A 271,066-nucleotide genomic window follows, 5' to 3' on the forward strand; every position below is an offset into this window, starting at 1 on the left:
TGCCAACAGACGAAGCACTATGAATGTATCAGTGATTTACCAATCAGGACCTTGATTGGCTCAACAACAGTAACAAGACGTGATGTTTAATGAAAACATTTGTTGACACATAAATGTTCTTGCAACTACAACTGTTAGCTGGGCCAGTACCAGCAAGGTCAAAGGTCTGAGTAATTAATTCATGCATTAAAGGATTGCAGAGATAAGACGGTCAAATGTCGGTTGACCGTGGATAGAGAGGGAGAGAGGCAGACTTTGGACCCACTTCACTCACTCACTCTCCTGGGTGTCCCAGTCATAAGCCTCCCGTCTGCCTGCACTGCCTGGCTCTCCAGTCCCCACCATGAAGATCCAGTTTGCCCCTACCAACCTGCCCTTAAGCAGAAGACTGCAGACAGCCTCCGTTCTACAGTGGGTCTTCTCCTTTCTGGGCCTAGGTGAGTGTCTGTCTGCCACTGTTCTGTGCTGTCTATGTGTGTCTGTGTGTGCTGTGCAGCCGTGTTAGCTAGCCTTTCTTCCTCCTTACTTAACAAGTGGGGAGATTTGTGTCCCGTTCTGTTTGCTTAACGGGTTGCTCGGTGTGGAGAAGTTTAAATGGAATTCTATGAGAGTTTCCACTTGCGAGGCAGGCTCACTGCTGGCTGACTTCCATGTGCCAATGGAGTTGTGCCTGAAACAGAGAAAGGAACATGCATACAGTAATACATGCATACAGAAGAAACTCACGTATCTAACTCTTAAGTAACTCTTACATAACATGTGTTGGACAGTGGAGAGACTCCAAGTGTGTCGCAATAGATTTGTCCATTAGGCCTTCCACACTTTTTATTCTCCCAGAGATGGATTGGATACTGTGCATCAGTGGTACCTAGAGGACAAGAGGAAACACACTTCCTGGTGTTAGCTTTTTATGACCACATGACCTGACAAGGAAAAACTCTGGGTCCTAGTTATTGGTCAATCTGTTCAGGTCACGTGGTCAGGAAAAACTAATGGCTTGAGTTGTAGTACACTTCTCGGTTTGCTTAGGTCTCTTTCTCTACCCCTTTCTCTCTCTCTCTATCCCTGTCCCTCTCCTGCTCACTGCTGCTCAGTATGTCAGCAGGTTAAGAGATGCAACCTAATAGTGCTGTGTGTGTGTGTGTGTGTGTGTGTGTGTGTGTGTGTGTGTGTGTGTGTGTGTGTGTGTGTGTGTGTGTGTGTGTGTGTGTGTGTGTGTGTGTGTGTGTGTGTGTGTGTGTGTGTGTGTGTGTGTGTGTGTGTGTGTGTGTGTGTGTGTGTGTGTGTGTGTGTGTGTGTGTGTGTGTGTGTGTGTGTGTGTGTGTGTGTGTGTGTGTGTGTGTGTGTGTGTGTGTGTGTGTGTGTGCCAGTGTGCCATCTCCCGAGTGGCGCAGTGGTCTAAGGTTGTGCTAGCTGTGCCACTAGAGATCCTGGTTCGAATCCAGGCTCTGTCATAGCCGGCCGCGACCGGAGACCTATGGGGCGGCGCACAATTGGCCAAGCGTCGTCCAGGGTAGGGAGGGAATGGCCGGCAGGGATGTAGCTCAGTTGGTAGAGCATGGCGTTTGCAACGGCAGGGTTGTGGGTTCGATTCCCACGGGGGGCCAGTATGAAAAAATTATAATGTATGCACTCACTAACTGTAAGTCGCTCTGGATAAGAGCGTCTGCTAAATGACTAAAATGTAAATGTATTGGTTGTCTTCCTCCAGCTCCATGCTGCATCATGCTGTTCTTTGTGTTGATGTTCACTCGGTTCTGGCTGATCAGCGTGCTGTACGCCTGCTGGTGGTTCGTCGACTGGGAAACACCGTCTAAGGGAGGCAACAGGGTTCACTTCCTGTCCAACCTACGTGTCTGGGACTACATGAGGGACTACTTCCCTGTAAAGGTGGGATAGCTTTACTGTGTTTACTGCAAGCTGCTGTTGATAATTCTTCAGAACTGTAGTGTAGAATTGCCCTTTTCTATGTTCAATTGAGAATACGTTTCATATAATCACAGACAATTCTCAATTCTGTATGCATATAATACTGCATCTCTGTGTGGAAATTCATATACTATGGAAATGGTAAAGACATTTACCTGACCTTTGGTTAGAGGTTAGGCAGTATCTCCAATATATTTTGCTGCTAGTGAACTCTCCTCATTCCAAATCCCTCCTGTGTTATTTTGACTGGAGGCTGGAGCCCTCTGCAGAGGATGAGTCCAGTGATCTGGCAGTGGCTCCTCAGTCTGTATCTATATACAGGAGCATCCAGTCAGGACCACTGATAAAGCCAATTATGCCATGTTTCTCATTGTGTGGAGGTATGTATGCTCTCTCCGCATGACAACCACATCCTCCTGCTGCTCATTCTGATCCTACTGTAATTGGCTCATTAGCTGTCAGATTTAATTCTTTGTCAGATCTCAGTTTAGGTGTGATGGCAGATGTTTTTTTGTGAGTGTTTTTTTGGGGCTTCAATAAAAGAGCAGTGCACAGTCCGGTGCATGTTTTTTCACATGAGGGATGCATAGGCCCTATCTACAGCTGTTGCTGGTTGATGTCGCCATCTAGTGGTAAAATATGGATTGTGTGTAGAGACATACAAGTTCAGCTAAGAAATGTGAGTTGGTATTTGTTGGAATTTGATCATCATTAGTCTTATCCTAACAACTCAGTCTCTCAACATCATACCAATGCCTATATGCTGTGTTATTGGATAGTGCAGTAAGAAATCCTGTTTAAAAGGATATACAAATCTTTGATTCTATTCTATGGAGCTTGGAGGCCTGTGAGCCTGCAATATCCTTCCACTGTGATGGGTCCACACTCTTGCTCTTGGTCAGAATGTACACTTTGGTCTGTACTGATAAGCATGTGAACATCAACAACAAAATGTCTCAGCGGTGTATTTTTCCTTTCAGTTGCTATGCAGAGCTTTGTTATCTATAGTTTGTCTATTTGAAAGTCTCAATGGGGTCACATGAATTAGCATAAATTATCTTTGACATTGTTAAATCCATAATTGTTATTCTAATGATATAGCCAGACCTATTTCTTCATTTGATGTGAATTGTAGTGTTTCTTTTTTTTAAGCTTCTATTGGTCATTGTAATCAATTGGTATTTTCAGATGAAATCAGCCTCAGATAATCATAAATGTAGTGTTTACATTATTCAGTGATGTGTTTGGATGTCCAACAACAGCTTAAGTGGGGCATACCAATGTAAACCTTCATTGTAAACATAGAATGACCTTTGATAAAACAATGCTCAAATAGTTCATTTCAGAAAGAAAACACCATGTAGAAATATGTTTAACCATTTATTAAGCAATGAAAAATGCAAGTCTTGCCGAGATTGGCTCTGCTCCTTCAGGGTAGCAAAGAGTCAATATTAAATAGCCTACAGGCAGTGAGCACGGTAAACTATACCAATCCCCCAAAACAGCAGGACCTTACACCAGCCGACTATGTGTAGCTAAGGCAGAGTGCCGTTTAGATATGATCAAATAGACCAGCTAAAGTAAACCTACCAGCTTAAGGATGAATACCATGTGAGAATGTTAACCATGTGTGGCATAAACTGAGCGACTTATGACTTCTATCCCTCATGACATACTGCCGGGTACCCTCGCTTGAGGCAAGATGAGCTTCATCTGCCTATCTTGACAACATTACAGTGTGAACCCAGCCGCCCTAGAGACGCACCGCCAGGTGCTCTCACTGAACTATACAAGTAGCTTGATCATCTGTGGGCCTACATTAAATATCTACCATCTAACAAGCAACCTAAGCAATATGCACCCAGCCAACCACCTGTAGCTAATATACACCGAACTTTATCATGATACGTGCCAAAGCAATGCTCCCGAGTTGTGCAGTGGTCTAAGGCACTGCATCTCAGTTCTTGAGGCGTCACTACAGACCCCCTGGTTCGATTCCAGGCTGTATCACAACCGGTCGTGATTGGGAGTCCCATAGGGCGGCGCACAATTGGCCCAGCGTTGTCCGGGTTTGGCCGATGTAGGCCGTCATTGTAAATAAGAATTTCCCCCGTGATCTTCAGTGTGGATGCAGGGACAGATAGAGAAGCCGTTTAAGCAGCACCAATGCGAAATGATAGAGCTGCGCACAGCTCAGGAGATAGATATCCCACAACGTTGGCAGAGGAGATGGAACCGTGATGTGCTACTGACAGAGTAGAGATACTCTTAGATATGCATGTTCATTCCTTCTCCATAAGCCATGAAGAGTAGGTAGACATGGATCCCTGAGCAGACTGTACGCTGAAGGGTCCTGACGCCCAATATGAACTGAATCCCTGCTATCAGAGCATGATAAGGCTGCATTTGCCTGACTGAATTTGGAATAGAAAAGGCATACATTATATAACAGAAGACATTGTACAGAGAGAAGAGCATAAAGTAGACTGCTGCAGAGCGCACAGCTCAGCCATGACATACCATCACATAGCATAAAACATACGCATTACTAAAAAACTCCCAAAACCGCAACTAAACGTTAGTACAGGTGGTTTCGTAGCTACCTAAATAGCCTAATGTGCTACTGAAATTGCTCAGCTGTAGCTGATGTATCTGCAGCATGCACAGTGAGAGTGATCTGATAATCAACCTAGACCTATAGCCTACCTGAGCTGAAGGCTAATGTCTAACAGTGTATGACGGTGAGCCATGAGAGAAGAATGAATGACCTAATGAAGAGAGAATAGACCCCATAGATTACTAGAATAAGCCTGCACATAAGAGTGTCTGAAATAAGATCTAACAGACGTTCCACTGAGAGGCAATGAAGGCTTGATCACCAACACTGATCGCCAGGTGTGTGTTAAGCAAGCCCGCCGCATGCTAGGTAATGCTAGTATCAACACCCATCCAACACAGCTGAAACTATAGCAAGCCTTGATTAGTCATCGCACAGTGTCAGATTCCCCACTAAGGTCCAAGGTGATAACCCTTCATCCTCAGATTTCAAGTTATGGTTAGGCAGTAGTATCAATTTAAAATGAGGCTGCAAGCAGAATATTAATTAATAACAGCACTAATACATGACTAGAATGAAGTGATCGCTACAATAGCGCACAATACAATAGCGTATGATAGAATAAGAACAGTCACTAGAATAATACTACTAGAACGCAAGATTAACTGACAGGGAGGACCACCTAGGTAAAATGCATGACATGATTAGAACATGGCTAATAAATCAGTGCCTGAACCTACTGCTGCAAGAAGAATTATGTATAACTGCGTTGACTGAAATTATACCATAAAATGTATGCTAATAGTGCAACAGTAGGCTATACACTAATAAGCTAGCAGATTTATGATTTCTCTGAGCAGAAGAGCAGCAAAAGTGTAGCTATACGAGAAGCGCACTATCCAGACCAGTCTGCAAGTTAAATTGAATATGTTCTAGCTTAAACTGTGTAAGGGAATAGGGTTCCAAAGATACAAACCATAACCAGATAATTTGTGAAACATTTGAAGTGTGACTGCTCTCGCGCAAGTCACATTAACTAATGAAACTGTGATGACTCATAAAATGTAGGCCATCTCTGATGTATGCATTGATTGCAGCGGTCTCATGAGTTGCGCAACACGCAGTGATAGTTACTATCCATATTGATGCTGCACTAAACAAATTAACGTCCGCAGAGACTTCAATACTATCAAATCACCGTGATAAGCACCATCTCCTGCCAGTGGCATGTATTCATGGATGCCAAGGGAAGCCAGGCTTCCCGCAAAAAAAGACCAAAATAAAAAAACATAAAATAATGTCTCTTTTGTCTCTGTATTTCATCATTTTCCTTCAGTTCGCAAGAGGCTGAATGTATCTCACAGGAGAAAGCATCAGAGCGAGCGGAACAGCGCCCCTCTGTCTCTCTACATGTAGGCCATCTATCTGATGCTGTCTGGGCCAAACGAGTATGACATTTTTCCTGCCAGTAGCATTGAAGGCATGGGAAGCCAGCAAGCATCTGGCCTCCCTTGACAAAAATAAAGTATTAAATGTTTTGCCAATCAGCGTTGAGCTAAACTTAGCGAGCTCAACTGTGAATGGTCCTGGCACATCAGAAAAAAGTGTCAAGGGAAGCCAGCTTGGATTTGGCTTCACTCCTATCAAATCCCATTGAGAGCATACGTCATTGACAGGAAAACTTGAATTGTTGCATCTCGTTGTGTTGTTGTCCTCCGGTGGCTAGCTAGCCAGCTAGCTAAAACTGGCCCTTTCCTAAATTAGCCATGGATGGAGATAGGGATTTGGACTTGTGGTTTTACTTAATTCTCCGTACTGGCCAATGATTATAACGCAGATTCTGATCCAACAATTAATTAATACATTGTTGTTCCCCTGGCCTGAGATGTAGAAAGCGAATGTTAACTATCTAACGTTGCCCATGAATGGAAGTTAGGCTAGCGAGCAAGCATTTTGGCCAGGGAGCCTAGGTCAACAAAAAATAAAAGGGTGTACTGTATGACAGAGTGATAGACTGTTTCATCACCATGAAAGAGAGGATGGCATTGGTGTTTCTCTACAAGTAGGGTGAGTCAACATGTTTTTCTACTTGCACGAATGTGCACACATACACTTGTCACTTGGCTTCCCCAGTGATTTTACCCACGCACCACTACTGTCTCCTGCTCATAATCAGAAAACATTGCTACTCACTCACTGTATATAAACGCATAGCCTGTATGCATAACCACGGGAAGTAGGGGTGCTGAGGGTGCTGCAGCACTCCCTGAAAATAAAAAAATATGAGTCTAAAAAAAGTAGTGCACTGGGCCTTTACTTGTCCTGTATTAGCAGACCAATATAGCAGTCTGCAGCAGTCAAAAGTTTTCCAGCATCCCCCCACGTCAACAAAAGAATCGCATCACCTCCACACTACTTCACGCGGCTATGCCTGTATGCTACCCTAGCATAGGTTACTTCCTCATTGTATGGCGAGGGATGATTCTCCATGAATGGTGTGTGTTTACAGAGCGCACCGACTCTGCCCGAATGCTGGTATTGTGAAAAAACAAGTAGTCTACAGTGAGGGAAAAAAGTATTTGATCCCCTGCTGATTTTGTACGTTTGCCCACTGACAAAGACATGATCAGTCTATACTTTTAATGGTAGGTTTATTTGAACAGTGAGAGACAGAATAACAACAAAAAAATCCTGAAAAACGCATGTCAAAAATGTTATAAAATGATTTGCATTTTAATGAGGGAAATAAGTATTTGACCCCTCTGCAAAACATAACTTAGTACTTGGTGGCAAAACCCTTGTTGGCAATCACAGAGGTCAGACGTTTCTTGTAGTTGGCCACCAGGTTTACACACATCTCAGGAGGGATTTTGTCCCACTCCTCTTTGCAGATCTTCTCCAAGTCATTATGGTTTCGAGGCTGACGTTTGGCAACTCGAACCTTCAGCTCCCTCCACAGATTTTCTATGGGATTAAGGTCTGGAGACTGGCTAGGCCACTCCAGGACCTTAATCTGCTTCTTCTTGAACCACTCCTTTGTTGCCTTGGCCGTGTGTTTTGGGTCATTGTCATGCTGGAATACCCATCCACGGCCCATTTTCAATGCCTTGGCTGAGGGAAGGAGGTTCTCACCCAAGATTTGACGGTACATGGCCCCGTCCATCGTCCCTTTGATGCAGTGAAGTTGTCCTGTCCCCTTAGCAGAAAAACACCCCAAAGCATAATGTTTCCACCTCCATGTTTGACGGTGGGGATGGTGTTCTTGGGGTCATAGACAGCATTCCTCCTCCTCCAAACACGGCGAGTTGAGTTGATGCCAAAGTGCTCGATTTTGGTCTCATCTGACCACAACACTTTCACCCAGTTCTCCTCTGAATCATTCAGATGTTCATTGGCAAACTTCAGACGGGCCTGTATATGTGCTTTCTTGAGCAGGGGGACCTTGCGGGCGCTGCAGGATTTCAGTCCTTCACGGCGTAGTGTGTTACCAATTGTTTTCTTGGTGACTATGGTCCCAGCTGCCTTGAGATCATTGACAAGATCCTCCCGTGTAGTTCTGGGCTGATTCCTCACCGTTCTCATGATCATTGCAACTCCACGAGGTGAGATCTTGCATGGAGCCCCAGGCCGAGGGAGATTGACAGTTCTTTTGTGTTTCTTCCATTTGCGAATAATCGCACCAACTGTTGTCACCTTCTCACCAAGCTGCTTGGCCATGGTCATGTAGCCCATTCCAGCCTTGTGTAGGTCTACAATCTTGTCACTGACATCATTGGAGAGCTCTTTGGTCTTGGCCATGGTGGAGAGTTTGGAATCTGATTGATTGATTGCTTCTGTGGACAGGTGTCTTTTATACAGGTAACAAGCTGAGATTAGGAGCACTCCCTTTAAGAGTGTGCTCCTAATCTCAGCTCGTTACCTGTATAAAAGACACCTGGGAGCCAGAAATCTTTCTGATTGAGAGGGGGTCAAATACTTATTTCCCTCATTAAAAGGCAAATCAATTTATAACATTTTTGACATGCATTTTTCTGGATTTTGTTGTTGTTATTCTGTCTCTCACTGTTCAAATAAACCTACCATTAAAATTATAGACTGATAATTTCTTCGTCAGTGGGCAAACGTACAAAATCAGAAGGGGATCAAATACTTTTTTCCCTCACTGTATATGATAGGCTACTCCCGAGGCTAATTCTACTTGGCTAACTAGTTTGTAGCCGGCTATTGACTGACAACAGTAGCACAACATGCTGATCCTTGCAATCAATGACATCCCTGCAGCAGCCAAACATTGCAACATGAGCATATCAGAAAGCAGCAGCATAAAGATAAATGGCTAGTTACAGCAACAGCATCAATGTAGAAAAAGAAGCCAGCGCTTGGTAGCAGCAAGTGGCAGAAGGATGAGTGAGCAGACCCGGTCAGCTTAAATTGACTGCCAAACAAGGTAGGCGTGATTGTTACTAGCCTCTAATTGATGCCATCTCAGCTGATGCGTTAGCCTGAGGCGGGGCACTCGGGTGTCCTTTCTGCACTGGCTCCGCTTCATTTTGATGTCAACATCCTATCATCTCTTCTATTAGTTATTATAGTTCTCTGCTTTTACCATTACATGAAATAGTACAGCAAATGTAGTTCTTCAGAAAAGTTATTATAGGCTAAAACTGTGAAAAAACAGGTAAAGAGAGACTTGCTATGAATGATACTTGGTGTTATCAGTCAGTCTGATATCTTCTTTGATAGCATGCTTATCTGTTGTACTTAGCACAGAGTGTGTCCTTAATGTCACTTCTCCAGTGTGTCCAATGTTTTCCCAAGGTAGAAGCCCCACCTCAAGACTCTGCTCCTTTGAGTGGGGGCAAATGTCCCTGATTGTTCCATACTGTATACTGAGAAGATAACATATCAAAACCAACTGATTAGTGAACACAGTCAATACCAAAATGTACTGTATGTAAAGTGTTCTGTGTGTATTGAGTATTGAGTCAACAGTCAGAGTATACAGACAGAGCTGTATTGAGGCAAATACATTTTATTAGAGAGAATAATGTCTCATTCAAGCAAAACATAAATTGGTTCTGAATGCCACACGCACACATGGGGAATTTACATCGTTAGGTCTTATGGACTTTCCTTCATTTCTCAAGGAAAGATACAGTACATTGAACACAACCAGATACCAAGTTCCCAACAAAGAGGACTTCTTCAAACAAACACATTTTAATGTCATTTCCCCTGTATTATCCCCTGGCAAGTGCCGATCGAGCATTTGACTTCATGCATTATTAAGGCTGGAATAAAGAGTCAATGTTAGACTGAACAGAGCAGTGTCCTTCAGAGGGTGTCATCGGTTACACTGAGGTCTGGTTCTCCACCACCGTCCCTAATGACAGTGTCACTGCCTCCGACTGTAAGCCAACCACCTGATTTGAAAACGTGTTCTGCTCTCTGCAGAAATGAACACTAACTAGACACTGACTCCTCTCATGACTTTACATTTGTAGAATGTATACATTTTAGTCTCGTTTGAACCCTACTCTAAGCCAAAATGCAACAACATGCATATGCCTAAAACCTCTGCTGAGTTCACATATATGGTAGACTTGAGTATAGGTTACTGTATGTCAAGCCTGAGGGGAAAATAATGTGAACAATTGGCCAGTGTTCTCTCACTATGGCAATCCACGCCTAGAGCTCCATTCTCACTCATACAGGCATCTGTGTTGACCACTAGTACAAAATCTGACAAAGCTCCATTCCCCAATAGACAAACAGTACAGTGGTCTTAGAGCTTGACTTATTCTGTCATCTGTTTTTGGAAACAGCTAAATCTCATGATCAGATAGAGGACTACAGGAAATGAGAGAAGGACAAATGGGTTGTTTACAATCACAAAACCCGAAATGAAAAGTGGTGGTTCCCAGCTAACAATTCTATGACAGAGTACGTTTTTGTAATGTTGCCCGTAATGTTCCCCTAATGTTTGAGTGTCCAGTTTTCCACTAATTCTGGGAACATTCTATCTATCTTAGCTAGCAAAAAAACATTCTGAGAACCTTTTTAGCATAAACTGGTGTTCAATTTAGAACATTCCCGTAATGTCAAACAGAATTTATTTAGAACGTGGTTACAATGTTCTCAGAATATACAACATTAATGTTCTTGACACGTTTTATGGGATGTTGCAAGAACATTCGTGTCCAGTTGTCTGAGGGCTAATTAGGAGAATATTCCATCAACGTTCCACGAAATATACACAGGACATGGTTGCCATGTTCTCAGAATATACAATATTAATGTTCTAGACACGTTTCATGAGAACGTTGCAGGAACATTTTTGTGTATCAGTTGTGAGGAAGTTGCCTGATGGTCCCAAAGAAACGTTCTCTCCTCAAAAAGTGTTTCATTACACATGCCTTGTTGCTTTTGCCAAGCCCATCAAGGCCCTGATTGGTGAACCAGTGATCCATTCACAGCTATTTTTGTCTGTTGGCAAGGGATACTCACACACAGTGCTATTAACTTACATATTTGACACACTTTGACATACATGATTACATTGTACAGTGCATTCGGAAAGTATTCAGACCCCTTTACTTTTTCCACATTTTGTTACTTTACAACCTTATTCTAAAATGGACTACATTTTAAAAAAATCCTCATCAATCTACACACAGTACCCCATAATGACGAAGCGAAAACAGGTTTTTAGAAAATGTTTATAAATGTATTAAAAATAAAAAACTGAAATACCTTATTTACATAAATAATAGTGAAGACATCAAAACTATGAAATAACATTTTTACATTTACATTTTAGTCATTTAGCAGACGCTCTTATCCAGAGCGACTTACAGTTAGTGAACACATATATATTGTTTTTATACTGGCCCCCCGTGGGAATCGAACCCACAACCCTGGCGTTGCAAACGCCATGCTCTATCAACTGAGCTACATCCCTGCCGGCCATTCCCTCCCCTACCCTGGACGACGCTGGGCCAATTGTGCGCCGCCCATGAGTCTCCCGGTCACGGCCGGCTGCGACAGAGCCTGGATTCGAACCAGGATCTCTAGTGGCACAGTTAGCACTGCGATGCAGTCAAATAGCCGTTACACAGCCTGGAGGTGTGTTGGGTCATTGTCCTGTTGAAAAACAAATGATAGTCCCACTAAGCACAAACCAGATTGGATGGCGTATCGCTGCAGAATGCTGTGGTAGCCATGCTGGTTAAGTGTGCCTTGAATTCTAAATAAATCACAGACCGTGTCACCAGCAAAGCACCGCCACATCATCACACCTCCTCCTCCATGCTTCACGGTGGGAACCACACATGCGGAGATAATCCGTTCACCTATTCTGCGTCTCACAAAGACACTGCGGTTGGAACCAAAAATCTCCCATTTGGACTCATCAGACCAAAGGACAGATTTCCACCGGTCTAATGTCCATTGCTCATGTTTCTTGGCCCAAGCAAGTCTATTTTTCTTATTGGTGTCCTTTAGTAGTGGTTTCTTTGCAGCAATTCGACCATGAAGGCCTGAATCACGCAGTCCCCTCTCAACAGTTGATGTTGAGAGGTGTCTGTTACTTGGACTCTGTGAAGCATTTATTTAGGCTGCAATTTCTGAGGCTGGTAACTCTAATGAACCTATCCTCTGCAGCAGAGGTGACTCTGGGTCTTCCTTTCCTGTGGCGGTCCTCATGAGAGCCAGTTTCATCATAGCGCTTGATGGTTTTTGCGACTGCACTTGAAGAAACTTTCAAAGTTCTTGAAATTTTACGGATTGACTGACCTTAATGTCTTAAAGTAATGATGGACTGTCGTTTCTCTTTGCTTATTTGAGCTGTTGTTGTCATAATATGGACTTGGTCTTTTACCAAATAGAGCTACCTTCTATATACCAACCCTACCTTGTCACAACACAACTGATTGGCTCAAACACATTAAGAAGGAAAGAAATTCCACAAATTAACTTTTAACAAGGCACACCTGTTAATTGAAATGCATTCCAGGTGACTACCTCATGAAACTGGTTGAGAGAATTCCAAGAGTGTGCAAAGCTGTCATCAAGGCAAAGTGTGGCTACTTTGAAGAATCTCAAATATTACATGTATTTTGATTTGTTTAACACTTTTTGGTTACTACATGATTCCATATGTGTTATTCCATGGTTTGATGTCTTCACTATTATTCTACAATGTAGAAAATAGTAAACATAAAGAAAAACCCTTGAATGAGTAGGTGTGTCCAAACTTTTGACTGGTACTGTATATATACATTTGTTGGCCTTTACTACTACAGCCCATAGAAACACATTGAGTAACACATTCATAAATGGCAAAAAAGACAGTCAAAAAGTAAATCATAAGGAATAAGGTTTTGAAGTGTCTGTCCTATGTCTAGGAGTTTGGACACATATTTAACCCCTTATTTTTGTTGGCACAAAACTAGCTCCATACTTCTATTCATTTGTATGGATTACTTTCAGACAAGTCCTGTGACACTTGTGTGTGTCATAGAACAAAACGGATAACACCATCGTGTTCGTTAGTCTCCCCTTTCCCCAGTGTGCCAAACCGTTCTGACGCTACAGATGTTTTTGTGAGGAGACCGATTTTCATGGTCTGACAAACAACGATGTAGCACAACCACCTTTCTCCGCAGATGCAGAAGGTCGACATACTGTAGGCGGATGTGGTGGATTGAGTTTAAACTGACATGTTTTTATGGGATTTTTTAAATTATGTTACTTAGATTGACGCACAGGTGCGTCAAAAGACTTTTAAGGATTAACAGAGCTGAGATTGACTTCAAACTGCATTCACCCTATTGCTTACACCTATCAAGTTGTTTCAGATCTACCTAGGGAGGAGGGGTCAGGGTTTCTTCTGGACAGGGCTTAACTATACTGGTCCAATAAGCACATGCCCTAGAGATATCACTTATTGGGACAGTGGTTAGGGTGTTCATCATTGGTGCTGGTGGGTTTGAGAGCCGCTAGGGGATTCACCCTACTCTCACATTCTTAGCAATATACACTCCATGACCAAAAGTATGTGGACACCTACTCATCGATCATCTCATTCCAAAATCAATAGCATTAATATGGAGTTGGTCTCCCCTTTGCTGCTATAACAGCCTCCACTCTTCTGGGAAGGCTTTCCACTAGATGTTGGAACATTGCTACGGGGACTTTCTTCCATTCAGCCACAAGAGCATTAGTGAGGTCGGACACTGATGTTGGGCGATTAGACCTGGCTCGCAGTCTGCGTTCCAATTCACTCCATAGGTGTTCGATGGGGTTGAGGTCAGGGCTCTGTGCAGGCCAGTCAAGTTCTTCCACAACGATCTCGACAAACCATTTCTGTATGGATCGCACTTTGAGCACAGGGTCATTGTGTGGCCTCACATTCTGTGAGCTTGTGTGGCCTAACACTTCGCGGCTGGGCCTTTGTTGCTCCTAGACATTTCCACTTCACAATAACAGCACATACAGTTGACCGGGGCAGCTCTAGCAGGGCAGGAATTTGACAACCTGACTTGTTGGAAAGGTGGCATCCTATGACGGTGCCACGTTGAAAGTCACTGAGCTCTTCAGTAAGGCCATTCTACTGCTAATGTTTGTCTATGGAGATTGCATGGCTGTGTGCTCGATTTAATACACCTGTCAGCAAAGGGTGTGGCTCAAATAGCCGAATCCACTAATTTGAAGGGATGTCCACATACTTTTGTATATATAGTGGATGTTAATGTCATTATTTGGCAACAGTTACAACACACCTATCTGATCTACTTAAAATGAGTTTCTCATTGAAAGATAGAAATCTGTAGGATTCATCCTTTAATTAATCATCTCAATCCATAAAGTCAATAAATCCCACCATGCTTGCTCGTGAGAGGTTAGCGTAACCCTAGCTAGTAGTGGCGGGCCTTGATTCTTGGAGCTCATTGACCTTGAACTGCTAATCTCAAACACTGACTGTGTTTGTTAGCAGCTTTGTTTTGACATGACTGAGCGATGCTGAGCGTGAGCATAACATGACCAGCACCTGACTACCCTTCTGAAAAAAACGACATAGACCAGCAGCTGCTGGTGACTAATGCAGTTTTTTCTGGTGACCAGCATATGTTGTGTTTTGGACACTTTGATGCTGGTATGCTGGTGATACTGGAATGCTTGTGACCAGGAGGCATGGCTTATTAGGGGTATGGCTTTCAGATAGTTATTTTTGGCGAGTAAATATGATTCTTGTTAAGTTCGTACACCACAAATGTAAATGTTCCTTGAATATTTTTGAACATAACTTATTCTATTATAATATTAATAACATTATTATTTACATATTGTAACAAAGTGGTAACTATCCCAACATTGGGATTTTCATAGTGTCTTAATTAAGGAACTCATACACTTGTGTAAGACTCATTAAAGCTATGAAACTGTCAGTGTCGTCAACCTTAACATGTGATAACAATACAATAGAACAGATGAACCGGAATTAAATTTACTCTCACAGGTGGCCAAAAAGAACTACCTGAAAGCCACACCCTTACCTGCTGTCTCGACCTCTGAATGCTCTGCTATGAAAAGCCAACTGACATTTACTCCTGAGGTACTGACCTGTTGCACCGCCTACAACCACTGTGGTTATTATTTGACCCTGCTGGTCATCAATGAACATTTGAACATCTTGACGAACAGTCTGGCCTTAATGGCCATGTACTCTTATAATCTCCAACCGGCACAGCCAGAAGAGCACTGGCCACCCCTCAGAGCCTGGTTCCTCTCTAGGTTTCTTCCTAGGTTCCTGCCTTTTCTAGGGAGTTTTTCCTAGCCACCATGCTTCTACATCTGCATTGCTTGCGGTTTGGGGTTTTAGGCTGGGTTTCTGTATAGCACTTTGTGACATCTGCTGATGTAAAAAGGGCTTTATAAATACATTTGATTGATCGATTGATTGATAAGCCACGCCTGCAGTCTTCTGATATGACCCGCTGGGTGTAATATCTCTATAAACCAGCATCAACATCCCAACTACGTGGCCCAATGCGTGCAACCCAGCAGTTGGGTCAGGATACAAACAACCCAGCATTTTTTAGAGTGTAAGGGTAGCCTATTAGTGCAACCTTTTTAATTAATTATTGTGCATGTTGATCTTACATGCTGTTAGAACAAATGTTATACATGTTAATGTTCCCTTTTTAAATTGGGTGGACTGAGACTAAAAAACATTGCCATAGCCTGTAGTAAAATCAAATGTATTTATAGAATCAGAGATTCTCTAAAGCATCTGAGATTCTCAAGTCCAAGTCAATGCAGAGTCCTCCGGGTCTCAAACAGAATAGGCCTGAGTCCACCTTGTTCACTGAGCAGCTAGACCAGCTAGACCATGCTGGTTGGCCAGCATAACCAGCTAGACTATGCTGGTCAGACAAGCCTGACCAGCATCAGACCAGCACTGAAATTGAAATTTATGCTGGTCTATGCTTTTTTTTCAGCAGGATAGCTAACAAGAACCTTTGACCCCATCCTGTGAATTCTGGCATGCTCCTCCATCCTGTTTATCTCCCATCTGCCTGTGCACAGAGACAGGCGAACTCTGGTCAATACTGGTTAGATAGTCTCTTCTCACAGCCGCTGTGGAGGCAGACAAACAACAGCTAGAACTCACACAGGCGACATGTGATAAAGATACACATGACATGAAGATATAGGCCAAATACCTGGAAGTCAATTCATAGGCTTCCTAGAGAGTATGGTTTTCAACTAAACTTTCAAATGGTTTGAAAGTCTCTAATAAAGATTCAGATTTAGAAATGTATTTGATGCATCCTGTATACTGTGTTGTACATAACTATTTTGAGTATTGAAGTCCTTAGAAGTGAATCCGCTCTGTGTTGTATTGCAGCTGGTGAAGACAGCAGACTTGGACCCCAGGCAGAACTACATCTTTGGTTTCCATCCCCATGGGATCCTGGTGGCTGGAGCCTTCACTAACTTCTGCACGTACGCTACAGGCTTCAGGAAACTGTTCCCTGGCCTGGACAGCTTCCTGCTGATGCTACCTCTCTGGTTCAGAGTCCCCTTCTTCAGAGACTACATCATGATGGCAGGTTAGTGGGGTTGGGGTTAGAGGTCAAGGCAGGGTTACTGTAAAACACTTTGTGACAGATGTTGCTGAAAAGACCAAGATGGCGTCTGATTAATTGATTGGTTGATTTATTGATAGATTGATGATAGCATGATACAAACATGTTTGAGTTTGATCATCGTTCGACAGTGAAGAATAGTGTACTAAACCTTTCCCCCACTGTAACCAACACCTGACCTGAGTGTCTACTGTGTGTCCCAGGTCTGATTCCCTCGGACAAGGGGAGTGCCAGCTATCTGTTACGTCGACAGGGAGGTGGGAATGCCGTTGTTATAGCAGTGGGAGGAGCCCCCGAGGCCCTGGACGCACGCCCTGGCGCCTTCACCATTCTCTTAGCCAATAAGAAGGGCTTCGTCAAACTGGCAATGGAACATGGGTAAGACCAGGGCCAGAGGTGGCAGAGTACATTTTACTGCCTGTGTCTCTGATGAAATCTTATATCTACTCTCATGGTTGCACAAGTGACTTCAACTGTGTCAATCACGTCATCATAGTTTGATATTAATGTTCACAGTGTGCACTTGTGGATGGCTTCCTGAAATAGTAACTTGTGTAAGCCCTTTGGGAATTTCAATTGGGAGCATGCAAGCACTGTATGACATACAGAGGGACAAGTCAAGTAACACCATTGATTGATTGATTGATTGAATTTATAAGACCATTTTTTAAATACATACACCAGCCGGTGACACCTCCACATACAATCTAAGAAAATCATCAAGGATATCAGAATAAAGCTTAAAAGCTTATTTCCATTGTGTACCTTTTGGAGGGGGAAGGGGGGGGGGGGGGGGTGTCACAATGTCCAAGCTAAGATTTCGAGTTTTGGTCTTTAGTCTGTTACTGTAACCTAACAGCTTCAGACACCTCCATAATTTACTCGGATTGTTCCTGTTCTCAATAATTTTGTCATTAAAATAATATTTATTGGCCTTCTCTATCATCCCATTAACCTAATTTCTTAATTTCTTATAGTCAATAAAAACATAATCTGCCCTGGATTTCCTGAACTCCAGAAAGCATTCATTTCTTCGCTTAATTGCCTTTAAAATGTTATCGCTTATCCATGGTTCTGTTCTTTGCTTAATTCAACCACAAACAAAACAATTCTGGCGCCAGCTTGTCAACAGCATCTAAAAACAAAATTGCTCAAATAAGCAAAGAGAAACGACATTACTTTAAAGACATGAAGGTCAGTCAATCCGGAAAATTTCAAGAATTTTGAACATTTCTTCAAGTGCAGTCGCAAAAACAATCAAGTGCTATGATAAAACTGGCTCTCTGTCACGACTTCCTCCGAAGCTGCCTCCCCTCCTTGTTCGGGCAGGCTTCGGCGTTCGTCGTCACCGGCCTTCTAGCCACTGCCGCTCCATATCTCATCATTCCATTTGTCTTGTCTTGTCAATTACACACACCTGGTTCATATTCCCCTCATTAGTATGTGTTTAATTGTTCCCTCTGCCCCCTTGTCCTTGTGGGTGATTGTTGCATGTGAGATGAGTGTAGCTCGGTGGAGCTACCTGTACTTTGTATTGCCAGGGTATATTTTCCCCGTGTGCCTGTATTTGTTCCAGTGCGCCTGTTTTGCGCACTGGACTGTTGACACTATCCAGTGTAACCATGTACTACGGAATAAACTCTGTATTCTGTGATTTACCCTCCTGCGCCTGACTCCTTCAAATCACACTCTCATGAGGACCGCCACAGGAAAGGAAGACTCAGAGTTACATGTGCTGCAGAGGATAAGTTCATTAGAGTTACCAGCCTCAGAAATTGCAGCCCAAATAAATGCTTCACAGAGTTCAAGTAACAGACACATCTCAACATCAACTGTTCAGAGGAGACTGCGTGAATCAGGCCTTCATGGTCGAATTGCTGCAAAGAAACCACTACTAAAGGACACCACTAAGAAGAAGAGACTTGCTTGGACCAAGAAACACGAGCAATGAATATTAGACCGGTGGAAATCTGTCCTTTGGTCTGATGAGTCCAAATTTGAGATTTTTGGTTCCAACCGCCGTGTCTTTGTGAGACGCAGAGTAGGTGAACGGATAATCTCTGCATGTGTGGTTCCCACCGTGAAGCATGGAGGAGGAGGTGTTATGGTGTGGGGGTGCTTTGCTGGTGACACTGTCTGTGATTTATTTAGAATTCAAGGCACACTTAACCAGCATGGCTACCACAGCATTCTGCAGTGATACGCCATCCCATCTGGTTTGCGCTTAGTTGGACTATCATTTGTTTTTCAACAGGACAATGTCCCAACACACCTCCAGGCTGTATAAGGGCTATTTGACCAAGAAGGAGAGTGATGGAGTGCTGCATCAGATGACCTGGCCTCCACAATCACCCGAACTCAACCCAATTGAGATGGTTTGGGATGAGTTGGACCACAGAGTGAAGGAAAAGCAGCCAACAAGTGCTCAGCATATGTGGGAACTCCTTCAAGACTGTTGGAAAAGCATTCAAGTTGAAACTGGTTGAGAGAATGCCCAGAGCGTGCAAAGCTGTCATCAAGGCAAAGGGTGGCTACTTTGAATAACCTAAAATCTAAAATATATTTTGATTTGTTGAACACTTTTTTGGTTACTACATGATTCCAAATGTGTTATTTCATAGTTTTGATGTCTTCACTATTATTCTACAATGTAGAAAATAGTAAAAATAAAGAAAAATCCTTGAATGAGTAGGTGTGTCCAAACTTTTGACTGGTACTGTAAATACAAACTCCTCCGCCTTTGCGATTGTGGTCTCTTCTAATTCATAAATAACTTTCTACTTCAATCTCATCGTTTTTTATCTAACCATCTAGCCATGTTTCGGTAAAGCAAAGCACTCCCGCCTTACAGTTATTGGAGAGTAGGCAAATTTCCTCGAACTGGGGAAGAAGGCTTCAAATGTTGAGATGAAGGATGTGTAGTCGTCTCGTAGAAAACCCCTTTTCTAGAGTAAAATTCTCCTCATCTGCTGGAACTGTCAGCCAAAATTGTTAACTTGAAACAAGTATTGACTCCCTGCCATCCAATCACAGCAGTTAAGCTCCATCCAGGGTTCACGCTGGCATCTGACCCCATTGTTACCCAATTCAGTTTTCCCTTGATTTTGCTGGTGATACAGCGAGTTCAGCTACAGCAGCTCAAGTCTTATTTAGTGGTATACACAAAGCTTGCTCAAATCAAGCGTTTACATGACTCCTTATGAATTACATCAATAGTGGAATCATGATAAGACAGCGCCGGAGAAGATGGCTGCCGTTTTACAGCCCTCTAACCAATTGTACTATTATGTGTGTTTTTCCGCGTTATTTGTAATTTATTTTGTACATAATGTTTCTGCCATCGTCTCTTATAGCCAAAAAGAGCTTCTGGATATCAGGACAGCGATTACTCACCTCGTATTGGACGAATATTTTTTCTTCAACGAGGCGGCCGCGAAGGATATCATACAGACACCCGACAAGGCCCAAATCCCCGTCATTCGCGTGAGGAAGAGACGGAGATATCGTGGACGTAGATCGGGGTGCCTTGTAAGGATCCGACGGCGAGCGAGTAAACTGCCTCTTCCATCAATCCTATTAGCCAACGTTCAATCATTTGAAAATAAATTGGACGACTTAAGATTACAGTTATCCTACCAACGGGACATTAAAAACTGTAATATCTTATGTTTCACCGAGTCGTGGCTGAACGACGACAATGATAACATTCAGCTAGCAGGCTATACGCTACATCGGCAGGACAGAACGGCTGACTCCGGTAAGACAAGGGGTGGTGGTCTGTGTATATTTGTAAACAACAGCTGGTGCACAAAATCAAATACTAAGGAAGTCTCGAGGTTTTGCTCGCCTGAGGTAGAGTATCTTATGATAAGCTGTAGACCACACTATTTACCAAGAGAGTTTTCATCTATATTTTTCATAGCTGTCTATTTACCACCACAAACCAATGCTGGCATTAAGATTGCACTGAATGAGTTGTACAAGGCCATTAATCAACAGGAAAACGCTCATCCAGATGCAGCGCTCCTAGTGGCCGGGGACTTTAATGCAGGGAAACTTAAATCCGTTCTACCTAATTTCTACCAGCATGTTAAATGTGCAACCAGAGGAAAAAAAACTCTAGACCACCTTTACTCCACACACAGAGACACATACAAAGCTCTCCCTCGCCCTCCATTTGGCAAATCTGACCATAACTCTATCCTCCTGATTCCTGCTTATAAGCAAAAACTAAAGCAGGAAGCACCAGTGACTCGGTTAATAAAAAAGTGGTCAGATGAAGCAGATGCTAAGCTACAGGACTGTTTTGCTAGCACAGACTGGAACATGTTCCGGGATTCTTCAGACAGCATTGAGGAGTACACCACATCAGTCACTGGCTTCATCAATAAGTGCATCGATGATGTCGTCCCCATAGTGACCGTGCGTACATACCCCAACCAGAAGCCATGGATTACAGGAAACATCCGCACTGAGCTAAAGGGTAGAGCTGCCGCTTTCAAGGAACGGGACTCTAACCCGGACGCTTATAAGAAATCCCGCTATGACCTCCGACGAACCATCAAACAGGCAAAGAGTCAATACAGGACTAAGATTTAATCGTACTACACTGGCTCTGACGCTCGTCGGATGTGGCAGGGCTTGAAAACTATTACAGACTACAAAGGGAAGCACAGCCGCGAGCTGCCCAGTGACACAAGCCTACCAGACGAGCTAAACCACTTCTATGCTCGCTTCGAGGCAAGCAACACTGAAGCATGCATGAGAGCACCAGCTGTTCCGGATGACTATGTGATCACGCTCTCCGTAGCCGATGTGAGTAAGACTTTTAAGCAGGTCAACATTCACAAGGCCGCAGGGCCAGACGGATTACCAGGACGTGTACTCCGAGCATGTGCTGACCAACTGGCAAGTGTCTTCACTGACATTTTCAACATGTCCCTGACTGAGTCTGTAATACCAACATGTTTCAAGCAGACCACCATAGTCCCCGTGCCCAAGGACTCTAAGATAACCTGCCTAAATGACTACCGACCCGTAGCACTGACGTCTGTAGCCATGAAGTGCTTTGAAAGGCTGGTCATGGCTCACATCAACAGCATTATCCCAGAAACCCTAGACCCACTCCAATTTGCATACCGCCGCAACAGATCCACAGATGATGCAATCTCTATTGCACTCCACACTGCCCTTTCCCACCTGGACAAGAGGAACACCTACGTGAGAATGCTATTCATTGACTACAGCTCAGCATTCAACACCATAGTGCCCTCTAAGCTCATCACTAAGCTAAGGATCCTGGGACTAAACACCTCCCTCTGCAACTGGATCCTGGACTTCCTGACGGGCCGCCCCCAGGTGGTAAGGGTAGGTAACAACACATCTGCCACACTGATCCTCAACACGGGGGCCCCTCAGGGGTGCGTGCTCAGTCCCCTCCTGTACTCTCTGTTCACCCATGACTGCATGGCCAGGCACGACTCCAACACCATCATTAAGTTTGCCGACGACACAACAGTGGTAGGCCTGATCACCGACAACGATGAGACAGCCTATAGGGAGGAGGTCAGAGATCTGGCCGTGTGGTGCCAGGACAACAACCTCTCCCTCAACGTGACCAAGACAAAGGAGATGATTGTGGACTACAGGAAAAAAAAGAGGACTGAGCACGCCCCCATTCTCATCGACGGGGCTGTAGTGGAACAGGTTGAGAGCTTCAAGTTCCTTGGTGTCCACATCACCAACGAACTATCATGGTCCAAACACACCAAGACAGTCGTGAAGAGGGCACGACAAAGCCTATTCCCCCTCAGGAGACTGAAAAGATTTGGCATGGGTCCTCAGATCCTCAAAAAATTCTACAGCTGCACCATCGAGAGCATCCTGACTGGTTGCATCATCGCCTGGTATGGCAACTGCTTGGCCTCCGACCGCAAGGCACTACAGAGGGTAGTGCGTACGGCCCAGTACATCACTGGGGCAAAGCTTCCTGCCATCCAGGACCTCTATACCAGGCGGTGTCAGAGGAAGGCCCTCAAAATTGTCAAAGACTCCAGCCACCCTAGTCATAGACTGTTCTCTCTGCTACCGCACGGCAAGCGGTACCGGAGTGCCAAGTCTAGGTCCAAAAGACTTCTCAACAGCTTATACCCCCAAGCCATAAGACTCCTGAACAGCTAATCATGGCTACCCGGACTATTTGCACTGCCTCCCCCCACCCCATCCTTCTACGCTGCTGCTACTCTGTTAAGTATTTATGCATAGTCACTTTAACTCTACCCACATGTACATATTACCTCAACTACCTCAACTAGCCAGTGCCCCCGCACATTGACTCTGCAACGGTACCCCCCTGTATATATAGCCTCCCTACTGTCACTTTATTTTACTTCTGCTCTTTTTTTTCTCAACACTTTTTTTTGTTGTTGTTTTATTTTTACTTTTTTTGTTTAAAATAAATGCACTGTTGGTTAAGGGCTGTAAGTAAGCATTTCACTGTAATGTCTGCACCTGTTGTATTCGGCGCATGTGACCAATAAAATTTGATTTGATTTGATTTAGGATAAACTTCAACACACCTAGGAGTATAATGGAAACTGGGTCTGTGTTCTACAAATATACTGTACTTTACAAACACATAGAGATGATCGTAACAAAGCTGAAGGCCAAACTCCTGTCTCAACTCACTTCACCTCTCCTCCACCCCTGTCCTCTCCACCCCTCTCCTTCACCCCACTCCTCTCCTCCTCTCCTCTACCCATTCGCTCCCTAGTGCCCATCTGGTGCCGGTCTTCTCCTTCGGGGAGAATGAGTTGTTCGACCAGGTGGAGAACCCTCGAGGCACCTGGCTCCGCTCGATTCAGGACAAGCTGCAAAGCATCATGGGTATCTCTCTGCCCCTCTTCCATGCGCGGGGCGTTTTCCAGTACAGCTTTGGTATCATGCCCTACAGGAAGCCCATCAACACTGTGGGTGAGTAACATTCAATGTCACTCTGAATTTCTGCCTCAGACATTGGTTCCATCTCATAGTCAAGTAGACCAGATAACTAAGCAATGTTTAAGAAATGTTAGGCCTTGCCAGTTGGTCTACAGTTGAAGCCAGTGGTTATCAGTAGCTGTCCACTATATCTGCCAAATATTTTTTGCCTAATTCTCAAGCTTTCTCCTATTTCTATGTTGCAAAGGCAATTGTTGTTTTTGGCAGAGGTTTCATATCAGTAAACTAACTGGCAGAGGTGGCTATCTGTCATTAAACATGAGGAACATTGATGAGAGAGGGACAGATTTGCCCTTGGAAATATTTGACTTACCAGAATGTTACTAGATAGTTTGATTGCGTCAGTTTGCCGCAACCTCTCAGCAACAGTGGCTGGCACACGGTTAGTTAGCTGTTTGTGTACATCTATTGGCAAGGCCCAACAATGGCATTTTTATTTGGCCATCCACACTTGTCATGAGTAGAAGCATATCCAAAAAGCAAATACATTTTTGCCCATTATGCACTACTACCAGTGGCATACCGCAGTTTCACAAGGCCCGTTTTTGGTTTGGGAGCTCATGAGCCCTCCAGAGCTCATGGGCCGCCCTGCACTGTGTGGTACGCAGGGTTGTGTGGTACGCCAGTGACTACTACAGTAACCTATATATGAACGTAATGTCATCATGCATACCCTTGGACCTCTCCACAGTGGGTCGGCCAATCAGAGTGGAGAAGAATGAGAAGGCCACAGTGGAGGAGCTGGACGCCCTCCATCAGCTCTACACAGAAGAACTCAGCCAGCTGTTTGAGGAGCACAAGGGCAAGTATGGAGTGCCAGAGGACCAACACCTCAGCTTTGTCTGAAGAGAGAGAGAGAGAGAGAGAGAGAGAGAGAGAGAGAGAGAGAGAGATTGTGAGGGAGGGAGGGAGAGATGGCTGTGAGGGGGAGACTGTGAAGCGAACACAACTGACAATTCCACACGAAGGATCCAGACCAAACTACAGGAGACAAGTAACACATTGAATTGATATGGACATTCTTTTTCAAGATATGGAACAATCTTCATAAAAACCATTGTATTATGTATGTGCCCATCCCACACTTATTTATCATCTTTATAAAAACGTAATGTCTGCAGATATTGTGCCAAATTATGTATTTTTTGAACTGTAGCTCAGTTGGTAGAGCATGGCGCTTGCAACGCCAGGGTTGTGGGTTCGTTTCCCACGGGGGGCCAGTATGAAAAATGTATGCACTCACTAACTGTAAGTCGCTCTGGATAAGAGCGTCTGCTAAATGACTTAAATGTAAATATATAAATACACTGTTTAAATGCTCCATATGTCCAATTCCTTCAAATTGTAGCCTATATCATGTGCATGCTAGTCCATTACTCAGGACAAGGTAATGGGGGACACTGGGGACTGTAATGATCCTAGAGCAGGAATCATCAACTAGATTCAGCTACGGACCTATTGTTTCTTGAGCGGATGGACGGGCGGCCGGAACATAATTGCAAATAATTTGGAGACTGCAAATTGACCGCAAGAAGCCCAAACAGATATAATGTTTGACTAAAACATAAACATTTCAAACCTTGCTTAAATTTGTATACGATCACGTGTCTCTCTATTATGTGTGGCAATACTTGGGAACAGATCTCTCAAATTAAAATCACTTGGAGCTGATTTCCTGGTGTTTTTACAGTCTATTATGTACAACAATGAAACATTTTTGGGGGGCCACATAAAACCACCTTGGCCCGCGGGCCGCCAGTTGGGGAACCCTGTCCTAGAGCCACATTTCTTCCCTTAATCCCCAGATGAAGTGACATCTGTCTGGGGGATCCTATCAAGTAAAGTCTGAGGTTGAATTTGTATGGAGATTTCATGTAATGGGGTGATGCACTGTATCCTCACTTAAGACACAATGGGAAAAACTGGGTATAATTCTCATTTCACTCACTGTTTGTACATAATAATACTATATCTGGTAAATAAGTTTCCATTTACAGTATATATATAAAATCCCAATTTATTAATTTTAAATGTCTCTGTCTTAATGTCTCTGTCATGTATACATTTTTCACAATATTGTAATATAAAATCTGTTAAAATAACTGATACTATTTTTCTCACTTACAGTACATTGTTTGTATTATAATACCAGTTAATTTATTGTAATAAAGGTGATTTCAGGTCTCATTCACTGAATCAAACTGTGCACATGGCTGCCCATCCAGTTCTGATGAATTAATCAAGGGTCAGTGACAGCTTGAAGTTGGATCTGTCACGATCGTTTACGGACGAGACGGACCAAGGCGCAGCGTGATAAGCGTACATATTTATTGAAGTACTGAACACGACAAAACAACAAACAAACGATACGTGAAGTCTTGAGGTTACACAAAACAAACCTATACGGAACAAGATCCCACACAGACTGGTGCCAAAAGGCTGCCTAAGTATGGTCCCCAATCAGAGACAACGAGCTACAGCTGCCTCTGATTGGGAACCACCCTGGCCAACATAGATCTACACGATCTAGAAACTCAACATAGAAAACTTAACATAGAAACTACACACCCTGGCTCAACATTTAAGAGTCCCCAGAGCCGGGGCGTGACAGGATCTGGTCCTTCAGCAATAAAACTGTCTGTGCACTTTCCCAACACTTTTTTTTATGACTGCGATGGCCAGAGTGACATATTTCCAAAGGGGCAGCAGACTGATACCTGGTCACATATTAGTGTGGAGTGGACAGTGTCCAGGCACTTTCAACAAAGACCGATGACCCACAGGCCATAAAAAAGAAAAGCACAGGGAGAGATAACCTATTCATAGCTAACATTAGCATATATTCATGATGGTATCTTCCGTTCGGGGGGAGGTTTTGTTAAGAGCCCCGACGCTCAGTCTGAACATTAACACGCATTGCTTTCGGTATGGTGTTAGAAAAATAAGGATCTTATCTTTCATATCAGCATGAAATAATTATATATATTTTGCATTTGTGAAATTATTTTGATATGACATGAAAGAACCGTATCACAATTAAGAATCAATTCACGTTTAGATGTATTTGGCTGTTTTGGCTGCCAGAGCCAGTCATCCTCTCAACATAACATACACTACATGACCAAAAGTATGTTGACACCTGCTCGTCGAACATCTCATTCCAAAATCATGGGCATTAATATGGAGTTGGTCACCCCTTTGCTGCAATAACAGCCTCCACTCTTCTGGGTAGGCTTTACAGTTGGCACTATGCATTCGGGCAGGTAGCGTTCTCCACTCGAGCCGACGTTTGGCATTGCGCATGATGATCTTAGGCTTGTGTGCAGCTGCTCAGCCATGGAAACCCATTTCATGAAACTCCCGGCGAACAGTTCTTGTGCAGAGGTCAATTTTATTTCACCTTTATTTAACCAGGTAAACCAGTTGAGAACAAGTTCTCATTTACATTTTACATTTACATTTTAGTCATTTAGCAGACGCTCTTATCCAGAGCGACTTACAGTCAGTGAATACATATTTTTTTATACTGGCCCCCCGTGGGAATCGAACCCACAACCCTGGCATTGCAAATGCCATGCTCTATCAACTGAGCTACATTTACAACTGCGACCTGGCCAAGATAAAGCAAAGCAGTGCGATAAAAACAACAACACAGAGTTACATATGGGGTAAAACAAAACAAAGTCAAAAATACAACAGAAATAAATATATATACAGTGTGTGCAAATGTAGCAAGTTATGGAGGTAAGGCAATAAATAGGCTATAGTGCAAAATAATTACAATTAGTATTAACACTGGAATGATAGATGTGCAAGAGATGATGTGCAAATAGAGATACTGGGGTACAAATGAGCAAAATAAATAACAATATAGGGATGAGGTAGTTGGGCGGGCTAATTTCAGATGGGCTGTGTACAGGTGCAGTGATCGGTAAGGTGCTCTGACAACTGATGCTTAAAGTTAGTGAGGGAGATAAGAGTCTCCAGCTTCAGAGATTTTTGCAATTTGTTCCAGTCATTAGCAGCAGAGAACTGGAAGGAATGGCGGCCAAAGGAAGTGTTGGCTTTGGGGATGACCAGTGAGATATACCTGCTGGAGCGCATACTACGGGTGGGTGTTGCTATGGTGACCAATGAGCTAAGATAAGGCGGGGATTTGCCTAGCAGTGATTTATAGATGGCCTGGAGCCAGTGGGTTTGGCGACGAATATGTAGTGAGGACCAGCCAACAAGAGCGTACAGGTCACAGTGGTGGGTAGTATATGGGGCTTTGGAGACAAAACGGTTGGCACTGTGATAGACTACATCCAATTTGCTGAGTAGAGTGTTGGAGGCTATTTTGTAAATGACATCGCCGAAGTCAAGGATCGGTAGGATAGTCAGTTTTACGAGGGCATGTTTGGCAGCATGAGTGAAGGAGGCTTTGTTGCGAAATAGGAAACCGATTCTAGATTTAACTTTGGATTGGAGATTCTTAATGTGAGTCTGGAAGGAGAGTTTACAGTCTAACCAGACACCTAGGTATTTGTAGTTGTCCACATACTCTAGGTCAGACCCGTCGAGAGTAGTGATTCTAGTCGGGTGGGCGGGTGCAAGCAGCGTTCGGTTGAAGAGCATGCATTTAGTTTTACTAGTGTTTAAGAGCAGTTGGAGGCTACTGAAGGAGTGTTGTATGGCATTGAAGCTCGTTTGGAGGTTTGTTAACACAGTGTCCAATGAAGGGCCAGATGTATACAAAATGGTGTCGTCTGCGTAGAGGTGGATCTGAGAGTCACCAGCAGCAAGAGCGACGTCATTGATATACACAGAGAAAAGAGTCGGCCCAAGAATTGAACCCTGTGGCACCCCCATAGAGACTGCCATAGGTCCAGACAACAGGCCCTCCAATTTGACACATTGAACTCTATCAGAGAAGTAGTTGGTGAACCAGGCGAGGCAGTCATTTGAGAAACCAAGGCTATTTAGTCTGCCAATAAGAATGCGGTGGTTGACAGAGTCGAAAGCCTTGGCCAGGTCAATGAAAACGGCTGCACAGTAATGTCTATTATCGATCGCGGTTATAATATCGTTTAGGACCTTGAGCGTGGCTGAAGTGCACCCATGACCAGCTCGGAAACTGGATTGCATAGCGGAGAAGTTACGGTGGGATTCGAAATGGTCGGTGATCTGTTTGTTAACTTGGCTTTCAAAAACTTTTGAAAGGCAGGGCAGGATGGATATGGGTCTGTAACAGTTTGGATCTAGAGTGTCACCCCCTTTGAAGAGGGGGATGACCGCGGCAGCTTTCCAATCTCTGGGGATCTCAGACGTTACGAAAGAGAGGTTGAACAGGCTAGTAATAGGGGTTGCGACAATTTCGGCGGCTAGTTTTAGAAAGAAAGGGTCCAGATTGTCTAGCCCAGATGATTTGTAGGGGTCCAGATTTTGCAGCTCTTTCAGAACATCAGCTGTCTGGATTTGTGTGAAGGAGAAGCGGGGGGGGCATGGGCAAGTTGCAGCGGAGGGTGCAGAGCTGGTGGCCGGGGTAGTGGTAGCCAGGTGGAAAGCATGGCCAGCCGTAGCAAAATGCTTGTTGAAATTCTCGATTATTGTAGATTTATCGGTGGTGATAGTGTTTCCTAGCCTCAGTGCAGTGGGCAGCTGGGAGGAAGTGCTCTAATTTTCCATGGACTTTACAGTGTCCCAAAACTTGTTGGAGTTAGTGCTACAGGATGCACATTTCTGTTTGAAAAAGTTAGCCTTTGCTTTCCTAACTGCTTGTGTATATTGGTTCCTAACTTCCCTGAAAAGTTGCATATCGGGGGGGCTATTTGATGCTAATGCAGTACGCCACAGGATGTTTTTGTGCTGGTCAAGGGCAGTCAAGTCTGAGGAGAACCAGGGGCTATATCTGTTCTTAGTTCTGTATTTTTTGAATGGGGCATGTTTATTTAAGATTGAGAGGAAATTACTTTTAAAGAACAACCAGGCATCCTCTACTGACGGAATGAGATCTATATCCATCCAGGATACCTGGGCCAGGTCAATTAGGAAGGCCTGCTCGCTGAAGTGTTTTTGGGAGCGTTTGACAGTGATGAGGGGTGGTCGTTTGACCGCGGACCCGTTACGGACGCAGGCAATAAGGCAGTGATCGCTGAGATCCTGGTTGAAGACAGCGGAGGTGTATTTAGAGGGTAAGTTAGTCAGGATGATATCTATGAGGGTACCCATGTTTACGGATTTAGGGTTGTACCTGGTAGGTTCGTTGATAATTTGTGTGAGATTGAGGGCATCTAGTTTAGATTGTAGGATGGCCGGGGTGTTAAGCATATCCCAATTTAGGTCACCAAGCAGTACGAACTCTGAGGATAGATGGGGGGCAATCAATTCACACATGGTGTCCAGGGCACAGCTGGGGGCTGAGGGGGGTCTGTAGCAAGCGGCAACAGTGAGAGATTTATTTCTGGAAAGGTGGATTTTTAGAAGTAGAAGCTCAAACTGTTTGGGCACAGACCTGGATAGTATGATAGAGCTCTGCAGGCTATCTCTACAGTAGATTGCAACTCCACCCCCTTTGGCAGTTCTATCTAGACGGAAAATGTTATAGTTGGGGATGGAAATTTCAGAATTTTTGGTGACCTTCCTAAGCCAGGATTCAGACACTGCTAGAACATCAGGGTTGGCGGAGTGTGCTAACGCAGTGAATAACTCAAACTTAGGAAGGAGGCTTCTGATATTTACGTGCAGAAAACCAAGACTTTTACGGTTACAGAAGTCAACAAATGATAGCTCCTGGGGAGTAGGAGTGATACTGGGGGCTGCAGGGCCTGGATTAGCCTCTACATCACCAGAGGAACAGAGGAGGACTAGAATAAGGATACGACTAAAGGCTTTAAGAACTGGTCTTCTAGTGCGTTGGGTACATAGAATAAAGGGGGCAGTTCTCCGGGCGTTGTAGAAAAGATTCAGGGCATTATGTACAGAAAAGGATATGGAACGATATGAGTACAGTTCAGGTAACCCTAAGCGTTGGGTAACAATGAAAGAGATAGCATCACTGGAGGCACCGATTGAGCCGGTCTCGGCGTGTATGGGGGGTGGAACAAAGGAACTATTTGAGGCAGTTTGAGAGGGACTAGGGGTTCTACAGTGAAATTGTATAATAAGAACTAACCCAAACAGCAATAGGCAAGGCATAATTGACATGGGAGAGAGGCATAAAGCAATCACAGGTGTTATTAGAGAGAGCTCAGACAACAACTGGTAATAGCGATAACGTTTGGGCTGAGGCTAAACAGAATAAACAGGACAGGGTACCGTGTAAAGGAACAGTCCAGCAGGCATCAGCTGTGCAGCTGAGTGATCATAAGGTCCAGTGAACAGCAATATGTGAGTCCGAGAGCAGTTCAAATTGGTGCTTCAGCACAGCTAGCAGGGAGCACAGTTGTAGTTTGCGTGTGCTAGCGGGCTGGGGCTGGCAGATGGATCTTCGTGGTCGTCGCAACGGGAAGCCTGTTGAAACCACATCAGACGATTTCGTCGGCAAACCAGTCGTGTTGGATCGGCGGGGCTCAGTGTCAACACTAGGAGGACCCGTCCGGTTGACAGAGAGGTAGATAGCCGGGAGATGGGCCTGAGGCTAGTTCAAGGCTAACTGGTGCTTGCTATAGGGCAATGGTAATTAGCCAACAACAGGTTGCAGCTAGCTAGCTGGTTGCGATGATCCGGCGCTAGGGTCCAGTGATTCCGGCAGAAAGTCCAATAAGCTCTGGGTCGATAGCACGCTGTGCAGACTGGCCGACGAATTGTCCAGGCTAGAGCTAGAGCTGGCTGGTGGATAGTGTAGGCCACGGACAATGGTGAAGACGCTAACGGTGACTAATAGCAAGTAGCCATTCAGTTGCAGCTACACTAGTTTCAGCTTAAGGTTCTTGATGAAAGTTATAAAGAAATAATAGAATCCTTTCCACGTTGGGTGAGGCGGGTTGCAGGAAAGTATATTTAGTTAAAGAATGAAAAGTAAAAATTGAGAAATATATACAAAATAGACAAAAAAACAAGAAACGGGATATTTACACAAGGACAATGAATAAAACCGCGACCGCACTGCTACGCCATCTTGGAAGTGTGTCAATGAAAATAGTCTGGGTAGCCATTTGATTAGCTGTTCAGGAGTCTTATGGCGTGGGGGTAGAAGCTGTTAAGAAGTATTTTGGACCTAGACTTGGCGCTCCGGTACCACTTGCCATGCGGTAGCAGAGAGAACAGTCTACGACTAGGGTGGCTGGAGTCTTTGGCAATTTGTAGGGCCTTCCTCTGACACCACCTGGTATAGAGGTCCTGGATGGCAGGAAGCTTGGCCCCAGTGATGTACTGGGCCGTACGCACTACCCTCTCTGAATGCCTTGCGGTCGGAGGCCGAGCAGTTGCCATACCAGGCGGTGATGCAACCAGTCAGGCCTACCACTATTGTGTCGTCGGCAAACTTAATGATGGTTTTGTAGTTGTGCTTGGCCATGCAGTCATGGGTGAACAGGGAGTACAGGAGGGCACTGAGCACGCACCCCTGAGGGGCCCCCATGTTGAGGATCAGCGTCGCAGATGTGTTGTTACCTACCCTTACCACCTGGGGGCGGCCCATCAGGAAGTCCAGGATCTAGTTGCAGAGGGAGGTGTTTAGTCCCAGGGTCCTTAGCTTGGTGATGAGCTTTGAGGGCACTATGGTGTTGAACGCTGAGCTATAGTCAATGAATAGCATTCTCACGTAGGTGTTCCTTTTGTCCAGGTGGGAAAGGGCAGTGTGGAGTGCAATAGGGATTGCGTCATCTGTGGATCTGTTGGGGCGGTATGCAAATTGGAGTGGGTCTAGGGTTTCTGGGATAATGGTGTTGATGTGAGCCATGACCAGCCTTTCAAAGCATAGCTACAGACATGAGTGCTACGGGTCGGTAGTCATTTAGGCAGGTTACCTTGGTGTTATTTGGCACAGGGACTATGGTGGTCTGCTTGAAACATGTTGGTATTACAGACTCGGTCAGGGAGAGGTTGAAAATGTCAGTGAAGACACTTGCCAGTTGGCCAGTGCACGCTCGGAGTACACGTCCTGGTAATCCGTCTGGCCCTGCGGCCTTGTGAATGTTGACCTGTTTAAAGGTCTTACTCACATCGGCTACGGAGAGCGTGATCCCATAGTTGTCCGGAACAGCTGGTGCTCTCATGCATGCTTCAGTGTTGCTTGCCTCGAAGCGTGCATAGAAGTCATTTAGCTCGTCTGGTAGGCTCGTGTCACTGAGCAGCTCGCGGCTGTGCTTCCCTTTGTAGTCTTTAATAGTTTGCAAGTCCTGCCACATCCGACAACCGTCGGAGCCGGTGTAGTAGGATTCAATTTTAGTCCTGTATTGACTCTTTGCCTGTTTGATGGTTCGTCGGAGGGCATAGCGGGATTTCTTATAACTGTCCGGGTTAGATTCCCGCTCCTTGAAAGCAGCAGCTCTACTCTTTAGCTCAGTGCGGATGTTGCCTGTAATCCATGGCTTCTGATTGGGGTATGTACGTACGGTCACTGTGGGGACGACGTCATCGATGCACTTATTGATGAAGCCAGTGACTGATGTGGTGTACTCCTCAATGCCATCGGAAGAATCCCGGAAGATATTCCAGTCTATGCTAGCAAAACAGTCCTGTAACTGCTTCATCTGACCACTTCCGTATTGAGCGAGTCACTGGTACTTCTGCTTTAGTTTTTGCTTGTAAGCAGGAATCAGGAGGATAGAGTTATGGTCATATTTGCCAAATGGAGGGAGAGCTTTGTACGCGTTTCTGTGTGTGGCGTAAAGGTGGTCTAGAGGCTTTATTCCTCTGGTTGCACATGTAACATGCTGGTAGAAATGAGGTAAAACGGATTTAAGTTTCCCTGCATTAAAGTCCCCGGCCAATACGAGCGCCGCCTCTGGATTAGCATTGTTTTGTTTGCTTATGGCCTTATACAGCTCGTTGAGTGTGGTCTTAGTGCCAGCATTGGTTTGTCGTGGTAAATAGACAGCTACGAAAAATATAGATGAAAACTCTTTTGGTAAATAGTGTGGTCTACAGTTTATCATGAGAAACTCTACCTCAGGCCAGCATAACCTTGAGACTTCCTTAAAATTGGATTTCGTGCACCAGCTGTTACTGACAAATAGCCACAGACTGCCACCCCTTGTCTTACCGGAGGCAGCTGTTCTATCTTGCCGATGCACGGAAAACCCAGCCAGCTGTATGTTATCCATGTCGTCGTTCAGCCACGACTCAGTGTCCCGTTGGTAGGATAGTCTTGATCGGAGCTCATCCAGTTTATTATCTAATGATTGCACGTTGGCTAATAGTACGTAAGGTAGAGGCGGGATACCCACACGCCGTTGGATTCTTACAAGGCACCCCGACCTACAATACCGGTCAAAAGCTTTAGAACACCTACTCATTCAAGGGTTTTTCTTTATTTTTTACTATTTTCTACATTGTAGAATAATTTACATAAGTATTCAGACCCTTTACTCAGTACTTTGTAGAAGCACCTTTGGCAGCCATTACAGCCTTGAGTCTTCTTGGGCATGACGCTACAAGCTTGGCACACCTGTATTTGGGGAGTCTCTCCCATTCTTCTCTGCAGATCCTCTCAAGCTCTGTCAGTTGGATGGGGAGCGTCGCTGCACAGCTATTTTCAGGTCTCTCCAGAGATGTTTGATCGGGTTCAAGTCCGGGCTCTTGCTGGGCCACTCAAGGACATTCAGAGACTTGTCACGAAGCCACTCTTACTTTGTTTTGGCTGTGTGATTAAGGGTTGTTGTCCTGTTGGAAGGTGAACCTTCGCCCCCAGTCTGAGGTCCTGAGCGCTCTGGAGGTTTTCATCAAGGATCTCTCAGTACTTTGCTCCGTTCATCTTTCCCTCGATCCTGACTAGTCTCCCAGTCCCTGCTGCTGAAAAACATCCCCACAACATGATCTGGACTGAGTCTTTTAGGTGACTTTTGGCAAACTCCAAGCGGGCTGTCATGTGCCTTTTATTGAGGAGTGGCTTCCGTCTGGTCACTCTACCATAAAGGCCTGATTGGTGGAATGCTGCAGAGATGGTTGTCCTTCTGGAAGTTTCTCCTATCTCCGCAGAGAAACTATGGAGCTCTGTCAAAGTGACCATCGGGTTCTTGGTCACCTCAATGACCAAGGCCCTTCGCCCTCGATTGCTCAGTTTGGCCAGGCAGCCAGCTCTAGGAAGAGTCTTGGTGGTTCCAAACTTCTTCCATTTAAGAATGGCCACTGTGTTCTTGGCGACCTTCAATGCTGCAGAAATGTTTGGTACCCTTCCCCAGATCGGTGCCTCGACACAATCCTGTCTCGGAGCTCTACGGACAATTCCTTCGACCTCATGGCTTGGTTTTTGCTCTGACATGCACTGTCAACTGTGGGACATTATATAGACAGGTGTGTGCCTTTCCAAATCATGTCCAATCAATTGAATTTACCACAGGTGGGAGAGAGAGAGTCCATGTGATAGGTACTTTGATCTTGTTAAGGACACCAATGTAGTCAAGACACCTATCAAGTCAATCTAGAAGAAAAATAATTGCATAATTTCCCTCAATTGAAGATAGCATGTCGGCAAACTTTTTGGCTCGAGGGCCACATAGAAATTGAACGGAGGGCCGCACAGATTTTTTTTGTTTACTGATTTGTTTGCCAAAATTAATTTGCGGGCCAGAAAAAGGGCAGTTATTGGAAAATGTATAGGTCCATTATAAATTCTACATTCTTTCTATCTAGTTTTAGATGTTCAAGTGTGGAGTGTTTTTTACCCCCACTCCCGGAAACCCCCATAGCAACTAGGGTTTCTCGTCAATCCAAACGAGCTTCAATGCCATACAACACTCCTTCCGTGGCCTCCAACTGCTCTTAAACGCTAGTAAAACTAAATGCATGCTCTTCAATCGAACGCTGCTTGCACCCGCCTGCCCGATTAGAATCACTACTCTCGGCGGCTCTGACTTAGAATATGTGGACAACTACAAATACCTAGGTGTCTGGTTAGACTGTAAACTCTCCTTCCAGACTCACATTAAGCATCTCCAATCCAAAGTTAAATCTAGAATCGGCTTCCTATTTCGCAACAAAGCCTCCTTCACTCATGCTGCTAAACATGCCCTCGTAAAACTGACTATCCTACCGATCCTTGACTTTGGCGATGTCATTTACAAAATAGCTTCCAACACTCTACTCAGCAAATTGGATGTAGTCTATCACAGTGCCATCCGTTTTGTCACCAAAGCCCCATATACTACCCACCATTGTGACCTGTACGCTCTCTTTGGCTGGCCCTCACTACATATTCGTCGCCAAACCCACTGGCTCCAGGTCATCTATAAATCCCTTCTAGGCTAATCCCCGCCTTATCTTAGCTCATTGGTCACCATAGCAACACCCACCCGTAGTATGCGTTCCAGCAGGTATATCTCACTGGTCATCCCCAAAGCCAACACCTCCTTTGGTCACCATTCCAGTTCTCTGCTGCAAATGACTGGAACGAACTGCAAAAAATCTCTGAAGCTGGAGACACTTATCTCCCTCACTATCTTTAAGCATCAGTTGTCAGAGCAGCTTACCGATCACTGCACCTGTACACAGCCCATCTGTAATTAGCCCACCCAACTACCTCATCCCCATATTGTTATTTACATTGTTATTTATTTTGCTCATTTGCACCCCAGTATCTCTATTTGCACATCTTCTTCTGCACATCTATCACTCCAGTGTTAATACTAAATTATAATTGTAATTATTTTGCACTATGGCCTATTTATTGCCTTACCTCCATAACTTACTACATTTGCACACACTGTATATAGATTTTCTATTGTGTTATTGACTGTACATTTTTGTTTATTCCATATGTAACTCTGTGTTGTTGTTGTTTTTTCCGCACTGCTTTGCTTCATCTTGGCCAGGTCGCAGTTGTAAATGAGAACTTGTTCTCAACTGGCTTACCTGGTTAAATAAAGGTGAAATAAAAAAATAAATAAAAATCACCCACCCCCCAACCTTCCGGGGACCAGAGAAAACCCTACCCATACCACCCCTTCCCTGTGGGCCTGAAAAAAAGAAAGTATTAATAATATTAAAATAGGTATACTGTATATAGTTTGTTTGTGTATGTTGGGCTTTATGGATTGTTTATTTGTATGTGTTGGCCTTTAGCTGAGATGATTCTTTACAGAGTCAAGTATACTTGTCCAGACCTCAATTGTTCCTTGATTAGCACCATTCATTCTCATTGTCAATAATTATGTTATAACTTATAATAGTAACTGTATCTACTGATACATTTTGAGTGAGGTGATTGCCATATAAGAGCCAACATATTTTTCCCAGCAGTGCTGCCTGCCAGCCAGCAGTAATTGTCTCTGATTGATTGAGGTGATGCAAAAGGCTGCCCTCCAGATCGCAAGGCGTTATTGTGAAATATTGGAGTATGGGCATGCCATTTTGATTCCCAGTTACATTGTTTTTCAATTTTGCGGCAAATAGAAATTGTGGGAGCAAAAATAGGACCGTAGCATAGTTTACATTGTTTAAGAGATGTGAGTGAAGACCACCTCGTCCAGGGCAATAGGAGACACCATATTTCTCTTTCTACTCAGCCAGGAGGTGGAAGAATCATGTCTAAACCAATTTAGGATGGGACAAAATGCTAGTGCCTGGAAATACAATTTCAAGTTTGGTATGGATAGTCCTCCTACGTCTTTCCCTCTTTTCAAGTTTGTTAATTTTATCCGGGCTCGCTTACCTTACCATATACATTTTGAAACCCCACTATGGATTTGATCCCAATAGCCAGAAGGGAGAGACAAGGAAAGCATTTGAACTACAGGAATTCAACCGTGGCAATATATTAATTTTGACAATAGATATTCTGCCGGTTAAAGCAACTGGGATATTAGGCCATCTACTGAGGTCGAATTGAATTGATTTGAGCGTTCTGTTAAAGTTTCTGCCAATGGTTTTATATAAGGAAGGAAATATATCTATTCCCAAATATTTAAAATGGGAAAAATGGGATTCAATAAGTAGAGATGGAGTCCTCCATCTTGGTCTTGAGAGGCAGTAGGGCATATTTGGTTTATAACTTGAGATAGACAAATTCACCTCTATGATTTCCAAAGCTTTTGGGAGGGATTGAGATACATTGTCTAGATAAAGTAAGATATCGTCAGCGTATAATGAGATGACGTGATCTGTAGAATTGAGAGATATTGGTGAAATGTATTTTGATTGTCAAATCGCCTGTGCCAGGGGCTCCATAGACAATAAAAATAGCAGAGGTGAGACGGGATCACCTTGCCTGCTACTTCTAGTTATTCTGAACGGAAACTAGCAGGTATTGCCTGTTAATACTATGGCTGAGTATTTTAATCACATATTAAAATTGGAGCTGTCCCATATGTTCCAAACCCGACCAAAGATATGACCATTCTAGTCTATCAAAAGCTTTTTCTGCATTGAGAGATAGAACTGCCCAAGGAGCTTTGGTTTCTGATGAAGCATGTAAAATATGTAATAGACAACGGATGTTTTCTGAGGATAATCGTTTTTTAACAAACCCGCTTTGGTCCAGATGTTCCAATTTGTGTAAGTACATTTTGAGATGGGATGACAGAATTTTAGAAAATAGTTTAATATATGTGTTTATCAAAGATAGAGGGCGATAGTGAGAGCACTGGGTGGCGTCCTTACCTTTTTTAAAATAAAAGCGAAATTAGGTCTGTATTTACATCCCTTCCAAATGAACCTTTGTGAACGGCTGTGTTAATAATTTTAAATAACAGTGGACTTACTTGGTTCCAAAATCTTAAACAGACCTCAGGAGGAATACGGTGACAACCAGGTGATTTGCCTTTATTCATGTTATTCAATGCCCTTTTGAGTTCACAGAGAGGGAGTTGGGCTCCCAGCAAGCCGGCTTCCTCAATTGAGAGGAGAGGAGTCCTTATATCTTTTTAAAAGGACTTGATCGGGCTTGGTATGGATTTACAATCAGAGCTGTACAATTCTTTATAGAAATGGGAGAATCTTTGGTTGATTAATTTGGGTTCTGATAGTAATTCACCTGATTCAGATTAAATAGTTGCAATATCCGTTAATTGATCATTACTGCGAAGCTTGTTAGCCAGTAGATGACTGGGTCGATTACCATGGAAGTAATGGTTGAGTCTAACTCGATGGATGACAAATTCTGCTCTCTGTTTTCTCAATATATTTAGTTCTGTCTTGACTTTGAAGAGAGTAGTCGCTACCTGGTCTGAAAAAGTGTTTGTTGAGAACATTCTAACATCTTTAACAACTTTTCCAATTCTGATATCTTTTTTAATTGTGATTTATTCAGCCCAGATGCAAATGCAGTTGCATTTTTTAAAATTAAACCTTTAATGGCGTCCCATAAAATCCGAGGATCATCGACTGAATTTTGGTTAATCATTATTAATTAATTCAGTTAAGTTTCAAATTGTTCACAGAAAGTAGAATTTTGTAGTAAGGACATTAAAGTGCCATCTTGTGGCTCTTTTAGCAGATTCTGACATTTGTATCTGGCAGTAATAAGCATGATGATCAGATAGGCTCATATGTCGAATTTCTATTTTCTTGATTAAAGAAAATAGAGGAGTAGATAATAGTACGAAATTGATTTGGGAGAATGTTTTGTGCCTGTTTGAACAGAAAGTTTACTCTTTTGCTTTAGGGTTATGAGTTCACCAGGCAATGAGGTTATAATCAGAGAGTATATGTTGGAGAGCCTTGGTTGCCTGTGGATTGTAGTTGGTCTTATTAGATTTTGTCTGTCCCAATAACTAGTTGGAATTCAGTTAATTCTAACAATATGCTGTTCAGAGAATTTAAAAAATGTAGGATCATATGAATTTGGAGCATACACATGGGTAAAGGCAATTTTCTTTCCATTATGGATACATTTAAGGAAAGTGATTCTGCCTTCTTGATCTTCGCCTTTACCAAGGATGGTGATTTTGAGTTTCTTATGTATCATTATGGTTACACCTTTGGTTTTGTTTGGGGCTGATGAAAAAGCGGACAGTTTGTACAAATGGTTCTCTATTTTATGTGTGTCCTTTTGGAGCAGGTGTGTTTCTTGGAGCATTGCTATATCAATATGGTTTCTTGCTAGAATATCAAGACCGCTGGAACGCTTGATAGGAATATTAAGCCCTTTCAAATTCCACAAGAGAATAGCTAGTGTTGCCATTATTTTCAAAAATGTAATTGTTACCTTTAGTGTTGATAAGCCCATGGATGTAAAACAAAAAGCACGGCCCACAGGGAAACCCACCCATTGGTCACTCCCTATCCAGAAGACCCTCTCTATAAATCGTTCCTCCTTCCCTGTCCACCCTTCCCTGCCCCCTTTCCCCAGCCCCCTTCCTCCCTAGCCCCCAGCCCTCCTTCCCCGGTTACTCCTGCCCTGCACTATAATTACAGGGTTGTAGCATAACGGTGAGTGGCAGCCTTACATATTAAATCTCTTAAGCAGCATATTTTGGGTCTTAAGGTATAATATATATATATATATATTTTAAAGTAACTAATTGAGACCTTTACAATTAAGTTAGCAGACTTGACGAGTAAGGGTGGGTAATGTAGAAAAAAGAATGAGTATGGAAACCAAAAGAAGATATGACAGATATGCAAGCCTTACATTTACATTTACATTTACGTCATTTAGCAGACGCTCTTATCCAGAGCGACTTACAAATAGGTGCATTCACCCTATAGCCAGTGGGATAACCACTTTACAATATCTTTTTTTTTTTTTTTTTTTTTAGGGGGGGGGGGGGTGCGTAGAAGGATTACTTTATCCTATCCCAGGTATTCCTTAAAGAGGTGGGGTTTCAAATGTCTCCGGAAGGTGGTGAGTGACTCCGCTGTCCTGGCGTCGTGAGGGAGCTTGTTCCACCATTGGGGTGCCAGAGCAGCGAACAGTTTTGACTGGGCTGAGCGGGAACTATGCTTCCGCAGAGGAAGGGGAGCCAGCAGGCCAGAGGTGGATGAACGCAATGCCCTCGTTTGGATGTAGGGACTGATCAGAGCCTGAAGGTACAGAGGTGCCGATCCCCTCACAGCTCCATAGGCAAGCACCATGGTCTTGTAACAGATGCGAGCTTCAACTGGAAGCCAATGGAGTGTGCGGAGGAGCGGGGTGACGTGAGAGAACTTGGGAAGGTTGAACACCAGACGGGCTGCGGCATTCTGGATGAGTTGTAGGGGTTTAATGGCACAGGCAGGGAGCCCAGCCAACAGCGAGTTGCAGTAATCCAGACGGGAGATGACAAGTGCCTGGATTAGGACCTGTGCCGCTTCCTGTGTAAGGCAGGGTCGTACTCTCCTTAACGCCTAAACAGTCAAGGATAGCTGTAGGATCCATGTATTGTCCATTGTTCATTAATTGGCATGGTGTCATCAATATGTAAATGTATGGACCATAGACAATATAATTATATCAAGTTCAATGCTCAGCAATAATAGTAACATTGTTCCTTGTACCCAAACATGAGAGGTGTCCTCATCATTGTCTTATGGTGAGGGCAGAATCATAGCCGTAGGCTAAGCTGCATGATTGTGCATGGATAGCATACCTGAATAATGAACCAGTCATGAGGTTCCATTTGTCGGCTTGTCCCCTTGTGTGTTTGATTTGATGTGCTTCTCGAAGAAATCTTGTGCTTCCTTGGCAGTGGAAAACGTGTGTGTTCTGGAAGGTCAATATGTGTTTTTCCGGGTGGATGAAGCCGTATCTCAGGTTTAGCTTGCATAGCTGGGATCTCACCTCGTTGTAGGTCTCCCTCTGTTTTAGCAGTTCGGCAATCAGGTCTGGGTAGATGCTGATCCCTTTCCTGCATAAGTCAGACCCCCGGATTCTGCTGCAAGAATTCGCCACTTGACGTCAAAGCTGTGGATCCGTACAATCATACAGCGAGAGCCGTTCCGGAGAGGACCTGTGCGGTGCACAATGTTAATCAGCGGCATGGGACCCAGCTTCTCCTGCCCAAACAGTTCATAGAAAAAATTGCTCATGAAAGAAGTTGGGTTGCCCACTTCCACACCAGTTTCTAGTCCTGTGACCCACACATTGAATTGACGGGAATGATTTTCGAGTGATTCCGTTTTCTCTTTTAGGAGTTTGATTATCTCTTCCAAATTAGCTCGCACTATTTACAGGTCATGGAGTCGCAACTCTGTCGCATTGGTTGTCTTCTCTGGACTTTCCAATTTGGTTGAATAGGTATCCACTTCAGCAGTGAGCACAGCCAATGACTCATTTACTGGTTTTAATTGTAAGTCGAGGGCAGAGCGGCGGGCGAACGTCTATTCCACCTCAGACAGGGGAAGAGGAGCGCGCAGGATTTTGCACTGGATTTCAGGACTCTGGCTGCCAGCGCAGGATGGAATGAGAGGGCCCTGATCGACCACTACCGATGCAGCCTAAGGGAGGACGTTCGTCGGGAACTGGCTTGCATGGACACCAACCTTAACCTGAACCAACTGGTGGATATGTCAATCAGGCTGGATAACCTGTAGGCAACCCGTGGACGTCCGGATCAGGGGCCGTCCATTCCATCCCCCAGCACCTCCGACCCTACCCCTATGGAGCTCGGAGGTGCTGCGCTTAGGGAGACCGGGAGAGGGGCCGTCCCCTGCACCAACTGTGGCCGCAGAGGACACACTGCTGGTCGGTGCTGGGGAGGGTCTTTAGGGAGTCGAGGCAGTAGGCAGAGCACTGGTGGACCGTCTCAGGTGAGTAGGCCCCCGACTCACCCAGAGCTCCCTGTTGCGCATATGTGTATTGATATTGTATTTCCAGAGTTTTCCCCTCATTCCCAGCATAAGGCGCTAGTAGATTTAGGCGCAGTTGGGAACTTTATTGATCGTCAGTTTTCACATAGTTTAGGGATTCCTATTGTGCCTGTTGATGTGCCCTTCCCTGTACATGCCTTAGATAGTCGCCCTTTAGGGTCAGGCCTGATTAGGGAGGTCACAGCTCCACTCTGGATGAGGACGCAGGAGGGTCATGAGGAGAAAATTAGTCTCTATCTGATTGATTCTCCTGCGTTTCCAGTGGTGTTGGGGCTTCCCTGGTTAACTTCTCATGACCCCACGATTTCATGGCAACAGAGGGCTCTCAAGGGATGGTCAAGTCAGTGCTCGGGGAGGTGTGTAGGGGTTTCCATAGGGGCAACTACGGTGGAAAGTCCAAACCAGGTCTCCACCATGCACATTCCCCCCGAATATGCCGATTTGGCCTTCTGTAAAAAGAGGGCGACTCAATTACCACCCCATCGACAGGGGGATTGTGCGATAAATCTCCAGGTAGGCGCTGCAATTCCCCGGAGTCACATGTATCCTCTGTCACAGGAAGAGACGGCGGCTATGGAAACATATGTCTCTGAATCTCTGGGGCAGGGATACATTCGGCCTTCCACTTCACCTGTCTCCTCAAGTTTATTTTTTGTGAAGAAGAAGGATGGTGGTTTACGCCCGTGCATTGACTACCGTGGTCTTAATCAGATCACAGTTAAGTACAGCTATCCACTACCTCTGATTGCTAGTATGACGGAGTCATTGCACGGGGCGCGCTTCTCCACTAAATTGGATCACAGGAGCGCGTACAACCTGGTGCGTATCTGCGAGGGAGATGAGTGGAAGACGGCATTCAGTACCACATCTGGGCACTATGAGTACCTCGTCATGCCGTACGGGTTGATGAATGCTCCATCAGTCTTCCAATCCTTTGTTGATGAGATTTTCAGGGACCTGCATGGACAGGGTGTAGCGGTGTATATTGATGACATTCTCATATACTCCGCTACACGGGCCGAGCATGTGTCCCTGGTGCGTATGGTGCTTGGTCGACTGTTGGAGCATGACCTGTATGTCAAGGCGGAGGAATGTCTGTTCTTTCAAGAGTCCATCTCCTTCCTAGGGCACCGCCTGTAAGCGTCAGGGGTGGAGATGGAGATTGACCACATTTCGGCCATGCGTAATTGGCCGACTCCAACCACGGTGAAGGAGGTGCAGCGATTCTTGGGGTTTGCCAACTACTACCGGAGGTTTATCCGGGGCTTTGGTCAGGTAGCGGCTCCCATTACCTCCTTGCTGAGGGGGGGACCGGTGCGACTGCAGTGGTCAGCTGAGGCGGACAGGGCTTTTGGTCACCTGAAGGACCTGTTTACCTCGGCTCCAGTGCTGGCTCATCCGGATCCCTCCTTAGCATTCACAGTTGAGGTGGACGCGTCCGAGGCTGGGATAGGAGCTGTACTGTCTCAGCGCTCGGGTACGCCACCAAAACTCCGCCCCTGTGCTTTCTTTTCGAAGAAGCTCAGCCCGGCGGAGTGCAACTCTGATGTGGGGGACCGGGAGCTGTTAGCTGTGGTTAAAGCTCTGAAAGTGTGGAGGCATTGGCTTGAGGGGGCTAAAACACCCTTTTCTCATTTTGACTGACCACCGCAATCTGGAGTACATCCGGGCGGCGAGGAGATTGAACCCTCGCCAGGCAAGGTGGGCCATGTTTTTCACACGTTTTGTTTTCACCCTTTCTTACAGGCCAGGTTCCCAGAACGCTAAGGCAGATGCTCTGTCCCGACTGTATGACACGGAGGAGAGGTCCATGGAGCCCACTCCCATACTTCCGGCGTCGTGTCTGGTCGCACTGGTGGTATGGGAGGTTGACGCGGACATCGAGCGGGCGTTACGTACGGATCCCACATTCCCCCCCCAGTGTCCAGAGGGTCGTATGTACATGTCGCTAGAGGTCCGCGATCGTTTGATCTATTGGGCTCACACGTCACCCTCAGTGGGAAGTACTGGTGGCCCACTTTAGCCAAGGACGTGAGGGTTTATGTTTCCTCCTGCTCGGTGTGCACCCAATGTAAGGCACCTAGACACCTGCCCAGAGGGAAATTACAACCTCTACCCGTTCCACAACGACCGTGGTCCCACCTATCGGTGGATTTCGTTACGGATCTTCCCCCCTCACAAGGGAACACCACGATCCTGGTCGTTGTGGATCGGTTTTCTAAGTCCTGCAGTCTCATTCCTCTGCCCGGTCTCCCTATGGCCCTACAGACTGCGGAGGCCCTATTTACACACGTCTTCCGGCACTACGGGGTACCTGAGGAAATAGTGTCTGATCGGGGTTCCCAGTTCACCTCAAGGGTCTGGAGGGCGTTCATGGAACGTCTGGGGATCTCGGTCAGCCTGACCTCAGGGTTTCACCCCAAGAGTAATGGGCAGGTGGAGAGAGTAAACCAGGATGTGGGTAGGTTTCTGCGGTCTTATTGCCAGGACCGGCCGGGGGAGTGGTCGGTGTTCATCCCTTGGGCAGAAATGGCCCAAAACTCCCTCCGCCACTCCTCCACTAACCTTTCTCCATTCCAGTGTGTATTAGGTTATCAGCCGGTCCTGGCACCATGGCATCAGAGCCAGATCGAGGCACCTGCGGTGGACGAATGGTTTCGGCGCTCGGAGGAGACCTGGAACGCTGCCCATGTACGCCTGCAGCGGGCCATCAGGCGACAAAAGGCGAGCACCGACCGCCACCGCAGTGAGGCCCCGGTGTATGCACCGGGGGACCGGGTCTGGCTCTCGACCCGAAACCTGCCCCTTCGCCTGCCCTGCCGGAAGCTGGGTCGGCGGTTTGTGGGGCCATTTAAAGTCCTGAGGAGATTGAACGAGGTATGTTATAGGTTACAGCTTCCTCCTGAGTATCGTATTAACCCCTCGTTCCATGTGTCTCTCCTCAGGCCGATGGTAGCTGGTCCACTCCAGGAGTCTGAGATACAGGAGGTTCCTCCGCCCCCACTGGACATCGAGGGGGCACCGGCGTACTCGGTCCGTTCCATCCTGGATTCGAGGCGTCGGGTGGGGGGCCTGCAGTATCTCGTGGAGTGGGAGGGGTACGGTCCGGAGGAACGGTGCTGGGTCCCTAGAAGGGACATCCTCGATCCCTCCATGTTGAGGGATTTCCACCGTAGTCATCCGACTCGCCCCGCACCGCGTCCTCCTGACCGTCCCTGAGGCCGGTGTCGGCGCACGGCTGGGGCCGCGCATCAAGGGGGGGGGGTACTGTCACGGATTCAGATGAGGCTGCTCCTCCTCCTTGCTCGGGCAGGCTTCGGCGTTCGTCGTCACCGGAGTACTAGCTGCTACCGATCTATGTTTCTATGTTCTACTTGTTTTGTCTTTATTGTTTCACACCTGTTTCCCATTATGTATTGATTTCTTCCCTATTTAACCCTCTGGCTCCCACTGTGTTTTGTGCGTGTTTGTTCATGTTTGGTTGTCGTCTGATGAGCGGGTTTGTTCCTCCCTGCGTGGAGGTTATGTTCATTAGGATACCTACGAGTAAAGTAGGTTTTCGATTAGCTCTGTGTCCTGCGTTTGACTTCGTCCTACGCACACTGACATCCTGACAATACTGTAGTAAAAGAAAACTGTAGTGCATACTATAGTAATTAATTTAGTGTTTTGCGGATTGCAGTATACTGTAGTATTTACTGTAGTGTTTTTTCAATCTGTAGTCTCCTGTAGCATTTACTGAAGTGTTTTTGCGGACAGTAATATACTGTAGTATTTACTGTAGTGTTTTTGCGGACATTACTGTAGTATTGACTATAGTGTTTTTGTTTTATTATCTTTGACATAGAAGTGGAGGCATTCTCCTTGAGGAAACCTACTGGAGAAATACTAAAAGAGCACATTTTCCATAAGCTGCAGGTCGGTAGGACTGCCTCTGCTATTTTCTGTGGAATAAAACATGGTCTATACTTTGCATGTAGGTTTTTCACTTATGGGTGGCACAAATTGGGATATGCAAATTAAATATTGTAATAAATAAGTGTAGTGTTTAGCGGACTGTAGTGTTTTTGCAGACATTACTGTAGTATTTACTACAGTGTTTTTTTTGCGAATAATACTGTAGTATTTACTATAGGCCTAGTATATTACAGTTTACTACAGAATTTTATCAAAAGTACTGTAGTATTCTATTGTAAACTGTAATATTTTTTCATGTGGGTAATGTAGAGAAAACGTCTGTGGGCTGTGTCAAAAGGTTATCTAGTGGTTCCTGTTCTAGGTGTTCTTTCTATGTGTTCTGTGTGTTTGCCAGGCTGGGCATCAGGGTAGTGGTTGAAGGACATTGCTGCTTGAGTCTGGGCCAGAAATGCCATGGGGAGGGCACTGACTAGGTTCTTGTACAATACTGTCAACAGTTGCCCATATGCACACTGACCAACCGAAAAGCCAGGGGGACATTCTCTATGCCAAGGCTCTTATGTTGCGGGAATAGAAACACAACCCGGTACAAAAGAAGTGACATCCATGATGTTCTGGGTCAATTTGACCTGCAATTTGACCCACAATTTGACCTTGATAACTCTTGATATGTGTCCTAGAACCAAGCTGCTTTCTGCACAAGAATGATGCAACCATGCCGATCACAGGGCTACACACTGAACAAAAATATAAACGCAACATGCAACAATTATAAAGATTTTACTGAGTTACAGTTCATATAAGGAAACCAGTCAATTGAAATAAATAAATTAGACTCTAATCTATGGATTTCACATGACTGGGAATACAGATATGCATCTGTTGGTCACAGATACCTTAAAAAAAAAAAGTAGGGGCGTGGATCAGAAAACCAGTCAGTATCTGGTGTGACCACCATTTGCCTTATGCAGCGAGAGACATTTCCTCGCATAGAGTTGATCAGGCTGTTGATTGTGGCATGTGGAATGTTGTCCCACTTCTCTTCAATGGCTGTGCGAAGTTGCTGGATATTGGCGGGAACTGGAACATGCTGTTGTACATGTCGATCCAGAGCATCCCAAACATGCTCAATGGGTGACATGTCTGGTGAGTATGCAAGCCATGGAAATTATTCTCTTTAGGAATGTAGTGAAGTAAAAGTTGTCAAAAATATAAATAGTAAAGTAAAGTACAGATACCCCAAAAAACTACTTAAGTAGTACTTGAAAGTATTTTTACTTAAGTACTTTACACCTTTGCTATGAATTCCCTATGATGCTCAGAAGCTGAGAAACACTGATCTGAAGTCAGTTTGACCCACCACTTGATCTTAACCTCTTATGACCTCTTGAACGGTTTGTCCTAGGGAGATTCTCAATTTGGCAAAGGTCTGTCCTCTCCTCGACTCCTCCATCCATCTCTCCTCCATGACCCGGAAACCAATAAGTGGTCACGTGGTCGAAAGGGAGTGTCAACTCTTTAGTAGGCAAAAAGAGAAGTGTCCTCCACTACTCAATAGCCTCCTCTCGCTGAGAATACTTGAGAGCAATGTTCCTCTAATTATTTTCGGCACTGAGCAAATTTCAGGTCCGCTGAGCGCACACTTGAACGTTGTGAAAATTCTGTGCAACTTCTGGCGCGCGTTTACTTTGAACACTGAGGCTGTACCCGCTTGAAGTTACAATTATAACAGTGGCCAATTAGGCTACTGTGGCTATTTGATCATATTGTAGGCCTATCAGAGTGGCCTACCATAAAAAAACAATGGAGAAAATGCATCCCATAACATTTTAACATGGAAATAGCTGTTCTATCATTCAACCTACAGTAGTAGCCAATGTGTGGTGTTCAATGTAGGCCTACATTCCGTGAGACTTTTGAAAGAAACATGTAGGGATTGACATTAATCTGTTTATCCACTTGTCCTTCAGACAAGGAGGTGACTGAAAATGTTGTGTTGCTTGATGCAAGAAACCACTTTACAAAATAAAATGCATTATTATTCCCATACCATTATTACAGAGAACCAGACAAATTATGCTACTTTTTCCCTATGAGGCTCAGAGGCTGAGCAACACTTATCTGAAGTTAAGCTAAAAATGAGTTTTGACAAATTATGATTCACAAAAATGTACCCATAACATTATCCGTGTATAGCATTTTCGAACATAAGGGAAGGGTTAAATCAAATTGAGCAACAGCTTGATGGATTCCTTGATTTTTTTCTGAATATGTTGATATGACCTTTTCAATACAGTAGGAAGAGTGAAAGGTTGTCTCTTACCAACATGTATCATTTCATTTCATTACATTTACATTTATATCATTTAGCAGACGCTCTGGATTCTATTCAGAAAAAAATCAAGGAATCCATCAAGCTGTTGCTCAATTTGATTTAACCCTTCCCTTATGTTCGAAAATGCTATACACGGATAATGTTATGGGTATGTCATCTTCTCTGTTCTTTAGGCCTACTGAAGGACCCACATTAAGTTTGCTGTTTAGCATAGCCGCGGGAAGTAGTTTGGGGGGTAGGGTGCTGCGATTATTTTGCCGACGGGGGGATGCAGAATTATTTATTGGGCTGAAGACCTCTATATCCACTAATACATGGCCCCAGTAACGGCCGAGTGCACTACTTTTGTGAAATGTTTTTAACTAAATGTATTTAAGTGTTTACCAGCATTTGTAACTTGAGTCTGATAATTATCCGTACAAAACAGTTAATCTGATAATACTTGTGGAATATAAAAAATAATTGCTTGTTATATGTTTTCTAGTTTCTTGAATACTTTGCAAATGCAACTTACAACTATGTGAAAACTGAAAAGATCTATTCATAGACGCTCTCCAGCAATGAGTGCATACATTTTCCCCCATGGGAAGGCCCTCAAAATTGTCAAAGACTCCAGCCACCCTAGTCATAGACTGTTCTCTCTGCTACCGCATGGCAAGCGGTACCGGAGTGCCAAGTCTAGGTCCAAAAGACTTCTCAACAGCTTCTACCCCCAAGCCATAAGACTCCTGAACAGCTAATCATGGCTACCCGGACTATTTGCACTGCCCCCCCACCCCATCCTTTTACGCTGCTGCTACTCTGTTAATTATTTATGCATAGTCACTTGAACTCTAACCACATGTACATATTACTTCAACTACCTCAACTAGCCGGTGCCCCCGCACATTGACTCTGCACTGGTACCCCCCTGTATATATAGCCTCCCTACTGTTATTTTATTTTACTTCTGCTCTTTTTTTCTCAACACTTTTTTTGTTGTTGTTTTATTTTTACTTTTTTGTTAAAAATAAATGCACTGTTGGTTAAGGGCTGTAAGTAAGCATTTCACTGTAATGTCTGCACCTGTTGTATTCGGCGCATGTGGCCAATAAAATTTGATTCGATTTGATTTTAATCGAACCCACAACCCTAGCATTGCAAGCGCCATGCTCTACCAACTGAGCCACATCATAGCATCACAAACCATTTGATGTCTCAATGTACTCAATTACTCTATTGCGCATAGTTTTTCTTCATGGTGATGGAAAGTCTACAGGTACAAACCTAGATGACCAGCCTATGTACAATACAGTAATTTAAGTGGTTTGTAAGGATGGTAAATTAATACTGCACAAAAAGTGGTTGTTTTCCATGTTGTTTGATCAAGACAAATATTTAATTTGATGTGGATGTTTTGTGTCTTTGTCCATAACTTTGCACCTTTTGATGTAAATGTTTGAGGACAGGCTTTTGTTCTTTCTGGATACCATTTGAATGACAATCACACAGAAAGGGACAGGGCAACAACTCTTACAATTCAAACTATTGTATCCTGCAAGATACTGTTCTTAATTATACAACTACTTTTTTTGCCATAGCAGAGAAGCAGAATTTGTTTTTCTTCCCCAAGCTACAGACATCTATATCAGTCCGCTAATACTAGTAAAGGCCCAGTGCACTACCTTGTGATTTAAACAAAAATCGATATATATTTGTATTCTGATTTTTCAGGGGTGTGCTGCAGCACCCTCAGCACCCGTACATCCCGCTGCTATGGTGCTTAGGCCTATATGTGTGAATTCTAACTTGCCTAACAAATATTTTCAAGTGATTGGAAACAGTTGCCATCAGGCCTCTTGTTTCCTTAGGCCAATTGTTTGACACCTCTGCTGATGTCAATTATTCTACCTTTACAGGTAAGCAACTAGTCTCACGTGGCCGTCCTTCCAAATCCCTGCTCTAGTAAACATCTAGGCCTGGGCTATACCATAGTGACCTGTTACGCATGTTTGACTTTAACCTGTTCAGCTTCATGGCGCTAAAAGTTAGAAATCCATAAGAATTGCATAGCAGTGCGGCCTGTCAGATAAAATGGAAATGGTCAAAACATGACCGTTGATCGCTGCCGACATCACGTGACTGCAGTACCTGCTAAATACATGGTTGACAGTGACAGTGCTTCCAGACCTCCGCAGTCTGTCGCGAGAAAAATAACGTTTTCGAGTAGCGCAATTTGCATTCTCTTACGGTTCTTCTGCAGGAGCGCATCGGGTTGGACCCAATACACCTCCCACCCTCTCACACGTACTGACTTTTGACTGGCTCCTCCCATACCGGTTAAATGGCGCTCAGTTATTAAATTTAATGCGGTCATGATAGAGGACCTGTAGAGTTTATCAACTTTATTGTAACAAATATTTCCAAGTATTGTAATCTGTTCATTCCCGGAGAAACAGTTATGAAGACAATACTTGCTGCCTACCCCGGTGTCCTAAAAGGTAAGAGATGTGCCTTAATGAAAAATGCACTGTTTGCATGCAGACTTCAAACATCATATCCAGCAAGCGTCTTTCGAAATGCGTCCACTTCATGATATTCCAAATCATATTGTGTTAACGTTTAATCCGTTTTCGTGAGCTATAGAAGCAGCTTGCAAGACATTCTGATGTGACAGAGGACTATGGCAGCCCAGACATAAACAGACGTTTGTTGTGGATGCTATAGTTTTGTGTTAGCAATAGTTTTCATTATTTCGTATTTCATAATTTCCATTTTCTAAATAGTGATTGAGCCCTTATTTGTTAGACAACTCTGTGTGATCAAATGGTAATGTAGGCTGCATCTATGTATGTAGGGAAATAGGCTCTTGTCTAGAAATCATTGTCATGTGAGCCATTTGTTCTGAAATACAACACATAGTCAACAAATAAGTGTGTATCTGGGCACAGTGGTTTTCATACATGTTGCTTGTATATTTTTGTGTGTTTATGGGTCTGATCTGTGAAAAAGAGTACACCAGGGGCATGTTCAGTAGGAAAACATACACGTTGAAGATAGAAATATCATGAATAGACCTGACAAGTTCCCTTATTCTACATGCCAGAGAGGCCAGTTTGTTCAACATAATCTATTTCTATCTGCAATGTTCCTCAACGTTGTGCCCTTCTGCTGCCCGGTAGTGGGCAGATGTGAGGTCGGTGACTGATTCACTGTGTAGTACTACTAGTCCACATCATGTCCCTGACTCTCTGAGACTGATCCTACCCAGTAGCCCTGACTGAAAGCATCATTGACTTAATGTGAGAGTGTGGGCCAGAGCGCAGAATGTTTGTTTTACAGCATGACAGTGTTATTTAGTCTTTCAAAATGGGATTATGTGGCTGTGTTGATCAGGCACTTTGAGCTTGAGTAGATTTAGCACAGTCCCCTCAGTGGCTCTCTCTCATGCTGTGGGCTCGTCTGTCACGGTCACTTCTACATGTAGCTGTCTGGACTGTGGCTCTGCTCTGGCCCTATTTCATGGGTAGTGATCAGACCATGGTGGTAAGTGGCTTTGTCTCTATAGCGACTGCAGTGGCGGAGGGAATTTGATGTGATATGTGGTGTTTATTGCTTGTGGTCTGTTTCAACACAGAGCTTTGTAAGGGATGAGCCTTTGTTCAGTGTCTCAAGTCTGTAATCTAATTTCCCTTGTTCATGTGTGTTTCTGTGTATTTGACAGACTTTGAGAGCCTGGGAAAAGGATGATGACAGTTTCATTATTTGTATCTCTTTTGTCTTCTTGCTGACTCCCTTGAGACTGTGACTTAATCCATTGATGTGGTTCTTATGTACTTTACAGTATGACTCATTTATGACCCTGTCAATCTCCTTTAGGCACCGGCTGCAGCATCCTCTCCGTCCTGCAGAATCTACCCTCCGCTCCTTGGCCTGCCCTCCGATCCAAGATGGAGAAACACCTGCAGGTCATCTCAGTTCTGCAGTGGGTCATCAGCTTCCTTGCCATGGGTGAGTGTGCGATTGTCTCTCAGTGTGGCTCTAACTAGTAGTGGCTGAAGGATATAGTGGCCCTTTGATTTATTCCATATTTTGTTGTGTTACAGCCTGAATTCAAAATGCATTAAATATGTAAAAAATCTCACCCATCTACACACCATACCCCATAATGACAAACTGAAAACATGTTTTTAGAAATTTTGGCAAATTCATTGAAAATGAAATACAAAAATATCTAATTAAATAAGTATTCACACCCCTGAGTCAATACTTTGTAGAATAACCTTTGGCAGCGATTACAGCTGTGAGTCTTTTTGGATAAGTATCTAAAGCCTTGTTCACACTGCAGGCCTTAATGCTCAAATCAGTTTTGTTTTTCAAATCCGTTTTGGACTACCGACTGTCCAAACAGCAAGTTACAAGTTACCAAATCAGATTTATTTGTGTGGGTTCAGACAGCAGTCATTTGCTGACACAGCTATGCTAGTTGTCATAGTAACGACGGGTGTGTGTGCAGGGGTGTAGGCTGATTGGTAGTGTTGCTCATGCTTCCTATCACTCAGAAGTTGTGTAGCAAGCGAAGGTGACAACAATGCCTGCCATGGACATTTCCCAGTTGCTTTGAATGTTCAAAATCATAGGGTAAGAACACTTTTAGAGCCTCAAAGGATAAGATGATCCAACATTCAAAACAAGTCCTAGCTAGGTAGCTGTTTAGCTTTCTAGCACGTTCACTAATTTGTTTGTAAACAATTAACAAGCTAGTTAGCTACCACGTTCTTGTCAAACTGTCAACAGTCTAAAAACCACTTGAGGGCCTACGAAGGTGGTTTGAAATGTGGCTTAAAATAAATAGGTCATTTAGCAGACGCTCTTATCCAGAGCGACTTACAGGAGCAATTAGGGTTAAGTGCCTTGCTCAAGGGCACATCAACAGATTTTTCACCTAGTCGGCTCGGGGATAAGAACCAGCGACCTTTCGGTTACTGGTACAACGCTCTTAACCACTAAGCTACCTGCCGCCATTGAAATATCCCATTCCATGTGCTTTTTGGCTGTTCAGACTGCAGGAAAAATAACAGATAAGAAAGCTCTTTTGCATATAAATAGGATGTGAGTCACTTCAAACTGCCAATGTGAACACGGCTTAAGAGTTTTCCACACCTGGATTGTGTAACATTTGCCTGTTATTTTTTTTTAAATTCTTCAAGCTCTGTGAAATTGCTTGTTGATCATTGCTAAACAACCATTTTCAGTTCTTGCCATAGATTTTAAAGTAGATTTCAGTCAAAACTAACTCGGCCACTCAGGAACATTCCTTGTCTTCTTGGTAAGCAACTCAAGTGTAGATTTGGCCTTCTGTTTTAGGTTATTGTCCTGCTGAAAGGTGAATTCATCTCCCAGTGTCTGGTGGAAAGCAGACTGAACCAGGTTTTACTCTAGGATTTTGCCTGTGTTTAGCTCCATTCCGTAAATGTAATGAAGTTTAAATTCAGGCTGTAACACAACAAAATGTGGAAAAAGTCAAGGGGTGTGAATACATTCTGAAGGTGCTTAAATGTAATGGCGTGCCTCATGGGAACCGCAACTTTGTCAGTAAACTTTCCAAATGTTGACAAAACAAAATACGCTAGACAAGGTGGGATCTTTTTGTGTCATTAAAATTAATGATGTGAGAAATGATGGTGGAAACACCTTTATTCGCAAATATTGATATAATAACCATCATATCGAAGTAAACTTGGAGTCACGCGATGACATGGTGTGTGCTCCTCCCACTACGACTCGGGAAACCATTTAGTTTATTAGGCTACAGAGGTCATGGCTAGAAGGGATCAAGCTTTTGTCAAATTAACGTCAAAACTAGATTTGTTTTGTGCATTTTAGCTTACCGTAACCCTTTTCCTAACCTAATTATCCTAACCTGCTACGTAAATTATCCTAACCTGCTACAAAACATAAAATCTGATGTTAATTTGACAAAAGCGGGATCCCTTCTAGCCATAACCGGCTACAGATTTAAATAAATTATGATGAACTTCACAGGGTGGTGAAAGTGCACGGTATGAGCTTGATGCTCCTTTCCAATAAATGTCAAGGGTCTTATTCTGATGACATTATGATCAATGCTTGACTAACATTTGAGAAATATAAATATTCTCGCTCTTATCCATAATAATCTCATCAAGTAGACTAACCTACCCGCAGAGCCTACCCGCACTTTATCTGTGAGCTGTTGGCTAGAGCGCATGTGCCAAGACCAGACTAGGCACATGTACTATTTAGCGCATCGGTAGAGTTGAAAATGCGATGGAAACACATAGAATATTAAATGTGTATTCGGTACATGAAAACTTTTTGTGTGCACTACGTCATCACGCACTAATTTGTATCTGCAACAAGTCAGTTTGGTGGAAACACCACTGGTGGGAAAATGCACATATTTACTTTATGCAGATTTTAGAATATTCACATGACTATCTTTCGCCAATTGGATGGAAACCTAGCTAGTAAAGTACTTGAATGTTACTCAGAAATGATTTGATATTGAGATAAAAACGGCTGCATTGGACCTTTAATGAAGTGTGGTGCAGGTGCTGAATGCCTGTTCCTCTGCTCTCTCCCCTATCCTATCCTACCCCATAGGCGCCGCTGGCACTGTGCTGTTAATCTACATGTTCTGCACAGATCTCTGGGTGATCGCTGCCATGTACACTGCCTGGCTCATCTTTGACTGGAACACCCCCAAACAAGGCAAGTACCACAGTCACTCAAACCCTCTCAACACTGGTCAGGTTAAGATAGTTTTTCCATGTCAGCCCTGGGATTTGAACTTCAAACCTTTTGGTTACTGGCTTAACCTCAAGGCTATCACTGCCCTATTGTAGTTAAACGTAGTGCCCTATATAGGAAACGGGTGTCATTTCAGACGCAGTGTTTTGTGTCTGTGACCATAGGGAGCTGTGCTGGGAAATTGGGTAATTGGCACCCTGTTACTGTTGATGTAAATTATTCAGGATGTGGGTTACATTATTCAGGATGTGGGTTATAGTCTGACTGGAGATCTCACCTCGGTCTTCTCAGGTGGCAGGAGGTCCTCTTGGGTGAGGAACTGGACCATGTGGACTTACTTCAGAGACTACTTCCCCATCAGGGTGAGTGGAAAGGTGTAGACTTAACATTTAAAGGAATACTGTGTGTGTGTGTGTGTGTGTGTGTGTGTGTGTGAACGTACGGGTCTCTCTGGGTCTGCGTGTGTGCGTGCAATGTGTGTTGGGGTGTGAGGCCAGATAATTAAGCTATGCTATGAACCTGGAAATGTGTGATGGAATACATGGATATGTTGTTGTGTTCAGCAGCACTGCCTATAGAGATGATACAATTAGCTTTTTCTGGTCAGATACAAAGTTAAAGATCATCAATATTGTTATGGATTATGGTGTATCCCAGTAACAGTATCCCAGTAGCACAGTCACGAAGATGGTGTTATCTGTGACTGTATCCAGTATCAGCTGGCGGTTCCATGCTGTTCCTTGTCCCTGGAGTTGACGTCGGTTGGAAGGATAGACTTTGCCCCACCTGATAGGAGAAAGCTCATCGATTAGCTTGTTTTCCATTTGTATTATTTTGCTACTCCGCACCTGGAGATTGTTGGAAGACACACACACACACACACACACACACACACACACACACACACACACACACACACACACACACACACTGAGGAGAGAGAGGAGGGGTATGCACTGGTTTATAGGTCATCAGCCTTGACAGAAATCACAGTGGGAGAAGTTAAGGTTAATCAATGAGAAATGCAGGTGATTTGACTATTAGTTTGTTCAAATGGAAATAAAATGTGATTCTCACAAAACTGGCACTTGACAAAAACAAAGAGGAACAAAAAGAAACACATTTTCCACCATAATTCCTCTTGGATCACTAAGATTACAATCTGTATTTATCTATTTCATAATTATTGTTATGTTTATTGATCAGATATTATGTATTTTACCACAATTTCCAGAACTACCAACACAAAAATTCTCAGTCCAAAAAAGTACTGAACAAATAAATTGCTAATATGTTTTGACATTGCTCACCTAATGAAAAGGCTCATGTTAAACAACACGGAAAACAAATATATTTAAAATTACATTATAAAAATGTATTTTGTAATTTCTCATTACAGCGAACAACATTTTCAGAATCTAGTTTTTTGTCATAATTACATGTTGTTTTTATGTACACATATCTGGTTAAAGAACAAAAGGCTTACTATCAGATTAAGCCAAAATTACTAAAGTCTGAGTTTTATTTTTCCTAATATTTCCTAAATATTAGTGCATTACGGTAATGATAACCAGGTTTTGGAGATGATAATACATTTTTCGGTAATTAAAAAACTGTACTGAGCTCCATCACTCTCCTTGATCAAGCGTTTCATGTCTGGATTTCACTGTTTTGCACTGTTTTTGTCCTGTCTCACACCTAGACTTTTGACATTCTTCTATGTATTACACTTACAAAAGTCTTGATCATTACAAAATATTTAATGCACCTGTTTAAAAAAAGAGTTAAATAAATGGAAACTATATACATATTAGATGTGCATAAGCCATTTTATACTTTTTTTTTTACACAAAATACAGTCGTCTCTAAGTATTGTTTTATTACCACCACCACAAGAAAATTATATGATAATAACCTTTTTTCAAAAGTTTGTGTACTTGGTTATCATGGAAATGAATAGTGACAGTGGAGCACATGGATGTCATGGAGGGGAATTCCAATTTTGATGCCAGGAAATGATAGAAAAATAAAGGTAAATATGATTTGAGAAGATCATATTTTTATTGTACGTCATTACCAAATAGGCTATAATTTCATCAAATTATGTTAGATTTTTCAAATTATGTTTTAATTATGTGTATTTAGGATACATTGTATGATAGCTGTTCAACTGGAGTTAGCATGCTAGAATCCCTTCTATTTATGACCAAATACTGTAAAAATGTAATTCCCACCACACGTCATTACCACCACATAATGAACTGTGATGTTAAGGACAGAATGTGGTGGTAATTACAAAATGTAATAGTTAATACATTTTTACTTACCTTAAGACCTGAAAAGACAAACAAATTACATATATGATCATGGGTAAGTTGAAATTGAACACTTATTTAATACCATTACATGTTGTATTATGTTAGGATGATTGAGTGATTTTGATGTCTATTTATGTGACTTACTATGGTTATTACTGACTTTAATTATTTATTTTAAATGTGTCTATAAGATGCCCCCTAAATCAACCAAGGAGAGGACAAGGACATACACTATATATACAGTACCAGTCGAAAGTTTGGACACACCTACTCATTCCAGGGTTTTTCTTAATTTTTACTATTTTCTACATTGTAGAATAATAGTGAAGACATCAAAACTATGAAATAACACATATGGAATCATGTAGTAACAAAAAAAGTTTTAAACAAATCAAAATATACTTTAGATTAGAGTTTCTTCAAAGTAGCCACCCTTTTCCTTGATGACAGCTTTGCACACTCAACCAGCTTCGTGAGGAATGCTTTTCAAACAGTCTGGAAGGAGTTCCCACACATGCTGAGCACTTGTTGGCTGCTTTTCCTTCACTCTGCGGTCCAACTCATCCCAAACCATCTCAGTTGGGTTGAGGTTGGGTGATTGTGGAGAGGGTAATCTGATGCAGCATTCCATAACGCTCCTTCTTGGTCAAACAGCCCTTACACAGCCTGGAGGTGTGTTTTGGGCCAATGTCCTGTTGAAAAACAAATGATAGTCCAACTAAGCTCAAACCAGATGGGATGGCGTATCGCTGCAGAATGCTGTGGTAGCCATGCTGGTTAAGTGTGCCTTGAATTCTAAATAAATCACAGACAGTGTCACCAGCAAAGCACCATCACACCTCCTCCTCCATGCTTCACGGTGGGAACCACACATGCGGAGATCATCCGTTCACCTACTCTGTGTCTCACAAAGACACTGCGGTTGGAACCAAAAATCTAAAATTTGGACTCATCAGACCAAAGGACAGATTTCCACCGGTCTAATGTCCATTGCTTGTGTTTCTTGGCCCAAGCAAGTCTCTTCTTATTATTGGTGTCCTTTAGTAGTGGTTTCTTTGTAGCAATTCGACCATGATGTTGAGATGTGTCTGTTACTTGAACTCTGTGAAGCATTTGTTTGGGCTGCAATTTCTGAGGCTGGTAACTCTAATGAACTTATCCTCTGCAGCAGAGGTAACTCTTGGTCTTCCTTTCCTGTGGCGGTCCTCATGAGAGCCAGTTTCATCATAGCACTTGTTGGTTTTTGCGACTGCACTTGAAGAAACGTTCAAAGTTATTGAAATTGTCCAGATTGACTGACCTTAATGTCTTAAAGTAATGATGGACTGTGGTTTCTCTTTGCTTATTTGAGCTGTTCTTGCCATAATATGGACTTGGTCTTTTACCAAATAGGGCTATCTTCTGTATACCACCCCTACCTTGTCACAACACAACTGATTGGCTCAAACGCATTAAGAAGGAAAGAAATTCCACAAATTAACTTTTAACAAGGCACACCTGTTAATTGAAATGCATTCCAGGTGACTACCTCATGAAACTGGTTGAGAGAATGCCAAGAGTGTGCAAAGCTGTCATCAAGGAAAAGTTTGTCTACTTTGAAGAATCTCAAATATAAAATATATTTTGATTTGTTTAACACTTTTTTGGTTACTACATGATTCCATATGTGTTATTTCATAGTTCTTGTGTCTTCACTATTATTCTACAATGTAGAACATAGTAAAAAATAAAGAAAAACCCTTGAATGAGTAGGTGTTTCCAAACTTTTGACTGGTACTGTACATAAGTATGTGGACACCCCTTCAAATTAGTGGATTCAGCTATTTCAGCCACACCCGTTGCAAAAACTAAAGCAGGAAGCACCAGTGACTCGGTTAATAAGGAAGTGGTCAGATGACACAGATGCTAAGCTACAGAACTGTTTTGCTAGCACAGACTGGAATATGTTCCGGGATTCTTCCGATATCATTGAGGAGTACACCACATCAGTCACTGGCTTCATCAATAACTGCATCGACGACGTCGTCCCCACAGTGAGCGTACGTACATACCCCAACCAGAAGCCATGGATTACAGGCAACATCCGCACTGAGCTAAAGGGTAGAGCTGCCGCTTTCAAGGAGCGGGACTCTAACCCGGACGCTTATAAGAAATCCCGCTATGCCCTCCGACGAACCATCAAACAGGCTAAGAGTCAATACAGGACTAAGATTGAATCGTATTACACCGGCTCTGATGCTTGTCGGATGTGGCAGGACTTGCAAACTATTACAGACTACAAAGGGAAGCACAGCTGCGAGCTGCCCAGTGGCACAAGTCTACCAGATGAGCTAAATCACTTCTATGTTCGCTTCGAGGCAAGTAACACTGAAGCATGTATGAGAGCATCAGCTGTTCCGGATGACTATATGATCAAGCTCTCTGTATCCGATGTGAGTAAGACTTTTAAGCAGGTCAACATTCACAAAACCGCAGGGCCAGACGGATTACCAGGACGTGTACTCCGAGCATGCGCTGACCAACTGGCAAGTGTCTTCACTGACATTTTCACCATGTCCCTGACTGAGTCTGTAATACCAACATGTTTCAAGCAGACCACCATAGTCCCTGTGCCCAAGAACACTAAGATAACCTGCCTAAATGACTACCGACCCGTAGCACTCACGTCTGTAGCCATGAAGTGCTTTGAAAGGCTGGTCATGGCTCACATCAACACCATTATCCCAGAAACCCTAGACCCACTCCAATTTGCATACCGCCCCAACAGATCCACTGATGATGCAATCTCTATTGCACTCCACACTGCCCTTTCCCACCTGGACAAGAGGAACACCTACGTGAGAATAGTATTCATTGACTACAGCTCAGCGTTCAACACCATAGTGCCCTCAAAGCTCACCACTAAGCTAAGGACCCTGGGACTAAACACCTCCCTCTGCAACTGGATCCTGGACTTCCTGACGGCCGTCCCCAGGTGGTAAGAGTAGGTAACAACACATCTGCCATGCTGATCCTCAACACGGGGGCCCCTCAGGGGTGCGTGCTCAGTCCCTTCCTGTACGACCTGTTCACCCATGACTGCATGGCCAGGCACGACTCCAACCCCATCATTAAGTTTGCCGACGACACAACAGTGGTAGGCCTGATCACTGACAATGATGAGAGACATGGCCGTGTGGTGCCAGGATAACAACCTCTCCCTCAACTTGATCAAGACAAAGGAGATGATTGTGGACTACAGGAAAAAGGACTGAGCATGCCCCCATTCTCATCGACGGGGCTGTAGTGGAACAGGTTGAGAGCTTCAAGTTCCTTGGTGTCCACATCACCAACACACTATCATAGTCCAAACACACCAAGACATTCGAGAAGAGGGCACGACAAAGCCTATTCCCCCTCAGAAGACTGAAAAGATTTGGCATGGGTCCTCAGATCCTCAATGTTCTACAGCTGCACCATCGAGAGCATCCTGACTGGTTACATCACCGCCTGGTATGGTAACTGCTCGGCCTCCGACCGCAAGGCACTATAGATGGGAGTGTGTATGGCCCAGTACATCACTGGGGCCAAGCTTCCTGCCATCCATGACCTCTATACCAGGTGGTGTCAGAGGAAGGCCCTCAAAATTGTCAAAGACTCCAGCCACCTTAGTCATAGACTGTTCTCTCTGCTACCGCACGGTACCGGAGTGCCAAGTCTAGTTCCAAAAGACTTCTCAATAGCTTCTACCCCCAAGCCATAAGACTACTGAACAGCTAATCATGGCTACCCAAACTATTTGCACTGCCCCCCCACCCCCACCCCCACCCCATCTTTTTACGCTGCTGCTACTCTGTTAATTATTTATGCATAGTCACTTTAACTCTACCCACATGTACATATTACTTCAACTAGCCGGTGCCCCCGCACATTGACTCTGCACCGGTACCCCCCTGTATATATAGCCTCCCTACTGTTATTTTATTTTACTTCAGCTCTTTTCTTCTCAACACTTTTTTGTTGTTGTTTTATTTTACTTTTTTTTATTAAAAAATAAATGCATTGTTGGTTAAGGGCTGTAAGTAAGCATTTCACTGTAATGTCTACACCTGTTGTATTCGGCGCATGTGGCCAATAAAATTTGATTTGATTTGATTTGACAATTATCAAAGACTACAGCCACCCTAGTCATAGACTGTTCTCTCCGCACGGCAAGCGGTACCGGAGTGCCAAGTCTTGGTCCAAAAGGCTTCTTAACAGCTTCTACCCCCAAGCCATAAGACTCCTGAACAGCTAATCACGCTGCTGCTACTCTGTTTATTATTTATACATAGTCACTTTAACTCTACCCACATGTACATATTACCTCAATTACCTCGACTAACCGGTGCCCCCGCACATTGACTCTGTACCAGTACCCCCTGTATATAACCTCCTTACTGTTATTTTATTTTACTGCTGCTCTTTCATTATTTGCTATTTTTATTTTTTCCTTAAACTGCATTGTTGGTTAAGGGCTTGTAAGTAAACATTTCACTGTAATGTCTACACCTGTTGTATTCGGCGCATGTGGCAAATAAAATTTGATTTGATTTTATATGAAAGGTGTATCAAATCTAGCACACAGCCATGCAATCTCTATAGACAAACATTGGCAGTAGAATGGTCCATACTGAAGAGCTCAGTCACTTTCAAAGTGGCACCGTCATAGGATGCCACCTTTCCAACAAGTCAGTTTGTCAAATTTCTGCCCTGCTAGAGCTGCCCTGGTAAGTGCTGTTATTGTGAAGTGGAAACGTCTAGGAGCAACAACGGCTCATCCGCGAAGTGGTAGGTCACACAACCTCACAGAACGGAATCGGCGAGTGCTAAAGCGCTGAGCGTGTAAAAATGTTCTGTCCTATGTTGTAACGCTCACTTCCGAGATCCAAACTGCCTCTGGAAGCAACGTGAGCAAAATAACTGTTAGTCGGGAGCTTCATGAAATGGGTTTGCATGGCCGAACAGCCGCACACAAGCATAAGATCACCATGCACAATGCCAAGCGTTGGCTGGAGTGGTGTAAAGCTAGCCGCCATTGGACTCTGGAACCTTGGAAACGCGTTCTCTGGAGTGTTGAATCACTCTTCACCATCTGGCAGTCCGACGGACGAATCTGGGTTTGGCGGATGCCAGGAGAACGCTACCTGCCCCAATGCAGAGTGGGGCTGTTTTTCATGGTTTGGGCTAGGCCCCTTAGTTCCAGTGAAGGGAAATCTTAATGCTACAGCATACAATTACATTCTAGATTATTCTGTGCTTCAAACTTTGTGGCAACAGTTTTGGGGAAGGCCCTTTCCTGTTTCAGCATGACAATGCCCCTGTGCTCAAAGCGAGGTCCATACAGAAATGGTTTGTTGAGATCGGTGTGGAAGAAATTGACTGGCCTGCACAGAGCCCTGACCTCAACCCCCTCGAACACCTTTGGGATGAATTGGAACGAATGGTCTGTTCTATATCTTCAATCAAATTAAACATGTACAACTGTGACATTAAAATGTTGAATGTAATTTTTCATAAGTTGTTTTATATGAAATGTAATTTCCACCACACTCTGTCATTACCACAATGCTAAGTCATTACCATTAGAGTACATCTTTTTTAGGCAAAAATCATCATATTGATGATTTTTGTGAACCTTATGCTTTTTCTTAAGATAATTTCAAAAGTAATGTAAAATATTAAGATATTGATGTGGGAAATACATGTTTCTGAGTATCATCAAGGCATATATGGACATTTAGACATGACAATGATGAATACATATAATAATATAATAATATGCCATTTAGCAGACGCTTTTATCCAAAGCGACTTACACTCATGTGGGCATACATTTTTACGTATGGGTGGTCCCGGGGATCGAACCCACTACCCTGGCGTTAAAAGCGCCATGCTCTACCAATTGAGCTACAGAGGACCAGAAGAAAACTTCCAAATAATAAAAAATAAAAAAATGAAAAAATACAATTCATGTGAAATGTTATATAAAATACCTTAGGTACAATTTCTGTCATTTCCTTTTCAACCAAAATAGCAAATTTTATGATGTGGTGGTAATAACATTTCCCTCGTGTATTTGGGGAAACCGATACAAATCTTTATATTCTTAAATAGTATGGTCTCAGCCACTATTAGGTCTTCTTTCCAGACAGAGTGAAGAAAATATTCAGATAGATAAAATACGTTTCATTTATCAAAACATTTAACATCCAAAAATGCCTGTATTTGCAAAATCAACCAAGTACTGTAATTACGTGCATGTATTTTCAAAAGGGGACTTAAGCATAAAGTGAAATTTTTTGAAAAAGTAATTTCTCCAAGGTCTTTACAGCTAATATTAGTGTATTAGGACCAGTGTTGGGGGTAACACGTTTATAGTAATAATATTACATTTACGGAGTACACCTCTGATCTTTGCCAGTGATCGCTTCTGTGATAGTAAAGCCCATAGAGGGCATCACAATCTAGTGGAAAGTGTGCCCTCTAGATATTCATTTCTATGCAACCAGCACTAGCGGCTGGAGAGAGAGATTTTGAATGAAAAGAAAGGACATCTGTACAGAGGTTGAGCTTATATTAGGCTGTGCAACATAATGTCCATTTCATAGGATGACACATATTGGCTAAAGGGATTTTCTATTAATACTTTCCCAGGGAACTTCTGACAGCTATTAGACCCTCTGAAAAGAATTTCCCCGGTCCAAATTATCCATGCATGCAGCTTTAGAAATGCGATTGATGCTCCCCGTCTAATTTGTGTTTAATTTTTTTATTTTTTACAATTTGAGTTATGATTTCTTTATTTTACAATACTAAACATCCACCACATCACCCCTGCCCAGACCCACCTGCTCATACCCCCATCTCCAGCACCATATCACTCTCCGCCACATGGTGTGATTTGGATAGGTGTAATATCCTAATATTTAAACATTAGAAACGTGTAACACTAAATTACCAACAGTTTTATCGTTTAACAAGCTGCCTTCCTCCGGCGAGCGAGCAGGACTAACCTGTCCAATGTGATAATGCTATAATTTCAGACAATAGAAAAGTTATTTGCATCAAATAGCTTTGTCTAATCCTAATTTTGTATGCCTATTCATATAGATTATACATTGTTATAACGCATTGTATAGAGACAGCAATCAATTTCATGATAATTGCGCTGGCACATATGGCTGCCGTGTTGTGGATTATCAATTTGGACATGTGCTGTCAAGCCAATGGAGGAGACATGGAATTATTGATTTTGATGGTTGACATTACATAAAGGTAGGTTGATATTTTATTGTCATGTAAAGGGATTGAAACAACAGTTCTTGTACAGCCTACATTTCACAAGTGCATAAAAAGTTGTCTTGTGTTGTGGAAGGGCCCCTTCCTCGACACTCTTTTATAGTCTCTTGTATAGTCTATACTCTTGTATAGTCTTTCCCGCAAATGTAGGCCTACTCCAAAATTCGGACATAAATACATCAATGAATACATCAGCCTACACCATTTAGGAAATAAAAGATGAGCTTGTGACCAAGATCTTTCTGATCGGGTTGAAGATTATTGAATTAATTAGATTACATATTAGTAGCCTACCTTTGGTAGAGAGCGCGTAGCTCGCTCCCTCCGACAGTTTAGATTTTTTCATGAAAGTAATGAAAAGTAATATAACGCGTTACTTTCCACGCAAAGTAATATTGTAACGTAACGTGTTACATGTAATGCAGTGGAGGCTGGTGGGAGGAGCTATAGGAGGATGGGCTCATTTTAATGGCTGGAATTGAATAATTGGAACGGAGTCAAATGTGGTTTCCATATGTTTGATTCCATTCCATCTATTCCATTCAAGCCATTACAATGAGGCCATCCTCCTATAGCTCCTCCCACCAGCCGCCACTGATGTAATGAGTTTTTCCCAATTTGACCTTTTTAGTCATTTCGGTAATGAGAAGGTCAAGTGTCATAAAGGCGATGTTTGAGAATAAGATCCTCATTCTGAAGGCGTATAAGTGAAGAAATTAAATCTTATCTAAGGACTACTCTAGGTGATGTATCATGGGTGAATAAAACTTATTGGAGTTTTTACAGCAACTTGAAATAGTGTTACGTAATGAGAAACATGTCCAATGACACTGTGTTTTTACGTAATAAATATAATAGTTTAATGTAAACTTCAACTAGTACAGTGGGGAAAAAAGGTATTTAGTCAGCCACCAATTGTGCAAGTTCTCCCACTTAAAAAGATGAGAGACGCCTGTAATTTTCATCATAGGTACACGTCAACTGTGACAGACAAATTGAGAAAAAAAATCCAGAAAATCACATTGTAGGATTTTTAATGAATTTATTTGCAAATTATGGTGGAAAATAAGTATTTGGTCACCTACAAACAAGCAAGATTTCTGGCTCTCACAGACCTGTAACTTCTTCTTTAAGAGGCTCCTCTGTCCTCCACTCGTTACCTGTATTAATGGCACCTGTTTGAACTTGTTATCAGTATAAAAGACACCTGTCCACAACCTCAAACAGTCACACTCCAAACTCCACTATGGCCAAGACCAAAGAGCTGTCAAAGGACACCAGAAACAAAATTGTAGACCTGCACCAGGCTGGGAAGACTGAATCTGCAATAGGTAAGCAGCTTGGTTTGAAGAAATCAACTGTGGGAGCAATTATTAGGAAATGGAAGGCATACAAGACCACTGATAATCTCCCTCGATCTGGGGCTCCACGCAAGATCTCACCCCGTGGGGTCAAAATGATCACAAGAACGGTGAGCAAAAATCCCAGAACCACACGGGGGGACCTAGTGAATGACCTGCAGAGAGCTGGGACCAAAGTAACAAAGCCTACCATCAGTAACACACTACGCCGCCAGGGACTCAAATCCTGCAGTACAAGACGTGTCCCCCTGCTTAAGCCAGTACATGTCCAGGCCCGTCTGAAGTTTGCTAGAGTGCATTTGGATGATCCAGAAGAGGATTGGGAGAATGTCATATGGTCAGATGAAACCAAAATATAATTTTTTGGTAAAAACTCAACTCGTCGTGTTTGGAGGACAAAGAATGCTGAGTTGCATCCAAAGAACACCATACCTACTGTGAAGCATGGGGGTGGAAACATCATGCTTTGGGGCTGTTTTCCTGCAAAGGGACCAGGACGACTGATCTGTGTAAAGGAAAGAATGAATGGGGCCATGTATCGTGAGATTTTGAGTGAAAACCTCCTTCCATCAGCAAGGGCATTGAAGATGAAACGTGGCTGGGTCTTTCAACATGACAATGATCCCAAACACACCGCCCGGGCAACGAAGGAGTGGCTTCGTAAGAAGCATTTCAATGTCCTGGAGTGGCCTAGCCAGTCTCCAGATCTTAACCCCATAGAAAATCTTTGGAGGGAGTTGAAAGTCCGTGTTGCCCAGTGACAGCCCCAAAACATCACTGCTCTAGAGGAGATCTGCATGGAGGAATGGGCCAAAATACCAGCAACAGTGTGTGAAAACCTTGTGAAGACTTACAGAAAACGTTTGACCTGTGTCATTGCCAACAAAGGGTATATAACAAAGTATTGAGAAACTTTTGTTATTGACCAAATACTTATTTTCCACCATAATTTGCAAATAAATTCATAAAAAATCCTACAATGTGATTTTCTGGAGAAAAAAAATCTCATTTGGTCTGTCATAGTTGACGTGTACCTATGATGAAAATTACAGGCCTCTCTCATCTTTTTAAGTGGGAGAACTTGCACAATTGGTGGCTGACTAAATACTTTTTTTCCCCACTGTATAACATTTTTATGATTTAGGTACAAACTACAGCAACATTTTGTTTTATTCAAATAAGTTAGGTTCTGCTAGTAAAATTTTATAAAATGACCCGAGAAATCCGGATGCATTTCGGTAATAAGAATTTGGGATGAAAATGTATAAAATTCTGGCGGAAAATGTATTTAAAATAAGACACTGTGCCATAAACTAGGCATCTTAGTCTTCAGAATGATAGTTGATTGTTGCAGACGCATTATGGTTTTCTAACTCAATTTGCTACTGCCATAATTAAAACTGGTTTCATGACAATCATAATACCCCCCCAATGGTGACAATAATTATTGGTATTTAACATATCCCAACGTAGTGGTCTTCTCTTTTAGATCACCAATATAATATGTAAACTCATAGTAACCAATGCCAAACTCTTAGATTGGTCTCTTGGTGTCCTGACAGAGCAAGCTATTTTTACCATTCATATTTTTTGGCAAGTTCCTCTTGTGCTTTCTCTCGCTGCCCTCCTGACCAAGGCTTGAATCAGCTGAGTTGTTTGTATGCCTTTACACTTCTCAGGAATATCAATGAACCAACGACATTCACATTACATCCGCAATGTTTAATCCTCCTTCTGTTCAATCTGTTCAGCTGACTGATTTAATGTTGAATGAGCATGACTGTTTTTAAAATGGAGCATTCTAGAAACATTAACCTTACAATCATTTTTTACCATACAATCCTTTTCTCTCATAAATAGAAAGTATAGTCAAAGGCTCTTAAGCGAAGCCAGAGCTTTGATACTGTTACAGTGTCACCTGTTAAGAATCAAGGTGAAAGGTTGTCTTAACTATCAATAATTGAGTCCTGATGATGACTAACAGCCAGGGGAAATCAAGAGTGTGTGTGTTGTCTCTGGAGCTTGAACTTTGGCCCTGCTCGTGAGCCATACTTTGAACTCCGTCTGTTTCTGTGAATCCTGTTACAGGCTTTGGTTTTTCCATTTATGTTTTGAGGTTGGACTTTAGCATGTATAGCTCGTTAGCACGTAGGGCACACCGATTGGTGCTACCTCGTTAGTCAGTATGTGTTACACCTGTGCTGGCTTGTCCATCTCGTTAGTAGGAAGGTGTTTCAGCTGTGCTGGCCCAGGTGCTATTTAAGAGTGACTGGCCCAGTGCTCCAGTTGTCTTGAGAGATGTGGAGGGTCAACACCTTTAGTTGGCGCTCCCGATTTGATTTCTAGAAAAACATGATTTTGTCTGATTTTCCTGATTTCATTTCGTTCCACCTTTTTGGTTTGCTTCCTGTCTTTAAGTTTGGTGTGGATTTTTCTTTTGTTTGCCTCTTAGTGGGCACATTTAGTGGGCGCTCATGATGGGTGTTAGATGTCCCAGTTGTTGTTGCTATGCAACTTTCAGTGGACACCTCCATAAAACCCCACCGGTTTTGTTTTGGTTGTTGTCAGTGACTCTTTGTTAGTTCCCCCTTCTGTTTGAGTGACATTTTTGATTTTCTTGCTTGGGAACGTAACAGTCCCAAACCAGCCCCTACCAACTCGCTCGGAGGGCCTCTGTTGTCATGTGTTGCTGACGAAACTTCAAGAGTGGCGAGGGGATCAATAAACCCATCAATTTCGGGACACACTAGTGACTAGAATGATGCAATTAATGTTCTACATTTAAATAATAAAACAAGCATGAAATTCCAATGAGAAATCTCAGTAACAGTTAAACATTTAATTTGTAGATATTTCGTATGTTATGAGTCGTGCCTCAAAATCAGACACAAACAAATACAGGTGGCTCATAATTGCACAAACTAAAAAATGGAATACCACTTCACTGTGAACCCTACAGCTTAGCTGGCTCGGTCAAAATGGTTATCGGCGGGTCTAATTAGCCCATACACCCACCATCATTTTCACGTTTTGGGACACTTGTGCATATGGTGTAGCTCTGATGCAGGCTGAATATGATGTATGTGTTTGATTATAACATGATTACAGTTTATATCTGATAACATGTCTCTGCATCGACTGGAGACTTACACTAAGCTCAGGGCCCTGGGTCTGAACCCCTCCCTGTGCAACTGGGTCCTGAAATTCTTGATGGACCGACCACCCATGACTGCGTGGCAACACGTCTCCAACTCAATCATAAATTTTGCTGATGACGCAACAGTGGTAGGCCTGATTACCAACAACAATGAAACAGCCTACAGGGAGGATGTGAGAGCCCTGGCGGAGTGGTGCCAGGAAAATAACCTCTTCCTCAACGTCTACAAAACTAAGGAGCTGATCGTGGACTACAGGAGACAGAGAAAGCACGCCCCCATCCACATCGACGGGGCCCCAGTGGAGAGAGTCAAAAGCTTCAAATTCCTCGGCGTGCACATCACTGACAAACTGAAATGGTCCCTTCACACAGACAGCGTGGTGAAGAAGGCGCAACAGCGCCTCTTCAACCTCAGGAGGCTGAAGAAATTCAGCTTGGCCCCTAGAAACTCAAGAACTTCTTGAAAGCATCCTATCGGGCTGTATCACTGCCTGGATTGGCAATTGCACCGTCCACAACCACAGGGCTCTCCAGAGGGTGGTGCGGTCAGCCCAACACATCACCGGGGGCATACTACCTGCCCTCCAGGACATCTACAGCACCCGGTGTCACAGGAAGGCCAAGAAGATCATCAAGGACCTCAGCCACCCGAGCCACGGCCTGTTCACCCCCATACCATCTACAAGGAGGAGACAGTACAGGTGCATCAAAGCTGGGACCGAGAGACTGAGAAACAGCTTCTATCTCCAGGCCATCACACTGTTAACAGTCACCACTAGTCGGCCTCCGCCCAGTACCCTGCCCTGAACCTTAGTCACTGTTCTAAATCAAATCAAATCAAATTTGATTGGTCACATACACATGTTTAGCAGCTGTTACTGCGGGTGTAGCGAAATACTTGTGTTTCTAGCTCCAACAGTGCAGTAATATCTAACAATTCACAACAATACACACATCTAAAAGTACAAAAATTGAATTAAGAATGCACCCTTGTGGGGCCCCTGTGTTGAGGATCAGCGAAGTGGAGGTGTTGTTTCCTATCTTCACCACCTGGGGGCGGCCCGTCAGCAAGTCCAGGACCCAGTTGCACAGGGCAGGGTTCAGACCCAGAGCCCCGAGTTTAATGATGAGCTTGGAGGGTACTATGGTGTTGAGTGCTAAGCTATAGTCACTGAACTTCATTCTTAAATAGGTATTCCTCTTGTCCAGATGGGATAGGGAAGTGTGCAGTGCGATGGCGATTGCATCATCTGTGGATCTATTGGGGTGGTAAGCAAATTGAAGTGGGTCTAAGGTGTCAGGTAAGGTAGAGGTGATATGATCCTTAACTAGCCTCTCAAAGGCTAGTTAAGGATGACAGAAGTGAGTGCTACGGGGCGATAGTCATTTAGTTCAGTTACCTTTGCTTTCTTGGGAACAGGCACAATGGTGGACATCTTGAAGCAAGTGGGGACAGCAGACTGGGATAGGGAGAGATTGAATATGTCCGTAAACACTCCAGCCAGCTGGTCTGCGCATGCTCTGAGGACGTGGCTAGGGATGCCGTCTGGGCCGGCAGCCTTGGAAGGGTTAACACGCTTAAATGTCTTACTCACGTCGGCCACGGAGAAGGAGAGCCCACAGTCCTTGGTAGCGGGCCGCGTCAGTGGCACTGTGTTATCCTCAAAGCGGGCAAAGAAGGTGTTTGGCTTGTCCGGAAGCAAGACATCGGTGTCTGCGACGTGGCTGGTTTTCCCTTTGTAGTCCGTGATTGTCTGTAGACCCGGCTACCACCCGGTACTCTACCCTGCACCTTAGAGACTGCTGCCCTATGTACAGTTGAAGTCGGAAGTTTACATATACTTAGGTTGGAGTCAATAAAACTCGTTTTTCAACCACTCCACAAATGTCTTGTTAACAAACTATAGTTTTGGCAAGTCGGTTAGGACATCTACTTTGTGCATGACACAAGTTATTTTTCCAACAATTGTTTACAGATAGATTATTTCACTTAGAATTCATTGTATCACAATTCCAGTGGGTCAGAAGTTTACGTACACTAAATTGACTGTGCCTTTAAACAGCTTGAAAAATTCCAGAAAATGATGTAATGGCTTTAGAAGCTTCTGATAGGCTAATTGACATCATTTGAGTCAATTGGTGTACCTGTGGATGTATTTGAAGGCCTACCTTCAAACTCAGTGCCTCTTTGCTTGACATCATGGGAAAATCAAAAGAAATCAGCCAATCAATTTATAACATTTTTGACATGCGTTTTTCTGGATTTCTTTGTTATTCTCTCACTGTTCAAATAAACCTACCATTAAAATTATAGACTGATAATTTCTTTGTCAGTGGGCAAACGTACAAAATCAGCAGGGGATCAAATACTTTTTTCCCTCACTGTACCTCCACAAGTCTGGTTCTTCCTTGGGAGCAATTTCCAATAGCCTGAAGGTACCGCGTTCATCTGTACAAACAATAGTACGCAAGTATAAACACCATGGGACCACGCAGCCGTCATATCGCTCAGGAAGGAGACGCGTTCTGTCTCCTAGAGATTAACCTACTTTTTGGTGTGATAAGTGCAAATCAATCCCAGAACAACAGCAAAGGACCTTGTGAAGATGCTGAAGGATACATGTACAAAAGTATCTATATCCACAGTAAAACGAGTCCTATATCGACATAACCTGAAAGGCCACTCAGCAAGGAAGAAGCCACTGCTCCAAAACTGCCATAAAAAAGCCAGACTACGGTTTGCAACTGCACATGGGGACAAAGATCGTACTTTTTGGAGAAATGTCCTCTGGTCTGATGAAACAAAAATAGAACTGTTTGGCCATAATGACTATCGTTATGTTTGGAGGAAAAAGGGGAACGCTTGCAAGCCGGAGAACACCATCCCAACCGTGAAGCACGGGGGTGGCAGCATCATGCTGTGGGGGTGCTTTGCTGCAGGAGAGACTGGTGCACTTCACAAAATAGATGGCATCATGAGGAAGGAAAATTATGTGGATAAATTGAAGCAACATCTCAAGACATCAGTCAGGAAGTTAAAGCTTGGTCGCAAATGGGTCTTCCAAATGGACAATGACCCCAAGCATACTTCCAAAGTTGTGGCAAAATGGCTTAAGGACAACAAAGTCAAGGTATTGGAGTGGCCATCACAAAGCCCTGACCTCAATCCTATAGAAAATTTGTGGGCAGAACTGAAAAAGCGTGTGCGAGCAAAGAGGCCTACAAACCGTTACACCAGCTCTGTCAGGAGGAATGGACCAAGATTCACACAACTTATTGTTATTGTTTGACCCAAGTTAAACAATTTAAAGGCAATGCTACCAAATACTAAATTAGTGTATTTAAACTTCTGACCCACTGGGAATGTGATTAAATAAATAAAATATGAAATAAATCATTTTTTCTACTATTATTCTGACATTTCACATTCTTAAAATAACGTGGTGATCCTAACTGACCTAAGACAGGGAATTTTTACTAGGATTAAATGTCAGGAATTGTGAAAAAGTGAGTTTAAATGTATTTGGCTAAGGTGTAGGTAAACTTCCGACTTCAACTGTACATAGTCATTGAACACTGGTCACTTTAATAAGGTTTACATAATGTTTACTCACTTCATATGTCAATACTGTATTCTAGTCATGGCTCATCACATATATATATTTTTTATTTTTTTATTTGATTATGTGTGTGGATTTTTTTTATTTCTAGGTAGGTATTGCTGCATTTCGCTGCACCTGCGATAACTCAACCATAAACTTTTATTTGATTTACAGTACAGTAATTCTTTGGGTTGGTACCAGTGCATGCAGGGACAGTGACTATTACATCTTGCAGGGTCAGCAAGGTCTCCTTCTCTCTTCCATTTCTCCTACTTACTGTATGCATGTTGTAAACGCCACCTGTTTTCGTCACCAAATGTTCATCTCGTTACATCTACCATGCTATCACTGTGGAAACCTTACAGTAGATGGTCTTTGATAATGTGGTTATGCAATGGGCCTTGTTTGACTAGAGTCCTGTGTACACATCTCTTTGGATCTGTGTGTTAATCCTCTGTGCCCTTTCAATGTCTTCCATAAGAGTGGGATTGGGCCACCCACTTCACTGAAGACACAATTCGTCCACCACCATTATGCAACCTACACTCTCCTTCTCATACTCGAAACTACTTTTAAGAATATTGAAGCTCTGTAATGGAACTGCTGTTCACAATAGGGGAAACATGTAGATAAACATCCCAAACACAGAACACTGTTTATTGCCTGTAATTATTGTATTACTTGACCGCCAAGATACATCATATCAGGGCTAAACTGATAAACTGTTCCAATTTCTGGGAAATATGCTAATACATATAGTACAATGAACAGTGAAATGGCCTTTAACCTCTTGAGACAAGTTCTAAAACGTATCTGAATGTTATCATAACTGCACGACTGAAATGGCTTAATTTTGTGCAGATTCTCTGACCTGTCAAATTGCTTAACAAACACTCTGTAGTTATGTTCTGCTTAGTGTGATAGTAACCACCATGTCTCTTTATCATCCTGTTTACCAGCTCATCAAGACACACAACCTGCTGCCCAGCCGAAACTACATCTTTGGCTACCACCCCCACGGGATCTTCTCTTTCGGAGCCTTCTGTAACTTCGGAACAGAGGCCACCGGCTTCTCTAAGAAGTTCCCGGGCATCAAACCTTCCCTGGCCACCCTGGCTGGAAACTTCCGGATGCCAGTCTTTAGAGACTATCTCATGTCTGGAGGTGAGATGGTTTCTCTGAGTTTTGCCCCTATGTACTCAGTAAACTGCTGATACCAGCCCTGTATCTACCGACTCTAATCTGGTAGAACTCTGAGCTTTGTCCTATTGCCCAGTCTAGACGAAACAGCCCCTGTGCCTGCCAAACTGTATTTGCTGATGTCACTATTGTAAGGAGCTGCTTCAGGTGAAACCTGCACTGTTAGCTTATTTATCTTCATTTCAAAGCATTATTTTGCCCAACATCCACTAAGAATGTGTTTCTGTGCTCAACCAGTATGGATTTCTCTTAAAATGTGTTCTCCAGTGCAAACACACTGACTTGTTTGGTCTTTGGGCCCCATGTGTGATTACTGAGCCTAACCCCATCCTCTTCCATGTGTCAGGTATCTGCCCAGTGAACCGTAACGCCATTGACTACCTCCTCTCTCAGAATGGAACTGGCAACGCGGTGGTCATCGTTGTCGGGGGAGCAGCTGAATCTTTGAACTGTACTCCAGGCATGAATTCTGTCACCCTGAATAACCGCAAGGGCTTTGTGAGGTTGGCACTCCAGCAAGGGTGAGATTAGGGTACAAACATCCCGGCTACACACAGGGCTGTGGCGGTCATGAAATTTCGTCAGCCAGTGATTGTCAAGCAAATAACTGTCGGTCTCATGGTAATTGACCGTTAATTAACATAAACACATTTAGCATCTCCTGACTTCCACACATAGCCTACAAGCCACTGATCCAGACCTTTGGAACATCTACATTTAAAAAAGTATAATAAATCCATGTAATATAGCCTACACCTTCACAATAAATCCTTTATTTATTTTAGACACGTCTAAAGAAGCATGATATGAAGAAAATGTAGTCTATTTCAGAAGAAAAGAATAGCATACTCTAAATTGTCCTTATGTTAGGTCCTGATGTGGCTATGCCAAATGGTTGTGGGCTACACTATTTCATTTAGCAGACAAGATTTGCTTAGAATTCCATGGCATTATTTTATATTATTTTATAGTATGAAGAATACAATTGAACTGTCACGACTTCCGCCGAGGCTGCCCCCCCTCCTGGTTTGGGCAGGCTTCGGCGTTCGTCGTCACCGGAGTACTAGCTACTGCCGATCCCATTCTCATCACCCCACTTGTCATGTCTTGTCAATCACACATACCTGGTGCTCATTCCCCTAATTAGTATGTGTATAAGTGTTCCCTCTGTTCCCCTTGTCTTACGAGAGCGTGTAGCTCGGTTGAGCTACATTTCACTGTGTTATTGCCAAGGTGGATGTTTTCCCTTGTACAGTTTCGTTTGACGCTTGGGGCGTTTGATTTATGCAAACGGATTAAACTCTGGACTTCAGTATTTTACCTCCTGCGCCTGACTCCTTCTTTCACACCTCATCACAGAATCACTCACCTGATCTGATATGGAGTCAGCAGGAGAAGACCGTATGCCTGGAGTTGTGGCAAGGGTCCAGGAGCATTCCTCGATGTTGGATCGGGTTCTTTAGGTGGTAGAACGCCTGGAGAGGAGAGGATCCGATCTATCGAGACCAGCTGGTCAACCGGATCCAGCCACCTACACCCCAGCCCCTGGAGGGATCCAGATTGATGGTCGTTTGATGGGACTGCAGCGCGATGTAAGGGATTCCTACTCCAACTGAAGTTGTATTTCTCCTGCATCAGGCCGGAGCCCTGGGAGCGGGAGAAGGTATCCGTCCTCGAGAGGTGGGCGAACGATTGGTTCATCTGAGGCAGGGGACGAGGACCGCTCAGGACTACGTGCTGGAGTTCTGGACGCTGGCAGCGGGGTCCGGGTGGAACGAGCGGGCCCTGATAGACCATTTCCAGTGCCACCTAAGGGAGTACGTCAGACGGGAGCTCGCCTGCCGGGATGCCATGCTATCGTTCTCCCAACTGGTGGACATGGCCATCCGGCTGGACAATCTGCTAGCAGCCAGAGGACGTCCTGGTAGGGGTCTGCCCGTTCCCACTCCGGATGACTCTGACCCCGAGCAGATGGAGCTGGGGGGAGCCGCCGGTCGAGAGAGCGCAGGAGGACAGCGACAGTGCCACTTGCACGAAGGGACAATCCACCTCACATCGCAGTCAACGTTCTTTTGGGTCTGGAGGCGGTAGGCAGGGTACTCACGCATCACCCCAGGTAATGAACACCCAAACGTGTTCAGAGCCCTTTGCGGCGCACTGTACTTTATCTATCTCCTTTCCCAATAATTTGGTAGGTTCCCAGTGTAAGGCGCTAGTCGATTCAGGCGCAGCTGGGAATTTTATGGACAGGGCATTTGCACACCGTCAAGGCATTTCATTGGTTCCCCTAACCATTCCACTACCCATCAGAGCACTAGATAGTCGACCATTAGGGTCCGGGTTGGTTAAGGAAGTTACGCTACCAGTCACCATGATTACGCAGGAGACACATGTTGAGCAGATCACCCTTATGATTATTGAGTCTCCTGCTTACCCTGTAGTCTTGGGTATCCCGTGGTTAGCGCTTCACAACCCCAATTTCTCATGGCCGCAGAGGGTTCTTACGGGTTGGTCGCGTGAGTGTCCGGGTAGGTGTCTAGGTGTTTCCGTTTTTGCGACCACGGTGAAAGTCCAGACGGTACCCCCACCGTGCGCATTCCCCCCGAATACCATGATCTGGCGCTCACGTTTTCCAAGACGCAAGCGACTAAATTACCACCTCATCAGGAGGGGGATTGCACGATAAACTTTTGGGTAGACGCTGTACCTCCCAGGAGTCATGTGTATCCCCTGTCGCAGGCTGAAACGGAGGCTATGGAAATATACGTCACTGAGTCCCTGCGCCAGGGGTATATACGTCCCTCCACTTCACCTGCCTCCTCAAGTTTCTTCTTTGTGAAGAAGAAAGATGGCGGTTTACGCCCGTGCATTGATTATCGACCACTGAATAATGTGACGGTACGATTTAGTTATCCTCTTCCCCTCATTCTTTCAGTGATCGAGTCAATGCATGGGGCCCGTTTTTTCACCAAATTAGACCTCAGGAGTGCCTACAACCTGGTGCGTATTCGGGAAGGGGATGAGTGGAAAACAGCATTTAGCACAACCTGGGGCATTATGAATACCTGGTGATGCCCTACGGTTTGATGAATGCTCCATCCGTTTTCCAGTCCTTTGTGAACGAGGTGTTTCGGGACATGCTTGGCCGCGGTGTGGTGGTCTACATCGATGACATCCTGGTGTATTCCGCTATGCGCGCCGAGCATGTGTCCCTGGTTCGCAAAGTACTGGTCCGACTGCTGGAAAATGATCTTTATGCAAAGGCAGAGAAGTGTGAGTTTTTCCAGCAGTCAATCTACATCCTCGGATATCGCATTACCACCACAGGTGTGGAGATGGAGGGAGACCGCATTGCAGCCATGCGTAATTGGCCGACTCCAACCACGGTAAAGGAGGTGCAGCGCTTCCTTGGCTTTGCCAACTACTATCGAAGGTTTATTCGGGGCTTTGGCAAGGTCGCAGCTCCCATTACCTCCTTGTTGAAGGGTGGGCCGTCCCGGCTCTGCTGGTCTGCTGAGGCTGATTTGGCATTCAGTAGATTGCGGGGTCTGTTCACCTCAGCCCCGGTACTGGCTCACCCCGATCCATCACTACCGTTCGTAGTGGAGGTGGATGCGTCCGAGGTAGGGAGCTTTCTTATCCCAACGCTCGGGCACGCCACCCAAGCTCCGCCCCTGTGCCTTCTTTTCTAAGAAGCTCAGAACTACGGCATTGGTGATCGGGAGCTGTTGGCTGTTGTCCGAGCTTTGACGGTGTGGAGACATTGGCTCGAAGGGGCGAAACACCCTTTCCTCATCTGGACAGACCACCGTAACCTGGAGTACATTCGGGCAGCGAGGAGGCTGAATCCTCGCCAGGCCAGGTGGGCCCTCTTCTTCACCCGGTTTGATTTCAAACTCTCATACATTCCGGGTACGAAGAGTCTCGGCTGTATGACACAGAGGAGAGGCCCAGAGACTACACCCCCATACTCCCGGCCTCATGCATTGTGGCGCCGGTAGTATGGGCGATGGACGCAGATATAGCGCAGGCATTACGCACAGATCCAACTCCACCGCAGTGTCCAGCTGGGCTGCAGTACGTGCCTGCGCTTATCCGTGATCGTCTGATCTACTGGGCACACATGTCACCCTCCTCTGGTCATCCAGGTATCGGTTGTACAATGTGCTGCCTGACCGAGAAGTACTGGTGGCCTACCTTGGCTAAGGACGTGAGGGTGTATTTCCTCATGCTCAGTGTGCGCCCAGAGTAAGGCACCTAGGCACCTCCCAGCGGGTAAGCTACAACCTTTACCAGTTCCACAACGACCATGTTCTCACCTGAGTATTGATTTTCTCACTGATCTTCCCCCCTCCCAAGGTAACACCACTATCCTGGTCGTTGTGGACTGCTTTTCAAAGTCCTGTCGCCTCCTTCCTCTGCCCGGTCTCCCCACAGCCCTACAAACTGTGGAGGCTCTGTTTACTCACGTCTTCCGGCACTACGGGGTACCAGAGGATATAGTGTCAGACCGAGGTCCCCAGTTCACGTCTAGAGTCTGGAAGAAGTTCATGGAACGTCTGGGGGTCTCGGTCAGCCTGACCTCTGGTTTTCACCCCGAGAGTAATGGGCAGGTGGAAAGGGTGACTGAAGATGTGGGTAAGTTCCTGCGGACCTACTGTCAGGACCTGCCGGGGTGTGCGGAGGAGACTTCAGACGCAGTTTCTTATGCTGGGTATCATTCACAAGTGATATTATATAATTCACAAGCGATAGGCTAATATTGTCACCCATCAGACTATTCTTGATTTCATCTTGTCTTTACATATACTAAATAATATACAGTGGGGAAAAAATGTATTTAGTCAGCCACCAATTGTGCAAGTTCTCCCACTTAAAAATATGAGAGAGGCCTGTAATGTTCATCAAAGGTACACGTCAACTATGACAGACAAATTGAGAAAAAAAAATCCAGAAAATCACTTTGTAGGATTTTTAATGAATTTATTTGCAAATTATGGTGGAAAATAAGTATTTGGTCACCTACAAACAAGCAAGATTTCTGGCTCTCACAGACCTGTAACTTCTTCTTTAAGAGGCTCCTCTGTCCTCCACTCGTTACCTGTATTAATGGCACCTGTTTGAACTTGTTATCAGTATAAAAGACACCTGTCCACAACCTCAAACAGCCACACTCCAAACTCCACTATGGCCAAGACCAAAGAGCTGTCAAAGGACACCAGAAACAAAATTGTAGACCTACACCAGGCTGGGAAGACTGAATCTGCAATAGGTAAGCAGCTTGGTTTGAAGAAATCAACTGTGGGAGCAATTATTAGGAAATGGAAGACATACAAGACCACTGATAATCTCCCTCGATCTGGGGCTCCACGCAAGATCTCACCCCGTGGGGTCAAAATGATCACAAGAACGGTGAGCAAAAATCCCAGAACCACACGGGCGGACCTAGTGAATGACCTGCAGAGAGCTGGGACCAAAGTAACAAAGCCTACCATCAGTAACACACTACGCCGCCAGGGACTCAAATCCTGCAGTGCCAGACGTGTCCCCCTGCTTAAGCCAGTACATGTCCAGGCCCGTCTGAAGTTTGCTAGAGTGCATTTGGATGATCCAGAAGAGGATTGGGAGAATGTCATATGGTCAGATGAAACCAAAATAGAACTTTTTGGTAAAAACTCAACTCGTCGTGTTTGGAGGACAAAGAATGCTGAGTTGCATCCAAAGAACACCATACCTACTGTGAAGCATGGGGGTGGAAACATCATGCTTTGGGGCTGTTTTTCTGCAAAGGGACCAGGACGACTGATCCGTGTAAAGGAAAGAATGAATGGGGCCATGTATCGTGAGATTTTGAGTGAAAACCTCCTTCCATCAGCAAGGGCATTGAAGATGAAACGTGGCTGGGTCTTTCAGCATGACAATGATCTCAAACACACCGCCCGGGCAACGAAGGAGTGGCTTTGTAAGAAGCATTTCAAGGTCCTGGAGTGGCCTAGCCAGTCTCCAGATCTCAACCCCATAGAAAATCTTTGGAGGGAGTTGAAAGTCTGTGTTGCCCAGAGACAGCCCCAAAACATCATTGCTCTAGAGGAGATCTACATGGAAGAATGGGCCAAAATACCAGCAACAGTGTGTGAAAACCTTGTGAAGACTTACAGAAAACGTTTGACCTGTGTCATTGCCAACAAAGGGTATATAACAAAGTATTGAGAAACTTTTGTTATTGACCAAATACTTATTTTCCACCATAATTTGCAAATAAATTCATAAAAAATCCTACTATGAGATTTTCTGGATTTTTTTTCCTCATTTTGTCTGTCATAGTTGACGTGTACCTATGATGAAAATTGCAGGCCTCTCTCATCTTTTTAAGTGGGAGAACTTGCACAATTGGTGGCTGACTAAATACTTTTTTTCCCCACTGTATGTGTGAAATTTGATTTAGAATGGACCATTATCATGCACCTGTCTCGAAACAGGGGCAGTGGGAAAAAATACATGTCATCTATGCACTTAAATAGCGAATGGAGGACGCTTTTCCTGTGATTAATTTTCATGCCAGCCAGGTAGGCTATACTCCTGTTGTAAAGCGAAGCAATACGCTTAATTTTAGGAAAGTTGATAAATAGCAGGCCTAGCCTATAGAAAGGTGATTGGATCCTCCTCTTTTTAATAGAGTCCATCAAAACTATAGAAATGTTGCGCAACATGAGCTCATGTGCTCTCATGAAGTGTTTGATCACATTTGCATTTATGTCAGAGTGATTAGAGGGACAATAGAGTGCTGAGTATCAGGCAGTTAGCAAGTTTGGTAGGCTACTAATGACCATCAGCAGCATCAGAGCTTGGAGAAGCCTAATTACCGTGACTAAATGGTCACGTGGAATTTGACTGCCTTCATGACTCGTGACCGCAACAGCCCTAGACACACATACACCATCCTGACACACGTACCTTCCGGTCACACACACCTCTCGGTTACACACATCAGCTGATCAGACTATATGTTTTGATGTGAGAGACCTTACTGAGTTAGCTCAACAATAGGTTTGATTGGCACATAAAACATACTTTCAGGTGTGGTAATTGGTCCTCAAGTTCTCAGAGCTCCTCCTGACATGCAGTACACAGACACTGGGTCAAGGCCAAAGGACAGGCTCCATCAGCTTGTGACTTAGAACAAGCTGAGAATTATATATAATATACACTGAACAAAAATATAATCGCAACATGTAAAGTGTTGGTCCCATGTTTCATGAGCTGAAATAAAAGATCCCAGAAATTTTCCATACACACAATTAGCTTATTTCTCTCAGATTTTGTGCACAAATTTGTTTACATCCCTGCTAGTGAGCATTTCTCCATTGCCAAGATTATCCATCCACCTGACAGGTATGGCATATCAAGAAGCTGATTAAACATCATTATCAATACACAGGTGCACCTTGTGCTGGGGACAATAAAAAGCCACTCTAAAATGTAAAGTTTTTATCACACAACACAATGCCACAGATGTCTCAAGTTTTGAGGGAGCGTGCAATTGGCATACTGACTGCAGGAATGTCCACCAGAGCTATTGCCAGAGAAATGATTGCTAATCTTTCTACCATAAGCCGCCTCCAACGTAATTTTAGAGAATTTGTCAGTACGTCCAACCGGCATCACAACTGCAGACCACGTGTATGATGTCGTGTGGGCGATCAGTTGGCTGATGTCAACGTTGTGAACAGAGTGCTCCATGGTGGCGTTATGGTATGGGCAGGCATAAGCTACAGACAACGAATACAGTTGCATTTTATCTATGGTAATTTGAATGCATAGAGATACCGTGACGAGATCCTGAGGCCCATTGTCATGCCATTCACCCACCGCTATGCAAAGGAGATGTGCCATGCTGCATGAGGTGGTTACACCAGATACTGAATAGTTTTCTGATCCACACCCCTACTTTTTTTTTAAGGTATCTGTGACCAACAGATGCATATCTGTATTCCCAGTCATGTAAAATCCATAGATTAGAGTCTAATGAATTTATTTCAATTGACTGATTTCCTTATATGAACTGTAACTCAGTAAAACCTTTGAAATTGTTGCATGTTGCGTTTGTATTTTTTTTCAGTATAATATATGCCATTTATCAGACGCTTTTATCCCAAGCGACTTACAGTCATGAATCGAACCCACTATCCTGGCGTTGCAAGCACCATGCTTTACCAACTGAGCTACTGAGAACAAAGTCTGGGTAAACTGGTGTAGCATAGACCACATGGTTTAGTAGCCCATCATTCAGCGATCAGATGATATCTGTTATGCCATATGAGTAACTTCAGGAGACTAATGTAAACCCCCTCTCTCTGTCAGGTCTGACCTGGTACCAGTCTACTCCTTTGGGGAGAACGATGTGTACAAGCAGGTGATCTTTGAGGAGAGAACCGCGTGGCGGCTGGCTCAGAAGCGGCTGCAGAAGATTCTGGGCTTTGCTCCCTGTCTGTTCCATGGCTGTGGCCTCTTCTCCTCCGACTCCTGGGGAATGGTGCCTTACAACAAACCCATCACCACCATCGGTAAGTAAAACCCTCTCCAAGACCCTACTGACAAAGCCTCACTAGGGTTGCAAAGCTACCGATAATTTAACAAATTTACCGGAATCTTTAGTAATTTTGGTAATTGCCATAGATTTTCTGTTAATCTATCATAACTTTGGTAATTTATACTTGAATAACTTTTGAAAAATGTATTCATATATAGTATTAATATATTATATCTGTGTCCATATTGTCCATGAGTTTCTAGTAGATAGACCATATGGTTCAATAGCCTAAATATCCACGTAAATATCAGAAGCCTCCTTCCTAAGTTTGAGTTATTCACTGCGTTAGCACACTCCGCCAACCCTGATGTTCTAGCAGTGTCTGAATCCTGGCTTAGGAAGGCCACCAAAAATTCTGAAATTTCCATCCCCAACTATAACATTTTCCGTCTAGATAGAACTGCCAAAGGGGGTGGAGTTGCAATCTACTGTAGAGATAGCCTGCAGAGCTCTATCATACTATCCAGGTCTGTGCCCAAACAGTTTGAGCTTCTACTTCTAAAAATCCACCTTTCCAGAAATACATCTCTCACTGTTGCTGCTTGCTACAGACCCCCCTCAGCCCCCAGCTGTGCCCTGGACACCATATGTGAATTGATTGACCCCATCTATCCTCAGAGTTCGTACTGCTTGGTGACCTACATTGGGATATGCTTAACACCCCGGCCATCCTACAATCTAAACTAGATGCCCTCAATCTCACACAAATTATCAACGAACCTACCAGGTACAACCCTAAATCCGTAAACATGGGTACCCTCATAGATATCATCCTGACTAACTTACCCTCTAAATACACCTCCGCTGTCTTCAACCAGGATCTCAGCGATCACTGCCTTATTGCCTGCGTCCGTAACGGGTCCGCTGTCAAACGACCACCCCTCATCACTGTCAAAAGCTCCCAAAAACACTTCAGCGAGCAGGCCTTCCTAATTGACCTGGCCCAGGTATCCTGGATGGATATAGATCTCATTCCGTCAGTAGAGGATGCCTGGTTGTTCTTTAAAAGTAATTTCCTTTCAATCTTAAATAAACATGCCCCATTCAAAAAATACAGAACTAAGAACAGATATAGCCCCTGGTTCTCCTCAGACTTGACTGCCCTTGACCAGCACAAAAACATCCTGTGGCGTACTGCATTAGCATCAAATAGCCCCCGCGATATGCAACTTTTCAGGGAAGTTAGGAACCAATATACACAAGCAGTTAGGAAAGCAAAGGCTAACTTTTTCAAACAGAAATGTGCATCCTGTAGCACTAACTCCAAAAAGTTTTGGGACACTGTAAAGTCCATGGAAAATAAGAGCACTTCCTCCCAGCTGCCCACTGCACTGAGGCTAGGAAACACTATCACCACCGATAAATCTACAATAATCGAGAATTTCAACAAGCATTTTGCTACGGCTGGCCATGCTTTCCACCTGGCTACCACTACCCCGGCCACCAGCTCTGCACCCTCCGCTGCAACTTGCCCATGCACCCCCCGCTTCTCCTTCACACAAATCCAGACAGCTGCAAAATCTGGACCCCTACAAATCATCTGGGCTAGACAATCTGGACCCTTTCTTTCTAAAACTAGCCGCCGAAATTGTCGCAACCCCTATTACTAGCCTGTTCAACCTCTCTTTCGTAACGTCTGAGATCCCCAGAGATTGGAAAGCTGCCGCGGTCATCCCCCTCTTCAAAGGGGGTGACACTCTAGATCCAAACTGTTACAGACCCATATCCATCCTGCCCTGCCTTTCAAAAGTTTTTGAAAGCCAAGTTAACAAACAGATCACCGACCATTTCGAATCCCACCGTACCTTCTCCGCTATGCAATCCGGTTTCCGAGCTGGTCATGGGTGCACTTCAGCCACGCTCAAGGTCCTAAACGATATTATAACCGCGATCGATAATAGACAGTACTGTGCAGCCGTTTTCATTGACCTGGCCAAGGCTTTCGACTCTGTCAACCACCGCATTCTTATTGGCAGACTAAATAGCCTTGGTTTCTCAAATGACTGCCTCGCCTGGTTCACCAACTACTTCTCTGATAGAGTTCAATGTGTCAAATCGGAGGGCCTGTTGTCTGGACCTATGGCAGTCTCTATGGGGGTGCCACAGGGTTCAATTCTTGGGCCGACTCTTTTCTCTGTGTATATCAATGACGTCGCTCTTGCTGCTGGTGACTCTCAGATCCACCTCTACGCAGACGACACCATTTTGTATACATCTGGCCCTTCATTGGACACTGTGTTAACAAACCTCCAAACGAGCTTCAATGCCATACAACACTCCTTCAGTAGCCTCCAACTGCTCTTAAACACTAGTAAAACTAAATGCATGCTCTTCAACCGAACGCTGCTTGCACCTGCCCACCCGACTAGAATCACCACTCTCGACGGGTCTGACCTAGAGTATGTGGACAACTACAAATACCTAGGTGTCTGGTTAGACTGTAAACTCTCCTTCCAGACTCACATTAAGAATCTCCAATCCAAAGTTAAATCTAGAATCGGTTTCCTATTTCGCAACAAAGCCTCCTTCACTCATGCTGCCAAACATGCCCTCGTAAAACTGACTATCCTACCGATCCTTGACTTCGGCGATGTCATTTACAAAATAGCCTCCAACACTCTACTCAGCAAATTGGATGTAGTCTATCACAGTGCCATCCGTTTTGTCTCCAAAGCCCCATATACTACCCACCACTGTGACCTGTATGCTCTTGTTGGCTGGTCCTCACTACATATTCGTCGCCAAACCCACTGGCTCCAGGCCATCTATAAATCACTGCTAGGCAAATCCCCGCCTTATCTTAGCTCATTGGTCACCATAGCAACACCCACCCGTAGTATGCGCTCCAGCAGGTATATCTCACTGGTCATCCCCAAAGCCAACACCTCCTTTGGCCGCCATTCCTTCCAGTTCTCTGCTGCCAATGACTGGAACAAATTGCAAAAATCTCTGAAGCTGGAGACACTTATCTCCCTCACTAACTTTAAGCATCAGTTGTCAGAGCACCTTACCGATCACTGCACCTGTACACAGCCCATCTGAAATTAGCCCGCCCAACTACCTCATCCCTATATTGTTATTTATTTTGCTCATTTGTACCCCAGTATCTCTATTTGCACATCATCTCTTGCACATCTATCATTCCAGTGTTAATACTAATTGTAATTATTTTGCACTATAGCCTATTTATTGCCTTACCTCCATAACTTGCTACATTTGCACACACTGTATATATATTTATTTCTGTTGTATTTTTTACTTTGTTTTGTTTTACCCCATATGTAACTCTGTGTTGTTATTTTTATCGCACTGCTTTGCTTTATCTTGGCCAGGTCGCAGTTGTAAATGAGAACTTGTTCTCAACTGGCTTACCTGGTTAAATAAAGGTGAAATAAAAAAATTAAATATAAAAATTGATGAAAAAAGCATTTAATTAACATTATTTTAAATTAACTCTGCAACTCTTCCAACTATTGACTGTGTTCACAACTGCCACCAGTTTGACACCAAAACATTGACAGCAAATTCATATTGACAGTGTGTAAAAAAATATATATTTAAAAGGATATTTCATGCTGAAATCCTCATATTAAAAACCAATGGTATTCTCTTAGTTGATGGGTTTATATTTAGGATAATGTTTTACGGCTATGTCATTCAAAATGTTGTATCATCTTATTTAGTATTTTTGACATGTTATTAGTCCACACAGAGGGCCAGAGATGATTACAGACGCCTGTGATAATCAGAAGTACCCGAAAGAGCCTCTAGATGTCTTGTGATAGATTAACATAAAATCCTTGTAGTTTACTGGTAAACTTAGAACGTTTCCAGTTATTTATCCTCCCTTTTCAATCCCATCTCTCACAGGCATTTAGTGCTGGTTGACTTAGTTTCTGTTAGGGATTCCGTTTTAGGATGGTCTGTGGCCTTCTATAATTTCAATGATCGGACTGTTATGGTTACTACCAAGCCGTTGAGCTACTCTAGTTCCTCTGTGTTAACAGAACCATCCACACAGTCAATATTTACTCTCCCCTGCATCAAGGCTGTATTAATGTTTAACACTACAGCTCATCAAACTACAACATTTCCAATAGGTTAAATGTTTTTAAAAGTTGATTTTGGGGATATTGATTTTTACATGTTTATTTGTCTTAGTGGGTGAACCGATCACAGTGCCAAAGATTGAGCAGCCTCCTCAGGATATGGTGGACCTGTACCATGCCATGTACATCAATTCCCTCAGGAGCCTCTTTGACAAGTATAAGACCCGCTTCAGCCTGAAGGAGAGTGACATCCTGCACATCCAATGAGAAAAGAGAGAAAGGGGCAGCTGTGGCAGCTGTCTGTTCAGCCCCGCCCCCTCCATTCACGTGCCTGGCTCTGATTGATTGTCTCTGGAATTCAATCGATATACATAAAGTTGTGTGTATATATAAACCCACCACGCTCTCAGCATCACTCACGTCCCTCCTCCACTCAGGATGAAAATGGCAGGTTTTAGGTCACCTTACTATTCTCTCTGACCTAGTCACTGTCAATGGCAAAGTTGACTAACTTCCATTTATTGAATGTTTTATTGAGCATATGACACATCTATAGATGTGTTCCGTGACATAAAAGATTAGTATAGTTTGATAAGGTTCGATCCCTTGCTTTAATGTGCAGTGGAACTCCCACTAGGTGGCACTAGAAGGTTACACGAGACACACACACAAGCACCATCTTTGTTTCCTCAATGCATCCATGTAATTGTCCCTTAGAATAGGCCTGTACAAAGAATGTGTTAAGTGCCCTAAAAGCTAAATATAGGATGACGTTTTGAGCCCTTCATAAAAATGTTTTGCTAAATGCACAAACAATGCAATTGTAAGGGTATTACCTCACTAAGACGTTGATATAGTGTGGTTTATTGAGCCAAAGAGCTGATGGGTGTCCCCTCCCCACACACATCATTGAAACTTGAAGGTGAAGGAATTCTATTGAATGGTTTAGATTGTGCGATGGCACTAAGTATTAATTGTATTTTGTAAATAAGAAAAAGCTATTTTTTTTTCTCATTGAAAATTAATATATAGATGCACTTTTTGTATTTGTGACAACCCTCTGAGGTATTTCTCTAAAACGTGCCTTTGAAAGATTCCTATGTCAAATTAGCTTTTTTCAACATAATTGCCAATTTCAAAGAGAATCACTGTGGTGCTTTTGTCATTTAACCTTGACCTTTGTTTTTGTTTTCTCTTACATTTCTCCACATGTGAGTGTATTGACTGGACTTCAGAGTGTTATCTAGAGCCTTGAGGCCCCATGTACTGTAGTATTTGAAGGTTGAAGATGTTGGTGATGTAAGAACAATTTCAGGGTGAAGACAAATGATTCCTCTATACAGAGGGCAGATAACTGATGAATGAAATGAAAAGGAAGGGATTGCAAAGCATATGCTCATAAAAAAAAAAAAAACTACAATGCAAACTTCTTAGGGGGGTTCCACTAATTTCAGTAAAATGGCAAAAGGGTTGCTATCACAGATTTGAATATAGAGTATACAAGTCACAAACTCCCCTGGTAATTACCAAGAAGTGTTTGAGATAAATACTTTTTTAATATTGGGCATATCAAGCACAGAATCAAGTCTACCATCCTGCCAATGATCCTAGATGCAGAAATGTATGTATGTTGTATATTATGCAAGATAAAAAGACTACAATTATTTTGCCATGTGGTGAAATCTTGAGGTTGGTGATAAATAGAAGTGTCATTCAAAATGTAATTTCTTCTAGCTTCACCGGTGACTTTTTGCAAAGAGCAGTGAACATGGGGCTCTCCTAATTCATGTGCAATAAATATAGCAATAAATAGCAGCCAATGCCTTTTATGTTGTGAATGAATGGCTTCATCACAATCAGTCTATTGAAATGAAACGTTTGTATGTTTTCAGAATAAAACTTGTACATGTCTGTGTTAACTATTTTTCAGTCCCACGGCGACATCACAATGCCAGAATGTAATTTTGCTCAAGCGATAAAATAAGGCATTTGTAGACATTATCCTAAACACACCAAATGTCCTAGGGTTGGGGGAACTATGCATTGATGCATGCACACAACTCCTCAAATGATAGAGAACATCAAAATGGTCTCTTAAAACACATTCCATGGCTTTTTTACGGACTCTGGTTAGTACAAAAGACACCTAATTCCAGATTAAGATCATCCAATGATACTTGATTTACTGGGTGATAATCCCCTACTGTCTCTCTACATCACAACATAAGAGTTGAGTAGGTCCATTTCTTGTACATGAGCGATGTTCATGAAAACACCTTGAATATTTTGTGAGATCAAAAATGTAAGTAGATGCACAAACAATGAGTGATTAATTAATGACAAATAGGCTACTGCTCAACTGTCATTTTGTCATGTGTCATTTAGCTATCTACCTCTTATTACTTGAAAAGGAAACAGTAGGCCTATGCAAAATGTATTGCAAAAGAGATGCCATGCTGTTCAAAGACCAGGGGGTTATCTCGTTTGTGCAAAAGACTGTCCTCGGTCCACTCTCCTCCGTGACCCGGAAACCGATAAGTGGTTGAGTGGTCAAGGAGTGTGTCAATTCGTTATTAGGCGTGTCCTCCCCTCCTCAATAGCCACCTTTCATTGAGGATACTCGTGTATCCTACCACAGAAGAGTTTTGAAATCTACCACACTCCCCCTTCTTCGGGATTGTGTTGGCGGATCGCATCCAATTTAAGGCGCATACACTGTTACCTACTGTACTGGAGTGTGAGGCCATTCACGGCCTACCTACATTAAAATGTTTGTGATACAGTACTATAAAATTGGGGAAAAGGAAAAATTACCCTGCCAACTATTAGCCCTCTCTAAAAAAACAAAAAACAAACACACTACCCCATTCCACTATTTACCCTATCTAATCATACTCCAGACCAACTGAACACTAACACTCAACACCCCCTGCAACTGTTCTGCAGTAAAACCTCGCAATCCCATGCATTTCTCTGCCGCTGCCACCACAACCTCTATTTTCTATGACTTTCGATCCATTTCTGCAGTACAATTGACAACCATAGCTATGAATGCCAAGAAACCTACCTTACTGAAGCACATATTCTTCCCATCACTCTCTATTAGTCTCTGCCTACTCACAGGAATCCTCTCAGGATCCCTCACCCTGGACCCATCTTCCTCTCCCACTCTCTTCACTACTTCAGCATAAGACACTTTCGGTACTACTCTGACCCTTGCAACCTCAACCTGCCTTTCTCTCGCCGTACACCGCCGAGCTCCATGGGCACCCCCACAACTTTCTCCACCGAAACTACACATTCCTTCATGTCATGCCCTCCTGCACACTTCTCACATCTAGGACTCTCCCTCCTACATACTGCTGCAACATGCCCATAAACTTGACACCTAAAACACCTAAGTATTTTAGGAACAAACGCTCTCACGGGATAACTTAACCTTATCTGGAAAATACTTCTTCAAAACTCAGCAGGACAGACAACGCTCTTTATTTCCCCACGCTCTCAACCAGATCTGCGTTGCACCAAACAGTGAACGTCACAGACACCGGGAATCTGATCAATCAACTGATCTTCCTCAACATTTAATGCCACCCCCGTTCACTCCTTTCAATGGTGCCCTGCTCGGGAGAGCAAAGCAAGTCACATTTATTTTCCCTAATCGCGTGATCCGGAGCGCCCGCTCCCTCTGGGTTGAAGAAACACAATAAATCATCACTAGTCCACTGCTAGTTACTTTCACCAACTCAACAGTCCCCAACCTCTTCTCCACCCAACCTACTACCACATATGGATCAGACAAAATGCAAGGATCCATTCTCTCCACAAAACTTACTCCCACTGGGACAGAATCATCCTTTACATCCTCGGACTGAGGCCCGACCTTGGCGGTCTTCATTGCAGGAACTTCATCCACACTCTCATCAGGTTCCATCTCTGAGCTACTGGATCACATACCCCTCTTGTTGCACTTGATGCTAACCTTCCTCTCCACACTGCTTCCCTCTACATTCAACTTCTTCTCAAAAGTCATCACTGCACATGCCACCATATCTAATTCATCCTCACTCTCATCCCTCTCCATTTCCTCAAGTTCTTCCAAAAGATCAGTGAAATCCCTCATTCCATATTCCCTCATAACCATTTCCACTGTTCTCCTTTCATTCTTGTCCATCATCTTCTCCTTCACCAGATCTTTCAGAAGGCCTGTGTAATCCCCCACGCCATGTTTATTCATAATATGCTCCACTTTCTTCCTTATTTCCTTTTCCGCCATCTTCTCCAATCACTCCCGTTCTCCAAACATTTCTCCCTGTGCAACCTCTCCAAAGCCATCCCAGTTAGTGTCTATGAATGGGCATAATACTCACTCCCGACTCCACTCGCCATTTCTTTTTTTTTTTTTGGACAGGGCCTCCCATCACCGACCTTCTCACTCGCTTCGGCAGCCTGCCACAGAGGAGAAACATATTGCTAGTTTAAAAACAATATGCTACTTATTGTTTTATCTATAAAATGTCTTGCAAAACTAACTTAATTGGTTTTGAACACTTTACACATTTATTTTGGGATCCTCCCCAGAAAACGGAATTTGCCTAATGGCGCACGAGTGGAGAAGGACCATCTAATTTCAGCCAAGCTCATTTCCATCCACGTTCACTCTCCTCGCCGACTCCTCCTTGACTGAGGAGAGAGGACACAGGAGGTGAGCAAATCTAATTGATAAAAGGTTGTTGATTGTTGAATTGATACTGTTTCTAGTCATGTGATTCTGCCACCTTGTGCAAGTTTGAAGGCTAGGTTGATTGGTGCTTTATTTTGTGATTGCTGGAGGTCCATACAATAGAGTCCCACAGTATGAGTCATAATACACATAAAACCTAGCAGTCAGAAATGGTTCCAATTGTTTTTCTACCATACATTTTTGAAACACTTAAAATAAGGGCTGTGTTTCATGTAGGTTTACCCTGGCCTGAGGTTTTGATAACTGTGTAAATCTCTCTTGGACAAGGTGACTTTTATCAATATATTTGCCTGTATTTACCCCCAACAATTGAAATGCTAATTAACTGCTAATGTGGCTATCATAAAGAACTACAAATGCCATGAGGATCTGGAGGAGACTGCCGAATCAAGGCAAAGGTAAGAATCTCTGGATTAACTATCTAATGTTAGCTAAATGTAGTAATTAATAAATTGGCAACATTTCTTTAAATTGACCTGTTAGCAAAGGTACCAGCTAGAGATGTTATTTATTTTTTAGTCATTTAGCAGACGCTCTTATCCAGAGCGATTTACAGGAGCAATTAGGATTAAGTGCCTTGCTCAAGGGCACATCCACAGATTTTTCACCTAGTTGGCTCGGGGATTAGAACCAGCAACCTTTCGGTTACTGGCACAACGCTCTTAACCACTAAGCTACCTGCTAATTACATTTTCGAATATGAGCCTAAATAGAGGCTCCACTCCACTTTTTTTGTGTGGTCTATGAGCGTGTCGGATTTGGTCAATAAAAAATGTGATTGTTAAGTGAGGCTTATTTCATTTAATAGAAGTTAAATCATGTTTAGTTTGTACTGATATAATTGGACGCACGTGGCATCTAGGCAACTTTGAGAAAAACTATTTTATATCAGTTGTTTACATGCGTATCTACCCTCTCATTGGGCTAGAATGTTCCCACCTGATCTCGCCTGCCCCTGTTTGCCTTTCCGCCTTTGTGACAACCAGCTTGTTCGACATTGCAGGCGACTGCCGACTGACTAATCTACAAATCATTTTGCACCATAAATAACTACTCATTATTATTTGTAGATCAGTCAGTCACATTTATCCACAATGCATCATGGATTTTATGCTCTTGAACACGGCCAACGACTCCCAATGTTAGATAACACCATCTCGTCATTATATAGAGTATCTCTGGTTGAGTGCATTGTCACCACAGATAAAACAATGAGACAGATATTTCACCGGATATATAAATGTGAAGCATCCGCTTGGCGTTTCTGATCACTACCATATATGGTAGTGAGAAAAAGCCCACTGGTCGGCAGTGGGAGAAGATGGAATTTGGCCTACACTCTGCAAAAATTTGATTTCAAAACAGTTTTCTGTTCCCAAAACTATAATTTGTTATGAACAGAGTGGACTAGGTTTTGTAAACTTTACCCATTGCAAAAGTTTTTAAAAATCGCGTTGTTTAGATGGAGTGCAAAGGCGAATTGAGTTATAGGCCCTTTTCACGATGACGTCATCTAACTTCCGCCTTTCCGCGTAGCAGGTTAACTTCACTTCCGTTAGCCCGTAACCTGAGACTTCTCAACGAAAATACAACTGTTGACCACTAACTAGCAAGCTAGCTACTTGAAGAAATTCCAAAAGGTACGTTTAAGTTAAATTAGTAAAGTTAAGAGTAATAATGTTTACGTATATGCAATGGTTTGTAACTTGCTAACGTTATTGTTAATTCATAATTGTTCACTGCCTTAGTTACTTAAAAGTGGGCTAACGTTAGCTAACAACAACTTAGTACCAGATACCGATAACGTTAAAAGGTAGCGTTACATTGCTGCCTGGCTGTAATGTAACAAGTTTACTTAGCTAGCTATCTAACCCTTTGTTAGGCAGTTAGTTTATTCATGAATTTACACACCGCCATATCATTGGTGGCCTCTGGTACAATTCCCTGTGATATAATAATGATGAACAATACATTGTCAAAAGTCAATACAAACTGCAAAGTTCTGCATCAGTGTAACAAATAATGTCTGACCTGTGTCCTAGGCCGGTGCCAGGTCTGCAGTGCGCTGGTGCATGACAGAGGCAATGGCACTGTCTTAAAGCCCATGGTAACATAGTGAGCACTTTGAAAAAGAAGTGCTACTATGTGATTACATAGTGCTTTCCCAGCAGAGCAGGAACATGACATGTGATTGAGTACCACAGGAACCTCTGCAGAGTCTAGTGTAACCTGTTCATAGAGACATAACAATTAGTGCTGTACTTACAAAACATTTTTTCTGCGTTTCATTATAAACTACTGTACACAATTTTCAAAACCCAATTTCTTTTTTTAATTAAGAAAAATTGGCTGTTCTGAAACCTTTGACAAGTAGTGCCAACACTTATCGAAAATTTGAACATTTTGAGTTATCACAGAATCTTTCCCAGTCTTTATTGCCGTCAACAACCCACATCGGTTTGTAAGAATTTCGTTGTGTATTAAGTTTAATGATACAAAATCAGAGCTCAGACTGAGAAACAAACTGATCCACAGTGGAACTTTGTGGAATCATTCTTATTAAATCTGCAACCGCAGCAAAACACAACAAAAAGAAAACTTATCTATCTTAACCTATCTTATCATAATGTTAGAGAACTGTTTATCTGAGAAACCTGAAGCCGATGAGCCTCCTCATTTTTCTTCATGGACCTGTAACATCGCCCTCTCACTGTCACCTCACCGTTAACTACACTTGAGACTGTTTCAATACAGTGATTGGGAGAAAGGGCGCAGCATTAGCCATTAATACATTACTGACTCTTATCTTACGGTCGATACAAACAGCAGTAATATTAAAAAGAGGCTGCAAAACAGAAACTCGTCAGCTCATAACCTTCGCTAGCATAGGGCTAATTTAAGCTAAATAAAGATAAACACGTACCTTCATAATCAAACAGGTAACCTTCAACGAAGAACTTGTAGCCTTTATCAAGCTTCGATCTTGAAGTAAGGGACCACTTGTCAGCAAGTCGTTCTACGTCGTTAAGTCGTATTGGTGGCAGATGTGAAAGGGACTGGGTGAACTCCATAATGATGTGCTACTAGCTAAGCGTTCCTAAGCGACACCGGATGTAAACATAACCTGCATCGCGGCAGAACGGACGTTGTCTGACGTCACGTGAAAAGGGCCTATTGCACACGCGCACTTCACTGAGTAGGCGTTCCCTAACGGAAATATGCAGATGATGCTAAAACGCGCCAATAGGATCTCGCTAGCTCGTGCTTGGCTCTGCCCACCTCCGTGCTTGATCTGCCCACTATGACTCATTTGTTCCCTTTGGAAACGACAGGCTGTTGAATATCTTGTTTTAGTTATAAAAATCTTTGTTGTCACCATCAGCGATGTATACGTCATTGGTCACCATACATAAACACCCACTTCCTCCTACTGCAGCTCTAGAGGTCGGCCGCTCCGCCCCTTTCTTTGTGATTTACATTATATTCGACAAATAGAATGGATAAATCCAACGGCGAGTAACCCATTCATTTGACAGACACAGCCGTGGACCAATCAGTGATCTACTGGTGCTCCCCTCTAACAGACCGATAGCTACCTGAGTAGTTCCTACATTGTTTATGTCACGTAGCTAGCTAGCTAGCTTGCTAACTGACAGCTTCAAGAGTGCTGTTTTCGTACTAACGTTAGCAACACCAATGCATACATTTCTGTCGTAGAAGGTCAATCTAGATGTACAGGATCTGGGATTGATCGGTGGCAGGGATGAGATGTTTTGTTGAATGAACGCCTCTGGTGCCGATAGGAGAATGAACTCCATCAACGGTCGGGATCACCCTGTCCCCGCCGTCTCTGTCAACTCTGGAGCCTCATCTTCTCGATCCTTGCACGTTGAGCTCACATCTCAGCAGGTAAGGACAAGCAACCGTAGCTTGGTGTTATTGATTATATGCGTTTTGTCCTGTATTGTTACGTTGCTGTGTGTCAGCTGCAAGATGAATACAACAGGCCTGCAGAGCGAGCTAAGCTAACTAGCTAGCTAACGTTAGCTCAGCTGACTTTTACAGCTCTCTTGGGTAGCCAGACAGCTATAGCTTCTAAGCCTTACTCCGCTACATACAAAGTCTTATTTAATAATAGTATACATGTGCAAACGTAAGATACAATTGTTAGCTATCTAGTTTGCAAGCTACATACAGAGACGATGATAACTAGCCAGTTTAGTAAGACCTGGCCTGACACCCAGGCACCACTACAGTCATTTGGTCACCTGATTTATGAACCAGCTACAGTACATACCCTTCATTCTGATGCTCAAGGTCTTTGCACAAGTTATTATTAATAAGTCCTCATAGCAACAAGCTTGACCCTAATAGGACTGAACCACATCAGACATAGCTATACGTCTTCAGCTCTCTAAATGCACCTTTACCTGCAAGCCTTGCACTTGATATGACCACAGTGGTGTTCTTTTGCCTACTGTCAGTAATCTATAATCTTTGAAGGTGCCTTCACTGTCTGCTGAGATATACACTCATTGGCCAGTTTATAGAAATGGTTAGCGCCTACAGACAGTGAGTCATGTGGCATAAAGCAGGCAGACAGGCATTGAGGTATTCAGTTACTGTTTGGTTGAACGTTAGGATGGGCAAAATGAGTGACATAAGCGACTTTGAATGTGGTATGATCATCGGTGCCAGGCGCGCCGGTTCCAGTATCTCTGAAACGGCCGGTCTCCTGGGCTTTTCACGCACGACAGTGTCTAGGGTTGACCAAGAATGGTAAGACAAACAAAAAAACATCCAGTCAGCGGCAGTTCTGTGGGCGAAAACGGCTCGTTGATGAGAGGTCGAAGGAGAATGGCAAGAAACGTGCAAGCTAACAGGCGGGCTACAAACAGGCAAATAATGGCGCAGTACAACCAGAAGCGGCTCAAGTGGGCACTCGATCACCAACACTGGACAATTGAGGAGTGTAAAAACATTGCAGATGCAAAGTTTGGTAACATAATTACTGTGCACAGCACAAACCGTCATTCTGACTGTACACAGCACAAACCGTCATTATGTTACCAATCTTTGCATCTGCACTGTTACACCTGGACGGAGTCAACCATTTACCTTCACAGTACAATGACTAGGGCCGGGACAATACCACTATCGCGATACTCGTTAGTATCGTGGCAAGGAAACAAAACACGAAGCGGATTTAACTTCTTTAGGAAAACAGCCCTAATGGTGGAAACAAACATCAGTATGTTGTCATCCAGAGTCACATGTATTTATTTCCCAAGCTAAAGCACACAATAGTTTATATACAGCAGGTTTTTAAAGGACCAAAGAGTTTGGTCTGCTTGGTGTTTTCATTTTTGATACTGGCATTGTCCTGTCCTGGCGCTAAAGATCACCAGTAGGCCTAGGTTTATACAGTAGCTAGATTATATGCTCTGCTGGAGACCCTCTTTGCTCTCATAGCTACAAATTAGCCCGTTCAGAGAAACGTCTTCTGACATTTTTGAGAGGGGGAAAAAAAGCCTTTGCTGAACAAGCTGTGTTTTTGTTTCGAGGGCTGTAATCTTATAGGGAATCCCATGACTTAGATTTATCCCTAATGCCTGTGGTGGTGGAAGCTCAGTGTGAGTTGCTGGTGATTGAAGAATGCAGATCAGGTGAAGGCCGGCCATTGACGTAAAGTCCTGCTGCTTCTCTGATGCTGCTGCCCTGAGGGGGGACCTTGTTCAATGGCCCCTCTTTTCACGGGTGTCGTGTCATGTCCCATGGTCATTCTCTTGACTTAACCACTCTCAATGATTAATTTTTTTATTTGGAGCCATTATTTTTTATAGATGCAGTCCTACGTGAAAAAATGTATTATTTAGTTAGGCTATTCAGTTAGCCTATCTTTTTTTTGATTGGACATAACTGAGCCATTCTCTTCAAGCCGGTTCCTTTTATTTTAGGCTCAGCAGGTTTTTGAAGGGTGGATTTTTGACTGATATCCAACCATGGTGATGCCATGTTCTGTCAGTGCATTGAAACATTTTTAATGAGCCGAGGCATTATGGGTTTTCTACTCTGAGACCATACTGTACAAATAGCTTTTGTGCATCAATGGTATGCTGGCTTGAGCTTTAGTTGACGAAACTGTGACACTCTTGTGTGTGCAAGGCTTCTGTAAGGGAAACACACAGTGAAGTCAAAACATGAACTCTGCTTTGAAATGGAACTCTTGTCTGCATCTATGGTCAGTTATTCCCAGACGTGAATCATTCCATAAAATGTTTATTTTTTTTGGCAAATGTTGATAGCCTACCTGTGACGGTTTAACCAGATACTTCAAGTTATCTCCAACTGACCCACCGTATTCTAAAATTACAGTTTATTTTTAACGTGAGGATGTACAGCAGGGTTCCACAATAGGTGGGCCAAATTCATCCCTCAGGTGATTTTATTTGCACCCCCCCATGTTTTTGTAGTAAAAAAATATTTTTTTTATATACATACTACCGTTCAAAAGTTTGTGGTCACTTAGAAATGTTCTTGTTTTCGAAAGAAAATAATTTTTTTTGTCCAGTAAAATAACATCAAATTGATCAGAAATACAGTGTAGACATTGTTAATGTTGTAAATGGGTATTGTAGCTGGAAATGGGTGATTATTTTATGGAATATCTACATAGGCGTACAGAGGCCCATTATCAGCAACCATCAGTCCTGTGTTCCAATGGCACATTGTGTTTGCTAATCCAAGTTTATCATTTTAAAAGGCTAATTGATCATTAGAAAACCCTTTTGCAATTATGTTAGCACAGCTGAAAACTGTTGTGCAGATTTAAAGAAGCAATAAAACTGGCCTTCTTGAGACTAGTTGAGTATCTGGAGCATCAGCAATTGTGGGTTCGATTACAGGCTCAAAATGGCCAGAAACAAATAACTTTCTTCTGAAACTCGTCAGTCTATTCTTGGAGAAATGAAGGCTATTCCATGCGACATTTTTCAGCTGTGCTAACATAATTGCAAAAGTGTTTTCTAATGATCAATTAGCCTTTTAAAATGATAAACTTGGATTAGCAAACGCAACGTGCCGTTTGAACACAGGACTGATGGTTGCTGATAATGGGCCTCTGTACGCCTATGTAGATATTCCATTAAAAACCAGCCGTTTCCAGCTACAATAGCCATTTACAACATTAACAATGTCTACACTGTATTTCTGATCAATTTGATGTTATTTTAATGGACAAAACATTTGCTTTTCTTTAGAAAACAAGGACATTTCTAAGTGACCCCAAACTTTTGCACGGTAGTATATACACACACACACACACACACACACTTTCTGGTGGGGGTGGGGGCATAAAAGACTGTAAAATCATGAGGAAATCAGCTCAAATGTATTCTAATTTAGGAAATCTGTTCCCAAGTATTCCCATGCATAAATAGAGAGGTACAGTATATGTGATCGTATCGCAATGTAATCAAGGTTTGAAATTATTCTGTTTTGGTCAAATACTATATCTGTTTGGGATTCTTGTGGACAATTTGCAGTGTACAAATGATTTATAACTATGTTCCGCATCCCCGACCATCCGCTCCAGGAATAATAGGTCCACGGCTGAATGTAATTGGGGACCCCTGATGAACAGTAATGACTTTGCTATATGACATTGTGTCTTCTGGTTGGCTGCTACAGTATGTTTATCCTGTGTGAATTAGGCTAGTTCATAGGGTAACAGTTTTGTAAGTTGATATGCATCAATTTGGATTGTGTAACGAGAAGAGACTCTTGAAGGTGATAATAAAATTGTAAAGGCATTGAAACGGACTCATTAGGCTTACAAACTGCCCCCTTGTTTTGGGCAGACCATTAAAATGTTCTCTCTCCTGCTCCCTTTCCCTGACTCTCCAGCTCTGCCTCTCTGCCTCTTCTATTTCTCATCTATTTTTCCTGACTATCTCACCGTCTGCCTCTCTCTCCCTAACAGAGGCGGTTACGTCATCTCAGAAGCATTGCAGCCCGCAACATCGTCAACAAGAATGGCTCTCCACTACTGGACACATATTTTACCCTTCATCTCTGCTTACAGGACCGGATATCCAGAGGTCAGTACTGTCTCCGCTGTCTCTGTAAGACAGTGTACTAGGCCACTGCACTAATACCACTTTCACACTACTGAGACCAGTCAGTCCACACTACAAATAGACTTAACATGTCTTTGGCCTTGAATCCTAACTTGAGTTCTGTGCACATAGGTCCCGTGTAGCTCAGTTGGTAGAGCATGGCGTTTGCAACGCCTGGGTTGTGGGTTCGATTCCCACGGGGGGCCAGTATGAAAATAAATAAATGTATGTGCTCACTAACTGTAAGTCGCTCTGGATAAGAGCATCTGCTAAATGAAAAAAAAATAAAAAAAATAACTCACGTTTTCGAGAAACTTCCATTGACATGATTGCATAATTTAACCCAAAAGCCATGTTAGTATGCGGACATCTCAAGTTAGACTTCAGCTCTTGGTGCCAGAGCACCTTTTAGGTCTAAATGTTCAGCATTAAGGTGGACTGCATTACTCTCATAAGTGGATGAAAGGTCAGAGTCTCATTACGCTGTGTAGTTAAATGCACACGGGTTTGGTTCGTTAGGGGATGCTGATGCTCCAGTAAATGTGGTCTTTCACTTTTACTTTAAGGGAAAATCATTTCATTAGAAGTCAATGACCAACAATGACCCAGATCGAGGCTAAACCTCAGGGCTTACTGTTGTCAGGTAATCCTAGAAACGTTTGCTGTGCAAACACTTTAATAGGACTCCTCCCAACATTGTAGTCCTGACAGGAGTTGCATCCTCACAAATATTGTTTGAGCTTTTGTGTGTTTATTCAGTCTCTGCTTGAGAAAGCTTTAAAATAAATCTAACCTGGCTTTTCTCCTTCCCTTGCAGACTTTTACAAGAGTGAGGTCATCCGAGATTCATTGGTGAGTGTCATTGTTTGAAAAAAGAACTAACACGTGTTGGCCAGAGCCTCAGGGCCTCCCAAATAATGACCATAGCACCAGTTATGGAATGTCATAATCAGTTCTGTTGTATGCTTTGTCTGCTCACATCTGTGGAGGCACACTACCGGTTATAGGCCTAGTTACATTCCGAGGGCCCAAGAATATAAACAAGTCCTAGGCCTACCCAGTGCTTATAAAACGGGAGGTGCCGGAACAAAAAGTGAGCGCGAGAGGGGGGTGACCTGGGAAGTCACCTTTATAATAAAGCAGTGCATGCCTATCATCACATTTGTGTAGTGACATAGAGTATTAGAGTAGAGGCGCTACAGAAGTAGCTTTTTTTTTGTACTTGGGTCCGGGAAGAATTTTGCCTTTTTATAAACACATTTCATGCAATTCTACCTAATTTTATATGACTGGAGGCTTTAGCATAATCTTTTTTAATACCGCACAAATGATCGAAATGACAGGCTACTTTGACATTGAAAAACTGATAATCTGAGATCAATAAAAACGACCTCATCTTAAATCCATCAATAGCCTAGGCGTGTGGAGACATATTGTACAAGAGGAAATTATAGTCCTAGAAAAGCTTTCCACTTTCACTCACCTGACCCAATGTTGCGCAGCTCACTAGCCGGTAATGGCGAATACTCTTGTGCCAAAAGCCTCTTTCTCTTGTTTTACTTTGTAAAACAATGTTCGCTCAATAGGCCTATTTGGAAGTTGATAAAATATTTGGATAGCCTATAGACAGATTAGAGTAGTAATGAATAATTATCGCCCCATTTCAAGGCTTCTGTGGTCCTCTGTAGCTCAGCTGGTAGAGCACGGCGCTTGTAACGCCAAGGTAGTGGGTTCGATCCCTGGGACCACCCATACACAAAAAAAAAACAAAAAAAAAATATGTATGCACGCATGACTGTAAGTCGCTTTGGATAAAAGCGTCTGCTAAATGGAATATTATATATTATTATATTATTAAGGCTTCCTTGTCTAGCTAAGATTCTTGAATCCCTGGTAAATGTACAACTGCTCTTTTTTTATCTGAGAAATGTATTTTGAATGTAAACCAATCAGGGTTCAGGCCTGGGCATAGCAGTATTACAGCAACCACTTTAATTCATAATGATCTTGTCAATGCTTTAGAAACTAAAATGAAATGTGCTGCTTTGTTTGTGGACCTGTCAAAAGCTTTTGATACTGTAGATCATGCTATTTTATTGAATGTTGTCCTCGATAGGCCTGAGCTCTGATGCCTGTTCATGTTATCTTAGTGACAGAACTCAGGCCATCGTGATTGATGGGGTTAAGTTTGAATTTCTTGTAGTACATAAAGTTGTACCACAGGGGTCGATTTTGGGACCTGTTCTCTTCACAATTTATATAAACACCATTGGTCAATTGTTAAAAATTGTAAGCTTAATCTATATGCGGATGATACTATTATGTATGCTATTGCCCCGACTGTTGATCTGGCTGTGTCAAAACTACAGTCAGATTTTATAGCTATGCAGGAGTTTAGTTTTAATGCACCGTATTGCTAGAACAAAATTCAAAATACATTTCATCTTAATATATTGGTGCCGTTTGGGCAATTTAAAGTATTGATTGGGGACTTATTTGTGGAGGAATGTAACTGTTTTTCTGGGTGATTTGTGATGTTTTATTTGTGCTTCCCATTAGTGTTTTTATTCATTTTTGATGTAGAGGTACCGGATCCGGCCAAGTAGATTCCGGAATGAAACAGTCCAAAACGGAGTGGTGCCAGATTCTGTTCCGGCAGTATCCAGCTCGAATTAAGCACTGGGCCTACCCCTGTCCTAGCTTACTTGCGCCCACAGCGTGTGTGTGGTGCATGCGAGAGTGTAAACAGTGGTCACTTTCTCCAGTGCTGCTGTGTGGAAAGAGGGTATACTTCCTCCATTTCCCCATTGTGGCGGAGTAGTGCGTGACAGCCAACACATGGACTCAGGCCAGCTGCCTTGGTGTTTGCCTCTAACAGAATCAAGTCAAGTAGCCTACCTTTCACTTTCTCTCCGTCAAAACATCAACTGATGAAAGACCACTAATGTTACTTAAAGTAACCTGACAGAAAGGGAGGTTTTGATTGACGCTCTTTGAGCAGTCATAGACAGGTGTCATATTACATGTTTGGTTGGATGTATTAATGATGCAAAAATCAGCCACACCAGGATTGTGGAGCTCTCTTCTTCTTGTATCCTCAGCTTCACAGAGGGCACAGCACAGGGGTTTACTGTACGGTCTCTTATTGACAGCTGGGATAGGATGCGTGTGTGCAACAAGACCAAGACAACAGGAAACAGTCAACGTCACTGTTCCTGGCATGCACTAATAATCTCTTTCTTTGTGTTGTACTCCAGTCATATAAACAAACAACAGGAAGGTGGAAAGCAGTCTTGAAGCAACACACTGTATGAGAGAAGGGGAAACAAACTGGCTTACATCAACATGATTGAAATATGACCACAAGCTTCCATTGTACTCTGTCTCTCTCTCTCTGTAAACATGTTCAGAGCAGGGCTGTCATTGTGTTCTGCAAGACATCATTCAGCAAAATCAGATACTGCTGATGGCTTACTCAGCAATAGCACTATTAACGCAACTTCAGATGGTAGTTTCCATATTTGGTTTCCACGTTAGCGGGAAAACGATTGTCCTCACTGACTGTTGTTAGATTTGGTCAAACACCCAATGTGCAACAACAGCTGCTCCTCGCTCCCATCTCTGCATGGAGTCTATTCAGTCTATGATGAATGCAGCGAAGTATAGCAGATCATTACTAACAGGCCAAATGCAGAGTCATTTTCCAAGCCTACCTTTCCTTTACTCTCTCAGGCCCTAGCCTGTAATGCACTGCAGATGAAGCTCATGATCGTGTCTGGCAGAGATCAGAAATCAGCTTTTGTGTTAAAAACGTCAGCATTCCTCTTTGTGACCTTTGCTCTCTAGTGTTCTGGTCTGTTTCCCCTTTGTGGTTACTCGTCTGTCAAAGGAGCCTGCTCCTTTCCGCCTGCTCTTCCTGTTATTATGTAGAGGAACATTGCACACGGCACACTACCCCCCCCCCTCCTCATCTCTAGGCCTTTTTCCCCCCATTTTTTTTCTCTCTTTCCTCCCTTTCTCCACTTGTGGCTTTGTCAATCCTCCATTTTACAAACAGTTTAAGATGATAGTTATATATCGTTCTGCAGGTGGGAATGGGCTTCTTTGTACAGTAGTTTATGACACAGGATAGACCAACAAACCTCAGGGAGTCCAGGGACCTTGTCTTCCCAGCAGGCAAAATGTGCCATGTGATGTCATAATGATGATGACATTGCAACCAGTTTTGCCAGCTGGTTTGGAGTAGCTCAGAAATTGGTCTGAAACCTAGTTACCTATAGTGTTTTGTTGGACAAGCCAAGCCTTAGTGATGACAAATGGCCTCGGGATATTAAAGTTGGATTTGTAAATATTTGGTCAGGTATTTGTAATTGGGACGACAGTTACATGACAGTTAAATTAACATCCTGGTTCAGCACCATTTTGTGTGCTCGAGTCACTTTCACACACCCTACTGACACACATTATGATTTGTCATTTGAATCTTTAAAATGTGCCTCTCACCCTGTCACAAAATCTGAAACAAATTAAACACATGGTTGTTTTAAGACGCAATATTAGTTGAACTAATCAAAACTTTGCAACCCAGTGAGATCATTCAAATCAAATGTATTGGTCACATACACATGGTTAGCAGATGTTATTGCGAGTGTAGCGAAATGCTTGTGCTTCTAGTTCCGACAGTGTAGCAAGATCTAGCAAGTAATATCTAACAGTTCTACAACAAAAACCTAATACACACAAATCTAAGTAAAGGAATGGAATAAGAATATATACATATATGGATGAGCAATATCATTATCAGAGTGGCATAGTCTAAGATGCAATAGATAGTATAGAATACAGTATATACATATAAGATGGGTAATGCAAGATATGTAAACATTAAAATTGAATTTTTAAAGTGACTAGTGTTCCATTTAGTAAAGTGGCCAGTGATGTTCAAGTCTGTATGTAGGCAGCAGCCTCTCTGTTAACAGTCTGGCCTTGAGATAGAAGCTGCTTTTCAGTCTCTCTGTCCCAGCTTTGATGCACCTGTACTGTCCTCGCCTTCTGGATGATAGCGGGGTGAACAGGCAGTGTCTCGAGTGGTAGTTGTCCTTGATTATCTTTTTGGCCTTCCTGTGACATCGGGTGCTGTAGGTGTCCTGGAGGGCAGGTAGTTTGCCCCCGGTGATGCGTTGTGCAGACCGCACCACCCTCTGGAGAGCCCTGAGGTTGTGGGCTGTGCAGTTGCCATACCAGGCGGTGATACAGCCCGACAGGATGCTCTCAATTGTGCATCTGTAAAAGTTTATGAGGATTTTAGGTGACAGGCCAACTTTCTTCAGCCTCCTGAGGTTGAAGAGACGCTGTTGCACCTACTTCACCACACTGTCTGTGTGGGTGGACCATTTCAGTTTGTCAGTGATACAGTTGAAGTCGGAAGTTTACATACACTTTGGTTAGTCATTAAAACTAGTTTTTCAACCACTCCACACATTTCTTGTTAACAAACTATAGTTTTGGCAAGTCGGTTTATGCATGACACGTCATTTTTCCAACAATTGTTTACAGACAGATTATTTCAGTTATAATTAACTGTATCACAATTCCAGTGGGCCGGAAGTTGACATACACAAAGTTGACTGTGCCTTTAAACAGCTTGGAAAATTCCAGAAAATGATGTAATGACTTTAGAAGTTTCTGATAGGCTGATTGACATCATTTGAGTCAATGGAGGCGTTACTGTGGATGTATTTCAAGGCCTACCTTCAAACTCGGTGCCTCTTTGCTCGACATCATGGGAAAATCAAAAGAAATCAGCCAAGACCTCAGAAAAAAAAATTGTAGACCCCCACAAGTCTGGTTCATCCTTGGGAGCAATTTCCAAATGCCTGAAGGTACCACCTTCATCTGTACAAACAATAGTATGCAAGTATAAACACCATGGGACCACGCAGCTGTCATACCGCTCAGGAAGGAGACGCGTTCTGTCTCCTAGAGATGAACGTACTTTGGTGTGAAAAGTGCAAATAAATCCCAGAACAACAGCAAAGGACCTTATGAAGATGCTGGAGGAAACCGGTACAAAAGTATCTATATCCACAGTAAAATGAGTCCTATATCGACATAACCTGAAAGGCCGCTCAGCAAGGAAGAAGCCACTGCTCCAAAACCGCCATAAAAAAGCCAGACTACGGTTTGCAACAGCGCATGGGGACAAAGATCGTACTTTTTGGAGAAATGTCCTCTGGTCTGATGAAACAAAAATAGAACTGTTTGGCCATAATGACCATCATTATGTTTGGAGGAAAAAGGGGAACGTTTGCAAGCCGAAGAACACCATCCCAACTGTGAAGCACGGGGGTGGCAGTATCATGCTGTGGGGGTGCTTTGCTGCAGGAGAGACTGGTGCACTTCACAAAATAGATGGCATCATGAGGAAGGAAAATTATGTGGATATATTGAAGCAACATCTCAAGACATCAGTCGGGAAGTTAAAGCTTGGTCGCAAATGGGTCTTCCAAATGGACAATGACCCCAAGCATACTTCCAAAGTTGTGGCAAAATGGCTTAAGGACAACAAAGTCAAGGTATTGGATTGGCCTTCACAAAGCCCTGACCTCAACCCTATAGAAAATGTGTGGGCAGAACTGAAAAAGCGTGTGCGAGCAAGGAGGCCTACAAACCTGACTCAGTTACACCAGCTCTGTCAGGGCCGGCAGCCTTGCGAGGGTTAACACGCTTATATGTCTTACTCACATCGGCCACCGGAGAAGGAGAACCCACTGTCCTTGGTAGCTGGCCGCGTCGGTGGCACTGTGTTATCCTCAAAGCGGGCAAAGAACTTGTTTAGCTTGTCTGGCAGCAAGACGTCGGTGTCCGTGACGTGGCTGGTTTTCCTATTGTAGTCCGTGATTGTCTGTAAACCCTGCCACATACGTCTCGTGTCTGAGCCGTTGAATTGCGACTCCACTTTGTCTCGATATTGACGTTTTGCCTGTTTGATTGCCTTGCGGAGGGAACGACCACTCTGTTTGTATTCTGCCATATTCCCCGTCACCTTGCCATGGTTCAATGCAGTGGTTTGTGCTTTCAGTTTTTTGTGAATGCTGCCATCTATCCACTGTTTCTGGTTAGGGTAGGTTTTAATAGTCACAGTGGGTACGACATCTCCTATACACTTCCTTATAAACCCACTCACCTAATCAAAACTTTGCAACTTAGTGGGATCATTCATTCAGCTGTCTCATCAATTCTCTTGGCCTGTCTTTTTCAGAATCCAACATGGCGGAGCCTGGACTTTGGCATGCTGCCGGACCTCCTGGACACGTCTGTGTCCTGCTTCGTGGTGAAGATATGGGGCAGTCGGGAGGAACAGTTCACACTACTCATAGAGTGGAAGGTCAACCTGGACGGGCTTAGATATACAGGGCAACAGGTCAGTGGAAACAACATACACTCATATAATATAGGCTGCTCTTGGATGTATGCTGACTAGCATACACTACCAGTCAAAAGTTTGGACACACCTACTCATTCATTTTTACTATTTTCTACATTGTAGAATAATAGTGAAGACATCAACTATTTAATAACACATATGGAATCATGTAGTAACCAAAACAGTGTTAAACAAATCAAAATATATCTTATATTTGAGATTCTTCAAATAGCCACCCTTTGCCTTCATGACAGCTTTGCACATTCTTGGCATTCTCTCAACCAGCTTCATGAGGTAGTCACCTGGAATGCATTTCAATTAACAGGTGTGCCTTTTTAAAAGTTAATTTGTGGAATATATTTCCTGAATGCGTTTGAGCCAATCAGTTGTTTTGTGACAAGGTAGGGGGGGTATACAGAAGATTGCCCTATTTGGTAGAAGTCCAAGTCCATATTATGCAAGAACAGCTCAAATAAGCAAAGAGAAACGACAGTCTATCATTACTTTAAGACATGAAGGTCAGTCAATATGGAACTTTGAAAGTGTCTAAGTGCAGTCGCAAAAACCATCAAGCGCTATGGTTAAACTGGCTCTCATGAGGACCGCCACAGGAATGGAAGACCCAGAGTTACCTCTGCTGCAGAGGATAAGTTCATTAGAGTTACCAGCCTCAGAAATTGCAGCCCAAATAAATTATTCACAGAGTTCAAGTCACATACACATCAACATCAACTGTTCAGAGGGGACTGTGTGAATCAGGCCTTCATGGTCGAATTGCTGCAAAGAAACCACTACTAAAGGACACCAATAAGAAGAAGAGACCTGCTTGGGCCAAGAAACATGAGCAATGGACATTAGACCGGTGGAAATGTGTCCTTTGGTCTGGAGTCCAAATTGGAGATGTTTGGTTCCAACCGCCGTGTCTTTGTGAGACGCAGAGTAGGTGAAAGGATGATCTCTGCACGTGTAGTTCCCACCGTAAAGGATGGAGGAGGAGGTGTTATGGTGTGGGGGTGCTTTGCTGGTGACACTGTCTGTGATTTATTTAGAATTCAAGGCACACTTAACCAGCATGGCTACCGCAGCATTCTACAGCGATACGCCATCCCATCTGGTTTGCGCTTAGTGGGACTATCATTTGTTTTTCAACAGGACAATGACCCAACATACCTCCAGGCTGTGTAAGGGCTATTTTACCAAGAAGGAGAGTGTTGGAGTTCTGCATCAGATGACCTGGCCTCCACAATCCCCCGACCTCAACCCAACTGAGATGGTTTGGGATGAGTCGGACGGCAGAGTGAAGGAAAAGCAGCCAACAAGTGCTCAGCATATGTGGGAACTCCTTCAAGACAGTTGGAAAATCATTCCAGGTGAAGCTGGTTGAGAGAATGCCAAGAGTGTGCAAAACTATCATCAAGGCAAAGGGTGGCTATGTAGAAAATAGTAAAAAAATAAAGAAAAACCCTTGAATGAGTAGGTGTGTCCAAACCTTTGACTGGTACTGTACATGCATGCTTTCCTCTGATCAGAATACAGTACAGTCTGCAGTCATCTAGACAATAACAGCCTCTCTCTTGTTTTAATACAGACAGACTAAATACCACTGCATTGTTCCTCCACAGATCCGCTCCAGGTATCCAAATGAGATCATATTTGGATTGAATGATGGCTACTATGCAGCTGACTTTGATCATAAGGTACTGCTTTGTTCCAGGAATTATGTCCCTAAAAGAGACCATAGACATTCTGTTGTATTATTTGTTTTTCTGTGTTTGGTTTGTTATTGTAAATTTGTAATGTGCTTATTTCAGGACCACTCTGAGAGGAAGAAGAACAGTTTACTCCAGGTGGACCAGAGTTCAGTGAGGAACTCCTACAGTGTCTTCTCTCTGTTGAGGTGAGACAGACTGCACCCACCAAACACTCCCACACATACGACACTGGACAGTAAGTATCTCCATTATGACAATATGTCCCGCTAGCTTTTTGGCTAGTACTTTTCTTTGATTGCCCTTCTCATTACACAACTTCCTTTAGCTACCAGAGAAGATTGGAAACGCAAAATATACTTGTGGGAAACATTCTCTACTACTGTATACGTCACAGACTCTTCCCCACATTGTCCACAAGATGGTGCCAGGAAACTGCCTCAAATGCCTATATTACCATGGAGGCTGTTTTTGCTCCCTAGTCAATGAGAGCTGCCAAAAATACAGTCTGTAGTGTGTTTCTTGGAAATGCATATAGAAAGCTTGAATTAAGTTAGACAAATAAAGGCATAATGTCATTGTTGGCTAGCTCTAATAATGTAACAGATGGAGAATTCCATTCGAATGATCAGGGTGAGTGAAAACGCGCTTTGGTGATTTTAATTTCACTTCCTTATGTTATAAAATACATTTTACCAAGACAAATGATTCTTCATGTTCTGAATCGTTCAGTGGGGTCTTTCTCTAACATATCATTAATCTTCGAAAAATAAGTTATTTCGCATTAATATGAAAAGCGTATACTAAAATATGAAATTACTACATGTTATGTCTCAAAATCGAAATGTATCTTACCACCACCTATGTTGTTTAATGTCCTCCGAGTTCGAGAACAATGATGATGAGTTCAACGGTGAGTCTGTCAGTTAGCCACAGTTCTTGCACAGCATCCAGCCTAGCTGACACAATGTTATTTTTCTGATTTTTTTTTTTTACCCCAAAAAATTATCTGGCCTACATTGAATTATTCACCCTAATTTTAGCCATCTTACAACTCCATTAACTTTTGAACGGATTATGATAGAGACATTAGGTTTGGACCATAGGTTTTCTTAGAGGATTATCTACACAATTAACATATTTTTTACCCAATGGACCAAAGATACGTTTTTGATTGGACACCCTTAGATATTAGTGATTAATGGTCTTTCATAGCTCTTTATTCACAAGGGGGCAGCAAATTATCATTTTCTAAAACCATTGGCACTTTAGCAGGGAGGCATGTTTCCAAGTGCGGTTTGCTCTATGTTGACAAACCACAGCTCTGTTGTTCTATATTTGAATGTGGCGTAATATAAACACTACCTACAGGGTTTGTGCAGAGCTTGCTTGGGGAACACCACAGTTAATTAGAAGTTGGCTCAAGCTACATTTTATGACCCTTTTGGACTACAGTGTACAAGGGGGCACAATGTTTTGAACTGTTAATAACAGGAAAATAACAAGTTCCTGTAGTAAGGCTACATTCATCATAAGTGGAGGATCCATCCTCCTCCTCAAGTCTTTACTGTTACTGTCGAATCAGAGGATTCAAGAATCAAAGATAAACATTCCTAGTGTTATGAATCACTCCTCGCCCCAGCTTGAGATGAGGTGTACAGAGTCGGGGTGAAGATTCCTCCAGCCCTAAGGGCTTCCTCTGGCCGATGACTGTTCTGTGTCTTCGCCTTACGTGGGAAGAGAAAATGGCCTCCAAGGTGCGTGAGTGATCTACACCTCCCAAAGTTTCACACCAACAACACACCATGAATAAATAAATAAATCACTCACGCAGCATATGCTCCTCTCCAGTGCATTCATTCAACCTGTATCACCATAACACATAGACCTACGTGTCCTGACCAGTCTACCACAGCCAAAACCTGCTCTCTGCTGCCTGCCTTGTGATGTGTATGCTGTGCACAGGCCTGAGAAAATGGTGTTAACTAGAGATCAGAGAGGGTTGAGTCCTATTGCTCTATGGGCTCTGCTCAGTGCTGTTGAGTCCTACGTAACTAAACCTCCCTCCTCTTGCTCTCTCCATCTCTCTATCCTGGTGAGGTTCTGAGGAATTTAAAACAGCTCCATTGACCCCCTCCCTCTCCTACCTGGGCCTGAGGCTGAGGATCCTCTGCAGGCCTGGGGCCAAGCTTATAGAGGCTGATGTGATGGGGCTCATTGACTCCAACATGGCCAAGGTCAGGGGTTCCCAAACTTTTTTGTCCTGCGACCCCATTTTGATATCAAACATTTTTCGTGACCCCACCATGTAAAAAATGGGGTGTAATCAATGGTCATTGTTTCCTTTTTTAATTGGGGCTATGACAGCCTATTCCAAATCAGTCTGACAGTACTTTTGACGGTATTTCAAGCCAAGGGAAGTATGGTTTGAAGTGGCTGAAATGCATCAGAAAGGTATTGGGAAGTTCAGAAGATCACCAGGCAATAATTTTGTATGGTTTTCTGTGTATAAAAGAACATCATCATTGATGTTCTTTCCCCCCCGGTCGGATTTAGTGCCTAATCGTGTCCACTCTGTTCTAATTAGGCTTGTGGGTATTTTGAGAAAAGTTTTGAGAATGACACAAATATACATTTTCACAAAGTCTGCTGCCTCAGTTTTTATGATGGCAATTTGCATATACTCCAGAATGTTATGAAGAGTGATCAGATTAATTGCAATTAATTGCAAAGTCCCTCTTTGCCATGAAAATGAACTTCATCCCAAAAAAACATATCCACTGCATTTCAGCCCTGCCACAAAAGGACCAGCTGACATCATGTCAGTGATTCTCTCGTTAACACAGGTGAGAGTGTTGACGAGGACAAGGCAGGAGATCACTCTGTCATGCTGATTGAGTTAGAATAACAGACTGGAAGCTTTAAAAGGAGGGTGGTGCTTGAAATCATTGTTCTTCCTCTGTTAACCATGGGTACCTGCAAGGAAACATGTGCCGTCATCATTGCTTTGCACAAAAAGGGCTTCACAGGCAAGGATATTGCTGCTAGTAAGATTGCACCTAAATCAACCATTTGTCGGATCATCAAGAACATCAAGGAGAGAGGTTCAGTTGTTGTGAAGAAGGCTTCAGGGCGCCCAAGAAAGTCCAGCAAGCGCCAGGACCGTCTCCTAAAGTTGATTCAGCTACGGGATCGGGGCACCACCAGTGCAGAGCTTGCTCAGGAATGGCAGCAGGAAGGTGTGAGTGCATCTGCATGCACAGTGAGGCGAAGACTTTTGGAGGATGGCCTGGTGTCAAGAAGGGGAGCGAGGAAGCCACTTCTCTCCAGGAAAAACATCAGGGACAGACTGATATTCTGCAAAAGGTACAGGGATTGGACTGCTGAGGACTGGTGTAAAGTAATTTTCTCTGAATCCCCTTTCCGATTGTTTGGGGCATCCGGAAAAAAGCTTGTCCGGAGAAGACAAGGTGAGCGCTACCATCAGTCCTGTGTCATGCCAACAGTAAAGCATCCTGAGACCATTCATGTGTGGGGTTGCTTCTCAGCCAAGGGAGTGGGCTCACTCACAATTTTGCCTAAGAACACAGCCATGAATAAAGAATGGTACCAACACATCCTCCGAGAGCAACTTCTCCCAACCATCCAAGAACAGTTTGGTGACGAACAATGCCTTTTCCAGCATGATGGAGCCCCTTGCCATAAGGCAAACGTGATAACTAAGTGGCTCGGGGAACAAAACATCAACATTTTGGGTCCATGGCCAGGAAACTCCCCATATCTTAATCCCATTGAGAACTTGTGGTCAATCCTCAAGAGGCGGGTGGACAAACAAAAACCCACAAACTCCAAGCATTGATTATGCAAGAATGGGCTGCCATCAGTCAAGATGTGGCCCAGAAGTTAATTGACAGCATGCCAGGGCAGATTGCAGAGGTCTTGAAAAAGAAGGGTCAACACTGCAAATATTGACTCTTTGCATAAACTTAATGTAATTATCAATAAAAGCCTTTGACACTTATGGAATGCTTGTAATTATACTTCAGTATACCATAGTAACATCTGACAAAAATATCTAAAAACACTGAAGCAGTAAACTTTGTGAAACAAAACAACAAACAAAACTTTTGACCCCGACTGTAGAGGGAAACAGAAGACACGTGTGTTCCTGAGAGTCTTCTCTTTCTTTGATGGGTCATAATATTTTGTTGCCTGCAGCCTCCTCAAATTTGGCTCATTGTGAGAGCTGCTCAGTGCCTTGCTATCACAGGAATGGCTCTGATTCTCCTCTCCAAGAACACTTGATTGATGATGCAGATTTGTCAGCGAGCGATTCACTGTCGATGAGGCCCTGGTTTGACGACACCCCTAAGCCTGCATAGTGTGGAAAACACGACGTGGAATGGGGAACACGACAAGTTTGGATGGGCAGGCAGACGGAGGAGGCTCTACATAATGGTAATCAGAGTAGGATTTACTGCCTGGGAGAGAAGGGAGGATGTAGTGTATTGAGCCACTTCCTCTGGGCCTGGGGGAGCAGAGGGATGGGGGAGCCAGGGAGAACAGCCTAAACATTCACCAGGACCTATGGGGCATGGGGAGGGACCAACCAGGTAGAACGGTCAAGATGCTTCTAGAACCACTGATACAGGGCAGGGATTGTTCTGCCACTGAAATTCTTGGGACGCCTAACTCCAAACAGTGTATAAAAAAAAAATATATATATTTATTTATTTATTCGGAATGGAAAAACACTTTCAGTGTAAACTTAAACAACAAAAAACTGAAAGTATGTAGAAAATATTTTTTATAAAATAATCTTTGAGAACTAACGATCACCAAAATAAAAGCTAGCTAAGACAGTCAGGGAGAATAGAAAATGTCCAATACGCTCAGGGGTGTGAATGTCCAATACAATGAATTTAGCAGCAGGAAATGTGCTTTAAAACTGCAAAATTTTCTCTCACCTGCATGGCAAAAAAAAATCTGCCACGCCCCCTGCTACGCCATAGATCTGCGGTACTATTTAGTTAACTTAAGAATCAATGGCTCTAAAACTTTCTCATGAGGCATTTGGCACCTCCATCTTCACTCCGCCATCTTCCCTTCCCTCCCTCACTCTCCCCTCGCTCTTTCTCTGTGGTTATTAGGGGTAACTTCTACTTACTCTCCCTCTATTGGTTTAGAGTACACAGGCCTTGGGGTATAGGGTGATCTGATTGGATCAGAAGTTGGTTTGGATTGCGTTCAGATGACTGAGTAGCGTAGGGATGTTGACAGACTGTGGAAGGGAAACGGGGAGATGAGAGGAGCTGTATGTGTCCAGCAGTCTGTCCACAGACTATCAGGTTGCCTTCAGTTTATCTTGGTTGGATGCCTATTTTGTCTTTTTGACCTGGTATTGTGTTTTTCAACATTAGGCACAAGTGCACTGGGTGGAAATTTAGGCCCTACACAACTTTCATTGAACAGATGAGCCACATAATTCATCACTCTTAACACAGATTTATGTCAGAGGAATCTTTTTCCACTCTATCAATGCCACATGTTGTTCTTTCCCTGTATTCTCAGATTATTTCTCTTACTGGCCTCCCTCCTATACAGTGCCTTCAGAAAGTATTCACACCCATTGACTTTTTCCACATTTTGTTGTGTTGCAGCCTGAATTTAAAATGTATTAAATTGAGATTCTGTGTCACTGGCCTACACACAATACCCCATTATGTCAAAGTAGAATTATGTTTGTAGCAATGTTTACAAATCAATACAAAAATGAAAAAATGAAATGTCTTGAGTCAATAAGTATTCAATCCCTTTGTTATGGCAAGCTTAAATAAGTTCAGGAGTAAAGATGTGCTTAAGAAGTAACATAATAAGTTGCATGGACTCACTCTGTGCAATAATAGTGTTTAACATGATTTTTGAATGACTACCTCATCTCTGTAATTTCTGTACCCCACACATACAATTTGAGCAGTGAATTTCAAACACAGATTAAACCACAAAGGTTTTCCAAGGTCTCGCAAAGAAGGGCACCTATTGGTAGATGGGTAAAAAAACAAAAACACTTTGGATGGTGTATCAATAAACACAGTCACTACAGAAGTACGGGCGTCGTTCCTAACTCAGTTGCCGTAAAGGAAGGAAACCACTCAGGGATTTCACCGTGAGGCCAATGGTAACTTTAAAACAGTTAGAGTTTAATGGTTGTGATAGGAGAGAACTGATGGATCAACAACATTGTAGTTACTCCACAATACTAACCTAAATGACAGAGAGAAAAGAAGGAAGCCTGTACAGAATAAAACTATTCCAAAACATGCATCTTGTTTGCAACAAGGCACTAAAGTAATACTGCCAAAAATGTGGCAAAGAAATTCACTTTTTGCCCTGAATACAAAGTGTTATGTTTGGGCAAATCCAATACGACACATTACTGAGTAACACTCTCCATATTTTCAAGCATAGTGGTGGCTGCCTCATGTTATGGGTATTGCTTGTAGTCATTAAGGACTGGGGAGTTTTTCTCAGCATAAAAAAAAGAAATGGAATGGAGCTAAACACAGGCAAAATCCTAGAGGAAAACTTTGTTCAGTCTACTTTCCACCAGACACTGGGAGATTAATTCACCTTTCAGCAGGAAAATAGCCTAAAACAAAAGGCCAAATCTACACTGGAGTTTACCAAGAAGGCAGTGAATGTTCCTGAGTGTCCGAGTTACAGTTTTGACTTAAATCTACTTGAAAATCTATGGCAAGACTGAAAATTGTTGTCTAGCAATGATCAACAACCAATTTGACAGAGCTTGAAGAATTTTGAAATGATTAATGGGCAAATGTTGTACAATCCAGGTGTGGAAAACTCTTAGAGACTTACCCAGGAAGACACCTTTGTAATTTACATTTAACATTTTAGTCATTTAGCAGACGCTCTTATCCAGTTAGTGCATACATTTTCATACTGGCCCCCCGTGGGAAACGAACCCACAACCCTGGCGTTGCAAGCGCCATGCTCTACCATGCTTCTACAAAGTATAGACTCAGGGGTGTGAATACTTATGTAAATGAGAGATTTATTTTTCAATACATTTGCTAAAGAATTCTCCAAACATGTTTTCACTTTGTCATTATGGGCTATTGTGTGTTGATAGGTGAGGGGGAAAAAATCTATTTAATCCATTTTGAGTTCAGGCTTTAAGTCAAGGGGTATGAATACTTTCTGAAGGCACTGTACGTGTGTGTGTTTTCAGTGTGTGTTCAGTGTGTGAAAACAGAGGCAGTGTTCTATTGTAAAGTCTAGAGTGGTCTTCCCTGACCCAGTGTCTAGCGGAGGCGATAAGCCTTTCCTCTAGTAAATGCCTGGCCTTAGAGCAGTCCTGTGGGCCGCCTGTCGGTTCGGTGCCCCTCTCCAACCTTCAGCCCTCAGCTCTCAGCCACAGGATATTGTTCTGGGCCGGATTAAGGGGACCTGTTTAAACAGATGGCCCGCTCCGTCTCCAGGCCCAGAGAGCTGACCCCCAGGGTCCCAACACCGCCAGTCAGACTACAGAAAACAAACTGGCTACTAAGCCCCAAATCGCTGTGCAGAATATGGACGTGGCTATGCTGTTTTTCTATAACACCTCAGGAGCGTACTTAAAGAGATACTTCGGGATTTTGCCAATGAGACCCTTTATCTACTTCCCCAGAGTCAGATGAACTCGTGGATACCATCTTTATGTCTCTGCGTGCAGTTTGAAGGAAGTTGCTAACTAGCGGCAATTGCTAACTAGTGTTAGCGCAATGACTGGAAGTCTATGGGTATCTGCTAGCATGTCATTGTGCTAACACTAGTTAGCATTGGCTCGCAAAACTACCTCTAACTTCCTTTATACTGGACACAGAGACATAACAATATTATCTACCAGTTCATCTGACTCTGATAAAGGGCCTCATTGCCAAAATCCCGAAGTATCCCTTTAAAGAGATGTTCCGGAAGATTGAAAACTACCTCATTTATTTTTTAAACCTGCTGTTTTGGGCTCAACGTGCCAATGTATGGCTCATACATGCATAATAAACTACCTACAGTCCTCTCCCAGTGCAAAAGCCACAGAATCCTTACATTCTAACCTGCCATTATTTAGTGCATGCGATCTACGCGCTCATTCCTGTCATGTAGTGAACGCGCGCTCTGAAGCAATTTTTCAAGTGGCTGCATGGCTTACCATTTAGTTATTTTGATAACAGTGAAAATACATCGAACAAAACTATGCATCAGAAGTTACAAAACATCCTAAATTAAAAGTTAGATCTATTAGACCTTGGTAGTAGTTTCATTTCATTCATGCATTTCTCTGCAAACCAGAAAATGTTGTGCTTTAAAGATGGCATTGTAGCCACACAAATACATTAGAAGATCATTGTCAACCTGATCAGAAACACTATGTTCACAACCTGTATCTCCTAAATGGTGTCGCTGGTGTATTTTGTTTGAATATATTGTGGAATAGGCTATATGGTTTTTCACAGGGCGCGCGTCCATCTATCCCATTTGCGAATCGCGACACATCTTTGATGTACTTGAGAAATGTATACCCCAAACTTTCACCCACTTGTTAGATAAGAAAATATAGGCTTATCTTTGTTGTCTCAACCATCCATCCAAATCAAATAATTCCATGTGTCCACTTTTTGTCTTTATAGACTTTGACACGTATTCCATGAAATGAGGTAATCCAATGCGGGCAACACTGCAGCTGTTGATTGCCAGCGATCATCATTCATCACGTTAGCATATGATATAATCGATACACGACTTTAAAGGAGTAGGAAATTTGATGCAAACATATGAGTATACATTTTCCAATGTATAAAATTACATTCACATTTGCTTGCTCGTTTGACATACTATTTGGATGAGACCACGCGCTATAACGGGAACTAGCCTGCAACAACCAAACTTGATGGAAAATGTTGATTGGCAGGTGGAATGATGTTTAATGAGGTTGCAAGGTTAAAGTGAGAGGCGGGATCAGGTCAGCACAGTATTGTCCAATGAGGTTGTGGGGTGAGCCCAACATGCACACCACATGAACGCTGCAGAGGTTTTTCTTTCTCGTCGGGCACTCGCTACAGAGGCTCGAGATCAATGACGTGATGATGTTGTACACAATTGTGCACAATTTCCGAGGACCTCTTTTGGCTCGTGAGCATTACTTTCAAAACTACTGGCTGAAATTAAACAAAACCTTTTATAACAGATCTTTAAACAAAGCCCAGTAGGTGTTGAGGGACTCCTGTTCGAGTCGTCCTCTCTGCCATTTTTGCAGATTTTCGGCCTAACACACTTCTGAGCTCCAAACTTAGTGTGGAAATCTTGTTTTCTCTGTTTTCCTAAATACATCAGTTAGGCTACATTTTCATGTGTTATATTTGTTACATATCCACTTGTTTGGTTAGATATGTTAGAGTTATATCAAGACATATCATAGACATGTTTTTGTCAGTTTTTCCCACCCAAGTCATTTAAAATGGGAGAAATTCAGTTTTCACATGCCAAGCCAGTAGCCTGCACACTCTGTTTGTTTCTTGCCACTAGGTCCATAGACTCCTGGGTCGTATTCATTAATGTACACTGTAGCAAAACATTTTGCAACAGTAAAAGAAAACAAGGGTTTCTTATTGGACTTTTTCAGGTAAGTCCCTCCCTGTTTCGGCCTGTTTGCCTCTGTTTGCAAAATTGCAGCCCAAATAAATGCTTCACAGAGTTCAAGTAACAGAGACATCTCAAAATCAACTGTTCAGAGGAGACTGCGTGAATCAGCCTTCATGGTCGAATTGCTGCAAAGAAACCGCTACTAAAGGACACCAATAAGAAGAAGAGACTTGCTTGGGCCAAGAAACACGAGCAATGGACATTAGAACGGTGGAAATCTGTCCTTTGTTCTGATGAGTCCAAATTTGAGGAGGAGGTGTGATAGTGTGGGGATGCTTTGCTGGTCACACTGTCTGTGATTTATTTAGAATTCAAGGCACACTTAACCAGCAAGGCTACCACAGCATTCTGCAGTGATACGCCATCCCATCTGGTTTGCACTTAGTGGGACTATCATTTGTTTTTCAACAGGACAATGACCCAACACACCTCCAGGCTGTGTAACGGCTATTTGACAAAGAAGGAGATTGATGGAGTGCTGCATCAGATGGCCTGGCCTTCACAATCAGCCGACTTCAACCCAATTGAGATGGTTTGGGATGAGTTGGACGGCAGAGTGAAGGAAAAGCAGCCAACAAGTGCTCAGCATATGTGGGAACTCCTTCAAGACTGTTGGAAAAGCATTCCAGGTGAAGCTGGTTGAGAGAATGCCAAGAGTGTGCAAAGCTGTCATCAAGGCAAAGGGTGGCTACTTTGAAGAATCTCAAATATAAAATATAAATTGATTTGTTTAACACCTTTTTGGTTACTACATGATTCCATATGTGTTATTTCATAGTTTTGATGTCTTCACTATTATTCTACAATGTAGAAAATAGTAAAAATAAAGAAAAACCCTTGAATGAGTAGGTGTGTCCAAACCTTTGACGGGGACTGTACGTCTGATCAAGTTGTCTCTGCCTGCCTATGTCCCAGGCCTGGCTGTGAGGTGTGTCGGTCTGTGTATCTGACCTATACAGTATCTGTAGACAGAGGAAGTAGAAGCGGAGGTGGAGAGGGGCCAAAAACATAAACAAGGGCCCCAATCTCTTGTCACCTGATAAAGAGCATTTCAGAAATGAAACCCATCGTATCATACAGCAAAAGAAAAGTGTTTTGTCAACCTCCTCCCCTACCTCCCTGTTATTATGTTTTCTTGGATGCCAACTGCACCAGACTGCACCTCACTTCCTCGCTTTCTCTCTCCAACACAAAAGAGTCGCTAAAAGTTTCCATGCCTGTAACATCAAGTGGTCTCTCAAAACAAAAAGGACGTCTGGAACGATATGAGGGGGCGATGAAAAATGCATGCAAACGAACAAAAACCGAAAACCGCTGCATACCATTGTGGAAGAGTGGAATGGACCCGGACTTTAAGCTATCTCACCAACCGCTTTGTGAATGAGACAAGCACCCCCCAACCGCCAACGCTATATAAGGCAATTAAATGTGTTTTGTTTCGATGTGCTCCTATTCTCCAGGGGGACAGGGGATGCTCTCTCTCTCCCTCTTCCTCCCTCTCCCTCTTCCTTCCACTTCTTTTTCCTTTTCCTTTTTATTTTCTTTCTTTCTTTCTTTCTTTCTCTCTCTCTCTCTCTTACCTTCTTTCTTTCTTTCTTCCTCACTTTCTTTCTTTCTTACCACCTTTCTTTCTTTCTCACTCTCTCTCTCTCTCTTTCTTTCTTTCTTTCTTTCTTACCTTCTTTCTTTCTTACTACCTTTCTTTCTTTCTTTCTCACTTCCTCACCTGTTTTTTTCCTACCTTTTTATCTCTGTAAGCCAGATGATACATCTGCCTCTGCTGTTGCTCGGCACTGATTGCGAGATTGCAATTGCTGGCCTGTTGCGCTACGTATAAACCATGGTAAATATTTATTTTGAGATCATCAGTTGGGTAAATGAATCCATGAACAGTATAGGCCATCAGAGCCAGTGCTTTGTGGAGGCCGCTCTGGAAGGAGTTACTACATAGTGGATGTGTTTAAGGTCAGAAAGTCGATGCCATTTGTATTTATTACAATGCTCATTGATTTTGTCTCATAAATCCATCAAAGCTTCCTTCTTGCCTCCCTTCATCTGCGAGAGGCAGCATCGCAAACAATAATTCTCTAAAGATAGCTTCTAAGCAGCTGTCTGTTTAGGGAAAATGTTCCATATGAATGTTCAAGAACGGTCTTGTTGGAATCCACATGCTTTTACAGGCATTCACCCACCAACGGATTTAGGGTTTTAAGATGTTATTCTTTTCAGATGCCTTTCTATCTTAAATCAAGGACTGAATGTGTACTTATTTGAATCGTAACTCCCAGTAATCCCTAGTTGTCATTTTCACTAGTCCTCCTCATGTTGTAGAAAAGGGAAAGTTGTTATGGTTCAGTGTGCTTTCTGGAAGGGTGGGTGCCAGCCTGGTGGTTGCACTGCCCCAGTGAGGGCATAAGGGCCTGGGACTGGTCCACCCCCCTCACACCTTGTGATCCAACAGTCCATATAGGGCCTGATGTGATGTGATGGGCAGGCCCGGCCCTCCTACCCCCAAACTGGTTGAGCTGATAAGGGTGCAGACATGCGTTAAGGGCTGGGGAGATAACAGCACTCACCTAGGGGAAGTGGCTATATAAGATCCCTCCATCACAATCACCTCAGACCGATAAAGCTGTCAAAATGGCTTTGCCCTGACGTTCCCAACGACAATCCCCAATGGATATCGAGGTCTTCCCAGGCAGGTTGAAATGAAAGAAAGTGAATGGTTGTAGTAGAGTTTCCCCTTCCTTTCTTTCCTCCTTTCTTAAATGTGAAATCATTAGGAGTTAGTGTCTGAGCCCACTTACTGAAGATACAGGAGTGATGAATGTTGGTCTGGGCTCCATCCTCCTACCACACACAGTAATATCCTGAGGTGTCTGAGGAATAGCATTTAAAAAATAAATAAAAATAACATGCAAGTAGCTGGAGGCACCATAGATTTGTGGAAATATCTCCGTGAGCTGGATTAGTTTTAATCTAAGCCGATGGAGGGTCAGGCACTAAACCCACTAAAGGAGGCAGTTCCAGGAAGGCTCTGAGGGACTGCATACCTAAGCATTTTATAGACAGTCCCATAAAGTTACTAAAATCTCCCACTTCCATGACCACTGGCCCCATTCTCACATAGCAACCATAACCACTTTCCCCACTGCAACCACTACGAACGCCAACCACAAGTGGTTGTTGCATCATGAGAGGAGAGCAGAAGTTGCGTTTTCACTCATCCATATGTAGTCCATGGATTAATACACAGAGCTGCTGCTCACACATGGACCACATTCAAGCACAAGCAGTGGGTATGAGCTGCACCCGTGTAACCCCCCTCCACCCCCACCCCCAAAAGGCCAATTATGTATGTAGCCTAGATGACTTATTGGCAGAACTATCTGCCTGGTTCAGTATGGATGGAGGAATGGAGTTTTTAGCCTCACTGATTTAGCCAATTACCTCATTTGAGAATATTGAGGAAAGAAAGCAACGGATATGGGAAACGTGAGTAAAAAGAGGGATGTGTATCTGAAAGGGCTGTAGCTCCATGACACGATACTTAATGTAACCTTTACTAAGAGAGAGCCATGTTTGGACCCACGTGGTTAGAGTCATGTAGTGAAGAAAATAAGTCTTTAGTCACAAGTTTGAAAATGTGGTAAACTGGGGAAGACCAAAAGTCTTCTCCTCAGATTTGTGCTCCGAAGTGAGGTGTTAATTAATGTAAGAGGATGATTGAGGAATTCTAAGAAAGAAACATAGTAGTCAATAGATTCATTTTAGATGAAAGATGTGGTTGAATATTCCCATTAAGTTATAAATCCTAGAGGAAGGGGAAACCACCAAACCTCAGTTTACCTGTCCCCTGATGACAGTTTAAAAGGCCCCAGAAGTGGAGTATGAAAGATCACAGAGCATTTTGGCTCCACTACGGTATTATTCACAATCCTGGGCCCTTAAGACTCTTTGTGGCTTCCACCAAGTCCACTGATTCAGCCAAAAGCCAGGAGAACTCTGCAATCTGAGGCTACAAACTGTGAAAATGCACTGTATGTTTTGGCAGGGGTTTTGGCGCCTTGATTGACAGAAGACTACACGTAGTGGTTTGGGGCAGGAATCTGCCTTAGCATTATCTGGGTTAAGAAGTGCTGCGATATGACTATCAAACACAGGCCAGGTCAGGCAGCGTGCACTACGGTTACTCCTAGGGATTCACTAGCAGCGATTGGAAGGATAGGGGGATGGAGTTGTGAGGAGTATGGAACAGCCCGCTCCTGACAGAGGTGGAATGATGTGGCTGGAAAAATGGTGGGTTGGGGAGTGGGGGCAGGGGGCTGAAGTGGTCCCATTGAGGGAACATGGTGATGGAGAATTTTACTAATGAGAAATGCAAACCACATCTCCATCAGGAGACCAGACCTCAGACCAGACTGTAGAGCCATTCATACTGTAGATGAGAGGGACTGGATCGGGAACTGCAGGCCACACTACCACATCTAACGCTTATCTCCCAATGAGCGTGTCTGTAAATTAGACAAAATGAGGATGATCTCAAGTTTCTTGGACAATATTATTGCTAATGGCTGCCTTCCTCCTGCGTGTGAGGAGGACCCTCAGATCTCAGCCTGGTGTGATGGTTGTCTGTTCCTCTTAGACCATGTCGCTGGGGCCGCTGTGTTGTGGGGAGCAGCTTGGTCTCCCTCCCTCCCCTGGAGCTGTTGAAACCATACTTGGAGAGTTAATCAAGTCTGTGATTGATAGCTGCAATAACGTTCTGGCTTGTCTTTTGGTATTGTTGTTATTGTTCCCTCCCTTCCTCTCTCCAGAGAGGACAATGAATGAATGGCATCAGTACCCAAAGGTTTTGGGAAAGTCTTCCATGTTTGCGGTGAGTGTTTATTAAATGGCCCGTCGAGGTTTCTCTCAGTGGTCTGACTTTAATACTTTCAGGTCCATAGGGCAACATTTGATCCTTAAATCATGGTTAGATATATTAGAAAATAATAGTGATTAAAATACTGGTGGGTTATTTGTGGTTATTGGGTATTTAAGAACTTGATACGTCCACTGAGTCTATAGGAATACATCTTAAGAGTCATTTTAATGAACTTTGTTCTTTCAATGTTCTCAATACCCGCTTTGTCCTTTGTTCCTTTGGAACCTTCATTAACTTTGAGACATTTGGAGTCGACACGGCACAACAATGTAGATGAAACCCCGGTAAATCAGGAAAAGAAACAATGAGTTAAACAAACCGTCGCCACAAAGTTAAGAACCCCATGTGGTCCATCATAACTCATACCTCCTCCCTCTAACCACCAAACAAACCTAACTAACATGAACAAATAGCACAGAAAACAAACACGCTAACAAGAGGGCTGACATTACACTGTCCGGAGTGTCCGCCCTCTGTTCTTGTGTGTTTATTTATTTACCCTACTGCAGTTATAAATCTGTCAGCATCACATACAAGCATCCTCTATTATACAGTACATGTCTGTTGAGTTCCTGAGGTGAAGAGCCTAAACAGTTGGTCAATAATATCCTGATGTTCTTCCTCCCTGTACTTTCCAGGCTCCACACGGCCCAGAGAGCCATCAAGCAGACCCAGGTGACCGTGCAGAAGATCGGGAAGGAGATCGAGGAGAAACTGAGGACGACAACGGCCTGCACCGAGCGTGTGAGTCAGCCAGCCCAATACAGATCCTCCACTGATCTCTGCTCATCCGCAACTCATTCTCTTGCAAACCCATTATCTATGTTGTGCCAATATCACGTGTTTATGTGCTAACTATAAAAATCAGTTGGTCAGGTGAGACCTCTGGCTATGAGAACTGAAATATACTTATTTTTATTTTATTAAAGATAATTGTGCTGAACCAGATGAGCAGCAGCAGCTACTTCTGTAGTCAGCCAAAACGGCCACCTAGTGCTAGGCTAAATGCTCAGCAGATTGTATATCTTGTATCACACAGATCCTCATAAATATGTAATTAGGTCCTCAGGCAGTTATCATATCCTGTGTTTGGATGAATTAAACCTCTTGAAACCCAGCTACCCCCCCTCCCCCAAACCCTCTATTGTAGGGGGGCTTTTTAACAAAACACCCACGATTTGTTTCCAACCTCGCCTTTATCCTAGAGTCAAATCAAAACCAATAGAAAGAAAGCATATTTAACATTTTTGGAATTGGCAGACACACAGCTTGAAAATGGAGCGTTAATCCTAGGTTTTGAAAGTTGTGTTTATTATAAACACACACTTCAAAAGCTCCTGTTATAAAAGCCTTGAGGCTCTGACACCTCCATGTTATGGTGCTCAAGGTATAGGCTACACTATTACGTTAAAAGCAGATTTGTGCAGATAGGATTCAACTCCCCCCGCCCCCCTCCTCCTCAGCTTTCTTTTAAAGCAGGGATGGGCTACTTTGAGATGGGTGGGGGTCACAAGAAATCTGAACTCTTCATGAGGGGCCGCAGTGGCTCATAGGTCTGCATACCCACATCCTTACCCATACATGCAGTCAACAGATTTTTACAATCAATCTATTTGTGCAGTTAAACTACATAACTATCTTAATAAATGCATTAAAACAGTAGCCAGGGCCGGCCCTAGCCTTTGGGGGGCCCTAAGAGACATTTGGTTATGTCACGCCCTGGCTCTGGGGACTATGTTATGTTGAGCCAGGGTGTGTAAGTCTATGTTTAATTTTCTATGTTGGTCTGAGTGACTCCCAATCAGAGGCAACGAGTGTCAGCTGGGTGTCTCTGATTGGGAGCCATATTTAACTGCTTGTCTTGCACTTTGTGTTTTGTGGTTTCTTGTTCCTTTTGGTTTGGTATCGAAGGACTTCACGTTTCGTTCTTTGTTTTGATCGTGTGATCTAGTAAATAAATATAAATATGTTCACCCGCAACGCTGCGCCTTGGTCCTCTCTGTTCGACGAGCGTGACAGAAGAAACCACCTTAACCAGACCAAGCAGCGTGTTCAGGAGCCATCGCTGGCAGATCTCCGTGGCAACCTCGACTGGATCAAGCAGCGGGACGAGGAGAGAGGATGGACGTGGGAGGAGATGATTGCGAGTCTGGCAAGAGGGAGGAGAGACCCCCAGGAAATTTTTAGGGGGGGGGCTCACGACGTCGGGCCAGCAGGTGTACGGGTTAGAGCGGTGCAAAGCGTTGGCAGAGAAGGCCGCCAGGTTAGGGGGGCCACTGGGCACAGAGGAGAGGGAAAGTGTGGAGGCACGGCGAGAGGTACTGGGGTGTGTTACCAGTCCGGTCCGGCCCGTTCCTGATCCCTGCGTGGGGCCAGTGGTGTGTGTCCCCAGTACGGTCCGGCCTGTTCCTGCCATTCCCACCAAGTCAGTGGTGCGCGTCGTCAGCCCAGCCCGGCCTGTTCCTGCCATTCCCACCAAGTCAGTGGTGCGCGTTGTCAGCCCGGCCCGGCCTGTTCCTGCCATTCCCACCAAGTCAGTGGTGCCCGGCCTGTTCCTGCCATTCCCACCAAGTCAGTGGTGCGCGTCGACAGCCCAGCCCGGCCTGTCCCTGCTCCACGCACAAAGCCTACGGTGTGCGTCGACAGCCCAGCCCGGCCCGTTCCTGCTCTCCGCACCAAGTCTGTGGTGTGCGTCGTCAGTCCGGCACGGCCCGTTCCTGCTCTCCGCACCAAGTCTGTGGTGCGCGTCGCCAGCCCAGTCCGGCCCATCCAAGCTTCCCGCACCAAGCCAGTGGTGTGCGTCGTCAGCCCTGTCCGGCCCGTTCCTGCTCTCCGCACCAAGTCTGTGGTGCGCGTCGCCAGCCCGGTCCGGCCCGTCCAAGCTCCCCGCACCGGGTCAGTGGTGCGCGTCGTCAGCCCGGTCCGGCTCATTCCTGCTCCCCGCACCAAGTCAGGGGTGCGCTTCGTCAGCCCGGTCCGGCCCGTTCCTCCTCCACGCATCAAGCCAGGGGTGTGCGTCGTCAGTCCAGCACAACCCGTGCCTGGGTCATGTCCGGAGCCGGATCCGCCGCCGAGGCGGAGTGCCCACCCGGTCCCTCCCCTGTTGTGGTTGTTTGGCGCGGCCGGAGTCCGCGCCTTTGGGGGGGGGTACTGTCACGCCCTGGCTCTGGGGACTATGTTATGTTGAGCCAGGGTGTGTAAGTCTATGTTTAATTTTCTATGTTGGTCTGAGTGACTCCCAATCAGAGGCAACGAGTGTCAGCTGGGTGTCTCTGATTGGGAGCCATATTTAACTGCTTGTCTTGCACTTTGTGTTTTGTGGTTTCTTGTTCCTTTTGGTTTGGTATCGAAGGACTTCACGTTTCGTTCTTTGTTTTGATCGTGTGATCTAGTAAATAAATATAAATATGTTCACCCGCAACGCTGCGCCTTGGTCCTCTCTGTTCGACGAGCGTGACAGGTTATTGGGCCTCCCCTTGCCTGGCTACCCAGACTCCTTGCTCCGGCCAAATGCTACGCCACGCCCACAGAGTTTAGTTTCCTCTCCACTATGAGTCTGGATCTGAGTACCTCCCCGACCCTTCACCGAATGCAAACACATTTGGGGCAGTCTGATTGGTCCAGAAACCGATGGGTTGGACCAGACCCAGTACACACGTGGCTTTGGTTAGAGACAATCCAATCGCTGATGACTTTGTTTTGTTCAACTCTCCTCATGCCCCTCGTCACCACAAACGTCTTAAATGATGGCAGTCTCAGACTAAAGTATGTAGTGAACAACAGAGCAGCGGAATAATTTAGTGTGAGTCGTCAGGCTAGGCTACCCCACCTCGTGGGCAAAACATTTTACTGGGCCCCCGTCTTGGCAGCGGAGAGAAAATGTTACTTTTTAAAGTACATTTCCTGCAATTTTGCAATTGGGTGAAGAGAAAATGTTGCAATTTTACAACACATTTCATGCAATTCTACTTATTTGTCCATGACTTATGCCATGTTAATATGATATCTGAGTGAGTGTCTAACAAAATCAATGGGGGGCCCCTGGAGGTCAGGGCCCCTGGGCACATGCCCTGCGTGCCCAGTTGGTATAACTACAAGTTTAGATAACTGGTTGGACTAACTTACCAATCTAAAAATTATTATCTGACATGGCTCATTGAGTGACTGTCAGTGACTGACAAAACAAGGATACCATATCTGTAGGACATGAGTGTAGCGGCAGTCCGAGGAGACTGCTCCAACAGTCTCTTCTTGTTGTTCACCTCAACACCTCAGACAGCTGTCACCCTCCATCTGTCTCTCAGCCTTTTGATATCTAAATGCTGTGTTCTTTACCACTGACTACTTAGCAGCACCCTCAGTCAGTCAGATGATGAAGGCTCACACACAAACACACACACACAGAGCACAATTTCCCTATTGAAACGGGCTTGTGGCTGATACTTCCCCTCAATGAAACATTCCAAGGCTTTTCAGAGTTCACCTAAGCTAATAAATCATGTTATACCTCCTTCAGATCAGCTCCCGCTGCTCTCTCTGTGTACTGTTGCTTAGACCACTCCTTTTAATATAATTTAATTGAGTTAGTGGTTTCAAAAGAGGGGAGCATTGTGTGCATCTTACTCTGAGTCTCCCTCTCTGTGTATGAGTGTTCTCTCTGTTAGTATCTCTCTCTCCCTCAGTCTGCCCATGTCACCTGTTTTCTGTGTGGGATCAAAGAGTGTAGCGGTGAGCCCACCACCACAGCCCACCGTGGCCCTTTCACCCTCTCACCCACACGCTGCCATTGATCTCCAGGGTTACGGACAGGTATTGCCTCTGTCGCTGTTGACTCAGCTGACCAACTGGCTCTTTGATGTCCGGGGCCCTTCAGACAGGCAATACACAGCTCTGTGGCTGTAGGACACGCATGCACGAATGAACGCACACACACACACACACACACACACACACACACTATGCATGCACGCGCAAACACACACACGTACAGTGGCTTGCGAAAGTATTCACCCCACTTGGCATTTTTCCTATTTTGTTGTCTTACAACCTGGAATTAAAATTGATTTTTTGGGGGTTTGTATCATTTGATTTACACAACCTGCCTACCACTTTGAAGATGCAAAATAGAAAACTTAAGCGTGCATAACTATTCACCCCCCCAAAGTCAATACTTTGTAGAGCCACCTTTTGCAGCAATTACAGCTGAAAGTCTCTTGGGGTATGTCTCTATAAGCTTGGCACATCTAGCCACAGTCAAAACTGCTCCAGCTCCTTCAAGTTGGATGGGTTCCGCTGGTGTACAGCAATCTTTAAGTCATACCACAGATTCTCAATTGGATTGAGGTCTGGGCTTTGACTAGGCCATTCCAAGACATTTTAAATGTTTCCCCTTAAACCACTCGAGTGTTGCTTTAGCAGTATGCTTAGGGTCATTGTCCTGCTGGAAGATGAACCTCCGTCCCAGTCTCAAATGTCTGGAAGACTGAAACAGGTTTCCCTCAAGAATTTCCCTGTATTTAGCGCCATCCATCATTCCTTCAATTCTGACCAGTTTCCCAGTCCCTGCTGATGAAAAACATCCCCACAGCATGATGCTGCCACCACCATGCTTCACTGTGGGGATGGTGTTCTCGGGGTGATGAGAGGTGTTTGATTTGCGCCAGACATAGCGTTTTCCTTGATGGCCAAAAAGATCAATTTTAGTCTCATCTGACCAGAGTAGCTTCTTCCATATGTTTGGAGAGTCTCCCACATGCCTTTTGGCGAACACCAAACGTGTTTGCTTATTTTTTTCTGGAAACAATGGCTTTTTTCTGGCCACTCTTCGGTAAAGTCCAGCTCTGTGGAGTGTACGGCTTATAGTGGTCCTATGGACAGATACTACAATCGCCGCTGTGGAGCTTTGCAGCTCCGTCAGGGTTATCTTTGGTATTTTTGTTGCCTCTTTGATTAATGCCCTCCTTGCCTGGTCCGTGAGTTTTGGTGGGCGGCCCTCTCTTGGCAGGTTTGATGTGGTGCCATATTCTTTCAATTTTTTTTATAATGGATTTAATGTTGCTCCGTGGGATGTTCAAAGTTTCTGATCTTTTTTTATAACCCATACCCTGATCTGTACTTCTCCACAACTTTGTCCCTGACCTATTTGGAGAGCTCCTTGGTCTTCATGATGCCGCTTGCTTGGTGGTGCCCCTTGGGACTTTCAGAACAGGTGTATATACAGTTGAAGTCGGAAGTTTACGTACACCTTAGCCAAATACATTTAAACTCAGTTTTTCACAATTCCTGACATTTAATCCTAGTAAAAATTCCCTGTCTTTGGTCAGTTAGATCACCATTTTATTTTAAGAATGTGAAATGTCAGAATAATAGTAGAGAGAATGATTTATTTCAGCTTTTATTTATTTCATCACATTCCCAGTGGGTCAGAAGTTTACATACACTCAATTAGTATTTGGTAGCATTGCCTTTAAATTGTTTAACATGGGTCAAACATTTCGGGTAGCCTTCCACAAGCTTCCCACAATAAGTTTAGTGAATTTTGGCCCATTCCTCCTGACAGAGCTGGTGTAACTGAGTCAGGTTTGTAGGTCTCCTTGCTCGCACAAGCTTTTTCAGTTCTGCCCACACATTTTCTATAGGATTGAGGTCAGGGCTTTGTGATGGCCAATACCTTGACTTTGTTGTCCTTAAGCCATTTTGCCACAACTTTGGAAGTATGCTTGGGGTCATTGTCCATTTGGAAGAACCATTTGTGACCAAGCTTTAACTTCCTGACTGATGTCTTGAGATGTTGCTTCAATATATCCACATAATTTTCCTTCCTCATGATATTTTGTGAAGTGCACCAGTCTCTCCTGCAGCAAAGCACCCCCACAGCATGATGCTGCCACCCCAATGCTTCACGGTTTGTATGGTGTTCTTCGGCTTGCAAGCCACCCCCCCTTTTTCCTCCAAACATAACAATGGTCATTATGGCCAAACAGTTCTATTTTTGTTTCATCAGACCAGATGACATTTCTCCAAAAAGTACGATCTTTGTTCCCATGTGCAGTTGCAAACCGTAGTCTGGCTTTTTTATGGCGGTTTTGGAGCAGTGGCTTCTTCCTTGCTGCGCGGCCTTTCAGATAATGTCGATATAGGACTCGTTTTACTGTGGATATAGATACTTTTGTACCTGTTTCCTCCAGCATCTTCACAAGGTCCTTTGCTGTTGTTCTGGGATTGATTTGCACTTTTCGCACCAAAGTACGTTCATCTCTAGGAGACAGAACACATCTCTTTCCTGAGCAGTATGACGGCTGCGTGGTCCCATGGTGTTTATCCTTGAGTACTATTGTTTGTACAGATGAACGTGTTACCTTCAGGCGTTTGGAAATTGCTCCCAAGGATGAACCAGACTTGTGGAGGTCTACCATTTTTTTTCTGAGGTCTTGGCTGATTTCTTTTGATTTTCCCATGATGTCGAGCAAAGAGGCACTGAGTTTGAAGGTAGGCCTTGAAATACATCCACAGGTACACCTCCAATTGACTCAAATGATGTCAATTAGCCTATCAGAAGCTTCTAAAGCCATGACATCATTTTCTGGAATTTTCCAAGCTGTTTAAAGGCACAGTCATCTTAGTGTATGTAAACTTCTGATCCACTGGAATTGTGATACAGTGAATTAAAAGTGAAATAATCTGTCTGTAAACAATTGCTGGAAAAATTACTTGTGTCATGCACAAAGTAGATGTCCTAACCGACTTGCCAAAACTATAGTTTGTTAACAAGAAATTTGAGGAGTGGTTGAAAAACAAGTTTTAATTACTTCTACTGTATACTGAGATCATGTGACACTTAGATTGCACACAGGTGGACTATATTGAACTAATTATGTGACTTCTGAAAGTAATTGGTTGCACCAGATCTTATTTAGGGGCTTCATAGCAAAGGGGGTGAATACATATGCACGCACCACATTTCCGTTATTTATTTTATACTTTTTTTTATGTATGTCCATTACATGAAATCCAACAAAAAATACATTTTAAATTTCAACAAAATAGGAAAAACGCCAAGGGGGATGAATACTTTTGCAAGGCACTGTAGGTGTGCATTTGCTCACACAAACTCACACAAACATACATACACACACACACACACACACACACACAGGTACATATTCGCATGCACACACACAGACTACATACAGCTCACACACTTATTTTTGCTCACACACATTGGCCACATCCTACCTGTCAACTCTGGCACTTGCCAAAAGGCTACAGGAGAGCTGTGGTTCGTGCCAAAGGTGGTGGTGGTTAACACGCGAGCTGCAGCATTCCTGCACTACATATGGGCTCCGACACTCAGGGAGATGGAGGCTTTATCTGGTCTGTCTGAGTGACTGACACCCTCTGTGTTCCTACAAAAGCCTCATAAGACCTCGATAAGAGGCCTATCAGCGTTTGCTATGATCCTGGCTGCGATCGCCATCTCTCTGTGTGTGTGTGCATGTGCTTGCGTGCGGATACCACATGCTGCTCTAGGCAACTGGCAAAATATAGGCTCTCTAAATAACAAGGTTAAAATTCCTGGTGGGTCTGAGGATGGAAGAATGCTGGACTGATTGGGACTATCATATCAAGCAGCCAGACTGGGAAAGGAGAGAGCTGCTCAGGCAGCTAACTCTCTCTCTGGCCTTCATTAACCTCCTTCTTGGCGGTGGATTAAAGGGTGTTTGAGATGGAGGATGAGCGCTATCCCTCTATCCACCATCCCTCTCTCTCTCCTCTTATCTTCCCCACCTATGTGCTCAGCGAAATAACTGTTCTTCATTTGGGGTAGTACATCCAGGGCTGGAGGGGTCCTCCCAACAGGTCTTAAATGAACCCCAGATAGAGGCTGCTGTTAGGGGCTGCTGTTAGAGGCTGCTGTTAGGGGCTGCTGTTAGGGGCTGCTGTTAGAGGCTGCTGTTAGAGGCTGCTGTTAGGGGCTGCTGTTAGAGGCTGATGTTAGGTGCTGCTGTTAGAGGCTGATGTTAGGTGCTGATGTTAGGGGCTGCTGTTAGAGGCTGATGTTAGGGGCTGCTGTTAGGGGCTGCTGTTAGAGGCTGCTGTTAGGGGCTGCTGTTAGAGGCTGCTGTTAGGGGCTGCTGTTAGAGGCTGCTGTTAGGGGCTGCTGTTAGAGGCTGCTGTTAGAGGCTGCTGTTAGGGTCTGCTGTTAGAGGCTGCTGTTAGGGTCTGCTGTTAGAGGCTGCTGTTAGGGGCTGATAGGGAGACACCCTGTGGTGGCTGGACATGTTGACTAATGACCTGCATACTGAGGGCTCTATCCAGGTCTACCCAGGCCGTGGAGCATGTGGTGAGCTAGATGTCACCCGACACTCAGCGTTAGCTGGGGAGGGAGAGTCATCTGGTGTTGATGTGTGTGACCCTGAATCTCCTTCTCCCCACACCAAAAGGCTGCTAGGATGCGTATGGTGTACTGTACAATTTCTGAGATGGTACCACATGTATCACCTCCACAATAGTTTGTCTCTCATGATCATTTCTCATATGCCCCTTCCTCCCCCTCCAATCGAGAACATTTGGAAGCCATCTGGACACACGCACAAACACACAGCTCAGCTTCACTCTTACTGCTCTGACAGTCTGCAGTGTTTGATATGGTGATAGACTGTGACTTCAGGCTGTGTTAATACCCTCACAGGGCTATAGGGCTGCCCATTCATTCACAGCTGGATTCAGTCTGTTTGTCCACTCAGATGTAATCAGAGTCTTATGTTTCACTGGCCCTGCCCCCTCCATCACCCCTGTGCCCTGCAGTTCCTCCCTCAGACATGATCAATCTACAGCCAGCTGTCTGTTTATCAGCCAGGGAAGAGAAGGGGTTAGTTCAGTTCAGCACTCATCATGGACTCATCGTCTTCTACCTGGCCTGGCATGGCCTTGGATGGTTAGGACTGTCATACGATGCCTAACTGTAACTCAATGCTCCCCTCCCCACCAAGAGGGTGAAGTTAAGAAGACAAGGCTGTTGGATAGTCTGAAGCTGTCAAACGAGAAGAGTTGAATCCATCTCTCTGAACACTGCTAAGAGGATGCTCCCTCTTCCTCTTAAGACTCTCTGACTCCAGCCTTGCTAAAGCCCTGCTAAAGACTAAGCCTGTCTTTACAAACACACTCTTTCGGTGTAAGAGAGAACGCCAGAAATTAGGTTTGTCACGATACCAGTATCATGGCAAGGAAACAAAATCTGAAGCGGATTGTCACCTAGAGTCACATTTGTTTATTTTGCAAGCTATGGCACCCACAATTTTACATAAAGTAGGTTTTTATAGGACCATAGAGTTTAGTCTAGTTTGTGTTTTTCTTTTTTTGCCATGGAAAATCTGGTATCGGAGTATTGCGATACGGGTATTGTGACAACCTTATCAGAAATGATGAAGATCCCGTCAGGACAAGTCTGTTCGATAGTCTGCAGCTGACAAATGAGTGAATAGGTGATGTTGGTGCTCACTCATCCTCCTCTCCTCTTAGACTCTGACTCCAGCCCTGCTAAAGCCCAAGCCTCTTTATATACAGCCTTCAGTGTAAGAGAAAAGGGCAGAAGTGAATAAGTCAAGACGTGGCAGCTAAGGGCCCAGCCTTTCCTCTCCTGACTACAGTCAGCTTCGCTCCAGGTCTTAGTGAGGGTTCAGCCACAATGTCAGTCCCAGAATGAACCCTTCACAAAGCCCACCCAGCCTAACCCATCGGTACGGATTACTACCTCCACAAACACACAACTTCTATCAGATAATACTTTGCTGCCTAACACCCTGGTCCTTCACACCAGTTAGTGTGGTGTTGTCTCTCTCGCTTGGCAGTGACCTTATCTCACTTTTGGCCTCTGCATGAGGGCAATTCCATAGTAACGGAATTTCACTTTAAAATGGTTACAAAACACATTTCCAGGAAGAACTGTGCAGATACAAAGTTTGGTAAAAGGATAAAACTGAGGGAGATTTTACCGTAATTCTGTTACATTTGTACATTTACATTTTAGTCATTTAGCAGACGCTCTTATCCAGAGCGACTTACAGTTAGTGAGTGCATATATTTTTCATACTGGGGCTGTTACCAAATTGTATCTGCACAGTTTTTCCTGGAAATGTTTTCATTTTTTATTTACTGTGTCAATAGTTCAAAGTTGTCATTGTGCATAGAGTTGTATGGTTTGTTAAACTTTTAAATCAATGGTTTTTGTTTGTTTCTCCGATTTCTCTGGTGAAGGCTTTTGTAGGGGTTGTTTTGAAAGACCTTGTTTGAGGCCCCACCATAGAGATAGATAGAGGACTCATCTTTGTATCTGTGCCATTATAGCATCTGTGACGGCATAGGCATCGCCATTGAGGCAATCTCCATTTTGAAGTAGTCAATTTTCTTCTTCACGATTGACTGATCCATCCTTATGACCAGGTTGGAATTGACTTCAACAGGAGGGATCAGCCAATGAAGTTGGAAGTCCCACTCAGTTGAATAAATTAAAATGGTGGAAGCACTCAATGGCGCTGCCCATGCAAATATGGCCTTTTGGCCACTTGAGGCCTCTATCATTCTCTGTGGAGCCCACTTGTCTTCGCTCATCCAGTATTGACAGTGTCTTTTGGGTTAGTAGAGGCGTATTGAATGAGTTCGTTACGTGATTGGCCCTAGATTACATGGTTTGTTCTGAGGGACCTAATGGGGATATGGTGATGGGCTGGGATAATTAAAAGCATTGCTGTGGTGAATCACAACATGTATTCTCTCTTTCTCTGTCTCTTTCTGTTTGTACTTCCTTTTTCTCTCCCTCGATATTTCTTCTCTTTTCTATCACTTTCTTTTCTATTTTCTCTCTCTCTCTCCTTCCCCCTCTCTGTCTGCAGAAGAAGGAGCGGGAGTGTATGCAGCTGCGTCTGGGGACGCTACGCAGTGAGCTGGAGAGACAGAGGAAAGCGCTGGGTCGGGAGACAGACCTGCGGCAGAAGGAGAGAGCACAGCTTCAGAAGAAAGGTACATGGAATTTGGAGTTACACCTCAAGACACAATAGACAGGTATTTCCACAAGGCCACGAGGTATTCCAATTTCAAATTGCATACAGTGTGGGGACTGGGGGTCCATATGGGATTGTATTCCTAATACGTACCTTACACAGGGTGCGTCCTAAACAGCACCCTATTCCCTATATAGCTCACACTACTTTGGACCAAAAGTAGTTCAATACATAGGAAATATGTGGACACTTGGAACGCAACCCACAGCCTCTGAGACAGGTACACTTTGGGTCAGCCAACTGCTGTTCTTGGTGTGCTCTACTGTATTTTACTGCATATTCCCGCTCCAAACATTTACAGTAGAGTACGCTACAGCACCTCACACACAGGAAACCTCTTTCACTGTTGAACGTCTGGAGGCTATGAGTCACTCCACCACAGTGACTGTTTTTCCCCTGGCCGTGTGACACTTTCAGACAGAGAAATGTCTTTGCCGGCCAGCCAAGTTGTCCTACCAGGGCCGGTAAAGTAAATCGTTAGCCTTTTATGGTGTCATTGAGCCAATTATATGGGTTGAATAACTGCAGGTTGTATCATGTCTGGGATTGGTGGGTTTGTTTTATAGGCCAGTTTACTGCTGCGTATCTGTTATGTCCACAGGGAAATAAAAAACCTAGCAGAGTTCATATTCAACACCACCATACCATGATGGACACGCACAGACAGGTTCATACATGCTCATGTACGCACACACGCACATACTGTACACATGTCTCTGTCTCCCTCTCTCTCCCTCTCTCCGTCTCTCTCTCTCCCTCTCCGTCTCTCTCCCTCTCCGTCTCTCTCCCTCTCCGTCTCTCTCTCTCTCTCTCTCTCTCTCTCTCTCTCTCTCTCTCTCTCTCTCTCTCTCTCTCTCTCTCCCTCTCCGTCTCTCTATCTCTCTCTCTCTCTCTCTCTCTCTCTCTCTCTCTCTCCCCCTCTCTCTCTCTCTCTCTCTCTCGCTCTCTCTCTCTCTCTCTCTCTCTCTCTCCCCCTCTCCGTCTCTCTCTCTCTGTCTCTGTCTCCCCCCTCTCTCAATTCTCAATTAAATTAAATTTGCTTTATTGGCATGACGTAACAATGTACATATTGCCAAAGCGTACTCTGGATATTTACAATATTAACATAATTAAAATAATAATAATAATTAATATTGTCAACGGGACAACAGTAACAACATTAACCAAGGGTCAAAATAACCATTGAACAATAACAATATAGTGGACATGTGCAGGTTGGTTGGTCTGTCAGACACTGTCCCTCATTATTTTTATTATTATTTTTTTATTTTTATTTTTGTCATTTAGCAGACGCTCTTATCCAGAGCGACTTACAGGAGCAATTAGGGTTAAGTGCCTTGCTCAAGGGCACATCGACAGATTTTTCACCTAGTCGGCTCGGGGATTAGAACCAGCGACCTTTCGGTTACTGGCACAACGCTCTTACCCACTAAGCTACCTGCCGCCTCATCTTATGGCAGGCAGCAATGTAGTGCGCTGCCAACCCACAGCTCTCTGCGTCCTCCCCCAACAGGACGGGTAGCCTATTCTCATCAGAGAGGTCTTTGAAACCTTGAAAAACTGTTTCGAATTTGGGGAAATGACACTCTGTTTTATATGGTTGCACAGCCTTTCCTCTACAGGGAGCCAGGTTTTCCTGTGTCTACCCTTCTCAATGGCAAGGCTGTGCTCACTGTGCCTGTACTTTGTCAAGGTTTTTCTAAGGATTTGATCAGTAACCATGGTCAAATAGTTAGCCATGGTGTAATGTCGATTTAGGGCCAGATAGCACTACATTTTACTTTGTGCTTGTGTTTCCCTATAAGCAATGTAGTTTTGTTTTGACTGTGTTGTAATTTGGTTTATTCTGATTGATTGGATGTTTTGGTCCTGAGGCTTCAGTGTGTTAGTAGAACAGGTTTGTGAACTCAGCCCCAAGATCATCTGAATGAGGTGACTCTTTTCTTTGCTCAGCTCTTGTCATTGCAGGGCTTGGTAATGATATCAGAGGGGGTCACTGCATTTTAGATGTTTCCAAAACTTAATTGCAATTTTTTGAGTTTTTATTATTAGTGGATATTGGCTTAATTCTGCCCTGCATGCATTGCTTGTAGTTTTCCTCTGGACATGTAGGAGAATCTTACAGAACTCTGCATGCAGAGATTTCAATGGGGTGTTTGTCCCATTCAGTGAAATCTTGTTTTGCAAGTGGACCCCACACCTCGCTGCCATAAAGTGCAATTGGTTCAATGACACATTCAATTAATTTTAGCATAATTTTAGTAGGTATTTCAATTTGAATTTGTTTTTTAATGGCGTAGAATGCCCTGCGTGCTTTCTCTCTCAGTTCATTCACTGCATCATTAAGGTGTCCAGTTGAGCTTATTTTTTAAACCTAAGTAATTGTAGTGTGTGCTGTACTCTATATATTTTGTACCAATTGAGAACTTTGGTCTAATTCCCTGAGATCTGGATCTCTGGAAAATTATTATTTTAGTATTTTTGGGGTTTACTGCCAGGGCCCAGGTCTGGCAATACTGCTCTAGCAGGTCCAGGCTCTGCTGTAGGCCATGTGCTGTGGGTGATGGCAGGCGTAGGTCATTTGCGAAGAGATGGCATTTAACCTCTGAATTGTGAAGACTAACACCAGGGGCTGAGGATATTTCTAGAATAGTGGCCAATTCGTTGATGTAAATATTGAAGAGTGCAGGGCTCAGATTGCAACCCTGGCGTAGGCCCCGCCCCTGGTTAAAGAATTCTGTTATTTTCTTGCCAATTTTGATGCTGCACGTATTGCCAGTATATTGATTTAATTATGTCATATGTTTTGCCCCCTACACCACTTTCAAAAACTTTGTAGAACAGTGCTGTATGCCAAATAGAATCAAATCCTTTTTGGAAGTCAATAAAGCAAGCGTACATTTTGGTATTATTTTGGTGGACATGTTTATCTACCAGGGTGTGTAGGGTGTAAATATGATCGGTTGTGCGATGTTTTGGCATAAATCCAATTTGGCTTTTACTCAAGACATTGTGCTTATTAAGGAAGTTTAGAACTCTTACATTTATAATACTACAGAAAACCTTCCCCAGGTTACTGTTCACACCAATGCCTCTGTAATTGTTAGGGTCAAATCTTTCTCAGTTCTTAAAGATTGGGGTTATGAGTCCTTGATTCCAGATGTGAGGGAAATAACCTACACTCAGGATCAAATTAAACAGTTTTATTATAGCCAATTGACATTTTGCACTAGTGAATTTGAGCATCTCATTTAGGATGCCATCAGGTCCGCATGCTTTTTTAAATTTGAGGGCCTGAAGTTTCTTATAGAGCTCCTGGTCAGTAATTGGGGAGTCCAATGGATTTTGATTGTCCTTTATAGCTTTTTCTAATCCATTCAACTTCTCATGAATTTGGCATTGTTCTGCGTTTGTGTCAATTTGAACGGTGTTGTAGAGTGTTTAAAATAGGTTGTCCATATGTCACCATTTTGTATCGCTAATTCCTCTTGTTTGGATCTTTTTTCAGTTTTTTCCAATTTTGCTAGAAGTTGTTTGTGTTTATGGACTCCTCAATTAGTGTCAGCTGCTTGCTGTTGTACTGTGCTTTTTTGGTTCTGAGTGTATGTTTATAGAGTTTTAAAGTCTGACAGGAATGAAGGCGTAATTCACCATTATTTGGGTCTCTGTGCTTTTGGTTTGAAAGTGTTCTAAGTTTTTTCCTTATAATTTTACAATATGCATCAAACCAGTTGTCATCTGTGATCTTTTTTGTTTTGTTTTTTATCAATTTCAGTTGTGCTTTTTTGCCGTTTGCCTGAATATATAGTTGATGTTTTTTACTGCTAGATTGATGCCTTCTTTACTGTGAGTGAATGTGGTATCCAGAAAGTTATCTAAGAGTGTTTGGATATTTTGGTTACTGGTTGCTTTCTGTATTTGTTTAACAGCAGGGTATAGTAGGGTGGGTTCTGAGAGGACTTGGGGGGACTAAGGCTCTGATGGATCCAGGCTCTGTGTTTGGCCAAGGGGCAGGACACCATGCTAGCTTCTGATAATGATTGGCTGGCCGTCTGCACTGCAGCACACCATCCCTGCACACAGTGTTCATAACCTCCAGGCTCACACACAGTAAGGCAACCAACATGCACACACAGACACTACAAGGAGGGGTCAGGGAAAGGTTGTCTTTGTGTCCCCGTCCTGACTAATGGCCCTTCATCCTCTGTCACCACTCAGACCACTGCTGGAGGGAAATCCTGGCCACAAATTGAAAATGTCCTTTGTGAAGAGAGGACAGGTGCTTATTTAAACTAACAAGGAAAAGTACCTGGTAGAGGATAAGACCAGGTTAGGTATGCATGGTTTCCATGGTAACACACCCAGTCACCTGACTCACCTCAGTAAACTACTAGGACCAGAGAGCCTTGTCATCATCTCCAGTCTCTGTCCCCCCCCATGCTACCTACTAGGCTACATCATATTGAGCTTTTCTGAAACAGTGTCGGAATCACGTCTGTTTCCGATCCTCATTCCTTTCTGTGAAATGACTGTTTTTCTGACGATCCCCTTTACTGTCAAAACAAATGGGGGTAAAACACAAATATACAGTACTTGTAGGGGGTGGCGTGTGTGTGTGAGCGTAGTGATGGGATGGGGGTGTCATGAGTATTGTGTAATATGGCCACAGGTATGTGATGAATGCTATGAAGCTGGTAGACACTGTGTGTGTGTGTGTGTGTGTGTGTGTGTGTGTGTGTGTGTGTGTGTGTGTGTGTGTGTGTGTGTGTGCGCCATGCTTGGCCACTATTGACTGTGTGAAGATACAGCAGATAGGAGAGCACTAGGGTAAGTTATCATCTTGATGACAGGTTAACAGGCTGTCCAATGGCCGCTGATTTTCTATGATGGTGAACTGCATGCATCCCTGTGTGTGTGTGTGTGTATGCATGTGTTGTATGCATGTGTAAGAGGCCTGAGCAGAGCTGTAATTCTTTGCTGAGACAAAGCCCAGAGAAAACTGAACATTATTTTAACCTTAACCCCCACAGTCTTCTGCTTAATCATGCTGTCACCATTTTTTAAAAAAACTCCTACTTCTCCTCTGCTTTTCAACGTCTTTCTTTCCCCCTTTAGAATGAACGGGCTCAGAGGGGTCACAATTTCCTCTCACCTAATTTTACCCTCTATCACCTTGAGCAGACGTTATAAATTAGGGCAGTAAAAAGTCTTTATCGCGGTTATTAACAGTAGTTATTTTCACTCTCTGCCACGGCACCGAGGCAACTGAAGGCCAATAAACGTCAGTGGTGGAGTTAGTTACCCCCACATCTCTCGCCACTTTATAAACCCTGACTCTTAACTCTGGGTATCTATCACTTCAACACACTGGACTTAGCTCAGCGCTCTGGACCCCACACTAAACCTATCAACATTACACCCACAGTCACCAGCTCCCTCAGCTGCACAGCGGCCATGTTGAGTTATTAAGGCGAGAGAGGGCGACTGTGACTGACAGTCTTACTAATGAGTGATAGAGTGGTATTACTGGACTGGAGGGGGCCTACAAGAGCTAGTAAGAGCAACTTGAGAGACACCTCTCATTCTCTTGTTATTTCTCTCGCCCTCTCTTTCAATCTCTTTCTGCCTTTCTCTCTCTCTCTCTCTCTCTCTCTCTCTCTCCACACGGAGAGCATGAGCAACCTTGTCTCTGAAGGGAGAACACAACAACATTGGAGAGTGGTGGAAGATTAACATCTCTAAAGCTGTGTGACATAGCCAAACATAGCACCACAGGGTAGCCCTCAACACACACACACACACACACACACACACACACACACACACACACGTTTTTACACAGTCTTTATTTGTTTTAGTTTGGCAGCAGACGCTTGATGCTTAGGAGACTGGGATGGGTAGTAGTGGCGTTTACATAAAAGCCAGGGCGAGCACAGGGCCTATGCAGGTGAAGGGGGACTTTAGAACACTGTTTTCAAGTCTTCGCTTAAATCAAAAGGGCTGGCTAATCTGCTCCGTCCCAGACAGTATCCGTCTCATCATTCCTAATCTGATGAAGACCCGAACCTCCCCTTCGCTCTTCCTCCATGTACCCCATCTATATCCTCCCTTCCACCCCGCTTTGGTGTTCCTGTCTGGGCAGACCAGCTTTGATAGGTAACATGCAGTGGAAGGGCTGGTCATTTGAACCATCTGCGTTTGAAGTTGTGTGTAAAGACGAGTGTGTATTGGAGCCACTCTAGCTGTTCTCCTTTCAGCCTGTCAACAGTGATGTACATGAGATGGGATGGTTGGGATGGAGTTGGGGTTTGTATCGATGCTTCTCTTTATTTGACTAAATCTTTATTTACAAAAGTAAAACAAATCCTGCCATCATTATTCATGTGTAGCACTTTTATGTGCTGTGTGTGGGGAGGAAATGTTTTTTTCCTGATCAAAGTAGCTGTATGAAGTTACCAGTGTTTAATGGAGAATTTCTACCAGCATGTTACATGTGCAACCAGAGGAAAGAAAACTCTAGACCACCTTTAGTCCACACACAGAGACATGTACAAAGTTCTCCCTCGCCCTCCATTTGGCAAATCTGACCATAATTCTGATTCCTGCTTACAAGCAAAAACTAAAGAAGGAAGTACCAGTGACTCGCTCAATACAGAAGTGGTCAGATGACGCAGATGCTAAGCTACTGGACTGTTTTGCTAGCACAGACTAGAATATGTTCCGGGATTCATCCGATGGCATTGAGGAGTATACCACCTCAGTCACCGATTTCATCAATAAGTGCATCGACGACGTCGTCCCCACAGTGAGCGTACGTACATACCCCAACCAGAAGACATGGATTACAGGCAACATCCACACTGAGCTAAAGGGTAGAGCTGCCACTTTCAAGGAGTGTGACTCTAACCCCGGACGCTTATAAGAAATCCCGCTATGTCCTCCGACGAACCATCAAACAGGCAAAGTGTCAATACAGGACTAAGATTGAATCCTACTACACCGGCTCCTATGCTCGTCGGATGTGGCAGGTCTTGCAAACTATTACAGACTACAAAGGGAAGCCCAGCCGCAAGTTGCCCAGTGAAACGAGCAGACCAGACGAGCTAAATGACTTCTACGCGTGCTTCGAGGCAAGCAACACTGAAGCATGCATGAGAGCACCAGCTGTTCCGGACGACTGTGTGATCATGGTTTCCGTAGCCGATGTGAGTAAGACCTTTAAATAGGTTAACATTCACAAGGCCGCAGGGCCAGACGGATTACCAGGATGTGTACTCGAGCATGCGCTGACCAACTGGCAAGTGTCTTCACTGACATTTTCAACCCGTCCTTGACCGAGTTTGTAATACCTAAATGTTTCAAGCAGACCACTAGTCCCTGTGCCCAAGAACACCCAGGTAACCTGCCTAAATGACTACCGACCTGTAGCACTGACGTCTGTAGCCATGAAGTGCTTTTAAAGGCTGGTCATAGCTCACATCAACACCATCATCCCAGAAACCCTAGACCCACTTAATTTGCATACCGCCCCAACAGATCCACAGATGACGCAATCTCTATTGCACTCCACACTGCCCTTTCCCACCTGGACAAAAGGAACACCTACGTGAGAATGCTATTCATTGACTACAGCTCAGCATTCAACACTAGTGCCCTCAAAGCTCATCACTAAGTTAAGGACCCTGGGACTAAACACCTCCCTCTGCAACTGGATCCTGGACTTCCTGACGGGCCGCCCCAAGGTGGTAAGGGTAGGCAACAACACATCAACACGGGGCCCCTCAGGGGTGCTTGATTAGTCCCCTCCTGTACTCCCTGTTCACCCTTGACTGCATGGCCAGGCACGACTCCAACACCATCATTAAGTTTGCCGACGATACAATGGTGGTAGGCCTGATCACCGACAACGATGAGACAGCCTATAGGGAGGAGGTCAGAGACCTGGCAGTGTGGTACCAGTACAACAAACTCTCCCTCAACGTGATCAAGACAAAGAAGATGATCGTGGACTACATTAAATGGAGGGCCGAGCACGCCCCCATTCTCATCGACAGGGCTGTAGTGGAGCAGGTTGAGAGTTTCAAGTTCCTTGGTGTCCACATCACCAACAAACTTTCATGGTCCAAACACACCAAGACAGCCGTGAAAAGGGCACGGCAAAGCCTATTCTCCCTCAGGAGACTGAAAAGATTTGGCATTTGTCCTAAGATCCTCAAAGTTCTACAGCTGCACCATCGAGAGCATCCTGACTGGTTGCATCACTGCCTGGTATGGCAACTGCTCAGCCTCCGACCGCAAGGCGCTACAGAGGGTAGTGCGTACGGCCCAATACATCATTGGGGCCAAGCTTCCTGCCATCCTGGACCTCTATACCAGGCGGTGTCAGAGGAAGGCCCTAAAAATTGCCAAAGACTCCAGCCACCCTAGTCATAGACTGTTCTCTCTGCTACTGCACGGCAAGCGGTACCGGAGTGCCAAGTCTAGGTCCAAAAGGCTTCTTAACAGCTTCTACCCCAAGCCATTTTTTTATTTTTATTTCACCTTTATTTAACCAGGTAAGCCAGTTGAGAACAAGTTCTCATTTACAACTGCGACCTCGCCAAGATAAAGCAAAGCAGTGCGATAAAAACAACAACAACACAGTTACATATGAAATAAACAAAAATGTACAGCCAATAACACAATAGAAAATAGAAAATATATATACAGTGTGTGCAAATGTAGTAAGTTATGGAGGTAAGGCAATAAATAGGTCATAGTACAATATAATTACAATTTAGTATTAACACTGGAGTGATAGATGTGCAGAAGATGATGTGCAAATAGAGATACTGGGGTGCAAATTAGCAAAATAAATATCAATGTAAATAACAATATGGGGATGAGGTAGTTGGGTGGGCTAATTACAGATGGGCTGTGTACAGTAAGTAAGCTGCTCTGACAACTGATGCTTAAAGTTAATGAGGGAGTTAAGTGTCTCCAGCTTCAGAGATTTTTGTAATGCATTCCAGTCATTTGCAGCAGAGAACTGGAAGGAATGGTGGCCAAAGAAGGTGTTGGCTTTGGGGATGACCAGTGAGATGTACAGTGCTATGAAAAAGTATTTGCCCCCTTTCTAATTTTCTCTACTTTTGCATATTTGTGATACTGAATGTTATCAGATATTCAACCAAAACCTAATATTAGATAAAGGGAACATAAGTGAACAAATAACACAACAATTACATATTTATTTCATTTATTTCATAAACAAAGTTATGCAACACCCAATTCCCCTGTGTGAAAAAGTAATTTCCCCCTTACACTCAATAACTGGTTGTGCCACCTTTAGCTGCAATGACTCCAACCAAATGCTTCCTGTAGTTGTTGACCAGTCACTGTGGAGGAATTTTGGCCCACTCTTCCATGCAGAACTGCTTTAACTCAGTGACGTGTGGGTTTTCAAGCATGAACTGCTCGTTTCAAGTCCTGCCACAACATCTCAATTGGGATTAGGTCTGGACTTTGACTAGGCCATTCCAACACTTCCAATTTGTTGCTTTTTAGCAATTTTCATGTAGACTTGATTGTGTGTTTTGGATCATTGTCTTGCTGCATGACCCAGCTGCGCTTCAGCTTCAGCTCACAGACGGATGGTCTGACATTCTCCTGTAGAATTCTCTGATACAGAGCAGAATTCATGGTTCCATCACACCACCACCACCACGCTTGACCTTTGGTATGATGTTCTTACTGTGGAATGCAGAGTTTGGTTTTCGCCAGGCATAATGGGGCCCATCTCGTCCAAAAAGTTGACTCAAGTTTGCCAAAAAGCACCTGGATGATCATCAAGACTCTTGGAAGAACGTTCTATGGACAGATGATTCAAAAGTATATTTTTGGACGACATGGTTCCAGTAATGCCTTACCAAAGGCCAAGCATGGTGGTGGTGGTGTTATGGTTTGGGGATGCTTTGCTGCCTCAGGACCTGGACGACTTGCCTTAATAGAAGGAACCATGAATTCTTTTCTTTATCAGAGAATTCTACAGGAGAACGTCAGATCATCCGTCTGTGAGCTGAAGCTGAAGCGCATCTGGGTCATGCAGCAAGACAATGATCCAAAACACATTTTTGGAATGGCCTAGTCAAAGTCCAGACCTAATCCCAATTGAGATGTTGTGGCAGGACTTAAAAAGAGCAGTTCATGCTTGAAAACCCACACGTCACTGAGTTAAAGCAGTTCTGCATGGAAGAGTGGGCCAAAATTCCTCCACAGCGACGTGAGAGACTGATCAACAACTACAGGAAGCATTTGGCTGGAGTCTTGCAGCTAAAGGTGGCACAACCAGTTATTGAGTGTAAGGGGGCAATTACTTTTTCACACATAACTTTGTTTATGAAATAAATATGTAATTGTTGTGTTATTTGTTCACTTATGTTCCCTTTATCTAATATTAGGTTTTGGTTGAAGATCTGATAACATTCAGTATCACAAATATGCAAAAGTAGAGAAAATTAGAAAGGGGGCAAATACTTTTTCATAGCACTGTACCTGCTGGAGCGCATACTATGGGTGGATGTTGCTATGGTGACCAATGAGCTAAGATAAGGCGGGGATTTGCCTAGAAGTGATTTATAGATGACCTGGAGCCAGTGGGTTTGGCGACGAATATGTAGTGAGGGCCAGCCAACGAGAGCGTACAGGTCACAATGGTGGGTAGTATATGGGGCTTTGGTGACAAAACGGATGGCACTGTGATAGACTACATCCAATTTGCTGAGTAGAGTGTTGGAGGCTATTTTGTAAATGACATCGCCGAAGTCAAGGATCGGTAGGATAGTCAGTTTTACGAGGGCATGTTTAGCAGCATGAGTGAAGGAGGCTTTGTTGCGAAACAGGAAGCCGATTCTAGATTTAACTTTGGATTGGAGATGCTTAATGTGAGTCTGCAAGGAGAGTTTACGGTCTAACCAGACACCTAGGTATTTGAGTGTCCATAAGACTGCTGAACAGCTAATCAGCTACTAGGACTATTTGCATGGCTACTAGGACTACCCCCCCCCCCCCCCGTCTATCTACATGTACATATTAGCTCAATTACATCGACTAACCTGTAGCCTGTAGCCCCGCACATTGACTCTTGTTTTTCTTAAAACTGCATTGTTGGTTAAGGGCTTGTAAGTAAGCATTTCACGGTAAGGTCTACACCTGTTTTGATTTGATTTGAAGAGACACACAGACACTAGTGCAAATTTACCAGAACAGAACACACCTGGTAATTTACCAGAACAGAACACACCTGGTAATTTACCAGAACAGAACACACCTGGTAATTGACCACCTCATTTTCTCTTTCCCTCTCTCCCTGTTGCTTTCATCTCTTTCGCTATCACTCTCTCTATATCTCTCATATTCATCTCTCCCTTTCTTTCCCTCTCTCTCTATTCTCGGATTCCTCTCTTCTGTCACTCTCTTTTATCTTTCTCTCTCTCCCTCTCTCTGTCATCCCCCCTTATCTCTCCCTAGAGGAAGCATTCTCTACCAAACACCAGAGTCTGGAGATGGAGAGGGAGTCGTTAACAAAGCAGCAGAAAGAATGCACTGCCAAAAGGTAAGTGTCAACCTGTAATTAAAGCATATATTTTTATACACACGCTCCAGTTCGTTCACCACGCCATCTGCTAGAAATTACCTAGGCCCCACAGAATGGCGTGTTCTAATATGCTGTCAATTGTTCTAAATGCTGTGTGGAGATTACAGCCTGCCTACAAAGAGGGGATGTTGGCTCGGCACTGCCTATTTGTGTTTATAGCCTGAGAGAGAGTAAGCAGATTGTGTCAAAGACCAGTCTGATGTGTCTGCCTTGGCCTGCAGGGGTGCACACAGTGTGTGTCGACCCTGTATACACAGTTTGGTTGTCTGGGTACCTAGCAGTGAAGGGACCAGGGCAGAGCAGGAGCAAAAGCACAATGCTACAGTATACACACTAGCTGGCCGGGCAGTGTAAAAAGAAACCCACCAATGCATCATGTAAACAAGGAAATTGCCTTTGACACTCATGCATCTGCCTAGCGTCCACCCCTGGAAAAATGTGTATTTAAAGTTCAGCAGGTGAAAAAAAGTGTTTGTTTGAGAGAGTTGCTGTGTTCATGTAATAAGCAGGTTCCTGGAAGTGTGTATGTTTGTGGTGGTTTGGGTTTAAATGGGGGATTGGAGGGTCTTGCATCTGGACTTAACCAGAACAGATAAAACTAAGTCGGCTGTATTGAGATGGGAGGTTTCTTGGAAGAATCTTCTGAGTCTACAAAGCCACTAGGGAGGCAGACAGGCAGGGAGGCAGACAGGGAGGCAGATGGGCAGGCAGACAGACAGACAAGCAGGCAGGGAGGCAGATGGGCAGGCAGGGAGGCAGGCACAGCAGGATGGGTGGGAAGTACATGTGAAAGACGAGGAGAACTATTTCACATCCAATGATCATTTTCTCCCCAATGTGTCTGAAATAATGGCCCATTACCCACAAAACTGTACTCCCCAAGTGCTGGGACATACAGTACTGTACAGACTCACACTTATAGAGTACTGTACATGCACAAACTCTCTCTCACTCTCTCACTAACACACACACACACAAACACACACACTTCTGACTTCTCAGACTGCTCTGAAGTCAGACTCCAGTAGCTGTCAAGAGGTGGACATGAGAAAGCAAACATTATTCCAGAAGTTTCACCTTTCTCACCTAGGCAGGTCAGGGTTGCGAATTCCCCTCCCTGCCAAATCTGGTAGGAGTGGGTGGGTGGGTGGGGGGGGTGTCATTTGGCAGTTATGATAATTGAGTTGCTCTTACAATTACTGTGGAAATGATTCAGAGCAGAGCCATTAGGTCTCTCTCATCCAGGCCTGGGCCAAGACATACACACCCCTGCTATTCTCCTCTTCAATGCACCGCCACCCCTCATTACTAACCATAGCTACCCTGCATCCCTCACCTCACCTCCCTATCCCCCTATCCCCCAACCTACACCTCTTATGCCCTTTCTCCCTCTCTAGCTGTCTCTACAGCTGAGATGTCAGGTCTCGCCTCACATCTCTCCCCATCCCCACTCTGGCTCTTTTTCCCTCACCTATTATATGTCTATATTAATGTACTGTACCTTCGCTCTGTCTTTCTACCCATCCCCCCTTTCTCCTCTTCCTCACCTCAACTATCCTTTCCACCCATTTTCCTTTCCTCCTTTCTATCCTCCTGCCTCTCTTTGTCCCTGTCTATGTGACCCAGTCTCTTGTCCTTTCCATCCCCAGTCCTCTTCCTCCTCCTCCTCTGTTGATGTCCTCTTTGTGTTGGTCAGGGAAGTGAGTCTGACAGAGTCATCAAGTGGGTGTGTGCGTGACTGTCTCTGTGTCTGTCTCCCCAGAGAGCTGTTCCTCAAGTCCAATGCTCAGCTCACCTTCCGATGTCGTCAGCTCCTCTCTGAGCTCTCCTACATCTACCCCATCGATGTGGTCACCACGGCCGTGAGTAACCCCCATGAGTAACGCATGCATGCACAGTTATATTTTCAGTCTGAATATGTTCTGTGACAGAGCTGAATGGCTTAAATAGTCAGTGGTCATTAAAATACAATTTCTGAGGAGAGTGCCCTCTTTGCTCCCTAAGCTTTTCCCTTCCCCTCACGCTACATTTTCTCTCCTGCTCTTTGAATATGGTATTTTTGGTTCTTGGATTCTCATCCTCATAAAACTCTTGTTTAATTTCCCTGCAGGCTAATCAGTCCGATTATGTCATCTGTGGAGTGAAGCTGCCCAACTCTGAGGATTTCCAAGGTAACCTATCTATTTAATCAGGAAATGGAGGGGTTTGGAGTGACACAGAGACACGCATAACATAGGGCTCACCTGCTTCCTTTTATTGAAGGTTCAAACTTCTGACTATGTTTTGTGACCCAAATGGCACCCTATTCCCTGTATAGTGCACTACAAAAGTACAATATCTGCTCTAAGGTTCAATGACAAGTGTTTCAGAAGTAGCAGCTGGTGGAGGAAACTGTAACTTTAATGGCTGAGGCAGCTGTGTGTGTATGGGCTAGATCAGTGGTCACAAACCTTTTCAGAGTCAAGATCACTTTCTGAGTCAAAATGCAAGCCGAGATCTACCGCTCAGATTTTTTGCGAACATGACTTAAAACGTAAGCATATGCAACATTAACCTATTAAAAACAGTACTGTAACAGTGGGGTTTGTTCAGTAGACTAGAGGGCCAATACATTATCACCGCATATTGGCTTTGCTTTAATTGCCCTGCCAATGCATTGTTGTTCTTCTCAGACCATTTTGAAAATTATATTTCAAAATTTGAGGTAGGCTATATGATCACACTGATAATAGATCAGTTGTTGTATTACTTGTGAGGCACAGCTGAGTGAGCATACATTTAAAAAATGTGCTATTTTCTTTACTGGGCTGATGGTGCCAGCATCTGATGGCCAGTCTCAGCAGAGGGAGAGAGCAGCAGACTCAGAGAGTCTGCCTCTCAACGTCCCTCCGCTCTCCCTTTCCGCCACTGACACTGAACAAAAAGGGGACATCGTCTTCCAGCTGATGGTGAAACTCTAGTAGCACCGCATTATTTCTGCCTCATGCACAAATTCGTTGTTAATCCTATGACCAGAGAAAGTGAAATATTCCTCGATATTAAAAAAGAGCCAAGCCGCGAATAATAACAACACAAGCCTATCGATACAATTTCCTACTCATTTTTTGCAGCTGCAGTGCTGGTTGAAGCGCAAGTGGAAGTATTGAGAACGCACAAGTGTTGAATAAAAAGTGTTGACAGTGCTGAGTAAAAACATCAACTCGCTCATAAAAACAGCAGCTCTTTGCTGTATTCATTGATAGTCTCTCTCTAGTCATGGTTTTAAAAGTTTAGAAATCTCACAGTATCAACTTTTCTGTGCGCTCAATTAAACTTTATTTTACCCCTGCTGCATTAGGTTACTGCAGACATGGTAATCTGAGCCAACCGATTGGCCATCGGTAGGCCTATAGGTGCACTTGATTTTAGGGCCGATTTTAGGGCCTTATTTGACTGTATACCGATATTGATGCACGGACCGGTTTGAGTTTTTACTTTACCTTCTATAACGGTATTTGAATGTTTGGTTTGTTAAATGTGATACGCCGTGTGTAACATCTATTTTTATAGTTTAGTCCACTACTTGAGTCCTCTCTCTCTGTGCTGTTTTCCACACAGACCTAGCCCTGTCCCCTGTCACTCAAGGAGCGCATTTGTTGTTTGCTCAACCACAAGACACATGCATTCAGTCTCCATGGTCAACGCAGCACATGCAACAATGTTGATGACAATGATGCTGTTTTCACTTTGCTTCTTAATACAAATCCACTAGCGTTCTTTAATGACACTATTAGTTTGTGTTTCTTACATCTGAAAACCGCTTGTATTATTGTACAGTTTGTATTATCTTAGGAAGTTGGACCTAAATTGTGTTAGCCGCTAATGCTAATCACTAGCTAGATAGTCAGATCAAACATAACCAGCTATACAGCCTGATAATACCAGTGCTGGTGTAGACCTAAATCAGCATGTTGTTTGTGCAACAGTATCTTCTAAATCAGAGAGGAATAAGTGAAGCATGAATATGTTAGCTACATAAAGTAGGAAACACTTATCAACACTTTTGTTCTTACCCTATCACAATAACTCCTCCCTGGCATTTTCATATGTCAAACAACCCTGTATTTAAAGTGCCCACTATTATATTTTAACTATAGAATTAGAATAATCATTCTATTTCCATGATTCCAACAGTTCACCCAAGTTCAAGTTTTTTGCGCTAAATCGCAAGTCAAATCGCAATTGCTACATTTAGTTAAAGATAAGGCCTAGATCTTTTGCCCATATTGTGCAGCCCTACGTGGCAGAGTGGAAATTATATCAAATGAGTGCAGGAAATGCAGAAATTGATGAAAATACTCATAAAGCAAATGTATAACTTTTATTATTCAAAAACATAAAATACAGTCAAATACCGTCATATCGTCCACCCCAAAAAAATAGGAACGCAAGGCTTTATCGTTGGGTTTTTTACAGAAATATTTGGCGATCGACTAGGAATGGCTTGGAGATTGGTGACCACTGGGCTAGATTAAATACCCTGATAGAAAGTCCAAGTAGTAACACCGGAAAGGTTTCAACATACTCCTTGGAAGCAACCTTCTGTGAATGGAAGCTGGTCCATGGCCAACAAAGTGCTCCCCATCATCCAAGAATGTGGAAATTGCTTCCTGTCTATTTGACCTCTGGAGTCTGAGATTTCTGCTGCCAAGCTACTCTATAAGGACCAGAGAGTGAATGGGGTTTTCTTGTTTGGGAAAACGTCTGTCCTCCGTCCTCTCTCCTCCATCCTCTTTCCTCCGTCCTCTCTCCTCTGTGACCCGGAAACCAATAAATTGTAGAGTGGTCGAGAAGTGTGTCAGTTCGTTATTAGGCAAACGGAAGACGGTCCTCCCCTCCTTGAAAGCCTCCTCATGGTGAGGAAGCACAAGTGTATCCTACCGCGGAAGAGTTTTGAAATCTGCCTTTGAATCAATTTTTGTTTGGTCAGAGGAGAAAAACATGCACATGTTTAAAAACAATATGCTACTTATTGTTTTAGATATAAAATGTCTTGCACAACTTACTTAATATATATTTTTTGCACTTTACACATTTATTATGGGATCTACCCCTGTAAACTTCATTTGCCTAATGATTCCCGAGTGGAGAAGGACCGTCTCATTTCAAGCAAGCACATTTCCATCCACGTTCACTCTCCTCGTCGACTCTCCTCGATTAACTTTGACCTTTTTCAAAAGGAGGCGAGAGAGGATGGAGGAGAGAGAATGCAGTAGGTGAGCAAATCTAATTGATAAAAGGCGAAGGAGTGAGTGGTGAGACCCATGGGTGACTGGGAGGTAGTGTGTAGGGATGAGACAGTCACAGTTTCTCTCTTTACACACCTCTCTGCTGCACTGTTAGTTCATATCTCCATTTCTCCACCGCACATATTGTTAAACTATTATCTGTGTAGGCCAATAGAATGTTTCATAGTTATGTATACAGCATAGTATTATCTGCAAAGTATGTCAGAAGTCTGCCTCATTTACTGTGGGCAGCAGATGAGGATTGTGTGTGTGTGTGTGTTTGTGTGTGTGTGCGTCTTTACACGGCAGAGGTCTGGATGATATGATGATGATGATTCAAGAGTGGCTTACATTTGGAAAGTGTTATTCATCTAATTTCCTCCATATCGCACCTGTGTGTGTTGTGGAAAGTCAGATTTGTCTTTCTCAGCCAGCGAAGCAGGTTTGGCCTGTGGGAGCCAGGTTTAGCATGTGTGGCTTCTCTAACACCCCTCCATTGCTATCCCTGCTCATCTTTGGATGCAGCAGCCTCCTGCCTCCCCCCTAGCCTCGTACGAACAATCGTAATCTCGTAGTGAAACAGAATATAAGCTCACAAGATCAGGATGGTTTGTACGAGGCTACCTCCCTCCACTCCAACCGCCAAACCCAGTGTTAGGTGTGAGCATGCACACCCCCCTCCACCCTCCATCCCCCTCATCCCCGTCCTGACGTGACGGCTCGTCGTTTGTGATTGCAGCGTTGAGTGGCTTCCCGTCCCCTGTGGAGGTGTGCGGCTGCCTCTGTCTCGCCCTCCGAGCTCCGCGGGGGTGGTGGAAATCTAGTGAGTAAACCACGTAGCATGTGGTGTGGCAGTGTTGTAGGAGACGAAGAGGCCTACAAGGGGCGTCCTAACACACTCCCAACCCCCCTCCAACCTGTCTTGTCCTCCCTTCCCTCTCAGCCTTGGGCAGAGTGGTGTGGAGCATGTGGTGTGGCTGTGTTGTAGAACAGAGAGGGAGATGGACAGAGGCCTACAGGAGGTGAGAAAGAGGGACTGCCTGGCCACACATCCTGTCTAACACCACCTTAACCATAACAGCTATACAGTACCCCACTTTCCTGACCTTACCCCATCATGGAGGCCTGACCTTTGACCCTCTGATTTCTGTGGGGCCCTCCCTGGGAGGAGGACCAGCCCAGTGTTAAGTCGACCATGTCCAGAACTGTGTGGTTGTTGAGTGACAGACGGGACGGTTGCCTGCCTGCAGGGTAGGATGTGGTAGATTTGTGACCCACTGTGGTCAGGGCTGCACAGCCTAATCCAACCAACCCTGCCTGGGGAGACTGAGGAGAGAGGGTAGAAGGGTGACGCTGTAGGAGACAGGGGACAGGAAATGGGAGAGGGGAGATGGGAGAGGCTGGATAAGGTGAAGAGAGAGGGGAGAGGTTACAGGAGACGGGAGAGGGGAGAGGCTGGAGGAGATATGAGAGGAGACTGGAGAGGCTGGAGGAGATATGAGAGGGGAGAGGAGACGGGAGAGGCTGGAGGAGATATGAGAGGGGAGAGGAGACGGGAGAGGAAGGGGAGGTTGGAGAAGGTGAGGGTAGAGGGGAGATGCTGCTAAGGAAAAGGGGGTCATAGGGTGGAAACAAGGCACCCCCAGTGCTTTCTCTCGCTCTGAGGTAACTAAGCCTTCCCTGTCATCTGAGGCTGCCTAGCTGTGGTTCTTCGGTTGCCCCAGTACATGTCAGTTGAACTTATGTTTCCTTTATCTGACATTCCTGTTGGATATAACTAGTTTTATGGGGAAATATGTGAAAATATTGGCAGTCTAAAAGGTAGTCAGCTCCATGGCCTCAGCGCTGGTGTCAGAGGTGCTGCAGACACAAGAATGATATACAGTGCCTTGCAAAAGTATTCATCCCCCTTGGCGTTTTTCCTATTTTGTTGCATTACATCCTGTAATTTAAATGGATTTTTATTTGGATTTCATGTAATGGACATACACAACATAGTCCAAATTGGTGAAGTGAAATGAAAAAAATTAATTGTTTCAGAAAATTATAAAAAACTCAATAACGGAAAAGTGGTGCGTGCATATGTATTCACCCCCTTTGCTATGAAGCCCCTAAATAAGATCTGGTGCAACCAATTACCTTCAGAAGTCACATAATTAGTTAAATAAAATCCACCTGTGTGCAATCAAATTGCCACATGATTTCAGTATATATACACCTGTTCTGAAAGGCCCCAGAGTCTGCAACACCACTAAGCAAGAGGCACCACCAAGCAAGCGGCACCATGAAGACCAAGGAGCTCTCCAAACAGGTCAGGGACAAAGTTGTGGAGAAGTCCAGATCAGGGTTGGGTTATAAAAAAATATCCAAAACTTTGAACATCCCACGGAGCACCATTAAATCCATTATTAAAAAATGGAAAGAATATGGCACCACAACAAACCTGCCAAGAGAGGGCCGCCCACCAAAACTCATCAGGCAAGGAGGGCATTAATCAGAGAAGCAACAAAGAGACCAAAGATAACCCTGAAGGAGCTGCAAAGCTCCACAGCAGAGATTGGTGTATCTGTCCATAGGACCACTTTAAGCTGTACACTCCACAGAGCTGGGCTTTACGGAAGAGTGGCCAGAAAAAAGCCATTGCTTCAAGAAAAAAATAAGCAAACACGTTTGGTGTTCGCCAAAAGGCATGTGGGAGACTCCCCAAACATATGGAAGAAGGTACTCTGGTCAGATGAGACTAAAATTGAGCTTTTTGGCCATCAAGGAAAACACTATGTCTGGCGCAAACCCAACACCTCTCATCACCTCGAGAACACCATCCCCACAGTGAAGCATGGTGGCAGCATCATGCTGTGGGGATGTTTTTCATCGGCAGGGACTGGGAAACGGGTCAGAATTGAAGTAATGATGAATGGCGCTAAATACAGGGAAATTCTTGAGGGAAACCTGTTTCAATCTTCCAGAGATTTGAGACTGGGACGGAGGTTCACCTTAAGCAGGACAATGACCCTAAGCATACTGCTAAAGCAACACTTGAGTGGTTTAAGGGGAAACATTTAAATGTCTTGGAATGGCCTAGTCAAAGCCCAGACCTCAATCCAATTGAATCTGTGGTATGACTTAAAGATTGCTGTACACCAGCGGAACCCATTCAACTTGAAGGAGCTGGAGCAGTTTTGCCTTGAAGAATGGGCAAAAATCCCAGTGGCTAGATGTGCCAAGCTTATAGAGACATACCCCAAGATACTTGCAGCTGTAATTGCTGCAAAAGGTGGCTTTACAAAGTATTGACTTTGGGGGGGGGGGGGTGGTGAATAGTAATGCACAATCAAGTTTTCTGTTTTATTTGTCTTATTTCTTGTTTGTTTCACAATAAAAAATATTTTGCATCTTCAACGTGGTAGGCATGTTGTGTAAATGAAATGATACAACGGCCCAAAAAAATCCATTGTAATTCCATGTTGTAAGGCAACAAAATAGGAAAAATGCCAAGGGGGGTGAATACTTTCGCAAGCCACTGTAATACAAGGTCTTGTAGACACCATATTTAAGCGCTACTAGTCTGAGATTCCAATGCATTAAGACAAAAGCACTATGATTTGGGAATTTGGAAAGCATTAGCTTTACGCCTGGAACAATGTCCTGCTGCTCTGCTTTTGTGAACTTGAAAGAATTTCCACCTAAAATGTAAATGAGCCACGAGGGGCTAGTTTGTGACGGTTTTGCTTGTCATGTACATTTCTGAAGTAAATTAGGTATTTTGAAGTAAATTTGGTACAGTATTTTACAGCAGTTGAAGTTTTCATTACATTTACATTTTAGTCATTTAGCAGACGCTCTTATCCAGAGCGACTTACAGTTAGTGAATACATATTTTTTTATACTGGCCCCCCGTGGGAATTGAACCCACAACCCTGGTGTTGCAAACGCCATGCTCTATCAACTGAGCTACATCCCTGCCGGCCATTCCCTCCCCTACCCTGGACGACGCTGGGCCAATTGTGCGCCGCCCATGAGTCTCCCGGTCGCGGCCGGCTGCGACAGAGCCTGGATTCGAACCAGGATCTCTAGTGGCACAGTTAGCACTGCGATGCAGTGCCTTAGACCACTGCGCCACTCAGGAGTACATGCATGTTGTGTCACCAAAAACACACTTTGTGTCATTTTCAAAACACTTTGCCCACATAAATGACTGCTTTTCATCCGTGTGATTACTTGGTTACCAAAGTGTTTTCCAGTTTGTGATGCCTTTATTTTTTGTTTGCATTCTGAGGATAGAAACTCAAATTATTTTACCCCGTCATGATTTGATCTTTAATTTCAATATAATTAATTTATATGAAACATATATCAAACACATTAGTATTGCAGTCAGAGCATTGCTGACCTCTTGCTTTGAAGTAAAGCTTCATGAAGCTTTGAAGAAAATATGAAACACTGAGACTGGTTGTTGCCATTTTGACCAGCTTCGGTTTCTAGTCTTAGCATTACAGTGTGTTGGAGTAATAAACCATTAAAACACAGCCATTGAAGTGATTTAACAGGCATGGCGTTTCAAATCAGATACAATTAAACCGTTTTTCATTTAAACCCTCTGCTACCATTTCACAGTAAATCTTTCAAACAGAGATGGAATGACCTGTTGTTGTTTTTTCGTACAGCGAAGGATGATGGGAGCGTGGCGGTTGCCCTGGGTTACACGGCCCACCTGGTGCTGATGATCAGCTGCTTCCTGCAGATCCCTCTCAGGTATCCTGTCATCCACAAGGGTTCCCGCTCCTCCATCAAGGACACCATCACAGACAAGCTCAGCGAGAAGGAGAGAGAGTAAGCAACCTACAACAGACTTCATTATTTTGTTATTTATGTTGAACATTTGAAATATTGAGTATTCAAAGTGTATATGCCATTCATTAACAGTTCCACACATATGCTGTTACACATTTTTGTATTATATAGTTGACAAAAGCGACAGATAAACTCAGTTAAAGGACAAGGAGTATGGAGGGTATTGATACTGGTCATAAGAAAGGGCAGAAAGGGGCTAAATGAGGACAGTAGCTAATCCTACTGTAGCCAGGTGATGGATACCAAGGATTCCTAGTACCCAACAATTTTGCGGTTGAGTAGAGATAAACTCTTAACGACTGGAGAGCTCATAGTGATCCTGGTCATAACAAGGGACTTATGTAATGTACAGTGGGGAAAAAAAATATTTAGTCAGCCACCAATTGTGCAAGTTCTCCCACTTAAAAAGATGAGAGGCCTGTAATTTTCATCATAGGTACATGTCAACTATGACAGACAAATTGAGAAGAAAAAAAATCCAGAAAATCACATTGTAGGATTTTTAATGAATTTATTTGCAAATAATGGTGGAAAATAAGTATTTGTTCACCTACAAACAAGCAAGATTTCTGGCTCTCACAGACCTGTAACTTCTTCTTTAAGAGGCTCCTCTGTCCTCCACTCGTTACCTGTATTAATGGCACCTGTTTGAACTTGTTATCAGTATAAAAGACACCTGTCCACAACCTCAAACAGTCACACTCCAAACTCCACTATGGCCAAGACCAAAGAGCTGTCAAAGGACACCAGAAACAAAATTGTAGACCTGCACCAGGCTGGGAAGACTGAATCTGCAATAGGTAAGCAGCTTGGTTTGAAGAAATCAACTGTGGGAGCAATTATTAGGAAATGGAAGACATACAAGACCACTGATAATCTCCCTCGATCTGGGGCTCCACGCAAGATCTCACCCCGTGGGGTCAAAATGATCACAAGAACGGTGAGCAAAAATCCCAGAACCACACGAGGGGACCTAGTGAATGACCTGCAGAGAGCTGGGACCAAAGTAACAAAGCCTACCATCAGTAACACACTACGCCGCCAGGGACTCAAATCCTGCAGTGCCAGACGTGTCCCCCTGCTTAAGCCAGTACATGTCCAGGCCCGTCTGAAGTTTGCTAGAGTGCATTTGGATGATCCAGAAGAGGATTGGGAGAATGTCATATGGTCAGATGAAACCAAAATATAACTTTTTGGTAAAAACTCAACTCGTCGTGTTTGGAGGACAAAGAATGCTGAGTTGCATCCAAAGAACACCATACCTACTGTGAATCATGGGGGTGGAAACATCATGCTTTGGGGCTGTTTTTCTGCAAAGGGACCAGGACGACTGATCCGTGTAAAGGAAAGAATGAATGGGGCCATGTATCGTGAGATTTTGAGTGAAAACCTCCTTCCATCAGCAAGGGCATTGAAGATGAAACGTGGCTGGGTCTATCAGCATGACAATGATCCCAAACACACCGCCCGGGCAACGAAGGAGTGGCTTCGTAAGAAGCATTTCAAGGTCCTGGAGTGGCCTAGCCAGTCTCCAGATCTCAACCCCATAGAAAATCTTTGGAGGGAGTTGAAAGTCTGTGTTGCCCAGCGACAGCCCCAAAACATCACTGCTCTAGAGGAGATCTGCATGGAGGAATGGGCCAAAATACCAGCAACAGTGTGTGAAAACCTTGTGAAGACTTACAGAAAACGTTTGACCTGTGTCATTGCCAACAAAGGGTATATAACAAAGTATTGAGAAACTTTTGTTATTGACCAAATACTTATTTTCCACCATAATTTGCAAATAAATTCATTAAAAATCCTACAATGTGATTTTCTGGGGGGTTTTTCCTCATTTTGTCTGTCATATTTGACGTGTACCTATGATGAAAATTACAGGCCTCTCTCATCTTTTTAAGTGGGAGAACTTGCACAATTGGTGGCTGACTAAATACTTTTTTTCCCCACTGTAGGTGCTAAATGAGGACAGGAGGTACACTCTCCTCCAGATGTATTTGGAGAGTGAACCTAAAAAATATATTTGTCTCTATACTCCAGCCTTTTATATTTGAGATATAATGTTTCATATTAGGCAGCAGTACAGAATGTCAGCTCTTATTTGAGGGTATTTTCATACATATCTGTTTTACCATTTAGAAATGAAGAAGTCATAAGTATTTGGACAAATTCACTTATACTGTATTAAAGTAGTCAAATGTTTAGTACCTAATTTACTACATGCTAACCTCCCCTGTTATTGGTAATGGTGAGAGGTTAGCCTGTTTTGTTGAAACCTCTAACCTTCTCACTCATTATTATTCATGATTAATTTGTGATTTTTCTTAATCATGGCATTATCATGATTAATTTTGATGTGTTCATAAACATCTTATCTACTCACTTAGAAAAAAAAAAAAAAAACATTCAGTTACTATTGGGCAAAACAACCAAAACAAACTGCAAATGCGTCCAACAAGTTTGTGGAGTCACAAGCTTGATGTAGTCATTGCGTGCAAGTACTAAACTTTTTACTACTTTGATACACTATAAGTGAATTTGTCCAAGAACTTATGCATTCTTCACATAGACGGGACTAGATACACAAAGTGTTTTATTTTCTAAACGGTAAGGATCAGAGGGGACGCATGTGACCTGTCACGCAACAACCCATCCCTTCCTCCAGTCCCGATCTGTTTGGACAGCTAAGCCTTCTGTTATGCAGCATGTCAAACTGTGTTAGGTTCACTCACAGGTCTTTTTTTTTTTTTTTACAATCCTCTTTACCATGCCACAACCACTGCTTTGAAAGTTCTTTTGTCATTTCATATAAAAACCCAGACAGTAGACAGTACTATTTTTCATAATGATGAAGCACATTGTTGAAGATTCCTGTAAAGCAGCCAGTGTGTTTTGCTCACCCTGGCCTGTCCCCCTATCTTTGTACCCTAGGGGGCTAAGCTATGCACTGTTCTACCCACACTGTATTTAGACAGATTTACCTGAATGGAGAGACTTATTTAAGATGTACAGATATGTCGGATAGTATTGTTGCCATGGACACAAGGAGAGGATAACACTCTTGGGGCCTTGCCTCTGGGCTTTCCTGTTTAAATTGTACCGGGCACCACAATTACAGTAAGGACACTATTGAAATTATTATTTGGATCTGTTTGGATCCAGTAACTATGCATCAAGCTGCTGTTGCCTTGTGATAATTGCATGTTTGGGAAAGCACACATATACTCCCAGCTATGCAGCCGTACATTCCTGTATATTCCTGTACATTCTGTGCACAGCCAGGCAAGACCCTCTCGACCAGGAAAAAGAAAGAATGATTATCAAAATTAATAATGCATCGGATTTTCAAAAAAACTAAGATGCTTTAAAAATAGGTATAATCAGACACTGTAGTGTTGGGTATAGTATTTATGTGGGCACATTTGATCCCTTTGGCGCTAGATTGATTAATAATACATTTAAGTGAAGTGCCAACTGCCAAGAAATTAAAAAGCAACACAAAGTCTGGATTCCATCTTGCCACGCTACATACAGTTGTAGCCTGTGATCCCGGGTCTGCACAGCTTGCTCAAATTAAACTGTTATTATTTGCTTGTAGCAGATGGAGATCACCAGCATTATTATATGATGTCGTGTTCCCCATACGAGGCTGTTTAGGTATAGGTGCTTATTGCCCCCCTCCTGTCTACACCAACACAGCCCTACTGAATAAGGAGAAGCTGTGAGTCCCGTGGCAGTGGTGGTTAATGGCCAGAGTGGGACAGGAAGAGAGTGGCAGTGTGTTTTCTGCTCTGTGATGTGCTGTTTAGGTGGTTGAGGGGGTAGCAGGCAGACTTTTCTTTGAAAAGCTAATGCATACAGCCTCATTATGCCCAATTAATGAATAAGAGAGAGAGAAGGGCCATACCAAACCCCTTTATTAACTCATAGTAACTAACAGGTCCCTAGACAGGCAGCAAGCCCATTGGACCCCAATAAGTCCCCCAGTAACCCCTAATAAATGCCTCATCTAACCCTTTTGGCTGTTCTGGGCTTGAACTGAATAGGATGAGATGTTCCCAGTGTGTTTATCTCTCTGTTTTTCTCTCATACTCTCTCACATACACATGGATTCTGTTCATCATTGTTTTAGTCAGACACAGGGGAAGGCATGTAAATACATCCATACATTCCTCCACACACACCCATATGTCATACATTCAAACCCTTAAACGAAAACATGCAGATGGTGAGAGTGTGAGGTGTTATCAGAGACAACTACAGCTGGCATCGGCCCATCTCTTCTTCTCCTCCTCTGAGTGATGTCATCATGGCAACTGGAGGGGCTCACCGGGGGTCTCCATCACCCCTCTCTCCACCCAGCTACTCTTCCAGCGCCAGCCACGTCACAGACACCGACTCCTCGCTCCCGGACACCACCTTTGCCCGCTTCGAGGAAAAACAACATTGAGCCGCCGAAGTGGACCCCCGTTGCTCACGAGGACCATGTGCTCTCATTCTCTGTGGCCGACGTGAGTAAAACATTTAAGCGTGTTAAACCTCGCAAGGCTGCCAGCCCAGATGGCATCCCAAGCCGCGTCCTCAGAGCATGTGCAGACCAGCTGGCTGGAGTGTTTACGGACATATTCAATCACTCCATATCCCAGTCTGTTGTCCCCACTTGCTTCAAGATGTCCACCATTGTTCCTGTACCCAAGAAAGTGAAAGTAACTGAACTAAATGACTATAGCCCCGTAGCACTCACTTCTGTCATCATGAAGTGCTGGGAGAGGCTAGTTAATGATGATATCACCTCCACCTTACCCGACACCCTAGACCCACTACATTTCGGATATCGCCCCAACAGATCCACGGACGACGCATCGCCATGACACTGCCCTATCCCACCTGGACAAGATGAATACCTATATGAGAATGCTGTTAATCGACTACAGCTCAGCCTTCAACACCATAGTACCCTCCAAGCTCATCATTAAGCTCAGGCCCTGGGTCTGAACCCCTCCATGTGCAACTGGGTCCTGGACTTCTTGACGGGCTTACCCCAAGTGGTGAAGGGAGGCAACAACACATCCGCCACGCTGATTCTCAACAAGGGGGCCACACAAGGGTGCATGCTCAGCCCCCTCCTGTAATTCCTGTTCACCCATGACTGCGTTGCCACGTACAGTTGAAGTCCGAAGTTTACATACACCTTAAATATATTTAAACTCAATTTTTAACAATTCCTGACATTTAATCCTAGTAAATATTCCTGTTTTAGGTCAGTTAGGATCACCACTTTATTTTAAGAATGTGAAATGTTAGAATAATAGTAGAGAATTATTTATTTCAGCTTTTTTTTCTTTCATCACATTCCCAGGGGATAAGAAGTTGACATACACTCAATTAGCATTTGGTAGCATTGCCATTAAATTATGTAACTTGGGTCAAACGTTTCGGGTAGCCTTCCACAAGCTTCCCACAATAAGTTGGGTGAATTTTGGCCCATTCCTCCTGACAGAGCTGGTGTAACTGAGTCAGGTTTGTAGGTCTCCTTGCTCGCACACGCTTTTTCAGTTCTGCCCACACATTTTCTATAGGATTGAGGTCAGGGCTTTGTGATGGCCACTCCAATACCTTGGCTTTGTCCTTAAGCCATTTTGCCACAACTTTGGAAGTATGCTTGGAGTCATTGTCCATTTGGAAGACCCATTTGCGACCAAGCTTTAACTTCCTGACTGATGTCTTGAGGTGTTGCTTCAATATATCCACATAATTTTCCTTCCTCATGATGCCATCTATTTTGTGAAGTGCACCAGTCCCTCCTGCAGCAAAGCACCCCCACAGCATGATGCTGCCACCCCCGTGCTTCACGGTTGGGATGGTGTTCTTCGGCTTGCAAGCCGCCCTCTTTTTCCTCCAAACATAACGATGGTCATTATGGCCAAACAGTTCTACTTTTGTTTCATCAGACCAGAGGACATTTCTCCAAAAAGTACGATCTTTGTCCCCATTTGCGGTGCAAGCCGTAGTCTGGCTTTTTTATGGCGGTTTTGGAGCAGTGGCTTCTTCCTTGCTGAGCGGCCTTTCAGGTAATGTCGATATAGGACTTGTTTTACTGTGGATATAGATACTTTTGTACCTGTTTCCTCCAGCATCTTCACAAGGTCCTTTGCTGTTGTTCTGGGATTGATTTGCACTTTCCGCACCAAAGTACGTTCATCTCTAGCAGACAGAACACGTCTCCTTCCTGAGCAGTATGACAGCTGCGTGGTCCCATGGTGTTTATACTTGCATATTATTGTTTGTACAGATAAACGTGGTACCTTCAGGCGTTTGGAAATTGCTCCCAAGGATGAACCAAACTTGTGGAGGTCTACAATTTTTTTTCTGAGGTCTTGGCTAATTTTTTTGATTTTCCCATGATGTCAAGCAAAGAGGCACTGAGTTTGAAGGTAGGCCTTGAAATACATCCACAGGTACACCTCCAATTGACTCAAATGATGTCAATTAGCCTATCATAAGCTTCTAAAGCCATGACATCATTTTCTAGAATTTTCCAAGCTGTTTAAAGGCACAGTCAACTTAGTGTATGTAAACTTCTGACCCACTGGAATTGTGATACAGTGAATTATAAGTGAAATAATCTGTCTGTAAACAATTGTTGGAAAAATGCACAAAGTAGATGTCCTAACCGACTTGCCAAAACTATAGTTTGTTAACATGAAATTTGTGGAGTGGTTGAAAAACGAGTTTTAATGACTCCAACCTAAGTGTATGTAAACTTCCGACTTCAACTGTATATCCACAGTAAAACGAGTCCTATTTTTTTATTTTATTTTTATTTCACCTTTATTTAACCAGGTAAGCCAGTTGAGAACAAGTTCTCATTTACAACTGCGACCAGGCCAAGATAAAGCAAAGCAGTGCGATTAAAAACAACAACAGAGTTACATATGGGGTAAAAAAAACATAAGGTCATAAAATACAACAGAAAATATATATACAGTGTGTGCAAATGTAGCAAGTTATGGAGGTAAGGCAATAAATAGGCTATAGTGCAAAATAATTACAATTAGTATTAACACTGGAATGCTAGATGTGCAAGAGATTATGTGCAAATAGAGATACTGGGGTGCAAAAGAGCAAAATAAATAACAATATAGGGATGAAGTAGTTGGGTGGGCTAATTTCAGATGGGCTGTGTACATATGCAGTGATCGGTAAGGTGCTCTGACAACTGATGCTTAAAGTTAGTGAGGGAGATAAGAGTCTCCAGCTTCAGAGATTTTTGCAATTCGTTCCAGTCATTGGCAGCAGAGAACTGGAAGGAATGGCGGCCAAAGGAGGTGTTGGCTTTGGGAATGACCAGTGAGATATACCTGCTGGAGCGCAGACTACGGGTGGGTGCTGCTATGGTGACCAATTAGCTAAGATAAGGCGGGGATTTGCCTAGCAGTGATTTATAGATGGCCTGGAGCCAGTGGGTTTGACGACGAACATGTAGTGAGGACCAGCCAACAAGAGCGTACAGGTCACAGTGGTGGGTAGTGTATGGGGCTTTGGAGACAAAACGGATGGCACTGTGATAGACTACATCCAATTTGCTGAGTAGAGTGTTGGAGGCTATTTTGTAAATGACATCGCCGAAGTCAAGGATCGGTAGGATAGTCAGTTTTACGAGGGCATGTTTGGCAGCATGAGTGAAGGAGGCTTTGTTGCGAAATAGGAAGCCGATTCTAGATTTAACTTTGGATTGGAGATTCTTAATGTGAGTCTGGAAGGAGAGTTTACAGTCTAACCAGACACCTAGGTATTTGTAGTTGTCCACATACTCTAGGTCAGACCCGTCGAGAGTGGTGATTCTAGTCGGGTGGGCGGGTGCCAGCAGCGTTCGATTGAAGAGCATGCATTTAGTTTTACTAGTGTTTAAGAGCAGTTGGAGGCTACTGAAGGAGTGTTGTATGGCATTGAAGCTCGTTTGGAGGTTTGTTAACACAGTGTCCAATGAAGGACCAGATGTATACAAAATGGTGTCGTCTGCGTAGAGGTGGATCTGAGAGTCACCAGCAGCAAGAGCGACATCATTGATATACACGGAGAAAAGAGTCGGCCCAAGAATTGAACCCTGTGGCACCCCCATAGAGACTGCCATAGGTCCAGACAAAAGGCCCTCCGATTTGACACATTGAACTCTATCTGAGAAGTAGTTGGTGAACCAGGCGAGGCAGTCATTTGAGAAACCAAGGCTATATATCGACATAACCTGAAAGGCCGCTCAGCAAGGAAGAAGCCACTGCTCCAAAACCACCATAAAAAAGCCAGACTACGGTTTGCAACTGCTCATGGGGATAAAGATCATACTTTTTGGAGAAATGTCCTCTGGTCTGATGAAACAAAAATATAACTGTTTGGCCATAATGACCATCGTTATGTTTGGAGGAAAAAGGGGGTAGCTTGCAAGCCGAAGAACACCATCCCAACCGTGAAGCACAGGGGTGGCAGCATCATGCTGTGGGGGTGCTTTGCTGCAGGAGGGACTGGTGCACTTCACAAGGCCATTCTTGTTTATGGAGATTGCATGACTGTGTACTCGATTTTATACACCTGTCAGCAACGGGTGTGGCTGAAATGGTAGAATCCACTAATTTGAAAGGGTGTCCAAATACTTCTGTATATATTTTGGACTCTGACATTGCTCGTTCTGATATTTCTTAATTTCTATTTTTTGGATTATGTGTGTATTGTCTTCTATTGCTAGGTATTACTGCACTGTTGGCGCTAGAAGCACAAGCATTTTGCTCCCCCTGCGATTACATCTGCAAATCTGTGTACGCGACCAATAAACTTTTATTTCATTTGAGGAGGGCCTGATTGCACTGTATGCATTCCCAGGGTCATTAAAGCAGGACATTTCTATCACGCCCATCAGAGAAAATAAACCTAAGGAGGGGTGGAGGACCCAGCCCGCCCCACAGCCCCACCACACCACCCTCAGGTGTTCCTGAGCAGGGCCAAACACTCCTTTCACTTTGACCTTTTACCCCGCACCTCAACCTCGCCTCCCAATGTTTACAAGCCTCCCAGTCCCACAGGGCCCTACACACAGAGCCAAACGACGTGTGGGAAGATGGAACGCAACCCGTCTGAGGCTCTGAGTGTAAAAGAGATTAAAGTGTCGGAAAGGGGCAGTGAATGGAGATAAGTGAGGTGGTGTCTGAGCGGTACCTTTAAAGCGTGACACAATTAACGGGTGGGTTGGCGTTCGATCATTACGAAAGATGCGTATAGAAACCAGTTCTGATGATGGAGTTGCAGGCAGGCAGCACACCAACCATGCTGCTGGAGGAGCCTGGGAAACATTATTAGTACACCACTCACTATGCATCTCTGGTCCCCAGTTGGCCCTTGTAATGTGGGGTGGTGTGGGGCGTTCTTCTGTCTCTGTGTACTACTTTCTCTGAGTGGTGTGTTCCAGATTCCAGTGACGTCTCGGCAAAGCTTGGTCCCTGCTAGATGGAGCAGAGTGTCCCCACTGTGGAGCTGTTGTTTGACTGTGACTGATTCCTCTGTGGAGGCTAAACATGTGGTGTGTGGTGGCGCTCACATCGTACCCTGCCAGTCTAGTTCAAAATGTGAAATGTGAAAATTCCTCACGTTCATATTCCCAAGGAGCCAACTGACTTTTTTTTTTACCACCTACAGTTTATCATATAGTCGAGTAAGACAAAACTTTCCTATCCCTCACGTAATAGGTTTTGTGCTTTTTTTAAACTTGTTAATTGGAGCCTAACAACCATTTGAGTTCTCCTGACTGTGCCAGCCATATATAAATGTGTCTTACCTGTAGAGCGAGGGCATTACTGTTATATTCCACTCCAGACCTGCGGTCTCAAATACTGACTACCATGGCTTTTATGTAGGTTGCTATTTTGCCACGGTGAGAGCAGGCAGACTGATGTACAGCTGAACTAGAAGTCCCTCTATACCTGGGTAGAGACCTCTCAGTCAGTGTGGAATGAATGAATGAATGAATGGGGCTGCTTGAAGACTGGAGGGAGTATTTAGAGAAAAGGTGGTAAACGGCGATGACTCCATTTGGCTTGTTTGTTGGCACTAGTCCTACCTTGAGTGCACCATTTATTTGGAATCTCAGAAGCTTTCACCCCTCTAAAAACATTCTCAGAATGCAATGAGCTCTAACGATACGTTGCACCCACATTTTACAGAGCAGCAGCAGAGAGAGCCCATCTCCAGCTCCATAGCTCTAGTGTGTCTGATTGCATGGGGGTGAATGGGGGAGATGCAATCCAGATGTCCACTGTATGATTGAGACCAGAGCCCGGCCGTAAAAACCCAAGCGCTGCTTCATACAGACTTGTTACTAGGAATATTAAGGGGCACTCAATTTATTTTGCCTGATTTTCTTCATAAAAGTGAAGGCTGAAGAAAACAACTGCCTAAGTAGGGATTGACACAATGCGTGGCTGTAGTGTGGCTGGGGGCTGGGGGTGGAAGTGCTGTATGTGACTGCCAGTGAATGGAGGGAGGGACGCTAAGAGAGGGCCTCGGCTGGACCAGCAAACTCAAAGGAAGGAGGTTATTGTTATGCTGCTTCAGTGTTTTCACGTCCCCCCCGCACCCCTCTCAGGGTCACATAGCAGCCACGGGAGAGGGGAGGGGAGAGGAGGGAGGGGATAGAATAGTTGCTCAATGACAGGACACAGACTAGAGACAGGCATATACTTTCAGTTCTCTTTTTATAGTACTGTAACATTTGAGGACAATGGGAAATACTGTAATGGTCAAGTGAGTTTTGGATGGCCCGGGGGAAAGGGAAAGATTCTCTGGTGTGCCAGACGGGTCAGTTGTATAAGTGGTTGACTAGCCCTGCTACCCTGTAAAACCTTCCTGTAATCCACAGAAGATGGGCTGAGAGTGGGCCAATGAGACCAGGCTGCTCCCCAGGCAGCTCCAGGCTGCTTCCCCATCCTCAGTGGTCCAATGTCACAGGCCCCCACCAGACCTCTCCTCTACTCTGCCATCACTCTGTCAATTTCTCAGCCCTATTACTTAGGATCCGTTCCCCGCTGCTTTCAGACCATTTCACAACCATTTGATGGATTTGTGTTTTTCATTGAAAAATACAATTTTATTTATCACATGCGCATGCTTTCACAACAATGCAGAGTTTTAAAAAATACGAATAAAAAATAAAATAGTAACGAACACAAGAGGAATACAATTAAATACACAAGAATGGAGCTATATACAGGGAGTACCAGTACCAGATGGATGTGCAGAGGTACGAGGTATTTGAGGTAGATACTGTACGTGAAGGCAGGGCAAAGTGACTAGGCATCCAGATAGATGATAATAAGAGTAAAATGAAGAACAGAGTAGCAGCAGAAAATGATGTGTGTGCGCATGTGTGTATGTGTGTTTGTGTTGTGTTGGAATGCGTGTGTGTGCCTATGTAGTGTATCACTTGTTAACCATAATTTATTCACATTACTTTACTTTAATAAAATATTTCAATTGTTGTGTATATTACATTTGTTTTATTTGATTACTTTATTTAATTCCAAGTTATCATCTTGTCTCTATAGAGCTGCTGCCTATGCTGTCTGACAAAATCCCTATTTTAGTAGTAAATAAGGTATACTTTTATGACTGCTGAATAACATCTATCAATCACTTAGATCATGTATTTTCAGGAAGAGATAGCTCGGGAAGTAACAGCTGCTCTCTCTATCACCTCAAGATCGCGCCATCTTCTGTCTCTTCTGTAGCAGGTGTAAAAGAAACAGACCGGACAAGTAGATGCGCAATGGATTATGGTCATTGTAGTTCATTACCACGTTTTATGCGCTAAAGTATGAAGAATAATGGCCTGTTGGAAACTACAACTCCCTACTACATCGCACAGTTTAGGTTGGATCGGATTTATCTCTAGAGAAACTGTGCAATGTGCGCATTGAGCTCACAGAAAAAAATGGAACAAAATGGAATTAAAATAATTGAACTGTCAATCCGTTCTTTAAAAAACGAAAAATTACCGAAATGTTGGTTAATCGCTCAGCACTATCTGCCTTAAAAGTATTTCGAAGTTATAGCTATGATCGTTCACTGAATGGAATGGCTCAGCTGGCTCGGTTCATCTGCATATTATATTTTACACAGCTTTTTCATGGATTGGTAACCGTTGGCCTGACTAGTGTCGTCTTACTGCCAATAGCGGCATGGTCTCTCTCTCTCCATCTCTCTCTTTCTCTCCTTCTCTCTCGCATTAAGACCTCGTGGTAGCAGTCAGCTGTATGACCTGCCACAAGATTTGGAAAACAAATTCTAGATACCTGTTCTCTGTCCGTTTCACTTCAGGTCAGCAGGCACTTAATGGGCTGTTTTAAAAGGCTGCACATGGGAGGAAGTTTTGTAGATTCCCCATGATAAATAAAGAGGCGCTCCTGGGGAGGGAGAGGGAGCAGCTAGCTAGCCCCATAGAGACCTGGCCTGATCCTGTCCTCTGGGTCCAGCTCTCTGGATCTAATTAAAACAATGAGAGGGGGAAGAAAGCAGAGAGAGAGGGGACGAAGAAAAACACCACGACAGGCTGCTGTCTAAAAGCGGCTCTGTCTGATGATGAAAACTCCGAAATGACACAGTGACCGAGCGGGCAACTGGATGACACATCACTCAGAAGACACTTTTACAGCAGTGCGTTCGCGCCAAGATGCCGTTGCAGTTAGTTACCCCAGTTGTAAGCGGAGCAGTGCGGCAGTCATTAAAATAGCATTCACTGACAGATGCTCAATGTCATCATTTCTCCAATATTGGAAATTACAGCTCTCTGTGATTTATATAGTAACCGGTGCCATTATCCGTGAAAGTTGCAAGGCAGCAGGTGTTTTTAAAAAAGCAGGCCTCACATGATTTATGGTTCTGGTGTGTTTGAAATCGCACATTAAAGACATTCTAGGGAACTTCTGGGGATTTTTTGCCGACCACGGATAGCTAAGTGTAAGTAATGGTTACGGGTGGCTAACTCCCAACTCCACAATGTGAATCAGAACTGTTGTTTTGCACATTTGGCATATTAATTAGTTAAATGTAAACAGGTTCTAGGTGGGACAGATGTGCTGTGGCGGAAGGATCACAGGCTGTGTATACATTACAGCAGGCCATTGAGTCACTGGGAATAGTTCAACGTTGTTCAGGGCCAGATTAAGTCTGAATTATCCGACCACCCACCTGCAGCACAGCTATAATATCACCCTTTACAACCCTGCAGCACTTCGTTTTGTAGAATGTAATGTCCCTAGGGGGGAAAGAAACAAGTGCCCTATTACACACATGTACTGTATGTGCAAGGTGCACTCATTGACCTGCTGTTCTGTAAAAGTCTGTTTTGTTCTCTTAAAAGGTCTGTCTATTCTGAAGAAGACCATGCTAGGTCAGGGGTCAGGGTTTAAAAGGACTCTAAACTCTCATCTTTGTCCAATCATCGCCAGTCATCGACTTCATAGCCATACTAACCAAAGCCCCAGCCAGCCTGTGTTGCTTACGAAGTCCAACACAAAACCCTCTCTTCATTATTTTAACAGGGTCTTTTGACTGCTGTACCTCCATTTTCCTGGATCCCCCTCACAAAGAGCCAGCCTACAGTAAAATGTGAACGTTGCCACTTAACTGGCACTCATAAAATGCATAATGCGCTATGGTGCAATTGACCATGCTCCGTAGACACTGGTGGTCCTTCAGAACTGGTCCTTCCTGTGTAGAGAGAACAAATACATAGACTCCTCTAATAAACAACCTACTGTACATCAACAGGAGGGAGCGAGGGAGGAAGCGAGACCGAGAGACTGAAGGGAAGTGAAAGAGGGAGTAAGAGATACTGTACACACACACATAAAAGAACGGAAGAGGCACGGGCTCTCCTGCTATCACGTTTTAGGGTTGTCTGTGAGGGGGCCTGGACCTGCCTGCAGTAAAGGCCTGGCTGGCTGGGATGATTAGCCGGAGGGCTGTGGAAATACTCTAACCCCATAAAGAGAAGGAGCTTTCTGTTAGAATCTGCTTTTACGACATACAGAGTTCCCCACGCATCTCTCCTTATTAATTACAGATCTCCTCTATCCGCACGCAGACAGCTCAGCTCAGACTCTACCTGGCGTGTGAGATAGGGCGGGAAGGAGAGTTTTTTATTTTATTTTATTTTTTACTTTTACTGTTCTCCACTGGCTGTTTCTATTTTAGTCTCCTTGACAGTCTAGGTTTATCTCATTTAGAAAAACATATATATATATTTGTATTTTTTAGGTAGATTTCAATGACAGTGTTGATCATGGTGCCTGTCAGTGTCATATTTAGTTTGCCATGTGAGTGTAAAGAGATGGCATTCAACAGAGCTGCCAGAGAAGGGGTGTGGGAGCGGGGTGTGGGAGAGGGTTGGGACATGGTGGTAATAGATCTATTTTAATGAAGGTAAGGAAAGGAAGCATGTGGTGTGTGTGTGCGTGCGCATACATTTTTGTATGCATGTCCATCTGTGTGTTTGTCTGACGAGAGAGGGATTATAATTGAACTAAGAAAGGGGAGCTGGCTCTGTCCTGTGGCTGGATGAAGGGCTGCTGTGGGCTGGAGAGCTGCTCCAAGGCTGATTGGACCACTGCATCCCGCTTGTGTAACAGATTGTTTTAGCACAGACGCCAAGACATGACCGGCCCAGTGATAAAAATCACTGCTTTCCACTCCAACTCCCTTCTTTTCTCTCTCTCTCTCTCTTCCCTTCCCTCTCCTTCCCTCTCTCCATCCCGTGTCTCTTCTCTCTCTCTTCTCTTACGGCTCTGTTTCTTTTCTAACATATCTCTCTCTCTCTCTTCTCTAACTGCTCTGTCTCTTCTTGTCTCTCTCTCTCACACTCTGTATGTTGCTCCCTCTCTCTACTTCCCTCTATCCCTACTCCCCCCCCCCCCCCCCCCATCTTTTTGGCACCCCTGACTTCCTCTTCCCCTCCCCTCTGCTGGTGTGTAATAATATATTTGACTGTACTGGATGTACTGGAAGAATTCCTCGCGTTTGGTGAACCGGAGTCCCTTCAGTGTGATTTCAGACGCACTGGACTCATTAATCACTTCACCGTGATGGCAAACTGTGTGTGTGTTCATGTGTGCCTTTGCTTTTCTGTGTGTGTGCACGTCAGCCTCTCTCTCTGATGTCCCTCTCATCAGCAAACTAATCATATGTTGGAATGCCTGCTATGAGAGTGTGTGTGTTTGATGTTATTTCTCCCTCTGTTAGTTATTTCCTGGTCATAAGATATGACCTCTGGCACCTAGCTTCCTCTGGGGTTTGACTAGTCAGGGTATGTAGGAGTAGAACAAGTGTCTCAGGCTGTGTGGCCTACTACAGTGTTTCCATCAGTTTGTCAAACCAACAGTATGTGTCTACTTTATTTGGTGAACAGTTTCTATGTAATGCACCTCACAAGAAACTGAATTGATTGTGTGTATGGATTGGGCAGACGATAAGAACAACACTTCAGTGTGTACTAAAGCATTAAAGCATTAGAGATAGCCTAGCTACTGCAGCTCTGTTATATCAGTAGCCAGCTCCCTCATGCACCTTGCCCCGTAACAGTGATGTACAGTACCAGTGTTGTGATAACGGGAGCTTCCCGACTCTCGCCCTGCGCTCCTCAGCCCTGGGCCTCTGGCACCTGAGGGTCAGAGTTAGAGAGGGGAGAGGGCATGTCTCCTCTAACACAGGATTAGCAGTATAACATGACCCAGGGGGCACAGCCATGGCCCCTGACAGGAATGAGATATGGAGGAGGAGGGGAGGGAAGAGGGCCGGATGTTCGCTCACACCTCCTGACCAGACTGACTGCTAAGCTTGACAGCAGAGGAGAAGTCAGTCGTCGTACAGGGTTAACGCAAGCAGGTGTGTGTGAGCAAGCAAAATAAGACTGTGCCCTGGGCGTATCTCTCTGAACATCCTCTCAGTTGGGTAGCAGACATAAGCACATAATGACAGGAACCGTTCTTCATGGGGGATGAGGCTGACTTTAGCCATAATGGGATGAGAGGAGAGCGTTGTTGTCACTCGGTGTCAGCAGGCTCGGCCTGGGGCCATCCCTCCACCATCTCCACATAAACAATACAGGGGTTTTCAGCGTCGTGTGTGTCTGCCTGCCCTGCTACCTAGACATCTGACTGGCACTTGAATGCTGAATGGAATCCCACTGAGCCTCTCCATCTGTCGGTCTGTCTTTGTTCCTTGTAGTGTAGAAGTAGGTGGGCAGGCTGTTTGATGGCCCTACAGTATGCAGCCTGGACGGATCGGAGCTTGTTTGATATTTTAGTTTAACAAGATGAGGGTTGGGGTGGGAGAAGAGTGGAGTGGGGGTGAGAGGGGGATGAGTGAGGTGGGAGAGCGATCCGGATGTGAATATGATCATAGACACAGAACAGGCTTCTCTAGCTTCACTCAGCTTCTGCTGAAGTGTTCTATCCACACCGTACCTGGCTATAGTTATACATGGCAGTGTCAACAGGGAAATAATTCACTTCACAATACTCAGAAGTCTAGTTGGTGAATCTCACTAAGTTAAACCCACAAAGAATAAAACTAACCTATGTGAACCACCTGCTCCAGTACTGTACACTCATCACCTCTTCCTATCTTCCCCTGCTCTCACAGATTCCCCCTGTACCCTCGAGGAGAACGCTTTCAGTTTGAATATGGAGTCTACCTGATCAACAAGAACATCGCCCAGGTAAGACCATGGACCACTCACACACATCTGTCAGACACATACGCACACACACACAGACCAACTATTTCCCAGCTAAGACGTGACAAACGTGTCAGGCTGATATGAGAAGGTCAGGTAGTCTGATGGTGTTATGCCACAGAAAGGTTCCTGTGTGGGAAACTGCCTTAGTGTTTGCAGTGGTCTGCAGGTTGTTACACATGTTTTGGATGGCTCAATCATGTCCATCTGGACTGGAGCCTTGTTCCTGTGTTCCTATCCCTTTGAATGGCCTGGAAAAACTGGGATGCATGCAGACAGACAGACAGACAGACAGACAGACAGACAGACCTCACTCACTCACTCACTCACTCACTCACTCACTCATTCACTCACTCACTCTTCTCTTCTCTGGGAAAGGGGCCGAACTCTTGCCCTGTCTGGGCTGATGAAAGTGAATCTAATGTGTTGACCTGTGTGAGTCCCCCCTCCCTCCACCAAATAAAACAATTTGCATTCCATTCCCTGTCGCTGTCTCTCTCTCAAGCCAGCGGTGAGAATGTGTAATGAAGGAATTCGAATCTCTCCAGTGTATTAGGCAGGGCAATTAACTCCAACAGGTGGCTGGGTTCAAATGACTGCACTTTGGGAGGTTTGGACTTTGACGCACTGCCGTAACCTGCTAGCTAGCTGCTATCCAAACTGCTGCCATCCGCCTTGGTCCAACAACAAGAGAGAAAGAGATGGGGGGAAACATTTTAGACAGCAAATGAAAATAAGCCTAGACTGAAAATCCCCAAGGAGAGAGATCAAGGGTGCACGTTATAACCTTCACCAGCAGGACCATTTATTTTGGACAGTATGTGTGGATCCCGGGTAAATAGTGTTTTATGTTTCAAAATGATCGTATTCTAGAGTATTTGCCTTATGCAACCAAACTGAAATCAAGAAACAGTTTTATCGCCGTATGTTTGATGTATTTTTATGATTTTAAATTATACATGAGAGGTTCATATATTTCCAGTTTTTTTATTTTTTATTATAGCCTGGTGACCTTTTTCTGTGGTGAGTTGCTCTAACCTCAAATAAAATCGGACTTTCATTCCATCACTTCTGCTTCTCCGCTCTGCCAAGTTTAGAGTTAAAATACTAGCCTGGAAAAAATTGTTGAGGGTTGTGTCATTTGATTGACTTTAATATACTGCAGTAACTGTCAGGTCGAAGGGGGGATATCAGTGCTGTGTGTGTGTGTGTGTGTGAGTACGTGCGTGCATGTATATGTGGTTGGAGAGCCAGATAATGCTGATAATGGTGAGAGCCAGATAATGGTGAGCTCATGCGTTCTTCCCAGTCCAGCATCTCAAAATCAAATTTGTCACATGCTTTGTAAACAACAGGTGTAGACTAACAGTGAAATGCTTACTTACAGGCCCTTCCCAATAATGCAGAGAGGAAAAAAAAAATAATAATAGAAAAATAATAACACTAGAAATAAATGCACAATGAGTAATGGTAACTTGGCTATAAGCATGGGGTACCAGTACCGAGTCGATTTGCAGGGGTACAAAGTAATTGAGGTAAATATGCACATATAGGTAGGGATAAAGTGACTAGGCAACAGGATAGATAATAAACAGTAGCAGCAGTGTATGTGATTAGTCAAGAGTTAATGCAAAAAGGGTCAATGCAGCTAGTCCTGGTAGCAACTGTATTTGGTAAACTATTTAACTATTTATTAGTCTTATGGCTTGAGGGTAGAAGCTGTTCAGGGTCCTGTTGGTTCCAGACTTACAGTACCTGTACCACTTGCCGTGCGGTAGCAGAGAGAACAGTCTATGACTTGGGTGACTGAAGTCAGACAATTTGCTGCTTGCTGACGTTGAGGGAGAGGTTGTTGTCCTGGCACCACACTGCCAGGTCACTGACCTCCTCCCTATAGGCTGTCTCATAGTCGTCGGTGATCTGGCCAACCACCGTCGTGTCGTCAGCAAACATAATGATGGTATTGGAGTCGTGGGTGAACAAGGAGTACAGGAGGGGACTTAGCCCGCACCCCTGAGGGGCCCCCGTGTTGAGGGTCAGCGTGGTGGATGTGTTGTTGCCTAACCTCACCACCTGCATCTTATGCATTCCATATGTGACTGGAGCGATGTTTAGGATGAGGTACTGGGCCGTCTCAAAATCAACCTAAGTGCACTGCATGGATCAGCTCCCTGCAGCTGACAATGGTAGTGAAACATTGTTTCAGAGCAGTGAAAGTTGTAAACATGTCATAGTAGATATAGCGGAACCCACCACAAAGACAGTTTTTCAACCATCTAAGGGGAATTGCTGTACACCGCATGACTCCTGTGTCTGATTACTCAGTTCCGCTGCCATCACATGTGTTCCAGTAGTCTGGGGGAATGCATGAAGCGACGCAACACTGTCACGCTACATGTAATTACCTCCTTTTTAAAGTGGATTTGGGTTTCCCCCAACCCTGGCCGTTTTAGACCACTTTATCTGGGAGACCTGGTTTGCGTCCCAACGACGTTAGAGTAGAGACCACGGTATGGTTCTTGTTAATACTCTGAAGGCTTTATTAGGAAATGGCTGCTTTCATGACCCCCCCCAACCATATTAGAAGCACTGAGACTAGCTTTTCCACTTACTAATATCATTTACCAAAAGAGCCAGCTCTTTGCGTTGCTTCGCAGGCTGGTTGTTATTATTGTGTTTGTTTTTAAAAAGTTTTTCTCTTTAGTGTTTTAATGTGCTCCTTACGTTGCGCCCTGCCGTGGCTGGGCTACCACGGTGTGTAGCATCTGGCTTCTGACACAAAGCAGAGCTCTGGTTACACAGCGACACACACACACACACACTGAGCCAGTGGTGGATGGGAGACATTATACGTCCATCTCTTATTAAGTTGGCTGGTGTGCAAAGTGATATGGCAAAGCTGGCGAGGATTCAGGGTGCAGCAGGAGGGCCATCTTTGAAGTGGCAGCCTGGGAATATGTTGTTTTTATTTAGGCCTCCTGTCAGGAGGGCGGGGTGTGTGTTTGTGTGTAGGGGATGGTGTAGGTGTGTGTAGTGGGGTGCATTGGATGTCAGGTGGCAATAAGGGCTCCCTTTCAGCTTCCTTTGTATGACCGTTCAGGAAGGAGACGCGTACTGTCTCCTAGAGATGAACGTACTTTGGTGCGAAAAGTGCAAATCAATCCCAGAACAACAGCAAAGGACCTTGTGAAGATGCTGGAGGAAACAGGTACAAAAGTATCTATATCCACAGTAAAACGAGTCCTATATCGACGTAACCTGAAAGGCCACTCAGCAAGAAAGAAGCCACTGCTCCAAAACCGCCATAAAAAAGCCAGACTACGGTTTGCAACCGCACATGGGGACAAAGATCATACTTCTTGGAGAAATGTCCTCTGGTCTGATGAAACAAAAATATAACTATTTGGCCATAATGACCATCATTATGTTTGGAGGAAAAAGGGGAACGCTTGCAAGCCGAAGAACACCATCCCAACCGTGAAGCACGGGAGTGGCAGCATCATGCTGGTGTACTTCACAAAATAGATGGCATCATGAGGAAGGAAAATTATGTGGATATATTGAAGCAACATCTCAAGACATCAGTCAGGAAGTTAAAGCTTGGTCGCAAACGGGTCTTCCAAATGGACAATGACCCCAAGCATACTTCCAAAGTTGTGCCAAAATGGCTTAAGGACATCACAAAGCCCTGACCTGTGGTGATCCTATCTAACCTAAGACAGGGAATTTGTACTAGGATTAAATGTCAGGAATTGTGAAAAACTGAGTTTAAATATATTTGGCTAAGGTGTATGTAAACTTCTGACTTCAACTGTTCATAGGGCAGCAGTCTTTAAGTTGCATTACCGAGTGCTGGCTAGTAACAGTGACTAAGGTTCAGAGCAGAGTACTGGGCAGAGGCCGCCTAGTGGTGACTGTTTAAGTCTGTTGGCCTGGGGATAGAAGCTGTTTCTCAGTCTATTGGTCCCAGCTTTGATGCACCTGTACTGTCTACGCATTCTATATGGTAGCGGGGTGAACAGGCCGTGGCTCGGGTGGCTGAGGTCCTGGATGATCTTGTTGACCTTCCTGTGACACCGGTACTGTAGATGTCCTGGAAGGCAGGCAGTGTGCCCCCAATAAAGCATTGGGCTGACCGCACCACCCTCTGGAGAGCCCTGCAGTTGCGGACGGTGCAAATGCTATACCAGGCGGTGATACAGCCCGACAGGTGCTCTCTATGGTGCATCTTTAGAAGTTCGTGAGGGTCTTAGGGGCCAATCCAAATGTCTTCAGCCTCCTGAGGTTGAAGAGGCGATGTTGCGCCGCCTTCACCATGCTGTCTGTGTGAAGGGACCATTTCAGGTTATCAGTGATGTGCACGCCGAGGAATTTGAAGCTTTTGACCCTCTCCACTGCGGCCCCGTCAATGTGGATGGGGGCGTGCTCCCTCTGCTGTTTTCCTGGCACCACTCTACCAGGGCTCTCACCTCCTCCCTGTAGGCTGTCTCATCGTTGTTGGTAATCAGGCCTACCACTGTTGTGTCATCAGCAAACTTGATTGAGTTGGAGAGGTGCGTGGCCACGCAGTCATGGGTAAACAGGGAGTACAGGAGGGGGCTGAGCACGCACCCCTGTGGGCCCCCTGTGTTGAGGATCAGTGTGGCGGAGGTGTTGTTGTCTACCTTCACCACTTGGGGTCGGCCCGTCAGGAAGTCCAGGACCCAGTTGCACAGGGAGGGGTTCAGACCCAGGGCCCTGAGTTTAGTATTGAGCTTGGGGGGTACTATGGTGTTAAAGGCTGAGCTGTAGTCGATGAACAGCATTCTTACATAGGTATTTATCTTGTCCAGGTGGGATAAGGCAGTGTGAAATAGTCATTTAGTTCAGTTACCTTTGCTTTATTGGATACAGGAACAATTGTGGACATCTTGAAGCAAGTGGGAACAACAGAGTTTGGAGAGATTGAATATTTCCATAAACACTCCAGCCAGCTGGTCTGCACATGCTCTGAGGACGCGACATGGGATGCAGCCTTGCAAGGGTTAAGAATTAGAACAGGTTATGGTAGAAATAGTTTTAGTTACTCAGCTCCGTGGTCCTGGAATTCTCTCCTGAACATTTTAAAATTTGATGATCTAGTCACGTTGGTGGAGTTTAAACACTTGGTCGATGTAAATGTCATAGAGTGTAATTGTCTTTAGGACAGCTGTTTTTTAGTTATCACATTTGTGTTTCTTTACATAATATGTAATTGTTGTACTGTATGTGTGTCTATAGTTTTGTTCAATGTTGTGTTAGTGTATGTAAGTTGTTTTGTCTGAAACTTTGTTCCCCCTTCTGCTGTTGGACCAGGACTCTCTTGAAAAATTGATTTGATCTCAATGAGAAAGACCTGTATAAAATCAACATAAATGACTTACGTCGGCCACGGAGAACGAGCGCACACAGTCCCTGTGAGTGTCGGGGGCCTGTGTTGGCGGCTTAGTGTTGTTTTCCTCGAAGCGGGCGAAGGTGTTTAGCTCATCCGGGAGCATGGCGTCGGTGTCTGCGACGTGGCAGGCTTTCCCTTTATAATCTGTGATTGTCTGGAGTCCCTGCCACATATGTCTCGTGTCTCAGCCGTTGAATTGTGACTCCACTTTGTCCCTGTACTGTCGTTTTGCCTGTTTGATTGCCTTACGGAGGTCATAGCTAGACTGTTTGTACACGTCCATGTTCCCTGTTACCTTGCCATGTTTAAATGTGGTGGGTGGTTCGCGCTTTCAGTTTTGCGCAAATGCTGGCATCTATCCACAGTTTTTGTTTGTAGAAATTCTAATCGTCACAGTGGGAACAACATCCTCTATTCACTTCCTGATGAACTCAGTCACCGAGTCAGTGTATACGTCAATACTATTCTCAGGGGCGACCCGGAACATTTCACAGTCCGCGTGTTCATAGATTCCGATTGCTTTTTAAGTTTCTGCCTATAGGTGGGGAGGAGCAGAATGGAGGCGTGATCTGATTTGCCGAAGGGAGGGCGGAGGAGGAGGGCCATGTAGCCGTGCCGGAAGGGAGAGTAGCAATGATCCAGGGTCCGTGTAGCACAGGAGTGTTGATAGATTTTTGGTAGCGTTTCACTCAGATTTCCTTTATTAAAGTCCCAAGCTACAATAAATGCGGCCTCTGGATATGCGGTTTCCAGTTTGCACATACTGTAGGCCAGTGTAGTTCCTTGAGAGCCGTCGTTGAGTCGTCTTGGGGGGGAATATACACGGCAATGACCGAATAACATTCTCTATGCATTTGATGGTGAGGTATTCCAGATCGGAATACAAAAGGACTTGAATTCCTGTACGTTACAACAATCACACCATGAGTTGTTAATCATGAAACAAAACCCTCCCCCTTCTATTTCCTGGAGAATTCTTTCTTCCTATCCGCGCGATGGAGGGAGAATCCCGCTGGCTGAATGGACGGGGACAATATATCCGGAGAGCGCCATGATTCCGTAAAGCAGAGTATGTTACAGTCCCCGATATCTCTCTGGAAGGAGATCCTTGTCTTGATCTCGTCTACTTTATTGTCCAAGGACTGAATGTTAGTGAGTAATATACTCGGAAACGGTGGATGGTATGCACGCCGCCTCAGTCTGACTAGGGCCTCACTCCTTCTACCTCTTCTCCGGCGTTGGCATTTTGGGGCAGCCCCCGGGTTGAATAGAGCTGCATCGGGAAGTTCAAAGAAAGGATCCAGGTCAGGGAAGTCGAATTTCTGCTAGAATTTCTGATGTGACCGCTGATCTAATATCCAAATGTTATTTCCGGCTGTAGCTAATAAAACAAGAAACGTTCTGAGCAAATAATGTAAAAAATAACACAAACTAAATACTGCAAAGTTTGCTAGATGCTAGAAACAGGGTGACCGTGTCTGTCGGCGCCATCTTGTTACTTGGACAGAACCCTGTTTGCCCTCCTTTTTCCTTCCTTGTGAGGTCTGCAAATGGCATGTTGCAACACAAACATCTACCAAATGGATCGTAGGATTTGAAGTGGAGACATTTCCAAGTTTGTTAACATGCATCTTTGCAATCTGCTCCCAATTTGCACCCCAGTAACATGATTTAAGCGTTGCTAATGCCTTGTGCTTCTCACGGAACGGCCTGTCCTATTCTAGCCCCTTTGAATGAGTGCACTACGTAGTGAAGTGAGTGGTGTCTGGCTGCTCCTTCCCTCCAGAGCAGGAGGCCACAGGTGTTGAAAGTCTCTTTGCATGGGGCAGAATCACTAAAGCCTCAAATCCTGGGTTTCACACAGACAAATTAGCCAAGTTAGTGAGACTGGCTCTCAGGGAAAGCTGGATCTCTGCCATGCTGCTGTGTTCTCTCTCTCTTCTCTCTCCCTCTCTCTCTCTTTTTATCTCGCTCTCTCCTCCCTGTGTTATCCATATGCCCGTTGGTGAAACAGGCATGTGGGCCTGATTAGACTCCAAAAGACGCTATATAAAGGTTGAAGGGTGGGGGAACGAGGGTAGGGGTAGGTCGGTGAGGGGGTTGGGGGGCACAACAATTAGCTCTGAGTCAGTAAGTCAGGGGTATCGTATTTGCCTGGTCTGGGAGCAGGATGCTCAGTGTTGCACAGGACCGACCTGGAGCTAGCTGACGGAGGGAGGGGGAAGTGGAAGGCATGGGCACACAACCGTGCCTAGCACTGAGGTCCATGGGGAAAAACCTTCCACTTGCTCGGCTCTGTCAACCTCCAAACTCCAGGGCCCTGGCTGAGCGCAACCGCATTACCCACAATGCACCCCTGGTGGTACCTCTGGCCATGCTGGTGGTCTGGAGCGTACGTCAAAGTAATGCACCAGCCATTGAGAGAGAGAGAGTGGCAACTGTGGCCCCATAAAACAAGGCTATGACTCATGAGGGAGCCACTGTGTTTAGTGGTTAAGAGTGGTTAGTGGAGGTGCCTGGCTGGGCTGCCAGCATGCTGCGTTGGGAACAGGAGCAGGAGCTGGGACATAGCTAGCTTTTATTGCTGGAGCCCAGCGGTTGGAAAAGAAGGCAGAAGGTGTTCTAACTTGGCTGGCAGGATGTCCGATTGGAGAGTGATCTTAACCAATGATTATGATGATGATAATAATGATGTGGAGTGGTGGAGATGCCGTCAGCGATTTTTGGTAGTTTATTTGTTAAAGTATCCTAGCCATCCGTGTGTAGTATGCACCAGTGTTACAACTGTCTCTTTCCCTTCCTCTCACACTCTCTCTCTCAACAGTGCAAGTCAAGAATGTTCACAACCCCCCCGTGAAAATTGGACAGGTTACATTTTTCACACGTTATGTCAGGGTTTCCATGGACGCATGTTGGCATTTCCCTAAACAGTTGTGTGTTTACCTTGGTCAGTCATCGTTCAACCTACAAGGCTCCAGAAATAACTTCATGTACACCACAGTATGTTATGTACTGTCTGTATCCAATTATTTAAATATACACTAGATGACTGACAGGGGGCGCTGTTTTGAAGCCACCTCGCCGCCATCTTGGCACTCCTCCACCATTTAAAAAAATATATATTTTGGAAGCTATAGAAATGCATTTATTAATGTCTACATTTGTTTTTGCCACATTTATTCTAGTGCAGACACCTAAATGCATACTTTTAAATTATATTATGTGAGCTAAACATAAACATTTTCCTTAAAGTATACTTTTTAGGAAGTTTGTAATGTTACTGTCCACACTACAGCAACAAAAAATACTTAAATACATGTAACTTCGTCCTTTAAACATTTAATTGAAATACTGTAGAATTCCATTCATTCTTATGGAGGACTGCTTCTTCTTGGGAGTACCAATATGGCCGACCGGTGGCTTCAAACCGTCTCATTGGCCAATACATAGCATCATCAATCCAGGGGTTATATACATAATTGACTGTATTATAGGACTACAGTGCATTCGGAAAGTATTCAGACCCCTTGACTTTTTCCACATTTTGTTACGTTACAGCCTTATTCTAAAAAAACTGAAATATCACATTTACATACGTATTCAGACCCTCCTTCCTGAATCCCAACCTCTCCCAGGGCTGACAAAGATCTCCCATGCATACTTGAAACTAACAGTGTCATTGAACTGAAGGCAGTGCATTGAGCAGAAAAGGTTGGACTGGATGTATATATGCTGCTGTGTTTCTTCTCCTTGTCTTTAATTAAGATGAGGCAGGTAATAAGAGAGAGAGAGGTATAATTTGTAAGTCGCTCTGGATAAGAGCGTCTGCTAAATGACGTAAATGTAAATGTAAATGTATAAAAAGAGGAGCATTGGTTCCCCTGGGCCATTTGGGCTTTCATAGGAGAGGAGGCTTTAGATTTAGAAGACCTATTCCAGTTTTCCCCTAGAAACCCTTCCTCTCTCTCTCCCAGTTCGTTCATCCAGTCAGCAGAGACTTGTGGTCCGTGACTCAACCCCACAGCCTGGTATGTCCAGGGTCCCGAAGAAGCCAAGCGATCGCGTCAGTCTGCACTGTCCCCTCTTAAACGATCAGCCTCTTTCTTCTGTTCCGCTTGTCCGCCTCTGCAAAACATCACAAACAGGCTTCTGTGTCCTCCCAAACCCCAAAGGCAGCAACACACTGTATCCTGTTTGTTTACCCGACCCTGTTCCCATCCCCATCCCCATTACACACACTCTCACTCACACACACACACACACACACACACACACACACACACACCTCATCAAGAGGGACAGCAGGACCTGGAGTTGATCAGCTTCCCAAACCAAACTGCCTGCTGCCACTACTCTTCCTCCACAAAGGCAAAATCAGTTTTCAATTTCACCGGGATTGATGTGGTAAACCTGTGGCGTAATGGATGGGACAGACACGCCCAAAGATACAGCCTCTCAATGTACTGCACTTTACTTTACATTCCCCCCTCCATCTCCCTCTGAGGAGGGAGGGATGGATGGGAGGGTAGGGAACAAGTCAAGTTCTCTTTGAGACCGCAGGAAGGGTCATAAACATGTGTCTGTTTTTGTTTTAGCCTGGTGGTGAAGAATAGCTGCGATCCTCAAAGCAAAGTCCCATATGGCCGAATGCCGAGGAATAACTGGCTGGGTAATAGGCCCTTTACATCTAATACGAGGCCCGCTCCACACCCCTGCCTCTGACAATGTGGTTTACATTGTAATGGCATTAAGCTGCCACTTTAAAGGGGATCTCTCTAACTTCTCAGACAGTAAAAAGCACTTCATTAGCCAACTTTATTTGTCACATTTCAAGCAAGAAATTGTTTTTGGCGGAGTGTAACTGGGTTAAGTAAACGGGTAGGGGAGAGAGAGGAGTGATACCCGCTGGATTGAGAGATTGTTAACAGTCTAGGAATAACAGCACCAGAGAGGGAGAGCTCTGACAGCTGTCCAACCCTCTCTCACATGATTTATGAACTCACCACACCTGGGTTCAAATAGGATTTGTTTTCTTTCAAACACGCTCTGCATTTCAGGGTCCCTAGATGGGAGGGGTTTGTACTTTTTGGACTGTTCCATTGGTTTCATTGTATATAAAGTGTTTGAAAGAAAAACAGATACTATTTGAACCCATTGTTTGGAGGGTAGAGTTACTCTGTTCTCACAGAGTCAAGTCGGAGATCTGTCAGTGTGTCACAGACTCCAGTCTACCTCAGAGTATCTGGCCACACCAAGCCTTTTATGTTCTGCTTTTTAAAGTATGTAAGTGCATAACTGCGCATGTTGGAAATGTGTTCATACTGTACTGTATATGGGCAGGTATAGAACTGTGGTGAGTTTGTAATTGAGTGGATCGCTGCTGTATTCTTGCTTGCTGTTGTATATTATGTACTGTACGTCCTTTAGAATCACTCCAACACTGGAAGGATGCTATCTTTCCTGCTGTAGGTTATACAGCAGCAGCAACACACTGTATATCACATAGTTCTGTTTTCTCTATATGAACCGGCCACCCATGGAGCTGGAAGAAATCAGGCACTTGCAGCAGGTCCTCCGTATCACACAGCTTCAGTATTTTATAGTTTAAATAAATGAATAACATTTTCTTTCCTCAGTGAGTGTAGTGATGAATGTGTCCAGGCATGGAGGGTTATGGGGGAGAGGAATAGGAACAGCCAAGGTCTCCCCCAGCCTCCCTCCCTCCTAGAGTTTAGTTTACTGTTCTCTGGCCAAGTCTGAGGAGCAGGAGATGTGTGGGTAGTCTGGAGGGGAGGCCTGAACTGCTGGCTGCCCACTGCTACTGGAGGGAGAAAGTGTGGCTACTGCTGCTGGTAAACCATAATGCTCTGCTCTGGTCTGGATGGGCCTGGAGGTGGAAAAACAGCCGGAAAGAAACAGTATTACAGCAACTCTGGGCTCTCAGGGCTGTGGTATGGTTCCCTGTGGATCACTGGGCCTCTGCAGCAGCGGCAGTCTAGGACCCGGTTTCAAATAGTATTAGAAGTCTTTCAATTCCTTTACCTGTGCTTTATCGAGCTTGTCTGGCGTAATGGAACAAATGGAATAGTCCCAAAAGTGCAAACCCCACCCATTTGGTACTCCAGGTAGGCTCAAGCAAACACTTAAAACTATTTGAAATATTTTAAATACTATTTGAACCCAAGTCTTCTAGGAGCTAAAAACACATAGCTCAAAAAAACACCCCTCTCTCCCAGGGCTTTTCATAGCCTTTCATTGTGTGTTCTTGTTCCATTTTCCATCACAGACCTTGTTGCTAGCTATTGTCGGTACACATCCAGACTCCAGAGCCACTTATTGGGTAGATTGGGTCGGTCCCGTTTCCCTTAACACTGCAGAAATGAGAGGTGTATGAGTGGTAGTGTGCCCAATGTTACTGTCTTAAGTGTTAACTGCCTTCCCTGATATGGCAGTTAACACTTGAAGGAGTAGTGGCACCACTGGATCTTGGCCCAACAGTGGCACCCAAAGCTAACGTAGGTTGCCGAGACCACCTTTTACTTTTTGTTCTTTTTGGTATGTCCGTCCAGCTGAAGCAGAGTAACACTGTCAATCCCTTCTGTTAGAAGGATGACTTATAGAAAGCTCTGTGACTGCAGTTATTTATACTGAACATAAATATGAACGCAACATGTAAAGTGTTGGTCCCATGTTTCATGAGCTGAAATAAAAGATCCCAGAAATTATCCATACGCACAGCTTATTTCTCTCAGATTTTGTGCACAAAATTTGTTCACATCCCTGTTAGTGAGCCTTTCTCCTTTGCCAAGATAATCCATCCACAGGTGCACCTTGTGCTGGGGGCAATAAAAGGCCCCTCTAAAATATTCCATTTTGTCACACAACACAATGCCACCGATGTCGGAAGTTGTGGCATGCTGACTGCGGAATGTTGAGGAATGTCCACCAGAGCTGTTGCCAGAGAATTGAATGTTCATTTATTTACTATAAGCCGCCTCCAACGTCGTTTTAGAGAATTTGGCAGTACGTCCAACCGGCCTCACAACCCCAGCCCACTTGTAACCACGCCAGCCCAGGACCTCCACATCCGGTTTCTTCACCTGCGGGATCGTCTGAGACCAGCCACCCAGACAGCTGATGAAACTGTGGGTTTGCACAACCATATAATTTCTGCACAAACTGTCAGAAACCGTCTCAGGGAAGCTCATCTGCGTGCTCATTGTCCTCACCAGGTGAATCCTGGTTTCAACTGTACTGGGCAGATGACAGACAAGCGTGTATAGCGTTGTGTGGGCCAGCGGTTTGCTGATGTCAATGTTGTGAACAGAGTGCCCCATGGTTGCAGTGGGGTTATGGTATGGGCAGGCATAAGCTACGGACAACATACACAATTGCATTTTATCGATGGCAATTTGAATGTACAGAGATACCGTGACGAGATCCTGAGGCCCATTGTCGTGCCATTCATCTGCCGCCATCACCTCATATTTCAGCATGATAATGCACGGCCCCATGTCGCAAGGACCTGTACACAATTCCTGGAAGTAAAAAATGTCCCAGTTCTTCCATGGCCTGCATACTCACCAGACATGTCTCCTATTGAGCATGTTTGAGATGCTCTGGACCGACGTTTACGACAGCGCGTTCCAGTTCCCGCCAATATCCAGCAACTTTGCACAGGAATTGTAGAGGAGTGGGACAACATTTCACAGCCTGATCAACTCTAGGCAAAGGAGATGTGTTGCGCTGCATGAGGCAAATGATGGTCAAACCAGATACTGACTGGTTTTCTGATCCACACCCCTCCTTTTTGTTTTAAGGTATCTGTGACCAACTGATGCATATCTGTATTCCCAGTCATGTGAAATCCATAGATTAGGGCCTAATGAATGTATTTAATTTGACAGATTTCCTTATATGAACTGCAACTCAGTAAAATCTTTGAAATTGAGGCATGTTGCATTTATATTTTTGTTCAGTGTACATACGTATGTCACCGTCCTGTGGTTTCCAATTTAGGGCCTGTGAATGGAGCGGGGAGCAGGGCCATCAGCAAGCTGCGATTACGCCTGGGCTGCATGGGCTGCCAGGTTTTTACAGGCATTCCTCTGGACAGCCACCTACGGCTTTGTGAAACACTTAAATACTCTAATTGAATTTCCATGGTTTGAGGTCAGTAGCTCAGGGTTTGCCTATCACCGCAAAGAGGTGCCAGAGCAGCCCGCTACACTAAATATATGGGTGGAAAAAGGCCTCTAAAACTGCATACTGTTTCCCCATACTCACACTCTTTCTCGTGTGGGTTATTTGCTGTCTTTGCAAGGGAGACGGCAAAGCAATTGTTGCAAACTAGAAGTTAAAGAGATTGATGAGGACAAAGGGATCAGTGGAGAGAGTTGGTTTCTAGTCATGCTCTTTTTTTCCTGCCAAGTGGAATTCCTACATCAAGAGGAATTGGTGGATTGCAGTCTCTTCACAATTGGTCTTCCAATATTGGACCCTAAATCTTGAACACATTAGAAAATATGCTATAATCTGATGAAACTGTTATGGCCTGTGTCATGTTGAATCCTCAGTGCAAAGCTGTAGTAAAATCATATAATTATCAAAGTGTTTATCTGTGTGCTTTAAATGTTCCCTCCACAGTTTGGAGGGGGAGAGGAGAACACAACAACAATGGCGCTAGCTAGGGGTTATGGGTGTTAGGAAAGTGTTGGCTCCAATGCTCCGTTATTTAACTTAATAGTGTGGCTGAAGTTTCCAGCTGCTTGAGATTTGTAGCCAAGGCTGTTTGTTTGCTGGAGTCTTGCTCCAGACAGACCTGGGTTCAAATAGTGTTTGAAATCTTTCAAATGTTTGAGCATTTGATTTAACCTGCCCGGAGTGCCAGATGCACGGCGATTGCACTTTTGGGACTACTCTAGTTGGTTCCCTTTCACCAGGAAAGCTCAGTCAAGCACAGCTCAAGTATTTGAGCTATTTTAAACACTATTTGAACCCAGGTATGGTCTGTTGTCCTCTGTAACCCAGCCGCTAGGTTACAGTTTTGGTCCGTCTCTAAGCACACAGACATTTCAAAACCAATCATTTCAACAAAAAAACTCTCCCAGCCAGTCCCACTTCAAAATACATTTTCATAATATCTGAGGAATGACAGTGTGGTGAGGGGGAGGGGCAGAGGGAAAATATGATAAGTAGTAGAAGATGTAAAGACTTCACATAGTCAGTGGCAGGTTTGTTTTTATTAAGTTTCCCTGCGTCTGCTGGGATTAGATTGGTCCTCTTATCAGAGCCGTATCATAATGTGTACAACTGGCCCAACATTATTTTTCCTCACAGGAGAAGAACGAAGATGGAGTGAGGCCTTAAAAAAAGAAGAGATTCTGTACTTGTGGGTGTTTGAGCCGGCCAAGCGCGAAGCTCACTTTTCTCCCTCTAGTCGTGTGAATCGGCGAGGGGCCAGAGACCAAGTATATTTCATGTCAGCAAGTCTAGAAAACTTGTTTTCGTAGTTAATTTATCAAAAAGCTCTGTGCGCCTTGCCTTTCTCATGTGCGTTCTGGCTGAATGGCTTTTCATCATCTGCAAGGCCTATTCCGCCTCAATGAAATTAAACAGCTTTTGGAATAAAATTATGCTGGCCCCATCTGGTCGGTATTTAAAAAAATATCAACTATTCTGGCTGGGCTGTGTCAAGCCTCTCTCTCGATCTCTCTCTCTTCATCACTAATCACTCCTCTCCTTTTCCCTCCTCTCCTGTGGATCTCATTCAGGTCTTTTTTTTCCAGAGTGACAGTCTTTTTAATCCGATTTAACAGATCTCGTCTTCGAACTCTACTCATTGTGAAGAAATCCCATCAGAATCAAAGTCATTGTCTCTCTCCCCTTCTCCCTTAAACACGTATCCCACAAACACAAACGTTGTGGGGATGTCACTCTCTCCACACTCCCCTCCCTCCCCTTCCATCAAATAAAATCTCACCCCATTAGGGAGGCTCCCTCCCTTCCCAGCACCCCTGATGTCAAGCTGCATTACTCTGACTGGGAGAGTGAGGGTTATGGATGGTGTCAGCCTTTACTGTCATGTAATCCTTCCCCATCGATCCAAACCCATTCCCAAGTCTTATTAATGAAGCGTTTGTGATGAGCTGTGCTGTAGCTGGACTGGAGGGCCCCTGACTGTCCCAGGGCCCACATAATCCTTTCACAGTTGTTTGAGAAAGAGGAGTTAAGTGGCTAATGAAAGAGCTAGTTAAATAAACACTGCCTTGCTTTAAAGGGGGTGTCGGAGTGGAAGGATTTTTTTTGGAGAGAAATTGCCTCAATCTTCGCAACCCTCCCTCCCACAAAACTACACTAATTGGTGTAGGCTGCCACTCAGGGCGAGGGGTGCAGGTCGCCATGGAAACACCTATCTTTGGGTTAAACACATCTGACACCCGTTCGTTCTGTTGTTGGGCTGGCTACAGCTTGTCTGGGTGGAGAATAATTGTCCCCCTTGTCCCACAAGAGCTGCCCGCACGGTGCCCAATACTTAAACAGACATGTGGCTAAGTAGGTAAGGTAGTGTTTGACTACAGACATATACATACTTAAGTCATGCACATGCATGTACATCATACGTGTTATGTTACCAGTATTTGTGCATTTTGGGTCGTTTGGCTGCTTAGCCCGACACACATACATACACCAGTTACAACAGTCACCGTGAAGTAGTTTGGCGCACACCCTTCCTTTCAGGGGTAGAGAGTGGAGAGGGCAGCATCTCTCTGGGCTGTGAAAGCAGTAGGGCAGGAGGAGAGGAAAGGGCCACCTCTCAACAGCCCAGCCATGACTCTTAGTGTATCCATCCCTGCAGACATACAGTTGGGTCTACTCTCCACCTCAGTGCTCTGGACAAGATATAGCCTCCCATCCCAGATTGTTTGAGCTAAAGTTTAGCCCAATTACTTATTTACATGTACTTAATGACTTACTTTGTATGGAATAATCAGCTGCATACACACTTACTTAAAATAGTTTGAAATAAAAAGTTGCATACAGTTAGGAGCACGAGAGACTGTCTCAACCCAGTTCCTGTACCAGCTCATTAGGTACAGAACCCCCTTCTCTATTCCCTTGTTAGAAACACACCGCCACTTTCTCTTTTCCATCTCTCAGAACAAATGGAACAAACTGAAGAGGTTGGCCTCCAAAAAAGTTGAGGTTATCCTTTGATTTATGGACCGAACAATACCTTTGTGTTATTTTGTTCTTTCCTTTTTCAATTTTTTCTCTCCCTCTTGAAGTTATGGTAGCTCTGATAATGGTTGGCACCGTTTGATAGGCAGCCAGTTACCTTACATGGAGGGCCCAGACTCCAGACATTCAACATTTGTCCTCTTCACTCATTTTCCAAGAGGAGCAAGAGATGGAGTTTGTATTAGAATCTTTTCCCCCTGACTTCTCTCATGACATAAAGTGCCCCCCTGCCAGTTGGTGTGGAGTTGAATGGCATACAGGGATAATGTGGAGGTTCAAGTGCACACACACACACACACACACACACACACACACACACACACACACACACACACACACACACACACACACACACACACACACACACACACACACACACAGGACAGCAGTGTTGCAGAAAGCAATATCAAGGTTGTCTTTCATCTCCCTGTGCAGGCATTTAATACTTAGGATCAATGGTATGATTTTGAGGGGAGACATTATACCAGTACACGTCTGATATTAAACGTTTTTTTTTTGTGCCTGGTTTTGGCCGGTTCAAATGAGGGTTGGCAGTGAGTGACTGGAGAGAAATTAGAGAGAATGAATGCAATCAGTGTAAGATAGCTAGGCAAACTTATGAGTTATTACAAATGGAGTCTAAAGGTTCAGAACAGGGTAAATTCTGGACAGGCTTTGATATAGAGGGAACATAACCAGCTTATTTTGATTCGCTCGTCTAGTCGAAGATTACTCCTCCTTTATCTGATACAAAACAAATAAGGGGGCAAACACAATATGTGAGTTTGGCAACAAGAATTGGCTGCAGGGCCCTTGGAATACAATTTTATATTTTGTGAGTTTGCCGCAGCGGAACAAATCTGTTTGGAATTGTTTGATGGAATGCTATTGAGATTAGTTTTGCCCTCAATTCTTATCAATAATCCATTTTAAGAAATCATTCTTTGTTCACATATATGTCTGCCTGGGATTTGGTTTTCCTGTCTCTTTCCCCTAGCCATGGCACAGTGTTGAGAGAGATCTTTATCTCCTTAAAGCTGGAATCCTTAATGGAGATACTGCCACATCCGTTTGGGATATTACAACCACAAAGAAGTTGCTGCAAACAACACTGTTTCTTTCCCTCGGACATCATTGCACGCACGATAGAACAGCAGAATGCGTACTGCCATTTGTTTTTGCCACTGCTCGACGCACCTCACCTCTGTTTCGTCCACAAAACAATAACAAAGGTGCTGGGGTGGACAGATCAGCTTTAACACAGATTCCATCTTTAACACTAGGCAGGGTCACTGTTGAACCAACCTAGGTGATGGGGGGAATGTTTAGGACACTCCAAAGTAAACCGGACATGGGCCATACCCCTTTCCCTAACACCGCACGGTCTAATTTTGATACTCGACAAAAGCCAATGGAAAAGAAAGCAGAATAATTTTTTTCTTGATTGTAATTGGGGTTTGGGTTTGTTTCCCTTTGAACTGCTATTTCTCAACCAGTCTTATGGCTATTGGAGATGAGGTTTATTCGTTACTCTCCATTACCCTCAATCCAGTACTCCACTTCTTTCTCTTTCGTCCCGCTGTCTCTCTCCCTCCTTCCTATTGTCTCTGTGTCAAGGGGCATTTTTCATTTGTAAGTTAAGGTGTGGATAAATCTGGTTCTCTTTCAAGTATTCGTTTCGGTATTTCACTTATGGGATACGCCCCCAGCGTATTCGTCAGAAGCCTTTGTTACACTACACCAGCCATGATTGGCTGGACGTCGAGACGTGTGCGTCGGGGGAGGGTGTCCCTCCTACCCTATAAAAGGTCCGACGCAGCGTCTCTGAGTTATTCAAACACGCTTTTCATCAGAAAGCTTACCTCGACACGACTTCCAGAAGTAGCTGAACTGTCCACAACTCGCTTGGGACTGTGCGGTGGTGGCAATTTTCCTTTTCCTTCACCATAGCTAACTCGTTCATGACCAAGTTAGCTGTATCCAAACAGTGACTAGTCATTAGCAAGCTAGCCACCACGCTAGCTAGCTTTTGTTGTTTTTACTCCAACAAGAAAAGTTTTTACTAGCTACACCCAGCTATCTTTTCTAATCTGTCTTTTCGGAAACGGTATCTGGCCATCACACCAAGTGCCACCGTCAGAGATAACCCACTAATTGCTAGCTATCTGACTAGCCTACCAAGCTAGTTTTCTTCTGACAGCTAAAAACATAGCATCTCAGCTATTCCCTCTAACTATGGTGACAAAAGCATCTCCCACCCCAAACGAGGAGAAGCTCTAGAATATGCTCCTGTGGAAACAAGATATTGGCCAAGGACACCCACTCGATGTGCTCCGCTTGCCTTGGGCTGCAACATGCCCAGGAAGCGTTAGCTTCCCCCGGCTCCTGTCCACACTGTGCCCTTTTCACTGTGAATAGCCTATGTCGCAGGCTAGCACGTCAAGCTAGCCTGAGCCAACAGGACACAAACATGGGGGCTGGCATCCACGATGACTCATCAAAGGCCATGGATATCCCCACGGGGAATCCTGGAGCGACGGCTAGCGGTAGCTGGGGCGACCAGCTCGATGCCATTGCCCCGCTGTTGGAGAACTCCTTCAACGACCTCGCGACCTCCCTGCCGGGCTTCCTGATTGGAGATGACAACGACTCCATAGGGTTTTCCGACAGCCTCCTTTCGGACTCATCCGACGGAGATGAAGACTCCTTCATCCCCTCAGGCCAGGCCACCAAGCCTCCTGCCGGGGAATCCGAAACCGGACACGTAGGTGGGGCGCCACCCCCACCAGCTCTCGGTGTGGACCAGCAGGACATGTGCAGGTTCCCGGGCACCTCAGTGTTCTTTCCGGCGTACGGTGGCAACAGAGTACAGCCCATGGAGGAGAAGAGAATGTTCAGGTTGATGCTCCTACAAGGCCTCCCTCTTGTCTGATAAACACTCCCCAATGTCAGTTCACATAAAAAATTTAAACACTAGCGTAACCAGGCTACAGGCCAAGGCCGCAGTCAGACATGTTGTTTCTCACAAAATCAAAACAAACAGGGTGCCTCCCTATAACTACACCAAAGGGAGCTATCGCTCCTTCTGTGGTGATAGGCCACATAAGCGCTCTCCCGGTGGGGGCCAGCCGAGCAGGCGCAGTGCGTAACGGACTGTCGTAACCCTCCCCTCGACAGAAGAGGGTGCTGCTGCATCGTCTGTGGGGGGAAGTCCCGTCAGCCCTCTCTCGGAGCGGAGAGAGAACTGGCGGGCATGCGCAGTCTCAAACTGGGTACAAGGCACGATAGACAGGGGATACAGACAACAATTCGCTGTCACCCCGCCTCGATTCAAGAGAATTATACACGCTCAGGGGGAATCAGCGCATGTCCTCCGGGAGGAAATCACATCACTAATTGGGAAAAGGGCAATAAGAATTGTTCCTCCCCAGCAAAGCCACTGCGGATTTTACTCAAGATATTTCCTGGTTCCAAAAAAGGGGGGCGGCATGCGCCCGATCCTAGATCTACGTGCTTTGAACAGGCACATGAGAAAGTACACGTTCAGAATGTGGACACACACTGCTCTGCTACGTTCTGCGCGCCCAGGAGATTAATTCATATTCATCGACCTGAAGGACGCTTACTTTCACATCTCAATATACCCACCTCACAGGACATTGCTCAGATTCGCTTTTCTAGGCGTAATCTACGAATTTCTGGTCCTCCCTTTCGGCCTCTCACTGTCACCTCAGGTGTTTATGAAGTGTACCGAGGCAGCCATAGCCCCACTCAGAGAGAGGGGCATTTGGCTGATGACGTACATAGACGACTGACTCCTGTGCACTCAATCGAGACAAGATGTCGTAGAACACAGTCAGCTGCTCTTGGAACACCTGACATTTCTAGGTTTCAAAATAAACACAGTAAAGAGCATTCTGATTCCCACGCAGACAATCTTTTCCTAGGTTTAACCCTAGATTCGGTATAATTCAAAACTCGCCTTTCAGTGGATTGGGGTGCGACCCACGAGGGCAGAACGGTCAACAGGGTGTGGGGACCCCATCTCCGCTCTACTCACATAAACTGCCTTGAACACCTTGCTGTGTCCCTAGCATTAAAGTTGTTTCTCCCATTTCTGGTTGTGGCTTACATAAACCGACAAGGGGGACTGCGATCCCCTCACTTACACACACTGGCACACAGACTGATTATGTGGAGCAGTGTGCATCTCCAGTCACTGAGATCTACTCATGTACTGAGAGTACTGAATCTGGGGGCAGATTTACTCTCCAGGGGGAACCCCCTATATCGGGAGTGGAAGCTCCTCCCAGAGGTAGCCAATCAGGTTTGGATGCACTTTGGCATTCCAGCAGTGTATCTTTATGCATCAATGGAGAATACACAGTGTCCACTGTTCTTTTACCGATGGGAGTGGACACATTGGCGCACGAGTGGACACGCGTCCTCCTGTATGCATTCCCCCCGCTGGCCCTGATTTCCCCCACCCTAGCCAGGGTGCGGGAGAAGGGTCTATCTCTCATACTAATAGCACCACATTGACCAGAGAAACACTGGCTAGTGGAGATCACGCAACTACTATGCTGTCAACCATGGCCCCTCCCTCTTCGTCGGTACCTACTGTGCCAGGCGAGGGGAGATTTTCCATCCTCACCCAGAGCGGTTGGCACTCTGGGCCTGGTCCAGATTTTGAACACTGCCAGGCTTCCACAAAATGTAATTTAGACTATTCAGAGTGCTAGAGCCTCATCCACCAGGTCCCTTTATGATTGTAAATGGTGCATGTTTGAGGAATGGTGCACTAAATTACAGACAGTGCCATTCCAGTGCTCTGTCTCTGTAATCCTGTCGTTTTCTACAGGAATTATTAGACAAAGGAAAGGCTTTTTCTACTATTAAGGTACAGTGGGGAGAACAAGTATTTGATACACTGCCGATTTTGCAGATTTTCCTACTTACAAAGCATGTAGAGGTCTGTAATTTCACATTGTATGATTTTTAAGTAATTAATTTGCATTTTATTGCATGACATAAGTATTTGATACATCAGCAAAGCAGAACTTAATATTTGGTACAGAAACCTTTGTTTGCAATTACAGAGATCATACGTTTCCTGTAGTTCTTGACCAGGTTTGCACACACTGCAGCAGGGATTTTGGCCCACTCCTCCATACAGACCTTCTCCAGATCCTTCAGGTTTCGGGGCTGTCGCTGGGCAATACGGACTTTCAGCTCCCTCCAAAGATGTTCTATTGAGTTCAGGTCTGGAGACTGGCTAGGCCACTCCAGGACCTTGAGATGGTTTTTACGGAGCCACTCCTTAGTTGCCCTGGCTGTGTGTTTCGGGTCGTTGTCATGCTGGAAGACCCAGCCACGACCCATCTTCAATGCTCTTACTGAGGGAAAGAGGTTGTTGGCCAAGATCTTGCGATACATGGCCCCATCCATCCTCCCCTCAATACGGTGCAGTCGTCCTGTCCCCTTTGCAGAAAAGCATCCCCAAAGAATGATGTTTCCACCTCCATGCTTCACGGTTGAGATGGTGTTCTTGGGGTTGTACTCATCCTTCTTCTTCCTCCAAACACGGCAAGTGGAGTTTAGACCAAAAAGCTCTATTTTGGTCTCATCAGACCACATGACCTTCTCCCATTCCTCCTCTGGATCATCCAGATGGTCATTGGCGAACTTCAGACGGGCCTGGACATGCGCTGGCTTGAGCAGGGGGACCTTGCGATTTTAATCCATGACGGCGTAGTGTGTTACTAATGGTTTTCTTTGAGACTGTGGTCCCAGCTCTCTTCAGGTCATTGACCAAGTCCTGCCGTGTAGTTCTGGGCTGATCCCTCACCTTCCTCATGATCATTGATTCCCCACGAGGTGAGATCTTGCATGGAGCCCCAGACCGAGGGTGATTGACCGTCATCTTGAACTTCTTCCATTTTCTAATAATTGCGCCAACAGTTGTTGCCTTCTCACCAGGCTGCTTGCCTATTGTCCTGTAGCCCATCCCAGCCTTGTGCAGGTCTACAATTTTATCCCTGATGTCCTTACACAGCTCTCTGGTCTTGGCCATTGTGGAGAGGTTGGAGTCTGTTTGATTGAGTGTGTGGACAGGTGTCTTTTATACAGGTAACGAGTTCAAACAGGTGCAGTTAATACAGGTAATGAGTGGAGAACAGGAGGGCTTCTTAAAGAAAAACTAACAGGTCTGTGAGAGCTGGAATTCTTACTGGTTGGTAGGTGATCAAATACTTATGTCATGCAATAAAATGCAAATTAATTACTTAAAAATCATACAATGTGATTTTCTGGATATTTGTTTTAGATTCCGTCTCTCACAGTTGAAGTGTACCTATGATAAAAATGACAGAGCTCTACATGCTTTGTAAGTAGGAAAACCTGCAACCTGCAGTGTATCAAATACTTGTTCTCCCCACTGTATATCTGGCAGCTATTTCGGCTTGTCATGTGGGTTTTGGCAGCACGACAGTGGGGTAACACCCCCTTGTCGCCCGTTTTATGTAGTGTGCACGTTGTTTGCGTCCGGTGTCCGAACAGCTTTTCCCGTCATGGGACTTATTTAAGGGCATATTTATCCAAGATATTTGCTCAGCAGCGAGTTGGGCTTCGCCTCATACATTTGCGAAGTTTTATATGCTCGATGTCACTGCACCGACCTTGGCGCATACTGTTTTACTTGTTTTACTGAGGGGCAGGGCCCATTTGTGTGGAATATCGCACAGGGCGGTTGGTCGTCAGGATAAGCTTGTCTGGCAATACGGGAGTCAGTATATCCCATAAGTGAAATACCGAAACAAATACTTGAAAGAGAACTTTAGGTTTTCACTTGAAAGCCCATCGGTTCACTTAACTCCCAGCTTGTCCCTAGTACTCAACATAGTCTATGATGATCATTTAAGTCTGCTTCTCTAGGGCCTGCCACTGGGGACAGTGAGCTGGCATGCCTGCCTGCTTGTTTCTCTATCTACCACTGCATGGGTGTGTCCCAGTGTTTAGCATCAATGGAGGTTGGCCACCATAGTAAGTTCTCAGATTTGTACTATTCCGTTAGGCATAATTGCTCAGTCGGCCCATTTTGCCCAGGAAAACATTGGAATGATATTCCCTTTCCCTATTGATACCTTCCTCTTCTTTTTTGAATTCCTCTGGTGTTATTCATTCTGAGGCATTATGTGGACTTTGTCTGTTTCACTGCCTGCCTGGCTGGCCCTTGAGAAGCTGAGGCTTTATGATACTGGAGCTCAGGAGTGGCTTATCTTAGAGACGGCTTATGGCTAAAAGGTCTGCTAATACTTAATATGTTCACAACCCTATCCTTTTGGTTCCTTCCCTCCCTATTACATGTGCACATACAAACACATAGACGCATGCGCTTGAGTGTGCACACATACACTACTGGTCAAAAGTTTTAGAACACCTGCTCATTCAAGGGTTTTTCTTAATTTTTACTATTTTCTACATTGTAGAATAATAGTGAAGACATCAAAACTATGAAATAACACATATGGAATCATGTAGTAACCAAAAAAGTGTTAAACAAATCAAAATATTTTATATTTGAGATTCTTCAAATAGCCACCCTTTGCCTTGATGACAGCTTTGCACACTCTTGGCATTCTCTCAACCAGCTTCACTTGGAATGTTTTTCCAACAGTCTTGAAGGAGTTCCCACATATGCTGAGCACTTGTTGGCTGCTTTTCCTTCATTTTGCGGTCCGACTCATCCCAAATCATCTCAATTTGGTTGAGGTCGGGGGATTGTGGAGGCCAGGTCATCTTATGCAGCACTCCATCACTCTCCTTCTTGGTAAAATAGCCCTTACACAGCCTGGAGGTGTGTTGGGTCATTGTCCTGTTGAAAAACAAATGATAGTCCCACTAAGCCCAAACCAGATGGGATGGCGTATCGTTGCAGAATGCTGCGGTTAAGTGTGCCTTGAATTCTAAATAAATTACAGACCTTGTCACCAGCAAAGCACCCCCACAACATAACACCACCTCCTCCATTCTTTACCGTGGGAAATACACATGCAGAGATCATCCGTTCACCCACACCGCGTCTCACAAAGACACGGGGGTTGGAAACAAAAATCTCAAATTTGGAGTCCAGACCAAAGGACACATTTCCACCTGTCTAATGTCCATTGCTAGTGTCTCTTGGCACAAGGAAGTCTCTTCTTCTTATTGGTGTCCTTTAGTAGTGGTTTCTTTGCAGCAATTCCACCATGAAGGCCGGATTCACACGGTCTCCTCTGAACAGTTTATGTTGAGATGTATCTGTTACTGCATTTATTTGGGCTGCAATTTCTGAGGCTGGTAACTCTAATAAACGTATCCTCTGCAGCAGAGGTAACTCTGGGTCTTCCATTCCTGTGGTGGTCCTCATGAGAGCCAGTTTCATCATAGCACTTGATGGTTTTTGCGACTGCACTTGAAGAAACTTTCAAAGTTCTTGAAATGTTCCGTATTGACTGACCTTCATTTCAAGTAATGATGGACTGTCGTTTCTCTTTGCTTATTTCAGTTGTTCTTGCCATAATATGGACTTGGTCTTTTACCAAATAGAGCTATCTTCTGTATACCCCCACTCCGTTGTCACAACACAACTGATTGGCTCAAATGCATTAAAAGGAATGAAATTCCACAAATTACTTTTTAAGAAGGCACACCTGTTAATTGAAACGCATTCCAGGTGACTACCTCATGAAACTGGTTGAGAGAATGCCAAGAGTGTGCAAAGCTGTCATCAAAGCAAAGGGTGCCTATTTGAAGAATCTCAAATATAAAATATATTTTGATTTGTTTAACACTTTTTTGGTTACTACATGATTCGTATGTGTTATTTCATAGTGTTGGTGTCTTCACTATTATTCTACAATGTAGAAAATTGTAAAAAATAAAGAAAAACCCTTGAATGAGTAGATGTTCTAAAACTTTTGACCGGTAGTGTACAAACACACACTTTCTCACTCACTTATGGTGCATTCGGAAAGTATTCTGACGCCTTCACTTTTTCCACATTTTGTTACATAACAGGCTTATTCTGAAATTGATTAAATTGTCTTTTCCCCCCTCATCAATCTATACTCAATACCCCATAATGACAAAGCAAAAACAGTTTTTTTGAAATCTCACATTTACATAAGTATTCAGACCCTTTACTCAGTACTTTGTTGAAACACCTTTGGCAGCGATTACAGCCTTGAGTGTTCTTGGGTATGACTCTACAAGCTTGGCACACCTATATTTGGGGAGTTTCTCCCATTCTTCTCTGCAGATCCTCTCTGTCAGGTTGGATGGGGAGTGACGATGCACAGCTATTTTCATGTCTCTCCAGAGATGTTCAATCGGGTTCAAGTCCATGCTCTGGCTGGGCCACTCAAGGACATTCAGAGACTTGTCCCGAAGCCACTCCTGCGTTGTCTTGGCTGTGTGCTTAGGGTCGTTGTCCTGTTGGAAGGTGATCCTTCGCCCGTCTGAGGTCCTGAGTGCTCCGGAGCAGGTTTTCATCAAGGATCTCTCTGTACTTTGCTCCGTTCATCTTTCCCTCGATTCTGACTAATCTTCCAGTCCCTTTCGCTAAAAAACATCCTCACAGCATGATGCTGCCACCACCATGCTTCACCGTAGGGATGGTGCCAGGTTTCCTCTAGACGTGACGCTTGGCATTCAATCTCGGTTTCATCAGACCAGAGAATCTTGTTTCTCATGGTCTGAGAGTCCTTTAGGTGCCTTTTGGCGAACTCCAAGCGGGCTGTCATGTGCCTTTTACTGAGGAGTGGCTTCCGTCTGGCCACTCTACCATAAAGGCCTGATTGGTGGAGTGCTGCAGAGATGGTTGTCCTTCTGGGAGGTTCTCCCATCTCCACAGAGGAACTCTGGATCTCTGTCAGAGCGACCATCGGGTTCTTGGTTACCTCCCTGACCAAGGCCCTTCTCCCCCAATTGCTCACTTTGGCCGGGCGGCCAGCTCTAGGAAGAGTATTGGTGCTTCCAAACTTCTTCCATTTAAAAATGATGGAGGCCACTGTGTTCTTGGTGCAAAAATGTTTTGGTACCCTTCCCCAGATCTGTGCCTCGACACAATCCTGTCTCAGCGCTCTACGGTCAATTCCTTTGACCTCATGGCTTGGTTTTTGCTCTGACATGCACTGTCAACTGTGGGACCTTATATAGACAGGTGTGCCTTTCCAAATCATGTCCAATCAATGGAATTTACCATAGGTGGACTCCAATCAAGTTGTAGAAATATCTCAAGGATGCTCAATGGAAACAGGATACACCTGAGCTCAATTTCGAGTCTCATAGCAAAGGGTCTAAATACTTATGTAAATAAGGTATTTCTGTTTTTTATTTTAAATACATTTGTAAAAAAATCTGAAAACCTGTTTTTGCTTTGTCATTATGGGGTATTGTGTGTAGATTGATGAGGAAAATGTTTCATTTAATCAATTTTAAAATTAGGCTGTAACGTAACAAATGTGGAAAAAGTCTAGGGGTCTGAATACTCCGAATATAGCAGTTAGATGTGCACACGCACTTGTATTCAGATATGTGAGAGAAAGACCACTTGTTTCTGAAGCGATTACCTTTTTCCCCTCAATGACCCAAATTCCTCTACGGAGGGGTTTGATACTGCATATTTTATACTGCTAGAGTAGGTAAAGAGATTTAGGGTAAACGTGTGTGAAATAGTGGATGTAGAGGTTTGATGGCAGCCCATTTCTGTAGTTAGTGTTTTGATTCTATTTGCAATGTCAGTCATAACAGTGGCTGTTATTATGTCAGTATAATGTAATAGGCTGATGTTATCTAACTATAGGCTATATCACGCCAGCTAATATGGAAGTTTGAATAATACACATACACACAGTTGTGGAACTCTGTTTCTTTAGAAAGGCTCTAGCCAAATGTTGTCAGTGAGAGAGAAGTCTGGGCCTTTTCACTTTTTGTTTTTGGCATGGTAGACACTGTAATGATAAAGATCATAGAAAGTAACTAATTGACTTGTTATAGCTTCTTACTTTCCTTGTAGTTTTCCTCAAAACCTTCCATGTCTGTTTTAATTTCTTTCTTCCTTGTAAATTATTTGCTAGTATGCATTGCTATTCTCTCTACTCATTATTCTCAGTTTATTGTTTCAGTCACATTTTATGTTGACAGCTTTACAAAAGACCGTCATAAATAAGTAGGGCTGGGAATTGCCATGCACCTCACGATACAATATTTCACAATACTTTGGTGCCGAAACGATACAGTGAGGGAAAAAAGTATTTGATCCCCTGCTGATTTTGTACGTTTGCCCACTGAAAAAGACATGATCAGTCTATAATTTTAATGGTAGGTTTATTTGAACAGTGAGAGACAGAATAACAACAACAAAATTCAGAAAAACGCATGTCAAAAATGTTATAAATTGATTTGCATTTTAATGAGGGAAATAAGTATTTGACCCCTCTGCAAAACATTACTTAGTACTTGGTGGAAAAACCCTTGTTGGCAATCACAGAGGTCAGACGTTTCTTGTAGTTGGCCACCAGGTTTGCACACATCTCAGGAGGGATTTTGTCCCACTCCTCTTTGCAGATCTTCTCCAAGTCATTAAGGTTTCGAGGCTGACGTTTGGCAACTCGAACCTTCAGCTTCCTCCACAGATTTCCTATGGGATTAAGGTCTGGAGACTGGCTAGGCCACTCCAGGACCTTAATGTGCTTCTTCTTGAGCCACTTTGTTGCCTTGGCTGTGTGTTTTGGGTCATTGTCATGCTGGAATACCCATCCACGACCCATTTTCAATGCCCTGGCTGAGGGAAGGAGGTTTGACGGTACATGGCCCCGTCCATCGTCCCTTTTGATGTGGTGAAGTTGGCCTGTCCTCTTAGCAGAAAAACACCCACAAAGCATAATGTTTCCACCTCCATGTTTGACGGTGGGGATGGTGTTCTTGGGGTCATAGGCAACATTCCTCCTCCTCCAAACACGGCGAGTTGAGTTGATGCCAAAGAGCTCCATTTTGGTCTCATCTGACCACAACACCTCTGAATCATTCAGATGTTCATTGGCAAACTTCAGACGGCCCTGTATATGTGCTTTCTTGAGCAGGGGGACCTTGCGGGCGCTGCATGATTTCAGTCCGTCACGGCGAAGTGTGTTACCAATTGTTTTCTTGGTGACTATGGTCCCAGCTGCCTTGAGATCATTGACAAGATCCTTCCGTGTAGTTCTGGGCTGATTCCTCACCGTTCTCATGATCATTGCAACTCCACAAGGTGAGTCTTGCATGGAGCCCCAGGCCGAGGGAGATTGACAGTTATTTTGTGTTTCTTCCATTTGCGAATAATCGCACCAACTGTTGTCATCTTCTCACCAAGCTGCTTGGCGATGGTCTTGTAGCCCATTCCAGCCTTGTGTAGGTCTACAATCTTGTCCCTGACATCCTTGGAGAGCTCTTTGGTCTTGGCCATGGTGGAGAGTTTGGAATCTGATTGATTGATTGCTTCTGTGGACAGGTGTCTTTTATACAGGTAACAAGCTGAGAATAGGAGCACTCCCTTTAAGAGTGTGCTCCTAATCTCAGCTCGTTACCTGTATAAAAGACACCTGGGAGCCAGAAATCAAATACTTTTTTCCCCTCACTGTATGTATTGCAATTCTCACAATTCTATATGTACAGTGGCTTGTAAAAGTATTCACCCCCCTTGGCATTTTTTCACTGGGATTTTTGCCCATTCTTCAAGGCAAAACTGCTCCAGCTCCTTCAAGTTGGATGGGTTCCGCTGGTGTACAGCAATCTTTAAGTCATACCACAGATTCTCAATTGGAATGAGGTCTGGGCTTTGACTAGGCCATTCCAAGACATTAAATGTTTCCCCTTAAACCACTCGAGTGTTGCTTTAGCAGTATGCTTAGGGTCATTGTCCTGCTGGAAGGTGAACCTCCGTCCTAGTCTGAAATCTCTGGAAGACTGAAACATGTTTCCCTCAAGAATTTCCCTGTATTTAGCGCCATCCATCATTCCTTCAATTCTGACCAGTTTCCCAGTCCCTGCCGATGAAAAACATCCCCACAGCATGATGCTGCCACCATGCTTCACTGTGGGGATGGTGTTCTCGGGGTGATGAGAGGTGTTGGGCTTTGCGCCAGACATAGCGTATTCCTTGATGGCCAAAAAGCTCAATTTTAGTCTCATCTGACCAGAGTACCTTCTTCCATATTTTTGGGGATTCTCCCACGTGGCTTTTGGCGAACACCAAACGTGTTTGCTTATTTTTTTCTTTAAGCAATGGCTTTCTTCTGGCCACTCTTCCGTAAAGCCCAGCTCTGTGGAGTGTACGGCTTAAAGTGGTCCTATGGACAGATACTCCAATCTCTGCTGTGGAGCATTGCAGCTCCTTCAGGGTTATCTTTGGTGTCTTTGTTGGCTCTCTGATTAATGCCCTCCTTGCCTGGTCCGTGAGTTTTGGTGGGCGGCCCTCTCTTGGCAGGTTTGTTGTGGTGCCATATTCTTTCCATTTTTTAATAATGGATTTAATGGTGCTCCGTGGGATGTTCAAAGTTTCTGATCTTTTTTTATAACCCAACCCTGATCTGTACTTCTCCACAACTTTGTCCCTGACCTGTTTGGAGAGCTCCTTGGTCTTCATGGTGCCCCTTGCTTGGTGGTGTTGCAGACTGGGGCTTTTCAGAACAGGTGTATATATACTGAGATCATGTGACATACAGGTGGACTTTATTTAACTAATTATGTGACTTCTGAAGGTAATTGGTTGCACCAGATCTTATTTAGGGTCTTCATAGCAAAGGAGATGAATACATATGCACGCACCACTTTTCCGTTATAGATTTTTTAGAATTTTTTGAAACAAGTTATTTTTTAAATTTCACTTCACCAATTTGGACTATTTTGTGTATGTCCATTACATGAAATCCAAATAAAAATCTATTTAAATTACAGGTTGTAATGCAACAAAATAGGAAAAACGGCAAGGGGGATGAATACTTTGGCAAGGCACTGTATTTAGGTATTTTATTAGGATCCCCATTTGCTGTTGCAAAAGCAGCAGCTACTCTTCCTGGGTTCCACACAAAACATGAAACATTACATAATACATAACATTAATAAACAAGAACAGCTCAAGGACAGAACTACATATTTATTTTAAAGGCACACGTGGCCTACATATCAACACCAATACATAAACACAAACTATCTAGGTCAAATAGGGGAGAGTCATTGTGCCGTGAGGTGTTGCTTTATCTGTTTTTTTAAACCGAGTTTGCTGTTCATTTGAGCAATATGAGATGGAATGGAGTTCCATGCAATAATGACTCTATATAATACTGTACGCTTTCTTGAATTTGTCCTGGATTTGGGGACTGTGACAAGACCCCTGGTGGCATGTCTTGTGGGTAAGTGTGTGTGTCAGAGCTCTGTGTAAGTTGACTATGCAAACAATTTGGGATTTTCAACACATTGTTTCTTATAAAAATAAGAATTGATGCAGTCAGTCTCTCCTCAACTCTTAGCCAAGAGAGACTGGAATGCATAGTATTTATATCAGCCCTCTGATTACAATGAGGAGCAAGACGTGCCGCTTTGTTCTGGGCCAGCTGCAGCTTAACTAGGTCTTTCCTTGCAGCACTCGACCACACGACTGGACAATAATCAAGATAAGACAAAACTAGAGCCTGCAGGACTTGCTTTTTGGAATGTGGTGTCGGACAGACCTCTCCCCATCTTTACAACCATTGAATCTATATGTTTTGACCATGACCGTTTACAATCTAAGGTAACGGCAAGTAATTTAGTCTACTCAACTTGTTCAACCGTCACACCATTCATTACCAGATTCAGCTGAGGTCTAGAACTTAGGGAATGAATTGTACTAAATACAATGCTCTTAGTTTTAGAGATGTTCAGGACCAGTTTATTACTGGCCACCCATTCCAAAACAGACTGCAACTCTTTGTTAAGGGTTTCAGTGACTTCATTGGCTGTGGTTGCTGATGCGTATATGGTTGAATCATCAGCATACATGGACACGCATGCTTTGTTTAATTGCAATTCAGTACTGTGATTTATTGCAATTCGATGTTCCAAACATATTGCTCACCATATGTGGCAGTTAGCCTAGTGGTTAAGAGCGTTGGGCCAGCAACCGATAGGTCGCTGGTTCAAATCCCCAAGCCGGCAAGGTGGAAAAATCTGCCGTTCTGCCCTTGAGCAAGGCAGTTAACCCCCAACAACAACTGCTCCCCGGGCGCTGATGACGTGGACATTTCGGTTGAATGCATTCTGTTGTTGGGGGTTAACTATAAATGAGGCTGTTTGGATTATAGCTCTTAGCTCTCACCCACCAAAACATAGAGCGGCAAAAAATCCCAGGTTCATCGTTACCATGGGAGACTTTGATGGAATGTGGTCGGTGTAACTAGCCAGGCTTTCACTGTGACCTGTAGACTAATACAAAAGAACCTGGTCGTAAAGCCATCCATTAAAAAATAGAAAATTAAACAATTGACCCTTTCAGAGAGCGGGAGTCAGTGGAAGAGTATTAGAGGAGCTACGGTTGGCCAGCAGGGCCAGGATGGGCACCTGACCACAGACCGATTTGTATATTTCCCCAGCTGCATGGTGCGCTGTTTTTAAAGCGGCCCTGTGGAAACATGCATGCTTATAAAATAAAGAAAAAAGGTTCCTAGTAAAATGCCGCAACACTTTCACCCAAATAAAACAATTTATGTGACCGACCAGACTTTGGCTAAAATTAAATTAATGTTTTAATGGTTATATTTGGCAGTGCCATATGTAAGGCGTATGCCACAACTGGGGCAAAGTTTTTGTTTCTTGAGGAACAATTTCCTCCATTAATACATCTTTCCATGCTAAGCAGGAGACTTTAGACCCGTGCCGGCTCAAGCCAAAACTACCCGCCCTTTCTCTCCTTTCACCAGCCATAGTGAGTGTGTTCCAAGCCCTAGCCCTGTTAGGTTCCATCTACCATTTAGCCTACAAAGGTTTGAAGCTGCCCTCAAGGATGGAACCAGAATCCTTTGAAAGTGGAATGTACTGTGAGGTCAGCCTCGTCAAACTGTTTAAGGAGTTCCGGACGGCGTCACCATGAGAACTAACTGCCATAAACTCAACGCAGAGGATAAATGATGGTCCTGCTAGTTTGCCTGCATTACTAACAGGAAGTTTTGACCCCTGTGTGTTTTCAGTAAAAGAGGCAGTGTGGGTGTTGGGTTTCCCTGCTCTACTGAAACCTGGGTCTAGTGTTACAGTGGATGAGAGTTCACCACTCTTCCTTAGGACCAGACCAGACAGACCCCCACCCCAACCCCATGGACAGACAGACGGTGGCTCTTCCAATAGGTGTCACTATAGCACAACATTTTGTTACTGTATAATAACCATCTGTTATTGCCACTGGTCTGCTTATTCGTCGTCTCAAACACACACACAAACAACCCCTACAGTTTGTTTGTGAGGCTCTGTATGGCTGTGTATGGATACAGATGAGGTCTCTCCCCAATCTGACCCTCCAGTTGTTGGGGCCAATGGGGAATAACATGGGCGCTTGTCACCGGTGGTCTCCACACTGAATTTCCCATTCATCTCACACAGCCTTTCCCCTAATTATGTAAATCTGATGACACTACAATTCTCAATAATGTGTAACAATAAGGGGAGAGCTGGGCTGGTTTGAATTAGAGAGATGGCACTGCAGTGAACGCATCACACCTGGGATGAATTACCACAGGGAGAGAAGGAAGAGTGGAGGATAGGAGACTGAGAGGAGGAGGAGGACAGATGGTGTACATTTAGGATGGTAAAGAAAGTAGTGGGATGTACCCTATGGAATATTAAGTGCACTGTGTTTGTAAGGGCAATAGGTACAGGAAATATCAGATTAGCTTGGTCCAGAAACTGTTTCAAGATATGCATAAAATCTGCCTATGGCCAATGTTTCTTTAGGTTTGGCTAGTTTCATGAACTTCTTACTGTGATAAGGTCACTGCCAACATCAATAATTACATTTGAATGCTCATAATCTTTCATCTCGGCTTTCAGAACCAAATCTTGCACTATGTAACAGTCTGCCACGAGGGACTAGATAATCTTTACCATATAAATTTACCAAGCTAATATAATAAAGGTGTAGAAGTGTCCATACAGCTGATGGGCCTAGTGGAGTATAAACCCTGGGAAACATGGAAGGATTGAATCTGGAATCTGACTCATCCCTAACTGCTACTATTTTTTAACCATGGAGTGAAGATAGCGGGAATTCTGGTAAATGTGGGGAGATATCTCATTAACAGAAACACTTGTGTTGTGTTGTTTATGTACTGTAAAACTTCAGTCCTCGTTTTGGTGCAGGACGTACCATGATAATGGTAATGGCAGTTTCAACAGGGCCTCTTGTCGGATTTAAAGGAGCTTTTATATAACGGCCAGACCTGATTTTAACCCTTTCCACTCACAGCCCCTGTCGTCCCTTATATGGGTTGAAAATGACAGATTTTGTCATTGCTAAGCACTTGTATAGCTGTACAGTAACATACTATACATGATGTCAGATCTCAGTTTCTCCACTTCACAGCGCTGTATGGATTTTGACTGACAGACATTATAAACTTGAGCACCGCAGGTGCCAAGAAGATGCCCCCAGCCCTCCCACTAATTGGGCTACTTGGGCTGCACATTTGTTGTTGTCTGAGTGAGGGAATTGCTCTAAATCAAGGAGTCGATGTGTTCTAAAAGATGAGACAGTGAGGATTATAATAAATACTGCTTTGATGTCATACAAGCGAACCACACACCCATGAGTCCAAATGTGCACTTCACATCTCCATATTTGAAAATTAATGTACACTGCTCAAAAAAATAAAGGGAACACTTAAACAACACAATGTAACTCCAAGTCAATCACACTTCTGTGAAATCAAACTTTCCACTTAGGAAGCAACACTGATTGACAATACATTTCACATGCTGTTGTCAAATGGAATAGACAACAGGTGGAAATAATAGGCAATTAGCAAGACACCCCCAATAAAGAGGTGGTTCTGCAGGTGGTGACCACAGACCACTTCTCAGTTCCTATGCTTCCTGGCTGATGTTTTGGTCACTTTTGAATGCTGGCGGTGCTTTCACTCTAGTGGTAGCATGAGACGGAGTCTACAACCCACACAAGTGGCTCAGGTAGTGCAGCTCATCCAGGATGGCACATCAATGCGAGCTGTGGCAAGAAGGTTTGCTGTGTCTGTCAGCGTAGTGTCCAGAGCATGGAGGTGCTACCAGGAGACAGGCCAGTACATCAGGAGACGTGGAGGAGGCCGTAGGAGGGCAACAACCCAGCAGCAGGACCGCTACCTCCGCCTTTGTGCAAGGAGGAGCAGGAGGAGCACTGCCAGAGCCCTGCAAAATGACCTCCAGCAGGCCACAAATGTGCATGTGTCTGCTCAAACGGTCAGAAACAGACTCCATGAGGGTGGTATGAGGGCCCGACGTCCACTGGTGGGGGTTGTGCTTACAGGCCAACATCGTGCAGGATGTTTGGCATTTGCCAGAGAACACCAAGATTGGCAAATTCGCCACTGGCGCCCTGTGCTCTTCACAGATGAGAGCAGGTTCACACTGAGCACATGTGACAGACGTAATAGAGTCTGGAGACGCCGTGGATAACTTTCTGCTGCCTGCAACATCCTCCAGCATGACCGGTTTGGCGGTGGGTCAGTCATGGTGTGGGGTGGCATTTATTTGGGGTGCCGCACAGCCCTCCATGTGCTCGCCAGAGGTAGCCTGACTGCCATTAGGTACCGAGATGAGATCCTCAGACCCCTTGTGAGACCATATGCTGGTGCGGTTGGCCCTGGGTTCCTCCTAATGCAAGACAATGCTAGACCTCATGTGGCTGGAGTGTGTCAGCAGTTCCTGCAAGAGGAAGGCATTGATGCTATGGACTGGCCCGCCCGTTCCCCAGACCTGAATCCAATTGAGCACATCTGGGACATCATGTCTCGCTCCAACCACCAACGCCACGTTGCACCACAGACTGTCCAGGAGTTGGCGGATGCTTTAGTCCAGGTCTGGGAGGAGATCCCTCAGGAGACCATCTGCCACCTCATCAGGAGCATGCCCAGGCGTTGTACAGAGGTCATACAGGCACGTGGAGGCCACACACACTACTGAGCCTCATTTTGACTTGTTTTAAGGACATTACATCAAAGTTGGATCAGCCTGTAGTGTGGTTTTCCACTTTAATTTTGAGGGTGACTCCAAATCCAGACCTCCATGGGTTGATAAATTAGATTTCCATTGATAATTTTTGTGTGATTTTGTTGTCAGCACATTCAACTATGTAAAGTAAAAAGTATTTAATAAGATTATTTCATTCATTCAGATCTAGGATGTGTTGTTTAAGTGTTCCCTTTATTTTTTTGAGCAGTGTAGTTTACAGTATCAACGTTTATATGATTGCTATTTTTGATCCAGGATGATATGGACAAAAGGAATACCTATATAAGAATGCTGTTCATTGACTACAGCTCAGCATTTAACACCATAATCCCCTCCAAGCTCAGGACCCTGGGACTGAACACCTGCCTTGCCTCTGCAACTGGACATCCTGTCGGGCTGCCCCCAGGCGGTGAGGGTAGGCAACAACACATCCGCCAAGCTAACCATCATCCCTCAGGGGTGTGTGCTTAGTCCCGTCCTGTACTCCCTGTTCACCCACGACTACGTGGCCGTGCACGACTCCAACACCATCATGTTTGCTGACAACATGACAGTGGTAGGCCTGATCGACGACAACGATGAGGCAGCCTATAGGGATGAGGTTAAGACCTGGCAGTGTGGTGCCAGGACAACAACCTCTCCCTCAACGTCAGCAACACAAAGGAGCTGATCGTGTACTACAGGAAACATCGATGGGGTTGTAGTGGAGCGGGTCGAGAGCTTCAAGTTCCTTGGTGTCCACATCACTAATTAACATGGTCCACACACACCCACAAGTTGTGACGAGGGCACGACAGCGCCTCTTCCCCATCAGGATGCTGAAAAGATTTGCATGTAGAAAAGTGCTACATCTGTACAATTGAGAGCATTTTGACTGGCTGCATCACCGTTTGGTATGTCAACGGCAAGGCACTTGACCGTGAAGCACTACAGAGGGTGGTGAGTACGGCCCAGTACATCTCTGGGACCTCTATACCAGGCAGTGTCAGAGGAAGGCCCACAAAAAATGACTCCAGCCACCCAAGCCATAAACTGTTCTTTCTCACGCACGGCAGGCGGTACCAGTGCACCAAGTCTGGAACCAACAGGACCCTGAACAGCTTCTACCCCCAAGCTATAAGACTGCTAAATAAGACTGCTAAATGGCTACCTGGACTACCTGCATTTACCCTTTCGTGCACTGACTCTATGCACACACACTGGACTCTACCCACACATTCACACATACTTATATTGACACCCCCAACAAACACACATACACACACACACATAACATGCATACAGACGTCACACACATATTCACATTCACACATACTTATATTGACACCCCCAACAAACACACATACACACACACACATAACATGCATACAGACGTCACACACATATTCACATTCACACACTCACACAGTTTCACACATACGCTCTATTGTCTATCCTGTTGCCTAGTCACTTTACCTCTATCTATATTTACATAGCTACCTCAATTACCTCGTACCCCTGCACTTCGACTCGGTACTGATACTCCCTGTATATAGCCATGTTATTTTTACTCGTTATTCACTGTGTATTTATTCCTTGTGTCACTATTTTAATCTTTAACTCTGCATTGTTAGAAAAGGACCCATAAGTAAGCATTTCACTGTTAGTCTACATTTGTTGTTAACGAAGCATGTGACAAATAAAATTAGATTTTATGCGTTATACCCTGGGTTGTCCTGAACAGAATGAGCCTATGTTTGTCGTATTATGAAGAAAATTTGCCGTGGAACACACACGAATGCACTCATGACTCTGTTCTATGCGCACCAAAATTACAATCTGTTTGTCATAATTGGCTTTTGAGCCTCCCGAGTGGCGTTGCAGTCTAAAGCACTGCATCGCAGTGTTGCGGCATCACGACTGCCTAGGGTTCGATCCCAGGCTGTGTCACAACCGGCCGTGACCGGGAGTCCCATAGGGCAGCGCACAATTGGCCCAGCGTTGTCCTTGTGGCGGGCCGGGCGCCTGCAGGCTGACTTCGGGCGTCTGTTGAACGGTGTTTCCTCCGACATATTGGTGCAGCTGGCTTCTGGGTTAAGTGAGTGGGTGTTAAGAAGCGCGGCTTGGCGGGTTATGTTTCGAAGGACGCATGACTCGACCTTCGCCTCTCCCGAGCCCGTTGGGGAGTTGCAGCGATGACACAAGATCGTAATCACGAAATTGGGGAGAAAAAGGGGCAATAATTACAAAAAAAAATTAAGGCATTTGAAAGCCTAACACTGTAAGATCGTATTTTATAACCATGTTGCCAATAGAATAAGCTTTCAAATTATGCCCACCTGACCCAGATTGCGCTTTATAATGGAACGTTTTTGGATTGCGTAAACAACAACAGTAATTGTGTGATGGTGGGGTCGCAGGGCTGTGTTCCAAACAAAAAACTACAAGTGTGCTTGTTTCAGTTCCTCATTGGCAAAGCTAGGAAAGCTCAAAAAAGCTCCTTATAGTTGAAGGCTCTTTCCTTGAGTCATAAAAGTGCATTGAAATTACTTAAGAACTGTGCACAGTTTGGAGAGGTGTGTGGCCTCCTCGCCAACCCTAGTATTTTCAGATTTTGTTATTGGCAAATGCTGTGAAAAGTACAGTAAATGTAAAATGCACATAAAATCATCAGGATAACGTTTAGATTCAGTCTTGTCTCAGGTGAACCGTTGTCCTCACCTTTCGTCTGATAATTTGTGTTGTCTTTCGATTGCTTAAATTGTCATGCATTTTTATAGTTCTTCTGTTAGAAACATTTCAATTTGGCCCTATCCATATCAGCCAATTTCCGCAAATATAAGGGGTTAAAATAGTAAAATAGTACTTTGAGCATTTGATTCCGCCTTCTAGAGTGCCAGATTTGGCAGGCTTTGCACTTTTGATACTATTCCATTGGTTTCATTTCACCACGCAAGCTCATTGAGCACAGCTATGGTATTTGAAAGAAAACAAATACTTTTTGAACCCAGGTGTGGTAACGGTCAGGGATGCATGTTATCAGTCAGGAGAGAGCATTGCAGTCAGTCATGCTCTGTAGTCTGTAGTAGTGAAGCACATATTACGAGGCTCCACTGATGAATGAACCTGGACTTCATATCCCATGGTGCCTCACAGTGATTGAGGCTGTTGATGCTTGAGCGCCTCATAAAAACATTTCTGGATTAAGACCTGTCAGTCCTCCTGGCTTCATACAGGTGTGTGGTTTGGTTCGCCTACAGTGCTATTTACGAGACCTCAGAAAATGGCAGACTAGATGGGGCAGAAAGCTAGCATAGCTTGCTTAAACCAGACTGAATGCTGCACTCTTCAGTCTGGTTTAACCATGCTGTAGGAGAGGACTGCTGCTGCTGTGTGAGAGAACCTGTATCAAGAACACCAAACAAAACAGCATCATGAGATGAGTATGTAGTCCCCAGCTGCTCCCATGGTGGTGGGTCGGTCCAGAGGAGAACTGGCACTGTGCCCTGGCCGTGGAGAATGACTGGTGGGTATCGCCTTGGCTACAGCTCCATTGGCTTTTCAGAAGTAATTAACTTACCATCTCCATCATAGTGCTATTGACCGATGGCATGTGTTCACTAGAAGTGGCTGTGGTTTGGTTAGCGTGAGCCGACAGACTGAGCCGACACTGGCCCAAAGAGTCAGGGGGTTGTCTACAGTACAAACAAGCTCCTTACACGCTGAGCAATCTGTCCACAATCAAGTCAATATGTTGTAGTCGATTGAATGTGTTATTGCGTATTCATGCTTAGAAGAGAAATGCAAAAAAAATTATAGTGTAAATATTTGATTTTGCTTGGTCCAGGAGCTGCCTATGGCCAGTGTGTCTTTAGGTTTGGCTAGTTTCATGAACTTCTTACTGTGATAAGGTCACTGCCAACATCAATAATTACATTTGAATGCTCATAATCTTTCATCTCGGCTCCCAGAACCAAATCTTGCACTATGTAACAGTCTGCCACAAAGGACTAGATAATCTTTACCATATAAATTTACCAAGCTAATATAATAGAGGTGTAGAAGTGTCCATACAGCTGATGGGCCTAGTGGAGTATAAACCCTGGGAAACATGGAAGGATGGAATCTGGAATCTGACTCATCCCTAGCTGCTGCTATTGGAGAGAAGACAGCGGGAATTCTGGTAAATGTGGGGAGATATCTCATAAACAGAAACACTTGTGTTGTGTTGTTTATGTACTGTAAAACTTCAGTCCTCGTTTTGGTGCTGATAATGGCAGTTTCAACAGGGCCTCTTGTCAGATTTAACAGAGCTTTTACACTGATTGTACAAAATATTAGGAGCACCTTCCTAATATTGAGTTGCACCCCCGCTATATACTGGTATGAGTTGGATGCCTAAGGTATGCATTGTTTCTGCTGTAATAACCCATGGTTCTTTGCAGGTTGACATTTATTGTAATGAGTCTTGTCCTGGAGGCAGAACTGAGCGATTTCCCCTTGGATAGATAGGCCAGCTGCAAAGTCAAAATTGACCATATTGTAAAAATTCATAAAAACAAAAATTTGCTTTTTGGTCTTAAATTAAGGTTAGTGTTAGCCATTAGGGTTAGCAGTGAGGTTAGGTTTAAAATCTGATTTAATTACTTTGTGGCTGTGCCAGCTAGTGACGACTGCAAAGCTGCCTCCAGAACAAGATTCAAGACGAAAAACGCTAACCTGCTAACCGTTTTTGGTTATTCAGTTTTCCATAAGCAGGTCCATTCTCGTAGCTGTGTTCCAAGCAGTCTGGTCTGCGCCCACGGGTCATTAAGATATGCTTTGGCTGCGTCAGCTGGAATTTAGAGGAAACGGGCTAATGATAGCAGTGGACACAGGCCCGCTTATCAACACATGTGGACCTGATGTTGTGGAGGAGGAGGAGTTATGATGCATAAAGAGAGAGGAAGGCACTGGTCCAAAAGTATGAATTGCTTACTCATCCAATGCTTGTTTCTTGTCATAATTTGTGTGGCAGATGGAAGATGATGTTGCTGTCAGATCAAAGAAAGTTGTTTTTGCTTTTTCACTACATTATCTAGCTACTGTTATATGATACAGATTTATATGTGACCCAACCAAACCCAGTAATGGTTTACACACATGCCACAGTTTTATAAAGAAAAAGCACTTGAGGTATTGTTGATGACAGCCTTCTCCCATAGCCATAGTGCTGTTCCCGTAACAGCCATGGACTCTCATTAGAGACTGTATGAAGATATATGGACCACCACTACATATTATCCTGACCTCTACTGGAGGCCCTGGTATTGACCTGGGACTGGCCTGGGAGGCCACACCTGCTTAGGTTCCCTCTAAAGTGGGCTGATTGCCGTCCTTAGGGAGTCGAAAAGAACTAAGCCTACTCTCCCTTATGTATTATGAGAAACACTAATACTATTTAAATGTTTACCATAGCGGACAGAACCCCAGCATTTACCATCAGGATTAGTATTTAGTACTACAGTGGCTTGCGAAAGTATTCACCCCCCTTGGCATTTTTCCTATTTTGTTGTCTTACAACCTGGAATTAAAATGGATTTTTTGGGGGGTTGTATCATTTGATTTACACAACATGCCTACCACTTTGAAGATGCAAAATATTTTTTTATGTGAAACAAACAAGGAATAAGACAAAAAAACAGAAAACTAGAGCGTAGAGCTACCTTTTCCAGCAATTACAGCTGCAAGTCTCTTGGGGTATGTCTCTATAAGCTTGGCACATCTAGCCACTGGGATTTTTGCCCATTCTTTAAGGCAAAATTGCTCCAGCTCCTTCAAGTTGGATGGGTTCCACTGGTGCGCAGCAATCTTTACGTCATACCACAGATTCTCAATTGGATTGAGGTCTGGGCTTTGACTAGGCATTTCCAAGACATTTAAATGTTTCCCCTTAAACCACTTGAGTGTTGCTTTAGCAGTATGCTTAGGGTCATTGTCCTGCTGGAAGGTGAACCTCCGTCCCAGTCTCAAATATCTGGAAGACTGAAACAGGTTTCCCTCAAGAATTTCCCTGTATTTAGCGCCATCCATAATTTCTTCAATTCTGACCAGTTTCCCAGTCCCTGCCGATGAAAACAATCCCCACAGCATGATGCTGCCACCACCATGCTTCACTGTGGGGATGGTGTTCTCGGGGTGATGAGAGGTGTTGGGTTTGCGCCAGACATAGCGTATTCCTTGATGGCCAAAAAGCTCAATTTTAGTCTCATCTGACCAGAGTACCTTCTTCCATATGTTTGGGGAGACCACATGGCTTTTGGCGAACACCAAACGTGTTTGCTTATTTTTTTCTTTAAGCAATGGCTTTTTTCTGGCTACTCTTCGGTAAAGCCCAGCTCTGTGGAGTGTACGGCTTAAAGTGGTCCTATGGACAGATACTCCAATCTCCGCTGTGGAGCTTTGCAGCTCCTTCAGGGTTATCTTTGGTGTCTTTGTTGCCTCTGATTAATGCCCTCCTTGCCTGGTCCGTGAGTTTTGGTGGGTGGCCCTCTCTTGGCAGGTTTGTTGTGGTGCCATATTCTTTAAATTTTTTAATAATGGATTTAATGGTGCTCCGTGGGATGTTCAAAGTTTCTGACCTGTTTGGAGAACTCCTTGGTCTTCATGGTGCCGCTTGCTTGGTGGTGCCCCTTGCTTAGTGGTGTTGCAGTCTGGGGCCATTCAGAACAGGTATATATATATATATATATATATATATATATATATATATATATATATATATATATATATATATATATATATATATATATATACTGAGATCATGTGACACTTTTGCACACAGGTGGACTTTATTTAACTAATTATGTGACTTCTGAAGGTAATTGGTTGCACCAGAACTTATGTAGGGGCTTCATAGCAAAGGGGGTGAATACATATGCACGCACCACTTTTCCGTTATTTATTTTTTTGAATTCTTTGAAACAAGTTTTTTTTTTCATTTCACTTCACCAATTTGGACTATGTTGTGTATGTCCATTACATGAAATCCAAATAAAAAACCATTTAAATGACAGGTTGTAATGCAACAAAAATAGGAAAAACGCCAAGGGGGCTGAATACTTTTGCAAGGCACTGTATTCTGATTGGAATTCAGGAGTAGGCCTAATTGTCTTGGGGGTAGAAGCTGTTAAGAAGCCTTTTGGACCTAGACTTGGCGCTCCGGTACCACTTTCCGTGAGGTAGCAGAGAGGACAGTCTATGACTTGGGTGGCTGGAGTTTTTGACAATTTATAGGGCCTTTCTCTGTCACCGCCTGGTATAGAGGTCCTGGATGGCAGGAAGCTTGGCCCCAGTGATGTACTGGGCCGTACGCACTACCCTCTGTAGTGCCTTGCAGTCGGAGGCCAAGCAGTTGCCATACCAGGCAGTGATGCAACCAGTCAGGATGCTCTCGGTGGTGCAGCTGTATAACTTTTTGAGGACCTGAGGACCCATGCCAAATCTTGTCAGTCTCCTGAGGGGGAATAGGCTTTTCCGTGCCCTCTTCACGACTGTCTTGGTGTGTTTGGACCATGATAGTTTGTTGGTGATGTGGACACCAAGGAACTTGAAGCTCTCAACCTGCTCCACTACAGCCAACGTTGATGAGAATGGGGGCGTGCTCGGTCCTCTTTTTCCTGTAGTCCACAATCATCTCCTTTTCTTGATCATGTTGAGGGAGAGATTGTTATCCTGGCACCACATGGCCAGCTTTCTGACCTCCTCCCTATAGGCTGTCTCATCGTTGTCGTTGATCAGGCCTACCACTGTTGTGTCATCGGCAAACTTAATGATGGTGTTGGAGTCGTGCCTGGCCATGCAGTCATGGGTGAACAGGGAATACAGGAGGGGACTGAGCACGCACCCCTGAGGGGCCCCTGTGTTGAGGATCAGCGTGGCAGATGTGTTGTTACCTACCCTTACCACCTGTGGGCGGCCCGTCAGGAAGACCAGGTTCCAGTTGCAGAGGGAGGTGTTTAGTCCCAGGGTCCTTAGCTTTGAGGGCACTATGGTGTTGAACCCTGAGCTGTAGTCAATGAATAGCATTCTCACGTAGGTGTTCCTTTTGTCCAGGTGGGAAAGTGCGGAGTGGAGTGCAATAGAGATTGCATTATCTGTGGATCTGTTGGGGCGGTGTGCAAATTGGAGTGTGTCTAGGGTTTCTGGGATAGTGGCGTTGATGTGAGCCATGACCAGCCTTTCAAAGCGCTTCATGGCTACAGATGTGAGTGCTATGGGTCGGTAGTCATTTAGGAAGGTTACCTTAGTGTTCTTGGGCACAGGGGCTATGGTGGTCTGCTTGAAACATGTTGGTATTACCGACTCAGTCAGGGACAGGTTGAAAATGTCAGTGAAGACACTTTCCAGTGGGTCAGCGCATGCTCGGAGTACACGTCCTGGTAATGTTGACCTGTTTAAAGGTCTTACTCCCGTCGTCTTCAGGAATAATTTAGCTCGTCTGGTAGGCTCGTGTCACTGGGCAGTTCACAGCTGTGCTTCCCTTTGTGGTCTGTAATAGTTTGCAAGCCCTGCCACATCCGACGAGTGTCGGAGCCGGTGTTGTACGATTCAATCTTAGTCCTGTATTGATGCTTTGCCTGTTTGATGGTTCATCGGAGGGCTTAGAGTCCCGCTCCTTGAAAGCGGCAGCTTTACCCTTTAGCTCAGTGCTGATGTTGCCTGTAATCCATGGCTTCTGGTTGTGGTATTTACGTACGGTCACTGTGGGTACGACGTCATCGATGCACTTATTGATGAAGCCAATGACTGATGTGGTGTACTCCTCAATGCCATCGGAAGAATCCCGGAACATATTCCAGTCTGTGCTAGCAAAACAGTCCTGTAGCTTAGCATCTGCGTCATCTGACCACTTCTTTATTAACCGAGTCACTGGTTCTTCTTACTTTAGTTTCTGCTTGTAAGCAGGAATCAGGAGGATCGAGTTATGGTCAGATTTGCCAAATGGAGGGCGAGGGAGAGCTTTGTACGTGTCTCTGTGTGTGGAGTAAAGGTGGTCTAGAGTTTATTTTCCTCTGGTTGCACATGTAACATGCTGGAAGAAATTATGTAAAATTAATTTAAGTGTCCCTGCATTAAAGTCCCCGGCCACTAGGAGCACTGCCTCTGGATGAGCGTTTTCCTGTTTGCTTATGGCCTTATACAGCTCATTGAGTGCGGTCTTAGTGCCAGCAACGGTTTGTGGTGGTAAATAGACACCTACGAAAAATATAAATGAAAACTCTCTTGGTAAATAATGTGGTCTACAGCTTATCATGAGATACTCTACCTCAGGCGAGCAAAACCTTGAGACTTCCTTAATATTAGATTTCGTGCTCCAGCTGTTGTTTACAAATATATACAGACTTTGTCTTACCGGAGGCAGCTGTTCTATCATTTTTTTTTTTTTAGGGGGTAGATCAGCTTTAATATTGCAGATAGATTGTAACTTCCATCAATGTAATTGTCTGCATCACTTGCAGTCACCCATATGTTTTTTTTTCTTTTTTTTCTCGCATATACAGTGGGGGAAAAAAGTATTTAGTCAGCCACCAATTGTGCAAGTTCTCCCACTTAAAAAGATGAGAGAGGCCTGTAATTTTCATCATAGGTACACGTCAACTATGACAGACAAAATGAGGAGAAAAAATCCAGAAAATCACATTGTAGGATTTTTTATGAATTTATTTGCAAATTATGGTGGAAAATAAGTATTTGGTCAATAACAAAAGTTTCTCAATACTTTGTTATATACCCTTTGTTGGCAATGACACAGGTCAAACGTTTTCTGTAAGTCTTCACAAGGTTTTCACACACTGTTGCTGGTATTTTGGCCCATTCCTCCATGCAGATCTCCTCTAGAGCAGTGATGTTTTGGGGCTGTCGCTGGGCAACAGACTTTCAACTCCCTCCAAAGATTTTCTATGGGGTTGAGATCTGGAGACTGGCTAGGCCACTCCTGGACCTTGAAATGCTTCTTACGAAGCCACTCCTTCGTTGCCCGGGCGGTGTGTTTGGGATCATTGTCATGCTGAAAGACCCAGCCACGTTTCATCTTCAATGCCCTTGCTGATGGAAGGAGGTTTTCACTCAAAATCTCACGATACATGGCCCCATTCATTCTTTCCTTTACACGGATCAGTCGTCCTGGTCCCTTTGCAGAAAAACAGCCCCAAAGCATGATGTTTCCACCCCCATGCTTCACAGTAGGTATGATGTTCTTTGGATGCAACTCAGCATTCTTTGTCCTCCAAACACGACGAGTTGAGTTTTTACCAAAAAGTTCTATTTTGGTTTCATCTGACCATATGACATTCTCCCAATCCTCTTCTGGATCATCCAAATGCACTCTAGCAAACTTCAGACGGGCCTGGACATGTACTGGCTTAAGCAGGGGGACACGTCTGGCACTGCAGGATTTGAGTCCCTGGCGGCGTAGTGTGTTACTGATGGTAGGCTTTGTTACTTTGGTCCCAGCTCTCTGCAGGTCATTCACTAGGTCCCCCCGTGTGGTTCTGGGATTTTTGCTCACCGTTCTTATGATCATTTTGACCCCACGGGGTGAGATCTTGCGTGGAGCCCCAGATCGAGGGAGATTATCAGTGGTCTTGTATGTCTTCCATTTCCTAATAATTGCTCCCACCGTTGATTTCTTCAAACCAAGCTGCTTACCTATTGCAGATTCAGTCTTCCCAGCCTGGTGCAGGTCTACAATTTTGTTTCTGGTGTCCTTTGACAGCTCTTTGGTCTTGGCCATAGTGGAGTTTGGAGTGTGACTGTTTGAGGTTGTGGACAGGTGTCTTTTATACTGATAACAAGTTCAAACAGGTGCCATTAATACAGGTAACGAGTGGAGGATAGAGGAGCCTCTTAAAGAAGAAGTTACAGGTCTGTGAGAGCCAGAAATCTTGCTTATTTGTAGGTGACCAAATACTTATTTTCCACCATAATTTGCAAATAAATTCATAAAAAATCCTACAATGTGATTTTCTGGATTTTTTTTCTCAATTTGTCTGTCATAGTTGACGTGTACCTATGATGAAAATTACAGGCCTCTCTCATCTTTTTAGGTGGGAGAACATGCACAATTGGTGGCTGACTAAATACTTGTTTTCCCCACTGTAAGTGCAGGTAGGGTAGACAGAGCAAGTGTTTGGTAGTTGCAGCCCTGTTCCACCCATTTATAAAGTGTATGCTGATACAGCCGTTGTATTTATGTAAATGAGGCACATCGTTTTCTTTATTTTAACAGGAAAGATTTGTTTAAATGTATGTATGAGTGCATAAAAAAATTATATGAAATTTGGCAATAAATAAATAGCTGAATTCACACACATCCCTGTACTCCATTCATTATTTGTCTGTTCCAGTAAAAATGTTATGTGCTATAATTCCGTCAATATCTGATGGAGTATCTTCATCCATTGTCCAGTTGTTGCATTTATTAGAATAGTTTTTATAACCTTTTAACAATTTCCATTGCTAATGAGAAGGTTCAGTTGAGTCTCTATAACCTTGTGACGTGAAAAATAACCCTTCTGATGAAAACCTAACCACATTACATGTTTCCTGTAGTGAGTCTGCTCCCCATCCCTGGTAGACGTCTAGGCACACCACTTGTCAGGTGATGCTAATAACCGCTTGAACTGTTGTGACTTCTGTGTGGACAAACGGCGTGTCAAATGATCTCATGGTGAATAGGGAGCTCTTCATTACCAAGGCCGGCCCGGAGGCTCTGGTATGGAAGATCACCAGCAATTAACCTCTGAACGGGCAAGAGGCCCCCGCCAAGGCATTGTTAGATTTGAGGACGATTGGCTTTGACAAAAACAACATAAACAATAATAATAATAATAATAATGGCATAAGCCGGAATGTTTACATAGCTGCAGCAGAGTCTGAGTCGAAAACAAACAGCGCCTCACAAAGTGATGGGTGGCATGTAAACCAGCGGGTTGATATGCTTTATTCAGCTAAAGTGTGTTTTGTTGGACCCCGGTTGAATTGAGGGAGCTGAGCTGTACACAGACGCTACATTCCTCTGGCTCTCAGGCCCTGCTGTGGTGGATGGGACTGGGAGGTATCTTTGACTCCTCTAGTCGTGGTTAGAGCTCCGTTCACACATCCTGCTACACACAGCAACACATCCTGCCCAGTCCTAAGGCGGTATCACAAACACTAGCACAGCTTCCTGTGTTCTACCAGTGCTCTGTACAGGAGTCTGTGAAGTGGCTAAATGCAGGTGTCCGAATGGCACGGAGGGGACAGACACAAAGGTGTGTGTGAGGAGACCTGAGCAGAGGAGCTGTGCTGGATCTGTTTCAGTCAGGCCCCCAGCTAGCTTCACGTCATGTGAAAGAATCCCCCGTGGGTGCGGCCCCATCCAGGGCCTCTCGCCTTGCAGCTGGCCTCAGTGGGCCCCGGGAATTTCTCACCATGATCAGGTTAGCCTGGTCATAAAGCCCTCTGCAAGGCCCGGGCCAGCCAGCCTAAAATGTGAAATGACAGGCTGACCTATGTTGTACTCATATGAGCAATTTGTATGAATATTTGTATGACTTAGAAACTTGCTAATTAGTTGTTGAGCTAGAAATGTTCATGTTTACGATAATATTTATTTACTTTTTTATTCAGTCAACCGTCTCATATAATCCAAAATCAAAGAGGCCATGTGATTTGAATATCATAGAAGAACAAAATCTGAGTTTATTTCTCGCCTTGTCAGTTGTGGCACTAAACAACTGGTCTATTTAACAAGCCAGACCCTCCCTCCCTCTGAGCGGTTTGTTTTTCTCTGTGTTCAAGGCCGTGTTGTTGCTTTTAATTGAAAGCGACATCCAGCTTTATGTCAGGCAAAGCTGCCTCACATTTCTCTCTTTCACACTCACAGCTTTCCTGTATGTTTTCCCAACGCTCTTTATGTGGCCAGCACATTGAATGTTTTTCTATTTGTCCTTCAGAAGAGGGTGGAGAGAAGGAGGAGGGGGAAAGGGCAGTTGTTTGTTTAGACAGCAGTGAAGGGCCAGGATGTAATCCTTCCCCCTCCAAGTCCAGAGCCAAGAGCCGTCCACGCACGCATGCACGCACACACACAGACGATTCGGTGCTCTGAGGAATAACTTAGTGTAAATTAACAGCATTGAAACCAGTCCATGGCCAGGCACTCGCTACCTCAACAGAGAGCCTGAGTCCTACACACCTCAGTGCAGACTCCAGAGACAGCAAAGAACATTGCAAGTAGCCTACCACACATGGTGTTGGTCTTAAGGACGTGGCACAGATTACATTTATATGGCTTAGGTAGACACCATGACATAGAGGCTAGCCATATCAGGGCTGGTGCCAACCAGACACTTGTTGGTCCAACAAAACACTTGTTGGTCAAATGTTGTGTAGTGCCCATTGGCAGAGAGTTGGCACAGACCTGTGTGAGCATGATGGAACTTTTGTCATGTAGAGAGAAGTGCTACTGGAATGGCTTCTCCCTATCTTTGTATCTTTCTCTGAGGCTTCAGCAGTAAGACACATACTTTTGTCCAGGTTCCAGGAGAGTCATCTCTCAGTCCTATGAGCATTCACACACTCAGGATCCTCTCCTCTTTATCCCCCTAACAATTCCCCCAACAATAGAGTGTGCGCAGAACAATCCAGTGATGTCACCCCTCACTCGGTCTTGTCTTTGCCCCTATCCCATTTCTGTGCTGCACACTTGGCAGGGTTTCAACACAGCCTGGGGGGAAATGATAGCAGTCAGACGGACATGCATTCATGCTCACACTCACAACAGCATGTCAGAAGGCTCACATCACGCGCACCTCTGAGTCGAGCCCCATTCAGTCACTAACAAAGAGTGCGGATTAAAAAGGTGTTTTGCTAAGCCTTGTAGCTTGGCCATGAGTTTGTTGTCCTTGATTCAGTAATATAGCTGATCAAAATAAGTTTACCTATGCTCGAAAACAAAACATTTACTCTATTCTTATATCTCATCAGTATCTTCAGTGTAAGCTGTTGAGTTGTTTTATTTAATTTTCCTCTTCGGGGGAGAGAGAGAACATTAAAGGCCCCCTGCCAAATGTAGCTATATTATTTCTGGGTTTTAAAACAGGACATATTTATCTTGGACAACCATTTCAAAACCGATTCCTTTTGGTCTGCCTTGTGGACAGCGCTACACCGTCATTTGGTCAGACCCAAAGGTTTACTTAAAACCATGAATGGATCCCAGTGTTGTTCTAGTATCACCAATAGGGGTTTGGAGCTACATACTGTACGTCCCTCTCCCCGCCTGGCTCAATCTGTGCTGCTTTTGATCAGACACAAAAACTGCCACAGAGATCGGGAGGTCTGTGCAGATACCATAGAGAACTCTGGTTCCATGGGTCCCCCAGAGGGGGGAGAGGGGTATACCGAGCCAAAGATACACATGGGCATATGTGCTGACACACACATGCATACACACACTGTCTCTCTCTCTCTCTCTCTCTCTCTCTCTCTCTCTCTCTCTCTCTCTCTCTCTCTCTCTCTCTCTCTCTCTCTCTCTCTCTCTCTCTCTCTCTCTCTCTCTCTCTCTCTCTCTCTCTCTCTCTCTCTCTCTCTCACTCTCACACACCCCCTGCTGTACTGTGTGCTCTGGCAGTGGCAGCAGGGACCCATGTGTTAATGCTTATACCACTCCTCATGCCATTAGTCAAGCTTTACTAGAACCACCGTACAGCATTACAGCCCAGGCCACAAAAAACTGACTTAGATGAATGTGTTGAGATGACTGCTGATCCCAGAAAACCATTATTCTCCTCCAACTATAAACACAAACTGGGAAACGTGACCTTTGGCCCCCGGGGCTCCAACATTTACTGTTATTTTCTGTAATTCCTCTGTTATCATCGTACTTCTCCCCATCGTTTTCATATATATACACTACCAGTCAAAAGTTTGGACACACCTACTCATTCAAGGGTTTTTCTTTATTTTTACTATTTTTTACATTGTAGAATAATAGTGAAGACATCAAAACTATGAAATAACACATATGGAACCATGTAGTAACCAAAAAAGTGTTAAACAAATCAAAATATATTTATTTTCTTCTTAATGCGTTTGAGCAAATCAGTTGTGTTGTGACAAGGTAGGGGGCTATACAGAAGATAGCCCTATTTGGTAAAAGACCAAGTCCATATTATGGCAAGAACAGCTCAAATAAGCAAAGAGAAATGACAGTCCATCATTACTTTAAGAGATGAAGAACTTTGTGCAGTCGCAAAAACAATCAACCGCTATGATGAAACTGGCTCTCATGAGGACCGCCACAGGAATGGAAGACCCAGAGTTACCTCTGCTGCAGAGGATAAGTTCATTAGAGTTACCAGCCTCAGAAATTGCAGCCCAAATAAATGCTTCACAGAGTTCAAGTAACAGACACATCTCAACATCAACTGTTTAGAGGAGACTGCGTGAATCATGCCTTCATGGTCGAATTGCTGTAAAGAAACCACTACTAAAGGACACCAATAAGAAGAAGAGACTTGTTTGGGCCAAGAAACACGAGCAATGTACATTAGACCGGTGGAAATCTGTCCTTTGGTCTGATGAGTCCAAATTTGAGATTTTTGGTTCCAACTGCCGTGTCTTTGTGAGACGCAGAGTAGGTGAACGGATGATCTCCGCATGTGTGGTTCCCACTGTGAAGCATGGAGGGGGAGGTGTGATGGGGTGAAAGTGCTTTGCTGGTGACACTGTCTGTGATTTATTTAGAATTCAAGGCACACTTAACCAGCATGGCTACCACTGCATTCTGCAGCGATACACCATCCCATCTGGTTTGGGCTTAGTGAGGCTATCATTTGTTTTTCAACAGGACAATGACCCAACACACCTCCAGGCTGTGTAAGGTCTATTTTACCAAGAAGTAGAGTGATGGAGTGCTGCATCAGATGACCTGGCCTACACAATCCCCCGACCTCAACCCAATTGTATCTCATACAAGATGGCGCTCTAACCAATTGTGCTATTATGGGTGTTTGTTCGCGTTATTTGTAATTTATTCTGTACATAATGTTTCTGCCACCGTCTCTTATGACCAAAAAGAGCTTCTGGATATCAGGTCAGCGATTACTCACCTCGTATTGGACGAAGATTTTTTCTTCAAGAGTCGGATGCGAAGAGTATTCTACAGACACCCGACAAGGCCCAAATCCCTGTCATTCGCATGAGAAAGAGACTGAGATATCGTGGACGTAGGTCGGGGTGCCTTGTAAGGATACGACGGCGAGCGAGTAAACTGCCTCTTCCATCAATCCTATTAGCCAATGTTCAATCATTTGAAAATAAATTGGATGACCTAAGATCAAGGTTATCCTACCAACGGGACATTAAAAACTGTAATATCTTATGTTTCACTGCGTCGTGGCTGAACGACGACATGGATAACATACAGCTGGCGGGATATACGCTACATCGTCAGGATAGAACGGCTGACTCCGGTAAGACAGGGTGGCGGTCTGTGTATATTTGTAAACAACAGCTGGTACATAAAATCTAATACTAAGGAAGTCTCGAGGTTTTGCTCGCCTGAGGTAGAGTATCTCATGATATGCTGTAGACAACACTATTTACCAAGAGAGTTTTCATCTATATTTTTCGAAGCTGTCTATTTACCACCACAAACCGATGCTGGCACTAAGATTGCACTCAATGAGCTGTATAAGGCCATAAGTAAACAGAAAAACGCTCATCCAGAGGCAGCGCTCCTAGTGGCCGGGGACTTTAATGCAGGGAAACTTAAATCCGTTCTACCTAACTTCTACCAGCATGTTAAATGTGCAACCAGAGGAAAACAAACTCTAGACCACCTTTACTCCACACACAGAGACACGTACAAAGCTCTCCCTCGCCCTCCATTTGGCAAATCTGACTATAACTCTATCCTCCTGATTCCTGCTTATTAGCAAAAACTAAAGCAGGAAGCACCAGTGACTCGGTTAATAAGGATGTGGTCAGATGACGCAGATGCTAAGCTACAGAACTGTTTTGCTAGCACCGACTGGAATACGTTTCGGGATTCTTCCGATAGCATTGAGGAGTACACCACATCAGTCACTGGCTTCATCACTAAGTGCATCGATGACGTCATCCCCACAGTGACCGTACGTACATACCCCAACCAGAAGCCATGGATTACAGGCAACATCCGCACTGAGCTAAAGGGATGAGCTGCTGCTTTCAAGGAGAGGGACTCTAACCCAGACGCTTATAAGAAATCCCGCTATGCCCTCCGACGAACCATCAAACAGGCAAAGCGTCAATACAGGAATAAGATTGAATCGTACTACACCGGCTCTGATGCTCGTCGGTTGTGGCAGGGCTTGAAAACTATTACAGACTACAATGGGAAGCACAGCCGCGAGCTGCCCAGTGACGCAAGCCTACCAGACGAGCTAAATCACTTCTATACTCGCTTCGAGGCAAGCAACACTGAAGCATGCATGAGAGCATCAGCTGCTCCGGATGACTATGTGATCACGCTCTCCGTAGCCGATGTAAGTAAGACTTTTAAGCAGGTCAACATTCACAAGGCCACAGGGCCAGATGGATTACCAGGACACGTGTACTCCAAGCATGCGCTGGCAAACTGGCAAGTGTCTTCACTGACATTTTCAACATGTCCCAACAGATCCAAAGATGATGCAATCTCTATTGCACTCCACACTGCCCTTTCCCACCTGGACAAGAGAAACACCTACGTGAGAATGCTATTCATTGACTACAGCTCAGCATTCAACACCATAGTGCCCTGAAAGCTCATCACTAAGCTAAGGACCCTGGGACTAAACACCTCCCTCTGCAACTGGATCCTGGACATCCTGACGGGCCGCCCCCAGGTGGTAAGGGTAGGTAACAACACATCTGCCACGCTGATCCTCAACACAGGGGCCCCTCAGGGGTGCGTGCTCAGTCCCCTCCTGTATTCCCTGTTCACCCATGACTGCATGGCCAGGCACGACTCCAACACATTCATTAAGTTTGCTGACTACACAACAGTGGTAGGCCTGATCACCGACAATGATGAGACAGCCTATAGGGAGGAGGTCAGAGACCTGGCTGTGTGGTGCCAGGATAACAACCTCTCCCTCAACGTGATCAAGACAAAGGAGATGATTGTGGATTACAGGAAAAAAAAGAGGACTGAGCACGCCCCCATTCTCATCGACGGGGCTGTAGTGGAACAGGTTGAGAGCTTCAGTTTTCTTGGTGTCCACATCACCAACAAACTATCATGGTCCAAACACACCAAGACAGTCGTGAAGAGGGCACGACAATGCCTATTCCCCCTCAGGAGACTGAAAAGATTTGGCATGGTCCTCAGATCCTCAAAAAGTTATACAGCTGCACCATCAAGAGCATCCTGACTGGTTGCATCACCGCCTGGTATGGCAACTGCTCGGCCTCTTGTACTGATTTTGCTTCCAGAGACAGTTTGGAACTCAGTAGTGAGTGTTGCAACCGAGGACAGACAATTTCTACGCGCTTCAGCACTCGGCGGTCCGTTCTGTGCGCTTGTGTGGCCTACCACTTCGCGGCTGAGTCGTTGTTGCTCCTAGACGTTTCCACTTCACAATAACAGCACCTATAGTTGACATGGGCAGCTCTAGCAGGGCAGAAATTTGACCAACTGACTTGTTGGAAAGGTGGCATCCTATGACGGTGCCACGTTGAAAGTCACTGAGCTCTTCAGTAAGGCCATTCTACTGCCAATGTTTGTCTAAGGAGATTGCATGGCTGTGTGCTCTATTTTATACACCTGTCAGCAACGGGTGTGGCTGAAATAGCCGAATCCACTAATTTGAAGGGGTGTCCACATACGTTTGTAGATATATAGTGTACATGGTTTTGTTCCCTTCTTGAGAGCCTGCCTTACCCATACAAACACATACTCACACACACACACAGGGCTGAAACCTTCGTCAGGGGGCGGTGGCTGGCTGCTCACACTAAGCGCAAACTGTCTCTGTGAGAACCTTTAGTCTTAACTGGCCATGAGTTCGGTCCTCGTCACAGGACCCACATAGTTCTCCCCTCTAACCGACTCAGACAGCAGATACTGGGGGACAGGAAGGTGGCTTGACTCTGGGGCTCCACACTGCAGTAGTGAAACACTGAAAAACTGCATTGTTGGTTAAGGGCTTGTAAGTAAGCATTTCGCTGTAAGGTCTACACCTGTTCTATTCGGCGTATGTGGCAAATACAATTGGATTTGATTTGATTTGAATTGAGATGGTTTGAGATGAGTTGGACTGCAGAGTGAAGGTTCGATTCCTATGGGTGGCCAGTATGAAAAAATATAAAATAATAATAATGTATGCACTCACTAACTGTAAATCGCTCTGGATAAGAGCGTCTGCTAAATGACTAAAATGTAAAAGCAGCCAACAAGTGCTCAGCATATGTGGAAACTCCTTTAAGACTGTTGGAAAAGCATTCCAGGTGAAGCTGGTTGAGAGAATGCCAAGAGTGTGCAAAGCTGTCATCAAGGCGAAGGCAGGCTATTTGAATAATCTGAAATATAAAATATATTTAGATTTTCTTAACACTTTTTTGGTTACTACATGATTCCATATGTGTTATTTCATAGTTTTGATGTCTTCACTATTATTCTACAATGTAGAAAAGAGTAAAAATAAAGTGTCCAAACTTTTGACTGATACTGTATGTATATATATATGTATGTGTGTGTATGGTCGGTATGCAGTGGTATGTAATGGGTGAGTGTAGGGCTGGGACTGGTGGGAGCAATACACTGGTACTGTGTCTGGCCTAATTAGAATCATATGTGCTCACTGTAGTTTACGGTGCGGAGCGAGGGATGTCCAGGGAGTGAGAGCGGGATGGATCCAGGGATGACAGTGTGTGTAGAGAAGAATGGGTGTCGCAGTATAATGTAGTGGAGGAGAGAAAACAGATGTAGACTGACCGGTGAGTGTAAGTGACACAGGGCCTAGTGAGATATACGGCTGACGTGGTGCATGATGCTGCTCTGCTGTTGGGGAGAGATACGAGATAGGTTAAATAAATAGAGGACAGAGCAGGGGTGGCTAGGACTACTCTCCATCCCTGACTTCCTTGGTGGGATGCTGTCTTGTGTCATGTACTGTATATAGTGATGTCATTACAGCTGCAAATAAAACGACCTGTCCACTGACTTTGGCTCACGTCCCTGTCAGTCGTAAGTTGACGTTGATTTTATGACGGATGAATGGAGGACTGGCGAGAGGGAGGTTAAATGACTGGAGAGAAGGAGCATCATCAAGCCAATGGGGATCTGGGTTACTTGGAGAGAGCGATAGAGAGACAGAGAGGGAAATGGAGAGAGGGAGAGGTTGCTCTGTGTGGTTTTACCCCATCTCTTCTGCTTTTTCTTCTCACCGCCCACGTTTCATCTGCCTCTCCACACACCTTTCCACATTAGCACAGACGTCTGTTAGCATGGCAGGAGGATAACCATTATGTGAAGAAAGGGAGAAGTTAGAATGCTTCAGATATGATTCAGTCTCCCGGTAGGGTAGTAATTCTCTGCCTTGTCCAGAGACATCAAAAACTAGAGAAACATGGGAATGGGTGAATAAAAGTGATATGCTAGGTTATGGTACGGTTCAATATGATATGGTAAAGAAAGCTCTGGTCATTGCTAATGAATGCTTTGGTTTTCCTTCCCAGCTGAGATACCAGCATGGCCTGTCCACTCCAGACCTCCGCCAGACCCTGCCCAACCTCAAGAACTTCCTGGAGCATGGCCTTCTAGTCCAATGGTAAGTACCTGTAGAAGTCCACTCTCATTCTCCGTGTCTTAGTAGTATTAGGCCACCCCACATAGCACTCTTGCTTTCACTATCTCTACATCTTTTTCACTTCAGATGGTTTCAGTTGAAAATATTGGTGAACAAAGCAGTGTATGTTTCTTAGGGATCTTCAAAACCAGCCTAAGGAGTTCAGAGTTAAACTCCACATGCTTTTGAACTTACTGTTTGTTTGCAGCTATTTCATGGGGTCTGATAGACGTCAGACATTCATTCAGATCTCCTGAGCCTCAGGCCGCAGGCATTGAATGACCCCACCATAGAACCTGAGAATCAGCCCATAGTAGAGACTAGAGACTTTCCCGGACTACTTCCGCCGGTCCACCCATCACAGAACATTGACTTGAATGGGGATACCTGTTCTAGTAATTCTAATTCTATGACTCCGACTCCAACCATCCAGCACACAGCCCTATAAAAGGGAAAATTATCTTCTTTGATCTGCTCTGCTCTCCCAGGGTCAGCAAAAGGGGGAAATGTGTTTTACAACCTTAATTGAATAACCTTTTGTTTTGAAAGGAAAGAGGCCATGTTAAAGCAAAGCAATTGAATCCTTGCCTCCTCCATCTTCTCCTAATGGGAAGTGGAAGCCCTTAACCCTTTACACTCATGGGAATTTGCCTATATGGATAGGGCTACATTTAAATGTTTCTAACAGAATAAATATGAAAAGCAGATGCATAACCATGGTAGCAATTGAAAGGGAACAGATTGGAGGTTATGGGAATGTTATTAAACCAAAGGTGAGGACACAACAGTTCACCTGACACAAGACTGAATCCAAACATAAACTGTTGAGTTTATGTGCATTTTACATTTACTGTACTTTTTGCTGCATTTGTTGATAACAAAAATTGAAAATACTCTGGATACATTCAGTAACATGAAAAATGTGGGTAGGTGCAACATAAGACAAACATTTCTTACAAGGGTTTGAGTGAGTGGACTCTGGTGTCTCCAAGTGGCCACACACCTCTCCAAAGTGTCTTCAACTATAAGGTACATTTTTAAGCTCTCCTAGCTGTGCCGTTGAGGAACTAGATCAAGCACACTTGTAGTTGTTTTGTTTGGAACACAACCCTGCATCCTCGCCATCACACAATTGGGGCGCTATTTTAACGAACCTAACACAATTGTAAATCTAAGCGCAGGCGGTAGCGCTATAGGTTCAGGGGTGCTCGGCCATGGAAACCCATTTCATGAAGCTCCCGACGAACAGTTACTGTACTGATTTTGCTTCCAGAGACCGTTTGGAACTCGGTATTGAGTGTTGCAACTGAGGACAGACGATTTTTACGCGCTTCAGCACTCGGCGGTCCGTTCTGTGAGCTTGTGTGGCCTACCACTTCGCGGCTGAGTCGTTGTTGCTCCTAGACGTTTCCACTTCACAATAACAGCACCTACAGTTGACATAGGCAGCTCTAGCAGGGCAGAAATTTGACAAACTGACTTGTTGGAAAGGTGACATCCTATGACGGTGCCACGTTGAATGTCACTGAGCTCTTCAGTAAGGCCATTCTACTGCCAATGTTTGTCTAAGGAGATTGCATGGCTGTGTGCACTATTTTATACACCTGTCAGCAACGGGTGTGGCTAAAATAGCCAAATCCACTAATTTGAAAGGGTGTCCACATACTTTTGTTCCCGTCTTGAGAGCCTGCCTTACCCGTACAAACACATACTCTCACACACACACACACAGGGCTGAAACCTTCGTCAGGGGCCGGTGGCTGGCTGCTCACACTAAGCACAAACTGTCTGTGTGAGAACCTTTAGTCTTAACAGGCCATAAGTTCGGTCCTCGTCACAGGACCCACATAGTTCTCCCCTCTAACCGACTCAGACAGCAGGTACTGGGGGACAGTGAAACACTGAAACAGGGAGGACATGCATTAAATTCTACTCTCCTTTTGCATGGAACTTCTTTTATTGACCCTCCTCTCCACCATATCACTTCCAGTTGCCCCTGCCTGAAAAAGCCTCAATTCAGATACTATTTCCAGCGGAGGGGCCAAGCATATGAAATATGGACGCATAAAAATGCTGTGCGGCAGCTGCAGGGAGTTAACCGGTAGACTGTGAGAGGGAGAGAGGTTTGATATCCGTTCCCCTCTCCTCCCCTCTATACGGGGGTGGTGGTAGGGCGAGGGCATGTCCAAGGGAACCGTTTCCATCCATGAACTGTAGAGATGTTTCCCCCTCCATATATTGCTAATTCAGCATGTACAATAAGCTGACTAGGAGGGCTCCTCATGCATGGGTACATGGGCTTTATCCAGGGGACTTCATTGGGAAATATATGGGTGTGTTTAGGGTTTGTACTTTACAGGAGACTGTGTGTTTTCTTTAATGTTTCTACACTGATCCCTTCCTACTAAAACAGTTGCAAACAGAGTCAAGACTTCTGTAGATCCCAGTCACTGTAGACACAGGTGTATAGAAGTGGAAGGGCTTGTAAACCTAGCCCCCTAATGTTACAGAACCAAGCATGTGGTTAAGGGAGCCAGTTACTTTAGGGTGAATGGTAACTAAAATAGAGTGAGTGAAAAGAAAGTGTTAAACATTACAGTGAGGAACATTACCAAAGGCAGTTCTTCTTGCTTTGTGAACGGAACCGCCCCCCAAAGGTTTTGAAAAACCCCTGGTGAGAGAACAGTGATAACAGACGTAAAGCTGGACCACTCCCTGTTGCCTTTAAACCATCAGCCACAAATGTATGCCCACACACACAGACACACACTCACAGAACACACAGGAGGAAGTGTTTAGCCTTGCTCGGTCCTGTGTGTGTGTGTCTGTGTGTCCGTGTGCGTCCATCCACCCGTCCACCTGAAACAACCAAGCATGTTCAGACAAAATGACCAATAACAGGGTCAGGAATACTGGTACTGATTTGTGTCAGTAAATGACTGAACATGCATTGCAGTGAAGCTGTTAAATGTCACATCCAGCACAGTAGGTGTTTCATTATGTGGAGATGATTGTTCCAGTAAAGCCATAGGGATGGTAATTGTTGAGATAGTAATAGCAGACGCCTAATGTTGGGGAGGAACTCATGCAGTATAATGAATCAAATAAAACTAATGTGCTTGGATGAGTGTGAGCATTCCTACACAGACAGACACACTGACGCACACACACACACTGACAGACACACACACACACACAGTTGGCTGTGCGTTGCAGGGTGTGTGTGTGCATGTGTTTGTCTGTGTTTCTGTGTGCGTGTTAGCTGTACTGTGGTCCCTATGGATGAGATCACATCTGGAGGAATGCTCCCCACCACCAGGCCTCTCTATGAATCAGACACCCCAGCCCAGCGCACAACTCCTTTATGTGTCACTGAGACTCTGAGTACTATACTAACAACACCAGCCGATATCATTATTAGTTGCCATTCGTTGAGATACTGTATTGACTCCCGTCAGCTATGTCATTGTAATGTGACATGTCGCAAATGAACGGAATGTGGACAGTGTCACACTATCTGTCGTACTGTGAAACAGTGTGGGATACAGTAGTTCTCACCTCTATTTGGATTAGGTTGTTATAGCTCGGCTATGTCTTTATATCTGTGCCATACAAAACTGCTGAGAATAAAGTAAACTACAATGTAGTCACTATTGGCAACTTGTACAATATGTTATACATGCTGTGCTATGGTGATTTTGATACGATGGTTACGTTCTCCATCTTCAAAAGGCCAGACTTGGAGAAAGGAGATGTTCACTTAAATCCCCCCCCTCCTCCTCCTCATTAAGTAAAACTTAATGAGGAGTTAAAACATCCAGAGTGAAGTACTGTGTCCCTTAATCACAGGTCCTCCAATGTCCACCCTGAAAGAGAGCAGGATGCTTACAGTACAGTATGCCTGGCTAATGTGTTAAGTACACTATATATACAAAAGTATGTGGACACCCCTTCAAATTAGTGGATTCGGCTATTTCAGCCACACCTGTTGCTGACAGGTGTATAAAATAGAGCACACCGCCATGCAATCTCCATAGACAAACATTGGCAGTAGAATGGCCTTACTGAAGAGCTCAGTGACTTTCAACGTGGCACCATCACCACCTTTCCAACAAGTCAGTTCATCAAATTTCTGCCCTGCTAGAGCTGCCCCGGTCAAATGTACATTCTGTTATTGTGGTAGGCCACACAAACTCACAGAACGGGACTGCCAAGTGCTGACGCGCATAGCGCGTAAAAATGGTCTGTCCTCGGTTGCAACACTCACTACCGAGTTCCAAACTGCCTCTGGAAGCAAAATCAGCACAAGAACTGTTCGTCGGGAGCTTCATGAAATGGGTTTCCATGGCCGAGCAGCCGCACACAAGCCTAAGATCACCATGCGCAATGCCAAGCGTCGGCTGGAGTGGTGTAAAGCTTGCCGCCATTGGACTCTGGAGCAGTGGAAACGCGTTCACTAGAGTGATGACGTATGCTTCACCATCTGGCAGTCCGATGGACGAATCTGGGTTTGGCGGATGCCAGGAGAATGCTACCTGCCGGAATGCATAGTGCCAGCTGTAAAGTTTGGTGGAGGAGGAATAATGGTCTGGTGATGTTTTTCATGGTTCGGGCTAGGCCCCTTAGTTCCAGTGAAGGGAAATCTTAACGCTACAGCAGACAATGACATTCTAGACGATTCTGTGCTTCCAACTTTGTGGCAACAGTTTGGGGAAGGCCCTTTCCTGTTTCAGCATGACTGCAAGCCAGGCCTAATCGCCCAACATCAGTGCCCGACCTCACTAGTGCTCTTGTGGCTGAATGGAAGCAAGTCCCCATAGCAATGTTCCAACATCTAGTGGAAAGCCTTCCCAGAAGAGGGGAGGCTGTTATAGCAGCAAAGGGGGGACCAACTCCATATTAATGCCCATGAATTTGGAATGAGATGTTCGACGAGCATGTGTCCACATACTTTTGGTCATGTAGTGTACTTAAGTAAAAATACTTTAAAGTACTACTTGTCATTGTTTTGGGTATCTGTACTTTACTTTACTATTTATGCTTTTGACAACTTTTACTTTTACTCCACTACATTCCTGAAGGAAATATGTACTTTTTACTCTCATACATTTTCCCTGACACCCAAAAGTACATTTCGAATGCTCAGGCAGGATAGCAGTAGTCAAATTCACGCACCTACCAATAGAACATGTTGTCAACCCTACTGCCTCTGATCTGGCAGACGCACTAAACACAAATACTGTGTTTGTATATTATGTCAGTATGAAAAATGTATGCACTTACTAACTGTAAGTCGCTCTGGATAAGAGCGTCCGCTAAATGACTAAAATGTAAATGTAAATGTCTGAGTGTTGGAGTGTGCCCCTGTCTGTTTTACTTAATATAAGGAATTTGATTTATAGCATTTACTTCAACTTTTAACTTTTAATCAAGTATGACAATTGAGTACTTGTTCCACCACTGTATTTAAGGACATTTAAAACTAGATACTTTTAGACTTTTACTCAAGTAGTGTTTTACTCTGTGACTTTCACTTTTACTTGAGTCATTTTTTATTAACCTTTACGGGATCGGTGTCCTGTATACGGGACGGTTGAGCTAACGTGCGCCAATGTGATTAGCATGACTGTTGTAAGTAACAGCAAACTTTCCAGGACATGGACATGTCTTATATGGGCAGAAAGCTTAAATTCTTGTTAATCTAACTGCACTGTCCTATTACAGTGTACATGCAGGCATCTGTGTTGGCCAGCTCTCTCCTGGGTCCAAACCTAGGTTCTCCTAAAGCTGATATGGATTTCTGTGTGGTAGGGGCACTGGGAAAGAGCCAGGGAGAAACTAGAAGGCCTGATATTAATTCAAATCAGAGATGGGATCAGTCTGAGCTCTTGCCCCGAGGACGTCGTTCAGTGAATAACAGACTGAAGGCAGTCATTAGCTTGTTATAAATGACGGATGGAACGTTTGAAACTCCTGCTTAATAAACAGTCAGCTCCAACCTATCCTCTGTTTGGATAGGTGCCCGGCCTGGGCCACGGTTTGGTTTCGCTCGATGGAATGATAATTCAGTTCTCATGGAAGGTCTTTATTTTATTAATGTTTTTTTTTAAATTATTATTATATACACTACCAGTCAAAAGTTTGGACACACCTACTCATTCAAGGGTTTTTCTTTATTTTTACAATTTTGCAAGTTGTAGAATAATAGTGAAGACAACAAAACTATGAAATAACACATATGGAATCATGTATTAACCAAAAAAGTGTTAAACAAATTCATAAAATAGCCACCCTTTGCCTTGATGACAGCTTTGCACACTCTTGGAATTCTCTCAACCAGCTTCACCTGGAATGCTTTTCCAACAGTCTTGAAGGAGTTCCCACATATGCTGAGCACTTGTTGGCTGCTTTTCCTTCACTCTGCCGTCCGACTCATCCCAAATCATCTCAATTGGGTTGAGGTCGGGGGATTGTGGAGGCAAGGTCATCTGATGCAGCACTCCATCACTCTCCTTCTTGGTAAAATAGCCCTTACACAGCCTGGAGGTGTGTTGGGTCATTGTCCTGTTGAAAATCAATTTATAGTCCCACTAAGCCCAAACCAGACGGGATGGCGTATCGCTGCAGAATGCTGTGGTAGCCATGCTGGTTAAGTGTGTCTTGAATTCTAAATAAATCACAGACAGTGTCACCAGCAAAGCACCCCCACACCATAAAACATCCTCCTCCATCCTCTGCTACAACTCCCCTACGCATTGCTTCTTGACACACTGCGCGCTTAACCCGGAAGCCAGACGCACCAATGTGTCAGAGGAAACCCCGTCCAACTGACGACTGAAGTCCGCTTGCAGGCGCCTGCCCCGCCACAAGGAGTCGCTAGAGCACAATGAGACAAGGAAATCCCGGCCGGCCAAACCCTCCCCTAACCCGGACGAAGCTGGGCCAATTGTGGGCCGCCCCATGGGTCTCCCAAACCCGAGGCTGTAGTGGTGCCTCAGCACTGTGATGCAGTGCCTTAGACCGCTGCGCCACTCGGGAGGCCTGGGAGGTCTGTTTTTATTCCCGTCTTCCAAATCAGTTTTTGTTTTACATTTTTGGAGCGTGCTCAAAACACACCAGAATGATTTTGTTTAAGAGTTCACAGATACAAGACACTAATGGCAAACCATTTGTCTTTGTCTTGGAGAAAACTGATCAAGCGTTTTGAACAGTATGTTGTTTCTATTTAACCTCGGTAATGGGATATATCGTCGTTAAGGGCCAATGTGAAGGCATTTGCATTAGATGTTTTCAGATAGACAGTGAATAAGTACAGCACAGTACATCCCCAGTTATGGCTCAAAAGAAGAACACTCATTCCAGATTATCTCAACTCCTTATCTATTTGTTTTACCGTGCATGAATGTTTGACCTCATCTTATGTGTTCCTGTAAGCGCCTTATTAAATGCTGTCCGTGAGCTGTAATTATCATCAGGTATGACATGGGCCATCCACTCTGTGCATGTGTGTGTACTCTATGCTATGGGTCCTCTTTTATAGAGCACTCTGTGGACTGGGTGAGAACCGCTGTCTTGTCTCGTGTCTATGACTCCCTCATCAGGAGTGAGTCGCGCGCGTGTGTTTTTAATACCCTGTGCGCTGCTGTCTCCATAGGAGGCAGGGGCCACAGTCAGGACCCTCTTTACAAGCTACCATGTGTTGAGTCCTGAAGCACTCCATCAAACAGTTTGTCAATGACCAGTCAGTCGTGTTTGAAACATCCCCTGGCGAAGGTCTCTATGTCCTCTGTGTGTGACCTGCTGTCACATGCTAGACTAGACTTTATCTGACAGACAACCAGGCGTCTGATACAGGGACATCACCACCCAGTGACCTCACCACCCCATTAAGCCTTTTAACTAGCCAGGATCATTTACCCAGGCTCCTCTGTTCTCTAACCAGCCACAGGTGGACCTCTGACAGCACAGGGGCCCAATTTCGCCTTTGACCCCGTGAGATATGCCACCAATGACGCCTCTCATACCTGAATTAACAGGTTAAGTATGGCTAAACAGGGTGGTGACGTTGGCCCGGCTATGGCCCCCTTGTTTAAGTTAATTTACAGTTGGGGTTTGCATGGGACAAATGGGGGTTGCAGTCTACAGATGAGATCTGCTCTGCTCTGTCCGTTATCTGTTATTCCGCAAAAATGTATTGGATTCTTTCTAGGAGGCATGCTGTGAGCTTCCACTATGCAGGGCCCTGCTGTCACATGAGCTGAGCAAATGTTTTTTAATGTAATAATGGGGAGTGATTTGCAGTGGGCCAGCTGTCTGGGCTCTGGATCAGGAGAGGGAGAGATGAGATCAATGAAGAACCATGTCCGATCAGAGAGGCCTGAGGGCTGGGCAGGAGAGGGGGGCCTCCCTCCCTCTCTCCATGACCCTCGTTGAATGTGAAAGACTTATGAGCATATCCATCATCTCTCTCTTTCTTTCTTTCTCTCCCTCTCTCTCCTCTCCCACAGTGACCGGCACCATGTCTCCAGCTCCATCCCGGTCCCAACAGGAGCCAAGTCTCAGCTCAATGTCTCGGCTGCGTCCGAAGTGGGCTTCCCCACCCACACCAGCTCTCCTGACCGGGGCTTGCTGAGGAAAAGGGCCAGCTCCGAGGCAGACAAGCAGAAGTACAAGGCCTCCCCTCCTCCCAGCTACAACACGACCATGGCCATGGACCAGCCCCAGAGTGCACCGCCTGACCCCGACCCCTCCCCCAAGCACTTGTCCTCCTCCCTGGACTTTAGCATTGACCTGGCCAATACTCTGGAGGTTCAGGCACAGGCACCAGTCCTTGGGGAGGGAGAGGGAGATCGAGTGGTAGAGGGAGGTGGAGAAGGAGAGGTAGAAAGCGAGGTAAAGGAGGTTGTGGAGGAGCAAGAGCAACAGCCCTCCAGCACTACTACAGGAGGCTCAGATTCCCTCACTCCGGCTGGTGGCACCACCAGTGAGCAAGTGGAGGAGGTGGCACCCACCAGCGAGCAGTATGCAGACCATACCATGAACGGCTCAGTATTGCCAGGCGAGGGGCTGGCGGGGCCCGCAACAGGGCTAACGTTGACCATGGCATTAAACCCAGAGATGTGCTGCTCGGTGGAGCAGGCAGAGGAGATTATGGGGACTGAGGCAACAGGCCTGGGTTTAGGGATGGGCCTGGGGGATGGGGCCAGGCTGGAGGACTACCCCTGCATCCCTGTGGAGCACGCCGTGGCCGTGGAGTGTGACGAGCAGGTTCTGGGCGAGCTGGACGCCGCCGGCTTTGAGGAGTTCTCCCGCCGCATCTATGCACTAAACGAGAACATGTCCAGCTTCCGCAGGCCGCGCAAGAACACTGAGAAGTGAGGACAGGTGGGACCTTAGGGGAGGGCTGAGGGGTGAGGACAGGACCGGGCAGGGGTGAGGACAGGACCGGGCAGGGGTGAGGACAGGACCGGGCAGGGGTGAGGACAGGACCGGGCAAGGGTGAGGACAGGACCGGGCAGGGGTGAGGACAGGACCGGGCAGGGGTGAAGACAGGACCGGGCAGGGCAGGGGTGAGGACAGGACCGGGCAAGGGTGAGGACAGGACCGGGCAGGGGTGAGGACAGGACCGGGCAGGGCAGGGCAAGGGTGAGGACAGGACCGGGCAGGGCAAGGGTGAGGACAGGACCGGGCAGGGCAAGGGTGAGGACAGGACCGGGCAGGGCAAGGGTGAGGACAGGACCGGGCAGGGCAAGGGTGAGGACAGGACCGGGCAGGGCAAGGGTGAGGACAGGACCGGGCAGGGCAAGGGTGAGGACAGGACCGGGCAGGGGTGAGGACAGGACCGGGCAGGGGTGAGGACAGGACCGGGCAGGGGTGAGGACAGGACCGGGCAAGGCTGAGGACAGGACCGGGCAGGGGTGAGGACAGGACCGGGCAAGGGTGAGGACAGGACATGAGTCAGGGACATGAACAGAGTGCAGAGGAGGGGGTGGGGGTCAAACAAACATAGGCGCTACAGTATCTGGAATGATGACCAATTTGCACTTCTTCTCGAAAAACATTTCTATAATCCTTTAAATGAAATAAAGCGAATGTTTGTGGTTGAAACGCTTCCCGGGCCTTCTTCTTTCAGGGTGCATGGCAGTGTTGTGAGATGGAGGGAAGGAGAGAGTGTGTGTGTGTGTTTGTGGTAACCACCTCTACACACATAAAATGCATCCTTCCTCCCTTCCTTGAAGTAAGCAGTGATCTAACATGAGTGGGTTCATGAAAGCTATAGTGGAGTCCCTACTTGTACCTGTCCAGTCCTGTTATATCAGTAGTGACTTCAAGGTAAGGAGGAAGGAGAGGTTTATTAGAACAGAGCCAGGGCCTTCAGCATGGCTGACAGAGGAAAGGAGTTACAGCAAAGACCTATCCCACCTTTGACCTCTGTCACCTATTACGAAACCGACCGGTCACTAGGCCACACAGCTTAGACCGTTGGCCCAATCAGATTCTCTGTTACTGTTACACCCTGCACCTCCATGTCCAACAACCCCACCAGCCATTGAACAGGGCTGCCCTGTCTCTATCCCCAGGGGCCATCACTGTTCTGTTCTGGTTGAGGACGAGAAAAGAAAAGAGAGGAGCGAGGCAGGCAGACTTGAGCTCATGGCACATGGCAGGGATACAGTGCAATTTTTCTGTCTTTCTCCTCCATACCTGCTTTCTTCTTTTTTTAACTATTTTAATAAGCACCATTAATATAAGTATTCATATGAAGTCCAATACTTCAGATATTATTCAATAGACCAAAACATTAATGATGTGTACTGTATGCTGTTGAAATGTTTCACTCAGGCCCTACATGTTAATGACACATAATTACCTTTTACATTTTAGTCCTCTTATCTGTTTTGTCCTCTTTCATTTTCTTACATTTCTCTGTTGAACTACTTTTTGTTTTCGTGCACTGGTGTCCATTGGCAACTATGTGCGTTATTTATGTCGCTCACTGAATTAGTTTGTTTTAAAGGAAATCATGGTTTCTTTTTTCCCCTCATGGGCAGTCAGTCAGTCAGTGATATTGTCAAACCTGGGCTAAAATCTTTCAAATACTTACATACAATTTGGATCTAACTGTGTCCCCTGTGTATTGCTCTGGAAAGGACCACAGAGTTCCCTGTAGACAGAAGCTGATATGGTCAATTGATTTGCATACTGCCCACCGTATACAACAAAGATGGACTCGCAACAAGCCCCCTAAAAACATCCCAAAAATTTTTGGGGGTATTATGATCAAATACTGTGGTGGATGACTGTTGAAATGTATTGTATTTAAGATGAGAGATTGAACCATTGTAGTTCATTTCCATAAAATGCTATACAGCATGTGACCTTGTACATATACTTTTGTATGGAGAGTGTTTTATTATTAAAGTATGTAGCCCCCTTTACACTGTGGTCTACCTGTGTTTGTTTCGGAGGTATGTGTGCGTATGCCTTTTATTTCACCTTTATTTATCCAGCTTAGGCTCGTTGTAATCTCTCGTAGACAGGTGCACGTAACATAACTGGTATTGTAGCATCTGTCAACAGACTGTGGGATGGGACGACTTACGAATAACTTTGTTCTGGTGCGCAGATTCTTTTGGACAAATCACTATTTCTCAGGTGTTTGCATCTTTTGAATTTCAACTGATCTGATTGGTCAAAAGCCCAATTAGTGGAAAAACGATCAGAATTGGGCTGCCTGTCTAAACGCAGCCGTTGAAATCCAATCTATTTTGTATGAGAGACCAATGCATGTCTGCATGCACGTGTGTGAGAGTGCATTATGTAAACGGCCATATTGAGTCAGGGATGGTGTGTTTGTGAGTGTATGTATGTTTGATTGAGTGTAAATTAATGAGTGAGGTGTAGTTCTGTCAGCAGGATAATTGTGCAGTCAGGCCAGGCAATCCAGTCCAGCCCCTGTCCTCTGGCTCCCCCTCAGTCCCCCTTCTGGATCACACACGCACACCTCATTAGCTAAAATTCAAACTGCAAACACTCTCACTAAACGAAAGACTACTCAATCTGCTTCATAGATTACATTTTTCTTAATTTCAGTTTATTTAATTGATAGCGGTTGGTTGCAGCTTAGCCAGCAGATCCGACACCTTATGCTTGCTTACAGCTGCACTACAGGGTCGGACAGGCAGTTTGCCACAGCATCAATTTATGAATGGCACTAGAACGTGCGTTGAACAACAAAGTATAGTTAGCCAATCAGGGTCTGTGCGGACTACGTGTCACGCTGTGGAAATGTCCAAATAAAATTCCAGTATGGGGAATGGCCAAAACTATTAATGCTCGTCTGAAGTACAGTAATTCATTGGTAATCCATGTCATTGTTGTGAAGGATGCAGTAACTAAGGCAATAAACAGCCACACACTAGAACATTGTTGTTGTCTTTGAATAATTGATTTCTTTGTTGGAGCTCCAAAAACATAACTGGACTCTGTAGCAACATATGAGGTTGCTGGCACATACTCAAATACACTGACGCATACTTATATATACTTGAAAGTGTTTTTCTCTTGTCTCCGTCAAGACAGTAGAATTAATCATTACAACATATGCTTACATTAAAATGTACTCCGGAACTAGTGGGAGGGAATTAAAATGCCACTGAATCATTTTGAATGAATAGGGACCCTTTGCTGAGGTTAGGGCCCACAGCAAAGCTCACCCCCGGCACCCTGACTTGAGCTACTCCCCTCATGGGCGCAAGCACAGGGGACCTGCTTACTGGAAAAACAGGACTCAGGCAAGTCTTCATACTGTACTACTGCATAGCAATGTTATGAATTTGTCACTGTGAATTTGTTTGCTATTGTGTGTACTGTTTTTGTCCTTTAGAAATGCCTTTTAAACATGAATGACTGTGATATTGATAGTGATTCAAAATGTTTGCTAAGACGATCCAGTTATGTTTTTGGAGCTCCAGCAAAGAAAGAAACTATTAAAAGACAACAACAAAAATGTTCTAGTGGGTGGCTGTTTATTGCCTTAGTTACTGCACCCTTGACAACAATGACATGGATTACCAATGAATTACTGTACTTCAGACGAGCATCCATAGTTTTGGCAGTTTAACATATACTAAGCCATTCCCCACACTGGACTTTTATTCAGACATTTCCACAGCGCGACGACTTAGTCCGCATGGAACCTGATTGGCTGACTATTCTTTGTTGATCAACGAACGTTCTAGTGCCATTCTAAAATGGTTGCTGTGGCTTCTGCTACCCAGCATGAGGACAAAAATGGCAGTTTTCTGAAAAAACTAGCAGTCGTTCAATCTTCTCGGTGTAACAGTTGGGATAATGGGACAATACGGAGTACAACGCCATTTCTTATCTCTGGATTGAGGTACGTTTTTCAAGCCATATCTTGCGCCTCCTCCACAGTGTCTTAATTTAAGCAAACGACCTGTCCGACCCTGTAGTGCAGCTGTAAGCAAGTATAAGGTTTTGGATCTGCTGGTTAGTTGCAGCTGTGAGGTGAAGAGATGACCAATGAGCACCTTAAATTGCAACCATTCCAGCCAAACATCCCACGGCATAAAGGAAATCAGTGTTTGTCCTATCCATAGCTGACATGCATTCATAATGGTGCCATCAAAGTATTTTTAAGAAGGAAAGGAAAATACAATGGTCACGTAAGAACTCAACTGATATTCCTTCACCCCATTAAATGGTTGTGTGGAGGCAGGGGCTTTCAGGTTCAGCGGTCTTGTCCTTAGAAAGCTTTTCATCTGTAATTGAGTTAAATGACCAGAGACAAGGAGACAAGGAGAGGGCTTGTTGTTTTACAGACACTGCACTGGTGAGGTGCATTAAGACCTCAGGCAGTTTTATATTCCTCTCAAATCTATCTACTATATCTCTATGATTTGGTTAACAATTCAAGACATGACTTCATAATGAAACATTATACCTCTACCCCACCGTCCTTGTCTCTATTCTATATTTAGTTTTAAGGCTCTTACGGAACTTACTTAAATCTCTTTGTTCCTTTTAAGAAACGAGACGACAATGAGTTCCCTCCATTTTGTACCAAGTCATGTCCCTGTCCTATTCTGAGGTTATCCAGCCAGTTGTGCCATGCACTTTTATTCTGCTCCACCCTGACAGACAGCATGGCTCGGGCAACAAATATGTCCTCTTGTCATCTTCTGTGTGATATTATGACAACATGTCCTTTTCAAGAGTTACATGACTGACATTGTTTTGCAATGAATCTATCCTGCCTGTTTGAGGCCCTTGGTTACCACTGTAGGAAATAACCCAAATAACCTTAGTAACCTAATAACACAACTTAAAAGAGCTGCATTGGTTTGCTCAAATTGGGTTACAAACCACTGGACTACAGTTCATAGAAGGAAATCAGTCAATTTAAATAAATAAATAATGCCCTAATCTATGGATTTCACGACTGGACAGGGGCGCATCCATGGGTGGGCTTGGCAGGGCATAGGCCCACCCACTTGGGAGCCAGGCCCACCCACTGGGGAGCCAGGCCCAGCCAATCAGAATGAGTTTTTCCCCACAAAAGGGCTTTATAACATAGTGAAATACTCGTGGACCTTTTATTTAAGCTCATGAAACATGGGACCAACACTTTATATGTTGCGTTTATATTTTTGTTCTGTATACATCATTATGTAATGTTATCTATGTTAAATCCATGTTTTCTGACAGTATTTTGTCACAATACTCACTCTTGTCATAAGTTTACGCTGTACTTCAATATAGACACTCAGGATCAGATTTACATAGGCTTTGCATTAGTTGAATAGTTTGCACCTACACTGTTTAATAACAAATACAGCCATAATGTGGAACTGTCTTTTTTACATTGTACCCTAAACTCATCAGTTTTCTTACTTTTATTTGTCACTTTTTGTTGTACCTTTCATGGTTTATTGTTTATTGCACTTATGCAAGCACTTATAGTATATCTGTCCCTCAGTGTTTTCTGTGTCCAGGTCTTCATAAGGCTGTTTCCTGTTTCCACAATCCTATAAACTCTCTGTCTCACTGTTACAGTGTGTCTGTCTACTTAGACCTAATCCTGTACAGGTGCCTCAGACACAGAGCTGGGAATGTCAACTCAGCCAATTACAGCGACACCTGTCGCCTTAGGAACCCAGGTAAGGAGTTGTGGGTGACTTAATATGGTCATGTACAGGTGTATGCTCTGTTATAGCAAGGAGAAGTTGGTATGCATACTGCAAAGGCTCTATGTAATGTGTATGGGCGATTAGAAAGCTTGATAGAGCAGGGAGAGTGAGCTGGCCTCACTCTGTCCTCCCATCTGTAAACCCATCTATGTACTGTATGTGTGAAACGTGGAGCACAGCTTGAGAGTTCATAATGTCCATTGTGTCAGGTCTGCTGAGCTGTTCACCATCAGCACCACCTCGCAAAATACACACTGTCCAAATCAGTGCACAGCTCGCTTTATAGCTGTGTGTGTGTCTATATATGGATTAATATGAGAATACCCCTTCCCCCCATGGTGTTTCCTACACGTACATTACCAACACACATACAGCACCTTGCCTTATTTAAAACAACGGCAGTTTGTGGGACCATCTATAGAAAACTCCACTCCGAATGCTCCATTCCATCAACATTACTTCACTGTCATAGAGTTCAATGCAATGCAGGCAGAGTGTAGCCTACTGTACCATTGTGTGTAGTGATTGTATGAGTAATGCTATTTGCCTCGCCCCAGCAACAGTCCATTTAAGGCTAATCAGAGGTGATGAGAATGAGATGAGAGCTTGAGTAAAAAATCAGATCTGGCAGGTGTTCAACAGTATAGATTTAAATGGACAGGGAGAGAGGAAAGTGGAGTGGAGTTTTTAATTCATTAGTGAGCAGATACCTCATACTGGGACCATCATTCTTTATAGCTGGATTATAGTCATAATACAAGGATAAGGGGAATAGGTTACGAGCATGGAGGGAAAACGATCTGCTCTGGTCCACATGTCTGAGAAATACATGGCCAAGCCATGGTGTATTGTATCGTATCAAGTTCAAGTTTGATTATTAGTCATATACACGTGATATACATGGAGTACACAGTGAAACAAAATGCTGACTTGCAGGTTCACCTCTCAACAATGCAACAACAATAAAAAAGTAATTAAGTAAATAAAAGAGTACTAGAAAATAAAAGCTCAATGAATGAAAATGTGATAATATTGTATGCAAAGATATACTAAAAGAAGGTATCCCAGCCTCTCCTCTCTTTTCCTCTCCTGGGGTCTGGCCCTTTGACTGTGGACTGTGTGAGCATGTCCAGGCCATGCCACGCCGCATTGCAGCCCCAGTCAGCTGTTTCACCCATCTCAGCCGCTCGATCCAGTCTGGTCTGCCTGGAATCTTCCTGCCCGGCCCGGCCTTCGCGTTCTCTCCAGCAGTAACGCTTTATTCCTAAGAATCACCCCTCTAGTGTTTTCATTAAAAAACCCAAATCTTTCCCTCCCTCTCCACAAACCTGACTTTTATGGGGCTGACTCGCTTCTCTCCCCAGCCACATGTTGAACCTCATGAAACAAATTTGTGTGGAACTGATTTCATTGGAGCGATATCAATATTGGGATTGGAGAGATGTCAGTGGAATATACTAGGCAAAAAATAACATTGCAGTGACCGTGACGGTTCCTTTGTGGACCTTTGTGAGATTAAAACCATAGAACACAATCGCTTATGGCTGACGTCAGCGCAGTGCAAGCTAGCTAACAAGCTCATATGAACACTGTGTGTTAAATTAACACTTTGTGGCGTTCTATAATTACCTTTACAAGCTATGAGTGACGTAATTGACACCCGACATATGGAGGGGGAGAGAGGAATACACAATACATTTTTTGCAACAGTCCCCTTTGGCTAACAATAGGTAACAATATCACCGAAAGCCCTCTCACTACACCAAAGGAATTTCAGATTGTTTACCGGATGATCAGTTGGTTGTACAGCTATAGATTGCTACATGTTTTTCTGTAAGACGTGCTCTCTTGGACAATGCACCGCTCTCTTTTTTTTTTTTTTTTCTGTTCTCGTTTCTCTGATTGATTCATTCTTTATTTTCCCTTTGAGGGACAGTCATGCATTAATAGATTATGTGTATCTTGTGACTGATAGGATGGATGACCATCCTCTCACCATACTATTCACAACAATGGCAGCCTGCAGACCTTTCTTAGGGTATTAGGATTGCATCAGTTCGGATGGAATATACATGAGGGGAGCACAGGAGGCTGTTGACAGCACAGGAGGCTGCTGAGGGGAGAACGGCTCATAATAATGGCCGGAACGGAGCAAATAGAATGGCATAAAACACCTGGAAACCATGTGTTTTATGTGTTTGATACCATTCCACTGATTCCGCTCCAGTCATTAACACGAGCGCGTTCTCCCCAATTAAGGTGCCACCAATCTCCTGTGGCTGACAGTGACCCTTTCAACCATGTATACCCAAACTCATTTCGCAGGCAGCAGACCTCACTGAGAGGATTAGTATACCTAATGCATCAGTTCTGTTAAAATATACATCACATGGGGAGACGAGTGTGCAGTTATGTTGACACTTTCAGCCATTTACACTGAGTGTACAAAACATTAAGAACACCTTCCAAATAATGAGTTGCACCCCCTTTTGCCCTCAAAACAGCCTCAATTCATCAGGGCATGGACTCTACAAGGTGTCAAGTGTTCCACAGGGATGCTGGCCCATGTTGACTCCAATGCTTCTCAGTGTTATTGACACACTCAAACCGGTGCGCCTGTCACCTACTATCATACCCCGTTCAAAGGCCCTTCAATCTTTTGTCTTGCCCATTCACCCTCTGAATGGCACACATACACAATCCATGTCTCAATCCTTCTTTAACCTTTCTCCTCCCATCTACACTGATTGAAGTGGATTTAACAAGTGACATCAATAATAATTCACCTGGATTCACATGGTTAGTCTATGTCATGGAAATGTTTTGTACACTCAGTGTATAACCCACCCACACGTAATTTGTAACATTCTAAAGCCCCTCTTTTCTGCAGACTTCCTCAACTGCCTAGACAGAGCACTTAGAACTGTTCTCTGGACAGCTTCTCCCCTGGGCCAAACTGTCTCTCGAAAGGTCTGAAGACGTTTGGCAAACTCTGCTCTGACTTAATCAGAGCTCATCTTTTAATGAGACACACATCGACACTGTCAGCAAGGATGTATATGAGAAGCCAATTGTATCTTTTATTTGAGACGGCAATCATATATTTTACCAGAGAAGACCATTATACCTTTATATGAGAAGACCCAGAAGGAGTTCTCACTATTAATTGTCTGGTTATATGGCCGAGGTGTATTGAAGCCTTTAGATCAGAAGCCATCCCTGACCACAGGAGTCACGCACATTTGATGCTGTTCTCCTCTCAGCAACCAGGCAGCTGTGAGTAGAGAGGAGAGAGGGAGGGGAGAGAGGGAGTTGCTACATTAGGACCAAAAAGAGGAGGTGGGGTTAGAGGGCTAAAGGGAGGGAAAGGTTTTGCCCTGACCTAGCCTTGCCTGGCATCCCGTTATATACAGTGCCTTGCAAAAGTATTCATCCCCCTTGGCATTTTTCCTATTTTGTTGCATTACAACCTGTAATTTAAATGGATTTTTATTTGGATTTCATGTAATTGGTGAAGTGAAATGAAAAAAATAACTTGTTTCAAGAAATTTAAAAAAATGTATAACGGAAAAGTGGTACGTGCATATGTATACACCCCCTTTGCTATGAAGCCCCTAAATATGATCTGGTGGAACCAATTACCTTCAGAAGTCACATAATTAGTTAAATAAAGTCCACCTGTGTGCAATCTAAGTGTCACATGATCTGTCACATGATCTCAGTATATATACACCTGTTCTGAAAGGCCCCAGAGTCTGCAACACCACTAAGCAGGGGACACCACCAAGCAAGTGGCACCATGAAGACCAAGGAGTTCTCCAAACAGGTCAGGGACAAAGTTGTGCAGAAGTACAGATCAGGGTTGGGTTATAAAAAGAAATCTGAAACTTTGAACATCCCACAGAGCACCATTAAATCCATTATTAAAAAATGTAAAGAGTATGGCACCACAACAAACCTGCCAAGAGAGGGCCGCCCACCAAAACTCACGGACCAGGCAAGGAGGGCATTAATCAGAGAGGCAACAAAGACACCAAAGATAACCCTGAAGGAGCTGCAAAGCCGTACACTCCACAGAGCTGGGCTTTACAGAAGAGTGGCCAGAAAAAAGCCATTGCTTAAAGAGAAAAATAAGTGAACACGTTTGGTGTTCGCCAAAAGGCATGTGGTAGACTCCCCAAACATATGGAAGAAGGTACTCTGGTCAGATGAGACTAAAATTGAGCTTTTTGGCCATCAAGGAATACGCTATGTCTGGCGCAAACCCAACACCTCTAATCACCCGAGAACACCATCCCCACAGTGAAGCATGGTGGTGGCAGCATCATGCTGTGGGATGTTTTTCATCAGCAGGGACTGGGAAACTGGTCAGAATTGAAGGAATGAGGGATGGCGCTAAATACAGGGAAACACATTTGGTGTTTGCCAAAAGACATGTAGGAGACTCCCCAAACATATGGAAGACGGTACTCTGGTCAGATGAGACTAAAATTGAGCTTTTTTCGCCAATCAAGGAAAACGCTATGTCTGCAGGGACTGGGAAACTGGTCGGAATTGAAGGAATGATGGATGGTGCTAAATACAGGGAAATTCTTGAGGGAAATCTGTTTCAGTCTTCCAGAGATTTGAGACTGGGATAGAGGTTCACCTTCCAGCAGGACAATGACCCTAAGCATACTGCTAAAGCAACACTCGAGTGGTTTAAGGGGAAACATTTAAATGTCTTGGAATGGCCTAGTCAAAGCCCAGACCTCAATCCAATTGAGAATCTGTGGTATGACTTAAGAATTGCTGTACACCAGCGGAACCCATCCAACTTGAAGGAGCTGGAGCAGTTGTGCCTTGAAGAATGGGCAAAAATCCCAGTGGCTAGATGTGCCAAGCTTATAGAGACATACCCCAAGAGACTTGCAGCTGTAATTGCTGCAAAAGGTGGCTCTACAATGTATTGACTTTGGGAGGGTGAATAGTTATACACGCTCAAGTTTTCTGTTTTTTTGTCTTATTTCTTGTTTGTTTCATCTTCAAAGTGGTAGGCATGTTGTGTAAATCAAATGATACAAACCCCCAAAAAATCCATTTTAATTCCAGGTTGTAAGGCAACAAAATAGGAAAAATGCCAAGGGGGGTGAATACTTTCGCAAGCCACTGTATGGGCTAGTGAAGTGAGGTGCTTCAGGGGTCAAGGGGGGGGGGGGGGGGGGGGGGGGTTGAATAGTTATGCACACTCAAGTTCAGTTTTTTTGCCTTATTTCTTGTTTGTTTCACAATAAAAAATATTTTGCATCTTCTACGTCGTAGGCATGTTGTGTAAATCAAATTATACAAACCCCCCAAAAATCCGTTTAGACAGTTTTATGCATAGTACTTTTGCGGTGTCGTGCATATGAACTCAAAATAGTGCATTTGTATTGTTACAGAGCAGACATCATCATCCCTGTGTATACAAATGTGAAACAAGCAGGGGTCTAGCCCCCCTTGAGGTTCTTGAGAGAGCAGCCAAGGTAGTGTGATAAGGGAAGAATTCCATTTGAGCAGTAGCAAGGGATGAAAAAATTGACTGAATGACACTGAAGAGGTACTTTGACAAAAAAGAAAACCAACATGAACCTGTGTGAAGGAGAGGCTATGATAGAGTAGAAGAGGCACACCGGGTCTTATCTGATGACATGGAGTCTGAGCTTGCTAAACATATCAAGAATCTCGTGGACCAGTTTTATGGGCTTAGTAGCCTCAAATGCAGAGAACTTGCCTACGAATTGGCACATCGAAACAACATCCCTGTCCCAGACAACTGGTCAAGAAATGGAAGGGTAAGTGATATTGAACAGAGAGATCTATACTGTATATGAATGTAGTCATACATTTAAGATATACAATATACCACACCCCCATTCCATGAATTAATCTTTGACTTTCACCCACCACTGTCACAGGACACTACCCACTTACATTACCCACTTACCCCAAGGTGGTTCAATGTATTTTGTCCCTATGCTCAATTTACCCCATACTCTGGGTAAGTTGTGCAAAGAAACCACTTTTTTGGGGCAAGCTATGTTTTCAAAACGGTTATGTTTACATGAATTCTGATTATTTCCAGGGATACACAACATCCTGAAAAATATGTAGACATCTTTGTTAGAAAGAATACAATACTTCCCTTGACGTAGTGATGCTAAATGTAAAAAATGGCTCAACATACCCCACTCTCCTCTACTGTATGTGCAGATGTATCGGTCTGGATAACTTTTTGCCGTTTTCCCCTGTACTTTTGGCTGATAAATCTGATGTGAATTATTATTATTTTTTAGCTCCCGGTTGCTATGCATATCTATGGGCAGTGGCAGACCGCCCTACATGGCCAAACCCAACAGTTGGTTTTAGATATGTATCTGGGATTATTATTTTCAGCAAACCATTCATCAATGTGTCAGCTTAATTTCTTACAAACCTCTCTGGTCTTCTTGCAGACTTGTCAAACGTCTTTGTGAAAGCACAATTCAGTGGCCAAGTCATCCTGGGACATGCTCTCTGTATTCAACCTCCAAATCTGAGAGCTTACTATATTATTAGAGATGCTGCTTCTTAAGCCAAAATAAAAGACTTAAGTAAATAACTGAGGAAACATTGTCATCGCTGACATCTTCATCAGCATTCTCAATGCAGACACAAATTAAGCCGAGTATCCAGCCCCAATTATCCAACTTCCACATGGGTTTCAGTGAGTCCAGTATCCTCTGGGCCTCAGAGCGCAGTTGGATCTGATAGGGCTCCATTAAAAGTAGTCAGGAACCCAATCAGATCAGGCTTGTGGTCTGATGGGGGGAAACGTGCTCTGTAGAAGCCAAGGTTCACCATAAAGATGCAATATAATATATGAATAGAAAATAATATTTTACATACACTAATATAAAATAGTGTTCTATTTAATTGTGTGAGGTTCATTAAGGTCAAGTCACATCACCGCTCATTCATTGGTCCTCCTCTTCCACCATAGTCATGTCAGTGTCAGCTAGGCCCGGTGTAGAAGTTCTCTGCCTGCCATTTGTCCTTTAGCCTATTCCCCATTTCCCTCCATTCCTCCTTAGTTGTCATGTTTTCTGTGGATTGTTTCCATTCACTTGCCTGCTGAGAAATTTGGGCACTATCTGCAGAATACATAAATATCTTGAATCAAATCATAGGCTGGATAAAAAGGTAGGTTTTCCTGCCATTGGAAAGCTAGTACATTAGACATAGACCTAGAGACATATGGAAACATATAATGTTGTATTTTATTGATTCAGCTTTGAGTAATGGTGCAGAACAGTACATTTTAGACTCACTAAGCATCCAGCAAAGAGAAACCTGTTATTTGTTTAATGTACAGAGTATTTTACAATGCATTTGAGCAAGCAAAGGAAAGTTGTGTAATCCACATTGTGTTACCCTTCAGTTGCAACTTTCATGGCAGTCTGTATCGAAGCCTTGTTTTATTTTCCCTCATTCATATTAATCACATATTCATTATTTGCCAAACTCCTACACACTCTCTCTCTCTCTCACACACACACACACACACACACACACATTCACACACTCTACACACCCTCTGTTGGGTGCTAGGGAGGTTGAGAAGGCTCTGTGGTCCAGGCATTCCATATCAATCTCGAGTTCCATATGGCCTAGTTTCCATCAGGGGAGGAACATGCCATGGCTCTGTAACTTTGGACCCTTCCAGCGATTTGCTCCTTGGCTCCAGCTCTGCTCTGCTCTGCGGCCACTCATTCGGCAGACACCTATCATTCCACACGTTGTGTTCACCCTCACTTCTCTGACCAACTTTTCAGAGAAGAACCCCGACAAATTGTTGTTATTCAAGAACTTATGAAATCCAGCAGCATTGCATAACGGGGACGAGCCAGCATTAAGGGCCTCTGTGGTACAAAGATGGAAAGAGGGTGAGAGAGAGAGATTGAAAGACACCCCAGATGTGATGAAACGGAATAAGGGAAGAAAGTAGTTTTGGGGCCTTTTGAAGAGTAATGAGAAATACTTGCTCTTGTTGGCCACAACAGTTAGTCACAGACAAGATTCTCACATCCTCCTGCTTCCTCCCTTCTAATGTATAGAGTCTGATCTGCTCCTACTGTATGGCAGAGTATCCCCCTGCTCCCTTTGTAATTATTTTATTTTGCTCCACCATAAAGAATGCAACAAGATTGTTTAGCAGCAGTATAAAATGTCAAGGTTGTAAATGAAACCTAGATAGAACATTCCAGCGTTTAATGCTGTCTTTGTCGCACTCGCCCTTCCTTTAATAATAAAATAGCACTATTATGCCATTAACTTCACTGTCATTACTGATTTTAAACATGACATTGGACAAAGTATGAACATCAACGCCTCTGCAGAAAGTGAGGATACCATATAATATAGTTTATTGGATTATCTGAGGATAGCTATTTCTCGGTAGTATAGGATGCTATTATATTGTTGTTTGATAGTGTTACTGTATTCCATAGAATGTCCTCACAGCTGCCTTTGACAGGGATATGGACTATGGAATGTGTGTCTATAATCTAGATCCTCTGGAAACGCTTTGCTGGCACTTTTGGTGTTGGTTAGAGGAGTGCTCTTTCTACATCTTGGGGAAGCAATCACATAGGGAGACAAGGCTTTGACCTGCTATTTCATGATGAGGCAAATTAATTATTTTGACACAAATTATTATACAGTTGAAGTCGGAAGTGTACATATACCTTAGCCAAATACATTTAAACTCAGTTTTTCACAATTCCTGACATTTAATCCTAGTAAAAATTTGCTATCTTAGGTCAGTTGGGATCACCACTTTATTTTAAGAATGTGAAATGTCAGAATAATAGTAGAGAGAATGATTTATTTCAGCTTTTATTTCTTTCATTACATTCCCAGTGGGTCAGAAGTTACACTCAAGTAGTATTTGGTAGCATTGCCTTTAAATTGTTTAACTTGGGTCAAACGTTTCGAGTAGCCTTCCATAAGCTTGCCACAATAAGTTGGGTGAATTTTGGCCCATTCCTCATGACAGAGCTGGTGTAACTGAGTCAGGTTTGTAGGCCTCCTTACTGGCACACGCTTTTTCAATTCTGCCCACACATTTTCTAAAGGATTGAGGTCAGGGCTTTGTGATGGCCACTCCAATACCTTAACTTTGTTGTCCTTAAGCCATTTTGCCACAACTTTGGAAGTATGCTTGGGGTCATTGTCCATTTGGAAGACCCATTTGTGACCAAGCTTTAACTTCCTGACTGATGTCTTGAGATGTTGCATCAATATATCCACATAATCTTCCTTCCTCATGATGCCATCTATTTTGTGAAGTGCAACAGTCCCTCCTGCAGCAAAGCACACCCACAGCATGATGCTGCCACCCCCGTGCTTCACGGTTGGGATGGTGTTCTTTGGCTTGCAAGACCCCCCTTTTTCCTCCAAACATAACGATGGTCATTATGGCCAAACAGTTCTATTTTTGTTTCATCAGACCAGAGGATATTTCTCCAAAAAGTATGATCTTTGTCCCCATGAGCAGTTGCAAACCGTAGGCTTTTTTATGGTGGTTTTGGAGCAGTGGCTTCTTCCTTGCTGAGCGGCCTTTCAGGTTATGTCGATATAGGACTCGTTTTACTGTGGATATAGATACTTTTGTAACTGTTTCCTCCAGCATCTTCACAAGGTCCTTTGCTGTTTTTCTGGGATTGATTTGCACTTTTCGCACCAAAGTACGTTAATCTCTAGCAGACAGAACGCGTCTCCTTCCTGAGCGGTATGGCGGCTGCGTGGTCCCATGGTGTTTATACTTGCATACTATTGTTTGTACAGATGAATGTGGTACGTTCAGGCCTTTGGAAATTGCTCCCAAGGATGAACCAGACTTGTGGAGGTCTACAATTTATTTTCTGAGGTCTCGGCTGATTTCTTTTGATTTTCCCATGTTGTCAAACAAAGAGGCACTGAGTTTGAAGGTAGGCCTTGAAATATATCCACAGGTACACCTCCAATTGACTCAAATGATGTCAATTAGCCTATCAGAAGCCTCTAAAGCCATGAAATCTTTTTTTGGAATTGTCCAAGCTGTTTAAAGGCACAGTCAACTTAGTGTATGTAACCTTTTGACCCACTGGAATTGTGATACAGTGAATTATAAGTGAAATAATCTGTCTGTAAACAATTGTTGGAAAAATTACTTGTGTCATGCCAAAACTATAGTTTGTTAACAAGAAATTTGTGGAGTGGTTGAAAAACTAGTTTTAATGACTCCAACCTAAGTGTATGTAAACTTCCGACTTCAACTGTATATGTTGACCAATGTTCCCTCTAATATTTTTCGATGCTGAGTACATTTCAGGTCTGCTGAGCGCAAACTTGAACGTTGTAAAAATTCTGTGCAACTTCCAGTGTGCATTTACTGTGAACGCTGAGTCTGTACCCGCTTTAAGTTACAGTTTTAACAGTGGCCAAGTAGGCTACTGTGGCTATTTGATCATAATGTAGGCCTACCAGAGTGGTCTACCATCAAAAACAATGGAGAAAATGCATCCCATAACATTTTAACATGAAAATAGCTGTTCTATCATTCAGCCTACGGCAGCAGCCAATGTGTGGTGTTCAATGTAGGCCTACATTCCATGAGACCTTTGAAAAGAAACATGCAGGGCTTGACATTAACCTGTTTATCCACTTGTCCTTTAGACAAGGAGGTGACTAAAATGTTGTTGTGTTGTTTGATGCAAGAAACCACTTTACAAAATAAAATGCATTATTATTCCGATACCATTATTACAGAGAATCAGACAATTTATGCTAGCTACCCTCTGCCTATTGGCTCTGTTGGCTACTTAGCTTATTCAAGCCTGTCTCAAAATACAACACTGCCCCTTTAAGACAAAATAAAATCTCTTTACCTGACTTTCTTTTCAAAGTCTAGAAATGTACACATTTTGTGCTCTTGTAGGAAGCAATCACTCCCCTATTGCTGACTACAAATTATCTCTAAGTGGGCTAATAACTCACTAATTAGCAAAGGATATTAACAAAATGTGCACACGTAGCTACATGCAGCTCTCGCTTTGATCGCAAAACAAGTGGTGAGACCGCACATGCTGTAAACAGTCCAGTTTAAATGGCACAGATCCATATATGGCAATAGTGTATTTGCATATAGGCCTACTGCAGCTCTGATTGGTTATGCCGCACAGGTCTGTGTAGAGTAAGGGCTGAGTTTTGCATGTCAATGCAATAGAATCCTACTCTGATGCGTTCTGCCTACAACAAAATCTCTTGCATAGTTTTGCATGCTAAGTCTTGCATAGTTTGTTTCGTTTCGCTATGTTGCATTTAAAGTGGCTAATATTGCGTTGATTCAATCACAATTGCCACAGTAAAGGGAAATGTTGATAGTGTTAACTAACAGGGAAAACTCTAGAAAGTTAAGTGAAGTTCAATCTCGTGCTTCTCTCTGTGGGCTGATATTTCTTCTGCTTTCTTCTGCATGGCAGTCTAGGGAGAGATGCTACTGAGCTCCCGTGCAACCACACTGCTTAGAGGGAACATTGATGTTTACACAAATACGATAATGAGATATGTAGCCTTTGCGTACCAGAAAAACAGGATGGGTTAACTTTTTGTTCTAATAGAACTGAAGGTCTGAAAGACATACATTGTGCTCCTGGCATAACAGGATGGGTAAACGTTAGGCATGCCATCCTAACATCCGCTCTGACTCAATGGATTCATGCTATTCATCACTGACAGCCCGGGCAACTAACTCTTGTCTACGTTAATCATGTTTTCCAACATCACATTCTGTCCACAGAGGGCAGACAATTAAACAAACCACAACGGCACACGTAAATATGGCAACAGAGAGTCAGTCAGGAAACTGTTTATGGTATACAGACAGAAGCTCCAAAACAGGAACATTTAGAGGAGCGTGAGGGAACCTAATGGTCTGCACCTTTAATTTATTTGTGTATTTTTATTTTACCTTTATTTAACTAGGCAAGTCAGTTAAGAACAAATTCTTATTTACAATGACGGCCTACACCGGCCAAACCCGGACGACGCTGGGCCAATTGTGCGCCGCCCTATGGGACTCCCAATCACGGCAATCAAGGGGGTCTGTAGTGACACCTCAAGCAGAGATGCAGTGCCTTAGACCGCTGCGCCACTCGGGAGCCCAATGATCTCCTGGAGGGAGCGTATGGGAAACGCTGTGGACTACACCTTTAAAGATTTGACTCTGGGAGTTGTTTACGCAATTAGAGGTGACTTCAGAGCTCAGGTTAACTCTTGGAGGCAGGCAGACACTCCATAATGTGTATTATATTTGGTGGTTTACTGTACTGGATATCAGCCCCAGCCCTGGGAATCAGTCCCAGCTCCAGCTCACCTCTGCTGAAAGGGAAATGCGTCCCTACGATTAAGAACCCTCTACAGCAACCCCAGACAACAGACACCACAGCCTCTGTTCTCACCCACGGTTCTGCATGCCTTTACACCTGCCCCCACTTCTTTACCCAACGCTGTCCCTGCCCAGCCTCTCCATCAGTGCAGGTGGTATATACAGTGAGGGGAAAAAGTATTTGATCCCCTGCTGATTTTGTACGTTTGCCCACTAACAAATACATGATCAGTCTATAATTTTAATGGTAGGTTTATTTGAACAATGAGAGACAGAATAACAACAAAAAAATCCAGAAAAACGCATGTCAAAAATGTTATAAATTGATTTGCATTTTAATGAGGGAAATAAGTATTTGACCCCTCTGCAAAACATGACTTAGTACTTGGTGGCAAAACCGTTGTTGGCAATCACAGAGGTCAGACGTTTCTTGTAGTTGGCCCCCAGGTTTGCACACATCTCAGGAGGGATTTTGTTCCACTCCTCTTTGCAGATCTTCTCCAAGTCATTAAGGTTTCGAGGCTGACGTTTGGCAACTCGAACCTTCAGCTCCCTCCACAGATTTTCTATGGGATTAAGGTCTGGAGACTGGCTAGGCCTTTGTTGCCTTGGCCGTGTGTTTTGGGTCATTGTCATGCTGGAATACCCATCCACGACCCATTTTCAATGCCCTGGCTGAGGGAAGGAGGTTCTCACCCAAGATTTGACGGTACATGGCCCTGTCGATCGTCCCTTTGATACGGTGAAGTTGTCCTGTCCCCTTAGCAGAAAAACACCCCCAAAGCATAATGTTTCAACCTCCATGTTTGACGGTGGGGATGGTGTTCTTGGGGTCATAGGCAGCATTCCTCCTCCTCCAAACATGGCGAATTGAGTTGATGCCAAAGAGCTCGATTTTGGTCTCATCTGACCACAACACTTTCACCCGAGGTGAGATCTTGCATGGAGCCCCAGGTTGAGGGAGATTGACAGTTCTTTTGTGTTTCTTCCATTTGCGAATAATCGCACCAACTGTTGTCACCTTCTCACCAAGCTGCTTGGCAATGGTCTTGTAGCCCATTCCAGCCTTGTGTAGGTCTACAATCTTGTCCCTGACATTCTTGGAGAGCTCTTTGGTCTTGGCCATGGTGGAGAGTTTGGAATCTGATTGATTGATTGCTTCTGTGGACAGGTGTCTTTTATACAGGTAACAAGCTGAGATTAGGAGCACTCCATTTAAGAGTGTGCTCCTAATCTCAGCTCGTTACCTGTATAAAAGACACCTGGGAGCCAGAAATCTTTCTGATTGAGAGGGGGTCAAATACTTATTTCCCTCATTAAAATGAAAATCAATTTATAACATTTTTGACATGCGTTTTTCTGGATTTTTGTTGTTGTTATTCTATCTCTCACTGTTCAAATAAACCATTAAAATTGTAAACTGATCATTTCTTTGTCAGTGGGCAAACATACAAAATCAGCAGGGGATCAAATACTTGTTTCCCTCACTGTAGGTTTAGCAACTGAAGCCTCAGTGAAGTGTCTTAACAATGTGAGGGGATTTCTTTCTGGACCTGTTCCTGGACATCTTTCATTCTCGTTACTGTACATCCACAGACAGACAGCATGTAATGTAATCTTGAGCAACAGCTTGAAATGTCAAATCAGACCACATTGGGGGTCTCACACGGAGGGGTCGGCATCAAAGCCTGACGACTGACATCCAGGAGAGGTGTGAGTGTAAAAGTCAAAGCCTTTCCCACCTGTGATTGACATCTAGTCTCCCTCTGAGACCCTACAGCAGTCTCTTTTCTTTCCTTGTCTTCCCTACTACCTCTGATTTTGGCTCCCCTCTGTTCCTCACCTCTCCATCATGTCCTCCAGAAGCCCTAAAGATAAGCCAGACAGGTAGGGGTGATGAAAGCAAGGCCACTGTTGGTCCCTGGTCTGGCCCACGTTAAGAGCAGAGCATCAGAGCATCCATCTGCTCAGCAGGCAGCAGCATCTCCTGAAGCTCCAGTAACCACATGTGTTTCCAGTCTTCCCCTACTGTGGAATTCCTACCGATATGGAACAGGGGGCTAAATTGAAACGGCTTGTTACAGACATAGCCAGACGTTATTGGACTTAATGTATTTTATTGTGCAATGTCAGGAGTGTCTCATTCAATGATATGTGGGATAAACGTTGTCTTAAATCGTACCAAGATGGCGTTCCCATTTCATTGGCTGTATGTGTCAATGTGCAGATGGCCTCCTAATAGTGATTGATGCATCCAATCAAATGTTCCCTGGGCCTATGTGTGCCTTAGAATGTTTTGCCCTCCAAAGCAGAGCGCAGACACTGCCTGTATGATAATTGATTTTTTGTTATTATAAGTAGGAAAGGAGGCAGGTTGGTTTGGAGCTCAGAGAAGAGAGGATGTGACTGATCAAGACAGGAGGAATTCCCATCCAGAGCTCTGAGTCAGCCAGGTCCCAGGCAGGCAAAGGGGAGATTTATGAAGAAGCAGTCTTTAGCTGCCTGAGCTGTACGTCTGACAAACACGAAGCATAAAGCCTCCTTAATCCCAGCTCTGCTCTCACTGGGGACCTTTATCACTGAGGGGTATATGAGAGGCCTCTTGGGGTTACGGCCTAACATAAGGTCTGTCTGCCAGGACCCAGTCTATGGCACGATTAGGGAGCCGTCTGAAATGAATCAATTACGAGTGGTGTGACTTAATATCGGCCTGTACTAACTGCAGCGGGTCACGTAGAGATCATAAATTGCCCCTGGCTTTGTAAGGGCGGACAACGACTGCCTTCTTATGGATGTGCTGCTGGTTTATTTATTCAGTACTGTTATGTGGCACATTATACTTCTTTGAGGACTGCCAAGACCGAGCTACTATTTACATACCAGTGTAACTAATACACTAAATCGTAAGCGTTATCTTATTACAAAGAAATATTATGAAAATGATAGTAAATATCAATATGTTTAATCTCGTTTCACATTCACAGAAAGTTTTGTAAAATAATTGTTTTGTCGCGCATCAAAATTAATTTGATTCTCATTCACACCACCATGAGGAAGATGAGAAATAGCACCTTGCGTTTCTCTCTGAGTCACCTGTCAGCTGAGGTGAGTTATTTGTTGTGTTGGTGGGATGGATGGATGAGAGAGAGGGAGGGAGAAAGGGAAGGAGCTCTGCTATGTGGATTCCTGTAGAAGCAGCTGGGTGAGGATCAGAGAGCAGCACCGCAGAGCATGGCCCTAACAGGATTGGTCTAAATGAGAGCTAGATCAGCTAAAGGAGTGATCCAGTCCTGGGGGTGGGGGGGATCCAGAGCTGAACTCAACCCCCAAGGGGGTACTGCACTGGCCTGTGGAGAGATGCCTTCACATTCTCCTCTTTGATAGGTCTCATTTATCCTGCTCTGACTAATATTGCCTTTGCCAGATTTACATCTCCACCCTCAGATGTTTTGTTGGTTTTAGCAGCCTCAAATTTGAACCCTCTACCTCTGGGTTTGATTGGATGCATATGTGTGTGTGTGCGCTGTCAAAATCAGTCCCTCCTTCCTTATAGGAAACGCAACAGCTGTTTCAGTTGTGTTCCTACCAGGTCTAACTTAGCATTACCTGATTAGCATGAAGACACACGTGGAAGTATATCAATAATTTCTCTATTATATAACTAGCCTCCATCTTCTCAGGAAGTCTCTTAAGGTTCACACTTTTCAGATAAGACCTGCTACAGTAATATACAGTGCATTCAGAAAGTATTCAGACCCCTTGACTTTTTCCACATTTTGTTACGTTACAGCCTTATTCTAAAATGGATTAAATATAAGAAAAATCCCAGCAATCTACACACAATACCCCATAATGACAAAGTGAAAAAAGGTTTTGAGAAATATTTGCTATTCTTTTTAAAAATCAACAGAAATATTACATGTACATAAGTATTCAGACCCTTTGCAATGAGACTCGAAATTGAGCTCAGGTGCATTCTGTTTCCATTGATCATCCTTGAGATGTTTCTACAACTTGATCAGACTTCACCTGTAGTAAATTTAATTGATTGGACATGATTTGGAAAGGCGCACACCTGTCTATATAAGGTCCCACAGTTGACAGTGCATATTAGAGCAAAAACCAAGCCCTGAGGTCGAAGGAATTGTCCATAGAGACTGTCAAGGCACAGATCTGGGGAAGGGTACCAAAACATTTCTGCAGCATTGAAGGTCCCCAAGAACACAGTGGCCTCCATCATTCTTAAATGAAAGAAGCTTGGAACCACCAAGACTCTTCCTAGAGCTGGCCACCCGGCCAAACTGAGCAATCGGAGAAAGGCCTTGGTCAGGAAGGTGGCCAAGAACCCGATGGTCGCTCTAAAAGCGCTCCAGAGTTCCTCTGTGGAGATAGGAGAACCTTCCAGAAGGACAACCATCTCTGCAGCACTCCTAAAATCAGGTCTTTATGGTAGAGTGGCCAGACGGAAGCCACTCCTCAGTAAAAGGCACATGACAGCCCACTTGGAGTTTGCCAAAAGGCATCTAAAGGACTCTCAGACCATGAGAAACAAGATTCTCAGGTCTGATGAGACCAAGATTGAACTCTTTGGCCTGAATGCCAAGTGTCACATCTGAAGGAAACCTGGCACCATCCCTACTTGAAGACTAGTCAGGATCGAGGGAAATATGAAAGGAGCAAAGTACAGAGAGATCCTTGATGAAAACCTGCTCCAGAGCGCTCAGGACATCAGACTTGGTTACAGGTTCACCTTCCAACAGGACAACGACCCTAAGCACACAGCCATGACAATGCAGGAGTGGCTTCGGGGCAAGTCTCTGAATGTCCTTGAGTGGCCCAGCCAGAGGCCGGACTTGAACCCGATCAAACGTTTCTCGAGAGACCTGAGAATAGCTGTGCAGTGACGCTCCCCATCCTACCTGACAGAGCTTGAGAGGATCTGCAGAGAAGAATGGGAGAAACTCCCCAAATACAGGTGTGCCAAGCTTGTAGCGTTATACCCAAGAAGACTAAAGGCTATAATCGCCGCCAAAGGTACTTTGACAAAGTACTGAGTAAAGGGTGTGAATACTTGTGTAAATGTGATATTTCCATTTTTTGTTTTTGTATACATATGCAAAAGTTTCTAAAAACCAGTTTTTGCTTTGTCATTGTTGGGTATTGTGTGTAGATTGATGAGGGAAAAAAACAATTTAATCCATTATAGAATAAGGCTGTAACGTAACAAAATGTGGAAAAAGTCAATGGGTCTGAATACTTTCCGAATGCACTGTATGTGCTGATACATTCAAGGACAAATAAAATATTGAAAATATTGACAAACACAAGAAAGAAAGCTTGAACAGATTTGAGAACAGCGCCGGGAAGATGGCTGCCGTTTTACAGCCCTCTAACCAATTGTACTATTATGTGTGTTTTTCCGCGTTATTTGTAATTTATTTTGTACATAATGTTTCTGCCATCGTCTCTTATAACCAAAAAGAGCTTCTGGATATCAGGACAGCGATTACTCACCTCGCATTGGACGAAGATTTTTTTTTCAACGAGGCGGTCGCGAAGGATATCCTACAGACACCCGACAAGGCCCAGATCCCCGTCATTCGCGTGAGGAAGAGACGGAGATATCGCGGACGCAGATCCGGGTGCCTTGTAAGGATCCGACGGCGAGCGAGTAAACTGCCTCTCCCATCAATCCTACTAGCCAACGTTCAATCTTTTGAGAATAAAATGGACGAGTTAAGATTACGGTTATCCTACCAACGGGACATAAAAAACTGTAATATCTTATGTTTCACGGAGTCGTGGCTGAACGACAACAATGATAACATTCAGCTAGCAGGCTATACGCTACATCGGCAGGACAGAACGTCTGACTCTGGTAAGACAAGGGGCGGCGGTCTGTGTATATTTGTAAACAACAGCTGGTGCACAAAATCAAATACTAAGGAAGTCTCGAGGTTTTGCTCACCTGAGGTAGAGTATCTTATGATAAGCTGTAGACCACACTATTTACCAAGAGAGTTTTCATCTATATTTTTCATAGCTGTCTATTTACCACCACAAACCAATGCTGGCATTAAGATTGCTCTGAATGAGTTGTACAAGGCCATTAATCAACAGGAAAACGCTCATCCAGATGCAGCGCTCCTAGTGGCCGGGGACTTTAATGCAGGGAAACTTAAATCCGTTCTACCTAATTTCTACCAGCATGTTAAATGTGCAACCAGAGGGAAAAAAACTCTAGACCACCTTTACTCCACACACAGAGACGCATACAAAGCTCTCCCTCGCCCTCCATTTGGCAAATCTGACCATAACTCTATCCTCCTGATTCCTGCTTATAAGCAAAAACTGAAGCAGGAAGCACCAGTGATTCGGTTAATAAAAAAGTGGTCAGATGACGCAGATGCTAAGCTACAGGACTGTTTTGCTAGCACAGACTGGAACATGTTCCGGGATTCTTCAGACAGCATTGAGGAGTACACCACATCAGTCACTGGCTTCATCAATAAGTGCATCGATGATGTCGTCCCCACAGTGACCGTACGTACATACCCCAACCAGAAGCCATGGATTACAGGAAACATCCGCACTGAGCTAAAGGGTAGAGCTGCCGCTTTCAAGGAACGGGACTCTAACCCGGACGCTTATAAGAAATCCCGCTATGACCTCCGACGAACCATCAAACAGGCTAAGAGTCAATACAGGTCTAAGATTGAATCATACTACACTGGCTCTGACGCTCGTCGGATGTGGCAGGGCTTGAAAACTATTACAGACTACAAAGGGAAGCACAGCCGCGAGCTGCCCAGTGACACAAGCCTACCAGACGAGCTAAACCACTTCTATGCTCGCTTCGAGGCAAGCAACACTGAAGCATGCATGAGAGCACCAGCTGTTCCGGATGACTATGTGATCACGCTCTCCGTAGCCGATGTGAGTAAGACTTTTAAGCAGGTCAACATTCACAAGGCCGCAGGGCCAGACGGATTACCAGGACGTGTACTCCGAGCATGTGCTGACCAACTGGCAAGTGTCTTCACTGACATTTTCAACATGTCCCTGACTGAGTCTGTAATACCAACATGTTTCAAGCAGACCACCATAGTCCCCGTGCCCAAGAACTCTAAGATAACCTGCCTAAATGACTACCGACCCGTAGCACTGACGTCTGTAGCCATGAAGTGCTTTGAAAGACTGGTCATGGCTCACATCAACAGCATAATCCCAGAAACCCTAGACCCACTCCAATTTGCATACCGCCCCAACAGATCCACAGATGATGCAATCTCTATTTCACTCCACACTGCCCTTTCCCACCTGGACAAGAGGAACACCTACGTGAGAATGCTATTCATTGACTACAGCTCAGCATTCAACACCATAGTGCCCTCTAAGCTCATCACTAAGCTAAGGATCCTGGGACTAAACACCTCCCTCTGCAACTGGATCCTGGACTTCCTGACGGGCCGCCCCCAGGTGGTAAGGGTAGGTAACAACACATCTGCCACACTGATCCTCAACACGGGGGCCCCTCAGGGGTGCGTGCTCAGTCCCCTCCTGTACTCTCTGTTCACCCATGACTGCATGGCCAGGCACGACTCCAACACCATCATTAAGTTTGCCGACGACACAACAGTGGTAGGCCTGATCACCGACAACGATGAGACAGCCTATAGGGAGGAGGTCAGAGATCTGGCCGTGTGGTGCCAGGACAACAACCTCTCCCTCAACGTGACCAAGACAAAGGAGATGATTGTGGACTACAGGAAAAAAAAGAGGACTGAGCACGCCCCCATTCTCATCGACGGGGCTGTAGTGGAACAGGTTGAGAGCTTCAAGTTCCTTGGTGTCCACATCACCAACGAACTATCATGGTCCAAACACACCAAGACAGTCGTGAAGAGGGCACGACAAAGCCTATTCCCCCTCAGGAGACTAAAAAGATTTGGCATGGGTCCTCAGATCCTCAAAAAATTCTACAGCTGCACCATCGAGAGCATCCTGACTGGTTGCATCACCGCCTGGTATGGCAACTGCTTGGCCTCTGACCGCAAGGCACTACAGAGGGTAGTGCGTACGGCCCAGTACATCACTGGGGCAAAGCTCCCTGCCATCCAGGACCTCTATACCAGGCGGTGTCAGAGGAAGGCCCTCAAAATTGTCAAAGACTCCAGCCACCCTAGTCATAGACTGTTCTCTCTGCTACCGCACGGCAAGCGGTACCGGAGTGCCAAGTCTAGGTCCAAAAGACTTCTCAACAGCTTCTACCCCCAAGCCATAAGACTCCTGAACAGCTAATCATGGCTACCCGGACTATTTGCACTGCCCCCCCACCCCATCCTTTTTACGCTGCTGCTACTCTGTTAAGTATTTATGCATAGTCACTTTAACTCTACCCACATGTACATATTACCTCAACTACCTCAACTAGCCGGTGCCCCCGCACATTGACTCTGCAACGGTACCCCCCTGTATATATAGCCTCCCTACTGTCACTTTATTTTACTGTATATATAGCCTCCCTACTGTCACTTTATTTTACTTCTGCTCTTTTTTTCTCAACACTTTTTTTGTTGTTGTTTTATTCTTACTTTTTTTGTTTAAAATAAATGCACTGTTGGTTAAGGGCTGTAAGTAAGCATTTCACTGTAATGTCTGCACCTGTTGTATTCGGCGCATGTGACCAATAAAATTTGATTTGATTTGATTTGATTTGAACACCACAATGGCTTGATTAAAATACGTGTGTTTTCTTTCTGTAAGGAGACTGACAACTTCAGGATGACCATTTATTGTCACAGCAGAACACTGTGCCAGTAAATACTGTACACAACCAGCATAAAGCTGAGGAGATAAATAAAATAAAATAAAATGATCAAATCAAATTTTACTTGTCACTTGCGCTGAATACAACAGGTGTAGACCTTACTGTGAAATGCTTACTTACAAGCCCTTAACCAACAATGCAGTTCAAGAAATAGTTAAGAAAATATTTACTAAATAAACTAAAGTAAAAAATTAAATAAAATTAACACAATAAAATAACGATAACGAGGCTATATACAAACTATCATGGTCCACTATCATTGGACCATGATAGTTTGTTGGTGATGTGGACACTCTCGACCCGCTCCACTACAGCCCCGTCGATGTGAATGGGGGCTCGTTCGGCCCTCCTTTTCCTGTAGTCCACGATCAGCTGCTTTGTCTTGCTCACGTTAAGGGAGAGGTTGTTGTTCTGGCACCACACTGCCAGGTCTCTGACCTCCTCCCTATAGGCTGTCTCATCGTTGTCGGTGATCAGGCCTACCACTGTTGTGTCATCAGCAAAGTTTATGATGGTGTTGGAGTCGTGCTTGGCCATGCAGTCGTGGGTGAACAGGAAGTACAGGAGGGGACTAAGCACGCACCCCTGAGGGGCACCCGTGTTGAGGATCAGCGTGGCAGATGTGTTGTTGCCTACCCTTACCACCTGGGGGCGGCCCGTCAGGAAGTCCAGGATCCAGATGCAGAGGGAGGTGTTTAGTCCCAGGGTCCTTGGCTTAGTGATGAGCTTTGTGGGCACTATGGTGTGAACGCTGAGCTGTAGTCAATGAACAGCATTCTCACATAGGTGTTCCTTTTGTTCAGGTGGGAAAGGGCAGTGTGGAGTGCGATTGAGATTGCGTCATCTGTGGATCTGTTGGGGCGGTATGCAAATTGGAGTGGGTTTAGGGTTTCCGGGATGATGGTGTAGATGTTTATTTTATTTTATTTCACCTTTATTTAACCAGGTAAGCCAGTTGAGAACAAGTTCTCATTTACAACTGCGACCTGGCCAAGATAAAGCAAAGCAGTGCGATAAAATCAACAACAACACAGAGTTACATGACCAGCCTTTCAAAGCACTTTATGGCTACCGACGTGAGTGCTACGGGGCGGTAGTCATTTAGGCAGGTTACCTTCGCTTTCTTGGGCACAGGGACTATGCTGTTTGTTACATGTAGGTATTACAGACTCGGTCAGGGAGAGGTTGAAAATGTCAGTGAAGACACTTGCCAGTTGGTCCGCACATGCTCTGAGTACACATCCTGGTAATGCGTCTGGCCCCGCTGCCTTGTGAATTTGTTTGCCCTGCGGCCTTCATAGATAGTGTTGCTGTGTTAGATAGTAGTAGATAGATTGTGTTGCACTGGGTGACCTCCAGTTGCCTGGAGGCGACGGCCACTGAAGGTGCTGTAGCAGCGATAATAGAAAACATGTCACCATAATCCCACGGACAATAGAACTAAGAATATACACAAAGTGGATACTGGATATGTGGATGAAGAATAGAAAAGGAGGCCAGAAATACATTTCAATAGGAACAATCGCTATTTTGGAGTCTGTAAGGTTGTAAAATCCTGATTGTTGCCCTTTCTATGGATGTTAATACATCCAACAGATTTGTCCTCCTAACTTAAAGTTCTGAAGAATTATAGTGAGATTTTACAAAGGCAGATGCTGTTTTTACTTACACATGTCAGACAGTTATTGGCTAGAAATACATTTTTGACTAGTACTCTTGGCATTAGTGTGACATGTTGGAGATAATGTTAAGCGTCAGTGTTGTACCCATCTTTGTACAGAACAAGGGTTGGCAGATCACTGAATGGGCCCCCCAATTCCCCTTAATTCCCTAACAAATTAATCCTATGGCATAGTGGCAGCAGTCATATCCGATATGCTGTTATGTCCATGCGAGACACATGTGCTACAACTTAAGTCGGCGGAATAAATCACCCTGTATGAGCGAAATGAGGAGGATTTCCCATTAACCCCAGAATGCCTTGTGCTCACTGGGCATCTCCCTCAGGCTAGCAGGCATAAACAACTACCCGGCCTGGAGCAGGAGCAGGAGCCTATACAGACTTTACACACAGGACCAGATTGTTGTTTCTCTTCAGTCTGTTTTCTGTCTCAAGATGGTAATATGATCATCCATTTTGAAGGGAAAAGTATGTGGGTATTCGTATGGATGTCAACAGTGACATCATGGCTACTAGATGACAATGTGGACCACAAGGTGCCCTGGAGTGGAGTAGGGCAGGGTAGGGGCCAGTCTGTGTGGTTAGCACAGTGCTAAGGTGACAGTCTTACCTACAGGCTGGGCACCACTGAAAGAGGAGAACACACACATCCTTTCCCCTCACCCAGTGTCGGAAACATGGGCCCCTGTCAGCGTGTGGTGATGACAGCTCAGAGGTGTTGAATGGCAGAGAGAGGGGGGAGGGAGTGGGAGCTTGTCACTGAGATAAACACAGGAGGAGAGAGAGAGAGAAAGAGAGAGAGAGAGAGAGAGAGAGAGAGAGAGAGAGAGAGAGAGATAATTGTGTTCCAAAAAAGGTCCAGTTGCCAGACACCATTGCCCTAGAGCACACAAAAAAACACCAAGCTGCTTGGCGATGGTCTTGTAGCCCATTCCAGCCTTGTGTAGGTCTACAATCTTGTCCCTGACATTCTTGGAGAGCTCTTTGGTCTTGGCCATGGTGGAGAGTTTGGAATCTGATTGATTGATTGCTTCTGTGGACAGGTGTCTTTTATACAGGTAACAAGTTGAGATTAGGAGCACTCCCTTTAAGAGTGTGCTCCTAATCTCAGCTCGTTACCTGTATAAAAGACACCTGGGAGCCAGAAATCTTTCTGATTGAGAGGGGGTCAAATACTTATTTCACTCATGAAAAAATGCAAATCAATTTAAAACATGCGTTTTCTGGATTTTGTTGTTATTCTGTCTCTCACTGTTGAAATAAACCTACCATTAAAATTATAGACTGATCATGTCTTTGACAGTGAGCAAACATACAACATCAGGATGGGATCAAATACTTTTTTCCCTCACTGTACCTCTGCCTAAACATCAGCGCCACAGGTAACTGCAACAATGCTGTGAACGATCTGAGAGACAAGGCAAGAAGGGCCTTCTATGCCATCAAACGGAACATAAAATTCGACATACCAATTAGGATCTGGCAAAAAATACTTGAATCAGTTATAGAACCCATTGCCCTTTATGGTTGTGAGGTCTGGGTCCGCTCACCAACCAAGAATTCACAAAATGGGACAAACATCAAATTGAGACTGCATGCAGAATTCTGCGAAAAATATCCTCAATGTACAACGTAAAACACCAAATAATGCATGCAGAGCAGAATTAGGCCTAACCCGCTAATTATCAAAATCCAGAAAAGAGCCGTTAAATTCTACAACCAACTAAAAGGAAGCGATTCCCAACCTTCCATAACAAAGCATCACCTACAGAGAGATTAACCTGGAGAAGAGTCCCTAAGCAAGCTGGTCCTGGGGCTCTGTTCACAAACAACAAACAGACCCCACA

The 271,066-nt window shown here is 44.3% G+C and overlaps 3 protein-coding genes across 4 annotated transcripts; all 3 read left to right on the top strand.

Moving 5' to 3' along the window:
* Positions 1–343: 343 nt before the first annotated feature.
* LOC311142780 (2-acylglycerol O-acyltransferase 2-A-like) lies at positions 344–24,501 on the top strand (the record flags this gene model as incomplete). Its single annotated transcript, XM_084178452.1, has 6 exons — positions 344–437; positions 1,712–1,890; positions 16,398–16,602; positions 16,842–17,016; positions 23,411–23,610; positions 24,329–24,501. 6 exons carry the CDS (start codon positions 344–346, stop codon positions 24,481–24,483), a joined length of 1,008 nt encoding a protein of 335 aa, XP_084034578.1. The 3' UTR covers positions 24,484–24,501.
* Positions 24,502–50,940: 26,439 nt separating this feature from the next.
* LOC311142779 (diacylglycerol O-acyltransferase 2-like) lies at positions 50,941–89,036 on the top strand. 2 transcript variants are annotated; one of them, XM_084178450.1, is made up of 8 exons: positions 50,941–51,237; positions 52,616–52,747; positions 55,382–55,489; positions 55,820–55,890; positions 74,246–74,450; positions 74,833–75,007; positions 82,848–83,050; positions 87,238–89,036. In XM_084178450.1, the coding sequence occupies exons 1-8, from the start codon at positions 51,198–51,200 to the stop codon at positions 87,390–87,392; spliced, it is 1,089 nt and encodes a 362-aa protein (XP_084034576.1). In that variant the 5' UTR covers positions 50,941–51,197; the 3' UTR covers positions 87,393–89,036. The 2 variants fall into 2 exon arrangements, with proteins under 2 accessions (XP_084034576.1, XP_084034577.1); XM_084178451.1 differs by lacking the exon at positions 50,941–51,237 and adding an exon at positions 52,068–52,282.
* Positions 89,037–95,400: 6,364 nt separating this feature from the next.
* LOC311142329 (UV radiation resistance-associated gene protein-like) lies at positions 95,401–240,789 on the top strand. The gene is made up of 15 exons (XM_084177956.1): positions 95,401–95,778; positions 99,851–99,968; positions 100,804–100,838; positions 107,248–107,409; positions 109,035–109,109; positions 109,224–109,309; positions 124,383–124,488; positions 135,636–135,762; positions 147,312–147,396; positions 149,201–149,300; positions 149,549–149,609; positions 157,370–157,535; positions 174,240–174,315; positions 230,960–231,051; positions 239,577–240,789. Exons 1-15 carry the CDS (start codon positions 95,650–95,652, stop codon positions 240,445–240,447), a joined length of 2,289 nt encoding a protein of 762 aa, XP_084034082.1. The 5' UTR covers positions 95,401–95,649; the 3' UTR covers positions 240,448–240,789.
* The last annotated feature ends 30,277 nt before the right edge of the window (positions 240,790–271,066 follow it).

This window comes from Coregonus lavaretus, assembly GCF_964263955.1.
Source record: "Coregonus lavaretus genome assembly, chromosome: 15".
Taxonomy (NCBI): Eukaryota; Metazoa; Chordata; class Actinopteri; order Salmoniformes; family Salmonidae; genus Coregonus; species Coregonus lavaretus.

Excerpts from the sequence above, each read along its gene's own strand:
- LOC311142779 (XM_084178450.1), top strand. The coding sequence starts at position 51,198 with ATGAAGACAATACTTGCTGCCTACCCCGGTGTCCTAAAAG. Across the intron at positions 75,008-82,847 it reads AGGTTGGCACTCCAGCAAGG|GTCTGACCTGGTACCAGTCT; the intron begins GTGAGATTAGGG and ends TCTCTCTGTCAG. Across the intron at positions 83,051-87,237 it reads CAAACCCATCACCACCATCG|TGGGTGAACCGATCACAGTG; the intron begins GTAAGTAAAACC and ends TATTTGTCTTAG.
- LOC311142329 (XM_084177956.1), top strand. The coding sequence starts at position 95,650 with ATGAACGCCTCTGGTGCCGATAGGAGAATGAACTCCATCAACGGTCGG. Across the intron at positions 99,969-100,803 it reads ACAGGACCGGATATCCAGAG|ACTTTTACAAGAGTGAGGTC; the intron begins GTCAGTACTGTC and ends CTTCCCTTGCAG. Across the intron at positions 147,397-149,200 it reads AAAGAATGCACTGCCAAAAG|AGAGCTGTTCCTCAAGTCCA; the intron begins GTAAGTGTCAAC and ends CTGTCTCCCCAG.